The sequence below is a fragment of the Marmota monax genome, unplaced genomic scaffold, assembly GCF_021218885.2.
Source record: "Marmota monax isolate L192 unplaced genomic scaffold, Marmota_monax_Labrador192_F-V1.1 WCK01_AAM20220418_F8-fsc00024, whole genome shotgun sequence".
Taxonomy (NCBI): Eukaryota; Metazoa; Chordata; class Mammalia; order Rodentia; family Sciuridae; genus Marmota; species Marmota monax.
Window position 1 is genome coordinate 20,977,422 of NW_026695224.1, and position 240,113 is coordinate 21,217,534.

At 39.5% G+C, this 240,113-nt stretch overlaps 7 protein-coding genes, 2 long non-coding RNA genes and 1 other non-coding gene across 15 annotated transcripts; 6 read left to right on the forward strand and 4 right to left on the reverse strand.

The window, feature by feature from the left end:
* The first annotated feature begins 311 nt into the window (after positions 1-311).
* On the forward strand, positions 312-85,694 carry Sntb2 (syntrophin beta 2). Its single transcript, XM_046435295.2, has 7 exons — positions 312-946; positions 48,728-48,941; positions 59,146-59,356; positions 68,368-68,510; positions 72,241-72,437; positions 74,710-74,894; positions 77,312-85,694. The coding sequence occupies exons 1-7, from the start codon at positions 346-348 to the stop codon at positions 77,402-77,404; spliced, it is 1,644 nt and encodes a 547-aa protein (XP_046291251.1). The 5' UTR covers positions 312-345; the 3' UTR covers positions 77,405-85,694.
* Positions 12,759-12,865, forward strand: LOC124086802 (U6 spliceosomal RNA). Its single transcript, XR_006849926.1, has one exon. It is a non-coding gene; the product is annotated as a U6 spliceosomal RNA (small nuclear RNA).
* Positions 85,695-89,131: 3,437 nt separating the features above from the next.
* Vps4a (vacuolar protein sorting 4 homolog A) lies at positions 89,132-101,111 on the forward strand. 3 transcript variants are annotated; one of them, XM_046435298.2, is made up of 12 exons: positions 89,132-89,315; positions 92,766-92,877; positions 92,976-93,123; positions 94,437-94,498; positions 94,605-94,724; positions 95,308-95,464; positions 96,021-96,169; positions 96,567-96,648; positions 96,906-97,125; positions 99,535-99,675; positions 100,351-100,474; positions 100,898-101,111. In XM_046435298.2, exons 1-11 carry the CDS (start codon positions 89,295-89,297, stop codon positions 100,450-100,452), a joined length of 1,314 nt encoding a protein of 437 aa, XP_046291254.1. In that variant the 5' UTR covers positions 89,132-89,294; the 3' UTR covers positions 100,453-100,474; positions 100,898-101,111. The 3 variants fall into 3 exon arrangements, with proteins under 3 accessions (XP_046291254.1, XP_046291253.1, XP_046291255.1); XM_046435297.2 differs by having other exon boundaries at positions 100,351-101,111; XM_046435299.2 differs by having other exon boundaries at positions 94,440-94,498; positions 100,351-101,111.
* Positions 101,112-103,002: 1,891 nt separating this feature from the next.
* Positions 103,003-112,830, reverse strand: Cog8 (component of oligomeric golgi complex 8). Of its 3 annotated transcripts, XM_046435302.1 has the most exons (6): positions 112,408-112,830; positions 110,818-111,025; positions 109,048-109,875; positions 107,584-107,752; positions 106,241-106,417; positions 103,003-104,275 (listed from the first exon to the last, which is right to left on the reverse strand). In XM_046435302.1, the coding sequence occupies exons 1-6, from the start codon at positions 112,794-112,796 to the stop codon at positions 104,118-104,120; spliced, it is 1,929 nt and encodes a 642-aa protein (XP_046291258.1). In that variant the 5' UTR covers positions 112,797-112,830; the 3' UTR covers positions 103,003-104,117. The 3 variants fall into 3 exon arrangements, with proteins under 3 accessions (XP_046291258.1, XP_046291257.1, XP_046291256.1); XM_046435300.1 differs by lacking the exon at positions 103,003-104,275 and having other exon boundaries at positions 105,893-106,417; XM_046435301.2 differs by lacking the exons at positions 106,241-106,417; positions 107,584-107,752; positions 109,048-109,875; positions 110,818-111,025; positions 112,408-112,830 and adding an exon at positions 105,176-106,137.
* Positions 112,831-112,956: 126 nt separating this feature from the next.
* Nip7 (nucleolar pre-rRNA processing protein NIP7) lies at positions 112,957-119,949 on the forward strand. Its single transcript, XM_046435304.2, has 5 exons — positions 112,957-113,115; positions 113,233-113,319; positions 113,415-113,553; positions 114,548-114,688; positions 114,905-119,949. Exons 1-5 carry the CDS (start codon positions 113,060-113,062, stop codon positions 115,022-115,024), a joined length of 543 nt encoding a protein of 180 aa, XP_046291260.1. The 5' UTR covers positions 112,957-113,059; the 3' UTR covers positions 115,025-119,949.
* Tmed6 (transmembrane p24 trafficking protein 6) lies at positions 116,350-123,994 on the reverse strand. The gene is made up of 4 exons (XM_046435303.2): positions 123,726-123,994; positions 121,652-121,778; positions 120,099-120,247; positions 116,350-116,752 (listed from the first exon to the last, which is right to left on the reverse strand). The coding sequence occupies exons 1-4, from the start codon at positions 123,936-123,938 to the stop codon at positions 116,519-116,521; spliced, it is 723 nt and encodes a 240-aa protein (XP_046291259.1). The 5' UTR covers positions 123,939-123,994; the 3' UTR covers positions 116,350-116,518.
* A 2,411-nt stretch (positions 123,995-126,405) lies between these two features.
* Terf2 (telomeric repeat binding factor 2) lies at positions 126,406-153,973 on the reverse strand. 2 transcript variants are annotated; one of them, XM_046435308.2, is made up of 10 exons: positions 153,572-153,973; positions 153,390-153,485; positions 152,600-152,730; positions 140,417-140,503; positions 139,366-139,512; positions 137,243-137,349; positions 134,731-135,123; positions 129,911-129,996; positions 128,264-128,304; positions 126,406-127,540 (listed from the first exon to the last, which is right to left on the reverse strand). In XM_046435308.2, exons 1-10 carry the CDS (start codon positions 153,948-153,950, stop codon positions 127,382-127,384), a joined length of 1,626 nt encoding a protein of 541 aa, XP_046291264.1. In that variant the 5' UTR covers positions 153,951-153,973; the 3' UTR covers positions 126,406-127,381. The 2 variants fall into 2 exon arrangements, with proteins under 2 accessions (XP_046291264.1, XP_046291263.1); XM_046435307.2 differs by having other exon boundaries at positions 128,264-128,307; positions 153,572-153,971.
* Positions 153,807-192,229, forward strand: LOC124086788 (uncharacterized). Its single transcript, XR_006849913.2, has 3 exons — positions 153,807-154,157; positions 188,665-188,722; positions 192,002-192,229. It is a non-coding gene; the product is annotated as an uncharacterized LOC124086788 (long non-coding RNA).
* On the reverse strand, positions 159,456-165,668 carry LOC131423817 (uncharacterized). Its single transcript, XR_009225876.1, has 2 exons — positions 165,586-165,668; positions 159,456-160,093 (listed from the first exon to the last, which is right to left on the reverse strand). It is a non-coding gene; the product is annotated as an uncharacterized LOC131423817 (long non-coding RNA).
* A 7,221-nt stretch (positions 192,230-199,450) lies between the features above and the next one.
* Positions 199,451-234,043, forward strand: LOC124086443 (cytochrome b5 type B). The gene is made up of 5 exons (XM_046434630.2): positions 199,451-199,709; positions 217,286-217,414; positions 218,400-218,429; positions 226,422-226,450; positions 230,444-234,043. Exons 1-5 carry the CDS (start codon positions 199,548-199,550, stop codon positions 230,532-230,534), a joined length of 441 nt encoding a protein of 146 aa, XP_046290586.1. The 5' UTR covers positions 199,451-199,547; the 3' UTR covers positions 230,535-234,043.
* The last annotated feature ends 6,070 nt before the right edge of the window (positions 234,044-240,113 follow it).

The following is a 240,113-nucleotide window of genomic DNA, read 5'->3' on the forward strand; positions in this document are numbered from 1 at the left end:
ACCAGTCAATGCAAGAATAAACGTACCACCCAAGTCCTGCAAGCTTTCAGTGTGCTCCGTGCTGATTTTGCTTTTCGTGTCCAAAGAGCCCTTTTGGTAAAGGTCAGGAGTTTGGGGGTATGTGGGGAACAAACGGAGGGAGAAGGTGAGAACACCATCGCGCTGGGGATGTGAACGCGAGAGAGACCGGACAACTTCTTTACCTCCCGGAAGCTGCAGCACCGGCCTCTCCGCGTCCCTCCGGAAGGTGGGCGTGGCCCTCATGAATAGTGAATCGCCGCGGGGGAGGGGCTGGGCCCGCCCCCTCGGGCGGGAAGGGGGAAGCGCGGAGGCTGCCTGACTAGAATGAGGGTAGCTCCGGCAACTGAGGCGGCGGGAGCGGGGCCGGCCATGGCGGTGTGGACACGGGCCACTAAAGCGGGGCTGGTGGAGCTGCTCCTGAGAGAGCGCTGGGTCCGAGTGGTGGCCGAGCTTAGCGGGGAGTGTCTGAGCTTGACGGGCGACGCCGCGGCGGCCGAGTCGGAGCCCACTCTGGGGCCGGCGGCGGCCGCCTTCAACGGCCTCCCGAACGGCGGCGGCGCCGGCGACTCGCTACCTGGGAGCCCGAGCCGCGGCCTGGGGCCCCCGAGCCCCGGGCTGGGGCCCCCGAGCCCGCCTGCGCCGCCTCGGGGCCCCACGGGAGAGGCGGGCGCGTCGCCGCCAGTGCGCCGGGTGCGGGTGGTGAAGCAAGAGGCGGGCGGCCTGGGCATCAGCATCAAGGGCGGCCGCGAGAACCGGATGCCGATTCTCATCTCCAAGATCTTCCCGGGACTGGCGGCCGACCAGAGCCGGGCCCTGCAGCTGGGCGACGCCATCCTGTCGGTGAATGGCACGGACCTGCGCCAGGCCACCCACGACCAGGCCGTGCAGGCGCTGAAGCGCGCGGGCAAGGAGGTGCTGCTCGAGGGTGAGCGGGGCCGGGTGAGCGGGGCCGGGCGGGCGGGCGGGCGGCGGCGACGGCCTGGGCTCACCCGCGCGCACCTTATTTCTGCTACCCTTTGAGGGGCGAACCGGTTCCCTCCGCCCCTCACTGCAAACCCCGCCTTTCTGGGTCTCTGAGTATGGAAAAACTGATGCTCCTTGCAGGAAAAGTTGGGCAGCCCTAGCCTAAGTGTGGCTTGCTGCCCCCGAGGAACTCTACTGAGATTTAGCAAAGAGCAGCAGCTTGTGAAGCTCCCCCCTCTGTACGATAAGCTGACACTAAGAACTAGGAGGAGGCCGATCGGCTCCAGTTCTGTAGTTCTCCTTTTGCTTGCTAAGAAATGCCGGGTTGGCTCTTTTCTTCACTCCATTGTGGCTTCTCAGGCGGGCGGGTCTATTAAAAAGAAAGAAAGAAAGCGAGCCATCCACTCCGATGCCACCGGTATGCTTGGGTAAACCATCAAAGTGCTGGTTAATTTATGGGAATTTAACCCATCATTGGCTCTCAACAATAACTAAAGGAGATCATAGCACTTCATTGAAGCCAGAGAGCTGAAACAGCAAGTTTGTGTGGTTAATGAGCCTTGTTTAACAGTGGAGGCTCACGTGTTTGAAAGTTTACTGCCAACTAGAGTTTTGCCCCTTTTGCAAGAGACTGGTGCCAGCTTCCTACCGCTGACAGTCATGCTGCTTCAAGACTAGGAGACGTTTCATAAGAAACTTGAAATGGTACATCACAAGAAATGTTTGGATAGCCAAGATTATTCTTTACCTTAAAAGTATGTATATGATCTGTGTTCTGGATATTTTATTATGAATTTGTGGGATGAAGCAAAAATAAATCCCATCACCTGGGGCTGGGGATGTGGCTCTGGTACAGTCCTTGCCTAGCATGTTTGAGGCCCCTCAAAAAATAAAATTAAAAAATTAACTCTCCTCTCCTCACGGACTCATGCCTGTCATTGGTAATAGAGTAATGAAAATGAAGAGTATGGAAAAAACTGATGATTCAAATATTTCACTGGTGATTCAAATATTCCAGAAGCATTTATTGTTGGCTTTGTAAAAGATAATATAAAAGAAGATGCTGTTCCTACTTGGTCTCTAGTTGGGGAAATGATAGAAAAAGTGCAAAATAAGTTAGAGGGAGGACTTTGATTTTTGTAGTGCAAAGTATGTATAAGTGCCAAGGGAATGCAAAGTTAGGAATTAAGTTGATGGAGATGGGCTTACCCAGTGTGGACTTTTTCAAAGAGCTGAATCTTGAGCCAGTTCTCCAAGGAAGTGATGGTTAAAATGGGCAGAGATGAGTCAAGAGAAATTCCTGGCAGGGGAGGGAACTGCTGGGGGACAGGGTTGGGGAGGGAGCAGTCTTCTATAAACTGAGAAGCCAAAAGTCTAACTTGACAAAATATCCCCCCCCTCTTTTAATATAAATCTGCTTGTAAATAATTGGAAAATGTTAATTTGCAAAGAAATTATTTAATGTGCTGCAATTGTGAAATTTCAGTGTCCCAGCTTTACTATATCCTAGTCTACTTATATGTGGAGCTAGACATTGCTCAGAAAGTAGTGTTAATAAAAGGAGTAAAATAACAGATCGTGACTTAATTACAGATTGTGTAAAAAAAATTTCTACTCTAAAACATGTATCCTGAAATTGGTTTAGCTAAACACTTGTTATGAATTCTTCAAGCCAGAATACGAAATTTCATACAACTCATATAGTATTAAATGGATAGACAGTTCAACCCTTCACATCCCATGTAAAAACAAACAAAACCTGGTTTTTGTTTAGATATAATTTGAACCTGGTATTCATACCAGTGAAATTAAAACTACGTAATAAATGCTTACTAGTATTCATTAGTCTAAAATAGGCCACATGTGCTTTTAGAAAGGTTTACACATGACAGCATAATAGCATATTTATTGAATGCCTTTTTACCTACACATAGGTTCTATTTTCCTATTTTGTATAAGTCAAGCAGTTCATGTTCTTATAGGTGTGTTAAGTCAGTATGGTGGATTTATGATGTTGCATTTTTTAAGTGTAGGATTATAAAAATAAAATTGCTCTCACAAAATCACAGAAAACAGTAATTTAATGACCCAAACTTTCAATGTTGAAAGATGTTGTTCTATTCAGGTAGACTACTTTTACAGTATAGAGTTTGGTGATGTACCTTGTAGTTCCAGCTATTCACAAGCCTAAGAGAGGCCAGTCTGGCAAACATAGTGAGATCCTGTTGCAAAAAAAAAAAAAAAAAAATTAAGTGTATTCTTAGCCCTTGAAATTTTCACACTATATTGTCCTTTCATTCAATATTTGAAAACTTGAAAAAGTTGCCTTAATATAGTACAGTAGCACAGTGATGCTGTTTTTGTGGTGTGGGCAGGGAATTTCAAGCACATTCTTTCCACCCCCAAGTGAAGGAAAGCTAGTTTCTGGTTGCCTGAGGTTACTGAACCTAGCTAAAGGATTCTTTTTTGTCTCAGGAATTTTTAGGGATTGTTTGTTCATTTATTCATCCATCAAACATTTATTTGACTCTTTCCACTTATTCCTCCAAGGGGAAAGGATTAATAGTGATTTTGTTTTCTTATTTGCATCTTCTGTCCAAGGAAAGCATTCTAGCAAAGGAATGGTACAGTCAATTAGAGACAACATACTTGTCCACACATAAAGATTGATTAAAGGTAGAATACATTTTTGGTATTTCAAAAAGTTTATAATAAACTTTAAAAAAAAATACCATAATTTAATTAATTCATTTTTTTATATGGTGCTGAGGATTGAACTTAGTGCCTCACACATGCCAGGCAAGTGCTCTACCACTGAGCCACATCCTCAGCCCTATAATAAACTTTATTATTAGTTTACTGTGAGCCAGAAACACTTGAGGACACTCAATTCCTGCCCTCAGTAAGTTAGGAGTTCAGAGAGAGGTGTAAAAGTTTGGGTAAACAGTATGACTGTGGCAGTGTAAGAGAATGCAGAGTGATGAAGGATGAAAACAGAACTCTTTTTTTTTTTTTTTTTTTTGTACCAGGGATTGAACCCAGAGGTGCTTAACCACTGAACCACATTCCCAGCCCTTTGTAAAATTTTATTTAGAGACAAGGTCTTGCTGAGGTGCTTAGGGCCTTGCTAAATTGCTGAGACTGGCTTTGAACTTGAAATCCTTCTGCCTCAGCTTCCCAAGATGCTGGGATTACAGGTATGCCCTAGCACACCTGGAAAATCTGAACTTTTTTTTTTTTTTTAATAAAACAATTGCTCTTTATTTTTTATTTTTAGTTGTAGATGGACACATATCTTTGTTTTATTTATATTTTTGTTGGGGGGGGGCAATTATTGATGGGTTACAGAGAAATTCATAGACCTTTATTCATGAAGGAGAAGAGCTACATGAATCCAAGAAGGAAATTTCTAGCCTGAGTTTCTCCTCCTTGTCAATATTTGCATTTTAGGCCAGACTATTCTCTTATAGTGGCTTGTCCTTTGCAAATAGGATATTTAGCAGCAAATCAACTTTAATTATGAGCCAGAGCACTTCAACATACTTGATTCCTACCCTCAATAAGCTTTGAGTTGACAGAAGTAGAGCAAAGGGCTAAAGTACTGTTAAAGTTAGTAGTCTGGAGAGAGCCCAGCATAAAAAAGAGAGAAGTCTACATGGGTCCCTAAGGGGAATCAGAGATTGAGAATGCCCAGGAAAAGGTTGATGGAGAAGATGATGCTTAAATTGAGCCTTCCCTAAGAAGAGAGAGCTGTCTGTCACCAGTAAGACACTGAAGTACCAGATATTAAGAAGTTTTTCTGGTCGGGCACAGTGACACATGCCTGCAATTCCAGTGACTGAGGAGGCTGAGGCAGGAAGAGCACAGTTTGAGGTCAGCTTCAGCAACTTAGCAAGACCCTGTCTCAAAAAATAAAAAGCTCAGTGGTAAAGCACCCCTGGGTTCAATTCTCAGTACCAAAAAATTAAATAAACAAACAAAAAGAAGTTATGCTGCCAGTAGCCCACTAAGAGTATGGTATAAGCAAGGACTTGTGGTCAGACTTGGGTTTGTTTCTGGTTAGTGGTTTGTAATTCCTAGTCAAATTACTTCATCTTGTTACACCTTTGTTTCCTCATCTGTAAAACCAGGGTGGTAATAATACCTTCCTCTAAGAGTTGTTATTCATTTGACAATTTATGTGTTCAGCGCTTTTATTAGGCCCTGGAAATACAGCATGAACAATAATAGCAAAATGACTGAAGAAGGCAGGACTTGGTCATGAAGGTATGCTGTGAATTAACAAATACACTGTAAACCAGGAGAGCAAGTTGTTAAAACCCAAGACTTCATTTTACCAGGAAAAAAAAAATGTATATGTTAAGAATTGTTTCAGATGAATGAGTTAAGAATGAGTTTGAGTGTCTTGGATGTGACAACGTTTTCTAATTTTATGTTCCTGTTTTTCTTCTCTCTCTTGGATAGGGTAATGTTTTGTCCTTAAATTTTCGTTTAGTTTCCTTTTTATCTGATTTTTCCTCTTCCTTTACACTTAGTACTCAAAACCATAAGACTTGCTATTAAGTGTGTACTTGTAGTTGTAGCTAGTGACTATTAGCATTGATATAAAGGTATGCAGATTAGATAGCCTTTGTATTAATATTGCAGATTCTAGGCTCAATGGGGGTAACTCTATTCACCTGTCAGGTACTATATATTGAATTTGCTGATTCCTTTACACTAGATTAAGGTTTATCCAGAAAGCTTCTAGAATTTATTTATAATAAAGCCTTTTTTTGTGTCCCTGACTTATAACAAATGCCACTGACTTTTTTTTTAATATTTATTTTTTAGTTGTAAGTGGACACAATATCTTTATTTCATTTTTATGTGGTGCTGAGGATCGAACCCAGTGCCTCAGGTGTGCTAGGTGAGCGTTCTACCACTGAGCCCCAGCCCCAGCCCTGCCACTGACATTTTTAGGCTCCTAAATTAAAGCCGGTTTGGATTCCCACACGGTTGATTTCTTTATTGCATATAAGAAAAATTGAGAGTAAAATTGAATTTTTAGGGAGAGGGAGTGCTGGAGATTTAACTCAGGACCTTGCACATGTACTGTACCACTGAGCTATAGCCCCAGCCCCTATATTTTCTTTGAGATTTTGCATGTTTATTCATTAGTTATTGCTTTTTAAAAAATATTTATTTTTTAGTTGTAGATGGACACAATACCTTTATTTATTTATTTTTATGTGGAGCTGAGGATTGAACCCAGGGCGTCGCATGTGCTAGGTGAGCACTCTACTACTGAGCCACAACCCTAGCCCATATTAGTTATCTCTTAAAGAACTACTGAGGTAAAAGGATGCTTGTTTTTCTGTACTTCTTTCTTTCTTTCTTTTTTTTAATTAGCCTTACTTTGTTTCATTTGGATGATTAGGCGTGCTTATGTGAGAAGCTGCCATTGTGGCCTGATTATTTCTTAAAGAGAATCCCTTCCTTTTATGTTAAAATATGCTCTCCAAATTATCACCAAAATATGAGAAGTCAATTGATTCTAATACAGAGTGGTTACGAAAATTCGAAGAGCATTTTTAGGAATCATAACCAGGCTTTAATTTAGATCTCAACTGATTTTTCTTTTTTACTTTTTGTTGTTGTTGTTGTTCCTCAACTACTGAGCCACATCCCCAGCCCAATTTTGTATTTTAGTTAGAGACAGGATCTCACTGAGTTGCTTAGTGCCTTGCTTTGGCTGAGGCTGGCTTTGAACTCTCGATCTCAGCCTCCTGAGCTGCTGGGATTACAGGTGAGCACCGTGCCCGGCTTCTCTTGATTTTTTTTTTTTTTTTAGGGGAGGGATTGTAATGTTTCCTTTGGACAAGAAGATATATCTTGCCTATCATTTTAAAAATTGTAAAGCCTACTGCTGGGTGTGATTACACACCTGGTAATCCCAGAGACTTAGGAGGCTGAGACAAGAAGATTGCAAGCAAATTCAAAGCCAGCCTCATCAATTAGCAAGGTCCTAAGCAATTTAGTGAGACCCTGTCTCTAAATAAAATATTTAGAGATGTGGCTCAGTAGTTGAGCACCCTTGGATTTAATCCCTGGTACCTCCCAAAAAGAAAGCCTCATTTTACCAATGAGGAATGAACAGCCAGAGATGTTAATTTAATTAAGATTACCTAACAAGCTGGGCACTGGGGCACACGCCTGTACTTCCATTGATTTGGAGGTTGAGACAGGAGGATCACAAGTTTGAAGTCAACTTAGCAAGATCCGGTCTCAAAATAAAAATAAAAATGACTGGGGATGTATTTCAGTGGTAAAGTGACCATGAGTTCAGTCTCCAGTACCCCCTCCCCCCAAAAAAAATTACATAATGAACTGGTGTAGAGCTTGGTCTAATACCTACTCCATTGCTTTCTGCCCTGTACAGTGCCACCCACATCTACAACCACACAGCCAGATGTGCTGTGAGATCAATGCAAAAGAAGGTAAAGACAGTTCTTGGCCTCAGAGAACTTAGAGTGAAACTGGGGAGAGAAGACTAGCACCTAGAGAATAATTGCTAAAATGTGTAGTACTCACTCTGTGGAGGTCTCTGAAGGAAATGATCAATTGAGGAATCAAAGAGTTGAGGAAGTTTTGACCTGAGGCTTGAGGGACAGACTGCTTTTTTCTAGATGGAAGTCAGTCCAAGCAAGTTTATGGGATAGCCTGAGCAAAAGTCAAAATTAGTATGACATATGATAAGGAAATGAAGTGATGGGCTAATTGGTATGGACTTAGGGGAAGAAAGTAAGGTTGGGTACATTGAAGCTAGATTAATACAAGACTTTGAAGGCCAGCCAGAATTTGGACCTTTTTCATTTGTCAGTCAGTATTAAGTATCAACTGCAAACAAGCTATTGTGGTAGATGCTGAGAATTTCAAATTGGGAGTAATCTCTGACTTTTAAGTGGTAAGAAACCAATTATAGCAGGTTGAAGTAAGTGCATTAATACAGGTGAGAACACATTGTCTGGGAAACAGAGGTAGATGTCCAATGAGAGAGCATGTTCAAAGTAAGAAAGTGATAAGTCACTGTTCAGAGAAGTAAAGCAGAGAAGGCAGGAAAGTGGGCAGAGGCCAGATCATCGAGTGCTATGCAGTGTTAAGCAGTGGTCTCTAATACAGTTTTTTTTTTTTTAACGGATTTTTAAAATTTTATTTATTTATATGTGGTGCTGAGGATTGAACCCAGGGCCTCACACATGCCAGGCAAGTGCTCTACCACTGAGCCACAACTCCAGCCCCTCTGATACAGTTTATATACATTTTTTTGCAAGTTGACAAAAAGAAGAAACTGGACTTCATTAATATTTACTGCACTGGCTCTCTCAGCCTCATAGGTGGTACCATTACAAATTCAGTATAAAAGGTTTTGTTTCAAGGGAAGAGTGGATGTTTCACAAAACAGAAGAGCTGATAGTGATAATGTTAATAATTTGCCTGCTATTGTCGTATTGCAGTTCGTAAGGATTACTTGACCCTGCTTGAGTGGGCTTAAGTTATTATCTGCTTTTTGCTCAGTTAATCTTCACAAAATGAATGTGTGGCTTACTGATTTACACACATCTAAATATACAAACATAGATTAAAGATAATTCTCACACTGCAAACAATAACAAAATGATAGAGCTATCTTTTGCCCCCCTAATGAGAGCTCTTTAACACATTTTAAGGTAATTATATCTGTTGGGAAGTCAATCTGAAAAATGAAATTGTCAAGAAGACTATTTGAAATATAGATATATATGCATATTATGTCATTAATAATGAACTTCATTCTAAGAATATTTTGCACTTTGAGTCATACAGTACTAATGTTAAAATGGCTTAATCAGGGATATATTTGTGTACTTATTTCATCTCTCTCTTTCTTGATTTCTACATTTATATATGTTTTATAATATCTGTGCATTAATAGATATTTAATCATTGAAAATATACTCAAATTTTTACTGATGGCTTTACTGTCAAAAAGGTATAGGCCTACAGAGTGCTGCCAAAGTGCTTTAGATGAGAAAGTGTAAAAAGTGGACTGTGACTAATGGAGTATGGAGCTCAAGACATGAGATAAGGGAAAGCAGTTAGGATGCTATTGCAGTGTCATGAGAGTGAGACTGGCTGGGATACTGTGAGGATGAAAAAATATTAAAGAGAAACAAGAAGTCTAAATGTTTGTGATCTTAAGGAGAAAAAGAAGTGGAGGGTAAGTCTTGGATTTCTGGCTTGGGAAACTGGATAATTATGAGACCAGAATGAACAGGAAGGAACTAGTTTGGGGTGAAGATAAGAGGTTTGGTTTTAGGCATGTTGAATTTGTGTTACTTGTGTGATATCGTGGTGGAAAAGGCCAGTAGCTGGTTGGAAGTATAATTCTGTAATTGAGAAAAATGTCAGAGAGCTATAGCGAAGATTTATGAGATGTCAGGATACAGGTGGCAAGTGAAGCCATGAAGTGTGAAGTCATAAGAGAATAATGCAGTTGAAAAAGAGAAGTAGGGCCAGGATGCAGTCCTGTAGAATCTCCACTTGTGGGTTTTTTTTGTTTTGTTTTGTTTGTTTTTTTGTTGTTGTTTTTCTTTTTAGTTACATGTGACAGTAGAATTTACTTTGATACATTTATACAAGCATGGAATATATCTTATTCTAATTAGGATCCCAGTCTTGTGGATGTATATGATGTTATTATTATTGTTTTTATTTTAAATTTTTATTAGTTATTGATCGACCTTTATTCATTTATTTGTTTATATGTGGTGCTGAGAATAGAACCCAGTGCCTTACCCATGCTAGGCAAGCGTGCTACCACTGAGCCACAACCCCAGCCCCTGGATGTACATGATATTGAGATTCACTGTGGTGTATTCATATATGTACATAGGAAAGTTTTGTTAGATTCATTCCAGTTTCTTGTATTCCTATCCCTTCTCCCTTCCCTTTGTTCCCATTTGTCTAATCCATTGAACTTTTATTCCACACCCCTTATTGTAGGATAGCATCTACATATCAGAGAGAACATTTGACCTTTGGCAGAACCCTTACATTTAAAGCCAGATTAAAGGGAGAGGAATGTAGAAAGGTAAGGCCCAGGAGGTAGGAGGAAGTTTGGAAGAAACTGATACAGTGATGGTTTAGCAGGCAAGAGATAGTAAGTTGAGAACTAAATCCCAGCTACCTGGGAGGCTAAGGCAAGAAAATCTTGAGTTTGAGGCCAGTCTGTACAATATAGCCAGAATGTGAAGAAAAAACAAACAAAACAAAACCAGAATCTAGTTACAAAGTCCATTGGATATGATAATTAGAGAACTAAGATCCTTGGAGTCCTCATAAGTGCTGCTTCAGCAGGGTGCAAACAATGAGTAGAACATTCTTTTAAAAAACTCAGCAAATAGGGGTAGGGGGTGTACCTCAGTGGTAGAATGCTTGCTTAGCATGTGGGAAACTCTTGGTTCAATCCCCAGCACTGCTCAAAAATAAAAAAGCTCAGCAAAAAAGAAAAACAAAAGCAAAAGCCGGATCTATAGTTGGATAATGTATGGAAGGAAGGTTTACTTTTGTGGTTGTTTGTTTCGTATTCTGTTTTAAGTGGGAAAGAGTTGGGACATATTTATACAGCAAGGATAAAAAGCCAACAGAGTGGGAGAGAGGTTGAAGAGATAGAGGGGTGGAGAACTGATGCAATCTGATTTTGAGCCAGGAAATGACATGATGGGAACAGAATTTTGGGTTGGCAGCAGTGTGTGCACTGGATGCAGAGCAAAGACGAAAGACCAAAGGTAGACAAAACTACAGCTGTTGTAGTGAACAGTGATCCAAACCAGAGGTGATAACCATTGGAGAGGGAGAGTGACTCCAGTAGGAACAGAGAGGAAGTTTTTTTGTTTGTTTTTGTTTTTATTTTTCTAGTTCTTTTAGTTCATAAATGAACTGGAAAGAACAATGCCTTTAAGATGTTTCCTATCTTATTAAATTTGTCACACTAAACCATGTTGTGAAGGAATTATTCATTAAAAGGCTATTACTGGGCCTGGGGTTATAGCTCGGTGGTAGAGTACTTGCCCAGCACTTGTGAGGCACTGGGTTTGAGCCATAGCACTACATATAAATAAATAGTTATTTTGTCCATCTGTTACCTTTAACTCAATTCTATGATGATGAGTTATTTGGTCCTCATAGATAACAGCCAAACTTCTTTTTTTCTTTCTTTCTTTTTTTAAATATTTTTTAGTTATAGATGGACACAATACCTTTATCTTATTTATTTTTTGTATGTGATGCTGAGGATCAAACCCAGGGCCTCATATATGCCAGGCAAGCACTCTCCTACTGAGCCACAGTCCCAGCCCAGGAGCCAGCCTTTTTTTCTTAAACCCTATGGCAAACAGGAAGATTTAATCCTAGAACAAAATGGGTGATTCTTGCTAAAGGATGCAGAGTCCACTGGAGACCTTTTCCTGCCTAGAGAGCCTCCTTCCAGGTCCCTATGTACCCAGAGATTTGAGACTTGTGGAAACAGTTCTGTAGCGACAGAGACATTGGTGTAGAAAATTGTCACTTGCCAAGCACAATGGCACACACCTGTAATCCCAGCAGCTCAGGAGGCTGAGACAGGAGAATCTCAAGTTCAAAGCCTGCCTCAACAATTTAGCAAGGTCCTAAGCAACTTAGTGAGACCCTGTGCCAGAATTAAGAATTTTTTAAAAAGCTGGGGATGTGGCTTAGTGGTTAAGTGCCCCTGGGTTCAATACCTGGTTACCTGTCTCTGGAGGTGAAGCGGGGGAAAGAAAACTGAATCACTGTTTTAAAAGAATAAATGGCAGGATATGGTGGAAGATTGGATATAGAGAAAACTATGGGATTGCTATTCAGGACAATAAAAATATGATTACCAGTGGAAAAAAATGGAATAATTTGGAGGGTTACACTTAATCATTTAGCTTTGTTATAAAGCACTTAGGTAATGTAACTATATCTGCTGTCTGCAAAGTTTAAGAAGAAAGATTTTAGTTTATAAACACTTTACTACATTTAATCACATGAAATGAGAGCATGGCCTTCTGTTAAAGAGTCTTTTTTTCTAGATTATAAAGAAAGGAGCTTTGAGTTTCTCTGGAGAAATGATGACCTATTCAGTTGAGTTTAATTTTTTTGCCTGAAGTAATAAATATAAATGCATTGATTCCTTCATAAAATATGTTTTTTATTTTGGTATAAAAATTTATGAAATAATTTTGTATAGGAACAAACTGACAGTGATTATGGTATCAGTAGACTTGCCTTTTAGAAAAATAAGAGTTACATAATTCGAACTTGGTTTCATTTTCAGTGTCCTAAGACATTACTAGAATGCTTTGACATATAACTAGTTACAGCTATCTGAGGTGCACAGTTTTTTAAATTATTATTTTGGATTTTCTGCAACATTTTCTTCCTATCATCTTTGGACTTTATTATTTTTAAATTTATAATTTTAGAATGCTTTATGAAAAGTAATCTTTTTTTTTGGGGGGGGGGTACCAGGGATCAGGGGCACTTGACCACTGAGCCACATCCCTACCCCTATTTTGTATTTTATTAGAGACAGAGTCTCACTGAGTTGCTTAGTGCCTCCCTAAATTGCTGAACTGACTTTGAACTCTCAATCCTCCTGCCTCCGCCTCCCAAGCCACTGGGATTACAGGTGTCTGCCACTATGCCCAGCATGAAAAGTAATCTTTTTTTTTCTTTAAATGTTATTTTTAGTGCTCGCTTCGGCAGCACATATACTAAAATTGGAACGATACAGAGAAGATTAGTATGGCCTCTGTGCAAGGATGACACGCAGATTCGTAAAGCATTCCATATATTTTTTAAAAAAACATGGCATATATACACAACGGAATATTACTCAGCAATAAAAGAGAATAAAATCATGGCATTTGCAGGTAAATGGATGGAGTTAGGAAAGATAATGCTAAGTGAAGTTAGCCATTCCCAAAAAACCAAATGCCAAATGTTTTCTTTGATATAAGGAGCTAATTTGATTCATAGTGGGATAGGGAGCGGGAGCATGGGAGGAATAGACGAACTCTAGATAGGACAGAGGGGTTGGAGGGAAAGGGTGGGGGTATGGGGTAATTAATGATGTTGGAATGTGATGATCACTGTTATCCAAAGTACAGGTATGAAGACATGAATTGGTGTGAATATACTATGTATACAACCAGAGATATGAAAAATTGTGCTCATTATATGTGTAATAAGGATTGTAATGCATTCCACTGTCATATATATTATTTTTAGTTTGATGGACACAGTACCTTTATTTATTTATTTATATGTGGTGCAAGGCAAGCGCTCTGCCACTGAGCCACAATCTCAGCCCATGAAAAGTAATCCTGATGGTTCAAAGGGAAGAGAATGTTGAGTGGTATATTTTTCAGTTTATCCATCATGTATATAAAATGTTACAATTTATAAAATGGGAGCTTCAATTTTTCATTGAGTTAGATTACAAAAATGTATGGATTCGTTTATTTATAGTAAAAGGAGTTTATCAGCTTCCAAAAATTAAAGAAAAGAATATGCATGTGCTTTATTCAAGGCTCTTTGGGCTTCAAAACACAGATTCCTATTCAAAATTCATGGAGTTATTGTACTCCAAGTCTCAGGACTCCAGAAACGGCTAAGCAGCTGGGCCTCAGAAGTGTCAGAAACTAAGGGAGTGATGAGCCTCTGCACCCACCATTTACCCTCATCTTAGAGCTTATGTATCTTTTGCAGCAGTTTTGATGTTTCACTTTATGGCTTAAGTTTTAATTCTTTAAATTATGTAGAATTTATTTTATCATATGATATGCAGTAGAGATTTAGCTTTATTTATTTTTCCAAATAGATAACTGGTTGTCTCAGCATTATCTGTCAAATAATCCTTTTGCAAAATAACTCTCTAAGATTGATGGTGGCTGCCTGAAGTGCTATGTAAAGATTTGAAGCCGACTCTGGGTTTAGTTGGAATGAATGCTGTACTAAGTTATGTCTGCATTGGAGTGGGATACAATACACATGCTGCCTGTTACCCTAGGAATGACCTGTCCTTTCCTCATTAATTTGAAATATACCTTTTTTATACACTTATTTTTTTATATTCCTTAGGCTGATGCTTGATTTTCTACTGTATTCTACTTGAGTGTTTTGTAATATAGCACACTATATATTCTAGCTTTAATGCTTAATATCTGGTTATTGAAGTATATGATATCAGCCAATAAATTCTGAAAAATAATGAAACTTTTTTTTGTTGTTATAGATAGTTCTCCAGATAAATTTTAGGATAATTTAATCATTCTCAAATCCTTTGGGATTTTGGTTAAAATTATATTGAATCCATAATAAATTTGGAGAGCATGATATTGTTGTGATATCTCCTTTTCAGTCATTTCAACCAAAAGTTCTAGACCTGAGTCATCCATGTCACATCATATGGCCATCAGTTATTGAATGTTCTAATAGGTCAAGCATAGATCAGGAACTTACCTTGGATCTTGAGCCACATGAACTGAAAGTGGGTTTTCTCAAAGGGTAATGAAGCTGATGTTGCCAGAAGGAAAATGGATACTTGGCAGACATAAAGAACAGGCATCCATTACATTATTTTAAAAACATTAGAAGATGACATGAGAGATTAAATAAGAGACCATATTAGTTGAGAGATTTAGGAATCTTGTAGATAGCTGTAAAAGAAAAACAAGAATAAATTTGTTTGGGTTCAGGGTGCTATTGGAGCTTTTCAAAAACACTTGATGCCAAGTGAATAATAATTATTCTCACCACTTACAGTATTTTGAACATCACTTTTCTATGAATTCCTAGCAACTTTGCAAGTATTAATTATTATTTCATTTTTCTAGCTAGGATAATAAACATATATAGACCCCAGCTCAGGTCTTGAAATTAGAGATAAATTAGGATAGAGAAAAGTCTTTTTTTTTTTTTTTTTTTTGTACAGAAATGCTTAACCACTGAGCCACATCCCTCTTTTTTATATTTTATTAGAGACAGGATCTTACTGAGTTGCTTAGGGCCTCGCTAAGTTGATGAAGCTGACTTTGAACTCGAACTCCTCCTACCTCAGCCTCCTGAGCTTTTGGGATTATAGACATGTGCCACTCTGCCTGGCTAGGATAGAGAAAAATCTTTACCAAAAAAGACATTTATAGGTTTTATTGTTGATTTGGAAAAGGGTCTCACAATGTTGCTGCGTTGCCAGGCTGGTCTGGAATTCATGGGTTTAAAGCGATTCTCCTGTGTCACCCTCCCAAGTAGCTTGAGACTATGAGCATGTGCCACCTCACCCAGCTCATAAAGTTTTTTTTTAATTATTAATTAAGAATTATTTGGTTACAGAAGCCCTTAAGTTCATGTATTTATTTATTTATTTGTTTTGGGGATACTTAGGATTGAACCTAGAGGCACTTTACCACTGAGCTACATTTCCAGCCCTTTTTTATTTAGAGACAGGATCTTGCTAAGTTGTTTAGGGCCTTACCAAGTTGCTGAGGCTGATCTCAAGCTTGCAATCCTCCTTCTAAGCCTCTCAAGTCATTGGGATTACAGGCACATACCACTGTGCCCAGCTCCTTTAAATAAATTTAAACATAAATGGAATATATTTTCTCACATAACTTCTGAGACTAAGGCTGGATCTAGATTTAGGTACGGTGGACAGAAGTGGAATGCATTGCCTCATGTAACTCCTGAGACTGGGGATGGATCTAGATTTAGGTACAGTGGGATCAAAAGGCTCAAATTATCTTGGCCTGCAATAGTTCCTGTTGTGGAGAGTCTAATTCTTTATAGTCAGCTAAAATGGTACTGGCAATTCTAGAAATATATTGCCCTAACTTAATAGCACCTGTAAAGAAAAACTTTTTTTCTTCTAGCATCTACTTGTGTCTCAGGGAAGGACTCTGGTCAACTCTGTTTTGCTTACTCCTTGGGTCTATCTCTGTTACCTAGATGATGGAGATGTGGTTTAGGCTTGGATCACAAGCCCACTCCTGATGAGTGAATAGTGGCAGATGCACCAAACTGAAATGTAGAATGGGATCATTGCTAGCAAACTTATTTGTACTATAACAATGCAGACATTGAGCAATAGAATTTAAATAATTTTTGTATTTAAATTGTAAGTTATTTATCTATCTATTTATTTATTTGCAGTAGTGGGATTGAACCCAGAGGTATGTTTTACTTCTGTGTTATATCCTCAGCCCTTTTTATTTTTTTATTTTCAGATAGAATCTTGCTCAGGCTGGCCTTGAAGTTAGGATCCTCAACCTCCAGAATAGTTGGGATCACAGGTGTGTGCACTGCTGCACCTGGCTTAAATTGCAAATTTAAAAAAAAAATTGAAACAATGGAAATAGATAATAATGACCATTGTGATAGCTTACTTGGTTAAAGACTTTATATGCATTAAAACAACTTTTTTTTTAATCTCATTTTGAGCCAAATTCTAAATTGCCCATAATGACCTTGAATTTAGTCATGGGCCAATGCACACAATTCATTATCACAACTTTTTTGTTGTTGTTGTTTATACCATCAATTGAATTCAGGGGCAGTCGACCACTGAGGAACATCCCCAGCCCTATTTTGTATTTTATTTAGAGACAGGGTCTTACTGAATTGCTTGGCACCTTACAGTTGCTGAAGCTGGCTTTGAACTCTAGATCCTTCTGTCTCAGCCTTATGAGCTGCTAGGATTACAGGCATGCGCCACTGCATCTGGCTTCATTATCATAACTTTTAACAGATCCGTGAGTCAGGTAACATAATTCTTATTTTATTTTATTAGCTTTTGAGACAGGGTCTCACTGTGTTGCACAGGCTGGTCCCATATCCTGGGCTCAGGTGATTTTCCTGCCTTAGATTCTCAAGTAGCTGGGACTCTGGGCACATATTCCTACACTGGGCTTCATCCTCATTTTTATTTTTTTAATTTTTAGTTGTAAATAGACACAATGCCTTTATTTATTTATTTTTATGTGGTGCTGAGGATTGAACCTACTGCCTCACACATGCTAGGCAAGTGCTCTGCTACTGAGCCACAACCCCAGCCCTTCATCCTTATTTTAAATATGGAGAAATTGAAAAATTAGAAAGAAAGGGAGAGAGACATTAAATAATTTGCCTAAGGTCATAGCATTTGTAGGTGGTAGAGATAAGATTGCTCATCAGATTTCACAGTTTTTGGTATTATCCACTATAAGACTGCCTCTCTGGTGAATCAGTTTGGGTAAAAAAGCTAGCTCCTCTAAAGACTAACAGAATTTATTGTTACAATTGGCTTCATGTTCAGGAAAATTGTCCTGAATTTTTTGTTGTTGCATTTGTCTGGAGGTCATCCAATTAATATTCTCAGTCTTTGTCTCCTCTGTTTTTTCCTGTGAGACACAAAGCTGAAGGTGATTAATCAACACATACTGAATACCTATGAGCCCCTACATTTTAGCAGGCCTACCTCTGAGCTACATCTACAACCCTTTTAAATTTTTATTTATTTATTGTTTATGGTACTGGGTATTGAACTCAGGGGTACTCGACCACTGAGTCACATCCCCAGTCCTTTTTATATTTTATGTCAACACAGGGTCTCAATAAGTTGCTGAGGCTGGCTTTGAACTTTCGATCCTCCTGCCTTAGCCTCCCAAGTTGCTGGGATTACAGGTGCATGCTACCACTCCTGATTTTTTTTGTTTTGTTTTGTTTTTTGAGACAATCCCAAGTACTGGGATTATAGGTCTTTACTACCATTCCCAGACATAGTCCCTGTTTTTAAGAAGTAACAAAATGATCTTATAAATACAAATAAACAGCACATAAAGAATTCAAATTATTCTGTACATTACAAGTGATAGATAAATGCAGAGAGAATTTATAATAAAGGATCGAATGATGTTAGAAATGTATTTTGGGTCTGGTGAGAGAAGAGTGGTACATAGAATGGGTAAGAAGTGGAGAAGATCTTCATCTTCATATTCCACATGAAGGGAATGGCATGTCCAGAGGGCAATGATGGGAACATGAAAATAATATTTGAACTCCAGCAAACACATATATCAAACTGCCTATTAATTATTCTAGACATTTTTTGTTAAATTTTGCATTTTGGACATATTTCTAATGTTATTTTAATTTTGGAAAATGCCAGAGGCAAGCTGGCTCCAGTGGCCCACTTCTGTAATCCCAACTGCTTAGGAGACTGAGGCAGGAGGATCCCAAGTTCAAGACCAGCCTCAGCAATATAGCAAGGCACTAAGTAACTGAGACACTGTCTCAGATTTCCAAAAACATGGCAGGGTAGAGGGAGTAGGGATGTAGCTCAATGGTAAAGCACCCTTGGGTTCAATCCTTAGTACCAAATGAATAAGTAAATAAAGCTAGGGGGGCTGGGGATGTAGCTCAGTGGTAGAATGTTCCTGAATTCAATCCTCAGTATTGGAGGTGGGGGTGGAATTAGCATTCTCCAAACGGAATTCACCTTTACAAATAAATACATGTTCAAATGATACAAAATGGCAGAGTACTTACTTAGCATGTGTGAGGCACTTTTTCTAAAATATTTTGTCTTAGGTTTCTCTTGGTTTCTCTGAGGGGAGGGTGAATTGCACCAATCTGTTGTGTTTACTTTGGAAAGGAAGATGAATTTTAATATTTGCTTGAACAAAATATAGAGAGGTAAAGCTGTTGCTGCAAATAATAAAAATTCTAGAGATTTAATTTACTGTTGAAATAACCATTATTGTGGACTCTCCTCATCCTTTCCACTAGTGAGGATGGTAGAGTTACTAGTACTGATTGTGTAGAATTCTGCTTCTTAAATGTTTTTAACTTGCTCTTGATTATACATGTCTTTTCTAAGACATCTTCCCAGTAATTTCTCCCCATTAGTAATAGTTTGTTCAACAAGTTTGTTCATACCCTGGGAGCTACAGTCAAGGCAAGAGCTAGGAAATCAATGGCCTGTTATGGTCCAGGAGACAGCAAAAGATTCAGAAACCCATAGGTGACCAAAGTACAGCGATCAGAACAGGCCAAGATTGCCTATCTTCTTCTTTTTTTTTTTTTAATCTTCAATATCCATTTTTTAATTTTTGGCAGACACAACATCTTTGTTTGTATGTGGTGCTGAGGATCGAACCTGGGCCGCACGCATGCCAGGCGAGCGCGATACTGCCTGAGCCACATCCCCAGCCCGAGATTGCCTATCTTCTAAGGCAAATAAAAGGACTCTTGAGCAGATCAGACCCAAGGGAATCTCTGATGTCAGAAATGTAATATTCTTTAAGGCTCAATTTTTTTTTTTTAAGCCAAGTGATCATGAAAGTTATGAAAAATGTTTACATAAAATTCCTGGCATGAAATAGCTGTTCAAAAGTGTTAATTTTCCCTTCCCCCTTTCTATACTTAATACCTGGATGGAAATTTTCTTTAAGATGTCAGTCTTCCTGTCTAAAGAAACTGGTGATAGCTAGTTTAGGAATAGGTCAGTGCAGCAACATCAACTAATTCATCCCCATTGTGTATACCTGATTTTAGGTCATTTGTTTCTTAAAATTTCAGCTATTACTGAGTACCAATGATGTTTAGCATTTTCCTCCCCAACCTTTCTACTGTCCCTAAAGAACACATCAGATTTAATTGTGACCTAGGCAAACTTCATTACAGTTATTTACTGTGTGACTAAGTGCTACTATCTCTGCTGGCCCCATCTCTATTCTCTTTGCTCTACCTTTTCATTGCTCTTGACCTTCCCTACTTTTATGTAGAGGATTATGGAGAAAGCATACTCCATAACTGCATAGTCAGTTTGCATTATTTTAAACAAACACTCCTTCCTACTTCTTATGAGCTAAAAATGGAACATAGTATGATAGTTACTATTCAAACTAAATGTAGGTCATGAATTTTATGCATTATCGGAATTTCTGAAAATGGTGTTAACCTTTGGATTTTTGCCTTCTCTTTCCCGTTTAAAACTCTTTCCATAGTCTTTTCCCTTCCCTTTTTATTGCAATAAGAACCCATTATTTATTGAGAGCTTCTCCTTGATGTTATAAGTGGAAGATTGGTGAGGATTTTCCTTTGCTTTAGAGTATGAGGAAGCAGAAGAAAATATCAGCATTGCTGCTCAGCTGCGGTTGATTTTGGAGGGTCACTAGGAGCACCAGGAATCTCCCACTAGGCAGGAGATTCATTGGGTTATATGCTGTAAGTTTTTCTTCCATATTTGGAATTTTATTGCCTCTCAAAAGAAAAACATGTTGAGACAGTAGTTTGTAAGAAGGCCAACTTTGCCACAGTCCCTTTTACCCATAGCACCTCAGGCCTTTCCTAGCATGGATTTAAAATTCTTTCAGTCACAAATTCTTTGCAGGGACAGATGATTCATTAATTTTGCTCTGTGGAAAGAAAAGATCTCCAATTAATGCCCATAACCAAAATTAATTGCTGTGGATTTAAGTTTTAGGAAACCTAAAACACATTTTAAAATGTTCAGTCTCAAATTGAGGGAAGATATTTTCAAATGATCTATTCAACAAATTTGGAACAGTGGCCTCTTCAGTAATCCATTCCAATTAAATGGTCTATGACCTAGGCAAGCATTTTTCTACTCTTCAGTTTACCACATCTTTCTTGGAATATTATGTTTCTATTTAATTCAAAATGCTAGTTTGACTTTTGGGTTGAATGCAGTTGTGAAGTGGAAATGGAAATTACTCATTCCAAGAAATTCTGTGATGTTACTGATGCCTCTGTAGTATTTGATGTTTACTTCCCTAAATTGTATTTTGAAGTGACTATGTCTACAGAGTAGATACCCTTTAATAAAAAGGGGAGTTCTCATGTGCATGATCCAGTTTGCTTCCCTAGAGTTCAAAAGAAGAAATCTTAAGTATTTTATCCTGGAAGAGAGATTGTTTCTGGAATTCATATTTAAAAGATATAGACTCCAGTTTTATTTTCTTCCTTCCCTGTCCTGTCCACTGATGCTTGTATGTATGTTCTGTCATCTTTTTTGGTGGGGTGACATAATGACTTTTTCTTTTATTTGAATAATGTCTTCTTTTGTTTCTTCTCCTGGCACCTAGCATTCCTAACCTTTTTTCATATTCACAGTATGGTTCCTAGTGGCCTCCCAAAAAAGAACATTAAGGTTCAGGTAACATTAGACAGATTTGAAAGAGGAAGAGATGGGATAAGTAACTTTTCCTCAAATCAAACTAAAGTTTATAAAAATGCTTCTTTAAAATAAATTTAACCAGTGTGGATCTAGGATTGTGGCTCAGCGGTAGAGCACTCGCCTAGCTCAAGCAGAACCCAGGTTCGATCCTTAGTACCACATAAAAATAAAGGCATTGTGTTGTGTCCATCTACACCTAAAAAATAAATATATAAAAAAAGAAAAAAAATTTAACCAGTGTGTTATTTAAAATAACTCATTGTATTACCATGAATCCTTTTAATCCCACTCAAGTTCTATATACAACTATTTTTAATAAGAAGTGATGGAAAGAGCCTGTGCGATGACACAGGCCTGTAATCTCAGCAGCTGGGGAGGCTGTGGCAGAAGGATCACAAGTTCAAGGTCAGTCTCAGCATCTTAGCGAGGCCCTAAGCAACTTAGTGAGACCCAAGCTACTTATCTTTAAAAAGGGGAGGCAACAATAGTATCTCCTTCAAAGTTGGTGAGAGAACAAGTTCTAAAGCACTTCAGATAGGACCTATACACTCTAAATGATCAATAAACCTTAGCTATTATAAGCACTACCCCATCTTAAGAAGAGCTGCATTAATTCTTTTTAAATATGACAAATATTCTGTGTCTAAAGAAACTAAGATTCAATGAGAATGTCTCTAAAACCAGCATTTCAAAAATTAAAATAAAAAGGGCTGGGGATGTAGCTCAGTGGTTAACTGGCCCTGGGTTCAATCCCCTGTACCAAAAAAAGGGTTAGGATAGAGCACTTGCCTGCCATGCATTGAGACCCTGGGTTCAATTCCTACTACCACCAAATAATAATAATAATAATAATAATAATAATAATAGTGTAAGTATTCTTTGCTCTTGACTTCAGCTTTTTGTTTAGCAATCATTATTGCTAATCTCTAGTAAATATACTATTATTACCAATCATTAGCTAATCTATTATTGGTATAAGATATAGAAATTTCTGTGTGTAGGGGGTACTGAGGATTGAACTCATTGTCTTAGGCATGCTAAGCAAGTGCTCTACCTCTGATCTGCATTACCAGCCCTTTTTATTTATTTTTTTTTTAAGAGAGAAAGAGAGAGAATTTTAATATTTTATTTTTTAGTTATCGGCGGACACAACATCTTTGTATGTGGTGCTGAGGATTGAACCCGGGCCGCACGCATGCCAGGCCAGCGCGCTACTGCTTGAGCCACATCCCCAGCCCCGCCCTTTTTATTTTTATCTGAACTTTGTTTCCATTGTTTAAATAATTTTTGTCACCTACACTGATCAGTTTGGGCTCTACATTTAATGGCAACAGAATCAACTCTGGCCAGTTTGACAGTGTTTTGAGGTGAACTCTTTGTGGAATGAAAAATATTGGGAAAAAGGTCATTTCCATTAGGGCTACACAGAAATTGATCATATCACACCCTAAGCAGAGCTGAGGTCAGTTTGGAATTTTCCTTAGTGATTGAAATGTTACTGGAAATCTAAAGAAACTTGACATTGGTGGCCTTTTTTTAAAATAAAACAAAGATAGAAACTTCAATATCTGTTGGGAGAACTGCAATATTTATTGTTTATACATTTTGGATGGAGGATCATTTGGAAGGAGAGGATGAAAAGAAGTAAAGTATCAGTGAAGAAGTTAAGCGTGTGTTTACCAAAGTGAAAAGGAATAAAAAGACTGTTTTTATTGGAGGACATGTTGGTTTTAGAGACATTCTCATTGAATCTTAGTTTCTTTAGACACAAAATATTTGTCATATTTAAAGAGAATTAATGCAGTTCTTCTTAAGATGGGTAGTGCTTATAAAAGCTAAGATTTATTGATCATTTAGAGTGTGATAGGTCCTGTTTCAGGGGCTTTACATCTTATTCTCTCACCAGTTCTGAAGGAGATACTGTTGTTGCCTCCCTTTTTTAAAGTAGCTTGAGACATTGAGATCTGTCCAAGATGTGATAGGCAGTCTGGCCCTAGAGCCTACTACCTTACCTACTATGCTAGTTTAGTATTCATCCTGAATGTTGTTAAGGTAGCCAAATAACTAGGAATATGTGCAACTTCAGAAGATAAAAAGACTAAAAGTTAGCAAGATAGCATATACAGGGCACAATTTTGGAGATAGCCCCCGCCCCCCCACACACACATACACCTTGAAATTAACTCTGCTTTGGTAAGTTTGATGTTTGGACATTTTCATTTTTATTATCTAATTTTGATATTATTTCATTATGATTTTTTTGTGTGTAATGCTAGGTATTGAACTTAGACCCTTGCACATGCTAGGCAAACATTCTTCCACTGAGCTACAACCTAGCCCTATCTAATTTTTTTAAATTAAACTTTTATCACAAGATAATCAAGTACTTTTTTAAATTAAAGAGTCTCCCATTCCCTAGACTTTTTTATAATGATACAGTATCTTTTAGATCATTTTATAGGATGAGAAAATACATTATTATATTGTAATGGATGTGTATACAGTATGGAATATTTTATAATGGTCATAATTATAATACAGCATTCTGTTTTCATGCTGTTCAGTGATTTTTTTAGTAAGTTTCACAGAGCCCTTTCATCTATTCTGTTACATACTACTTTATGTGCAAACATGAATATATTTACAATTCCTTTGTAATTAAAAAAAAGCAATAAGGATAAAATTATTTAATTTTAAAGCAATGAAATAAAAAGAAGAAATCTTGTAATTAATTGGATCCAGTCTTAAGGGTAATATTCTGGGACACTTTGGAGAGAAACAACTTCTGTTTTTTTTTTTCTTTCAAGTATGTGCCCAACAGTGTGCGTGCGTGCATGCTTGTGTGTGTGTGTATGTGTGTGTATGTGTGCATGCATGCATGTGATTTGTAGTACTGGTTATTGAATCCAGGGTCTTTTTTAATATATATATATATTTTTAGTTGTAAATGGACACAATACCCTTAATTAATTAATTTTTTATGTGGTGCTGAGGATTGAACCCAGTGCCTCACACGTGCAAGCGCTCCACCACTGAGCCCAGGACTTTGAATTTTAATTCAGCCCCTGAATCCAGGACTTTGCACATGTTAGGCAAGTCCTGTACCACTGAACTACTTCCCCAGCCCTTTTTTTTTTTTTTTTTTAAGAGAGAGAATTTTTTAATATTTATTTTTTAGTTTTCGGCGGACACAACACACTTTGTTTGTATGTGGTAACTGAGGATCGAACCCGGGCCGCACGTATGCCAGGCGAGGGCGCTACTGCTTGAGCCACATCCCTAGCCTCCCAGCCCTTTTTAATTTTATTTTTGAGACAGGATTTTACTTAGTTGCCCAAACTAACCTTAACTTGGCAGTGCTTCCTCAGCCTTTAGAGTAGCTGGGATTACAGGAGTGCAATAACATGCCCAGCTTTGTATGTATTTATTTTAAGATAGTTTTATTAACTGTTTCAAATATAAATATCTGTTCTAGTCAGTTTCCCATTATTATAACAAAATATTTGAGATAAACAGTTCCTATGGAAGAAAGGTTTATGTTGGCTCATCATTTCAGATGTTTTATTCCACGTCAGTTACCCCTGTTACTTTTGGGCTTGTGGCAAGGTGGAGCCTTGTAGTGGGAAGCATGGGATAGAGCAAAGCCACTCACCTCATGGCTGCCAGAAACAAAAAGAGAGAAAGAAGAGGGGCCAGGGTCCAACATGTCTTTCAAGGGCACTTTCCCAACGACTTAACTTCCTTCTATTAAGCCTCCCCTCCTAAAGCTTCTACCACATCCCAGTAACACTACAGGTTGAAGACCAAGCCTTCGGCGCATGGGTCTTTGGAGTACATTCAAGATCCAAACTGTAGCAGGACCCTAATGCTGTGTGTGTGTGTGTGTGTGTTTTAGTTACTGGGAATTGAACCCAGGGACGTGTGCATTCGAAGCAAGCACTCTACCAACTGAGCTATATCCCCAGCCCCATAATGCTTTTTAATTATTCTTTAGTTACTCTTAAACATGAATTTGAAATAATAATAATTTTAAAAAGGTTGAATTAAAAATGACTTCCAGAGTGGCTTCTGTTCTTTGTTTGTTTTACTTAGATTTGTAGGTTAAGGTTATGACCAAATTTGGGATAACCTGTGCAGGTATTTTTGAAATGAACAAAGAGTGCTTTTACTAGATGACATGTTACTACTTGAGGGCAGGAACATGTTTGCACATTTTATCCTAGTATCCTGCTCACAGGTTGTGATGTGTTTGATGGATGAGATCTGTTTTGCCCTTTCTTAAATAGCTAAATTCTTTAAAAATATACATTTGTTCATTATCTTTTAAAGTTTGTGGGGTCTGTGTTTTAGTGGTAATCTCAAACTTTACTTTGAGGGAAATGATCCTTTATAGTTTGGGGTGTACTTCTTTTTTTTTTTTTTTTGGTAGTTGAACACAATACCTTTATTTTATTTATTTTTATGAGGTGTTGAGGATCAAACCCAGCGCTTGCACATGCTAGGCAAGCACTCCAGCACTGAGCCACAACCCCAGCCCCACTTCTTTGCTTTTATATACTTGTATTTGTATCTCTTTAAGGATAAATAGTCCCTAACAGCTAAGACCATCTTTCGTGATATCTGATAATCCTTAACTGAATATCAGCAATCTTTCAAAATTAGAGCACTACTTTTCACTTTGAACCCTGCACTCTAGCCTTTCATAGTTACTTATATTATATTTCTCTGAATGTTTAATTTTCCTCCTTGCTTCTGAGTCTTTGTCTCTACATGCTGTAAGCCAAGCCAGACATGCTCATGCTCATGTTTACCTGGAGCACTTCTACTTGTCTTTTAGTGATCAGGGTCTCCTATGTGAAACTTTTCCTGGTTGACTCCACTCTATCTTCTCTCTCCAAAATTGAGCATTCTTTTTTTTTACCTTTTTACTTTGTCTAATTTTGTATATAGTTATATAATAGTGGTTATAATAGGTGTAATTATTCATTAATATAGTAGTGGTTACATGCATGATTTTTCTTTCCATCTTTGCTATTTTAATGGCAGAGTGACATAATAAATTTTTTTAACCATCCCTTAAGACCCGTTTCCTTATCTGCAAAATGGGAAAAACAATGTATCTGTTTCATAAAGTTGTTACGAGATTAAATGAAATTATGCTCATAAAACAAAGCATTTAACTTTGTTTTGGTATGTACTGAACATTAAATGAGTAGGGGAAGTGGAGATTGCATAATGCTATCCTCTATTTTGAAAACATGGGATGTGTCAGTTTTTGTACTTTGGGGTTTTTTTGTTGTTGTTTGCAATACTGGAGATTGAACTCCAGCCCTTGTGCGTGGAGGCAAAGGCTCTGCCACTGAGTTACATCTTCAGCCCCCTTTTCTTCTTAAAGATTTTTTTGGTACTGGGAATTGAATCCAGAGGCACTTTACCACTGAGCCACATCCCTTGCACTTTTTTATTTGCAAGGACATACTTCCACGCATACATAGCTGCTCTATAGTATCATCTGAATATTATTTAACAAGAATATTTGTCATGGAATTTTAGAATTTGGTGTGTGTGTGTGTTGTATACATACCAGAGATTGAACCCAGGAGCGCTGAGCCACAGCCACAGCTGTTTTTTTCTTTTTTTTTTTTTTTTCAATTTTATTTAGAGAGTCTCGATAAGTTGCTGAGGCTGACTTTGAACTTGCAATCTTCCTGCCTCAGGCTCCTGAGTTGCTGGGAATACAGGCATGTGCCAGTGCACCTGGCTTGAATTTGTTATCATCTTTTAGGAAATATGTGTGCTTTGTAAAAAGCAAGAAATATTATAAATTTACCAATTCTAGAAAAAGATATTGGCCTTTCTTAACCTACAACTATTGTAATTTATTAGTGAACAATCTTTTACCACACTGATAATGAAAATGTAGATCTAACAAGCATTTAGGTAGATCAAATGAATAGTAATATATGGTTGTATATAATATTTGGAATAAAATATGAAAAGGGTGCCTAATTACCTTTTTTAAGTAACATGAAGTAAGATCTATGTGGCTAACAATTTTTTTTCTATGTGTTAGTAGGGGTGGGGGTGTGCGGGGGGCTTACTAGGCGTTTGACCCAGGGGTACTCTACCACTAAGCTACACCCAAGTTCTTATTTATTTTTTGAGATAGGGTCTGGCTAAGCTGCTGAGACTGGCCTTGAACTTGCAGTCCTTCTGCCTCAGCCTCCTGAATCGTTGGGATTACAGGTGTGCACTACCAAAGCTGGCTAACACGTTTTATACTTGTTTGTAAATGTGCAATTTAAAAAGTATTTTTTCATTTATCATTCCTTGTAAGAGTGTTTTGAGGAGATTTTCTTTCAAGTACCAAATTTCAAAAGTTCCTGAGTTTGCTTAAGGCCCTGCCCGGATTCAAACCCTAGCACCAAAGGAAAAAAAAAAATGTTTTATGTAGGGCTGGGGATGTGGCTCAAGCTGTAGCGTGCTCGCCTGGCATGTGTGCGGCCTGGGTTTGATCCTCAGCACCACATACAATAAAAGATGTTGTGTCCGCTGAAAACTAAAAAAAAATTTTAAAAATTTAAAAAAAGTTTTATGTATATATTTATTTCCTAGGTATAGCATGAATTTTTCACAATTAATAAAATAGTATGATGATAATAATATCTACTTAACATGTAATAAAACGTGTTCTTTTTAAAATCGATGTCCTGATACTGATAATTGGTTTGAATTAATCCCTGTACACACTTTTTAGTCCCATTTAAGCATGTATCATAGTCACTAAAAGCAGCTTTTAAAAAACAGCCTTAGCCCAGTGTGGTGGCCATGCCAGTAATCCCAGCAACTCAGGAGGCTGAGACAGGAGTATCACAAATTCAAAGCCAGCTTTAGCAATGTAGTGAGAACTTGTCTCAAAATAAAAAAGTTTAAAAGGGCTATGGATGTAGCTCCGTGATAAAGTGCCCCTGGGTTAGATCTCCAATACCAAAAAATAAGATAAAACCCACTAATTGTACACATTTATTACATTGAAAAATTCTTCTTCATTCTCTCTATCTATCTATAGGGTCACACTGTCACTAAGTTACTTAGGCCTCACTAAATTGCTGAGGCTGGCTTTGAACTTGTTATCTTCCTGCCTCAGCCTCCTGAGTCACTGGGATTGCAGGTGTGTGCTATTGCACCTGGCTCAGTTTATATTTTTTAAACATTTATCATGTCCTAGGCACTCAGTTTGGTATTGGGAAAACAAATATGGCTGAAATATCCATCATGGTATGTGTATAGTATCTGTGTACTTTATGTAAATTATCTAATTTAATTGACAAACCAGACTATCATCTAATCCCTCTGGTACAAATTAAGTAATTGAGATTTTGAAAATTAGATAATAAGGTAACTGGGCTAGTATGTAATTTAAAGAACCCAGCCCTGATATTAGAACTGGTGCTCATAATCAAAATGCTGAATTCCATATATGCTACAAGTAGAATATGGAGATAGAATCTTAGGAAGTAGAAAGAATATTCCATGTACAAGGAACACAGTGAGTTAAGGCCCAGTGACATAAGTAAAATTGCAACGACAGATCCAAGCTGCTGAAGCATGGAAGGAATGGCAAAAAAAAAAAAGAGGCTAAAAAGATTATTCAGAGTATTTTATGAGCCAGGCTATGGTGGTGTATGCCTGGGACTTTGGAAGCTGAGGCAGGATGATCACAAATTCAGAGCCAGCCTTGGCAATTTAACGAAGCTCTAAGCAACTTAATGAGACCTATCTCAAAATAAATAAAAGGGCTGGGGATGTGGCTCAGTGATAAACCAGCCATTTTCAATCCCCAGTACCAAAAAAAAAAAAAAAAAAAAAGCATTTATGCCATATTAAGAAGTTTTGAACTTTTTTTAAATTTATTTTTTAGTTGTAGATGGACACGGTATCTTTATATATTTTTATGTGGTTCTGAGGATCGAACTCAGTGCCTCACATGTGTGAGGCAAGTACTCCACCACTGAGCTATAGACCCTGAACTTTTTTTTACCCTAGGCAAAACTAAAGGTTTTTAAGTGAGAGAATACTTAATAGAACTGTGCTTTAGAGGTTTAACTTATTGTAGTGTGAAAGATGGCTTAGGAAGGATGGTCAGGCAACTGGAAAGAGGTTTTTTATCTAGTTCCATTGGGAAGTAATACATGGCAGTAAAAATGGTGAATAGAGCAGACATTTTAAAGGAAGGCTTAATGACACTTGCTGATCTATTACCTGTGTATTCACATTTGAAGAGCTGATGTAGACAGAAGAGCTAAAGGTACTGTTGGGTTTCTAACTTTGGTAGCTGCTGAAACTATTAACCACCTTGAGTGATTTAGAAATAAGAAGAAAGTATGGCAATGCCAGGTACAATGGCACACACCTGTAATCCCAGCAGCTTGGGAGGCTGAGACAGGATGATTGCAAGTTCAAAGCCAGTCTCAGCAACAGGGAGGCGCTAAGCAACTCAGAGACCCTGTCTCTAATAAAATACAAAATAGGGCTGGGGATTTGGCTTAGTGGTTGAGTGTCCCTGAGTTCAATCCCTGCTACCTCCCCCCCCCCAAAAAAAAAAAGAAGAAAGTATGGTATGGGGGAGATGATTTGGGTTTGGGGTGTTGTATAAGGTAGGAATGCAAAAGAAAACCACAAATGGCCCTTTTTATTTTGAGACAGGGTCTCAGTAAGTTGCTGAGGCTGGCCTCAAATTTACAAACAATCCTCCTGCTTCAGCCTCCTGAGTCATAGAGATTACAGGTGTACCACTGCACCCAGCCTAAATGCCATATTATGAATCGCGTAACAGTAGTTGGTTGATATTAAGAAGGGTTAAATTACTTAATGAAAATTAGGTCAGGGCCATCATGAGGGCACTGGGGAGTAGGGAGATGTTAGTTTAATGTCTGGATCACTGGAGAAGTCAACTCAGAATATTCTAATATGCCTCTGGAATTATAAGCAGTCTGCCCAAAGGCGGAACAGATAGTATTGCATGTGTGATAATTTATATTTAGTTGAGACTCTTAAGAGCATGTAATATCAATATAATAGTTATTATTACATAGATGATTATAAGTTGAGAGATTAAGAAATTAGCTTAAGGTCACATAGGAGTCAGTAATAGAGCAAGCTCAGGAGCAACTTTAGATCTCTGAGATAGTGAATATTTTCAGTTGTATTTTTAAAAATATTTTTTAGTTGTCAATGGACCTTTATTTTATTTCTTTATGTGAGGTGCTGAGAATCAAACCTAGTGCCACACACATGCTAGACAAGTGCTGTACCACTGAGCCACAACCCCAGCCCCTTAGTGGTATTTTAAAGGGTCTTCCCATGTGGTTGTACATTTCTCAGTTATTTAATAGTGTGTACCCAATAAAATCTTAGAAACCAGATTTTTTTTTTTCAATGCTGTGGATCAAACCCAGGACCTTGGTAGGTAAACATTCTACCATTGAACTACATCCCCAATCCCCAGATTTTTGTATTTCTAAGATGAAGATGCCCATAACTTATTTAAGCTTTTTGATGGCAAATATATACTCTTTTGCAAGAAAATCAAACATTTTCATGTCAGATTTTTTCGAGGATTCATGAGTCCCTGGATCCAATCCTTGGTATCACAAACAACAGCAGCAACAACAACTACAACAACAACAACAAAAAAAAAAAAAAAACACCCACAGAAGTGACATATCCTTCTTAGTGTATCTTGATGGTGGTTGACATTGATATGTTTTTGATTACTGTCAGGTTTCTCCACATAAAATACTGTTTTTCCCTTTAATTGATAAATATCTTTGGTGACATATGTTGAGACAAGGCAAAATCCTATTAGTTTTTAAACTTTTCAACCACTAATATTAAGCAATAATCAATGGATCTTGCCTGAAACACTTATTAGTATAGTGAGTTTTTGTTTGTTTCATTTGGTATGATATGGTGTGGTTTGGTAATGAGGATTGAACCCAGGGGCACTTAACCACTCAGCTACATATTACATCAGTATGGAGTTGTAGATTTTAATTTTATCCTATGAATTATAATTCCATTCTTTATTATTATTTATACTGGGGATGGAACCCAGGTATACTTTACCACTGAGCAACATCCACAGCTTTATTTATTTATAACATTATCAGTGAATAGTTACTTGATGTAAGTTGAGCAAAATATTATTCTATAGTTCAACATTCAATAGTTAATTTCTATTTATACTGGCAATTGAAGGCTCTGAGCTTCACCCTAGCCCTTCTAAACTTTTATTTTGAGGCAGGATCTCACTAAGTTGTCTAGGCTGATGGCAAGCTTGCCTTTGTCCCACCTCAACCTCCCAAATCACTGGTATTGCTGGAGTGCACCACTATGGGTGGCTCAATAGTTGGTTTCTATTATCTGTGTTCTCAGTTTTCTACAGCTGAATTCCTTAGTCATGTGTTATGTAACAGAAAGAAAGAACATGAACACATCTTTGTCTTTCTTCTCTTCCTCAACTCAGTTAATTCTGCCAATTTTGTCAGAAAATCCCTAATGAAAATAAGCAGTTACTAATAGTTCTTTTGTACAGTTTTAAAATTACAAAATGTTTAAAGATACGGAAACTTGGATGACATTCTTATTCCCTAGTGGTGACTCTGAGTGGATGTTCAGGATGGAGTGGCTGCTGACCCCTTGAACACAGCTATTGTGCTAGATTAATTTTGTGTTTCCGTCTATAGTTTATCAGTCAGGGTGCTGATCTAAAACAAACCATCCGGTTTATCCAGCTAGTCCAGGGCACATCCACTTAGCAGCAAAAATATGGTTAATAATTTCCTTGCACTTCAACTGCTGAAGTTTTTTCTTTTGGTGAAAAAAAAACATTATATTATTTTTATAAGTATTTTTCAGCTATTTCATTTTGTATAGCATTTTATTTATATCAAATTTGCCTTGTAATTTATATTTTATTAGTTGACCTATTTTGGGGAGGTATGTATTTTTTTTCCTTCCTTAGCTAAACAAACTTGGAGACAAAATCTGTATATAAAACATTTTTAAAAATATTTATTTTTTAGAAGTAGTTGGGCACAATACCTTTATTTTATTTATTTATTTTTATGTGGTGCTGAAGATCGAACCCACCCAGGGCCTCGAACATGCTAGACGAGCGCTCTACCGCTGAGCCACAATCCCAGCCCCTATAAAACATTTTTAAATATCCCACATGCCTTGTGGGATAGCTCTTTGTTGTTGAAAAGAGAGAAATAGTTCTAAAAGTAAAAACTTTTTTCCTTTTATTTATCCTAGGAATAGATAAAAGCACATACCTTAAGTTTGTTAGGTAAAGACTTTCTTTACTTACAATGCTTACAATGTTTTAATCCATTTTTTCTCATAACTTTGCATTTAAAAAAATTTTAAGTTGCATATGGATACAGTGCCTTTATTTATTTTTATATTGTGCTGAGAATCGAACCCAGTATCTCACACATACTAGGAAAGTGATCTACCACTGAGCTACAACTCTAGCCCCATAACTTTGCATTTTTATATCACTGCAGGAACAAAAATCTCATCCATCAGCTATGTGTTGAAGATGATAGTTAATTAAAAAGAATTTTCTCCAATGGCAGATTTTTTTTTTTTTTTTTTTTGCGGGGGTGGGTGAACTCAGGGCCACTGAGCCACATCCCCAGCCCTATTTTGTATTTTATTTAGAGACAGGGTCTCACCGAGTTGCCTAGTACCTTGCTTTTGCTGAGGCTGACTTTGAACTCCTGTCTGATCCTCCTGTCTCAGCCTCCCCAGCCACTGGGATTACTGGCATGCGCCACCACTCCTGGCTGCAGATTTGTTTTAATAGCAAATTAAGCTGAGTAGATTGCAACCAAGAAGATCTTACATATAGAGTGTATGGCAAGCAAGGTGCCGTGGCACATGCCTGTAATCTCAACAATGTTGGGAGATTCAGGCAGGAGGATGTATAGCAGGTTCAAGGCCAACCTTGCATATTCTATTTGTTTGAGGAACCATTCCAAAGAAAAATGCTTTTTAAAATTCATTTAAGAAATATTTGACGATGTGAGAAAAAAAAAAAAAAAGAAGATTGGGTAGAGAGAAGTGATGGGAGGGGAGGGGAAGGGGGAAAGGACAGCAGAATAAAATAGACATTAGTATTGTTGTGTGTAAAAAAGAAAAAAGAAAGAAAGAAATATTTACTTTACAAATAACCCACAACTACTTGAACGTATTACATAAGTAGATAAATAAGTGTACCAAGGAAAAATTATGCAGTGAACAGTCCAAACCCCAAATTATTTTAATCTAGCTTTTTTTTTTATATTTGTATATGTGAAAGTGTGAAAGCTAATACTTTTGTATCAAAGTAATAAATATGTAGGTTACAATTTGAGACCTAAAAAGTTTTTTTTTTTTTTGCCAGTTTACATAAATTCATTAAAAAGGCCATAATTTAGGGAGGATGTATGGGGGCATAAAGATGGTGGAATGAGATGGACATCATTACCCTAGGTACATGTATGACCGCACATATGGTGTGACGCCATATTGTGTACAACCATAAAAATGTAGAGTTGTGTTGCAATTGTGTACAATGAATCAAAATGAATTCTGCTGTCATATACCTAATTAAAAGAAATAATTTTTTTTAAAGGCTATAATTTTTGAATCCTGAAATTTTAATTTCTGGAGACAAATTTCAGAGCTAACTTGCTTTTTGTTTATTTGGACTTACTTCACTATAGCTTAGAGATTTAACTACTATTGTTGTCATCATAGTAGTTTGAAATCTTCAAAAAGAATCTTTCTTCTCCTTTTACTGACTTGGATAGGGTTTTGAAATAGACAGGGAACGATGGATAATAAACTGAATTGTAAACTCCAGGACCAACATAAACCACAATTGCTTTTTGAAATCACATCTTATAAGCACATATGTTGCTTCTGAGGACATGCTTCATTCCTTATTTTTCCTCCCTGGCACCTACCTAGAAGAAAAGAGCTAATAACTTAACAGAGGTAAATGATAAAGCAATAATTCTAAATTAAATAGGACTTGGGAAATGGTGGTACATTAGTAAATTTGATTCAAATTTACGTTAGATATGAGATTCTGGTGATTGTCCTATAACTTCACAGAGTTAAAAGATAAGGCAATAATGCTGAATTAAATAGGACTTTGGAAATGCTGGTACATCAGTAAACATGATTCATATTTATGTTAGGTATGAGATTCTGGTGATTGTCCTATAATTGCTCACTTTTCTAATACCACAAATCACTCCTCAGCTCTTCAGACAAATAAATCAATAAATCAATTAAAATAAAATAAATAAAATAACATTCATTCTTCCAGACTTTTAGTCCTTTACTCAACACAGGAGCTAACATTCTTCCATGTTTTACAAACTCTTCTAAGCATCTTTTAAAAATATGTAGCATTCTGGGCTGGGGATGTGGCTCAAGCGGTAGCGCGCTCACCTGGCATGCGTGCGGACCGGGTTCGATCCTCAGCACCACATGCAAACAGTTTTTGTATCCGCCGAAAACTAAATAAATATTAAAAAAAAAATGCTCCAGTAGCTTTTAAAAATATATATATATATATATATATATATATATATATATATATATATATATATATATATATATATATATGTAGCATTCCATTGTGTGTTTGCCACAATTTATTTAGGCATTCCCTAATTATTGGGTACTTAGTTTAAATAATTAGGCTATAATGAACAGCCTTTTCAAGGGAGAAATTACGGGTTAATGGAATATTAAAGATTCGTGATAAATATTGCCAAATTGCTTCTCAAAGGGATTTATCATTTTACACTCCCAGAAGCATGTCCAGGTCAGCACTTTTGCCAACATGAAATAATTTTGCATAAAACAATCTTTGCTGAAAATTTCTATGTATGTCCCCCAAATCTTGATCTCCTACCTTTACAAATGTAGGATGTTATTATTTTTTTCCTTCTGTATTTTCAGAAGTTTAATTATGTGAGAGAAAAGGATGAGGTCAACTGAGAGTGTTGTTGACTGTGTTCAGACTTCTGATAAGGGAAGAAACAAGTCCAGTGAATGGAGATACAGAGGGGGCTGTACATGATACATCTTGGTTCTGATGGGTGATTTATAACCTCTTTGCCAGTTTCAACTTTAAGAGGAAGAATGGGGCCATGTATGGTGGCATACTTTTGTAATCCCAGCAGCTCAGGAAGGTGAGACCAGGAGATCGAAAGTTCAAGGCCAGCCTGAGCAACTTAATGAATCATTAAAAAAAAAAGGGGGGGGGGCTGTAGATGTGGCTCCCTGGTAAAGTGACTATAAGTTAAATATACAGTACCAAAGTGGGCTGGGTGGGGGTGGGGAGGAGAAGCCAAAGAAAAAGAAAAGGAGAAGCAGAGGGGTGTCTTCACTATTCTTGTTCACTTCCTGCTGCCTGGGTTTAGAATTATCCTAAGTCTTTTTTTTTTTTTTTGGTACCAGAGATTGAACTGAGGGGCACTCGACCACTAAGCCATCCCCGCCCCCCAGTCCTATTTTGTATTTTGTGTAGAGACAAGGTCTCTGTCACTGAGTTTCTTAGCACCTTCCTTTTGCTGAGTCTGACTTTGAACTCTTGATCCTCTGCCTCAGCCTCCCTAGGCGCTGGTATTACAGGCATGTGCCACTGTGCCTATCTAAGCAATAAATTTTAAATAGTATCTCAAAACCCATATGTGTACACCCATGTGTCTTAAAAAAAAAAAGCATGTATGACATCGTGTCCAAACTTTTCTCAGTAGCCTCTGCACAGAGAAAGGTAAAGTTTTTCTGAGACTTTAATCTTCATAAATAACCTTAAGGATATCTGTGAGAGTACCATTAATGGGACCTAGAAGAAAAAGAACTAGGGCTGGGGATGTGGCTCAAGTGGTAGCGCGCTCGCCTGGCATGCGTGCGGTCCGGGTTCGATCCTCAGCACCACATACAAAACAAAGATGTATCCGCTCTCTCTCTCTCCTCTCTCACTCTCTCTTTAAAAGAAAAAGAACTAAAAGGAAAGGAAGAAAGGGGGCTGGAAGAAATAAATCAGAAAACTCTGGTACTAAAATGACAGCTTCAGGGCTGGGGATGTGGCTCAAGCGGTAGCGCGCTCGCCTGGCGTGCGTGCGGCCCGGGTTCAATCCTCAGCACCACATACAAACAAAGATGTTGTGTCCGCCGAAAACTAAAAAATAAATAAATATTAAAATTCTCTCTCTCTCTCTCTCTCTCTCTCTCTCTCTCTCTCTCTCTCTCTCTTTAAAAATAAAAAATAAAAAAATAAAATGACAGCTTCAAACTGTTGTTTCTGCAGGGCTAATAACATAGTACTAGGAATTTTCTTCTCTACTTTTAGACCTATAATGAGGAAATGTCTCGTCTGACCAATATCAGAAGCACATCAGCTGCTGTGCTAAGTTTCTTCAAATAACGTAGAATTGTGAGTTTGAACCTGCTATGTACATTTTCTTCAACTTTGTTTAGAGTTGTATGGATGCAGTCCTATTGGATATATGAAATTATTGGCTTGCCCAATTAGATCTTAGTAAGTTCCTACTACTTTTGCGTTAGGATTAGCAGATGATGTAGAATTTGAGGTGTGCTTTGGAAAATGTGTAAGATTTGGACTCATAGAAATAAGGAATAAGAGTAAGGACACACCTAGGAAAATTCAGAATATACCTTTCTACAAGTAATTCAGTGACTTGTGGTGGCCAGTACTTATCCTTGAAATTTTTTAGGGGTTTTCCTTTGCAAAGAGTTTAAGTAGTAAGAAGATAAGACAGAATTGACTGAAAAGATTAATTTACACTAAAAAGAGTTTGGACTGCATTTCCTGGGGTCGGGGGTAGGTACTGGAGATTAAACCTAGGGTTTCACACATGCTAGGCAAGTTCTATACCTCTGAGCTACACCCCTACCCCACTTTTTTTCTTTATTACATTATTTACTTATTCTAATACATACATGATGGCAGAATATGCAATTTGTTTCATATTACACATATAGAGCACAATTTTTTAAGTCACTGGTTTTACACAAAGTGTTTTTGCATCATTCATGTCTTCATACATGTACTTAGGGTAATGATGTTTAACTCATTCTACTGTCATTCCTACCCTTTTGCCCCCTCCCTTGCCCTCCTTCCCTATCTAAAGTTTCTCCATTCCTTTCATGTTCCCATCACCATTATGAATCAGCACTGTCATATCAGAGAAAACATTTGGCCTTTGTTTTTTTGGGTTGTCTTACTTCACTTAGCATTATATTCTCCAACTTCTTCCATTTACTTGCAAATGCCATGATTTTATTCTTTTAATGCTGAGTAATGTTCCATTGTCTATATATACCAAAGTTTCCCTATCCATTCATCTACTGAAGGGCATCTGGGTTGGTTGTACAGTTTAGCTATTATGAATTGTGCTACTATATACATTGATATGGCTGTGTTCCTGTAGTATGCTTTTTTCAGTCCTTTGTGATTAAATGAGGAGTGGGATAGCTTGGTCAAATGGTGGTTCCATTTCAAATTTTCCAAGGAATCTCCATACTGCTTTCTAGATTGGCTACTCTAATTTGCAGTCCCACCAGCAATGTATGAGTGTGCCTTTTTCCCCACATCCTCGCCAACACTTATTGTTGTTTGTATTCTTGATAGCTGCCATTCTGACTACCCCTACCCCTTATTTGAGACAGGGTTTTGCTAAGTTGCTGAGGCTTCCCTAGGACTTGTGATCCTCCTGCTTCAGCATCCAAAGTAGCTGACGTAACAGGTATGCACCATCATGCCTGGTTTTTAATCAATAGAAAACCACAGAGGTTCTTTGAAATAGGGAGTGGCCTGGTATGTATTTGGGTTCAGGACAATCAACCTGGCAACCTTGTATAAAGGAATGAGAACAGGTAGGCAAGGAGATCAGCTAAGAGGCCATGAAAGACAGAGACAAATATTGTATGATTCCACCTCTATCAGGTAGTTAGAATAGTCAAATTGATAAAGACACAAAGTGGAATGGAGGTTGTCAAGAACTAGGTGGAAGAGAATCTGGAGTTACTGCTTACTAGGGCAGTTTCATTTTGGGAAAATGAAAAGTATGGAGATGGGTGGTGATGCTACTGAACTGACATGTGAAAAATAATGAAAATGGTAATTTTTAGTTTGTATATATTTTACCACAGTTACCAAAGGCCTACAGAAGAAAAGCCATTATAACAACCTGGATGATCCAGAGGCACAATGACAATGGAAATTGAGGGAAGTGAGTAGGTTAGAGAATAATTTCAGGGGTGGGAAGAGATAGTCTAGCACCTGATTAGATATGTTGCTAGGGAGAGGTTAACTGTACAACCAACCCAGATGCCCTTCAGTAGATGAATAGATAGGGAAACTTTGGTATATATATACAATGGAACATTACTCAGCATTAAAAGAATAATGCTGAGGTTCTGTAAGTTTCTGAGAAGCAGTTCCCAATCTTGAGTAAGCATGAAAATCAACCACCTGGACAACCTTTAATAAAATACAGATTACCTTATATTAAGCTTACCATACCACTCATTCAGATTCTTAGTGACTAGAAAGATGTTGATGCTAATGCTGGATAACTAAAACAGTTCACACAGGATGAGGGGATTAAGGATAATGAAGATTAATTCACATTTGGCTATGTTGAAAGGATTGGAAGAGCACCCAGTTAGAAGGAATTGGGGCCAAGGAGAGATAATGGTTCCAGAAATCTAGGATTGAAAGTTGCCAGAGACAAGAGGATAAAGTGAGAAGAAACTACTAAAATCAGAACCTATACCCACATTGTGTAGAAGGGATAGAAGGAGAAAAGAAGCAATAAAAATTAAATGTCTGGGAAAGAGGAATAAAAAGCAATCTGTGGAGTTGTACATTGTCATAGATATTGAAGTGATCAAGCATAAAGATTGAAGAATCTTTGGTTTGGGTAAGAAAACACTGGTGAGTACAGACAGATTCAGAAAGAGATTAAGTAGTGAAAGAAGAAATAGAAACATCAAACTTGACCTAGTTGGTTTTTGGGTTTTTTTGTTTGTTTGTTTATTTTGTTTTGTTTTTTTCTCAAGGAATGACAAAGAGAAGGAGGAGCCATGTCAGGGTTAGTCAGGTCAAGACAGGGCTTTCCCAGTTTGGGTAAACTTGGTAATATTTTAGACTAGTATTTCTATGGATTCCTTATCTCTTGTGAGATTGTGCCTCCCTACCTGTCTCTTCTGGCATTCCTTCTCTTCTTCCGAGCCTTCTAGCAGTAGAATGCCCTCTTTATGGTCCATGCTCATGTCCTTGGTGACTTTGCTGGAGTCTTCCATTTGCCTCTCTAGGTCAACTTCTGTTCCTCTACCTACCTGTTCTCTGCCCCAGGAGGCTGCCCTGAATTGATCATTTTGACAGGCTTTCCAGGTCTTCAGTTTTTGCTGCATTGGGCCAGTGTGGAGCCCCAGCAGGATACTGGGCAGAAAAATGGAGGTTAGAATGGTGTTGGAGTAGTTATCCCTTCAACTCCTAATGTATCAAGTCACCTTAGTTTGGCTTAAGTGACTGAAGGTCCCTGCTTCTTTCAGGTGAGTCTCTACAGATCTTTCTTGTAGGTCTGGTGTAACTTCATCTCTTACTCCCTTCAGTTCTGGGTGTAGAAACAACCACTCTTGTTAATAGTCTTGTGGTACCATGCTATTTTCCCCTTGTGGTTTCCCTGTACTCTGCCCCCACCTTTATAAATTGTCTTTTTATTAAACCTTATTCTCTGCGTTTCCTGTGGGGACCTTGAGAAAGACAATGATCTGATCTAGTTTCATATCTTTAAACATCAACCATTGCTAATAGTTCTCACATATATGTCTCTAGCCCAGACCTGTTTCCTGGACTGTAGAGTCATGTTTAGTGTATGTGAGACTTGATTATCTAATGTATATCTCAAGTTCCTGATCTTTCTCCTAAATCTGTCAGTAGCAACACTATCCTTTCATTTGTTCAGGACAAAAATCTTGAAATCGTCCTTGACTCCTTTTTGACACTCAACCCCCTTATCCAACCTGTTGAGACATCTAAGTAGATCTACCTGCAATAGAATCATAGAATCTGCTTAACTCTTTTTTTTTTTTTTTATTAGTTACACATGACAGTACAATGATCTTGACAATTCATATATTTGAATCAAACGGGGTATAATTTCTCATTTTTCTGATTGTACAGGTTGCAGAATCACATTGGTCATACAGTCACCTATATACTTACAGCAATGATAATGTCTATTTTATTCTGCTGCCCTTCCTATCCCCCCTGCTTAACTCTTAGCACCTCCATTCCTGTCACCCTCCAACTCCTATCACCTCAACTCTGATAACCTCACAACTGGTCTTCACTACTTCCTTGCCTTCTTTCACTGTTTTCAACACAGTAGTCACACAGAACACCTGCCAATGGCCTCCCATTTCAGAATAAAATCCAGAGGCTGGGCATCGTGACATACGCCTGTAATCCCAGCATTTGGGAGGCTGAGACAAGAGAATCAAAAAAGTTCAAGATCAGCCTCAGTGACTTAGGAAGGCCCTAAGCAACTTAGGGAGACCTGTACCAGGAATTGAACCCAGAGGTGCTTAACCACTTAGCCACATCCCCAGCCCCTTTTAATTTTTTATTTTGAGACAGAGTCCCAGTAGCTTACATCCTCCTGAGCTACTGAGATAACAGGCATGTACTACCATCCCTAGCTTAAAAATAAAAAAATTAAAATGGCTGGGGATGTAATTCAGTGATAAAGTGGTAAAGCATTCCTGGGTTAAATCCCCAGTACCAAAAAAAAAAAAAATTAAAAAAGAATAAAATTCAGAATTCTTACAATGACTTAAAAGGCCCTACTTACATTACGTTTGTGACTTTACTTTCTACTCTGACCCTCTTACTTACCCTGCTTCAGTCATACTGGTTTTCCTTACTACTTTAACACTGCAACTCTGGCTGGAATGCTTTTTCTTCTTCTTCTTTTTTAAAAATATTTTTAGTTGTAGATGGACAATGCTTTTATTTTGTTTATTTAGTTTTATGTGGTGCTGGGGATCGAACCCAGGGCCTCACACATGCCAGGCAAGTGCTCTACCACTGAGCTACAACTCCAGCCTGGAATGCTTTTTCAAATATCCACTTCACCAACTCCTGCACCTCCTTCAAGACTTTGTTGAAAAGACTTCTTAATTAGACTTACCCTAACCATGATATTTAAAATAGCAAACTGACCCTTTTCACTCCTGATTTACCCTTCCCTTACTTACTTTCTTTTTTCCCTAATACTTAACGTCTTGTAACATTACTATATAATTTATTTATTTTTAAAATTTTTGTAATTATCTGTGTTAGCTTGGCATCACTGTGACCAAAATACCCAACAAGAACAACTTAAAGGGCTGGGGATGTGACTCAAGCAGTAGCACGCTCACTAGAGGGAAGAAGGTTTATTTTGGCTCACAGTTTCAGAGGTTTAATCTGTGGTCGGCCAAGTCTTTTGCTCTGGGCCCAAGATAAAGCATAACATAATGGCGGAAGGGTGTGGTGGAAGAGCACTATTCTATTCATGGAAGCCAGAAAGCAGAGGTAATGGAAAAAAGGGAAATAAAGGAGCCACAAGGAAGATAAACCCTTCCAGGGCATGCCCCCATTGACCCACCTCCTCTAGCCATGCCCCACTTGCCTTCAGTGAACCAGTCAGTACATTCAAACTAGGATAGATTGATTAGGTTACAGTTCTTACAATCTAATTTGACCACCAAACATTCCTACATCAACACAGGAGCTTTTGGGGAATACTTCATATCCAAACCATAACATGATTAAACAGTAAAATTACCATTTTCCCCTTAAGGTATATAGTTCTGTGAATTTTATTTTGGGGGATACTAAGGATTAAACCCAGAGACACTTTACCATTGAGCTACACCCCTATCTCTCTTCATTTTTATTTTGATATAGGGTCTTACAAAGTTGTCCAGGCTCGCTTGAACTTGTGATCCTCCTGCTTCCACATTGCTGGGACTATAGGTATGCACACTGTGCTGGCTTCAGTTCTGTGCATTCTGACACATGTATAAATTCTTATATCCCTCATCACAATCATGACACAGGTCATTTTCATCACTTGGAAAAAACTGTGATGTTATACCTTTATAATTATATCTGCCCACCAGTCCTGGAAACCACTGATCTGTTCTTCCTCACATAGTTATATCTTTTCAGTAATGGAATCATGAATTATATAACCTTTTGACACTGGCTTCTTTCATTCAGCATAATACCTTTAAGATTCATCAAAGTTGCTGATGTATCATCAATAGTTCATTACTTTTCATTGCTGATAGTATTCTGTTTTAGAGCTCTAAGTTTATTCTCTTACGCATTGGAAGAAATATAGGTTGTTTCCAGTTTTGTAACTTATGAATAGAGCTGCTAAAAACATTTCTGTACAGGCTTTTGTTTGAACATGTTTTCATTTCTCTAGAATATCATTAACTTATTAATTGCATTATTGATTGGACTTTATATTTGTTTGGGCTTTGCAGGTTTTTTCCACTGGTGTGTCCTGAGTGCCTGAAGAGCTCATGGTACACAGTGGGAGTTCAATAAATTGGAGAATGTGTTATGTAACTTTATTTATTTTTTAACATTTTTTTAGTTGTAGATGGACACAATATTTCTTTCTTTCTTTCTTTCTTTCTTTTCTTTCTTTCTTTCATATGGTGCTGAGGATCAAACACAGGGCCTCACACGTGCAAGGCAAGTGATCTCCCACTGAGCCACAACCCCAGCCCATGTTGTATAACTTTAAATTGAAGCATAGTAAAATTAGAGGCACTCGGAATCCTTTCAAGCTTCATATCACCAAGTCCTAGAATGCAGTCTGCTCAAAACCCAATTGGCTAAGAGACTTGAACTGAAAAAAACCTGCAAATTGAGAATGTAAAAGGCTTTTTACTGAAAGTAAAGTAATTCCTCCCTAATGTTTTTGGTGGCTATCTATCAGATTGCTGATTGGGGTGTGGGGAGCTTGGGATGAGATTGAGGAGAAAACTTCTTGGGAGAATACTTTAACAGTGATGTCAGCATAATTCATTCCTGTGTAGAATGCAAAGCCACATCTTCTGCCTTGAGGTAACCCAGAAACAAGCTTGCTTGCAAAAGGAGTAATGGCACCCCACATTGTTTGACCTGTGTAGTTTCACTTAAACTTAAAGTAAAGATCCCAACTGGGTTAAGAAAATAATAAGATCTGGGTGTGGTGATGCATGCCTGCAGAAGGCTGAGACAGGAGGATTGCGAATTCAAAGCCAGCCTCAGCAATGGGGAGGTGCTAAACAACTCAGTGAGACCCTGTCTCTAAATAAAAAAAAAAATGGGCTGGGGTTGTAGCTCAGTGGTTGAGTGCCCCTGAGTTCAATTGCCAGTACCAAAAAAATAAAATAAAATAAAATTATAAAAACTAAAAAAAGGGCTGGGATGTGGCTCAGAGACTAAGTGCCCCTGGGTTCAATCTCTGGTCTCTGGTACCCACCCCCCCCCCAAAAAAAAAAAGAAAGAGAGAAAGAAAGAAAAGAAAACAATAAGAGATAAAGATGAAAATGGGGCTGGGCTGGGGTTGTAGCTCAGTGGTAGAGCACTTTCCTCACACATATGAGGCACTTCGTTCAACCCTCAGCATCATATAAACATAAATAAAATAAAGGTATTCTGCTAAAAATATTAAAAGAAGAAAATAATGATTATATGAGGCTGGTTTCTATGAGGGTAGGTAATGTATACCTAAATGTGTATACTTAACCATAGCCTGGATCTACACTATGAAGGATTTTCAGGATAAACTTTAAAAAGCCACATAAACAGCATGCATTTTAAAATCAGATGCTGTCTAATATCTCAGACATGGAACTCCTTGTAACCTTATTCATTAGAACTTGAATCAGTTGGATCAGGGAGCTCATCCAGTACATTAAAATTTTTGAAGGCCAAACAAGATTTCAGTTTATGGCAGCTTCCACACTTAAAGTTTAAAAGATTTCAGAATAAGTTTTCTTCATTTCTTAATTTTTTTTTTAATAAATAATATACCCAGCTGGGTACAGTGGCACATTCCTGTAATCCCAGCCACTTAGGAGACTGAGGCAGGAACCTCACAAGTTAAAAGCAGCCACAATAACTTAGCGAGGCCCTGTCTCAAAATATAAAACAGGCTGGGAATGTGGCTCAGTGGTTAAGTGCTCCTGGGTTCAATCACTGGTATAAATAAATAATGTAAACACAAAATTTCAAATATATAGGACTATACTTTTAAAATGTAATCCTATATTTATCTTTAAACACTTCACTATTTTGATAAAAGTGCTTCTTAGCATCTTTTCAAGTATGTGTACAGTACATGTATATTTTTGTCATTCTAACTAGGAGAGGTGACACTTTCAGGATGAGAGGAAGCCTTCCTCTTCTTCTTTTTCCTCTTCCCCTGCTTCTTCTTTCCCTTTTCTTCTTCCCTCTCCTCTCTCTACTCCTTCTCATCCTCCTTCCCTCTCCTTTTTTTAAATTTTATTTTTTCTGGTACTGGGGATTGAACTCAGGGCCACTTAACCACTTAGCCACATTCCCAACTCTTTTCTGTATTTTATTTAGAGACTGGGTCTCACCGAGTTTCTTAACACCCCACTAAGTTGCTGAGGCTGGTTTTGAACCTGAGATTCTCCTGTCTCAGCCTCCTGAGCTGCTGGGATTACAAGCATGCACCACTGCACCCAGCTCTTCCTTCTTTTTTTTTTTTTTTTCCTTCCCCCAGCCCCCATGTTCTGGGGATTAAACCCAGGACTTCACACATTGAGCTACATCTCCAATCCCTAAAGGTTCTTTTCTAATCACTGTAATACTCTAGAATAGACATTTAGAATGTATTTATTTTCCCCAGTTGATAGCCCAATAGTTGATATAGTGCCTTAAATGTTCAAAAAGCATTAGAAACCTTAGGAATTTCTGCCAAGTTCTTGTGATCTAATAATCCATTGTGTGACTCAGCAGTAGAGCGCTTGCCTAGCACGTGGGAGGCCCAGGGTTTGATCCTCAGCACCACTTAAAAATAAATAAATAAGTAAACAAAATAATCTATTGAAAGCACAGGATTAAATTATGTATTGAAAAGCCCAAGTCAGCTGCTCAAGGGATATACTGGCTGCACCCCTGCTCAAGTCAGGGAAGGGAAAAGAAAGCCACCTACTAATTATTGAATATTTAGTGTGTGCCTAGAACTTTTGCTTATTAAGGGACCTCAGAACAGTCAAGTGAGGTCACATAGGTTTAAAGTAGACAAGTGTAGTTAGAATTTGAACCATGTCTAATTCCAAAGATGTCTCCATCACCACACAGTGTGGTAGAGCTGTTGACTGGTCATAAAAGACAAAGAAAAATAGGGAACAGTATTGTCAATATCATAAACTATAAAAAGCAAGATGGAAAACAATGAGCATATATTATATATTGCCACTGTGTGAAATATGTGTACATCATATAGAGATGCACAAATGTATGTCTTATTTTTACATATGCTTAGCATATCTAGCTAACACAGTGGTTGCCTTCAGAAGTGGGCTGAAGTTTTGAGTTTTGTTTTGTGAGCATGTATAGCTTGATCTTCCTTCATCCAAAGATCCAAAATCTGAAACATTCCAAAATCTGAAGCTTTTTGAGCTCAGACATGATACCACAGGAGAAAATTCCACCTTTTCATGTGACAATCAAAATGCAGGTATATTTAAACTGTTGTAAATAAAATTCCCTTTAAGCTATGTATGTAATGTATATGAAACCTAAATTAATTTTGTGTTTAGATTTGAGTCTCATCCCCAAGATATTTTATTATGTATATGGAAATATTCCAAAATCAGAAACACTTCTGTTCCCAAGCATTTCTGATAAGGGATATTTAACCTATATTACCTATTCAAAAGAGAAACAGTTTTTAAGGATAGTTATTAGGTAGGTTTTTAGAAACATCTAGTTATTTTTCATATATACTAATCTATTTAATAGTAAAGTTTCACAGGTTTATAACTTTTAATGCTACAAAATAATTAATACTAGGTATTTTGATATTGATAAGCATTGACAATGATCTATTTAGGTTTTCAGTAACTATGATGCTACTCTAATGATCTATCACATTGGAATTTGAAAGAAGTAGAATAATGATATAACATGTATTATATCAACAGAGGTAATGATGATAGATTTATTCACATTCAACTTTTTTTTCTTATGGTACTAGGGATTAAACCCAGGAATATTCTACCATAAAACCTCCAGCCTTTTTTTTTTTTTCTGTTTGTTTTTTTTTTTTTTTTAATTAACTAGGGCAGTGGTTATAGCTGAGTGGTAGAGCACTTTCCTAGCATGAGTGAGGCACTGGGTTCTATTCTCAGCACTGCATATAAATAAAAAAATTTTTAATTAATTATTTTATTTCTTTGGTACTGGAGGTGGAACCTAGGGGTACTTTACCACTGAGCTACATCCTCAATCCTTTTTATTTTGATTTTGGGGCAGGGTCTCACTAAGTTGCTGAGTCTAATGGATATTGCTAAGTCTGGCCTCAAACTTTGTAATCTTACTCTATCAGCCTTCCAAGTAGTTGGAATTTTTTTATTAGAGTTTTATAATTACACCCAGTAGTTGGGTTCAATCCTATAAACTTATACAAGCATGGAATTCGATTTCAGTTCATGACAACGTAGCTGGAATTTCAACTATTTTATTTTTTGGGGGTGGGGGCAGTACCAGGAATTGAACTCGGGGTACTCAACCACTGAGCCACATACCCAGTCCTGTTGTGTATTTTATTTAGAGACAGGGTCTCACTGAGTTGCATAGCATCTCGTTGTTACTGAGGCTGGCTTTGAACTTGCGATCCTCCTGCCTCAGCCTCCTCAACTGTTAAGGTTTTAGTGATCTTCAGTTTATCTACTTTTTAAAAACAAGAATACCGTGCCTCAAAAATGACATGTCAGGGCTGGAGTTGTGGCTCAGCGGTAGAGTGCTCGTCTAGCACATGCGAGGCCCTAGGTTCAATCCTCAGCACCACATAAAAATAAATAAATAAAATAAAGGTATTGTTTCCAACTACTTCCAAAAAATAAAAAATGTTTAAAAAAATTGACAGTCGTGACTGAAATAAAAAAAGTATTTTATGAGTCCTAAAACTGAACTTAAAAAAGAAAAAAGTTTCCTATTGGAGCACGGTGGGGCACACCATTAATCCCAGTGACTCTGGAAGTTTGCAAGTTCAAGACCATCCTCAGCAATTTAGCAAGGCCCTATGTAATTTAAGTGAGACCCTGTCTCAAAAATAAAAAATAAAAGGACCGAGGATGTTGCTCAGTGGTTAATTCCCTCTGGGTTCAGTTTCTGGTACCAAAAAAAGAAAAAAGTTTCCTATCTACTAAAAGCCATATTTTAATTTGGGGCTACTTTCATGGAAATAGTGTATTTTGAATAAGCAAGGTGATCAGTTGTGTCTGCTTTGTGTTTATCTTGAATATATTTTATTTATACTTATTTTTTTGTAATTGTACACAATACCTTTATTTTATTTATTTATTTATATGTGGTGCTGAGGATCGAACCCAGGGCCTTGCATTGCACATGCGAGGCGAGTGCTCTACTGCTAAGCCATAATCCCAGCCCCTATATTTAATTTTTGTGTCTCTTTTTTTCAGAACTGCAATGATTTGTTTGTTTTACATAATTGTTCCCCAGTAGACTGGGCATTCCTTCTAAGCAGAATCCATGCTTCCTTTCTTCTTAGATACTTCTTTGATGACTACCTAATTCCTGGCTCTTAGTAGATGATGTTGACTGAATTGAATTGAACTTGATATACTTAGATTAGTACAGAGAAGGGAGAGATATAATCTGTCTTTCAGATATTTGAAAGATTCTCATGTGGAAGAGAGATTAAATTTGTCTCATTTGGGCTGCAATAGATAGTGAACCAATGGGTGAAAGCATTGAGAAGTCTATAAATGTTAAGTCTAAAGCTACACGTTACTGTCATAGGAGGCACTGAATCTATCTCAAGGAGATTCATGGCTCTTGACCTTTGTTTTATACTTTGTTCTAGATGTTGCCTATATGTGATATATCATCAAGGTTATTCCTATGATGATATTACTAACTTGCCATATAGTATTCTTTTTAGAGAAGAGAAAAACAGTGTGAGAACAGTAGTGAGGAAGGAATTATGCATAACTTTGGTTATACTCATCAATATGTGAACATCTATACTATGTCTTGGCAGAAAAAAAGTGTAATTTGGTTCTTATTTTTCATAGGAAATAAAAATACTAAAATTCTTCTTTGATATTTGTTTATAGTAAAATTCATCCGAGAAGTAACACCATATATCAAGAAGCCGTCCTTAGTATCAGATCTGCCATGGGAGGGTGCAGCTCCCCAGTCACCAAGCTTTAGTGGCAGTGAGGACTCTGGTTCTCCGAAACACCAGAACAGCACCAAGGACAGGAAGGTCATCCCTCTCAAAATGTGCTTTGCTGCTAGAAACCTAAGCATGCCGGATCTGGAAAACAGGTGAGCTGTACCTAACAAGAACATCAACATGGTACTTTCAGCTTTGCCAACTTAAGGACTTGCTAAAATACATACATGATTCTATTAACTAAATTATACAAAGGAAAGCTTCAATATGAGAGATTCATTTTTTGAAAAGACACAAGAAACTGTTAATGGTGCTTACCCCTAGGCAATGAAATGGGAATAGAGGGTAGAAGGAAAGTTGGGACTTCTATTCATTTTATACTTTTCTGTAAGCTTATTGCTTTAAAAAACAAAACAAGGAAAAAAAAAAAAACTACAGTACTTTATAATTGAAAAAACGGGTATTTTTTTGAGCCAGGCACATGGCACATACCTATAATTCCAGCAACTGAGGAGGCTGAGGCAAGAGGATTACAAGTTTAATGCCAGCATCAGCAACTTAGTGAGGGTCTAAGCAATTAGTGAAACCGTGCTAAAAATAAAAAGGGCTGGGGACTTAGCTCAGTGGTAAAGTGTTGCTGGGTTCAATGCTTAGTCAAAAAAAGATGGGAATCTCATTGTATTGCTTAGACTGGCCTCAAACTCTTGGATTCAAGTGATATATTGCTTAGACAGGCCTCAAATTTATGGATTCAAGTGATCCTCTTGCCTTAGCTTCCCAAGATAGCTAGTACTACAGGTGTGTGTGCCACCATTCAGTTTAAAAAATAAAATAAAATAAGAAAAATTCTTATATTGTAGGTGGTGTTAAGAGTCAGAGATCTGCATTATATATTTGGCTGTCTCAGCTAGCACTCTTACCCTGGCGAGTTTACTTCTCTTGACCTCAGTTTCCTCTTTTACAAAATGAGAGAGTTGGATTGAATTTTTTTTTTCTAATGGTACTGGAAAATGAAACCAGTGATGCTTTACCACTTGAGGCACATCTCCAGCCCTTTTTACTTTTTACTTTGAAATAGGGCCTTGGTAAGTTTCTGAGACTGTCCTCAAACTTGCAATCTTCCTGCCTCAGCCTCCTGAGTTGCCTGGATTATAAGTGTGCACCACTGTGCCCAGCATATGACAATATTTTAACTTTATTTTTTATAGAAAAGAAAAACAGTAGAATTGTAAATAGTTTGGCACGAATTATGTACAACTACTAGAATGTGAATATCTATGCTATATGTCTTGGCAGAAAAAGTACGTAGACAGTGGCACCTCAGTTACAAAAGTTAAAATATTGGAATGAGGAATGTGGGCTTTGTAATTTTGACCAACCTATTTGTTTTGTCTATACCTTGATTTCCTCCTGTATAAAATCAAGATTATAGGAGGATTTAATGAAAAAAAGTTTGAAAAGTTGGCATAGTAAGACCCTTTTTAACAAATGGTTCTGGGAAAACTGGTTATCCATATGTAAAAGAATGAGACTAGATCTTATTTCTCACCATGCACAAAAGTCACCTAAAAATGGACCAAAGACCTAGGAATTAGACCAGAAAATATACAACTCATAAAAGAAAATGTAGGGTCAACACTCCAACATATAGGCACAGGCAATGATTTCTCAATAGGACCCTGAAAGCTTAGGAAATAATATCAAGAATTAATAAATGGAATGGTATCAAATTAAAAAGCTTCTGCATGCAAAGGAAATATTTAAAAATATGAAGCCAGAACCTACAGATGGGAGAAAACTTTTGCTAGCTACTCTTCTGACAGAGGATTAATATCCAAAATTACATAAAGAACTCAGAAACTTAACAGTAAAGAAAAAAAATCCAATTAATGAATGGGCAATAACTCAATTAATGAATGGTCACTTCTCAAAAGAAGAGATACAAATGGCCAACAAATATATGAAAAAATGTTCAATATCTTCAGTAACAGGAAAACAGAAATGAAAACTTCACTGAGATTTTTTTAATCTCATTCCAATTAGAATGGCATTCATCAAGAAAGAAAACAATAATAAAGCTGGAGATGATATGGAGAAAAAAACACTTGTTAGTGGAATTGTAAATTAGTATAAATACTATGGAAATCAGCATAGAAATTCCTCAAAAAACTAGGAATGGAATCACCATATGACCTAGCTATACCACTCCTTGATATTTATTCTGAAGAATTAAAGTTAGCCTATTATAGTGATAGATGCATGCCCATGTTTATAGCAGCACAATTCAAAGTAGCCAAACACCAGCCTAGGTGTCCATCAGTGGATGAATGGATAAAGAAAATGTGGTATATACATACAATGGAGTTTATTCAGTCATAAAGATGTACAAAATTGTGTAATTTGTAGGAAAATGGATAGAATTTGAGAGCATTATGTTAAGTGAAATAGCTGGGCTGGGAATATAGCTCATTTGGTAGAGTGCTTGCCTCACATGCACAAGGCCCTGGGTTCAATCCCCAGCACCACCAAAAAAAAAAAAAAAAAAAAGTGTTAAGTGAAATAGCCAAATTCAGAAATTCAAAGGTCATGTTTTCTCTCATATGTGGAAGCTAAAGAGGAAAAGGGGAAGAATGGTTGGGGGCATCTCATGAAAATCAGAGGGATATCAGAAGAGTAGAGGAAAAGGACCAGAAAGAGGGAATTATGTTGGCCAAATTATATTGTTATATTGTGTTCATGTGTGACTATGTAACAAAGAATCCCACCATTATATGTAATTATAATTTACCTATTTGAAACTGGAAAAATGAATAAGTATAAATAAGATAATGTCTATAAAATCACTTGTAGCTTTTTTGTCCTTAATTTTATCCAGCTCTGTCAAAGGAATTGTGAATTTATTTATCTTTCTTTTGTATTGATGGTCACTTGAGCTGTTTTCAGTTTGAAGATAGCTATTATAAACACATACTTTTGTGTGTGTGTGTGTGGTGGTAATTGTGATTGAACCCAGGGCCTCATGCATGCTAGGCAAGCACTCTACCACTGAGTTTCATCCCCAGCCTCCAACCCCCACCTTTTTAAAAAAATTTTGAGACAAGATGTTGCTAAATTGCTGGGGCTAGCCTCAAACTTATAATCCTCCTGCCTTAGCCTCCTGAGTAACTGGGATTACAGACATAAGCCACTACACCCAGCTATCATGAATGCATTTTTACAAGTCTTTTCGTGGGCATACATATTCATTTCATTTGAATAAATTCATAGGAGTGAAATCATGAAGTCCAAGAGTAAACATATGTTTGGTTTTATAAGAAACTGCCAGCCAGGTGGCTGAGACAGAAGGACCCAAGTTCAAAGCCAGCAGCAACAACCTAATAATAAAAAGGGCTAGGAATGTGACTCAGTGGTTAAGTGCCCCGGGGTTCTATCCCTGGTACAAAAAAAAAAAACTCTTCAAACTCCCTTCCAAGTGGTTGTGCCATTTTATGTTCCCACCAATAACATATCAAAGTTCCCATTGGTTTCTTCCTTACCAACTTGGTCTTTTTAATATCAACTATTCTGGAGGGTGTTTAGCGGGATTTGATGATTTGTTGTGGTTCATTCTTCATTGTTATGTAAAGGCTTCACTTCTAATCACAAAATTATTTTAGATTAGAGGGAAACTTTTTTTTTTTTTTAACTATTTTACTATTTTGATTTGGTTCTACTACATAGAGCTGAAGAAGTTCTGAAAGGGAAGAGGAAGTTTATTCCCTTTTCCCACTTTGAATTTTCACTACCTCACTAGATGCTTCTGATACTTTACAAGTGTTTCGTTCTGGAATCTGAAAGCTAAATAAGTAATGATGAAGTCCAGGGAGAGAACATGAGCTGGTTCCTTAGCAAACAGTACTGTAGACAGTGTGACATTTAGCAAAACCAAGATGTTCTTAAATGCTGCTTTTCAGAAATGGTTCACAATGTCTTGGTCATCTTCACACTGTCTATTTTCCATGTAAAAGGGTAAATCTTGATTTTATGACATAAAGTTATGTAACTAAATTGAACACACAAATTATGTCAAAGACTGTATTGAACAGAAGAAATAAAGTATGCTGGACTTCAAGAATCCTATGCTTCTGTGTACCTAAACATTGATTTGATTTTTCTGATCAAAATGTAATTCCATTTCTCAGGAAATCCTTGGTGTTTTGAGTAGAGGCCAAAACTTCACAGTGTGGCTGTTTGCTCCTCTCTTCTCTGGGCCCAATTACTGACAGAGTGCCTCCACATTTTTTTTTTAAATATTTTTTAGTTGTTGATGGACCTTTATTTTATTTGTATGTGGTGCTGAGAATTGAACCCAGTGCCTCACGCATGCTAGGCAAGCACGTTACCACTGAGCCACAACCCCAGCCCCCCACATTTTTATTAGAGTTTACATTTGAATTTTTCTTTTATAAACAGCAGGAGACTTTAGGCATTACTCTGTCCCCATTGTTAGTTTTAGGGGCTTCTTCAAAGGCAGACTTTTCTGGATCCTAGCATCATCAATACTATTTTGGAGTTTTCTTCTTTGTTCTGATATAATTTCCCATTTCATAATGACTTTTCAAGAAACTACAAAAGTGGTCCTACCCTGGGAAATAAGTTACTACCTATTTTCATCTTTGAACCCTGGTTCTAATATTTACTCCTATTTAAACTTCTTTTTTTAAATATATAACAAATATTTATTGATATTAATGATTATTATTGTCATACTAATGAAGTACTTATATTTAAATATTAATATCTATTTAACATTATTTTTAGATAAAATATTAATTCTTTTTAAAGTGAAACTTAACTGAAAATAACATACACTAAGCTTAAGCATAAAAGGTTGTTATAACTATAAGTCTTAAGGAATACAAAAAAGAATGAGTCAAATATTAAGAGACATTTGGTAATAATGAAAGAGACCACACAGAGTTGGGGTTGTGGTTCAGTAGTAGAGTGCTTGCCTAGCATGTGTGAGGCACTAGGTTAGATTCTCAGCACCACATATAAATAAATAAAGGTCCATCAGCAACTAATAAAAAAAAAGGGACACACATCACGAAAATTTAATAATTATAAATGAATATGCACCTACTAATAGAACTTAAAAGTATATGATTGAAAACTATGGAAGGCAAGATCAACAACTATAGTTGAAGATGATAACACACCTTCATGTATAATGGAACTAAACTTGCTTAGTTTTAGAACTAAGCTTGCTTAGTTTTAGAACAGCTTTATTTTTCATTCTTATAGTTATTAATAATGAGGACCTGATACCAGGAGTTTTCAGAATTTAGAATTTCAAAGGAGACACATTTGAGAAATTATCCCAGGAACTGTATGAGGTAGAAAAACTTTTAGAAGGTAAACACTTTGTGCATAGGGAAGGATGAACTGATTTCTTTCTTTAGTGCTAAGTAGGTCGGTAGGAGTAGTATAGGAAATTTCTTGTCAGTGGTTTTGCCACTGAACTTTTATTATGTGTTTAAAGGATATTATGCTGATTACAGCATCAAAGCAACCAGGTGGAAATAGCCCTTTTAGAAAATTTTCAGCCTGATGATTTACTGTCTGAACTAATGACATTACTGTCTTTCCCATCCAGTTTGGTGGGATAAAGGTAGACTGAATCCTTTGCTAAGATGAGGGTAGGGTAGCCTCTGGCCATAGGGTATGGGGAGTGCTGACACAGACTTTCTTTTTTTTTTTTTTTTTTTTTTAAATATTTTTTTTTAGATGTTGATGGACCTTTATTTTACTCATTTATTTGTATGCGGTGCTGAGAATCGAACTCAGTACCTCTCACATTCTAGGAAAGCGCTCTACCACTGAGCCACAACCCCCAGCCCTGAAACAGACTTTCCACCAGCCACTTTATTTATTTTGTGGTACTAGGAATTGAACCCAGGGGTACTTTATTACTGAGCTGTCTCAGCCCTTTTCATTTATTTATTTATTTTGGCACTGGGGGTTGAACCAGGGGCACTTAACCACTGAGCCATATCTCTAGCCCTTTTTTTATATTTTATTTTGAGACAGGATCTCACTGAGTTGCTTAGGGACTCGCTAAGTTGCTGAGACTGGCCTTGAATCACAATCCTCCTGCCTCAGCCTCCCAAGCCACTGGGATTACATCGTGTGCCACCACGCCTGGCACCCTTTTTATTTTGAGATAGGGTCTCATTGAGTTGCTGAGGATACCCCTGAACTTTCAATCTTTCTGCCTCAGCTTCCCAAATCACTGAAATTACAGCTGTGGGCCACTGTGTCTGGCACATCCAGCCACTTTATATTAGCTGCATGCTTTATTCCCATTTTTGGAGGTAACTGGTGCCACTAAGTTCCCAGCCTTTTAGGGATTATGTAGCATGAATTGGCTGGGACTTGTCAGACTTTTCTGAAAAGTCATTTAACTCCCTTGTCTTTTTGCCAATTTCTAAAATTTTGCTATAGTTGTTCCTTTCCTGTTCTTCCTAAGCTTGTAGTATTATGCTTTTAAAAAATCCTCTTTAAGGGGCTGAGGTTGTGGCTCAGAGGTAGGGTGCTAACCTACCAAGTGTGAGGCACTGGGTTTGATCCTCAGCACCACATAAAAATAAGATAAAGATACTGTGTCCACCTATAACTAAAAAATAAATATTAAAAAAAATCCTCTTTAAGTATGGTGAAGACTTCTTACATTCAATACAAAAAGCACAATCCATAAAGTAAAAATTGACAAGTTGAACTTAAATAAAATTTAAGACATCTTCTCTGCAAAAGACATTGTAAGAGATTGAAAAAGCGAGCCACAGATTAGGAAAAAGTCTTTGCAAAATACTTATCAGATAAATGGGCTAGAATAGAATCTAAAATAAATAAAATTTGCAATTCAAAAATAAGAAAACAACTCAATAAAAGGGGAGTAACAGGCCAGGCAATGTGGTACATGCCTGCAATCCCAGCAACTCTGGAGGCTGAAGCATGAGGATCACAAGTTCAAGGGCAGCCTCAGCAATTTAGTGAGGCCCTTTAGTAAGCAACTTATTGAGACCCTGTTTCAAAATAAGAAATTAAAAGGGATGGGGATGTAGATCTGTATAAAGCACCCCTGGGTTCAGTATTCAGTACTAAATAATAATACTAATTCTAAAATAATGCAAAAAATAAAAATAAGTAACAGATCTAGCCAGGCATTGTGGCACATGCCTATATCCCCAGCTACTCAGGAGGCTGAAGCAGGAGGATAGCAACTTCAAGGTCAACCCAGGCAATATAGTGAGATGCTTTTTTCAGAAAGAACAGAAAATGAAGCCAGTTCAAAGAGATGTCTGCATTCCCATGTTTATTGTAGCACTATTCACATTAGACAAGAAATAGATTTAACCTAGGTGTTCAATAACAGATGAATGGATAAAGAAAATGTGGTACATATACACAATGGAATATTATTCAGCCTTAAGAAAGAAGGAAACTGCACCACACCTGTAATCCCAGTGACTCTGGAGGGTGAAGCAGGAGAATCACAAGTTCAAAGCCAGCCTCAGCAATTTAGTGAGGCCCTAAGCAATTTAGCAAGATTGTGTCTCAAAAAATTTAAAAAGGGCTGAGAATGTAGCTTAGTGGTAAAGCACTCCTGAGTTTTAATCCACAGTACAAAAAAAAAAAAGAATGAAATTGATTGTAATTTGTGACACCATAGTTGGACCTGGATTTCATTATGTAAAGTAAAGTAAGCCAGGCACAGACAATGCATGATCTCATTAGTGTAATCTAAGAAAGTTTATCTCATAAAATTAGAGAGTCGAATAATGATTACCAGAAGCTGGAGAGGTAGGTAAACAGATACAAAGTTAGAGTTACATGGAGGAATAAGTTCTGGTGTTCTGTTGCACATAGAGTGACTGTAGTCAATAATGGATATGTCAAAATAGCTAGAGGAAAGGCTTTTGAAAGAAACAATAAATGGTTGAGGTGATGAATATGCTATTTACCATGATTGGCTCATTATATAAGGTATGTGTATTGAAACATCACATCGTATCCTGTAAATTGGACTTTTGTGTGTGTGTGTATGTGTGTGATACTAGAGATTAAACCCAGGGATGCTCTACCACTGAGCTACATCTACAGCTCTTATTTAATTTTTTTATTTTGAGACAGGGTTTTGCTAAGTTGTTGAGGTTTGCCTTGAATTTGTGATCCTCCTGCCTCAGCCTCCTGAGTCTGTGAGATTATAGGCATGCACCACCATGCCCAGCCAAACAATTATTACATGTTGATTAAAAATAAAATTAAAATTGATTATAAGAGACTCAGGAGGCTGAGGCAGAAAGATCCCAAATTTGAAATGAAGCTTTGCAACTTAGTGAGACCCTGTCTCAAAATAAAAAATAAAATGAACTGGGGATATAGCTCATTGGTAAAGTGCACCTGGGTTCTATTTCCAGTACAAAAACAAACAAAAAATGTGATTAAAAGGTAATCCCCTTTTGCTGTTGTTTTTAATTGGATTTCAGGAAGGAGTAGAATAGTTAGTTGTACATGCTTCATTGCCATCTTATGTAGGAAGTTTTAGAAATACTTTTCACATTTATTTATTTGTTTATTTATTAATGTGGTGCTAAGGATTGAACCCAGTGCCACACACATGCTAGGCACGTGTTCTGCCACTAGCTACAACCCCACCCCACTTTTCTTTTTAAGATTAGTATAAGTCAAGCTGGGGCTGTTGCTCAGTGGTAGAATGCTTGCCTAGCATATGTGAGGCACTAAGTTTGATCCTCAACACCCCCCCCCCATAAAAATAAATAAATAAATAAATAAAGGTATTGTGTCCATCTACAACTAAAAAAAGAAAAGATTGGTATAAGTAGGGCTGGGGTTGTGGCTCAGTGGTAGAGCACTTGCCTAGCACATGTGAGGCACTGGGTTCAATCCTCAGTACCACATAAAAACAAATAAATAAAATTAAGGTATTGTATCCACCTACAGCTAAAAAATATTTTTTAAAAAGATTAATATAAGTAGTAAAATATAAAATACCTTGCTTTTAGCTTATAGTCTAATGTTATCTAATAAACTAGCATTGTATTTTATGGATAACTACTTGTCATTAAGTAAGTTTACCCTAAAATAAGCTTAGCTACTTTAATTACTATTTGAGCAGTTTTTCATAGTAATTATTAACTCAATACAATGATTAAAACAGAGATGACACTCCCCTTTAGTGCAGTGTTCTATTATTATAGTATTATATGCTGTTTTGCTTTTATTTGTTTATTTGTTTAGTTACTTATTTGACATGGTTGCTCTAAGACCAGTGTCTAGTACAGTATCTACCATATAGTAGGGGATCAATAAATGTTTATTTAAGAGAGGATAAACCAACCAGAGTTCAAATGAGAATGAACGTTTGCCATATAAAGTATAGCAGCTTAAAATATTTGGAATTGTGAAGGGGTTAAAAATTTGGCAAAAGAGAAATTCCAGCTTCAAGGCAGAAATCATAGTGTATATGTAAATTGCTTATCTTTGACAGGTGGTGCAGAATCTGATGACAGTGTTTCAAGGCAGCAAATAAAGATCTCTCCTTGGTCACTGGTAGTTTGTAAATTTCTAGCCTACCAGGGGCAACACTCCTAATAGCTTTCCATTTTTCCATTTTGAAAGGTGTATGTGTATTTACTATTAGAACACAGAACACATTAAAACAGTTTTTTAGTTAATTTCTAAAAGTTACTTTTGACATATAGATTGTTCTCAGTTAAAGCATTAACTATGCAGAATAGCTATAGTGTTTACAATCTCTTAAATATTTTTCTGCCAAGACTCAGTAGATGATTTAATCATATGATGTTACCCAGACACCAATATATAATTACAAATTTTCATGTTCTTCTGTTAATTTCTCTTTTTCTTTTTTCACATAGTGTTAGTGGTAATTTTATCTTGTTATTTGTCAGTTGTTGCGTTTCTAGAAATACCTGGCAATACCTTATACCAGAATTATCTAAGTAATTTAAAATACCACATCTTTATTTACAAATGTACGTATGACATTCAACAAGCATGCTTGACATTTCTTAGACAAGAAGTGTTCTACTAAAGACCCTAATAGATTCCTTTGTCTTAGCTCCTTTACTATAACATACTACAGTAGATCCAATAGTCTTTCTGGTGATTATCTTCCCATGTGTAGTTTTCTCTGAAATTGTACTCTAGGAAATTAAGAGAAAGTGTCTCTCTTTGAGGAATATATAAATAAATTTGGAGTTACGCATGGTAAACTGGTAGGTTTGATGACTTCTGACTTGACTCACATTTTTCTTTTCTATTTCTACACAGATTGATAGAGCTACATTCTCCTGATAGCAGGAACACGTTGATCCTCCGCTGCAAGGATACAGCCACAGCACACTCCTGGTTCATAGCTATCCACACCAACATAATGGCTCTCCTCCCACAGGTGTTGGCTGAGCTTAATGCCATGCTTGGTGCAACCAGTACTGCAGGAGGCAGCAAGGAAGTCAAGCACATTGCCTGGCTGGCAGAACAGGTAGGCTGGAGGAGGAAGAACAGAGTTCACTGGCCCCCATTCAGAGTCAGAATCATTGTCCCATTGCATATATCTGTAATATTTATCATGCAGTTAGGTCCTGGACATCTACCTTGAAAATCTTTTGTTTGAGTCAGGTATGTTGGTGCACATTTGTGCAATTTGGGAGGCTGAGGCAAGAGGATCACAAGTTTAAGGTCAACCTCAGGAATTTAATGAGACCTTGTCCCAAAATAAAAAGGAGCCTGGGGTAGTCGAGTATGGTGGTAAATGCCTGTGATCTCAGCAACTCGGGGTAGTTAGGCAAGGGGATTCTAAGTTCAAAGTCAGGTTCAACAATTTAGCAAGATCCTATCTCAAAATGAGAATAAAAAGGGCTGGGGATGTTGCTCAGTGATAAAGCACCCCTAGGTTCAATCCTCAGTATCCAAAAAAAAGAAAAGAAAAGAAAAAAGCACTGGGTGTGAGGAAGGTCTATGCTAGGAAAATAACTGAGTGGTAGAATGCCACTGGGTTCAATCCCCAGTACCACTAAAAAAAAAAATCTTTTTTTGTCCACTCTTTTGTTTCTCCTCCCCTTTCTCCTTTCTACCATTTATCTATTTGTTGCTAATTATCACCTCTACTAGAAGAATTAACTGTAATGGTAATCCCCATCACAGTATAATTAAAAAGAGGTTCTTATTACCATCTCTGTCCTTACTGACACAGGGTAATTTTCATGATTTTAGTCTAGGGTGAGTGAACTTTTTCTCTAAAGGACCAGATAGCACACAACTATGTATTTGACTCTGCTGTCATAGCAGGAAAATAGTCATGAATAATATGAAAATAAAGGAGCAAGACTGTGTTTCTGTAAAAGTTTATTTAGAAATACAAGTGGTAGGGGAGGATTTGGCCTTGAGGTGAGTTTCTCCATCCTTTTTGTTGTGTACTAGCAGAGTTTCTAGGGGCAACAGGAATCTGACAGGGGCTTAGCTGGATGATTCCATCTTAAGAGGTCTTATAAAGTAAGGGTCAAGCCGTTAGCCAGGTGGCATTTATCTGCAGACTTGACTAAGAGTGTTAAGTTCACTTAAAAGATGATTCATTCTTTTGGCTACTGAAGCTTCAGTTTCTTCCTGGATGTTGGCAGATGTCCTTAGTTCCTTGCCATGTGAGCCTTTATGTAGAGCTATCTGAGGGACCTGGAAAACATGGCTACTGGTTTTTCACATAATGAGTTTTCTGAGAGAACAAGGCAGAAGCCATAGTGCTTTTTATGATGCAATCTCAGAAGTCACATACTGTAACTTCTGCTTTCTTCTTTTATTAGAAATTAATCACTAAGCTTGGCCTACAGTGAACTCAGGGTCTGTCTCTTAAAGGAAGAATAAGAAAGAATTTATGATCACACTTTAAAACTACCACAAAGTATATATGCATTTATAATTTTGATAAATATTACCAAGGTGTCTTCAATTGGGGTTGTAATAATTTAGTTTTCTACCGGGAATGTTTGAAAGTTGCCAGATTTTTAAGTTAATTTAATTGGGTTTATTCTAAAAAGGAAAAAAGTAGAGCCTCCAATTTATTACAACTGCTTTTTATATTTATGTGTATTTCCACAACTCACTTGGAAGATCTACTTCAGGAGTATACTTTTTCCCAAATCCTTATTGCTTCCAGGGAACTTAACCTAGTGATTTGTGTATGCTCAATAATTTTGTTTTCTTTGACTGCATACATACATACATTAAAAAAAAAACCAGCAAATAAGTCATAATTCTTTTATTAAAATATTTTAAGATATTGTCTAAGAATACAAGTTCATAATTGGGAATAATATTACGCAAAGAAGTTTCAACCATTCTAAAGATAGTACTGCTAATTCAAAGAACTGTTTCTAAAATATTCTTGATTTTTATTTTTATTTATTTATCTCCTTATTTTTATTTTATTTATATATGTATATATACATACAAGTATTGGGAATTGAACCCAATGAAGTTTAACCACTGAGCTACATTTCCAACCCTTTTATTTGCCATTTTGTAACAGGGTCTCACTATGTTGCTTAGGGCCTTGCTAAGTTGTTGAGACTGGCTTTGAACTTGGGATCCTCCTGTATCAGAGTTGCTGGAATTACAGAAGTACACCACCACACCTGGCTTGATTTACATTTTTTGAAGTACTCAAATCAAATTTTATTCTCAGAATAAGTTGTTCAAACAAGACTGAATGCCATTTCTCAGAAGTAATGAGTTCACGTATCTAATAAACATTGAACTAGGTAAATACCAATCCTGTTCTACATGGGAAAATGATCAGAAAAAAATCTGGATCATGTAATCTGTTTAATGTTGGCAAATACTTATTTTGTATTTCTTGAAAAGCTTGCATATAAATGAAATTTTTGCACTTAGAAAAGATAGACTGCTTGTCATGCATGCACAAGGCCCTGGGTTTAATCCCCAGCATCACACACACACACACACACAAAGAGTTATTTTAAACAGAGAAATTAGAAAGGATACTGGGCCTAGTGGCACACCCTGTAATCCCAGTGGCAAAGAAGGTGGAGGCAGGAGGATCCAGACTTCAAATCCAGCCCCAGTAATTTATCCAGGCCCTAAGTAATTTAGGAAGGGCCAGGCATGGTGGTGCATTCCCGTAATCCCACCAGCTTGGGAGGCTAAGACAGGAGGATCGCAAGTTCAAAGCCAGCTTCAGTGACAGTGAGGTGCTAAACAACTCAGTGAGACCCTGTCTCTAAATAGGGCTGGGGATATGGCTCAGTGGCCAAGTGCCTCTGAGTTCAATCCCTGGCCCCCTCCCCTCAATAAAATAAAATATAACAAGGGCTGAGAATGTGGCTCAGTGATTAAACATCCCTGGATTCAATCCCTAGGACCAAAAAGAAAGAAAGGATCATTTGTTTTAAATTATTTCTCCTTATCTTTTTTTACTCACATTTTCATACATTGTGTTTGCTTTAAACAGGGAATACCTATGCTATGCATATTTGATAACCAATAGAAAACCTGTTCTATATACAGGGATTTCCATCTTTTTATTGACTGATTTTTTTTTTTTTTTTTTTTTTTTTTTTTTTAGAGAGAGAGACGGAGAGGGAGAGAGAATTTTTTATTTATTGTTTTAGTTTTCGGCGGACACAACATCTTTGTTTGTATGTGGTGCTGAGGATCAAACCCGGGCCGCATGCACTCTTATTGACTGATTTTTAAAAAATTTTTTTAATATGTATTTTTTAGTTATAACTGGACACAACATCTTTATTTTATTTATTTGTTTTTAAGAGGTGCTGAGGATTGAACCCAGGGCCTCACACGTGCTAGATGAGCCCTGTACTGCTAAGCTACAACCCCAGCCCTGACTTTGATTTTTATGTGACTGATATTTTACAATTCATTGGTTATATTCTTTTAAAAAATTGTTTGTGTTTACATAGCTTCATTGACAAATAATAATTATATATTTATGGAGTATCAAATATGATGTTTCAATATATGCATATATTGTGAAATAATCAAATCAGGCTAATTAACACATTCATTACTTCAGATATTTATAAATTCTTCATGGTGTAAACACTTAAAATCCTCTCTTAGCTATTTTTAAATATATAACTACTTTATTATTAACGATAGTTACTATGCTTTTTAATAGATCACTAGAATTTAATCCTTCTAACAAACTTTGTACCCCTTTACTAACATCTTACCTCCTTGCCCCATAGCCTCCGGTAACCACCATTCTAGTCTTTACTTCTAGTGAAATCAACTTTTTAAGATTCTGCATATAAGTGAGATTATACAATATTTGTCTCTGTGCCTGGTATATTTTTAGAGATCATGTCCTCCAGGTTTATCCATGTTGTTGCAAATGACAATTTCCTTCTTAGGGCTGAATAATATTCTATTGTGTATATGTACCATATTTTCTTTATTCATTCATCATTGATAGACACATAGGTTGATTCCGTGTCTTGGCTTTTATGAATAATATCGCAATACATGTGGGAGTGCAGACTGATTTCAAATCCTTGGGGTAAATACCCAGAAATGGTACTTCTATTTTTAGTTTTTTGTTGTGGTTTTTGTTTGTTTGTTTGTTGGGACTAGGGATCGAACCTAGGGGAACTTAACATCTTCAGCCCTTTTTATTTTTTTATTTTGAGATATGCTAATTAGCTGAGGCTGTCTTTGAACTCACGGTCCTCCTGCCTCAAGCCTCCTGAGCTGCTGGGATTACAGGTGTGCTCCACCATGTCTAGCTTAGTTTTAGTTTTGAAGAACCTCCATGTTAGTTTTCATAATGGCGATACTAATTTACATTCCCATCAATAGTGTATAAGGGTTCCCTTTTCTTCACTTCCTTGCCAGTGCTTACTTTCATCCTTTTGATAATACATAATTTAACAGATGTGATATGTCATAGTGGTTTTAATTTGCATTTCCCTGTTGCTTAGAGATGTTGAGCATTTTTTCACATATATTTGTCAACCATTTATATGTCTTGGTTTGAAAAATGGCTGGTCAAGTCTTTACCTTTGTGTGTATGTATATGGTGTAGGCGTTTGAACCCAGAACCTCATACATGCGAGGCAAATGTTCTACCGCTGAACTAAACCCCTAGCTTTGCCCATTTTTTAATAAGAGTTATTTTGTTTTTAATGAGTAGTTTGAGTTTCTTGTATATTTATCTGATAAATGATTGGCAAATATTTTCTATCAATCTGTGTGTTATTTTTTTAATCTGTTGTTTAGTGTGCTGTGCAGAAGATTCTTTTTTTTTTTTTAAAGAAAGAGAGAGAGAGAGAGAGAATTTTTTTTTTAATTTTTTTTTTTTTTTTTTTTTTTAGTTTTTGGCGTACACAACATCTTTGTTTGTATATGGTGCTGAGGATCGAACCCGGGCCACACACATGCCAGGCGATCGTGCTACCGCTTGAGCCACATCCCCAGCCCCAACAGAAGATTCTTAATTTGATTCACTCCCATAGTTTTGCTTTTGTTGTCTGTTTTTGCAGTCTGATAATGTTCTTAAAAGAGAATTTTCTTTCAGTTCACCGAAGGGAAGTCATGTATTACCCATATAATTAGTTTTTTTTTTTTTTTTAAAGCACTTTGGTGGTTTGGTTTGGTTTGGTTTGGTTTGGTTTGGGTTTGGGGTACTGGGGGTTGGTACCCAGGGCTTTAATTACTGAGCCACATCCCCAACCATTTTTATCTTTTATTTTGAGACATAGTCTTGCAAAGTTGCTTAGGGCATTGCTAAGTTCCTGAGACAGGTCTTGCACTTGTGATCCTCCTGCCTCAGACTCCAGAGTCACTGGGATTATAAGTGTGTACCACTGGCCCTAGCAGCACTTTGGTACTGATAAGAAAATCCAAGTCAATCAAAGAAAAGCTTTAACAGTTCCTCCTTTGTTCATGATAAATGGCAAATTGTACAAAGATTCAAATTAGGAACATATACACTAAATCAGGATTAGTGGAATGGTTTATTTTGTTTTTGTTCTGTTTTCTACTGTAATAAAGAACAAAAGTACATTCACCTTTCACAAAGAAATATTTATAGGATTAAGGGATTTAGAGAATGAATAATAGCTATTAGTATTTTTTTATCTTTAGTGCAATCCATCTCTATTTATTAGAAAAATAAAATTTGGAAAAGATAGTTGTTCTGCCAAATGTATGTATGTTTGGGTGCTGAAACACAAACAAATCGAAACCCTAATATTAGTATCCCTTTTTGCTCTAGCCAAAACCTCACAGTAATGGAGGCTGCTTGTGCTGATACCACAACCCAAAAGACATACTATATATAATAGGCAGCATTTTTTACTCCGTTGAAAACAAACAGTATCCTTAAAAGTTAAGGCACATAGTCGAACAGAATGATTAAAATTGAGATTTCAGGGCTGGGGTTGTGGTAGAGTGCTTGCCTAGCATGTGTGAGGCACTGGGTTCGATTCTCAGCACCACACATAACTAAATAAAAGAAAGGTCCATCAACAACTAAAAAAATGTTTTTTAAAAAATTGAGATTTCATTTTTCTCCAGTGGTGAATAGAAGAGGGAAAACATATTATCTATAATTTAAGGACTTAAAAGTGCTAAGGAATAAACAGTTTTAAAAAATTATTAGTTAAGCTTGATATTAGCATTTTTCCTTTAGATCTCAAAATACCTTTATTGGGGAAAAATAAATAAATTTGATTTAGGTTTTCCAAATGCAATACTCTGGTTTAGCCTTCAAAATCTCTTGTAACTTGGGGAAAAAGTGAATTCTTTTTTTTTTTTTTTAAAGAGAGAGAATGTTAATATTTATTTTTTTTTAGTTTTCAGCAGACACAACATCTTTGATTGTATGTGGTGCTGAGGATCGAACCCGGGCCACACGCATGCCAGGCGAGCACGCTACCGCTTGAGCCACATCCCCAGCCCAAAAAAAGTGAATTATTTTTAAATCTTTTTTTTAGTTGTCAATGGGCCTTTATTTTTATTTATTTGTATGTGCAGTGCTGAGAATCGAACCCAATACCTCACACATGCTAGGCAAGAAGAACTCTATCACTGAGCTACAACCCCAGCCCAGAAAAGTGCATTTTAAAATCAGAGTGTTTCCAATAAAAAACTGTGGAAAGAGAAAAAAAAGCAGATTGTTAAGACTTTTAGAAGATAAATTTACGTTATTTTTCCCTATTAAAATATTGTTCATAGCTGTCTTGGAGACAACATTTAATAGTGAACATAACATAGAAATCCCTTTGAAGTGTTGATATCATGATCCAGTCTAAAAATGTAAGTATCTGCCAGCCATGGTAGCAAATGTCTATAATCCCAGTGGTTTGGGAGGCTGAGGCAAGAGGATCATGAGTTCAAAGCCAACCTCAGCAATTTAGCGAGGCCCTCAGCAACTCAATGAGACCGTTTCTCTATTTAGAGAAATACATACGTATACATATGTATACACATACACACACACACACACACACACACACATATATAAAGGGCTGGGGATATTGCTCAGTGATTAAGCACCCTTAGGTTCATTCCTAGTAGCAAAAAAACAAATTAAAGGGCATGGGGATGTAGCTCAGTGGTAATGTACTCCTGGGTTCAATACCGAGTACCAAAACCAAAACAAAATCATAGAATCAAACCACTCAGGCCACTTGAGGATTATAAATGTATCCTTAAGATGTTCTGCCAGGGACTGGGGCTATGGTTCAGTGGTAGCTCACTTGCCTAGCATGTGGGAGGCATTGGGTTTGATTCTCAGCACCACATAAAAATAAATAAAATAAAGGTCTATCAACAACTTAAAAAATTATTTGAAAAAAAAAAAAAGATGTCCAGGTTACCTTCAGAAGTCATTTAGAAAAAGAAATTGAAAAGTGGCTCTGAAGACAACTCTTTAAGAGACAAGTGATTCATCAACTTGAAATCTCTTTGAAACAGGCAGTGATGGTGAGCTAAAGAATCCGTGTTAAAATACAGTTTAGTTAAGCAGTTCCTGATCAAAGGTCTCATCTGAGGAGGGCCAAAAGGGTTGATGGTGACAGGGCTTTTCTCTTTTTTGCGGGGCAGGGGTCCGGAGGGCGCACCTGCTAATGAGGATTGAACCCAGGGGTGCTTTACCATTGGGCTGCATCCCCAGCCCTTTTTATTTTTTATTTTGAGACAGAGTGTTGCTGAGTTCCTTTGGGCTTCACTAAATTGCTGAGGCTGACTTGGAACTTAATGCTGCCTACCTCAGCCTCCCAAATTGCTGGGATTACAGGCATATACCACTATGCTCAGCTAACAGGGCTTTTCTTGAACATAATCTTTTGCTTTTTTTTTTTCCCCCAGTAGATCCTTGACAATATACATACACAGTTGTTTTCCTATTCCTCCAGCCCCCCCCCCACCACAGTACTGGGGATTGAACCTAGGGATGCTCTTCACTGAGCTATATTCCCAGACCTTTTTATTTTTTGTTTTGAGAGTGTCTTCCTGAGGTTGGCCTTGAATTTGTGATCCTCCTACTTCTGTCTCCCAAGTCCCTGGGATTACAAGAATGTGCCACCACACCCATATTTTTCCTACATTTTTAGACCCTTACGTAGATAACAAAGCTTTATACAGGCAAATGAAGTGGTACCACTTTGAAAAATATGCTTCTGAAAATATAATAAAGAACTCTTATATCAGTGTTTTCCAAAATACAACATAGTAGATCATGATCAGTATTTTTCGTATTGATTCCTTTTAGTTATACATGACAGTAGAATCCATTTTGATATAATTATGTAAGCATGAAACATATCTTATTCTAATTAGGATCCTATTCTTGTGGATATATACAATGGTGGGATTTATTGTGGTGTTTTCATATATGTACATTATCAGTATTTTTTAAAAAATAAAAGAAATTATTGGAGTTCATTGCACAAAATACAGTGTTATTTCAGAATATATTCCAAAATATATTGGAAAATAGAACATTTACTTATATTGTATGTGTGTATTGGATTGCAATGTAAAATTTATTTCTTACTGCATGTCTTAATCAAAAGCATTTCAAAATGTTGCTATTTAGATTATGTATACTTATTTAGAAGGAAGATTTTCTACCCTACTAGTGAAATAGGTAGCAGGAGTTTCTGTCCTGTGCTTAGATGTCATTCAAACATCAGATATACTGAAACTGTTATATTTTGAAAAAATTACTATGTCTTTAATTATAATTAATATCAATTATTATGGAATGGGGAAAACTATATCATATCACTAGATCGTCTGTAACTTGCTGCGGGGAGCTTTTTCAAATATATGTACCACCCACACTTCCCAGTGGAGAATCCTTACCAGTGGGAAGGAACCTGATAGATTGTTTTCTGTATCTCAGGTCTGTTAGGAGAGGGAAATAGAATGGAGACCCACTGTGTTAGTACATCACTGAAGAAATTTTTACAAAGACATTATTAGATCTGATTCTAGATTTCACCATTGTAACAGGCAAAGCTAGATGGTGGGAGACAACAATGGAGACCTGTCCTCATGGCTGTGACTGAGAAGGACTTGCTGCTTTATGATTGCATGCCATGGACAAGAGATGCCTGGGCATCTCCATGCCATAGCTACCCTCTTGTTGCTACAAGGTAAGACTAAAGACCAAAAATAAATAAATAAAAGAAATTCTATTCTAAATCTATTAACAAATTTTAATGTGTGTTCTGTTATCTTAGGTGCCTAAAATAGTATTTAAGAATGTGAGATAGTTGATGTAGACAAAAAAATTTATAACCTATTTATCATTTTGCATCTCCTAGCTCTGAATAAATTGTTCCTGTCACTTTTATTTTTCTTTGCATCTTTTAAATTGTTGAAGCAACTTCCTAACCACTCCCTTCAAAATTTGCTTAGTCACAGAGATAATAGGGTTTTTTCTTTATTTTATTGACTGAATAGAAAACCACTGAAATTGTAGCAGCCTTTTGACTGGGTGATCAAATCATTTAAAACCAAATGTGGTATCATGGATAAACCACAAAATTTAGCCAAAATATTTTCACTTCTCTTTTTAATATAAGAACATATAATTTTGATTCCATCAAATAAACATTGTTTTGACCTAAAGCAACAGAATGTTTTCAGCATACCATACATGGGGAGTTGGAAGAGAATAGGAATAAAGAAATTTAGATTTGGAGGGCAGAATGTCTTAAAGTATATAACTGTAAAACAAGAAAACATTCGAATTCAATTTTACTTGGGTTTAAAAAAGAATCAGATGTTAAACTGGGGATGCAACTCAGTAGTAAAGTAAATTGTTTGCTTAGCCTTGTGGTGAGGCCCTGGGTTCAATCCCCAGCACTGCCAAGAAAAGAAGTGGGGGGGGGGGGAGAATCAGGTGTTGAAATAACTACACAAAGAGCCCCACAGAAAACTAATGTTGAAAGAGCAAAATGACAGAACTATCTGGTATAATATCCATAGGGAACAAAGGATTTCCTGCTTTGAACAGATAAAGATCCATGTAAGAAAGAGTATTCTTTGCATTAAAAGACTTGTGCTTTATATAGAATCTCCTTCAACTTGCCAAATTCTTTTACATGTATTGTTCTTTTTATAAAAATATTCTCATGTAGCTTTCTAGGAGTATCCTCTGTAATTTAGAGCTGGAGCTCATAGATTGCAGAATAGATAAAGGATCTTTTGAGCCTCAGAATTAGAGGCATGCTTTTCTTAATTTCTTCAAGAAAGAAGAGACCTGCAGAAGATTGAATTTAACCATCAGTTTCTTTGCAGTTTATTTATGCAAACTAAATTATAATCTCATTGAAGCGAGGAACTATTACTTTGTCATTTTAGGACTTCCTAGGATGCTTTGTATATAAAAAGCTACCAATAAATCTAAGTTCTCCTGCTTAAATTGTAGTTATTGTTTTACAGTTACTTTGGGAACATGACAGGAATCCTATAAAAATATATGGATATATTTCAGTAGTTATAATTAGAGCAATTAAGTTCATATTTTCCAGAGATTTAGAACTTGTGACTATGACTGTGTGGAAGAGTCCTGTATTCTAATTCTGATAAAACAAAGAGGGTAACTTTAGGCTTAACATTTTTTTCCCTTTTTTTGTGGTACCTGCGGCCTTGTACACATGCTAGGAAAGTGCTCTCCACTGAACTATATCTCCAGCCTGAGTCATCCAGTAATTCCACTCTTACATTATATACCCAAGAGAAATGAAAACTTATGTCCACATAGAAAATTATACCCAATATTCATATCAGTATTATTCACAATAACCCCAAAATGGAAACACCCCAAATGTCTGTCAACTGATGATAAATGGTATCCAACAAAAACTTTGTTGGATAAACAACATGTGAAAAAAAGTGATATATATGTAACAGAATATTGTTTTGTAATTTAAAAAGTTCTGATATATGCTAAAACATGGATGAACTTTGAAATATGAAGTACCACATATTATACCATTACATTTATATGAAATATTCAGAATATGCAAATCTATGAAGACAGCATATTAGTGGTTACAAGGGTTAAGGTGGCAATATGCATAAGATTTCTTTTGGGGATGATAAAAATTTGCTAAATTAGAATGTGGTGCTGCCATGGCCTCCTGAGTCACTGGGATTATAAGTGTGCACCAACATACCAGGGAAAACTTTTTTTTTTTAATTAAAATTTGAAGAAGTTTGGGCTGGGGTTGTGGCTCAGTGGTAGAGCACTTGCCTAGCATGTGCAAGGCCCTGGGTTTGATCCTCAGCACCAAATAAATAAATAAATAAATAAAATAAAGGTATTGTGTCCAACTACAACTAGAAAATAAATATTTTTTTAAAAAAGTGAAAGCATGTTGGGAAGTCAGAATAGTGGGCCCATTTTAAAAAGTATCAAAGAGGTTAAAGACAGGTATATGATGCAGGTGGAAAACTATATTGGTTTCATAAGTGCTGTGGATTTTGTAGTATTTTCCTATAAGCTTTCTTTGACTGGAACAGAAAAAGTGCTCAAAGAAAGTGAATATTTTACAGTGTAGGGGCTGGGGTTCTGGCTCAGCGGTAGAGTGCTTGCCTAGCATGTGCGAGGAGGCACTGGGTTCAATCCTCAGCATCACATAAAAATAAATAAATAAAATAAAGGTATTGTGTCCAACTACAACTAAAAAAAAATATTTTAAAAAATATTTTACAGTGTAGAAAATTGAGTTAGTGTGTGCACATGCTAGTATGGAGCAAAGACTGCTAAAATGCCTTTGCATGAGCTCATCTGGCCTCCCCCAAAGAGGGGCCTTTTGGCAATGTATCCTAACCAACTCTGCTCAATGAGAGTTCAGCAGCTGGTTTGAATTAGATTTCCTGCCCAAAATATTTCATAATCAAATCTGTGGGGAAAAAAATTCTCCTAAACTATTTTATAATTTTGACTTGGGATATCCAATCAAACTAAATGTGTAGGATACCCTTGTCACCCACACCTGGCCCCAGAGAACACTTCTGACTCATACTGAAGTATGATCTGCTATTGTCTCAAGGAAAAGCACATGTATGATTGAGTAGTGAGCTGAACTTGATGTTTTCCTCATGGATCACCATTTTTTAATTGGGAAGACCTACTAACTGCCATACTATGGTTAGTCAGGCTTGGGTATTTGTCATACACTTATTCTAAAATGACCAAAATGAGACTGTCATGAAAAATAGTGATAATATTTGTTGCCAATGATAACATTCTAGCTTTCAAAAAAAATTAGAATTCTGGAATTACTTTGTATACTTCATATAAATAAAATGGTGTAGTATTTGTCTTTGTGACTCACTCATTTCATTTAACATAATGTCTTGAAGTTCATCCAGGTGACAGATTTCACTGAATAATATTTAAGCTGAATAATATTCCACTGTTTAGAATAGAGCATAGAATTTTTCTTTATTCATTCTTCTGTTTATACATAGTTCCTTTTGCAGGCACTTGAGCCACATCCCCAGAACTTTTTATTTTTTATTTTAAAACTGGGTCTCACTAGGTTGCTTAGGGCCTTGCCTTGCTAAATTGCTGAGGCTGGCCTTGAACATATAATCCTCCTGCTTTAGCCTCCCACTTCACTAGGATTATAGGCGTGTGCCACTGTGGTGTTTTCTTTATGAAAGACAGTATCTTGTCTTCAGATGTCAATCATTAGGGGTCATTTTAGGAGAAAATGGAAATAGTATCTACTATCTTGCTTTGAAATATACTTATTAGAAAACTGTTGCTGGCTTTTATAAATTTCTGTTTATCAATGAGCATAAATCCCTGACATTCTTTCTATAATGCACTAATTAGTTTTGATCTCTGCTCCATTTTGGTCCTAGGTTGGTTCATTCTGGCTCTGGATGTCGATCACCTTCCCTTGGATCTGACCTTACATTTGCCACCAGGACAGGCTCTCGGCAGGGCATTGAGATGCATCTCTTCAGGGTGGAGACACATCGGGATCTTTCCACTTGGACCAGGATACTGGTACAGGGTTGCCATGCTGCTGCTGAACTGATCAAGGAAATCTCTTTAGGTAGAGATGCTGACTTTTTTGTTTTTTGTCTTTTTAAATTTTTTTTTTTTTTTTACCAATATTGAACCAAGAGTTGCTCTACCACTGAACTACATCCCCAGTATTTTTTATTTTGAGACAGAGACTCACTAAATTGCAGAGACTGGCCTGGAATTTTCAATTCTCCTGCCTCAGCCTCCAAGTCAGTGGGATTACTTACATATGCCACTATACCCAGTATGATACTGACACTTAACCACTGAGCCACATCCCCAGCCCTTTTTGTATTTTTATTTAGAGACAGGGTCTCACTGAGTTGCTTAGGTCCTCACTAAATTGTGGAGGCTGACTTTGAACTCATGATCCTCCTGCCTCAGCCTCCTGGGCCTCTGGGATTTCAGAGGTACACCACTTCGCCCAGCAGGATACTGACATTTTGTTTCTAATAGTAACTAAATGGAACTGTTAGGCTTCATTTTAAAGTACAACTATTGTTATATGTGCCAAACTATATGATGTACTAAAATGTGGCAGTTAAAAATGGAGATGATTAGAAAGAAACCTGGTGTCTGTGTATCACAAGCAGTTTTTCGAGACCTGGCATATGGCTTTAAGCACATTCGTTACACCCTGTGTTCAAATGGCATTTTTATTGCCAATCATTTTAATCCACATTTGGTAGTTTAAGGACTCACTAAGTACTAGATGCATTGACTTTCTAGTTAAGAAGTTTGGAATCTAAGTTATCAATAAACACTCTTACTATGAGCATCTGGCAAACTCATGACTATAGAAAAAAAAATAAAAGATTTGTCCAGGAATAGTGGCACATACCTATAATCCCAGTTACTCAGTAGGCTAAAACAGGAGGATTGCAAGTCTGAGGCCAAACTCAGCCATTCAGCAAGGCCCTAATCAACTTAGCAAGACCTTGTTTCAAAATAAAAAATAAAAGCCAGACACAGTGATGCGTGATAAGTCAGGAAGATCACAAGTTCAAAGACAGCCTCAGCAATTTAGCAAGGCTCTAAGCAACTTACTGAGACCACATCTCAACATTTAAAATAAAAAATAAATAAAGGGCTGAGGATGTGGCTCAGAGGTTCAGTGCCCTGAGTTTAATACTCAGTGCAAAAATAAAATTAAATAAAAAGAAATAGGGCTAGGGATTTCACTCATTGATAAAGCACCTCTGGGTTCAATCACCAATACCAAAATAATTAAACAAAAAAGACTCCATGGTAGAGTTCCCCTGTGTTCAATCTCTAGTACTGGCAATAATAATAATAAAGAACTTGGAATAGAAATTTCTCTTCAAAAGGTTGAAAGTATGTGCTCAACACTTACTCAAATTAAGCATTTAAAGAAAATAAAATTGTTGTCCCTTTCCATTGTAAAAGTGCCCTCTTGTGGCCATTCATTATCAGTCTCTATGAATTTGGGGTACTGTTTCATATAAACTACTGTAACTGTATGCATACATATAAATGTCCCAGATTGCTTTTCATTTAACAAGAACTAGAGTCAATATGACTGGGGCTTGAACAGGTCTTTTCTGACTCTAAGACCAGTACTTTAAGCCCATGCATTTCCCTCTCATGATGATGTGTTCTTATGACTATATTAGATACCTAATGGACATACAGGGTCAGTCTTTCTCACTTCTTTAGATCAGCAAATATTTACTGAGTATAGAAGTAAAAATAAATAAGAACTGGGCACAGAGGCACACACCTATAATCCCAGCAACTGGGAAGCCTGAGTCAGGAGGATCCCAAGTTCAAGGCTAACTTTGGCAACTTAGAAAGAATTTGTGATTCTCCTGCCTCAGACCCCCAAGTCACTGGGATTACAGACATGCACCATAACGTCCACCTCTTACTTCCTCAGGACCACACATACCTACATAGTTTGCAAAAGCTTGCCATCTTTCATGAAAAGATTCTTAACCAGGTGCAGTGCTGTAATCTCAGAGACTCTAGAGACTGAGGCAGTGGGATCACAAGTTTACAAGTTTGAAGTCAGCATGGGCAACTTAGTAAGACCCTGTCTGAAAATTTTAAAAATGTCTAGGGATATATAGCCCAGTGGTAAAGCACCTCTGAGTTTAATCCTTAGTACCAAGAAGGGAAGGGAGGAGGAAGGAAGGAAAGAAAAGATTCTTTCTCCCTTTTGAAAATCCTTTTCCACTTGACAACTAAAGAAGAGACTGTGTATACACACACACACACACACACACATATATATATATATATATATTTTTTTTTTTTTTCCTTTTTCTGGTCTTTGACAGGCTGCACATTAAATGGCCAAGAGGTAAGATTCACTGTCCACTATGAAAATGGGTTCACTATATCAAGGGAAAATGGAGGCTCCAGCAGCATATTATACCGCTACCCATTTGAACGTCTGAAAATGTCTGCTGATGATGGCATCAGAAATCTCTATTTGGATTTTGGTGGTCCTGAGGGAGAACTGGTAAGAGTGTTGATGAAAAATATGTATATACTAATAGGTCTTCTCCTTCTTTCTCAATGCTTCTTGTATATAAAATTATGGCCTGACATTCCATTTGGAGCAGGAAATTATTCTTCAGTTTTCAAGATAGCATTGGGTTTGGGTTTTTTGTTTGTTTCTTTGTTTTTGGTACTAGAGATTTAACCCAGAGTGCTTTACCCCCAGCTCTTTTATTTTTTTATTTTATTGTATTTTTTTATTTTTTATTTTTTTGGTACCAGGGTTTGAACCCAGGGGCACTTAACCACTAAACCACATCCCCAGCCCTTTTTTTTATTTTTTATTTTGAGACAGGATCTTGCTAAGTTGCTGAGGCTGGTCTTAACTTGAGATCTTCCTGACTCAGACTCCTAAGTTGCTGGGATTACAAAGCTGGGTTTGGCTCTTTGTAGTTTTCTTTTCCTGTTAGAAAATCATTCTCTTTTTAAAAAGTTTTGTTTAAATGTGAAAAAGAAAAGAAACATCCGTTTTAAGAAAGAGGTCTTTGTCATGATACGTAATTCTATCCATTACTGTAATTGTCAGTTTGTTGGTATAAAAGCTAAGTAATACCTTTATTATTTGTGTGTGTGTGGTGCTGGGTCAAACCCAGAACTTCATGCATGCTAGGTAAACATGAAGGTAAGTGCTCTACCACTGAGCTACATTCCTAGCCTAAGAATTGAGTAATAAAGTGGCTCAGTTGCTACAGAAGCCTGCTAATCAGGAAAAAAAGAAACTTCTCAGCCAGATGTGGTAGCGTGGCGCACACCTGTAATATCAGCCAGTCGCTAGGGAGGCTGAGGCAGGAGGATCGCGAGTTCAAAGCCAGCCTCAGCAAAAGCAAGGTGCCAAACAACTCAGCGAGACCCTCTCTCTAAATAGAATACAAAATAGGGTTGGGGATGTGGCTTTGTGGCCAAGTGCCCCTGAGTTCAATCCCTTGTACCCTGTCCCCCACTCCCCTTAAAAAAAGAAGAAAGAAACTTCTTCACACAACTATCATCTTTCTGGATCTCTCTGTGCTTTAAAGGACAGGAAATCATGATTTCTCTTAAAGGGACTACTAGAAAGATATGTCAGGTATACTTCAGAAATCATAAATTTTGATAAAGTAGTAAAGTAATGCCTTTTTTGTCAAGAGCTAGTAGTGTAAGTCTTCTTATACACGAAATTTTATGTCCCCTGACACAGTCACGGTAGGTGGTGAGTTTGGAAACATTGAATCTGGAAATTTTAGAACTTAGAGAGATCTTAAAGATAATGTGTTTCTACTTCCAAATGAAAAACCATGGCTGGAAATCTTAAATGATGAACCCAAGACTATAACTCAGTGGAAGAGCATATGCTTACCACACACATGGCTATGGGTTTAATTCCCAGCATTTTTTTAGGTGGGGGGGGTTATTGGGGATTGAACCCAGAGGCGCTTTACTATTGAGCCATATCCCCAGCCCTTTTTTTTTTGAGAGAGAGAGAGAGAGAATTTTTTAATATTTATTTTTTAGTTATTGGAGGACACAACATCTTTGGTTTTTTTGGTATGTGGTGCTGAGGATCGAACCTGGGCCGCACGCATGCCAGGCGAGCGCGCTACTGCTTGAGCCACATCCCCAGCCCTCCCCAGCCCTTTTTATTTTTTATTTTGAGACAAGGTCTCACTAAGTTGCTAAGACTAGTCTTCAACCTGTGATCCTCCTATCCCAGCCTCCAGAGTCACTGGGATTATAGCCATGCTCCACTGTGCCCAGTCCCATTACTTTAAAAAAAAAAAAGTGGACATGTGGTTCAGGCCTATAATCCTAGCTACTCAATAAGCTGAAGAAGAAGAATTGCAAATTCAAGGCCAGCCTGGGAAATTTTAGCAATATCCTGCTTCAAAATAAAAAAGTTCCCAAGAGTTTCCATTAAAGTGGCACATTCTTTAAGTTTCTTTTATTTTGTGTTTGTGTGTGTGTGTTGTGTGTGCACACATGCTTGAACGTGCCAGATATCACTGAGCAATATCCTAGACCTTTTAAGTTCTTTTTAAAAACTAGAACATGACACGGAGGTTGTGCACACCTGTAATCCTAGCAACTCAGGAGGCTGAGGCAGAGGAGGATCACAAGTTTAAGGCTAGCCTTGACAATTTAGCAAGAACCTATTCTCAAAAATATTTTTAAAAGTCTAGGGATATAATTGGGTGGCAAAGCATCCCTGGGTTAATCTCCAGTGCCAGGGTCAGTGAATGGGTGGGGAGTAGAATGACAAGAATATCACATCTAAATTTGTTTATTCTTTTTCTATGAAAAAAGAATATATATATATATTCTTTTTTAATAGAAATAATGATATATATGATATATGATAATTAATGTCCTTTATGATATATGATAATTAATGTCCTTTCTCCATAGACGGTGGACCTGCACTCTTGTCCAAAGCCGATTGTTTTTGTGTTGCACACTTTCTTGTCGGCCAAAGTCACTCGCATGGGACTGCTTGTATGAGCAGCCAAAAGTCAGAAAAGAACCCTGTCACAAGAAATATTTCCACCTAAAAAAAAAAAAAAAAGAAGAAGAAGAAGAAAAAAAAAAGCACAAAAAGAAAGCTCTTTGCTCTCTCCTCCAGCACAGTGCCTTCCCAAGGACCTGCAAATCACTGCGGAACCATAACTGGGTTTAAAGAAGAGCCTACTTTGGTCAGAAATTCAAGGACTCTAATAAGCTCCAAAATGAAGCTATTGACATCTCATTTTATAATTTGGTTTAAAAGTAATCAGGTTTATTTTTCCTGTTAAAAATGGGTGGCTCTTTTCTTTTTTGGACATAATCAAACAACCAAGAGCTGCAGGGTGTGTGTGTGTGTGTGTGTGTGTGTGTGTGTTGTGTGTGCGTGTGTTTTTTCTTCCTGTAAAATTTGTTTTAGGCTTAACCTTGGTGTCTCACTTAGGATGGTTATCCCTTCCCAGGTGCTAGAGTACAGTTATTGCTTCCTAGTCATTCCAGATGGTGGATGCTTTATTGTAGTGTATTATCAAAGCCTACTCTTTCAACCTTAAGAAGTCTCTGAGTTGTATCACCAAAGGGTTCTTTCATCTGTGCTGGCTCTTGCTACATCCCATCTGCCCATCACTACTCACCTTATCACCAGCTTTGCCACTCATAAGTGCTACCTTTAGGACTCAGAACTTGCAAATTTGAGTAGCCTTGCCTTGTACTCCTTTTCTGGTGGTGACCAAGTTGAAAAGCAAGTTGGGATACCACTTATTTGGAAGAAAAGTTTTTGCTTGTTTTATTTTTTTCTGATTTTATATTTGGTAGGAGCCAGGGGATGTTATAAGATTTATTTTAAAAGAAAAATCCTCATTTTAAGCTAAGCCATCTTTTATCACTTACCACATGTGCCTTTGGTTAGGGTTAGTGGAACTTTATGAGTCACTATTTAAATAATTGGATATCACTGCCACTCTGGATGTATTATTTTTCCTAGTTTAATGACGTAGTCTTTGAGGTGGACTTTCTTAATGGCATCTTTTCTGGTGAAAGATTTGTTTGAGGAAAATAAATCCAGAAGAACTAGCTTGTTTAAAGAGTAAGCTTTGTTGGTGAAGCCAGTTCTTTAGCACAGCATCATGTCAAGTTGCTTTGGATTGTGTGAGACCATACAGGATTCTGGCCCTCTTTTGTGGCAGCAGAGTGCTATAACACATCCTGTGTAGAGGGCAGGGTGATGAGACAATGGCACAGTTACTTTCATTTTATTGAGTGTTGTCAGGTGTCATCATTAGGACAGAGTAGCTGTAGGACCACTGATTTTTATGGGTCTGAGGAATCATATTCAGCTTACTTTCCCTAATTTTGAAGGGAGTATATATCTCTGAAAACATTTTTAAGTAGTATAATATCTATATAAAATGTCAAGATTAGAACAGTCCCTGAATCTGGAAGAAGAGGAAACTTTGACTTAGATATGCTCTGTGGTCTCTGAACAATGGTCCAGGAATAGTTCTCATTTTCTAGATTTATCCAGAGTGCCACATAGGAATGTGAGCACTATAGAGGGTGAAGGAGGGTGGTACTCCAAATGGGTGGGAAGAAAAAGGAAAGAAAACACAACTTTTCATGCAAAACTTGAGCTGTTTTGTTTGAATGCATACTGACCAATAAGTGGGCCACATGAGAGCAGACATTCTAGCAGATGCTGTAACCCCACTGTCCTCCCTCTGCCCATATAAATAGTTCCTTCTTACCCTATGCTGTGAGATTAACAGTATTTAGAGCTTATGGAGAGATATTTATCCTACCCCCAGCTTCAAGTAGGTGTTGAAGCTCCAAAAATGATTGATCTGATCCACTTAAAACTGGAAATGAAAATATTGACAAGAATATCTTTCAGGAGTGCCCCCCAACACATACCCTGGTACCAGGGATTGCATCTAGGAACATTCTACCACTGAGCTACATCCCCAGCCCTTTTTATTTTGATTTAGGATCTTGCTAAGTTGCTCAGGCTGGACTCGAATTTGTGATCCTCTTGCCTCAGCCTCTGGAATAACAGGGGTTATAGGCATGTGCCACTGTAGTCAGCCCAAAAGCTTTTTGTTTTGAAAATTCAGAAACCTGTGATGGTTCCATCTGAGATATATATGTAATTGACAGGGGGAAAATGTTTTGAAGGTCCATCTCTGATTTCTGGAAGCAAAAGTTCAACAAATAATAAGCTCAGGTAAGAGCTTGGATATTCATGTTATGGTGAGAAGTTGAATGACACATTCACAGATGTCAATAGCAAAACCATCTGGTTGAAGTTTTTGTGTTGATGTGAAAGTCTAAGCCACAGAGATCCGCAGGAAATTTTTGAGCCACCCTGCTCATTACTAATATCAACAAGATCTGTAAAATAGGTGTGGTTAAACATTATAACAAAGCTTTTGGGCAGGAGAGAAAGAGAGGGCATTGTGCATTTCAGCTCGTTTTGCTCAAGTTTAAACTGCCACACAGGACCAGGCGTAGTAGCACACATCTGTAATCCCAGTGACTTGGGAGGCTAAGGCAAGAGGATCTTGAGTTGAAGTCCAGCCTCAGCAACTTGATGAGATCCTTCTCAAAATTAAAATAATAATAATAATAATAATAATAATAATATCAATGACTGGGGATGTAGCTCGGTGATAAAACACCGCTGGGTTCAATCTCTAGTAATGGAAGGGGGGGAAATTTTATATATATATAAATATATATAGACACACACAAAAACCTGTCATAGCATTGAGGCTCACAGAGTTTTTAATAATAATTTCAGTTTTATATAAAATGAAAATATATTTTGTCCACTAACAAGCCCCAAGAGCAAGAGCCCTTAGCTGCTTGTTTTACATTTTGACAGCTTTCTTGTCATAGTCAATAGAGGTTGTTTCCATTAAGTGTGTTGTGGGAATTTCAAATCATAAATGAAGTGCTTTTTATGATGAAACACCTTGATATATATGAATTTTGTATTTAGATGCCAAAATATGGCAAGTTATTTTCAAATATCTAAAAATGGGCATTTTTATATTCCACCTCTTTATAGAACCATTAAAAATTTCATCTTTTTCATTGTGAATTCAGAAAATTATTGAGGATGTTGAGGGCTCTCGTGTAGAATAGAAAGGAAACTGCAGAGTGATGTGGCCCCCAAGACTTGGGACTTAGGCATCTTCTCCACATTCCACACAGATGACTATACACAGCCAGTTTGTGTATAAAACATCTTCCTCCTCTTTCCCTGAAACTTCTTTCTTTCCATAAAAAGAAAGGGAACAAAATCAATAAAATAAAGTCTCCATTTTTCTCTTTAAAAACATTAAGTCCTTTCCTGAAGTGATTAAACAGACCTTACCTGGAAATTAGTATCTAATATTTTATATGAAGTGATGCAAAATGTGAATTTATAAAGTATTTTTTAGATAGTTGTGACTGTAAACTCACCTAGTAGAGTTTCAAATTAAATATTGGGACATGGGTAGGCAATCAAAAATATTATTTAAATTTCATTCACCTGTATGTTTAGTAATTTTTAGACTAGGAAAAGTCTGATAGCGTGTGTGTTTATCACCTGCAATTCTCATAAACTGTGTTACTGAAAATTATTTATGGCAAGAGAGACTGAATTATTTCTTACTTTTTTGTAAGTTAAAAAAAAACAAAAAAACTATTCAACAGATGGCTAACATTGTTACTGATTGCTTTCCTAACTTATCCTCCTAAGAGGAATGGTAACAAAGCTTTTCTTCATCTGATCAAATGTATTTAGCTGATAAACCAAAATTTATTCTTTAAATGAAAAATTTAGGCTGTGTGGAATCTGGACAAGATTATGTTTCTACCAGAAACAAGTTTCACTGTAAATGATTTTTGATGGACAAATGTGTGAGAAAAGTTTTTGATGGATTTTTTTTTTTAATTTTGTGAGAAACTGAAGGTCTTCTTGTTTAATTTATATGCATATGGATATATTTTCAAAACCATGGAAGAATCTGTCCATGTTTTTTAATGCAAATTACCCACAAAGCTGCTATGCAAATTGTACTAAAAGCCCTACCTACTTAAATAGTTAAACCTTTTTGAAACTTTCAGGGAAGACCTTAGACTCAAGCACTTTTTTGTATCTTATCTTGGACACATACTTTAAACTATGTTCTTTTTTTCACTGGTTGTAAGCTATTGATTGTACATAATATTTAAACTATCCAAATATCCAGCATACATTTCCATGTGGCTGCCATCTGCTATAGATGCCATGGATGAAATGGCTGGTTAGATAACCAAAGTTATTTTTTTTTTTCCATACCTAATGAAGAAGTAAAATGCCAGATCTCTCTGTTCTCAAAGCAAATTGCTTGGCTCAGATCTTAATATCTGTGTAATAAAAAGAGACATTTAAATTTGGGATTCTGCATAAAAGTCAAGTTCAGTTTGACCAAAGTCACATTCATTATTTTTATGTATCTCTATCAGGTATAATATTACTAGTGTCAGGTGGTATTATATTGTATATTGAAATCCCAGTTAAATTTTGGTTGTTATTGTGTCTTTTCTCCCTGCCTCTGCTGCACTAAAAAGGAGAGAAATCTGTCATCTACCACCATTCTCTTTGTGCCCTTTATTTTAATTGTTTCAATCTAGAATAATTTTGTCTTTTCACATATTGTCTTTAAAAGCTGATAGCAATAGTCTGCCCTCCCTCCTGTTCCTTTATCATTTATTGTGTTGGGTACATACACATTTATAAATTTGTGATGACAGTTCTAAAGTCATTATGCTTTATATCAGGATTCTGTGTTTTAGGTTAGTATAGTTATTCCTATGTTTTTTTTGTTTTGTTTTGTTTTTAATTTTTTTAGTTTTCGGCGGACACAACATCTTTATTTGTATGTGGTGCCGAGGATCGAACCCGGGCTGCACACATGCCAGGCGAGCGTGCTACCGCTTGAGCCACATCCCCAGCCCTATTCCTATGTTTTAATTATGTTGAGTGGAATTTATTTTACTGCTTTAGGTGACTAACCCTTTTTTAAAAAAAAGAACAGAAACATCTGGTAGATCAGTGATATAAATTTGTTCTATTAAACGATAGAATTTCAAGTTAAGAATAAGGTACAATAAATAGACACATAGAGCACATCTGTTTTCTTGTCTCTTTGACACTGGCTAAATTGCCAATTAGAAAAATGTTTGTTAGGTATTATCTTGCAAGATTTTTTTTGTGTGTGGGGATTGGACTCAAGGGCATTATGAACACTGTACTACATCCCAGTCCCTTTTTTTGTTTGTTGGCTTTGAAACAGGGTCTTGCTAAGTTGCTGAGGCTGCCCTTGTACTTGTGATCCTTTTGCCTCAGCCTTCTTAGTTGCTGGGATTACAGGCATGCACAACCATGCCCAGCTAGATATTAACTGACAAGAATTTTTCAACAAGGTTGTTGTTGTTGTTTTGGTGCTGGGGGTTGAACTCAGTGACTTGAGCATGTTAAGCATAAGCTCTGCCACTGAACTTTACCTTTAGCCCTTCTTTTACTTCAATATATAAACTTGAGCATATCTCTTGCCACCTATATTCTTCTTTCCCACTTCAGGTGACTAAACCAGAGCATATTCTAGTTTTAGATGTGAATTCATATCCAAATATAATGCATAAGTATACCTTTTGCAAATTATCGCATGCTATCCAATGACCATTTGACTATATTCAACAGAAGTCTACCATATGAACTTTAATCCTTGAATTGCAATCTAATTGAATTGAAATTGAATAGATTGGTTATTGAGACCCTGTCTCAAAATAAAATTTTAAAAAGGGCTGGAGATGTAGCTCAGTAGTAAAGCACCCATAAGTTCCATGTCCAGTACCAAAAAAATAAATAAAATAGATTGGTTGAAACTAAAAAATGTAACATAGAAATGATACTTACATATTTTAAGACTAGGAATTTTAAGACTAGGTTAGAATTCCAAATTCTGAGTCCTCCAAGTTCCTTTCTCAGTTTTGCAGTAGTCTCGTCTCCATAGCCATTGATACAACACTGGTTTTGAGGCTCTTTTTATTTTTTAAGTTTGAGACAGGGTTTCAAAGAGTTGTTTAGGGCCTCGATAATTTTTTGAAGCTGGCCTCAAACTTGTGATCCTCCTGCTTCAGTTTCCCAAGTTGCTGGGATTATAGGCATGCACTTTCACACCCAGCTTGAGTCCCTCTTTATCCCAGTCATTCTATACACACACATACACACACACACACACACCCTTGGAATGATTATTCTGTCACTTCTTTCAGAGTGATAGAAGACTCTTACATATACACAAAAGGTTCTTTGGGAACTTGGAGAGTTTGAAACTGTGAATAATAATGACATATTCATATATTCTTTCACCTGACAAGTATTTATTAATGTACAGTTCTGTACCAACCATTTTGAAGAGTCCAAAAGAAACTTCCTCCCTTCAAATAGTATATAATCCATTATTTCTCAGTCACCTCATTACCATCGCTTTATCAATCAGTAGCTAAGTGATTAACCACTTCATATTTTTACCACAATAGATCCACTGCTCTGCTTATCTGGAAGACATTTGAAGGGATGTTCTGGCTTTGACCCATACCAACACAAAAGGATCCTAGCATATTAAAGTAGATTGGTCTTCATGCTTAATTTTATAAAATTAGACTTTAGTTTGGGAGAGAGAATAGTGTACAGTATCCCTAATAAAAATAAGCCCTATTGCTGAAAGCGGATCAATGGGAAAGGTTTAACTGTAAACTGCACAACTAATTGTGTATTTCTTCAACTTTTATTTTTAAATTTTGCTGACCCATTTATTTCCACATTTAAATCATTTCAGCATCTCATTTGCTAAAAAGTTCCACACATATGATATATGGAGTGTTTCTCCATTATTAATCCATTGAATTAAAGAAATTTAAAGCTTAACAGAAGGAAATAAAAGAAGTTGATTGATTTTCCATAATTTTCATAGAGTAACAGTACCTTTCTATCCATAAGCTCAGCTTTTAAGGCAATATATCCTTACTTGTGCCCAGAAAGTACCTGAGCTATCTGTGAGAGAATGTCATAGGGCCTCTTTCCCTTTGGTTCTGAAGTGTCCTGGAGTTGTACACAAAAATTAGGTCATGCCTTCTGAGTCTCAGTCTTGTCTTTAAACCTGCGCTTTGAAAATCAGGTGCTTATGACTGTTTTATTGAAACTAGCCCATAAGTATTGTGTAAATGTCTGTTCCTCTTAGGTTGGAAGAACTTCTGTCTCAGTCCTGTTAGAGTGGGTGTCAGTTATCTTTTCACCTTTGTGAATTCATAGAATTTGAAGAAGAGGAAATTAAATTTGCATAATCACCAGGCTCCATGATCTCACCTATAGCAATCTGTCCTGATCATAAGAACTAGTTTCAGAATTTTTTTCAATACAGGATGTCAGTGTTACGTTTACAGTTTGTTGGATGAGTTCATCATTAGAAGACCTTTATGCCCAAAGAATGTTTCCTTTTTGGTACCAGATCTGAGGTCTTTTAGAAGATAATGTGGGAGCCATGTGTGGTGATGCATGCCTGTAATCCCAGAAACTCTGGAGGCTGAGCTAGGAGGACTTCAAGTTCAAGGCCAGCCTCAGCAACTTAGCAAGTCCCTGAGTAAATTAGTGGCACCCTTTCTCAAAATAAAAAATAAAAAAAGACTGGGGATGTAGCTCAGTAGTGCCCTGGGTTCAATCCCCAGTTAAAATAATAATAATAATAATAATGTGGGAAAGCACTACCTATTAAGGCTTATTTTGGTTAATCTCTGCAAATTCTGATAATATCCACTTGTATGTATTCTTTCCCACACTACTTTCATTTTTGATAAACGCAAAGACTTAGAAAGCTAGAATAATACTTAAACAGATAATTAGAAGTATGTGATTTTGTTTTTTTCTTCTTTTTAGAATACCATACTTAAGACTTCTACTTTATAAGTCTTGTTTAAAATCTAACTCTTGAATCTTCTGTCTACCAAATTTTAAAAAAATGGCATAAAACAGGGCAGTATTTGTGTTCTTAATTAAAAAAAAAAAAGAGCTTTATGTATACTCTATATAGATGCATAGACAACACTTGCCCTTGAGTTGCACATCAACACATAGCATTGTATATTACAATGAAAATTTGTAACTTAAGGGTATTATATATATATATATATATATATATATAAAAATACATATATACCTTTATAATCTTTATACTGTAAATAAAAAATTACTTTTAGACTTGTATTTTACTTGTATTTTTTTTTTCATTTTTAAAAATCAGTTTAAAACTCAGGAAAATTTCAAAACCAGTACAACTTTTCAATCCCCTTCACCCAAATTTCCCAGTTAACATTTTTCATACTTGTTCCATTCCTATCTTATCTTTTCCTTACATGATACTTTCTTTTTTCTACATTTTATTTTTATGCAGTGCTGAGGGTCAAACCCAGGTCCTCACTTGTGCAAAGCAAATGCTTTCCCACTGAACTACAAGCCCAGCCCATATGACACTCTTACCATTCTTAAATTGTGTAGTGTGTATTTCCAAAATTCAAGGAGCCCTCCCTGCTACTATCCAGCCCTCCTAATCAAGAAATCAACATTGATACTACACTACCACCAACTCCATAGACCCCGTTCAGATAATGCCAATCACAGGAACAATTCCTCTCCCTTTACTTTCAGTCCAGGATTCTATCCAGTACCACATGCTGCTTTTTGGTTGTCATGTCTCATCAGTATCTTCAGTCTGGAACGGTTCCTCAGTTTTTTTTCTGAATTCTCAAGTGCCTGAGCATCTGAAAGAACATAGATCTTTTATTCTGCAGACTGACCCTCCACCTGGCTCATCTAATATTACCTATCAGATCAGATCCTGCGTATTTGGAGGAGCCATGAAAGTGAGACCATGTTCTCCCCAGAGTCTCATCTACTGCTCATTTTGATGTGCACATTGTCCTAGGTTTGACCAGTGGGGAGCCCTTTGAAAACTTTTGTCCTTTTGATATGTCCCTGTTATTTTTTTTTAACTTTTGGCACAACAAAGATTCGTTTTGTATTTTCCACTTGGCCATTCTTCAGTGGGGCCCTGAGGCTTTCCTAATGTATGGTGATAAAAAGAAACCAAGATCTGGGTGTTTGGTATGCTTGTTACTACAGAGTAAGGAAAATGTGCAAGGTTGTGTATACAAATATACCTATATCTATTTCTAGATCATATTTAGAACCCATGGGTTCACACTGACATTTCTGATTTTTCTCAGTGTAACTAATAACCCAACCACCAAGGCCACTGCTTTCCACTCCCTTTTTACTCCCTTCTCCCCACCCACTTCCTCATCCATCACCTTCATCTTGCTTACATACCACTGTCTGCCTTCTCAGCTGCATTAGGTACTGTTGTCCCCTCTCTTTATCAATACTTTCTCCAGTTTTTTTTAATCTGTTTTTTTATTATTAGTTGTTCAAAACATTACAAAGCTCTTGACATATCATATTTCATACATTTGATTCAAGCAGATTATGAACTCCCATTTTTACCCCGTATACATATTGCAGATTCATATCTGTTCCACATCCACTTTTTTACATACTTTCTTTTTTTACATACTTTATCCACTGTTGAGAGCCACTGGCATTTTGCCAGAAGTAATGGTTGAGAGGTGAGGCATTAAGATGATGCTGGATTGAAGCAGGCTGTGTATTCAATTGTATATAGACCCCTGCTGTCCCCCTCAGGCGCCCGCTACTTTGGAGTTCTCCCCGGGATTCCTGGGGAGTTCGGGTTGGTTGGTGAAGTTCCGGTCGAGGGAGTTTGGGGTGTGTGTGATGTGCCTGGAAGGGCCGCGTGGGTGGCGTTAGCGCGAGTTCGGAAATAAAGTTTGTTCCTGCTTGAGTGGCTCCTGATTTGTGCCCACCCGGACTGCGGCACTCCACCCCTTGAGACATTCCTCCCTGACTTTCAAGACACTCCTCTGGCTGTCCTAGCTCCAGCTCTTTCTGAGCTGCTTTTGCAGGCTTGTGGTCTCAAGTCTTGGTCAACAAACCTTAAAGCTCTCTGTTCTAGGCTTTCCTCATTATACTCCTTAGAAGCTCCCACAGCTTCCATTCCCACCTATGCTCAGATAACTCCAGATGTGAGGTCTCACCCCTCATCCAGGGATCTTTCAAAGGCACCTCAAACTCACGATCTTCCTCACTTCCTGACACCCAAATCTATATTGTCCATTATTCCCCAACTCAGTAGCATCAGCAGTCCAGGTGCTGAAGCCAGAAGTCATCTTTTCCTCTCCTGCCCCTCCTCATATCCCATATCCAACTCACTTCCAAAACCTGTCATTCTGTTTGCTTCTCTCTATAGCCCTCCACATGCCCCTCCCTCCTTCTCTTCTGTACTACAACAATTTCACACTGCAATAGCCATCCCATTCCTGCAATCTGTTTTCTATAACAGGGCTAAAATGGAAAAAAAGGGTTGGGCATGGTGGCACTCACCTGTAATCCCAGTGACTCAGGAGGCTGAGGTAAGAGGATCCTGAGTTCAAAGCCAGCCTCAGCAATTTAGTGAGGGCCTAAGCAACTCAGCAAGATCCCGTCTCTAAACAAAATATTATAAAAGAGCTGGGGATGTGATTAAGTGGTAAAGGCCCCCTGGGTATCAAAAATAAATAAATAAATAAATAAATAAATGATAAAATGGGGAAAAAAACCCAAAAGCACAAAAACAAAGATACAATCCAAAATCTTTACCACAGCCAATGTCCTTGCCCTGGTTCACCTCCCCAAGAACTGTTCATGGTACACCTTGACTCTCCCCTCTAGCTATCAGTATCTTCCAGTTTCTCATGGAGCCTTTGCACAGGCTGTTTTACCAGCCTAGAATGTATTTTCCTTTATCCCTCAAACTTCCACTTAAGTTGGACCCTTCCCTGAGCCCTATTTTGAGTAAAATACCTGTTAGAGTTCACATAATACATGTGCCTTTACACATCAGCCTCAACACGCTTATTACCTTCTGATAAACTACCTTTCTCAGACTGCAGACTCCCCTAGAACTGTTGTGATCATTGCTGTAGCCCTAGATACTAGCAAAGAACTCAGCACACAGTAGTTCCCTACTAAATAATAAACAAACGTAAGCGAACGATCTGCGGTGCTGAATGGAGTTCACCTAGGTAAAGCCCCAGAATCGGAGATTAAAGAAAATCATCTTCCGATGGAGAAAAGTAGGATTAGTACTTTAAAAGACAATAGAACCACTTTAGACAATCACTGGGATGATAACAGTTATCAGAAACCGAGCCTCCAAAAGGTGTGTGGCTGTCTGTACATAGCTAGGTCATACATTTCCCCTAAGTCAGACAGGGTAGGTATTAATTACCATGCCCTATTAAACATAGGAAACATCAGTTCTGGTAAATTACTTTTACTGTGAGAATAAAAGTGTCCTACTGGTGCTATTTTTGGAAAGGGGTCGCGGATTTCCGGGTTCTACCCCGGCCCCGCCCCTCATCCAGGTCCCGCCAGGCCCACCCCCTTACTCTCTTGCCCCGCCCCGGCTCTCGTCACGCCCCTGCCTGAGCCCTGCAGCCGGTCCAACGCGGGAGCTGTGCCTGCAGTGCCGGCCGTGGCCGCTTGGAGGCAGCCGCGCGGCTCTGGCCCGACCGCTCTGGGCCGCAAGGCTCGCTAGCCCTCCGACTAGGCTCCGGCTGAGAGCGACCGCCCTCCTTGCGCCCAGCGCCGACCCGCCCGGCTCCCCGCGCCGAACCCAGCACCTCGGCTCCCCGGGGTCGGACCGAGGTCGCAAGCAGCGCCGCGGGGTGTGGGGCGGACCCAGGAGATGAAATGACAACGTCAACCCTCCAGGTACCTCGGCGCGGCCCGGCCGGCTGCGGAGGCCGAAGGCGGTGCGGCGGGGCCTGCGGGCCTTGGAGCCGGCAGGCGGGCGACCACCTCCGAGCCCCGGCCTCGCTGTCCAGCCTGACCACCGCGGCCAGTCTCCGCCGTTTCTCTTTTCACGCGCTGGGAGCAGAGGGAGGTCTCCACATCCCAGTCCCCGGCCCTTGCCCTGCTGGCGGAGCCGGGAAGCCACTACTTGCAGCCGGCGCCCCAAACCGCCGCTGTACAACTGCTCTTGGGCCCCGGAGCGCCTCCTTGGCAAGCTCGGCCCGTCCCTTCTGGTCGTTCAGGGAGCGATGCTCACTCCCTTCTGCCCTAGGCCCTGACAGCTCCTCGGCCCTCTGCGAACAAGCCACGTTCCTTTCCATGTTGCGACCCCCTCTTCTCACCCAGAGACCCTTCATTCGTTTTCTGGATCTTACAAGGTGGTGCTGGGTCGCGCCTCTTGGATGAATAATGGGCCCATCCTCCTGGTGCTGTCAGAAAACACAAACACATGCTCAGGCCTTAGACCAAGTGTGAATCCGGCTCTGCCACGCACTAGCATGTGACCTTGGGCTATGCTTTTGATCTTGGAATCTCTGATTTGCACATCTGTAAAATGGGGCAGTGTAGCATCGGGTTGTTGTGAGATGCCTCTAGGTTTAATAATTCAAGTAAAGCATTTTTACTGTACGTTTGGTACATTGTAAGTGCTCAGTAAGCAATGGCAGAAAAACACTTGGGAGAATCAGACAAGACTTAATGGAAATAGGGGCATTTGGCCAGAGCATCAAAGGATAAGTAGCATTCAGATAGTTGGTGGTGGAGGAGGGATGGTTACCCTAGGTGGAGAGATGGGCATGGAATAAATTGGGGTACTGGGCTAGGAATTAGATGGAGTCCAAAGCCAGAACCCACCATTGACCAGCAGAAACTCAAGAGGTTGCTACAGGGATCTATATAACTCATCTCAAATGCAATACGGTTTACTCATCTAAAGATATCACCCAACATTTCTAGTAAAATCACAGTTGTGCAACCATCACCCCTCACTTTTTAGAACATTTTCATCACTCCAGAAAGAATCCCCATGCCTTCTGCCTCTCTCAAGCAACTATTAATCCACTCTCTTTCTCTATAGATTTGCCAACTCTGGGCATTTTATCTAAATGGAATCATACAACATGTGGCTGTCTTCTTTGGCTTAACATAATGCCATAGGCTTTTACATTTTTTAAATTGCTGGAAAAAAAATAATTTGATGACATATGAAAATAATTTGAAATTCAAATTTCAGAGCCTATAAATAAAGTTTTATTGGAACACATCCCAGTTCATTCGTTTACATATTATCATGGCTGCTTTTATGCCACAAAGGCAGAGTTGAGTAGTTGAGTAGAGATTGTATGGCTGGCAAATTCTAAATATTTGCTCTTTGATTCTTTACAGAAAAAGTTTTCCTGCTCTTCTGTTAGCACACCTTTGTCACTTTTCTCCTTCATTCTCATTCTTTGCCATACCTGTTACTAGAGATGTGGCAGGACTGGCAGCTTTGTCACCTTACCCTCCTGTTATGCAAAGCTGTTTTTCATTAAAACTACATCCTGAATGTGAAAAACAGTATTGGTTGCCTGAGAAATCTAATGCACTTCAGTGCATTAATAAGAATGTCTACAAGGACATCTGGGATGAGTGCTCTCCCACCCCATGGAGCAGAGCATATCTTGAGCTTTTTCAGAGCCCCCACTTCAAAAGGACAGACCCAAGCAAGGAGTAGTACAGAGTGAAAAAAAATACTAGGAACTGAGGTGTTTGTTCTGGAGAAGCCACCAGGACAGGAATATTGTTTCCATGCCTTATCTAAAGGAGAATAGACAGGTAGAATTTGTGTGTTGGCTGATTGTGCATAAAGGCTCAGGACTCCTAGGCATCCTCTGTAAGTAGGCAGAGGAAGGAGCAAAGCCAACATTCTTCACTTTTCATGTCTTTTCAGTCTAGTAAGGACCCTCTACATCCTCCTACTGGCCCATCTCATCTTGCTTCTCTCAGCCAAAAAGAAAAGTCAGTTTTCTTAAACTATCTGAAGTTGACACCTGGAAAGGGATGTCTGGCCTGTTTTACCTGTCAGTCTTGTAGAGCTCTCTTTGTGCCTTTCTTTCAGAGACTTCTTACTGAAGTAGTTTTCTGACTACAACCCTGCCAGAGTTGGTCAAGGATTATTGTTTGCTGTGGCTGGAACTAGGTCTGCAGTGGAATCTGCCTGCCTAATTACTAGAGCTGTACCAGATAAAGATTTCTGGTCAGGCTTGTGGGTTGGGGAAGCTGTGGTTTCTAAAACTGGATGTGTAGGTGCTTCCAGTTTCCAGTTCAGCCAATCCAGGGATGTGCAAGACTTAGATGACTCCCAAAGACATTGCTCACAGAGATCTTAGAAGTTCCAAAGGAGAGTTTCCCTCAACTAGCAGCACATGTCATCTCTGGGGTAAGCAAGCATTTTCCTTCCTGAAGCTACTGGTATTATAATGTAGCCATGTGGCCAAGCATCCCCTCCCCAGTGTCATCCTCAAACAGTTCAAGAAAACTGTCTTCTCTTTTCAGCTGAGGGAAGCAAGCTGAGGTGGGCCAGTAGAAGGATGTAGAGGTGTCCATAAGCCTTTCTCTTGGTTTAGTGAAAGACTTTGCTCCCTGGCTGGATCTTTTGAACCCCAAGGCCCAGTGCAGTGTCTGACCTCCTTGTTGAGCAACACAGCAACCAATTGCTTCTAGTGTTTCCCCTCACTTAGTCTGTTTTTAGTTTGTTGGGTTTTTTTTTTGGGGGGGGGTGGGTACTGGGGATTGAACTAGGGGCACTCGACCACTGAGCCACCTTCCCAGCCCTATTTTGTATTTTATTTAGAGACAGGGTCTCACTGAGTTGCTTAGTGCCTCTCCATTGCTGAGGCTGAGGCTGGCTTTGAACTCGCGATTCTCCTGCCTCAGCCTCCCAAGCTGCTGGGATTACAGGTGTGCACTACCATGCCCTGGCTTAGTCTGGTTTTCTTTCTTGAAACCCAAGCCCCAGCTATTAGGTCAGCTTTTCACTTGCTGCGCTCCAGAGAACTGGACAAGATATTATTTTGAATTACCATGAACTCCCTGTGAAGAGGGACATTGTTTTGTTGTTGTTGTTTTGGCAGTACCAGAGATCACACCCAGGAGCTCCCGCATGCTAGGCAAGCAAGCACTCCACCACTGTTACATCTCCAGCCAAGACCCGATTTGTCTTTTCTTCCTTTAAGGACTAAGTTGATGTGAGAAAAACAGGGCAATATAATGGACTGCAATCAATAAATCCACAGATCTGGCACTATCTCTCCTCATATCTCATTCTGCTGCTTGTGACCCCAGGGGCTTTCTGGATCTCCTGGGAAACAGCTATTTGCCTTGTTTTTCCAGAAAGCCATTGATCTGGTGACAAAAGCCACAGAAGAGGATAAAGCCAAGAACTACGAGGAGGCACTCAGGCTCTACCAGCATGCTGTGGAGTACTTCCTCCACGCTATCAAGTGTGAGTCACATCAGGGCGCGCTCTAGCGTCAGAGCTCCTTGAGTGCAGGTTAGGCACACAAAGCTCATGGGGGCCATTCTCTGCTTCCCCTTTTGCAGATGAGGCACACAGTGACAAGGCCAAGGAGAGCATTCGAGCCAAGTGCGTGCAGTACCTAGACCGGGCAGAGAAGCTGAAGGATTATTTACGAAACAAAGAGAAACACGGCAAGAAGCCAGTCAAAGAGAATCAAAGTGAGGGCAAGGGGTGAGTGTGCTGGAGCGCACTGCTGGCCCTGGTGGAACGGAGCCCCCATGTGCATGTGCCTTCTTCATGTGTCACTGTTATTCTTGGTGCTAATGCTGCCTTGGACTGCATTGGCATCCTTCTCATGGGGATTTCCACTCATAATAATAATGCCAACAGCTGCTTTCATTAAGACTTTGCAGAATACTATCTGTTATGTTATTGGATCTGTATAGAAAAGTCATACAGAGATAAGGGGCATGGCATGGGGTGATGAGCCTTGGCCTTTGCAGCTCAACTCTCAGGATAGAACCCTGGCTTTTCCACTGTCTTGCCATGTGATCTTAACTTCTATGCCTCTAGTCTCATTTCATAAGGGGAAAATGATAGAACTCTGCTTCTAGTATTGCCATAGGAGCAGAGGAGATGATATGGGTAAAGCCTTAGATGGGAGTTTGGTGCATAGTAAGCTGCTATTATCACAGAGAACCATTATCTTCATCTGACAGGTCAAGCAGCAAAAAATGGAGAGGCTGAAATTAGCTAAGGTCACTGAGCTAGAACATGATTAGAATCTGGACCCCCCCATCCAAGGCCTCTGTTTCTCCTCTCACAGCGAGTGGTCTCTCTGTGGCCTCTCATCTCATGTCTGGGGTTCACCTACCATGGTAATGCCAGTTAGCTGAGCACAAATGCAGTGGTGTCTGGAGTCAGGCAAGGGCCCTTGGGGCTACAGAGTCATGGGGTAGGAAATAGGTGACTGTGTCAGCTACCTCATCAGAAGTGAGATGCTCTCCTGGGCAGAGAGTCCATGCCTGTGGTCTGGTTCCCCAGAACCAGAAGCATACCAAAGAAGAACCAGGAGGCTAAGGGTCTCCAAAAAGGATAGAAGAGTTGTAAATGACAGATAAATGATAGGATAGGAGCTGGCTCTTGGGATGAAAGCATATTCATCTTTTGATTTAAACTTTACCTCCTTTCTGTCCTTGGAACTGTTTTGGTTTCACTGCCATGACCAAGGTCCAAGTCCATAGGAAAGGGACCTGAAAGCTACATTGGCTTGACTGACTGCTCTTTAAATTTAACCAAAGCACATTTCCCTTACCAACCCTCAGGAGAGGCCAGATATCTCTATCCTTATTCCCTTAATGAAGAAATGAGGCTGGGTTATTGGAGTGTTTCTTGTAGGACAGCCTGTGGCCCTGGTGTTTCAAGGTCCCTTACTGGTGTTGAGGAAGAGGCATTCCTTACCCACAGCACTGTGGCCTCACTCTGAGGGTCTCCCTGCTCCCAGGGTAAAGAGCCAGCTTGTGATCTTCTGTTTCCTTTCCTAGCAGTGATAGTGACAGTGAAGGGGATAATCCAGAGAAAAAGAAATTGCAAGAACAACTGATGGGTAAGAGGCCTGAAGCCTTGTGGCAATGGGAGGGAATGTGGTGTGGGTCTGCTGTTGGCTTGGCTCATGCTCATAGGCTAGACTCTGGTTCTGCTTCCCTGTGCAGGTGCTGTTGTGATGGAGAAGCCCAACATACGATGGAATGACGTGGCTGGGCTAGAGGGGGCCAAGGAGGCTCTCAAAGAAGCTGTCATTTTGCCAATTAAATTCCCACACTTGTTCACAGGTAAAGAGTTGAGCCACCTGAAGCTTGGGTGTAAAAATATCAGGCTTCTGAGGGAGCCAGCGTGGGGCTTCCCCTCTGAAATGTCCTGGAACAGATGGTATCTGCTTCCTTAGCCCAAGAGGACCAGGCCTGGACTTGCCATGTGCTCTATAAGGAGAAGCCCCAAGGCCTGCTCACCAGTTATCTACTGTGGCATCAAAAACAACCATGTGACTAAAACTTTAGTTGACTCATTTTACTAGGTAGTCAGAGTCAGGAACCAGTGCCAGCCAGTGTCATTTGGCAAGAACAATGAGGATCATTAACAAGAGCTAGAGCATTGGGGGGTGTAGCTCAGTGATAGAGCATAAGCATGGGCGAGGCCCTGGTTCAATCCCTAGCCTCACAAAAAACAAAAACAGAAAACAAGGGCTAGGCTTCCAGTAGGTGCTTAATTCCTTAGACACCTTTGTTCCTGGAATCATTTGTTTTCTAGGACCTTCTTACTGACTGTGTCTAAAGGCCCTCTGTTCTTTTTGTTTGTTTGTCTGTTCTGTTCCCATTCCCCAATCAGGAGGCTTACTTCAGTTATTCTCTATTGCAGGCAAGCGTACCCCTTGGCGAGGGATACTGCTTTTTGGACCCCCTGGCACAGGGAAATCCTATCTGGCCAAGGCTGTGGCAACAGAGGCCAACAACTCTACCTTCTTCTCTGTGTCCTCCTCAGATTTGATGTCTAAGTGGTTGGGGGAGAGTGAGAAGTAAGTCAGCCATCGGGCTGCACTCTCCTGGCAGCCCTGGCAGCTGTGCTGGTCCAGCTTCTCTGCCCCTTGGAGTCACCTCCCGGAGGAGCTGCTGTTTAATATTCAGGGAGAATAGCCAGGAGAGTGAAATCTTGCCCACTTATTGGTTGGGACACCATCCTGTAGGTAACTAGAAGAGAACTTGGAAGCAATGAAGGACTCAAGAAGCAAAGGGAATGGAACTAACCATGATGAGTATAGCTGACCATCCCCTGTCAGAGGATTTAGCTTATTCCCCACACTGATTCCTATTTTGCAGATGATGAAACTGAGGCTTAGGGCAAGAGAAATGACTTGTCCTAAATTCAGAGCTAATGCTTGGGCCCCAGGGTCTGAAGCTGGTGTTGAGGCATGTTCTTCTTTGGTGCACTACTGCCAAAGAATTTGTCACCACCATTCTCCCTGACATCAATTTTCAGTATCCTCACAGGAAAGGCAGGAGAAGTGGCAACTGGAACCCTGGGTGGGCATGTCCGGGAGCATGCAGATCCTAACCCCTTTTTTACCCTTACAGGCTAGTCAAGAATCTCTTTGAGCTAGCCAGGCAACACAAGCCCTCCATCATCTTCATCGATGAGGTGGATTCTCTCTGTGGGTCCCGGAATGAAAATGAGAGCGAGGCTGCCCGAAGGATCAAAACAGAGTTCTTGGTCCAAATGCAGGGTGCGTACCAGTCTGGTTGCCCCTGGGTCATCACTCCACCTAAAATCAGTTCAGGACTCCAGATTTAGCTGTAGCTGGGTGATTGTCCTTGGAGTGGAGGAAAAGTGCTCCTTGGCATCCTATCCTCAGTCCTCAAATGAGTTTTCATCATAGAGAAGCTGTTGAGACCTATGCCACCCCGCTACTCTGCCCTTCCTGTGGCAGATGGTGCTTTAGGTCTCTTAATCGCAGCAAAGCCAGATCAGAGTGCTTTAGTTTCAACTGGGACCCTGCCAGTGGTGGCACAGGGATGGCTTCAGGTGATGATTCACAAAGCCCCTGAGATCTGTCCCAATGGTTCTGACTGACCCTTGCAGGTGTCTTCATAGTCCACATCTCTGTCTCCCTTTCTCCACAGGTGTGGGGAATAACAATGATGGGACTCTGGTTCTTGGTGCCACAAACATCCCCTGGGTGTTGGATTCAGCTATTAGAAGGAGGTGAGTCTCCCACAGGACAGGCTTGGGGCTAACATCTTCCTCAGGCCAATGGTAGCCTATAAGCGTGCCCTTATCTTATTCTCCGGTGTCCTCCCTGGTCTGATTGGAGCAGAGCCCTTATGAAGCCAGCTTCTTGTGGGCTATGGTGCCAGCATTGCTGGCCTAAAAGTGCATCTCTTTTGCTGTCCATGCTGTGCCTTCTTCTAACTCCATTCTGTGATCAGCTTTCATTTCTTGCTCTGTACTTGGCTCTTTAGGTTTGAAAAGCGCATTTATATCCCACTGCCAGAAGAAGCTGCCCGTGCCCAGATGTTCCGATTGCATCTTGGGAGCACTCCACACAACCTCACAGATGCCAACATCCATGAGCTGGCCCGGAAGACAGAAGGCTACTCAGGTGCAGACATCAGCATCATTGTGAGGGACTCCCTTATGCAGCCCGTCAGGAAAGTGCAGTCAGCAACACACTTCAAGAAGGTGAGTGGTGGCTGGGTAACTCAGGAAGCCAAGGCAGGGGGATTGCAAGTTTGAGGCCAGAACTGGCAACTTAGTGAGACCCTGTCTCAAAGAATAAAAAGGATTGGGAATGTAGCTCAGAGGTAGAGCATCCCTGGGTTCAATCCCCAGTACCACACACACACACACACAAAATCAGAAGGTGAGTGGCCAGCAATGGCTTAGGCAGTATCTCCAAGGGGTATCTGTTTTTTTCCCTGCTCCCTGGCTGCTCAGAGGACACACTTTCAATTTCTTGGAGAACTAAGGGAAAGAGTTGGGTGTGCCCACTAGTTCCAGGAGTCAGGACTACACCTGCCCTCCCATCTCTGAAGCCCTTGCCTAAGCATGTCTGTCTCTTGATTGTGAGGAGCCAAAAGATGGGCCACTGTTTCCACAGCTCTGCAGCCTCCCCAAGATGCACTGTGTTGTGTGAGAGTAGATGCCAAGTAAATGCTTGACAGTTACTAATTATAAAGAGGACCCATGCTCTCCTTCAACAGATCTTTGTTGAGTGTCTGCTGTGGGTCCTGTGTGCCTGACGGTCCTAGGTGCTGAGAAGTCATTAGTGATCATAACAGATGAAACTCCCTTCTCTCTAGTAGCCTTCATTCATGTGGGGGTAGACCTTAATAAACAAGATAAAAGTCAGTTCCTTAACAGGTAATGAGGAAGAGCTAAGCAGGGTAAGGTAGACCAGGAGTACCAGAGGTTTAGGATGCAGGCAGGTTGCACTATTAAAGGCCAGGCAACAGGTGGGTGACATTTGAATCAAGAATTGAAGGTGAGGGAAAGAGCCTTAGGATATTTGAGGGGATGTTTTGCTAGGGCATATACTTAAGTGGGAAAAAAACATTTTTTATGTATTTTTTTTAAATTTATATATGACAGCAGAATGCATTACAATTCTTATTACGTATATAGAGCACAATTTTTCATATTTCTGGTTGTATACATAGTATATTCACACCAATTCATACACGTACTTTGGATAGTAATGATCATCACATTGCACCATCGTTAATTACCCCATGCCCCCTCCCTTCTCCTCCAACCCCTCTGCCCTATCTAGAGTTCGTCTATTCCTCCCATGCTCCTGCTCCCTATCTTACTATGAATCAGCCTCCTTATATCAAAGAAAACATTTGGCATTGGGTTTTTTGGGATTGGCTATCTTCACTTAGCATTATGGAAAAAAAAAATTTTATTGCTACTGCATTTTTGATGAAATTTAGTGGCACTAATAAGGAAGGTGAGACGTTTGGGGCTATTATTTGAGAATCTGGAGGTCAGTGGCTGGCAGAGCATGCTGTCATCAGGACTCTGAAATCAGACTGAGCCACTTTGACCACTCAGTACAGGAGCTTTTTTGTTTGTTTACAGTGCTGATGATTGAACCCAGAGACGCTTTCCACTGAGCTACATTCTCAGCCATTTTGTGTGTGTATATGTGTGTGTGTGTGTGTGTGTGTATGTGCGCCAAAGATTGAACCCAAGGGTACTTAACCACTGAGCCACATCCCCAGCCCTTTTTTATATTTTTATTTAGAGAGAGGGTCTCACTGAGTTGCTAAGGGCCTCGCTAAGTTGCTGAGGCTGAGTTTGAACTTGCAATCCTCCTGCCTCAGCCTCCCAAGCCACTGTGATTACAGGCATGTGCCATCATAACCAGCTAGCCCTTTTTTGGAGGGTGTGGGGGGGTACTGGGGATTGAATGCAGGGGCACTTAACCACTGAGCTACATCTCCAGCCCTATTTTATATTTTATTTAGAGACAGGGTCTCACTGATTTGCTTAGTACCTCACTTTTTCTGAGGCTGGCTTTGAACTCGTGATCCTCCTGTCTCAGCCTCCTGAGTCACTGGGATTACAAGCTTTTGCCACCATGTTCGGCCCAGTTAGCCCTTTATATTCTTTGATTTTGAGATAGGGTTTCACTAAGTTGCTCAGGCTGACCTAGAACTTGAGATCTTCCTGCCTCAGCCTCCTGAGTAGCTGGAATTACAGGCATGTGGCCACTCTACCCTGCTAGCCTAGGAGTTTTTGTTTGGTTTGGTACCAGAGATTGAACCCAGAGGTGCTTAACCATTTAGCCACATCCCCAGCACTTTTTATTTTGAGACAGGGTGTCACTAAGATGCTTACTAAATTGCTGAGACTGGCTTTGAACTCAATCCTCTTGCCTCAGACTCCCAAGTTGTGGGATTACAGGCATACCCCATCATGACCAGCCAGCCCAGGAATTCTGAAGGAGAATTCTTGTGATCGTGATGACCTAGAAAACCATCCATTCCCTTTCTTTAGGACATCTTTAGAAATCTGAGGTGTTCTACTATCCCTTAACAGTGAAGAACAGCTATACCAGCCTGTCAAACTCCTGCTTGGTTTCAGGTCTGTGGTCCTTCCCGCACCAACCCTAGCATTGTGATTGATGACCTCCTGACCCCATGCTCTCCAGGGGACCCAGGGGCCATAGAGATGACTTGGATGGATGTTCCTAGTGACAAACTCTTAGAGCCTGTGGTTTGCATGGTAAGTAAACAGCTGGGAGAGGGGACTCTATAGAGCCCAGAAAATTAGGGGTCTGGGTCCAAGAAGAAAAATGAACTTCTTTCCTTCCATAGCCTGAGCTATCATGGCTCCTCTGAAACGGTGACCTTTGTAGCTCTGGGTTGCTGAGGATCTTGCTGTGACTCAAGGGGAACAGAGGCTATATATCCTACTAAAGTATATAAAGTATATATAAAGTTTATATACTTTAGTAGAAAGAGTAAAGTTTAGATAATGTAACTGTCATTCCAGAGGTTTGGCTTAATTGGTCCAGAAGAAACCAGAAAAAGTATGTCAGCAAGGTTTCATTTAATGCAGTGGCAGAGGCAGAGGCAGCCTCTCACCCAGGTAGTGTGGCCCTATCCATCTCCTAGTCTTGCCAGTCACAGTGCTCATTCTATCCTGGTGTGATGGGCAAAAAATTAAAAAATGGGAGTTATGATAGGATGGAGCCTTGATTCATTCAGATCAGACCTCTGGAAATGATATGTGCTGCCTCACTATGCTGCCTGTCACAGGCTGATTCTAGTTTAGCAACTGTAGGGAGTTCTGCACTGGGCAATGACCTTGCTACCCTAGATGGCATAGCTGTGCAAGGAGGGAGGCCTAGCATCTGGAGCCTGGCTGCTTCTCAGCAGTATGCTCTTGTCTTTACAGTCGGACATGCTCCGGTCTTTGGCCACCACCCGGCCCACAGTGAATGCAGATGACCTCCTGAAAGTGAAGAAATTCTCAGAGGACTTTGGACAGGAGAGTTAAAAGCTTCTTCACTTGGGTGAAGGTGAAGGTGGGAGGTTGATTGGGGCACATCTACGGTACTCCCTACACTGGTGGCCAGACAGGGCTCCAGGGCTCGTCCTAAAGTCACCACAGTGTCTCCTCTGCTGTCTGGCCGCCAGCCAGGGAGCAGGAAGAAAAGGGCCTCCACAGCAGATGACGCTCCGCTACAGTCTGGCACACAGTGGATACTGGTTCTTCCTAGTTCTCTCTTCTGGATGCTGACCAGTTCCTTTTCCTGCCCCTCCATGTCTTTTTTATTTTTGTTTCCCTAAATTAATGCTGCTTTGATTTATCTTGTTTATAAAGATAAAATCCCCTGGAAGTGTCAAGGAGTGGGAGTAGCCAGGCCCCAGTTACTTTTATGGCCAAGTTTGGCTGAGAACAGACTGATGAAGAGTAAGAAAAGCCATTCCCACCCTCCTAGGTTTGCATCCAGAGCCCTGTGTCTTCCTTGCAAGAGGAGGAGATGGTTTCTGTGAGCACAAAGCTGTTTTGATCAGGAGAGAAGGCAGGTGCATCTTCACTGCTGCCTCCCCACCCCCCCAGGCCCACCCTCCCGAGTGTAAGAACACTGAACCCAGCCACTGCCCTGGGTCCCTGTCCTGGAGATGGTCTAATAAATCCTTTTCCCTTCTTGAGCCACTGGAGTGGTCTCATCTTTGACTTGTCTGGGGCTACCTGAAGGCCACTTTTGCTTCCAATAACATGCTCTCATTTTCTTTGCTTCTTCCTCTCCTCTCCTCAGCAGAGTAGGAAGCAAGCAGGAATGCTGGCCACCTTCTACAGTTCTCAGGTCTGCTCTCCAGTAAGGTGGCTCAGAAGATTGGCTGGGGGTATTTAAGGGACCTGGTCAGCTCTTCTTACTGTCCAGTGTCCAGATCACAGACTGCAAAGTGGGAGGCCTGTGTGTCAGACATAACCTGCAGCTGTTTGGTTTGGTCTGCTGCCAACATTTAAAAATCAAAAATTGACATAAAAATGTAGATTTTTCTGGGTGGTGACACACACCTGTAATACCAGTGACTTGAACTCCTGAGGCCAGAGGATCCCAAGTTCAAGGCCAGTTTTAGCAATGTAGTGAGGTCCTGACTCAAAAATAAAAGGGCTGTGGATGTAGCTCAGTGGTAAAGCACCCATGTGTTCAATCACTAGTACCAAAAAAAAAAAAAAAAAAGGCAGATTTCTGGCTCTGGAGGTAAAACTAGGCCTACATCCCTGGGCAGGGGCTGCCCTGTTTAAAAGGCGTTCCCTTTCCCCACTCATTTATGTTGCCCACCAGGCAGCCAGTGGACTTGGTGACCCCTGAAGTAGACACCAAGGTTCCAAAGCTGGCAGTCCCAGAAATGCTGTGTGATATGGAGCAGACACAGCACTTTCAGCTTCACCCTGACAACCACATGGAAAAGGCCTGTCAGGAAACAGACTGTGAAGGGATGGTCTAGCCATTCTTCCCTCTAAAACTGGTATTATTCATCTATATTTTATTTTATTGGGACTGAATGCAGGCCCTCAAGCATACTAAGCACATTCTCTACCAGTGAGCTATATCCCCAGCCTTAATTCTCTTCTTAAAACCTGTGTGGGAGCAGGCATGATGGCACATGCCTATAATCCCAACAACTTGGGAGGCTGAGGCAGGAGGATCACAAGTTGGGGACCAGCCTCAGCAACTTAGTGAGGCCCTGTCTCAAAATAAAAAAATAAAACAGGCTGGGGATGTGGCACCCCTGGGTTCAATCCCTGATACCCAAAAAGAAAAAAAAAAAAGTTCAAGATTCTAACTGGTACATGTGTGTGGTTTTTGTGGCCAATACCTATCTTGGTGAGAGAAGTTTTCTTTATTGGAAATGCAAGGATTTGTTGATACTGACCATCACAAAGGTATCACCAAAGGGCTGTGACCCTCAGACTACAAGGAAGCATTGTCGTCTAACCGTGGGGCAGTGCTTGGTGGTGATTCTTCTCCAGTTTCACTGCATCTTCAGCCTGTCAGCCTGCTCCAAAGTTAGAGAAAACTATAAGCAAGAGTGGGTTTTTCCTGGGCTTGTCTAAATAATTTACTGGACTCCCTACCACTAAGCTACATGCCCAGCCCTTTTTAGTTTTTGAGATTGTCTCACTAAGTTGTCCAGGCTGGCCTCCAACTTGTGATTTTCTTACCTCCGCCTCCTAACTAGCTAAAATTACAGGCATGTACCTCCGTGCATGTTATTGTGTTTTTGCAGTACTGGGGATTAAACCCAGGACCTCCCACATGCTAGACAAGTGCTCTGACCTGCCATTGACTACACCCCCAGTCCTCATTTGTGTACACTGATTTTGAGGATTTTGTTTTACAAGAACATCTGCTTCAGAGGCTAAGGGTGTAGTTCAGTGGTAGAGCCTGTGCACAGCCTCCAGCAATACAAATAAAAACAAACAAAAAAACTTGAATACCTCAAACCTCAACATAAAAATGAGGTTAGACAATTTACCTAATACTTTTGGAATTCCTTCACCTCTTGACAAAACTCAACAGTTTCGTAAAAATTAAACACTGGTAGTATGATGCTAATTTATTTTTTTCAAAATAAGCATGGTAAACAGCTAAGTACCAATTCTGCTTTCCATTACTAATTATGACAGGAAGGGGCTCGCTCCTTATCAGTTGTCATTCCCACCTCCAGCCCTGTTCCATGGCCTCCACCCAACCAATGAGCCAAGTACCCGCTGTTCAACAGATCTTAGCAGCAAACTTTTCCCTAACTTTGTTAAAGGTGGCAGGTAAAAGACCTGAGCTGGGTACAGTGGTGCACGCCTATAATCCCACTTACTTCAGAGGTTGAGGCAAGAAGACTGGGAGTTTGAGCCCAGCTTGAGCAAGGCAACAAGATGCCATCTTAAAAAAAGAGAGAAAGAAAGGTGGAGACCTAAACTATCTGAACCTGTTAAAATGTGTGGATACGTATTTACATTAATAATGTCATTAAACACTTTCTTGAATTGGGACCACTCTGTCCTGTGTTTTACTTTTATAAGCAACTGGTATCCAAGGCAAACAAGGACTCTCCAAGTCAGACACATACAAGCCCTTTGTAAAAAGAACTCAGAGAAACTCAGAAAAATGCTTTATCTGCATTTTTTTAAACTTTTTGTTTTATAGGTGTAGATGGACAGAATGCCTTTATTAGTTTATTTTTATGCGGTGCTGAGGGTTGAACCCAGTGCCTCACGAATACTAGGCAAGTGCTCTGCCACTGAGTTACAGCCTCAGCCCCCTTACCTGCATTTTAAAACACAGCTTTCTAATATTTGGGAACTGTGTTACTATGAAATCTTGGCTTTGGAAGTAGGTTATACAGGTCTTATGATATAACTGTTGAGAATGGTTATGTACTTGCCCCTCTTCTCTCCATACAAAAATGTCAGGAAACATCCATTTCAGGGGGGTTATTTTTCTCAAATTGTAGCAATATTTTGTCCAAACCTGACTGGAATAAACATTTCTAAGATTCTCCTCTAACTCAGTTCAATATGCTCTGGAAGTCCACTGTTTTCTTTCATATCAGGACCAATACCAAGTTGAAGGCAAATAAGATATTCCCAGCTCAAATTCAGGTATTTGCATTTAGTCTTTCCAGATCCTCAGCCCCAGCAGGAAAGCTTCAGTCGTTCACCTCCATCCAGTGGATGTTTGTAAATGTCCTGCTGTCCATTTTGTCAATGAACAGGCAGCCTTGCAAGTGGTCCATCTCATGCTGGATGATGCGGGCTGTCCACCCTCCTGCCTGCCACTCCACCTGTTCTCCTCTTGGATCCATTCCTGTAAAGAAAGTTACATGCTGATCCAGGTGAGGTGAGGACATGCTTAACTGCATCATTCTCAACCTCCTTGTGCTGTTCCCTGCCCCCTGCCCTGTTTGCTCCTATTTACAAGAGGCAACATAAGTAAGCAAATATAGACAGCAACCCCTACCCATCCTAGAGAAGATGCCTCAATTCTGCCCATTCCCAAGTATACCTAGTTCCCCCTCTAATAATAAGGTTGTGGGGCTCAATATGAGGCGGACAATGAGACATTCTTTCGCTAAGATGCCCTCCTTTCTTCTCACTTGTCAAGTGTTGCTTCCTATCAAAAGGTATGTTAGCCTGGTACAGTAGAAAAAAAGAGACACCTTCTGACCCTCTTGGCCGAAGAGATTTGCTCAAGAATAACAGTCATCCCAACCCCTTCAGAGAACCATTCTACAAAACATCTATGGTATGACAGAGGCGGATGGTTTACTGCCCTGGGCTTGGCAACGCTGGGTTCCACTTCTCCAAACCCATTTTGACAGATACAGTGGGGCAGGAGAGAGAGAGAGGGAACGAATGTGGGGTGTGGGCAAGGAGGGAGAGAGAGAAGCAGGGGAGGAGACAGGAAAAGAGAATTAAATCCAGGCTGGACGAGCAACTAACTGCGGAATTAGGGCACCTCCCAACCCGTGTCCCGAGGGAGCCCTGACCTGACAGGAGCCTCCTTCCCCACCAGTCCGTCACTCCCGAGTCCCTTGTGCTCCCGGGTCCTGCTTTGCTCCCAAGGGAGGCTCTGCAGACGAACTATAAACAAGTCTGCACACTCCCTGGAGCTTCGCAGAGACCGTTCCGTGGACTCCGGTGCCGCCGCCTCCACTGTCAGGGCGAGAGCGCAGTTACCCAGCCGCCCCGGCCCGGCCGCCCGCACCTGAGATCTGCACAGCCTGGAAGCGGGGAACGCAGGCCAGGAAGCCGGAGACGCTCTCGCAGCCCTCGGGAAAGGTGACAACACTGCTATCCAGCACCCGCAGACGAGGGTTCACGAGCACGCGCAGCGGAAAAGGCTCCATCTGGCGGAGCGCGCGCAGGCGCGGCGCGCAGGCGCGGAAGAGCGCCTCGGGGAACTCCAGGGCCAGCACCTGCAGCGGCACCCCCAGCTGCGGCGCGCTCAGGCCTACGCATCGCCGGCGCCGCATCACCTGCACCAGCCGCTCCACCAGCCGCTGCAGCTCCGGGGTCTCCAGTTGCGCCGGCTCCACCCGGGCCGCTACCGCCCGCAGCACCGGGTCCCCGATCTGGCAAACGTGCAAGTACGGCGGCTGCGGCGCTCCTAACAACAGACGTCTCACGTAGTGCCAGTAGGAGCGCTGGCGCGCCGGGCCCTCCAGGCCGTCCACGGCCGCTGTGGAGCTGCAGGCCCGGGTGCCACCCGCTCCAGCCCCGCACAGCCGGCCGGTCCCTGGGCAGCCACGCGCCCGCAGCGTTCCTAACAGCGGGAGCGTGTTCAACAGCCGACCCATGGCGCGCACCAGCAGGAACCCGCTCCCCCGGCCGTTTCCCCCGCCCCGCTGCCGCCAGGGACGCCGGGAAGTGTAGTTGCCGCGTACCTTGGGAGAGACCATCAGCGAGAGGACCAGCAGCCAGGTCGTGACTATCGTCCAGCTTTATTGTTAAATTCCACCCACGTACAGGAGTGACTGGGAAGTACCCTCTTTGTCCCCGTGAACAACCTCGCAGCCCGTCCCTGGCGACGCAGCCCTGACCGACAGCGACTCTATGCCCCGAGTTGCTGGAACTTCTGATCCCACGCACCACAAGCTGCTCCCCATCCTGGGCGACTTCATCCTGGGCGACTTGAACACCGGCTAAGACCCCGTATTAGGCGCCTCGGCCAGCTACGCACCCCCCTCCCTCAGCTTCCCCTGCGGCGACTCCACTGTCTCCATCTCCTCTGGCCCACCAGCGTGGCACGCTGCAGCAGCAGACCCCAGAATCGGCTCCTCAGCAGGAGGCTGCGGTGCAGAATCTGTGAGCTTGGATGCTAGCTCCTTGTCATCTAGAGAGAAGACCACCTCTCTCTTAGGCAGGATAAAGGCGAGAGGCTCCTGGATAAGGATGATGTCCACATGCCCAAGGTTTCCATACTTGGAAAGCTGAGTGGGTGGAATGCCTGCCCCAGATGGTAGGGAAAGGGAAATGGAAAAAAACGTTATTAATAAAATCAAATACAGAAGTCACAGGGAAAAAAAATACTAAAGAGTAAGAAACACACACCAATTACTTTTTTTTTTTTTTTTCCTTTTTGGTACCAGAGATTGAACCCAGAGCTGCTTTACCACTGAACTACATTGCAGCCCTTTTGTATTCAGAGACAAGTTCTTCTAAGTTGCTGGGGCTGGCTTTGGACTTGATCCTCCTGCCTCAATCTCCTGAATCTCTGGAATTAGAGGGATGGGACATTAAGCCTGGCTCAAAATTACATATTTCAATACAGCAAAGACCATCTTTGTGATGTGGGACAAGAAACTATACTGTAAAGCAAGACCACAATGGTAATTTGGAATAGCATAGGGAACAGTGGATGGAGCCAGAGCAAAAAGATTACTTAGCACAGATTCCTGGGACAGACCCAGGAATTAGGGCAAAGATGGAGGGCAGCCACTCTTAGCCTGTGTGATCACTAACTTACTACCCTTTGGGGAGTTGTGCCTCCCTCACCCCCAGCTCCACCAGGATGAGGATGAAAGCAAGTGAGGAGAAAGCAAACTGGGGAAAAAAATATTTTTAAAATCCCTCCTCTCTGGGGCTGGCCACATAATGCTTGCCTAGGATGCTTGAGACCCTGGGTTCAGTCTCCAGAACGACCCTCAAAAAAATCATAAATAATAATAAAAACCCTTCTCTAATGCTGGGTGTCGTGTTTACACCTATAATTCCTCAGCAACTTGGTGAAATCCTATTTCAAGAATGGGCTGGGGCATAGCTTGGTGGTAGAATACGCCTGGGTTCAATCCCCAGTACCACAGAAACAAAGCAAAAAACCCTTCTCTGGGGCTGGGGATGTAGCTCAATGGTAGAGGACTTGCGGGCAAACAGAAGGACTCAGGTTTGATCTCTAACACTACAAAAATAAACTGGGACAGAAATAAACAGAATACAAGTTGCCTGGGGCTAAGGATATGATTGAGGAGGAACTAAAAGTCAGCACAAATTATCTTTTTTGAGGTGTTGGAGATGTTATAAAATTGTATGGCGTGACTATTGTACATATTTGTATATTTACTAAAAAACAAATTACATACCTGTAAAAGTTTTTTAAAAAATCCTTTCTCTTACCTAAAGTCTGTGCTAGCTGAGCTGGTGGGAAAAGGACTTGAAGACAACGATTTAAATAAGGAACAAGGTCTTCCAGGAAGACAGTGCAAAATTGAACGAAGAGCTCTTGTTCTCCACTGCTGAAGGCAGCCTCTTCTGCGCGATGGAAGGCCAGGATTATTTTAGTTACCTAAAAGACAAGAATACCATCAATCACTGGCACAGTGCATGAAATGGAGCACAAATGTGCAGCCTTCAGGTTTTCTTTCTTTTTCTTCTTTTTTGTGGTGCTGAGGATTGAACCCAGCGCCTTGTGCATTCGAGGCAAGCACTCTACCAACTGAGCTGTATCCCCAGCTCAACCTTCAGGTTTTCATTGCAAACAATACTATCTTGTTTAAACTCAGAACTGTGGCCAATCTTTGCAATTGTCATCTTCCTAATGTATTTCTTACCCAACTTGTTTCATTACTGGTGTAGTTTCCAGTTCTAGTGGAAGAGTCATGAAATTATACAGAGAATACATGGTTTTTGATATCCTTGGTGGCTGGACCAGGTCTGTGATGGATCCAAGAAAATGAAGCAGTTGACTTTGAATTAATCAAAAGGGAGATTATCCTGGATGAGTATGACTTAATCAAATGAACTTTTTTTTTAAAATTTGTTCTTTTCAGTTATACACGAGAGATGAACCTTTTAAAACAATATACCTAAAAGAAGAGACTAAAGTAGGAGAGATGCTCTCCTGCTGGCCTTAAAAAAACAGCCATAGTCAGGAGTGGTAGCACATTCCTGTAATCCCAGCAGTTTAGAAAGCTGAAGCAGGAGGATCATGAATTCAAAGCCAGCCTCAGCAACTTGGTGAGCCCCTGAGCAATATTTTATTTAGACCCTGCCTCTAAATAAAATATAAAAAAGGGCTGGGGATGTGGCTCAGTGGCTAAGTGCCCCTGGGTTCAATCCATGGTACCAAAAAAAAAAAAAAAAAAAAAGGAAGAAACACCTACACTATGAGCTGTCTGTCTGTGGAGGGGACAGCCCTCCACATAGTTGAGGATCTCAGTCGAAAAACTTTTGTTAACTGTCAGGAATGAAAACTGCCAACCTGAATGAGCCTGAAAGGAAGTCCTGAGCTACCACAGCCTAGACAGCTTAACTACAACTTGGTGAGACCCTGAACAGGACCCAGGGATACTACGACTGGCAATAATAGACATACTATTATAAGCTGCTAAATTTGTGGAAATTTGTTATATAGCAGTAGAAAACTAATATATTGCTGAATCATGATCTCAGGTGAACCACTTCATGAATGGTGATGGTTCCAGTTCCCACAAAACAGAAGCTTCTCAACTAGAAAAACTTTCAAAACTACACAACCTCTCCAAGGACACCACTTTCATATGAAACTGGTTTATCACAAAAGTCAGGCCATCTGTTACCAAAGGCAGCCCAGGATAGGAGAAAACCAATGAATGTGCTCACCTTAACAAGGGCATCCTCCAAGGTACCAGTGACATCCTGTGCCAGGGCCACAGGGCAGCAGAGACGCAGGTCATTGAAGGCAACCAGAATATTGTTGAGGAAGCACGCAAGGGGAGGGAAGTCTAAAAGTACCATTGGTGGCTGCAGTGTCCCTGGTTGAGTGGCTGGCACAGCAGCAGGAATGTTACTGCTGCCCAGGATGGCTGGAGCTGAGATGAGGGTATAGGAATTCATCTCATCCTGGAATTTTTCCACTGCTTCCTGAATTGCTTTCTGGAAAGTATTGATGGCCACCCGCTGGAAAACAGGAGCCAACTGACCCCGGAAATCAGCCCCCACCCGGCTGAATGACAGCCCAAAGTACATACACTGGCCCAGCAGAGAGTCCAGGCGGCCTCCTATCCCCCGGTAAAGGTCAGTCTCCAGCACCTGCAGGAACTGTGAAACTTTCTGCAGCACCCATCCATGAAAGATGGCACCCTCATTCACAGCGTGCTCCCCCATGGCAGTTGGCAACAGTGGGTCCTCGTCTGAGAAAATGGCACGGTACTGTGTGATGATATCAAAGAGGTGGACTCGGCAGGCTTCAATAGTTTTTGTGATATGGAAATAGGGATCATCATTAGGGATTGTAGTCAGGATGGAACGGAGCCAAGCATCTCGGGCCTGAAGAAACTTTACTCTTAACTCAGCTTCAGTGAAGATGTCCATGCGCCGTAGGTAGCCAATGACTCGGAGGCAGGCAGGGAGCTGGATGTTGGTCCTCAGTTGCTGAATTAGTTGGCTCAGCATCAGCTGCATGGACTGGCGCACTTCGTTCACAATGCCCTGACAAAACAAGGAATGAGTAACAACATACAGAGACACTCTCTGGAACCCACTCCACTAACCCTGAACATTTCAGACAAACTTCCCATGGTTTTCCTGATATACAAAATGTATTTCTAAAGCTGATACTGGCAGGACAGATTTACAAAAATAGATCTGGTTGCATAACTCCCTTGCTTGCATTTTTTTTTTTTTTTTTTAGATACTGGGGTTGAACCTAGGGGTGCTTTACCCCACTGAGCTGCATTGCTAGTTCTTTTATTTTTTGAGATAGGTTCTCACTAAGTTGCTGAGGCTAGCCTTGAACTTGTGATCTTCCTGTCTCAGCCCCCAGAGTGGCTGGCTGGTCCTTCGTTTATTTTCTTTGGACATTTACCACTATCTGAAATAATCATATTATTTGTCAATTATCAGACCTCCACTAGAATGTAAGCTTCATGAGAGCCATGGCCTTGACTACTTTGATCAACCACAGTCCTGGCACCTAGATCAGTGCTTGGCACCTGATTCAAACATGTATCTTTGAAGGAATCAATTAATGAATGTTTTCTGCTCAAGCTTGCCTGCCTGACAGAAACTGATGTGAAACATGCAAAGGTTTTTATCTAACAGTTCAGTCACAACCACATTAATGATCATAAGATCAGTTTAGCCACTTGTGATGGCCCTCTCCTATAATCCCAATCACTTAGGAGGCAAAGGCAGGAGGACTGCCAAGTTCAAGGCCATCCTCAACAACTTACCAAGACCCTCAGCAACTGAATGAGACCCTGTCTCAAAATAAAAAATAAAAAGGGCTGGGAATGTAGGGACATAGTTCAGTGGTGAAGTACTCCTGGGTTCAATCCCCAGTCCTAAAAGAATAAAAAAAGAAGGTCTGAGGGCAATCCCCAGTACTAGGGAGGAAAAATTCAGCTTGAATACTCTGGGCAAGCAGGCTACCTTGATGACAGGAATGGAGGAGTATTTCCTTTCCAATCGCCGTACATAGGCTGCAAGCTCCAGGGCCTCTTCATAGTAGCTGTTCCGGACACAGGTATCCATAAGCTGAGGGATCTCCAGAATTTCCAGGATTTCTGTGTGCCGGTTTAGAGTCAGGGTGTTCATCCGTCGGTTGGAGCTGATCTCCTCAGCTTCCTTCACAAAGTTCCTACAAACAGGATGATGTTAGTCCCTTAATACTCTGCCCCCAAACCTTAGCTGATTACCAAGCACTGACTGTAAACTGGGCACTGGGTTAGATGGCTTACCTGATTTAATCCTTACAACCAAACCTATAAAGTAAATAAATGTACTTGAGGGAATTTTTAATCTCAGGGGAAGCAACTTGTCCAAGATCACACAACTGATAGTTATGAATCAGCTGCCATGGACTGGCAGACAGAGGATTAGACTGTTCCAGATCCCATAAACGGGAACTAAGTAGCTATAGCAAGGGACTTAGGCTCTCCGGAAGTGTTTCTTCATTGGTAATTTTTTTTTTTTTAACCCAGGGTTGCTTAGCCACTAAATCACATTCCTATTTCTTTTCTTGCTAAGTCCTCAGGGCCTCAATAAGTTGCTAAAGTTGGTCTTCAATTTGCAATCCTCCTGCCTCAGCCTCCCAAGTAACTGGGAATAATAGGCATGTACCACTGTGCTTCACCATTAATACAATCTACCTCAAAATGATGCCAGAATTAAGTGAGATGATGCATGTGAAGCACTTAACACAGACCTGATGCAATGTAAATGTGGCAGAGTAAAAGAGACAAATATTCCTTTAAAACTATTATTTTCATAATAAAGCACTAACTAGCCTACAAGACACAATCTTGCCCCAAATTCCCTCAGGTTTCACTCTCCTATGCTACTGTTCAACTTTAATTCCCACTACATTCTACTTTGTTATTTCTCTGTAATAACTGCAGAGACTTGCTTTATGAAGTCCCTTCTCTATTTGGGGGCGTGGAGGATACAAAAGCTATTGTCAAATATCCAAAGGATCAAAAGTAAAATTAAACTTGAATCATAAAAGGCTGGACTACAACTTAGAAAAACTGGACTGTGACCCAAGGAAGTACAAAATAGCTCAAAAACGAAATTTTGATTGTCTTTGATGCCCCCAAATGGGAGGATTTTCTAGTCAGCCTCCTATCCCTGGAAGTTTTGACTCAGATGGCGTCCTATCTGAGCTGTTGTCATACTTACATAAGTGTGCACATATATTAAGTTGGCATTTATTGTATTCTATGTCAGACCCAATGATAAATGCTTTGCATGGATTCTTTTCGTTTAGTACGTAAGTCCTACAAGGACTGCATTGCAATCACGACTTGAAAACTTAGTTGCTGTGTTAATGAACAAGTCCCTAACCACTTCCTTATTCGTAAAATAGTAATCTACCTCGAAGTCTATCGTGAGGTTTAAATGGATTAATAATGTGTTCAGAGGAGAGCCTGGCACATAGTATGAGCAACGTGTTAGTTATCTCTGTCATCCTAAATGTCAGCTATCATAATTAGAGACTCCTTTAGGGCCGGGCGGCTGCACCTGCAGTTCTGCTGGAAGCTGGGCAAGCGATCGAGCAGGCGGCCAAGCGACTCCTCCACGTCGCCGAAGAGGCGGTGGATACGCTCAGTGCACTCCGCGCCACGGATAAAGGTCTTGTAGTTGGCGAAGGCCAAGTCGCGCGTCTGTTGCAGCAGCTGTGCCCGCTCCTCGGCCAGGCGCTCGGGCTCGCGCCGCAGCCTCTCCAACCCTGAACCGCTCAGTTCCCGGAGGTAGCGGCCCACATCGGGCCGCTCCCGCCACTGAGCCTCGGGGAAGCGGTCCCGGAAGAGCGATGCCAGGAGTCCTTCATCCTCCACCTCTCCCAGAGCTGCTGCCGCTGCCGTGGCCGAGGCCGTGGATGAAGATGGGAGAGTCACTGCAGCCGCCATCTTCTCCTCAGCTACGTCACTTCCCCTCCAAACCGGTGAGGGCGCTGAGCGCCTAGGGCCGGAAGCAACAGGGTCACATTTCCTGTCTCTATGGTTTCTTCGCTGGAGGATTTTCTTTCCTCGGCGGTCCTCCACGTTAGGGGGCACTAGTGCAGGACGGGGCTAGAGAGGCAGGCTTTGGGGTTGCCAGGGAGCCGCCGGAACCCGACTTCCGTTCCTGGCAGCGGAGGCACGAGGATCCGGTGTTTCAACCCAGCGGGAAAATGCGGCCTTTAACTGAGGAGGAGACCCGTGTAATGTTTGAGAAGATAGCCAAATAGTAGGAGCACGTGGGGCGGACGAGGGAGTGTGTGCGCGGTGGACCCTGGGTGGAGTGGGGACGCGGTACGGGGTGAATCCGTTCGGGCGCGGCCTCCAGTCCTCTTTTTACCCTCAGCATCGGGGAGAATCTTCAGCTGCTGGTCGACAGGCCCGATGGCACCTACTGTTTCAGGCTGCACAACGACCGGGTGTACTACGTGAGGTGAGGCGTTGCTGGGCGGGCAGTGTGGATACAGTGGAGGCTTGCGTCCCCTGAGCCCCCCTAACTCGAAACCTTCCTCCTGCTTATCCCATTAGTGAGAAGATTTTGAAACTGGCCGCCAGTATCTCCGGGGACAAGCTAGTGTCGCTGGGGACCTGCTTTGGAAAATTCACTAAGACCCACAAGTTCCGTTTGCACATTACAGCTCTGGATTACCTTGCACCCTATGCCAAGGTTTGTGGGATGCTTTCCATTTCGTCACTGGGAAGGAGATCAGAGATAAGGGGCACTTTAGAATGGTGACACGCTATAATCCCAGCAACTCGGGAAGCTGAGCCAGTAGGATCCCTGTTTCGAGGCAGCCTCTGCAATTTAGTGAGATCCTGTCTCAAAACAAAAGAAAAAAAAAAAAAAAAAAGCAAGAGCTCAAAGCACTCCGGGGGGTTCAGTCCCCGGTACCAAAAAAAAAAAAAAGAAAAGAAAAGAAAGAACGCAAATCATTGGACAGCTGTTTTCCTGTGGAGTACCTGAGAGTACCTGGCCCAATGCCAGCACAAGGAGACTTTTTAAAGTCTTGCTGCGTGGCCATGCAGCTGCATAGTATAGTAATCTCCAGCAAAGTAGAAAAGCCTGTGCAGATCCAGTTGAAGATCAGAAACCAGATAAATGGCTGTGATGAGGAGGGTACTGGGATTCAGAAAAAGAACTGTTAAACTGTCCATGGGAAAAATTGCTTGTAGAGTTAAGAAAACTTTTTGGCAGTTCTGTTCAGTGGATGAACAATTTGAGGGGAAAAAATGCAACTACCCCTTCCCCAAAATTCTTTTTTTTTTTTTTTTAATATTTATTTTTTAGGTGTAGATGGACACAACACAACGCCTTTATTTTTATGTGGTGCTGAGGATCGAACCCGGTCCCGCTCGTGCTAGGCCAGCATTCTACCGCTGAGCCACAATCCCAGCCCCCAGAATTGTTTTTAGAAATAATCACAGGGGCTGGAGTAGTGGCTCAGTGGTAGAGCGCTTGCCTAGCACGTAGGAAGCCCTGGGTTCCATCCTCAGCACCACATAAAAATAAAAGATATTGTGTCCAACTACAACTAAAAAGCAAAATATTTTAAAAAAAGAAAAAGAAATAATCACAAAACAGCAGCTGACTTATTCACAGGGATATAACTATTACTGGTTTTTTTTTTTTTTTTCTCTTGCATTTTAATTCTATCTTACAGTATAAAGTATGGATAAAGCCTGGAGCAGAGCAGTCCTTCCTCTATGGAAACCATGTGTTGAAATCTGGTCTGGGTCGAATTACTGAAAACACTTGTCAGTACCAGGGAGTGGTGGTATACTCCATGGCAGACATCCCTTTGGTAAGTAAAGATGGTAGCTATTACAAAAACCAAGTGTCTTTTTATTCAAGAAGGATGTATTTTCAATTTGTGCTCCTGAGAAACTAATTTCTAAGCACCTTTTGAATTCCTCTAGGACAAGAATTGTGTTTTTTTCTCATTTTTATTATTTTCAGCCCTCAACATGGGCTTATTGAATGACTTGAGTGAATTAGTGTCTCTTCTTTTGAATCCCAGGGTTTTGGGGTAGCAGCAAAGTCTACACAAGACTGCAGAAAAGTAGACCCCATGGCGATTGTGGTATTTCATCAAGCAGACATTGGGGAATATGTACGGCATGAAGAGACATTGACTTAAAATGAAGTCATCGCAAGAACTTAACATCTGTGTGGAAGGGCCTAGCTTTGTTTCCTGTGTCTATGCAGACGCCGCCATCATGTTGAATTTTGTCAGCACTGTGACCTCTACAGGGACTTCTTAGTTTAATATTCTCATTATCACTGACAGGTGCAGGCTGATTCTTACTATACAGAAGTGACTCAAAAGTGGGGTTTTAGATCATTTGTATTTGTAACTAAATAGAATACTTTTATATTTGAATCAGGGGGCTTCTTGTTCTGAGTAATAGCTTCTAAATTATTGGAACTGAGGACAAGAATATAGTATTATTGTTATCTGTGATAACGCTGTTTTCCGGACTCATGGTAAGAACACAATGGATTTTCTTTGTTATTTATTAATTCACAAAAGATATTGCTATATAATAGTTGACCATGTCTGAGGTTTTAGGTATGAATTTGGCTAAAATAATAAGTGCAATTTAGTCAGCTGCTTTTCTATACAGTAAGTGCTATATGGTATGGAAGAAAAACTTGGATTCAAATCCTACTTCTGCCACTTGTCAGCTATACAGCTATGAATAAGTTGTTGAGCTTCCGTAAGCTTCATTTCCTTCTGTTAAAAAAAAAAAACCTACTTTAGCCATCAGTCTAAGAATGTTTTTTAGGATTAGGAATCATGATTATAAAGCATAAGGCACAGTGCATGGCAAATAATGGGGGTTGGAGAAAATGGTAGAGGAGTTATTTTTATATTATATATTTCTTTTAATAAGTAAGCATGTGGTCTTATGAGTATAATTTGATTATATTTTTACTTTTTTTCTTTTTTATCTTCTTTTTCTTGGATGGGATGATCCCAGTTTATAATTTTGTTCATTTCTTTGATTTTATGAAACATTTGTCTTATCAGCCTGACTAGACTGGACAAAAAAGCACTAATTACAAACCCTGAAATAATTTAGCTCCTTCATCCTCATACTTCCCCAAAATCTCTTGTAGAATTAAAATATTTTATAAAGGAGAACATTTCAGAGCCAGAAGTTTTAAAAACCACGTATACTGTAAAACAAAACAATTTCTTAAATGAATATAAAACTTTTAATTCCAAAGGAAACATCTCTAAAAATAAAATACTTTAAACTACAAAAAGCACTCTACCAACTCCTGTTAATATCTGCAAGCAAATTTGCTTTTGTCCCGTTGTTTTCTATTCTTCTCCCTTCCAGGGTTTTCTGTTAACCTCTAAGTAGAATCACTGAAGGCTAATGGACTGTTTTATGATGAAAAGTTTTTTAGTCTTGGCATTTAATTCATATTTTAGAAATAGTTAAACTCTGAACATTTGCACTTTTATTATTTTATTGCCATTTTGCTTTTGTTGATAAGGGTAATAGATTAAAATATTAAATTGATTTTTTTCCCCCCAATAATTTTATAAAGGTGATTTGACTAAAGTTTTGAAAAAGCTGCTGCCCCAGTAAAAAAAAAAAGCCAGGATGCTGTAGTCAGCTTAGCATTTTGGCTTCTTTGTGTCAGTAGTTGTTGGAACACTGAAGAGACGCTTCAAGAAATAGAGCTGCAAAATCCCAGAAAGAACAATAACAAGGCTCTGAACTGCTGACCACCAGTTCACATAGGTGTAGTTTGACTGGACAAGGAAAAAGTCAGCCATTTTCCTCATTCGTGCCAAGGTGTAGAATCGCCACATGTGGAAGACATTGTTGTGCACCTTTCGTGTACTCTCCTATAGGAGGAAAAAATAAAGAAAGGGATCCATTCCCCACCTATCCTCATGAGTGCTCAGCAGCACTAACCTATCTTAAAGTCAAGTAATTTCCTTATGATTTTAAAATATAGTATTTATTTGGCTATGCTGGGGCTCAAACCAGCACATTCTAGGCAAACGCTACTGCTAAGCTAAAACTCCAGCTCTATAAAACTATTATGGTTGATAAATGCTAATTTTGAAACTGGGTGTGGTGGCACATTCTTGTAATCCCAGTCACTTGGGAGGTTGGGACTAGAGAATCAATGATCACAAGTTTAAATTAAAGGCAACCAAGTGAGACCCTGACTCAAAAAGGGAGGGCGGTGCAGGGTAAGATTATGACTCCAGTAGAGTGGCCCTAGGTTCAATTCCTAGTACCAAAAAGAAAGTTTTGCTGTATATGAAAAGTGGACTATACAACAGTGTGGTAGAGTGCCTTTATTTTTTTATTATTATTATTATTTTTTAATATTGTGGGAACTGGGGGTGTGGGTTGGTGGTATAGTGCTTGCCTGGCATGCGCAAGGACCTAGGTTCAATCCCCAACACACATACACACACAAACAAATATTGTGCAGTGCTGGGGTTAAAACCCAGGGCCTTATATGTAGTAGACAAATGCTCTGCCACTGAGCTACACCCCAACCAAAAAAATTTTTTTTTGTTTTGTTTTTTCAATGATGAAACGGCTTCAGTGCTTTAAGTAGAAAGCTCTTTCCAGAAGATCTCTAGATTTAAGCATGTATTAAGCCTTTCATTACACTTTTGGTAATTTCTTCTGCCTGCAGACTCTGAGGGACAGACAGTAAATATTTTGGGTTTTACTGACCATCTCATCTCTTACAACTACAAATTCTGCCACTGCAGCACAAAAGCAGTCCATAGATACTTGTATTTGTCAAATAAGCATGACTTCAAATAAAACATCCATTTACAATAGTGTTCAGTCCCCAGTACCACAAAAATAAATAAAAATAAAACTTTCACTTACAAAACTAAGCTTTTGTGCACCAAGGAGACTATCAGGAAAGAAAAACTGGGCACTGTGGCACATGCCTATAATCCTGACTACTTGAAAGGCTGAGGTGGGAGGATCACAAGTTTGTGGCCAGCCTGAGCAGCTTAGCTTAGTGAGCCCTGTCTCAAAATTTAAGAAAGGGCTGGGTTGCAACTCAGTGGTAGGTCACAAGACTAGTGTGCACAAGACCCTGGATTCAGTCTCCAGAACAACAAGGAAAACAAAGAATGAAAATGAAAATCCCACAGAATGGGAGAAAATATCTGCAAATCATGTATCTGATATGGACTCCTGTCCAGGTTATGTAAGTAAAACAACTCTACAATACAAACACAACAAGCTGGGCATAGTGGCACATGCCTATTATTCCAGTGACTTAGGAAGCTTGACAAAGGAGGATCTCAAGTTTGAGGCCAGCCTTGCCAATTTAGCAAGATCTTATTTCAAAATAAAAGGGACGTGGAGGTGTGACTTAGTGATAGAATGCACCTAGGTTCAATCCCCAGTACCACAAAAAATAAAAAGAATTACTGGCAGGAGTGGAGGTGCTGGAATTGTGAATACTTGGCAAGTTTTCTACAACTGAATCAAACCCCCCAACTCAAAAATCCAATTTTAACATGGGCAAAGGAAGCTGAGCATGGTAGTGCACACCTGTAATTCCAGCAGCTCAGGAGGCTTAGGCAGGAGGATCAAGTTCAAACCCAGCCTCAGCAATTTAGCAAGGTCCCAAACAACTCGATGAGATCCTGTTTCTAATAAAATATAATAAAGGGAATCCCTGGTACCAAAAATAAATAAATAAGAGCAAAGTATTTTTAAAGAAGATATGTAGCCAAGTATGTGTAATCCCAGCAACTCAGGAAGCTGAAAAAAGTGGATCACAAATTCAAAGTCAGCCTAGGCAATTTAATGAAACCCTGTCAAAGTCAGGCCCAGTAGTGCACTCTTGCACTCCCAGCGATTTGGGAGACTGAGGCAGTAGGGTCACAATTTTAAGGCCTGCCTTGGTAACTTAGTCCCTAAGCAACTTGGCAAGAACCTCTCAAAACATAAGAAGGCTGGGGATATACCTCAGTGGTAAAGCATTTCTGGATTCAATCCCTAATACCAAACATACACATGGTCAATAAACGCTTGAAAATATATGTAACATTAATTATTAGAGAAGGTAACTCAAACCACAAGATACCACTTCATACCTACAGTATGACTATAAAATAAGTGTCAGGATGTGTCAAAATCACTTTCATACACAGCTAGTGGGAACATTTCGGTTACAATCTAACCCAACAGTTCTACTTTTAGGTAGACAAGGTAGAAACAATGCTTGGAGGCACATATTCATGGCAACGTTGTGGTAGCCAAAGGGTGGAAACAACTCAACTGCTAAGTGGATAATGAAATGTATGTTCACACAAGAGAATATTATTCAGCCATAAAAAGGAATAAAGTGCTAATATGTGCCACATGGATAAACCTTGAAAACATGATGAGTGGAAGAAACCAATCACAAAGGGTCCCATGTATGATTCCATGTATGTGAAATTTACAGGATAGGGTAAATCTATAGAAACAATGGAATAGTGGTTGCCAGAGCTGAGGAGATTATGGGGGAATGGAGAGTGACTAACGGGTACAATTTCTTTGGGGGGTGATGAAATTATTCTGGATTAGATGCTAGAGATGGTTGTACAATCTTGTGAATATACTAAAATCTAGTGAAATGTATATGGATTATCTCTCAGTTTGTGTGTGTATATACATACATACAGGTAGTAGGCCCTATTTGGTTTGTGAGTCTTAGTTTGGAAGCCCGTGGAATAAATTAGACTGGGGTTGTGGCTCAGTGGTGGAGCACTTGCCTCGCATGTGTGAGAAACTGGGTTCAATCCTCAGCACCACATAAAAATAAATAAATAAAATAAGGGTATTGTGTCCATCTACAACTAAAAAAATATATTTTTAAAAAGAGTCCAGGGGCTGGGGATGTGGCTCAAGCGGTAGCGCGCTCGCCTGGCATGCGTTCGGCCCAGGGTTCGATCCTCAGCACCACATACAAACAAAGATGTTGTGTCTGCCGAGAACTAAAAAAGAAATATTTAAAAAAATTCATTCTCTCTCTCTCTCTCTCTCTCTCTCTCTCTCTCTCTCTCTCTCTTAAAAAAAAATAAAATAATCTAAGTCTTAAAAATCTGTTAAAAGGATTCAGATCCTCTTGCCTGTTTGGTTTCCACTCTTTAATCCTTCCTCCAAATTTAAAATCAGTTCCCATGGATGTCTCTCTCTCACAGAAAACATTACCTGAATTGCATCCAGGGTATCATTCAGTTGTTTTCTTTGAATCTGTTTGTGGTCCATCTCTGGCCCTTCATAGAAGACTCCAAAGTTGACGTACACTTGCACAGAACCAAAGTGATTTTGCTGATTTTTTAGACAGAGCTGATAATAACCTGTAGGAATTCCTAGATTGTTACCAAGTCTTTGGTCTCCCACCCTATCTTAAGGTTTTCCTGGAGATACCTGTTCCCCTTTTTAAATTGCTACTGCATCACATTCATTTTACTTAGGAAGTACCCAATCCCATTTTTTTACATGGAGGACACTGCTCTAGTCTTACTAAATATTACAAATAATTATATTTTACTGAATATCAGTAACTTCAGTTCTATACTGGATTGTATCAGTAACTTCAGTTCTATACTGGATAGATAACAATGTTTTCCCTTTCTCCTAACCTGTAATTCCCATCTTTTTAAGATAACCCTGCTTGACTGTTGAAATTAAAGATTATGGTGTTTGCCTGTTTCTTGTATTCCATTAAAGCTGGGACACCACCTTGAACTTCAAACTAGGGAAAAAAAAAGTTGATGCTTTGTGAATGAAAAACACTACTCTATTGGAGTGTTGCCTGCCCCGTGGTCTGTTCAATGACTGATGGGGTTTCTATTAGAGTTCTTTTGAACTGGGTCACCTCTGTGTGCATCGTGGGTCAGGGTAAAATTATAAAAGCATGGCAATTTTGAAAGGCAAAATGTTTGGGAGGCACTATTGGCATGTAGGGGGCAAAGATGCTAAACATCCTTCAGTACAGAATGAGTATCCTACACATGTGGTACACATTGATGCCTCTGTTGGGAAAATCTGTCTTTGTTTTTTAGTACACTTGATTAGTTACTAAGATTGCCTGGTGTTGTCCAAAGTGGAATAAGCTTGATCTGGCTGTAGGAACTTTCTGGCTGGAGAAGTGCTTTGCTGTGGAGTGTGGATATCTCACATGACCATGCATTTTCTTTTTTTCTGAATCTGCTTTTAAATGACTGAAATATTCTGATGACTGGAAAGAAATGTGTCCCCATGATAAATTTGTTAAATGGAAATCTGTATTGTAATTTGTTTCTTACTTTCTAATAATTTGATCATTTAGAGAAATGAGAAAATTGAGCTTCCACTGAGTACAGTGGCAGGCACCTGTAATCCAGCTACTTAGGAGATTGAGGCAGGAGGATCTAAGTTACAAGCCAGCCTGGGCAATTTATGGCTGAGAGTGTTGTTCAGTGGTAGAGTACTTGCCTAGCATGAAAGGCCCTGGATTCAATCCCTAGTACAGGGGTTGGGGGTAGATATTGAGCTTCATACCCAGTGGTTATAATGTTCACCTTGAGACCCTGCTCCCAAATTGCCATTGGAATGCCAGTGGACAGTCTTAGATGTCAGAGGTCTCCAAGAAACTGGTTTTGGTGGTGATGGCTAAATTTTCTTCCTACCATTTTACCATCTCTATGTACTTCCTCATTATTTCCTCACTTTCATAGAAACCTCTGATTACTATAATAGCTGTGGGGATGAAAACAGACCTGTTTCTTGGACAAAAAAATTAATCTGGCCCCGAACATCCTGGGAGGTGCCTATGAGGAAATCCTGTGGAGTATGTGCAGTGGCAGCAACATGCCGGTCATGTGACATCCCGAGTATTCGCTGAACCTGCCAAGACATTAAGGAGCGAAGAAAGACCCTGCTACATCACCAAGAAGCCAGCTAGGTGGTAAAATTGACATCCCATAATTATCATCACAGTGGTTCTCAGTCTGGCATGGTACTGGCCACCCAGTCCCCCTTCTGGTGAATTTGGAATTGAGCTTTTTGGTTGTCATAGTAATGGTGTTGTGAGGAGCCACTTCTGAACAATCTACAATGTCAGACATGTTTCCAGCCACACAGCTGGGATGGAGCAGTTGATATGTACAATTCTGCCTGAAGAGTTCTTGGCTGAACTTGCTTGATTGTTGAGCTCCCTGGTGGTATCCCAGATTTGGGCATTTGCTGCTTGGCAGCCCATGCCTACAGTGGGCACTCCATGGACACCTGTCCCCAAACTGGATCTTGATAAGTCCAAGCTATAGTAGCTATTGTTCTGATATAAATTCAAAGATAAGAAAAAGCTCTGAAAAGTTAACTTAATTTTTAGTTACAGTGGGGTAAGAGCAACATTATCTATTACTATATTAAAAAGTTAACAGCTTTCTAAGATAAAGAACAAAGGAAAGGAACAGACTCTGCAGGCACAGTGTTGCACACCTGAGATCCGAGCTACTCAGGTGAGGCAGGAGAATCCAAAGATTGGCCCAACCTGGGCAACTGAGCAAGACCCTGTCTCAAAATAACAAAAGTTAGGGGCTTGGCTTAGTGGTAGGGGGCCTCTGAGTTCAATCTCCAGTATGGGATAAAAAAATAAGATCCTCCAAGTTGTTCCTGCTTGTAATCTCAGTGATTATGGAGGCCAAGGCAGGAGGATTGCAAGTTCAAGGTCACCTCAGCAATTTCACGGCCCCTGAGCAACTTAGAAGAACCTGTCTCAGAATTAAAAAAAAAAAAAAATATATATATATATATATATATATATATATATATATATATATATTTTTTTTTTTTTTAAAGGGCTGAGATATGACTCAGTGGTTAAGCACCCCAGGGTTCAATCCCCACCATCATCCAGTAAGTAAGTAAATAAATAAATAAAGGAAGGAAGGAAGAAAAGAAAGGCTGGGGATATAACTCAGTGGTAGATCACCACTGGGTTCAATCCCAGAGGAAGGAAGAAATGTGGGAGGGAGGTGGGAAGGAAAGAAGAAAAGAACAGCCTCTAACTTTAATACTGACTGTTCATTATCCTTGAACAATGTGGTGTAAGATCACAATATGGGCAAAAGTACTTGTAAAGAAGGAACTTGAACACATTTACCTTGCTAAAAGAAATAGATTGAGCCAGCGATTCTCCAATCTGCCAGAATTTCCTCTAAAGGCTTCTAGTATAGCAGATGTGGCTCCCCCAACCCCATTCAGTAGAGCAGCTTTCTTTTAAACTTCTGGGTCAGTCTGCAAGTTTCATGTGTTTTCATCCAGCTTTGTACTATATTCACGTTTTATTGATTTTTACATGCTGGGGACTCTGTATCTACTTTTTAAAAAAATATTTTTTATTGTAGATGGACACAATACCTTTATTTTATTTATTTTTATGTGGTGCTGAGGATCGAACCCGCGGCCTCCCACGTGCTAGGCGAGTGCTCTACCACTGAGCCACAACCCTAGCCCTCCTATATCAATTTTTAAAAATATATTTAAAAATGTATCCTTACTCCTCTCATCCCCAAATCCAAATCAATGCAATGGTTGCCTCTCCAGGAATTTGTCACATGGCTTTGAGCACACTTCTGCAGCCCCAGTTTGAGAAGCCAAGCCATATGTTTGAGCTACCATTGGCAATTATTCTCCAGCTCTCACCAAGAGTTTCCCTCTAACTGCAGGTCTATTTCATCAACAGGTGGGGATCACAGCATAATAGACAGCTAGAATTTGGTTTGATCTAAACCTGACTCATTTTACAAAAGGAAAAAATAGTTCTCAGTGTGGCCAGAGAAACCCAAGTACCTCATAACTGAAATAGAAGTATCCAGTCTGGTGGGCAAATTGCCAAAAGCATTCTGTGCTTCCTGGAGGGATCATAATGGCAAAGTCATGTCGATCAGCTCTGTGGAAGAGCGATTGGTCCCCAGAGCCTCTTAAGGGTTCTGTCTTCTGGCTCCTAGCAGATATCACTAGATTCAGAATCAGTAGCCAAGCCCCAAGGAGTAAAGGGGACATGCTGCTTTCTGTAGACTCCTGCAGGTGAACTGCTTGAAGCCCTGTGGATCCAAGTAGTTCTGATAACCACTGGGCTAATCATTAACCTAGGTTACATTTCAGCCAATTTTAGGGCTAAAATAAATATGCTGTGATAGAACTACCATAGAACTCCCATGTTTGGCTCATGGAAGAGTTTTTTCTTTTGCCTCAAAAATTAAGTGGTTTAACAGACCTACTCCATGGTGATAGAATCTACTACTTCATCGGATTTTTACCCATTCCTTAGGCTATCATGTTTCAGTTCTTGCTTCTTGGGGATGAAATATTGGATAAAATTCATTTACAACCATCTAAATATACTGAAAAGGGTTGGCTGGAGTTTTTTTTTTTGTTTTTGTTTTTGTTTTTAATTCATGACATGTTACCAGGTGATACCTCTTGCTCCTATAAAATATCTGGAGCAATGCGTTTCAATAGTTTTCTACCTAGAACTACAGTTTAGAGCAAAGCATAACATGTGTGAGCAAAAGTTTAAATGGATGAATAGAGTGACAAAGGCAGCAGCCAGTCCCCTCTACTTGATAGTCCTCTTCCTTAACTTCAACTTGACACATTCATCTAAAGCTATCCAAACCCCATTTAATGATGACACTGTTCAAATCCTCTGACTTTGTTTCATCTCTTATTCATAACCTTTTCAGCACTGGACAGGAGATTTAAAAAAAAAAAAAAAGCCATCCAAAATCCACTTCAAGACTATTGTCCAGGGGCTGGGGACATAGCTCAGTTGGTAGGGTGCTTGCCTCGCATGCACAAGGCCCTGGGTTCAATCCTCAGCACCACAAAAAAAAAAAAAAAAAAAAAAAAAAAAAGACTATTGTCCAAATGCTCAATCTTTCTTTTATTGATGACTTCAAATATCCACTGACTTCATGGCAGGCACTGAGCTAAGAAATTTACCTGCATCTTACTTGAGGTACTGTGATCTATCCTCTTAGAGATGAGGACATGACATTCAGATTTGAGTGGCTGGCTCAGTCAACAAATAGAGCTGGCAGGGCTGGGACTTTGATGGGGGCTCATGCTCTTAACCTCCAAGACAGTGTTTTTCAGACTGTCAGTTTCTATGTTCTAATGTCTAAACTTTTTTTTTTCAGTCTTAAAAAAACAAAAACTGCATTAACACCTTCTAACGAAGAACTGTGTCAGAAGTCATCACGACTAATGACTCCAAGCTTTACAACTAATAAGCAGAGAAAAGACCTCATAAGTGTGGTTCAGTTCCAGCCACAATCAGATGGCATCCCAGCACTAGGGAGGCATAGTGGTTCTGCAGTGGACTTGCTGAAGTCAAGGCAGGAGAGCCTGGGGCCACGTCAGTAACAGTGGCATAGGTACCCAAGCCCTGCTGCCACCATAGTACTTACACCACTCATGTCGGGAGCAGCAACTGGCTTCAGCTAAATAATCATCAGTTCGTGAAGTTTTATACTTCTAAAGAAGCCATAAGCAGAGTCCTACGTTGGTACACATTTCAATAACAACATAATAAAAATAACACTAAAGTTATATGAAAAAAAAGGTTAACGGAACTATACATTTCTTATAGTATTTGGTTTTGTTTTTTGTGACACTGGGATTAAACCCGGCAGTGCTCTGCCACTGAGCCACATCACTTGCCCTGTGTAAGACAGGATCTAAGTTGCCCAGGCTCATCTTTAACTTGTGATCCTCCTGCCTCAGCCTCCTGAGGAGTGGAATCACAGGTATGTACCACAGTGCCTGGCTTCATTTTCCAAGTTTGACACACACTGATTAAGATACTTTGCTTCCCTGAATGCATCACCATTAAATGATGGGGGGGTGGAGTCGGGGGAGGAAAGCTTTCTGGACTCTAATCCAATTTGGAGAGAGACTACAACTCACTATAACCAGAAGGCAGCTAGGCCAAGAGGAGCTTAAATTTTCACCTTTTCCCTGCCTTCATTTGGGTTTAGCTGGTAGTAAAACAGATCAAACCCCAGAACACACAGTGAAAGATAATAATAAAGCTATGCAAAGTTTCTAACTTGTAACTAAATGATAAATTTAAAAATTTTAGCATATCTTGAAGCTTTGCCTTTCACTCAAAAGAAAGTAAGGGGGAATTCTTCTGTCCCCCGAAAAGCATGTTACATAAGAAAATGGACAAATTAAGAGGAAACTTCCACATTGTCTGACATGGCTTCCAAGGATTAGAACATCCAGTACAGTTAGACAACAGCTTTTTTTTTTCATGGTACTAGGGATTAAACTCAGTGGTTGGCCTTGAACTTGTAATCCTCCTGCCTCAGTCTTCCAAGTAGCTGGGTTTACAGACATGCACCACTGTGCCTGGCTAACTTCAGTTTCTTGATCAATGTATGTAGTTCTGCAAAGTTTGTTCACAATTTCACTACCTCCATCTGTGAAAACATGCTGTGCTGCAATTAAACAACTACTTAAATTTGAGAGAAGCAAGACTTTAATGAAGAATGCTACAAGTATGGACAATAATTAGTTCTCATATTTTAAAAAAAGATTACAGAAAACTCTTTCTGAAAGTTTTTGCTAAAAAGACAATCTTTAAGGATGTCAGAGAGAGACAGCAAACACGACACAGTACAAAAGGAGAAGGGAACGTTGAATTCCAGTGCAAGACACTAACACAGCACAATTAGGGAATAGGCAGAAGCAACCGGTTCACAAAGAATGGAATTAGGTATTTATATTCAATCAGGATTTTTTTTAAGCTTTTGAAGTCCAGCATAAGGAAGGAAACTGAAAAGGGAGGTGGGACTTAGAGGGCTAAGCTTATCTACAATCACCATTTTACCAAGAAAACACACTGGTTCAACCACATGAGAAGTGGCGGATAAACCTGCCAATGTAGCACATATTAAAAGCAAATGCCAAGGCAGTCAGATCTATGGTTGATTTCACAGGTGGCTAAACAGTTTTTAAAATGATTCCACAAGGACTGATCTCTCATCAACCTGGGCTCAAAATCAATGGAGTTCCTTTGCATTTGCATCAGAAGGCCAAAACAACAAGTTCACTCCAGATGATGCTCCTGTTGCTGGATTTAACAGGTCATGAAATCATAAGTGACTCCAACAGACTCCACCATTTCCTAGAAGAAGATTCTACAGATTACTGGGGATTTAAATTTAAGCAAACCACTAAAGAAGGGAAACACTAATGGTATTGTGGCACTGTGCAAGCTGTGCCTGTCACCTCTGCCAAGGACACAAGGTAGGCTTGGCTTTGCTTCTTAGTTCTTAGCTCCATGATCTTCAAAAGTAATGAAATGGACCTGGAACCTCCCCCATATTGAAGAAGGTTGCCCACAATTCTCATCCCAGCCCAGCTTCTGAAAGAAACAGCAGGGATTATTATTAGGAACCATGCTCCTGTGAATCCTGGGAAAATGAAAGCCTGCTTCAGTTCATGCCAAGTTTTTTCATGGTCCGCCAGCGATCCTTAATCATCACAGCTGTTCGGTTAACAAACGGATAATTTTTAGAAATGGCAGCCCAGTTTCCTTCCCCGTATTTATGTACTCCAGCCTTGACCCATTCACTTTCTTCCACAGTCCACTTCTGCAAAAGAAAACCAAGAGTTATCAAAGCCTGTCTCTATTCACATGTTCTCCAAAATAGTAATGAGGTAAATTCAAGAATCACAGGAGAGAGCTGGGGGTGTAGATCAATGGCAGATGCTTGCCTAGCATGTAGGATCTTGGTTGATCCAGAGAGAATAATCTGAACCTAAAAGGAGGGTTTTTTTTTGTTGTTGTTGTTTTTTCTCTCCCTTTTGGTACCAGTGATTGAATTCAGGGGCACTTAATCATTGAGCCACTTCCCCAGCCCTTATTTTGAGACAGAGTCTCCCTGAGTTGTTTAGGGTCTTGCTAAGTTGCTAAGATGGCTTTAAACTTGTGATCCTCCTGCCTCAGCTTCCCCAGCCACTGGGATCACAGGTGTGTACCACTGGGCCCAGTTATGTTCTTAAAACATGGTAAAGATAGTAAATGAACGCTACAGATTGGACATTTGGTAAATTTCCTGCCATCTCGTTCTCGACTAATAATCATTTCTGTTTTCCAAACTTCAAAAATGTATGTGATCCAGAAAGTATGTCAGACTCTCCAAATTATTTTTCTAGAGAGTACCTATTGTCCATTGGCAATCCTTCTTTGAATTATCTCAAAAAAAAAAAAAAAAAACTTTTACCAGAGGCATGGGTAGTTGAGTCCTATAAGAAGGGGAATTATTTTACCTCTTTTCTAATCACGAAATTTGTATCAGAGAATTTTAAATTACCTGCTTTTTTGTTATACTGGTTGCATTATCTTCCTCTGGTACTGCTGGAAAACATTAAAAGTAGACTCATGTTAGAGTTCACCTTTCTCTGCACAAACCACAAGAAGAAAACAAGTGTCCCCATAGGGAACACTTGATTCAAATTTCACAAACATTGAGAAAGAAAGGACACCACTAAATGATAATTTATTCTTATCCTTTGCAAACATTAGTAATTTCAGCCCATGAGAATCTGTTACAAATCAAGTGCTTTACAGTCTTCCAATAAATGTTGGTTAATGATGGAGTTCAGCCTTTTTAAATTAAGACTATCATTGTTTAAAATTATTGAGGGAAAATCATACATAATACCTTAATGTATCATATATACATATATAATTTTCTAGTTTATAACCCTTTGCTAACCGCTGCTTTGAAATAACAGTTTTACTATTTTATGCCCAAATTTTCAAGTCCTTGATCCTCCCATGAAAAAGAGGTCAGACATCAAAAAAAAATGCACCAAGATGATTTTTTTTTTAAAGGTCAGAGAACGATAGGAGGGTATAAAAGTATAAACCACAGGACATTTCAGGCAATGGGAGTCCAAAGAAAAGCTTCAAGAAGAGACAATTCTGTATGAACGTGAAACTTGCCAGAGTGGGTGCTTTAGCAGATGTCACTATCCTAAATAACAGAGGTAAACAAAAGGATACTTACAGGACAGACTATTTATAAGGGAAAAAAAACCTTCATAATTATAAAGTATACAACAGTGGAAGCAGATTTCTAAAACTGACAAATTTGCATTGGGAATGGGTATTTTCTAGAACTTTTATATTCTGTTGTTTTTAGACATTTAATGTCATTCTTACTGTTTTTCTGTTACTTCCTCCATTCTCCATGTGGGTGTTTTTTGAGTTGTTGTTTTTTGTTTTTTTTTTTGGTATGTGTGAGTGTGTTTTGGCGGGGGTACCAGAGATTGTACTCAGGAGCACTTGACCACTGAGCCACATCCCCAGCCCTATTTGTATTTTATTTAGAGACAACATCTCACTGAGTTGTTGGCTTTGAATTCACAATCCTCCTACCTCCTACCTCAGCCTCCCAATTATAGGCTTGTGTCACTGTGCGCCGCCTCCATGTGGTCTTGATCTTACCAATTACATTTCCATCAATCAAGGTACTTACAAGGACAAAATCTTTGGGACTGGCAAATGATTATTGTTGCTATGTTAAGAAAGTCTTTAGAAAACCCTAAATGAAGATTTAGCACTCATGTATCTCCATCAGAATCTAAAATATGTGGTGGGAGAGATTCGAATGCAAATGCTATTAATTTGGGTATTAATTAGGGAAAAGTAAAGCCTATTACCATATATTACACACACACACACACACACAATCACAGATAAGAGTTTTTTTTTTTATTTTACTTAAAAAAGAATGCAGCAATGACCTTTATACTGTCTTTATTAAATACCCTAGGGTTCATTAAAATGGTCTCCATTGTTTAATAGGAAAGGATATAAAACTAACTCTTCATGAAATCAAATGAGGTCAGGAACTTACTAACTTTTTCTAGTTTGGAGACAGCAACTTCTGGAACATGAATGATGAGAATCATAGCAAATATTAAGGAGGGACCACAGGGAATTTGTAGCTTACCCTGAACTTGAAACAGTTCATCTTCTTCCACCCAAGTCTCTTTTTCTTCAACTCCATTGGAGCTGTTCCACTTGCGTTTGGATACTCTGAGGGGAGATCAATGAGGACAAGGTATGAAATATTCATCCCAATCACCCCACATTCTCATCTTGGCTCACTCGTGGCACTCATTTAGGGTTCACCTATATACAACTCCCGAATGCACTGTCCCTTCCCCTGGACTGGCCAGGCATCTCAACATAAACATCCCTCATGCTGCAAGAGCATCCCTCTAACTCAGCACCAAGTATTTCAGCATCCCCTCAATTTCTGTTCTCTTCCTTGGTGTTTTGTTTTGGTTGGTTTTTTTTTTTTTTTTTTTAAATATTTTTTAGTTGTTGATGGACCTTTATTTTTATTTATTTGTATGTGGTGCGAGAATCGAACCCAGTGCGTCATGCATGCTAGGCAAGCGCGTTACCACTGAGCTACAACCCCAGCCCCAAGGTTGGTTGGTTTTGATTGTCTTCAAGGTCCCTATTCTTCAAAGTAGAAGCTGCAAACTCTTTCCTCTCCTTCATGGATATGCTCTTTTCTTAACTTCAAACTGACTTCCTGTCCCTCTCCTTTCCTCTAATTCAAGCCCAAGGTGCCTCATGCCAGCATTAAACTAGCCTCTTCCCCTTATAAAATTGTCTTAAAATTACTACATCCCTCTCCAGTACATGATGGCTTTTCTGTCTAACCAGCAACGCCTAAATGCCTATATAGTCTGCTGGCCCTAGACAGTTTCCTATCAAAGGTCCCCCAATACCTGCCCTACAGCAGAGCCAGGCTGCTCTGCTGCTTCTCCTACCAGCTCTGCACCTGCCTGCCTCTCCATAGTCTGTTCTCTCTGCCTAGGAGTCCTTTGCCTGCCCAGTAAACTCAGCCATCTTTCAATGACACCTCTTCCTCTATCTACTGACCCTAACTCAGACCAAAAGGCCCCATTTCTCTGCCCCACAGAAGTGTTTCCACTTTATAAAAAATTATTTCATAATGTGCTTCTAACCACAAGCTACTTGAAAGTCAGCCTTAATTTATCTACCACAAACACTTGCACAATAACACACCCCCTAACATGGGCTAGAGATACACTAGTTAAGTCAATATTGGGATTATCCAAGCCAAAAAGGAATTATATCCTCAAAATTTAGAGTGATAAGCAAACAATCCTTCCTATAAACACAAAATTAGTACTGTGTGTAACCACAAAAGACCACAGCTAAAAAAAACCCAAACCCAAATTACCAAATGAAAATTGCAGTTTTTCTCTTCTAATCAACTTTAACTGTGCTTATCTGATTAGTAATATAATTGCTCTGGGAACAAAATACAGCACAAAGCTGACCTCAGAATTATAATATGTTCTTAATGTGTTCTACAAAACAAACATGGGGAGTGTCTGAATTGTTTTGAAGAGAATGTATGTAGATAAAAATGACCTACAGATGTTAACACAGATAGTAGAGACAATTTGTCTCCTCTCTGGGAAAAAAAAACCTGATTTTTAATGTTTATTAAAAATCTGTTTTGTATCCAGCACAGTGGTACATTATAATCCCAACAACTGAGGAGGCTGAGGCAGGAAGATTGCAAATTTGATTGCAGCCTCAGCAACTTAGGGACACTCTGTCTCAAAAAAAAAAAAAAAAAAATATATATATATATATAAAAGGGCTGGGAATGTGACTCAGTACCAAAAATTTTATATATATATATATATATATATTTTTTTTTTTTTTTTTTTTTTTGCAGGTGAGTAGCAAATGAAAGTAATTTGGCTAATAAATGCAGGCTTGAAACACCCTGAGTTCCATAAGTTAAGAAATTACTTAACCAAGTGACTGATAAAATGGTAGATTTTATCCCCCATAATATTATTTGAGAATTACTTGCTTCAGATAAAGTGAAGTTTCATGAGGTTTTTCCGTCTCAGAACATTACTGTATTATTTTCTACTTATCAGTTAAAGTCGGAAGGTTACATTTTAAGCTTTCCTGTCACAGTGCTGGCATAAAACTGATTCCCTCCTGGCCCATCATTTCCCCAGTTGTCCCCTCTTCCTGCAGTCACTTTAACAATCTCCCCTTCCTCTGGACTCTCAGCATTACCACCCACATGAATGTTTCAGGACTCATTGTAGAGGCTTCAAGACTCTTGCAGAAGATGACATCATGCTGCCTCTGCTTACTTCTCTTGCTGTGGGAGCCGAGATTAGGGTTCTACTGTTAATGGCTGTGTGGTCCTGAGCAACTGGGGCCACTTTATGCTCCTCATTGCTAAGTTTTGTACTTGGGTTCTAGGCTGAGAATGCTATGTTATAAAACAAAAAAAACAAACTAAGGGAGAAGGTATGGCCCATGATACCTGCCTCATTTATTTGGCTAATACCTAATCAGCACTGGCTACCTGAAGTGCTGTGGAAGATATAAAAAGCTAGGAGTCATGACCTTGCACTCTAGGTGATCTCCCAGTCCTGCCTCTTCACCCTGATGCTTCCTCAGCATTCCCTGCTCCTTGGCAGTTGTCTCCAGCCTCTCTCCCTACTCTGTGCCTGTTCAAAAGCCCTCAGTGGTGTCCCTTCAGGCCTGCAAATTAGTTACGTTAAAGTCTATCTGGGACATGGTTATAGAAGTATATATATTACAGAGCATTCTCTTGCCTTTTCTAATTCAGCAGTCAGAAGCCTGGGGATTTTTTTGTTTTGCAGTTCTGGGAACTAAACCCAGGAGTACTCTACCACTGAGCTACATCACCAGCCCTTTTGATTTTTTGAGACAGGGTCCACTAAGTTGCTTAGGCTGACTTGAACTTGTAATCTTCCTGCCTCAGCATTCCAAGTAGGTGGAAATACAGGTGTGTACCACCACATTCAGCAGAATAAGTACTTTAAAAATATTTTAAAAGTCTTTGCAACTTGAAGCTCAGTATGAGAAACTGCCTTACAGACCAAGATCTGGCCCATCTGCCCATCCAACTTTCTTCCTCCCTTCTCTCCCAATCACTGCACTATCTTATCAGTTACTACACAGACCACTCTGAAGCATGCCAGGCTTTCTGGGCCTGGAAGGCTTTCCTAGAACCCTCTCCTTTTCAGTGTGCTTGATGACCTCCTACTCGAGTCTTCCAGGCCAGCTCAATGCTCCTCTGCAAGATTTGCTCCACAAGACTTTGCTGAGCAAGCTCATCAATCCTTCCCCAGATCTCCCAGGGCACCTCACACATTCTTTAGAGCAAAGATCACTGGATCCCTTTTTTATAAAGGGCCAGCTGATATTTTCAGCTTTGCCATCTCCATTGTGACTACCTAACTCAGGGTCAGAGTCAACTCATGGACAATCCATGACTGATGGGTATGGCTATGTTCCATTAGAACTTTATTTGCAAAGACCAGTGGCAGGTGACTCCAACTGTGCTAACCCCTGCTTTAGAGTACCCACCATACTTCATTCACATGCTCTTGACATATGAAATAAATGGGTATGTCTGAAACCTTCACAAATCTTCCCATTTACAAACACTGCAATCCTGCACTTCCTCCAGTTTCTTCATCTGTTCCTGGGGGCAATACCTACACTGTATAGGACTTCTGTAAGGAATAAATGAGAACAATGTATGTAGAGCTCTCCTCAGCTATGCCCATTTGCTAGCCACTGACTCACATCCAAATCCAAATAATTTGTGCCTGAGGAGAAATCACTTATTAGATGCTTAGCCCTTTGGGGAAGCTCACAATAAAGCCAGAGCATGGGTCCTCAAACAAGATAGAACAGGGGTGAAGATCGCAATGTGGATCAGCAAAGTGGATCTCTTATAGCAGGAGCGATCAGGGAAGAGTTCATAGAGGAGGCAATTTTGAGAGGCAACTTGGTATATGTGACATACAGGCTTTTGTGTCAAGATCAATCTGGCTTAAAAAACCCAAATCCTAGTTTTCCCACTTTCAGCTCTGATTTCAGGTGAGATCCCAACTTTTCTAAGCTTTTTTCATCTATGCAGTGGGACTAATATAGCATCTCAGAGTAAGGATTGTAGATTCAGTAAGATAATACATTAAAGTACTTGGCCCCAGAAAGCCCTTAATCCACAGTAGCTTCCCTTCCCTTTGAAGATGGATGAGATTGTAACAAGCAATGATGGAAAAATGATATTCCACTGTGGGGAATGATAGGAAACAAAAGTATAGTAGTAGAAATAGACAATGTTCCAGAGACAGCAAGCAGACTAGTTTACCTGGAGAGTGGATCCACAAAGGGCAGCAAAACTCAAAAGCCATATTGGGTTGGGAGTCATGATGGGGAGCAATATTAAAATGTTATAACCACTGCCCCACAGTACCTAGCAGGATGTGGAAGATTAATAAGTATTTACTGAATATGCCAAGTTTAAAATGTTCATAAAAGTTGCAAAACTGTAAGTATTCGTTAAGTCTCTTTTAAGAATAACATGGCCCAATCCAAACAAATTTCTTTAACAAACAAGACTAATATTTAGTAGTCAAGGCACTTAGATGTTTGCTAAAAACAAAAGCAGTGATGGGGAGGAGGCTCAGAAACCCTCCATCTATCCTCCCTCATGCCCTAGTACAATGCTGGGCTGCCTACATATGGGCCTTCAGAACTGGCAGGAACTGCTACATCGTCACGCCCTTTTCCCAAGTCACATTCTAGCAGTCTGAGCAAGCCTTGGTGGTGAATAACTTCACCACTGAAAGTTACTTCATTCATGGAAGTAATACCAGGCCCAACCAGGACCGCCAACCAGCCCCAAAACTCCTACAAAGAAGGTCTTCATACTTGGGATTCTTGTCCCCAGGGCGGGGCTGGTTGAGAGCGGTGGGCTTAGGTGGAGATGCTGGAATGATCTCCTGGGAGGAGCTGAAGCCTGTGCTGGGCTCAGTACTCTGGCTGTCCTCTTCCAAAACCAATCTGCTTATAGTCATGCGCTTGTTCTTAGGCTGCAGTTCTGAGCCACCTTCACCCTCAACAGGAGTTGAGCTTTCATTTTCATCTTTTTTGGGTCTCTTGTTTTTGAGGGTTGGTGATGATGGGGATGCTTGATTAGGAAGTACCAGATCTTTCTGGTCCAGTTTTGAGAAGGCTGCCTCTGAATCCTGTGCACCTGACAGAGCCTTGAAAGCTGCCTTCAGAGTCATAATTCCAAAGGTGGTTGGAGTATTCCGTAGCTGTCTGTGAATAAAGTAAATAAACAAAGATCAATTTCACCATTTTTGGTGCTCAAACAGGCACAACTTTTTTTTGAGTGTAAGGCTTCAAATCAGACAGAGGACTGCTTAAGTTAAGGACTCAACAGTTAAAAAATGGGGTAGTGGCTGGCTTCACACACACTTTATTTATAAACTGAGCTTTCTCTCCTGTAAGAGCTCCGAATACTGCCTATGTACCACAAGTCCAGGAGGGCAATCCACTGTAATCGAACAATCTCACCTTGAAATCTCAATTCTTCTTCCAGCTGTTCCAGTCCAACCCTCGTATGAGAGATAACTGATTGGTCTCTACACACATTTAAGAACCAGATCTTGAGAACTGTTAGAGAACATGTACTATGCTATCTTGGAACAGTGAGAGACTTGCCTTTTATAAAAAATTCATCTATCATTTAGAATACCTTGTGTGATTAAAGCAAAAACTGTCAGGAAAGGGGCAAACTGGCAGCCTACAGGTAAGAAGGGGTTTTTTCCACCTTAAAATGGAGTGTCAGCCAGAGGCAGTTGTAGTGGTGCATGCCTATAATCCCAGCAACTTGGGAGGCTAAGAAGTTAGAACTGGGGCTGAGGTTGTAGTTCAGTGGTAGAGCGCTTGCCTACCACACATGAGGCCCTGGGTTTGATCCCCAGCACCACATAAAAATAAATAAAATAAAGGCATTGTGTCCAACTACAACTAAAAAATAAATATTAAAAAAAGAAGTTAGAGGGGCTGGGATTGTGGCTCAGCGGTAGAGTGCTTGCCTAGCACCAGTGGGACCCAGGTTCGATCCTCAGCACCACATAAAAATAAAGGCATTGTGTTGAGTCCATCTACACCTAAGAAATAAATATTTAAAAAAAAAAAAAAAAAAGAAGTTAGAATTGCCGGGGCTGGGGATACAGCTCAGTTGGTAGAGTGCTTGCCTTGCATGCACAAGGCCCTGGGTTCAATCCTCACCACCACCACAAAAAAAAAAGAAGAAGAAGAAGAAGTTAGAATTGCCAAGTTTAAGCCGGCCTCCTCAATTTGGTGAGACCTCATTTCACAATAAAATATATGGGCTGGGGATGTAGCTTAGTGGTTGAGCACTCCTGGGTTCAATCCCCAGTATGAAATAAAAAATAAAATGAACTATCAACATTCAACAATTGGGAAATCTCAAAAGAAAAAATGGACCTCTTACACAAATTTTGAACCACTGAAGTGTGGGCATGCTTGGACATTTCTATGGGGCACCAATCACCAGATGGTAAAAAACACATCCTTTCTCCTTCCCAGTCCCATGCCCTGGACTGTATTATGTCTGGATCCACTTTGCTATGTCCTTATTAGGCTGCTATGGTGTGGATATGACTTTATGTCTCCCAGGATTCATGTGGAAATTAACCCATTTTGACAATATAAGAGGGTAAAAACTTAATCAGACTATGAGGTTTAGAGGTAGAGCCTTTCAGAAGTGAGTAGAATTAGACAAGGCCATCAGGATACAGTCCCTGTGTCTGAATACTGATGGTTTTCTAAGAGGAGGGAAAGAGACTAGAGGACATACACACAAATTCAAGCTCCTTGTTTCTTGCTTTGTGATGACCTACACTACTTTAGTACTTTAGAGTAAAAAGGCCATCATGATGGGGGTCCTCAAACTTCCAAAACCCTGAGCCAAATAAATGTCCCCCCCAACCTTTATATAAAAAGTTATCCAGCCTCTGGTATTTTGTTACAGCAACACAAAATGGACTAATACATAGGCTGGAAGAGAGATATCTAATGTGCCCCCCATTCAATTTGAGATTTTGACTCACACATCTGAATACTGCTTTTTTAATACATTAAGGAAATAAGTATTCACAGGATATGGGCATGGCAAAGAGAGAGAGAAAAGTGGAGACAGAACTTTGAGGAAGAGCCAATCAGGAACATCTGTCATGAATCCCAGACATCCCTTCTTTGATATTCATATTTTTCTCCACAGTGTATGCTCTATCTTCCAGAGTACCATGTACAAGTAATCCAATGACATGTTAGTAGGTCAAATAACCAAGAGGAACTGATCCTATTCAATGTTTTCCCCAAGACCACAAAAAGGCAGTCCGCTCACCTTGCAGGCTCTCTGAGTGGCTTTTCCACAGGCTCTGGTGCTGGCTGTTTATCTTCCTTCATTGTACCCGAGGCAGCAGACTCAGATTTCAAAGCCTTTTTGGCCATCTGAAAAAGGAAGGATGTCATCAGGAAAAGGAAGCCACAGAATTCCATTAGTCTCCTTTCACCAAGAACATCCTCAATATGCAAACTTACAAATCCAATCCAGACATAAACTGAAGGAAGACATAAAACAGAGTGGACCAATGAGAATCATGTCAAACTGCTTTCTTTTTTCCTTCATCAAAAAAGTTACATTTCCACAAATGGCTCATAGTTATCTACCCTAAAGGAAAATTCAAGTCAAGTTGTGCTGTCCCTCTTGACACTGAAAGAAGTCTTTAATCTTTCAGACACCAAATAATTTTACTCTACATTTCTTCTCCTATCCTTCCAATCTCAGCCCTAATCTATTTGACTCCCAAGTAAGTATACCTTTAGGATCATATAAAAAAGCCAAACATCTTTTTTCAAATGCCATATAATAATGTTTATATGGCTGGTTTTTAATACGTGTATAAAATTTATTGTATTTCCACATATATATTTTGCCTTGTTGACAAATTTGAAAAGCCTTATTCTGCCAAGCACAGTGGAACACCCGGTAATCCCAGCAGCTCAAAGAGTCTGAGGCCGGAAAATTGCAAATTTAACACCAGCCTCCACAACTCAGCAAGGCCCTAATCAGCTTAGACCCTGTCTCAAAATGAATAAGAAGGGCTGTGGATATGGTTCAGTAGTTAAGCGCCCCTGGGTTCCATCCCTAGTACCAAAAAAAAAAAAACCCTCCTTATACTACACATGAAGCCACAAGCACACCATTCTTGCTCTAACTCTCACTGTTCGTCTGTCTCCCTCAAATTAAGCCTTATACATGTCCAGTAAGTTCAATATCATTCAGATTCAGATATAGATATCTGTAATGTGTGGTATCTTAAGAGCTGAGATTTCTAGCCTCACACACAGTGATAGGATTTTTTTCCAGTTACTTGGAATGCAAAGGATTAGAACACAACTAGGCCAGGGTCTAGTATCCTGACACTTACTCACTGAATATCCCAAACTAACTGCTTTACAAATAATTTGATAATTGCCAAAAGATTGCTAGCATTGATCACTGACACTATCTTAACATGGGCCTGACAGACCTACTGTTACAGGATTGGGTATTTTCAAAATTCTGAAAATCCTGGGGTTTTGTTTTTTAAAAGCTTCTCATCCTGTGTTCCTTCATTATGGTCCATCATAGGACAGCCTGGATTCCAGTTCTTCCCAGTGCTGTCTGAGCCTCACTGCTTCAATTTTTTATGCTTATCTTTTTGATCCAATTAAAAGATCACCTTCATTTGGCCCCTTTTGACCATATCAAATTTCCAATCACACCTTTCTCCATGCCTTCTTCCTGTTAAGAAATCCATCAAGCCACATGGACCAAATCACACTTTTCCCCCAGAATTTTGCTCAAATTTCATCTCCTGTGGGAACCACAATAGAATGTAAGTAAATGTTCTACTTTAACCACAACAGAATAACTGGATGTAAAGGAGGTAAAAATGGGAGGTGAGGGAGACCAGTTATGTTCCATTTGCCTGTCAGTATCTCTGCTATACATATTTTTTTCAAATATGTTTTTAGTTGTTCATAGACCTTTGTTTTATTTATTTATATGCAGTGCTGAGAATCAAATCCAGTGCCTCACACATGCCAGGCAAGTGTGCTACACCTGAGCCCCAGCCACAGCCCCCTCTGCTGTATATTTTTAAGGCAATTATTTAACGGAGATAATACACGTAATTCAAAGTCTTTTTCACACATTTTCATTTCTTTTTCTTTTTTGGGTGGCACTGGAAATTGAATCCAGGGGCAACCTATCACTGAGCTGTATCTCCAGCCTTTTTATTTTTAATTTTGAGGTGGAGTCTCACTAAGTCAGGCCTCAAATTTTGAATCCTCCTGCCTCAGCCTCCTGAGTTGCTAGAATTACAGGTGTGTGACACTGCACACAGCTCACTTTTAATTTTCTAATTCCCTGTACATCCTCAAGGGCATATCACTAGGAAGAAAGGAGAGGTCAAGGCACACCGTGAGGAGGTAGGGCTCTGTGTCGTCCAGGTGGCTCTCCAGAAAGCGCAGCATCTTCTGCTGGAAGGTCTCATAAGAGAAGTTCTGGATAACAGGATGGGCCAAGTTCTTTTCTCGAATAATGTTCAGGAGATCATTTCTGAGCTTCTACACAAAGGACAGTGTTATGGAACATGAGAAAGGAAAAGAACATCAGTAAAAATTCAATGATGAGTTGCATCATTGTCAATGAAAATCACTTGTATGCATATAGTAAGAGAAGTCCAGCACAAAGGACTAGTCAATAAATCATGGCTCAGCCACAATGAATTACTATGCAGATATAAAACAAAGAATAAAAGAGCTCCTATGTGCTACCACAGAACTCCAAGATTTATTAAGTGAAAAAAAGCAAATTAAAAAGTGTTCAATATCAGCACATAAAATATGTTGTCACATGTGGATGGGAACAGGCAAAATGGGTACATGTGTACGACTGTACACACAAATGTGCTTGCAGATGCAAATCTGTGAAAGGATAAAACTGAGGGGAACAGACGGGAAAGGGTCAGAAATGAGGGAATTTCACTAAACATTTTGTTATGACTTTTGAATTTTATATTATGTATACATTACCTTTTCAAAAAATAAAATTTAAATCTCTAAAGGAAAAAAAAGTAAGAGCAGAGGACCAAAAGAGTTTTTGACACCAGAAGACAGGTGTTAAGTTCTCTGCAACACAGAATCTCCTCAAATCTACAGGATTAGCACTTAGGTAAACAAAGTTAGAACATTACAAAGCTCATCAGCCTAATAAATGTTCTGTCACAAACCAGCTAGAAATGAGACAAGTAAATGGCTTATGTAAATTTGTCTAATGAAAATTAAATTTTGAAAAGCCAATCTCAGATACTGAATTGAATCTGAGTGGTTTGGATATAAAAGACAACATGCTATAGACACTTCATATTTAAAGGTGATAATATACCTGACAAAGAGCCCTTTCCCTATTGTTCCATAAAAAGCAATAAGATGGATATAAATCATGGGAGGAAAAATATATGAAATTTACCTGAGTTGTTGGGTCCTTGGACATATGTTTTTTCAAAATTTTTGAAGCCTTTTCAAATTCTTTGTTTTTGATACAAATAATGACAGCCTACAAAAGGAGGAAAAACTTTTTTTTTTTACTTTTGTAATGAAAGATGTTATCAGAATATCAAATATCAAAATAAACTGTACTAAAAGTAAAGCTGAGCCTTACCTACCCAAGAACTTTTTCACATCATATCAAATTCCTATACTTAAAAACCAAGAGTAATTGTTTAAGGGTTATGAACTACTGTAAGCTGTCTCTTTCAGCTTATAAGATAGTAGCTTTTCAACATTACAATGGATTGTTTTTTAAATTGCTGATAGAGCAGCATGGGATCCCCTGGATTACAGACCATTTAACCAATGTGAACAGGGCCTCCTAAGGAAAGACAAAACAGACAAGAGTCATTCTAGATTCCTCCAATCCACAAAACAATTGCTTCTGTTACTTTTGGTTGCAAGAGCTTAGAAGTAATGGGTGGATGGGGAGGGAGCATCTACCATGTAGGGGAGTGGAGGGGGACAAGTGGCTTGCTGACCATAGGGTTTGCTGAGACAGGGTTCACAAGTTGGAGGATCATATTCAGTTACATCCTGGAAAGGCCTGAGGCCAGTTCTGTAGGAGAATAAAAAAACAAGGCTTTTACACCATAACTATTATCAAGCAGCTTTAGTTAAAGTGTTCAGGGAATTATTGAAACCAAGAAACCCAGCTCATCCACAAGTGGTAAATAAAAAGGACAAAGTTCCAGGTAGAACGAGAAGTTTTCTTCAGCCACAGAGAAAAAGAAGAGCCTTCATAAAGAAAGCCCAAAAGAATATATGTAGAGGGAAAATAACAATGATTGAAAATAAAAAAATTTTTTTTAGTTGTAGATGGACACGATACCTTTAATTTATATATATATATTTTAATGTGGTGCTGAGGATTAAACCCAGTGCCTCACGCGTACAACCACTGAGTTACAACCCCAGCCCCTAAAAATGAAATTTTAATTTATGTGAACACAAAAAAATTAAAAAAAAAAAAACAGAAAATGAAGGGCATTTGGAGTTATTTAACAGGATAAAATAGTCACTTTAAACCCTTAAAGAGAGCATATAGAAACAGATATTTTGAAAAGATCACATTAAAAAAAGAAGCAAAATTTTTCTACAGATTTTTTCATCATGTGTGTATGTGGTACCAGGGATTGAATCTGGGGGCATGCTACCAATGAGGTACATTCTCAGCCCTGTTTATTTTGAGACAGAGTCTTGCTAAATTGCCCAGACTGGCCTCAAACTTGCTATCCTCCTGCTTCAGCCTCCCCAATTGCTGGGATTACAGGTATGCACCACCACACCAGGGTTCCACAAATATTTTCAATCTTTATGAAGAAGAATGTACAGAAAGATACAGAATAAGAGGAGGAGGACTAACAAGGGAATTCATTAAGTACCAATCTCTGGTGATTTCATCCTCAACACGCTAAACATAGCCATCCAAGAATCTGGTGTCAAATGCTCTTAAATAAGCAGGCACAATCATAAATTCGTGCTACCTAGAAAAGCTACAAAATAAATTTCTTCTTTTAATCAGATAACCATGTCCACTTACACATAATTTTCAGCAGAAAACCTATACTAAGATTATCCTTACTTTCTTGAAGTACAAGCTTTTATGTTTTATAAATCCTAAAAGTCCTATTACGTTTGTTAATTTAACTTGCACATAGCAAAATCAACAATCAACCTGTTTTATACCGAGAGTTCTGGGTTTTTTTTTTTTGGTACCAGGGATTGAACCTAGGGGTTTTTAACTGCAGGTAACTAAATCATTCAGGGTCACCCCAGATGAATTTGGGTTCGCACAAAATAATTACACAGACAGAAAATATCTTTCTCTTAGGGTCCGATGATGGCTCTCGACTTTAGGAGTCCATTGGAAAGAGAAAAAGTCACCTGAATTTTTTATTTTTATATAGGGGGCACACAAGGGGAGGTTGGATGGAACTTTCTATCCAAAAAAAGTAAGGGGCAGTATTACAAAGGAATAAGAAGGCAGCCCACTCCATTGGGTAATGCCCACTCCTAAAGCTTTGCCCCTCTGCTAAGATGGGAATCCACCTGCTTCCGTGACAGGCATGTGCCACCACACTCTGCACAGTTCTGAATATTAACATAACACACTCTCATAACCACCACTGAGATCCATAGAAAGCCTCCTACACAGCTCCTCTGTAGTCACATCCTGTCCTCTTCTCTAACTGCTGATCTTTTTGCTGTTTTGATGCCATATAAGTGGAATCAGATGGTAGTACCACTATCAGGTTAAACTGGCTCCTCCCACTCTAATGCCTTTGAGGTCCATCTATGTGGTTGTACTATCCAGGTTCACTTTTTTCTTGTTGGTAAGTATTCCATATGGACACACTGTCACTTATCCATCCACTGAAAGACCTTTGGGTTGTTTACAATCTTTGGTCTTCACGCATAGAGATGCTAATATTCATGTATAGGTTTTGATGTAAGCATAACTTTTATATTCTGAGGTAAATATCCATGGGTGGGATTGCTGGGTCATTATGGAAAGTATATAAGAAATGACTAAACTATTATGGTATAGAGTAGCTAAACCATTCTGCAGTTCTATCATCAATATATGGGAGTTCCAATTGTTCCATATACTCACAGCACTTCTTTCAGATTGACAAAAACAATATGTATCTATCATGTGCAACACGTTTTGAAATATAGCATTTTTATTGTTATTTTTAAAGTTTAGGAATACTAATTGGTATTGTGGTTTCAATCTGTATTTCCTTAATGACTAAATGAGGTCGAACATCTTTTCATGTGCCTTTTTCACATCTATATTCTTTTTGTTAAGGCTTTTGAACATTAAAAATGTAGTATTATATAGGCTTATTTTCTATTAAAAACAATTCCAGCAGCTCGGGAGGCTGAGGCAGGAGGATCATGAGTTCAAAGCCAGCCTCATCAAAAAAGTGAGGCACTAAGCAATTCAGTGAGATCCTGTCTCTAAGTAAAATACAAAATAGGCCTGGGGATGTGGCTCATTGGTTGAGTGCCTGAGTTCAATCCCTGGTACTCCCTCCAAATTTAAAAAAAAAAAAAAAGTTTTTTGCATATTGTCACTTATCAAATATGATTTACCGATATTTTCTTGAAATCTGTATCTTGTCTTTTCCTTAACAGCGTTTACCCCAAAGCAAAAGCTTTAAATATTGATGAAGTCCAAGTATCCATTTTTCCTCTTGTAGATTATGTTTTTGTTGTCATATCTAAGAACTTTTTGCCTAACCATGACATGGAAAATTTTCTTCTATAAGTTTTAAAGTTTTACATTTGGCTTATGATCTGTTTTTTGGTTAATTTTAGTATAACATGTGCTTAAGTTCACAGTTCATTTTTGCATATCAACTTTCCACTGTTTCAACACCACTTGTTGAAAAAAACTATCCTTTTTCCATCGAAGTGCCTTCACATCCTTGTCAAAAAATAAGTCATATTTGTGTGGGTCTGTTTCTGAACTCTCCCTTCTGGTCCACTTATTTAGAGACATAAATAAAACACAGACATAGCATCTCTATGCTCATGAGTACTGTAACTTTCTTTTCTTTGCCCTGACTGGTTTATAGTTATTCTTAAAATTAAGTACTATGAATCCTCCAATTTTTTTCTTTTATAAAATTCTTTTGGTTACTTCAGTTCCTTTGACTTTTCACATACTTCTGGGAATCAGCTAGTCTATATAAAAAGTCCTGCTAAAATTATGATATGAATATTTACAAATCAAATGGAGAAAACTGAATAACAAGTCTTCCATTAGTCATTTAAATAAGTCTTCACTTTATTCATCATTTTTTTTGTATTTTCCACATCCAAAATACTTTGTTTTGCTAGGCTTATATCAAAGTTTTTACTTTTTTCCTTTTTGGCAGCTGTTATAAATGGCATTATTTCAGTATTTCTATTTTAAATTGTTCACTGCTAGTATATAAAAATATTACCAATTTTGTTAACTTGTAACACTGACAAACTAATTATAGTTAGGTATATTCCATGGCGCTTTCTACTTGGTCAAGTCAGTTGCAGAAGGGACAATTTTATTCCTTTTTTCCAGTCTGTATGCCTTCTTTTTTTTTGTTGCTTTATTTTATCACACAGGCCTTCCAGTATGATGTTGAATACAAGTGATGAGAATGGACATCCTTGCCTTCTTTCAGATCTTTTTTTTTTTTTTAATATGTTTTAGTTGTAGATGGACATAATACCTTTATTTATTTATCTTTATGTGGTGCTGAGGATCGACCCCAGGCCCTCACACATGCTAGGTGAGCGCTCCACCACTGAGCCACAACCCAAGCCCCTTCTTTCAGATCTTAGCATTCTGTTTTTCACCATTAAGTACATTAGTTGTGGAATTTTTTTTGTAGATATGTTTTTTTTTTTTTTGAGACTGGCTTTGAGCTCGAGATCCTCCACCTCAGCCCCCTGAGCTGCTGGGATTATAGGCGTGCACCACAGCACCCAGCTGCTGAAATGTCTTTATCGTGAATTAATATTCTGGGAGCTGGGGTTGTGGCTCAGTGGTAGAGCGCTCAACTCACACATTCGAGACCCTGGGTTCGATCCTCAGCCCACATACAAAAATAAACAAGTGAAATAAAGGTATTGTGTCAACTAAAAAATAAATATTTTTTTAAAAAATAGAGTATTCTCTCAAATGCTTTTTTTTTCACAAACTGATAGGATCATATGAAATTTTTTTTCTTTAGACAATATGGTGGATTATACTGATTGGTTTTCAAATTCTGAACCAGACTTGCATTCATTTTAGTTTCCCCACTTTGTCACACACTAACAACATCTGTATCCAGGGCCAAGCTGCAGGTTAGAGACAGTAAAAGTGATGGAATCTATTCCAAGTTCTAGGAAATCAAAATTCCTCTAGTAAGAGAAAATATTGTCCTCCCTCAGCTTTAAGTGCCTGCCCTGCTGCCAATGTCACTACTAGACACTGTAGATGCCAGGATAGCATTACCTGGGGGCCAGACTGGAGAAGAGAAAACAGAAAAAAACAAAAATGGCTGGGTGTGGTGGTGCATGACTATAATCCCAGCTGAATAGGAGATTGAAGCAGGAGGATTAAAGTTCAAGGCCTGCCTGGAAAATTTAGCAAGATCCTATCTCAAAATAAAATAGAGATAAGGATGTAGCTCAGAGATACAGTACTTGCCTAGCACATATGAGGCTGTAGTTCAATCCACTGTATCACAAACAAAAAGGAAAAAAAGTGGATTTCTTCCACCATCATTGACCCTTAGAAGTGTCACTCCTTCTACTCAAACTAGAAAGAGAGGTCATCTCTTGGAGTTCTTTCTATTCACATCTGGAGTGCATTTCTAGGGTTCAGACTGCATGAGTCCATCCCAAGTGATACACAGGGGCAGAATGTTAAACTACACAACACTGATTTGGTGAAACTTCAAATTTGGTCTTTTTCCCCCCAGCTATCCACTACCATTTACATTTCAGAATCCTCACAGATGCTCCATGTATTCTTTTCAAAATCTATAGTAGCATTATGAGGGAGAAATAGAAGAGAGTGAATGTGTTTCCTCTACCTTCCCCAGAACTGAAACACAGGTCTTCCTATATTTAATTTGTAAAACAAGAGAGGAAATGCGAATGCTTTCAAAAGTGAAATTAAGCTGGGTATAGTGGTGACACCTGAAATCCCAGCTATTTGGGAGGCTGAGGCAGAAGGATCACAAGTTTGAGGTAGCTTGGGCAACTTAGCAAGACCCTGTCTCAAAATAAAAAATAAAAAGCCCTATCAGTGGTCTCTGACAAACTGAAACAAAAAGGATATTACAAGCAATTTTCAAAATAAGTGAGAAAGAAATGTTGGGGAAAAAATGCCAAAAAGCATATAATAGGACTAAACTCATAGGACTAAAGAAACAATATAAAGCACATACTAAAAAAAAAAATGAGGTGGATCTGGGAAGTAATAATGTTTAAAAGGCCTTGATAATGCTTTTGTTTCAAAAAATAGTTCTAATAAGCCAAGTGTAAGCTGGGCACTGTGGTGCACATGTGTAATCCCAGAGGCTCAGAAGCCTGAGCCAGGAGGACCATGAGTTCAAAGCTAGCTTCAGCAACTTAGCGAGGCCCTGACCAACTCAGAGAGACCATATCTCTAAATAAAATATAAAGAAGGGCTGGGATGTGGCTCAGTGGTTAAGCACCTATGGGTTGTATACCTGGTACCAAAAAAAGAAGCCAAGTGTGGTGGCACATGCATATAATCCCAGCAATTCAGGAGGCTAAGGCTGGAGGATCATAAATTCGAGGATAGCCACAGCAACTTCAAACAAACAAACAAATAGAATAAATAAGAAAGTAGTCTGATGTGTTTGATGTACCAGCACTACAAACGGAATAAGGCCCTGAAAGAATCAAGATCCTGCTACCAAAGGTGCAAGGGAAAAATGTTAGACAACAAAAAAGCAACAAATAAGAGAAACAAATAAATTTATGAAGCAATAAATAAATGAAAAATCTTTCCTAAGAAAATATGCCATAAATGTTGTACTCCCTGGTTCTCAAAAAAATCTGAGCAATCTCTCTTTATTATGAAGAGAAAAATCAATGTAGTCTCAATATAATTCACAGCTTTCAGAAGCACATCTCAAACTTTCTGGTCTCACGATTCCCTTCTACTATTCTTAAATGTTTATGAGGATCCCAAAGAGCTTTTGGGGATTATATCTGTTGATATTCACCATATGAAAAATGTAAAACAGAAAATTTTAAAATATTTATTAATTCATTAAAAAAAATTATAGGTTAACATAAATAAATAACATATTTGTGAAGAATTAATGAACTTTTTTAGAAGTTTTACGAAAAGGATGGTATTATTTAAATTTTTGCAAGTCTTTAATATCTGATTTAATGGAAGATGGCTGGATTCTCATAACTGCAGCTATATTCAATCTGTTGTTAATTTGATTTAGTAGATTAAATAACCTGTCTTTATACAGAAATAAACTTGGAAAGAGCATTCTAATTGCTTTTATCTATAACACTGAAATCCATCAGTTTATCCAGTACTTTAAATGGATCTCTCATCCATGAATGGTTTGTAACACCAAGCACCATTGCTTGGAAAACAGTAGTTCACTGAGTTATGTAGATCTTCCAAATGTTGACACATTCATTAAAAACATTTTTAAAATCACAGTCACAGTTATTAATATCAATAATCTTCAGAAAAGCCTAAGTATTTGGAAGGTATCAATCATGTTAATACAAGCTTTCTAATTTTCATTTGGAACTTGCATTTTCTCACTGGGAACAAACACTGTCAACTATTTTTTGAGTGACAGGTTGACTTTCTCATTCTAAAGAAAATGACTGCCAAATTCCCACGTCTGAATAACCCTAGTTTGTTAGGTGTTCCCTCACGTAACAATGGTGTTCTGGAAAAAGAGCACCTAGTTCTACATGCAACTCAAAACACTCACACAAGTGCTTTTCCTGAAGACAATCATCATGTTTTGGTAGCAACAGAAAAATTGCAAATAGACTCCCTGTTTTGCCACACAAAATACCAAAAAGATGTTTACTCATGGGTCTAGATTTAATAAAATTGTAGAATTTTTACTGCTAGAGCAAAAACATTCTTACTGAAACTGGTGATTTGGTACTGGGGATTGAACCTAAGGGCACTTTACCACTGAGCTCGGATCCCAACCCTTTTTTAAAATTTCAAGACTGGGTGTGGAGGTACACGCCTATAATCCCAACTAAGTAATGGTAAGGCTCTTAGCACCTCAGTGAGACCCTGTCTCTAAATAAAATACAAAATAGGGCTGGGGATGTGAATCAGTGGTCGAGTGCCCCTGAGTTCAATCCTTAGTAACAACAACAAAAAAAAAAACCACCGTGTCAAATATCATCTTTATCCCCTATTGCAATTAAATGATTTTTTAAAAAAATTTCAAGACAGGGTCTTGTTAAATTGCTGAGGCTAGCCTTAAATCTGCAATCCTTCTGCCTTAGCCTCCCAAACTCCACTGTGCCCAGTGAAACTGGTAGTTTTTTAAAAACTTCATTTGGCAGTAAAGAATACAACACTTACTAATATAATTTACCATTGCCTTGAGCATGCTAAGGAACCAGTAATTTTACCTTTCACGTTTTGGCACTATCATTACAACTGTCAAAGCTTGAAAGTCAAATAGCATCTTGGTTTTGTTATGAAAACAAGTTTGACCTCATGGGCCCTCTGGAAAGGCCTCAGAGACTTCAGAGATCCCAGACATGAACTGAGAAGTTAACTTACTTGATAAACTTTTAAAAAATTACTGTGACACTTTACAAAGCTTAAATGCATCAAAAAAAAAAAAAAAAAAAAAAAACCTCACTGATATTTAGCTTATCCTAAAGATGAGCATTAACAGATTCTAGACTAAATGAGAAACTTCTAAAAAAGTAAACTGAAAAGACAAATGATACAGTATCATTAAGTAATTAGGGGATCAAGGCAATTGTGGTTTCAGCTTCTAAAATAGTCCCTAGTGATCACCACCTCCTGCATAGTCCCATTAACACCCTGTACCAGAGTTGGTTTGGTCTGTGTGAATCCTGCAAATAACCATGTGTATAAGCATGGAAGCAGATCCCCGAGCCCCAACTCTTTTTTTTTTTTTTAACCTGTAAATAGACACAATACCTTTATTTTATTATTTATTTATTTATTTTTATGTGGTACTGAGGATGGAATCCAGTACGTCACACATTCTAGGAAAGCGCTTTACCACTGACCTACAACCCAACCCCCTACCCCAGCTGAGTCTTGAAATGACTGCAACTCTCACCATCACATTAGGCAGCAGCTGACTGTTTTAAGTGAGTTTAAATTTTGCTGATAGACTGTCCTAATGAAGCTCCAAAACAGTAGACTTATGAACTTAAATAATAAAATTTTATAACTACACACACACACACACACACACACACACACACACGCCCTCCTCTAGAAGAGGGGTCAGATGGCAAATCTGTAATCCTTGTATTCTACAGAAATTACATGAGTTACTCTGAACTGGTACCATTTCTTCCCATTCAAAAAAACAGCTTACCTGTTTTGAAAGGAGGGATGGATTTCTCCTTTCTTGCTAATTGTTGAGGGAGCCATTGAGATGATGATGATTAAGATTAGCTGTGTATTCAATTGTATATAGACCCCTGCTGTCCTCCTCGCTTGCCCGCTAAGATACTTTGGAGTTCTCGCGGGATTCCTGGGGAGTTGGCGTTGGTTGGGGAAGTTCCGGGTGTGTGGTATTGCTGGAAGGGCCGCATGGGTGGTGTTCGCAGACTTCGGAAATAAAGTTTGTTCCTGCTTGAGTGGCTCCTGATTTGTGCCCAGCCAGACTGTGGCAGCTAATGACTTTTCTGGCATCTTCCCACAATACAAACCTGACTAAACCATACAAAAACCCCCATTCTTGGAATTACTCCTCCTTGGAAGTGAGTATTATATAAGCATTCTTCTCAAGATGAAAAGTAGTTCCTACCTAAGGTCCTTAACTGAATAAAATATCTGCACCCCATGTATACTGGTTGTTTTTTTAAAACAGGGTATCAGTATCTTCCTTGCAAAGGAAAGTTTTCTTCCTTTACCCACATCAACCTCTGGAATCCCATCCCTATTATTTTTTTTTTTGGGGGGGTGGGGTGGGTACCAGGGATTGAACTCAGGGCCACTTGACCACTGAGCCACATCCCCAGCTAGGACAAAGCATAGTTTTCATCTTAAGCTCTTTATTTATAGACAGGGTCTCACTGAGTTGCTTAGTGCTTCACTTTTGCTGAGGCTGACCTTGAAGCAATCCTCCTGCCTCAGCCTCCCAAGCCACTGGGCGCCTCGGATTACCACTGCACCCGAAGGATCCTATCCTTTTATGTATGGAGTGCTTTTTTCTTCCAGTTTCCATACTTTTCTCAACCAAGGCAATACTTCAATCCCCATCTCTGCATTTTCTTGTCTCCAATTTTGGTTAATGGAGAAGAAAAATCTTTCTGACTGGTTCCCTCAGCCATTTCTATGTTTTTCAATACGAATAAGTTCTATTACTTGTAGTTACCTGAAGCATAACACACAGATAGTTCCAACTTTCCAGATACTCCATTTCTTGATTTCAAGAAAATTGCCCTTGCCAGCCTTCTAGCATTCATTCTTCTATCATTCCTGTTTTTCTAGCTGGCTTATTACCCCAGAAGCTCTAACTCCTTATCTGTTCAAAGAGAATTTTCTCCATACCTCTCTTTTTTTCAGACAATTGCAAGAAAGAGCTCACAGTCAGTCCCTCATTTCAAAGACCCAGCCATTCCCCTTGGTTATTTATTTTTGTGGTACTGGAGACTGTTTTAACAGTCTCAGGGTACCAGTATCTTCCTTGCAAAGGAAGGTTTTTCTCCCTCTACTCCATATCCACCTTGGGGATACCATCCTCTTTTTTTTTTTTTTTTTTCTTTTTTTCAAGGGGAGTGGTACCAGGGCTACTTGACCACTAAGCCACATCCCTTTAAAATTTTGCAGTACCGAGGGCCAGTTAGATAAGCACTCTACTACTGAGTTATAACCCTAGTCATCTTTTTTTTTTTTCATTTTATTTTGAGACAGGGTGTTGCTAAATTATCCAGGCTGACCTTCAACTTGTGATCCTCCTGCCTTAGCCTCCTCAGTCACTGGGATTACAGGCATGCACCAAGGTCCTGGCCTCCCCTTGGTTTATTATAAACAAGAATGACCAAATTCTAGATCAGATATACTTGTGACCCTTTCACAGCTTCCTGAATGGTACAATAACCTCCAAAATGTCAGTCTTCAATGCCAACCCACTTCCTAGGTATTGTGGTTTGCCGTAGTCTGGCTGGGCACAAATAACTGAGCCACCACGAGGCACTTGTAGGTTCAAACAGGAACTACTTTATTGCCCCCGAACTCCACTGGCATTCCACGTGCACTCCCCGGGAACTCTCTCTGCCCTCAACGGGGCTCCGGAAGAACTCCAGGCACCATCCCACTCGGCTGTGGCTCTCAACAGTGGTTCCCCTTGCCAGGGCCACAGTGAAGACCACCAAATCACAAAAGCAGGATAAATTTCAAATCTGGGTGGGAAAGGGTACATCTAAAGAGATAACTGAGGGCTGGGGATGTGGCTCAAGCGGTAGCGCGCTCGCCTGGCATGCGTGTGGCCCGGGTTCGATCCTCAGCACCACATACAAACAAAGATGTTGTGTCCGCCGAGAACTAAAAAATAAATATTAAAAATTCTCTCTCTCTCTCTCTCTCCCTCCCTCTCTCACTCTATCTTTAAAAAAAATAATAATAATAAAGAGATAACTGATAGACCCAACCTGATCTTTTCTTAAAATTGGGCATCTCCCCACAAAACCATGAAAAGATAATTTCAGCTTTACTATAAATTACTGCAAATTCTGAACCTGCTTGGAATGCCTGTCCGTGCCTTGAACTCACCCATGCCTGGCTCTCTGACCAGATAGCAGCCCTCTCTGAAACTTAGTGACACCTCATAAATATTGGCCTTCCTTGGCCAGATAACGACCCTCTCTGAGGCTCTAATGGTCCTCATAGATTCTGATGTTGGGGCCAGCAAAAACTGTAAACTACCATTAGTGTGATGCTTGTCAGAGTTCTGCTATCTGTAACCCCCCTTTGTGTAACTTTCTGGGCTATAAAGCTGGGCTTCAGGAAAGCTGGGGTGCTGTCTTGTTCCCGCCGTTTGGGGAGGGAGAGGCAGCCCGGCCGGTCGAAATAATAAGCTTGCTTTAATTTGATTTTAATTGGAGTCAGTGGTCTTTTCTTGCATCCTGGTCTAACAATAACATCTATGTTCATCCTCTATCCCACCCAGAAAAGATTAAGAGTTGTGTCCTCAAAGACCCCTGATTTTTGTCTTTAAAAAAAAAAAAGAAAGAGGGCTGGGGATGTGGCTCAAGTGGTAGCTCGCATGCGCGTGTGGCCCGGGTTCGATCCTCAGTACCACACACAAAGATGTTGTGTCCGCCAAAACCAAAAAAATAAACATTAAAAAAAGAAGAGTTAGAGCCTTACAGCCTCCTTGACCAGTTTTCTACTGGATTCGATCATTGCTTCTGTCAGTGTAAATTCCGTTTTAATCATTTCCAGCACATTGATAGCTGATTCCAATGGTGTGAGCTCAGCTTCCATATCAAAGGAACAGTCTAGGACAAAGCAGAGTTTTCACTTTAAGCTCTGTTCTAAGAGTGGAAATTATGTCCAAAAAATATACACATTTATGGCAAAGGATCATGCAAATATATGAAGACTTTCGTTTTTGTTGCTGACATACTTGCCACAGGCTTTTGTATAAGGGCAAATTCAAATCAATGAGTTTAAAGTGACATCATTTAATATTTCTCAAGATGGCTAAATTATTTTTTTAACATATTCATTTGCCTCTCAAATTCAGGATAACACATCCTCCTCAGATGTAAGTGGCCAGAAACTGAACACAGTTTGCTAAACAGCTACCAATTTCAATTCAGGAAAAAAAAATGTGCTCATACTTTGAAAAATTCTCTAACATGGGGAAAATATGTCCGTATTAATATAACTCACTTTCGACAATAAATAAAGTTGTATTAACAATTAACAGGTGGGAGAAAACACACACACACACACACACACACACAAAAGCAACCAAAAGAACCTTAATTGGAGAAACCTAGAGCCAGAGAATACACCCATTGTAGAATGAAAAAGATCACCGTGATGGAAACAGCAGTGCACCTTAACCCGGAATCCTTCAGTTTCCGAATATAAGTTTGAAAACAAAACCCTACGTAAGCAAGCCCAGAGAAGAACACAAATATAGCCATACCTAAATTTTCCCCTTCTTCAATGCGTGACAGACACTGCATAACCCGAAGCAACCGGGACACCGTATGCTCCTTCCCCAAGGGCCTGACAAGCAAAGCTGAGAAAGAAGACATCGTTGGCTTGACGACCCCTACCCGCTACCCAGCGCTCACAGACCCCTCCTTCCCCCGGCCAGGCCCTCACCCTGCATGATGTCCCGGATCTGCCTGAAGTCCCCGTACCGGCTACCCCGAAAGGCCCGCAGCGCCTCGTGGAAGTAGAACTTGAGCACCCAGCGATTCACCGCCTCCTCCAGCCGTGCCTCCCCCGCGCCCCGCTCCGCCGCGCCCCCCAGCCCCGGCTCGTGGCGCCCTCGCCGACCCCGCCCGCTACTGCGAGACGCCCGTCGGCCCGCAGCCCGCCCGCTGCCGTCGTTGCTCCCGCCTCCTCCCGCCATCCCGTCCGATCGCCGTGCGCCCTCCCCGCCTTCCCGGCTGGGCCGCTTCCTCGGCTGTGACGCCGATGGGTCACGCACTACGCCCGAGCCGGAAGCGGGACCGGCAGTCCCGGCTCCAGCGGCCATGATACGGACGGTGTTTCAAGCCGCCCGAGGGCTTCTGGGAGGGAAAGGACCGGGGGCCCCAGCCCCCCTTCCGGCCCCCGTAGTTCTCGAAGTACCCGCCGCAATGCCTGCTGGGGCTTGAAGTCCGCACCACCGAGACCTGGGAGCTCCTCTCCAAACTTAAGAATTCGATGCTGGAGACGTGGGACTCAGTAAAGATACTGAAAAGTAAGTACATGCAGACTAATCACTTTGAAAAGTGTGCAAATGAACATAACAGATGAAAGTTTAATAAACAAATTTACATTTTAGCAAATAATTTATAAAGCCTATGTAAGCCCAAGCAAGGTCAAGAAATAGAACCTCAAAAACCATTAGACATATAATTTTCAAAATTCACAAAATAGCACATTTTGTGGCGGACCAAACATTAAAAATAAGCAAGTTCAGCTGGGCGCTATGGCTCATCCCAGCGGTTGGGGAGGTTGAGGCGGGAGGATAGGGAGTTAAAAGCCAGCCTCAGCAATTTAGTGAGGCCCTCAGCAACTTAAGACCCTGCCTCTAAATGAAATATAAAAAGAGCTGAGGATGTGTCTCAGTGGTTGAGTGCCTCTAGGTTCAATCCCCAATACCAAAAAATAAAAAAACAAAAATAAAATAAGCAAGTTCAAAACAAGCCTCAGCTATTTAGCAAGGCCCTAAGCAACTTAGCAAGACCCTGTCTCAGAAAATAAAAGGGCTGGGGATGTGACTCTGTGGTAAAGCGCCCCTGGGTTCAATCTAGTACATACATACATACATGCGTACATAAATACATGCATGAATACATACATAAATAAATAAAATAAGCAAAAGAATCACCCACAATCCCACATGAAACGAAAGTTGACATTTAGGCTTCTAGACTTCCAATGTCTTCTGCCATTCCAGGTAGTTAAGATTGAATCAGAGGTCCTCTACCACTAGTCCTTCTGTTTTTTGTTTGGAGAAAGGATGCTGCTAAATTGTAGAGGCTGGCCTCCAACTTGCAATTCTGCTTCAGCCTCCTGAGTCACCGGGATTACAAGCATGTGCCATTGAGCCTGGTACTAATGCCTATTTATGTGTGTGTGTGTGTGTGTGTGTGTGTTTGAAAAATGGGATGGTACTACACATATTCTTTCATGCCTTCATTTTTATTAAACATTCAATGAACATCTTTCCATGTCATTTTTCTACAGTATCTTTGACAGCTACATAGCACCCCAGTGTATGGATGAAGGAAAGTTGTTTTGTTTAGGCTACTTAAAAGTTTTGTAGAACATTTAGCCAGGAGTGGTGGCACACCTGTAATCCCAGCAGCTGGGGAGGCTGAGATTGCAAGTTCAAAGCCTGCCTCAGCAATTTAGCATGGCCCTAAACAACTTTGTGAGACCCTGTCTCAAAATAAAAAGTTTTTTAAAGAGCTGGGGTTGTGGTTCAGCGGTAGAGTGCTCTCCTCACACGTGCAAGACCCTGGTTCGATCCTCAGCACCACATAAAAATAAATGAATAAAATAAACGTATTGTGTCTAACTACAACTAAAAATGAATTTAAAAAAAAAAACTTTTTTAAAAGTGCTGGGGATGTGGCTCAGTGATTAAGCACTTCTCTTTCAATCCCCAGTACAAAAAAAGAATGAATGAATGAATTGAATTAATGAAAATACCTGGGCACAGTGACCCACACCTATAATTCCAACGACTTGGAAAGCTGAGACAGGAGGTTGAGGTACAAACATGGCAAATTCGAGACCAGCCTCAGCAACTTAGTGACCCTGTCTCAAAATTAAAAATTTAAAGCGGTAGGGATGTGGGTTCAGTGGTAGAGCTACCCTGGGTTCAATCTCCAGTACCAAAATAAATAAATAATGAAAACAAATCTCATAGAGAATGCATTGGCTAGACAATGTACCTTAACCTAATAGCAAGTTCCAATTTTTTGTGTTTGCTGGGGATCAACCCAGCACCCCACCCCATACTCACCCCACACATGCTAAACATAGTGTACTGCCATTAAGCTACATCCCCAGATGCATTCCAAAATTATTCGTCTAGGGCTGGGGATGTGGCTCAAGCGGTAGCGCGCTCGCCTGGCATGCGTGCGGCCTGGGTTCGATTCTCAGCACCACATACAAACAAAGATGTTGTATCCACCCAAAACTAAAATAAATAAATAAAAATTCTCTCTCTCTCTCTCTAAAAAAATATTCATCTAGTTGCTCAATTTAGAATGGAAGAAGGCCTCTATAGAAAGTAAAGTCTAGGGCTGGGGTTGTGGCTCAGTGGTAGAGCTCTTGCCTTGCACGTATAAGACTTTGGGTTCCATCTTCAGCACCACATAAAAATAAATAAAGGTATTTTTAAAAAGAAGAAGAAGAAGAAGAATAGGGGAAAAAAACAAAAGTAAAGTCTACTTAAAATCCAAAGGGTACCTTTATCAAAGCAGCTTCTCAAAAGAAATGGCATTCATCACAACAGACATCCTCTGTGATGCAAAACCTCTCAAGGATAGAGAGTGGTGGCAGTGTTAGGGAGACAACTTTGGAGAGCAGCTCCAAGTCTAACAGTAGGTGGCTCTGTTGTAGGATGAGTTCTTGGTCCTTAAATGGTAACTGACAGATTATGGCCTGCCACGGTGTAAATTCTCTAAGTGTCTGTCAAAATCTTGAGTTGCATGTGTGCTATGGTTTGGATCTGAAATGTTCCCCAAAAGCCCACGTGTTGAAGGGACAGTTCCAGCCCAATACTATTGGAAGTGGTGAGATCTTTAAGAGGTAGGGCCTCGTGGGTCACTGGGGATATGGACTTGCATGGAGTGTGGAACCTCTCCCTTTTCTCTTCTTTTCAATCTTTCCTGTTACATCTGTGAGGTAAACAACTCCAGTATGACCACATGCTTCTGCCATGATGTGTTGTCTTTCCACAGGCCCGAAAGCAATGACACCAATTGATCATGAATACAAACCTCCAAAGCTGTGAGCCAAAATCATTTTTTTCTCTTTATAAGTTGATTATCTCAGATATCTGTTTCAGTAAAAGAAATCTGACTAACAAAATAAAGCCCATAACAATGAAATTGAGGCTGGTAATTCACATATGGGGTCTGATGAGATATAGGGTCATATTCTGAAGGGGATAGGGAGTTCACTCCAGTTTCTTACCTATGGGATCTGTTAGGGATGCACATCTGGAGCGTACAGGAGAATACACTCCGCTTTTAAATCACAGAACAACCTATTATTCATATCTGAACAGTTGAAGTGTTTGGAGTCATTTTGAAGCTGCATAGTTTAGTCCAGTCATGGTGGCACATGCCTGTGATCCTACTGATTTGGGAGGCTAAGGCAGGAGGATAGCAAGTTCCAGGCCAGTCACAGCAATTTAGCAAGTCCCTCAGAGACTTATCGAGACCCTGTCTTAACATAAAAAGTAAAAAGGGCTGTGGATTTGGTTCAGTGGTAAAGCCTGGAAGCGCATGGCCCACAAATGACAGAGGCAGGAGACAGGAAGCAGACCTCCTGTCAGCAAGCTTTCCTTTATTCTGTAAGCAAAGTCAATTATGAGGCACGGGAGGGCTCATTTTCTAGGTATAGGAAATGGCCCTCGGGTTGCACAAGGAGTCTGGGTTTTATAGTTTACGATGAGGGCAAAGTAATCGTTGGAGACTGCAGATGTGTGGTTTGGACAGTCAGGGACCTAGCTGAGAAGGTTCAAATTTTAACTCAAGAGGGCAGTTGTAAAAAGTTTGAAAATGAGTGTCACTGGGAAAGCTCATAACTCCTTGTTCACTGCTTATCTTCCTTCCTCCAGGACCCATTGTTACCCAGAGCTTCACTATTTGCTTTTCTCCTTCCAGGACTCATCTGCAATGAGAAAGGGTAAAAGTTATTTGCCTCCTTCTTCAGGACCCATTGGGGTTGGGAAGGGGCAAATGTTTGCTTTTGGTCGAGATGCTGGGGATGAACCTGGGAAGGGATGAAAGTTTGCTCTTTCTCTGAGGGTCCATTATTACTGGGAAGGGGTGTATTGGGAGAGGTTTAATGTTTGCCTAATTTCCCCTCCCTCCTCCCAGTCACACCACCCCCATCCCCTGCCTTTTTCCCAGGGAGATGTCTTTTAGGAATATTATTTTCCAACAACCTTCAAAGCCCCTCTGCATTCAATCCCTAGTCCAAAGAAGAAGAAGGAGAAGGAGAAACATAATACATACATAATAAATTGACATGGAACACAGACCAGAACAAGTCACTCTCTCCCCATTTGAAAAAGGAGAACATTCCTTGACATGATTTTTTTTTGGGGGGGGGCGGGGGGCGGGTACCAGGGATTGAACGCCGGGGCACTAAACCACAGGGCCACATCCCCAGCCCTTTAACATGACTTTTGAAGAATGAGGAAATCATCTGTTTGCCAGCCTCCTTTTGTGTTCATGTGCTGTGTGTGGTTGTGTGTGTGCACACATGCATGCTTGCCTATGACTTCTCTGATTTCCTTTCGCCTTCTATTTAATCAGCCTGGAGCTTTGTCTTCTTTGTTCTGGCCTAAGTTATTCTTCTCCTTCAAACTGCATTTATAAGACATTTCACATTTTCATACTTTCTAGATTAGGTTAAATCCACCATGCTGCTCCCTTCATAGCACCCCATCTTTTATCTTTCTTGAATATCTTCAGTTATCTCCTTGGGGGGCAGGGACCCTGTACAGTGAACAACACCTAGTCCAGGATCTAACACATTTTTTTCTTTCTTTCTTTTTTTTTTTTTTTTTTTTTTTTGGTACCAAGGATTAAACCCAGGGGCACTTAACTACTGAGCCACATCTCCAGCCCTTTTTAGAGACAGGGTCTCACTGAGTTGTTTATGGTCTCACTTTTGCTGAAGCTGGCTTTGAACTCACCATCCTCCTGCCTCAGCCTCCCCACTGCTGGGATTGTGCATGCAGGAAAAGCACTCTACCGATTGAGGTACATCTCCAGCCCCTCAAGCATCAAATTTAGCTGGATGAAAGAAGATTTTTGTGGAAGGCAAAAATCTACACTTTTTTTTTTTTACTGGGGATATAAAGTGGGGGGCATTACCACTGAGCTACATCTCCTGCCCTCTTTATTTTTTATTTTGAGCAGGGTCTCACTAAGTTTCTGAGGGTCTTAGCTAAGTGGCTGAGGCTAGCTTTGAACTTGCAATCCTTCCAGGATATCTAGTTGGGGTCTAGGTCCTTGGTGTCCTATAACATAGAATTGAGCAAGACACACACAAGTAACAGGCAGAGTACAGATTTGTTGAAGGTGAAGGTAGAAGTAGCACTCAGTCAGGTAGAGCAGAGTGGATTCAGCAAAAGAGTCTCAAACCCTGATGTCTGGAAATAGTGTCTTATGTGCTGAGCTCTGGGCAGTTTTTTTCCTATATGAAGACCCCCCCCCATTTGCCGTCATTGGAAATAGTGTCTTATGTTTTATATGTATGTTATAATTTTAAGACTGGAAGATACCACACCACATGACACAGATCACCAAAGAGGTTTCCGCTTTATTACAAAAGGCTGTGTGTTTATATAGGTCTAAGGAGAGGTCACAGGGCTGAGGTAGATAACAGGTCACCCGTTTATTGGCAAGCTCTTCCATATGTCAGTTCCGGAGCCCAAGAAGTTAATTCTAATTGGGGCTAAGGCTTCCCACCAGCAGGGTTTGAACATTGGCGCTGGCGGGAACGTTTTGCGCCAGTGAAAGAAACAAAGAGGAGAAAGAGGGTCGTTAGACGCCATGCTGGGGTTTTTCTCTGGGGTGCTGCTGCCGTTATATGTTTTCCCAACATTCCTCCCTTTTTGTTTTCTTAGGAATTGGGGCATTATTGGTCAGATCTGGCTGCTTCCAGCTGTGCAGGGGCGGCATAGGGCCTAGAAGGGGAAGTGGAGGAATGTTCGGGGGGCCAGGTCTGGGGATATCATGGCAACCAGAAATAAAACCCAGTGGCTATAGACAGCTACTTTCGTAGGGGTGAAGTCTATGAAAGTTCCCTGAAACCACAAGTCGTCGATGGCGTCGAACCAGTCCTGGATGGAGGAAATAGTTGGTATCAGCCACTGGTCCTGTAACAGAGACTCTAGGAAGTATTGGAAGCGTTGCCTTGACATGGCGTCACCAGCACCTGAAGAAAATCAGAGCAAACAAAAGAAGGATGAAGATAAAAATTAAAGCAAATGTCAGTTTTTGGCAGAAGTTCCATGTCAGGGGACTGACAGAGAAGAGGCCAAGGGCCATGAGGAGGCTTAAAAGGACAAAAAGGGCCAAGAATCCAGGATGGCAGATTAAGAGGTTCTCCGGGCTCGTTGTCTCCCACTGTCCGATGTCCGTTGCATTCCATCGTGCCTGGTAGTGAGCTTCAGCAATGAGTGAACTGTTCTCTTGAAGATGTTGGGGGCTCATCGGTCATCAAAGGCTGGTAGTACCTAAGCAGAGGCTGGTTGAAAGTTTGGTTAGAGATCTTCCGTAATTGGCCCTGTAGGAAGCGAAGCAGACAGGGCAGGAACAGACACATCAGGAAAAGAAGACATATGGGCCCTAAAAGAGGCAACAGCCACGATTGGAAGTGGGCTAAAAAGAAGGTGGCAAATGGATTTTGGTTTGGTAGATTTTTCAAAGAGGTAGCCAAGTCGGTGAGCTTGACTACATGAGTTTCCACAAGGCCTGATTCATTGATGTAGTAACAGCATTCTTCCTCAAGAAAAGACAGGTTCCACCTTTTTCGGCTGTGAGTAAGTCTACAGCTCGTCAATTTTGAAGAGTAACTTGAGCCAAGGATGTGACCTGCCTTTGTAAGGATGCTAGAGATTCTGCCGTAGAAGTGAGCGCTTGTTCAAGTTTAGAACTTAAGTCCTGTACAGCCCATAAGGAGTGTCCTAGAGCTCCACCAGAAATTCCAGCTCCCGCTGCAGATACAGTCAGTGAGAGACCCACCAGTATTGGAAGGGAAGCAGCCTGCTTATTCCTCGCTGGGGGAGACAAGAGGGCCTGCGCTTCAGCTGGGGTATAGAGAGTCAATTGTGGGACAAGCGTCACCAGTATACATGGGGTAGAGGTGTTGGTGAATAAGATAGTGATGAGAGAACCATTACACCAGAAGAATGAGACACGTGGTACATAGAGGGTGAAGTTAAAGGTGATGTTAGAGTGGCAAAACTTTGACTGGGAGACACCCAAGCCCAGGAGGCGGCGCTGGGGAATCACAGTATGGTTAGACTCCTCGGGCTCCCATAATGGAGTGTCGGGTGAAAGGGTTTGGAGAGAACGGCGGGCAGATGGAGTGGAGAAATTTGAGAGGTCAGAAGCCTAGAAGTTCAAGGGAACTGCTGCAAGCAAAGGTCGAGTCAGAGGAGTCAGAGAGGCTCATAAGTAGCAATCAGTTGGTGTGATGGCGGGGAGGGTTAGATTTAAGAAGGTTACAGTTTCAGTAAGTAGTCGTAGCCATGAATACTGTGGTGGACTCCTGACATTAGGCTCATATGGATCCTGTATGGAGTCTAACAACTGCTGTTTGGAATGCTTTAAGAGGAGGACGATGATGTCCCCTGGAAAATGGTGATGACTGTGAAAATACCACTTAGAAGAGTGGGAGTCATGGTGGAGTATGGGCAGTTATACGAGACAGGCGAAGCTTTAGAGGATAGTTAGGTTGTGGAGAGCAGGAGTAAAGGGGAGGTCTAGGAGGTGACTCTTGAGGCTCCTCTGGGGTAATCTTGTCATCAGCAGGTGGGGTGGCCTCCTGGTGATATGGCTTCAACAGGATTCCTCAGTTTGATCTGCTATGAAGCATAGCATTGCTGAACATAAGTGTGATGAGGTGGCCCAGTTGAATCCAGTAACATTAAGGGCCCGATTACAGCCAGTGAAAGGCCAATCGCCTTGGCCCATAGACTGAGAGCGGATGGTGCCATCCTGTTGCAATGTTGCTTGGACGTAGAAGCGCCATCTGTGGGTTGGGATAGAAGCTTGAGAGAGATTAATGATTAGTAATAGGAGAGGGTTGGCGAGAAACTTTGAGTTTGGTGGGCCCCAGCATGGTGGAAATATGACTGCATGGGGTCCTGTCTGGCAAGGTTTCAACGACTGAGAATGTAGCTCTCGAAGTAAAACTGCATCACCCGGTTGAAGAGGGTCCGATTTAATTCCCGATTGTGCTGGAACAGAAGTAACAGATGGTGCAGGAAGACACCAGTGTGCATGTTCTCTTAGGAGTTTGTATAGAAGCATGAGATAGGGCAGGTGGGACACAAGGGGAGGAGGAGTGACAGGAAAGTTTTAGTTGATTAAGAAAGGCATCCATAGAACAGCTCAAAGGGGCTAAGGCCTGAGGGGGCTCTAGGGGTTGCCCGAATTTTGGTGAGGGCCAATGGCAAAAGATTGGGCCAGGACAGTCTGAGTTCAAGCAAGTTTAGTGAGATGATCCTTGAGAATGCCATTAGGCCTCTCAACTTTACCCAAGGATTGGGGTCAGTGGGGGATGTGGAGCCTCCAAGTGCTGTTAAGGCCTTTGGAAACTAGTTAAACAATCCGAGAAGTGAAGGCTGGACCGTTGTCTGACTGGATGGAGGGAGGAAGTTCAAACCTAGGAATGATCTGCTCAATGAGGATTGAGGCGACAGTGTCAGCAGTTTTCCTGGAGGTAGGGAAGGCTTCTATCCAACAGTAAGAGAGTGCTATCCCCAAATTACAAACAGTTAAATCCTGTGTCAAGGCCTGACCAAAGTCGTAGGGACTGTCCCTGAAGCCTTGGGGTAGGCCTGTCCATGTCAGCTGTTGAAACCTAAAGAATGTAAGGTCTTCCCATGTGAAGGCAAAGAGGTAATAAGAGTCAGGATGCAGAGGCACTGTAAAGACATTAGCTTTAAGATCCAGGACAGTAAAGTGAATGGTCAAAGGGGTATATGAGAAAGAAAAGCATGAGGGCTGGAAACCGAGTGGCTGGGAATAACTGCCTCATTAATTAGGCGGAGTTCCTGGACTAAGTGATAGGCTCCTGAGGGTTTGCATACCAGAAATATAGGAGTATTACAGGGGGAGTCTGTGGAGAGCCATTCTCACGCGTGACTGGGTGACTCCCGGTTTGGGCCTGAGGCTTCTGGCTGTGTCGGAATTTTCCCGGCCCTTTCCTGATGAGAGAACCCGTCCGTGTGGGGATGTGACTGACCACTGACCCCGGGGGCCCAATCACTGACCCTGACCTTGGAGTGCGGCCCCCCCTCAACCTTCATTGGATGGAATTATCCCCTGAATTTCTTGTTCCCCAATAAAAGGCTACTCCCTGGCGTGCTCTCTCTCTCTCTCTCTCCTGCTAGCCCTGAGTAATCCTTACTGCCCTACGGGTGGTTCGAGGTTGGAGCCAGAGAGGGGAGCCGTCTCGGACCTGGTCATAGAAAAAGGTAACTGAGTCTGTGTGTTTTATTTCGATCTCTGCTAGCTAACTTTTATGCCAAGAACCTCATTAATGAAACCAATGCGCAGGCCGCATGGTGGAGGAGTCAGTAAGGATTGGGAGTCCCTGGGCCAGCAACCGTGTATAATGGGCTTAAATCCCTCCCTATGTGTTTTGGAGATAGGAAATTGGGAACACAAGGAAGTTTAGTTTGGTGTTTCAGCTGGGTATGGACTGGCTTGTGGTGGGAGGCAATAACCAGCATGGAGATGTCTCAGACCTAGGGATCAGGGGGCAATGGCACAGAAGGTACTGTCAGGTCATTAGAGAGGGTAAGAGTTAAAGGCCAAAGGAGATGGGTGGTAGTATTCTTGGGGTGTAATTGGAGGGTGGCTCCTAATAATTGGAGAACATCTCTGCCTAGGAGAGGAACTGACAGGATGGAATGACCAGAATAGTGAGTGAATTGGTGTCCCTCCAGGACACAGGCCAGCTTTACCGTCCTGTTTGGGGAGAAGGGTTTGTTATCAATCCTCATAACTGAGACCTGGGAAGGAAACAGAGGCCTAGAATGGGCAGACAAGACAGAATAGGTAGCCCCTGTGTCCACAAGGAAGGTTATGGACTTACCCGCTGCCTGGAGCATTACCCTGGGCTCGGAGAGGGCTGAGGGGGTCTTTGAATCTGTGCTTCTTCAGTCTTCTGCAAACCTCAAAAGTTCAGGAGAGGGGACTGCCTGACTGGTCATACCCCCTGCGTAGAGGTGCCAAGGAAGGGCCAGCCAGGGGCAGTCAATCTTCCAATGTCCTGTCTGCTTACAGGTGGGGCATGGCCTGGAAGGAGGCTGTGGGTTTGGGCATTGGCAAGCCCAGTGACCTTCGCATCCATATTTGAGGCAACCCTCTGGTGGAGAGGAATGCTGGTTCCCCTCTGAAACTTTTGCTGGAGATGTAGGCCTCAGGGCTGCTGTCAAGACCTGAGTTTGGGGTGTTACCCTCTTTTCTGCAATGGAGCCTGCTTTAAAAGCCATTTTCACCAGATCTCAGATAGGGGTCTGATAGTCCTCCTCAGCTCATTTGAGCTTTTTCTAATATCATGAGCCGATTGCAACCCTGTAGCCCTGATGGGAGACTCAAGATCTAGCTTAATGTATTTGGTTAGGGCCTCTGTAAGGCAGTTGAGAAATAAGGATGGATTTTCATCAGGGTTCTGGGTAATGTCCTTCAGTTTATCAAAGTTAACTACCTTATTAGAAACTGCTTGCATTCAGTCCCAGTTAGGTTCAGTTATGGGATGTGCACTCGGACTATCCCTTCAGCACCAGCTACTTCCCTGAGAGAACAAAGGAACTGTGAGTTATCTGATAAGAGGGATCAGTGAGGCACTGACAGGTGGGGGGGGGGGGAAGGACTTATCAGTAGAAGAAGTGAGCAGAGTGGGGGGAGGGGGAGAGGCTCGGAGGGATCCGGAGATCCCACCCATTGCAGCCAGGTGGGACCCATCCTGCCTGCCTATTGGAACCTGGCGGCAAAGGGAGACGCGAGTCAGGGGCTCGCGAAAGCTGCTGTGGCACAATGAAGGCGAAGGACAGCGGCTCGCCCGCCGGCTGAGGTGGGATCCCGAGGCCTCTCCAAGCCGCCGAGGGCACACTACCGGCCCGTTTCACCCGCCGCACTGGGAACATGGAGCAGGCAGGCTAGAAGCAGGCAGACAGAGCCATGGGCGGGGGGCACCAGCAGTGGCCAGGAAGAAAAGGGAGGGGAGGGGGATGTCTCCGAGGAAGAGGAGGGGAAGTGCACAGGCAGGGCCACGGGGGCGGCTGCAACAGGGAGGGGGGGGGGAGTGAGGGGAAGGTTGGGAACAGAGAGCAGAAAGCAGGACGGGGAGGCCTGGGAACTCTTTCTACCCTTTCAGGCGCCGGCAATAGTTAAAAGGTCCCGGAGGAAATTTGGATCTAACGAGCCTTCTGGAGGCCAATGATTGTCATTATCTAGCGGATATGTGGGCCAATCTTGGGTACAGAATCTGATAAGAATTTTGGGCTTGAGGTCCGGGGAGAGAGAGAGAGAGTAGCCAAATTCTTAAGGAGACACTTGAGTGGTGAGGCTTCCGGTATAGGCGAGGAGGCATCCGTGGTTAAAGAGTGGAGGAAGGGACAGAAAAGGGAGAAAAAGAATTAACCCAGGCTGTAGAAGCTTCCTGGAAGCATAGAGCAGATGGAGGATCACCTGGGCGTCCCCGAAGTGACCAGTCCACTGCGAGTAGGCACAGAGGGCTCAGCTCGGTCTTCACCGACAAAGTGCAGTCTGTGTGACCCTGTAAGGTCCAGGCCACGAGCCACCTGACGTCAGGAAAATTTTTCCACCGGAACAAGAGAATCAAGGAAGGAAAAACAGAGCCCCAGCAGAACGCAGCTCCAGGCCAGAAGTTCAGCTCCGGGCTGAACACAGCTCTGGCGCGGGAGGAAGAGACCAGGGAGCCTCTCTCGTGTAAACCCAGAAGCCTCACGCCCCAAAGGGAAGCGGGTCACCAGAGGGTCCACTGCGACCAGTGAAGGTCTTAGTGGAGTGCATTCCCTCCTCCCTACTGGGCGTCAGGAGAGTGCCGGACAATCAGCTGCTAACCTGAAGGGAGTTGGCCAGCTGGGGAGGAGGGAACCTTACCTAGACCCGATCAGTGGTGAGTGCAGGGAGCCCGTGCCCAAAAAGACAGACAAGGGCGAAATGTGTCCTTGGTGACGGCGGTGGCAGAGACAGGGCTTGGTTTGTCGAGCACACCGTCTCCTGGGTTTTGTCACCACTGTAAGACTGGAAGACGCCACACCACATGACACAGATCACCAAAGAAGTTTCCGCTTTATTACAAAAGGCTGTGTGTTTATATAGGTCTAAGGAGAGGTCGCAGGGCTGAGGTAGATAACAGGTCGCCCGTTTATTGGCAAGCTCTCTATATGTCAGTTCCGGAGCCCAAGAAGTTAATTCTAATTGGGGCTAAGGCTTCCCACCAGCAGGGTTTGAACATTGGCGCCCGTGGGAATGTTTCATGCCAGTGAAAGAAACAAAGAGGAGAAAGAGGGTCGTTAGACGCCATGCTGGGGTTTTTCTCTGGGGTGCTGCTGCCGTTATATGTTTTCCCAACAATAATTCACAATAAAGAAACCACCTAGGGCTAGGGTTGTGGCTCAGCAATTGAGCGCTCACCTAGAATGTTCGAGACCTGGGTTGGATCCTCAACACCACATAAAAATGAATAAGATAAATAAAGGTATTGTGTCCAACTACAACTAAAAAATAAATATTAAAATAAACAAAGAAACCACCTAAAAATGTGTGTCTCCCCCTTGCACGTTTTAAAGTTGACATCTGAAGTTTTCATTTTACCATTTTGTTTTTTCTTTAAACTTGAACAAGAGTGTTCAAAGCAGACTTGTTCCAATTGTCCCAATCTGGCAACAACCCAAATGTCTAGCAACTAGAGAATGGATTAAAAAAAATTGTGGATTTTCATACTCAGCTATAAAAAGGAACAAAGTGGATGAATCTCCAAAACACTGTTTTTTTTACATTTTAGTTTTCGGCAGACACAACATCTTTGTTTGTATGTGGTGCTGAGGATTGAACCCGGGCCGCACCCATGCCAGGGGAGCATGCTACCTCTTGAGCCACATCCTCAGCCCCTCCAAAACATTGTTATACAAAAAGAACCAGATGCAGAGTAGCTTGTGTATGGTTTTGTTTATCTGAATCCTTGTCCTTGTATTTTGTTAATATCAAACAGCTCTGGATTTAAAATATGATTTAGGGCTGGGAATGTAGCTCAGTAGTAGAGCATGTGCTTAGCATGCTTGAGGTCCTGGGTTCAGAAACCAAGAACCAAGCAATTAAAAAAAAAAATTCAGGTCTGATTCAGACATGTACTTTTTATATCCTGGGCAAGTCACCTAACCTCCTGAAGCCTCAATTTATTCAACTGTAAAACTGACACAATAATAAATAAGAATAGATAGTCAATTGTGAGGCAATCCCAGTAATCAGATGCAATTAATATCTCCTTCCTACATAAAGATCACACTATGAGAATAAGGCTAGAAACACTAATAGGCCCCATCAGGTCCTCTTTCAAATGTAAAGACCATAAGGCTTACTGGTGGGTGCCAACATTCCAGTCAAATTCTTTTGTGAGGAGTGGGAATAGAAGGCAGGGCTAAACCCTGATGAAAGTGACAAAAAGGATTCAAATTCAAAGGCTAAGATAACAGTAGCTGGGAGTGGTGGCTCATGCCTATAATCCCAGCCATGGAGAGTCTGGGACAGGAGGATGGTGAGTTCAAACCAGCCTTGGCAAAAGCGAGGCCCTAAGCCACTCAGTGAGACTCTGTGTCTAAATAAAATACAAAATAGGGCTGGGGATGGGGCTCAGTGGTCGAGTGCCCCTGAATTCAATCCCTGGTACCAAAACAAACAACAAAAAACTCCTTTTGTGCTCTGCAATTCTTTCCTTCTTTATAAGTTAGATAGCCATATGCATGTGTAACTCTTATTAGAGATACCTAATTTTTCTAAATTATTTAATGGGGTAGGCAGGTTTTTAAAAAAGAATGCGAAGGCCACTCTACTAAACAAATTGTGGGTCTAGTCATTTTTACTTCTCAGCATTGTTGGGGGGATCAAATGGGATCTCACAGTAAAAGCAGCTCTAAGTTCTGACATAGGAAGCCTCAGGGAGCATCAGGAGTATATCTTTTTTCCTTTTGTGGTTATATTTTAAGTGCTATGGAGTACATGGAAACAACACCCACTTGGAGCAGGAACTGCCAGGGAAAGAGCCCAGAGGACGTGACATTTGGGTGGGTCGTGAGTGACGATGAAATCTGTCATCTCTTTTTATGGCTGCAATCTGTCTGCTGTCTCTGGCATGTTTCCCACCTGGATTTCATCTGCATTGTGTTTTATCTGATTTAGAAGGGCCCAGAGGGAAAACTCTAGGCCTTACCCCGACATGAGCATGCAGGGACCCCTTGTATCAGGTACCAAGTAGTGGTTGGTGATGGCTCCATATTTGCTAGACAGATGTATGTCACCAAGGGCAGGGTTGAGCCTTTTAAGAATTTCTGCCACTGTAGTGCTACAGGATTCCTGAGTTTCACCCACACATGGCTCTCTTCCCAAGCCCTAGCCAGCGGCCAACACGTATACCAACAAACTCACCCACTTGCCCAGCACCACCACCCCTGAAAGTGGCGAAATGCACACCGCACCCCTCAGGACAATCTTGTCTCTGGGAGACAGACATAGGGTCTTGCATTTAGTAGACACTTGATAAGCATTGATAAGCATCTGGTGAATAATAAATGAATAACTACATTGGGATTAGGATATAGGAGTGAAAAAACAGCCTCTGCCTCAGAGCAAAGCTTGTCCAAGGAAGGGACATGACATTTGTCCTTGAAAAGACCCACAGAGCACTCCTAGGCACATTCCCACCCTGATAAGTTGTTTATCTACAAGTAACAGGAGAGATCTGCTGTGCCAGGTGTCCCTGACTCAGTCAGGCTAGGTGGGGACCCATAGCAACCCCCTAGCAGCCACCAATCAGCATGAGACAGGAAAATACCTGGGATGCCAGATGACCCTCCCAGTAGTTTATGGTGGTTGATAACGTGTTGAGAAACCATGTAGTTCAGCATGAACACCCCTCTTGGCTTAAACCAATCAGTTCAAATGAATCCCCCTCTTGTAGTAACCGATCACCCCTACCCAACTTGTTCCCACCAGTGAATGTGCTAATCATGTTTTAGAGTTGTTATTTGATTTTCCCGCGGTGTGTGATGATTTGCTAAGAGATGCTATGATGTATGTGAAGTCCCTGCCTTCTCCAAAGAATGTATAAAACTGCTGCAAACCCTGGGCTCGGGGCCTCTCAGTGTCACCAGTTGCTGTGTGCGCGGAGGACCGAGCTAGCTCGCAATAAACACCTCTTTGCTGCTTATATCGATCTTGGTCTCTAGTGGTCTTTTGGGGGTCCCGAATTCAAGCATATCAGGAGCTGCTGTTTAGAAAGAAATGAGTAGATTATGTGCCTGTTCCCAATCCTGAATGTGGATCAGAATCACTGGTGGAGCTGTTCAATATTCAGATTCTAGACTCCTACTCCTTGTCCACCTGCTGAACCCTAATGAAGAGGGAGATACACAGAAAGGAACTACATATTTTATTTTATTTGGGGGGATGCTGGAGATTGAACACAATAGGGCATTCTACCCCTAAGCTATACCCCCAGCCCTTTTATTTTGAGACCGGGTCTCAAACTTGGGATCTCCTTGCCTCAGACTCCCCAGTAGCTGGGATATCAGGTGGGTTCCACTGCACCCAGCAGATTCTGGTTTTGATGGCCCATCAGTTATGGGAATGATAGAACTGCTAAATATCTGGATTCATTTTTCATTTAAAGTGCCAATTTGGGCTATGGTTGTGGCTCAGTGGTAGAGCACTTGCCTAGCATGTGTGAGGCACTGGGTTCGATCCTTAGCACCAAATAAAAATAAATAAATAAGTAGTTAAAGAAAACAAGAACAAAGTGCCAATTTGGCAATATCTATCAAAATTCAATATTTTTGAACCTATACTTTCTACTGACCTTATCCTATACCAAAAACATTAGGTGTAAGGATATTTAGGGAAGCATTTTTTTGTTCATTTGTTTGCTTGTTTCTTTGGTACCAGGGATTGAACTCAGGGATGCTTAACCACTGAACCACATCCCTAACCCTTTTATTTTTTTCTTTTGAGACTGGGTCTTGTTAAGTTGCGCAGGGCCTTACTAAATTGCTGAGGCTGGCTTTGAACTTGCAATCCTCTTACTCAGCTTCCTGAGCTGCTAGGATTACAGGTGTGCACCACCTCACCCAGCTATGGAAGCATTTTTTTTTTTTTTGGTGGGAGTGGTTATGGGGATTGAACTCTGGGGCACTCAACCATTGAATCACACCACCATCCCTTTTTTGTATTTTATTTAGAGACGGAGTCTCACTGAGTTGCTTAGTGCCTTGCATTTGCTGAGCCTGGCTTTCAACTCCTGACCCTCCTGTCTCAGCCTCCTGAGCCACAGGAATTACATCACGTGCCCAGCAAGGGAAGCATTTTTGAGCAGAAATGTTTGAAACTAGGAAAATGTGTCATTCATTAGACACATTCTATTGAGCATTATTCCAATTACCGGATAATAAAATTCCTACTTTTATAGGGATTTACTTTTTTTTTAAGTTGTACACACTATACCTTTATTTTGTTTGTTTGTTTATTTGTTTATTTTTTAATGTGGTGCTGGGGATCAAACCCAGTGCCTCACACATGCTAGACAAGTACTCCACCTCTGAACCCCAGTCCCAGCCCCTAGAGATTTACTTTTATTTATTTATTTATTTTTCAGTTCTCGGCAAACACAACATCTTTGTTTGTATGTGGTGCTGAGGATCGAACCCAGGCCGCACGCATGCCAGGCGAGCGCGCTACCACTTGAGCCACATCCCCAGCCCTAGAGATTTACTTTTAATTCCATCAAAGGAAGATGGAATGAATAATTTATAATAACACTGGCAATGAATATTATGCCTTCATCAAAATGAATAAAGTTTGTCAATAGATACTGCTTTGAAAAAATATTCAGTTTTTTTTAACTTTGGAAGCTTTTGTATGAGTTAAATTGAATTACAAAAGCAAGAAGTTATAAAACTATGTGCAATATTGTCTTATTTGTATACAAAAGTTAACACACAAAAAAAGTTTACACACACACCTATATATATACTTATACATTAATAGAAAAATTGTGAACGTTGAAAAATTTTTAGTGACAACTAGCACTGGAAAATAGAATTGATGGGAGAGAGATTTTGCTTTTCTCTTTACACCCTTTCATGCTGTTTAAAATTTTAACCTAAAGAATAATTGCTGTTCTAATTTTTAAACTATTAACAAATATCCCATATAACCTTGAGATCCTGTGAGGTTTTAAATTTCCAGCAGGGGGCAGCACTGACTCTCAAATATCTCTGAAGTCAATGCTAAACTGAGGATTAGGGTCCACAGGTTTCCAATTCAAGGTTGAAAATACTGTCGTCCTTGGATCATTGGATCACAAGGAACAAAAAGCAATAACTACAGAAATTTTTGAATACTGTAGGAATTGTAACAAAACATTTTCTGTATGATTCTTTTACTAACATTCTGAGTCTAAACTGCCTTTTCCTCTATGCAGAATGGTGTGTATGTGTGTGTGTGTGGGGGGGGGGCGGTGTTTGTTTTAGTTAACTGGGTATTGAATCCAGGGCCACTTTACCACTGAGCTACATCACAGCCCTTTTTATTTTCTATTTGGGGACAAGGTCTGGCTAAGTTGCCCATGCTGGCCTGAATTTGGCAATCCCCCCTGCCTCAGCCTCCATGTTTGCTGGAATTACAGGCTTTGCCACTACACCTAGCTTGAAGCTTGGTTTTGTAATATGATAAATTCAGAAGGTTTAATAAAGTAGTCTTAAAAGTTCTCTTTCCATCTCTGAAATACTAAGGCTTTACAAATCAAAATCAGCATCAGGAAGAAACAAGCCCCAGTGCCCTCTGAAATTAATTGGTTTTATCAAAGAATCTGCTTTACAACCCTTAGCAGATCAGAATGAATTATTACCAGTTTATCTTTAGTGTAGATCAAAGAATACTTTTGGGGGGATGGGGGGTGGGGGTATGCGTTGGTATTTATTCAACTCACTGATGGAGAAAAAGTACTCTCCCACTCTATAAATGTTTAGCATGTATATAAAGGTCATAGGTCTGGTGTTCAGAAATTACATACAGGCTTACGAAAGAATCTTCCCCAGGCTAGCCAAATTAAACAGCAGGCAGTTGTAGAGAAATAAACACAAGTTAACTTTTAACCACAAGTATCTGTTCTTACTGCTCAACAGGAGGGGCTGGAGAGGGTGAGAGGGCTCTGGCTACTCTAGCAAGAAGCTGGGCTCTTTGAAAATCTCACCCTCAATCCACCTTTAGAAAACATACAGTATATATTGTAAACATCTGAATCATAAACTTTTACAGTTTTTCCTCATGCTCTCATAGCAGCGCTCTTTCCACAGATACCCTTTAAATTCTTAAAACTATTAACATTTGTCCAAGGTTGTATTGCCAATAAGTGGCTGAGGCAGGATTCAAAACCATACCTGGCTCCAAGACCCTTGCACATGACCCTGATACTACATGAAAAGAGCAGATTCATTTCATCCACTTGTTTTCCTCAAGCTGTGAGTATCTATTGTGAGAAGTAGTTGATTGTATATATATAAAATAAATGGTTATTGTGTCACAATCCTGCCTCTAGCTCACATATATTGAGCACTTGCTAAACTATGTCAGGTGTGCTGGGGGTGAAAGTGTCAAAAGATGAATTAGACTGGATCATGCATGTGCTTAAGACACAGTTTTTGAGGTTGAGGCAGGAGGATTGCAAGTTTTAGACCAGCCTGAGCAAATCAGCGAAGCTATAAGCAAATGAGCGGAAACTTTATCTCAAAATAATAAAATAGAAATAAAAAAGGATTTGGGTTGTGGCTCAGTGGTTAAGTGCCCCTGCGTTCAATACCTACCAAAAAAAAAAAAAAAAAACCCACATTTTTGAAGGAATGAGGAGCCAACAAATAAACAAATATAACATGATAGCATGTGAAAAATAATAAAGAAACATAGGTAAGGGTGAATAGACAGGGCAGCATTACTGGAAGGTTAAATCCCTGGTCTGTGGAGTCCCCATTTCTTAGCTATAGGACCTCCAGTCCTCAGTTTCCTCGTCTGTAAAATGGGAATACTAATAATCTCTACTAAAGGTAATTACTATCCAGATGCAGTGGTGCCCGCCTGTAATTCCAAGAACTCAGGAAGCTGAGGCAACCAGAACTCAACTTTGAAGCCAGAGGGATGTAACTCAGTGGTAAAGTACCCCTGGGTTCAATCTCCAGTACCCAAAACAGAGCAAAACAAGACAAAACAAACCCAAATTTTAGTTAATAATATTGTTTTACAAAGCTTAGACAAAGTAAGAATCATTCATACAACCACATTTCTGGAATATGACCACCCCTATTATTACTTCAAATTATTCTGAAGTCTCCCATCACCAAAAGACACACTTCCTTAAGATTTATTTCTCCTCAGATAGAGTTGTTTTTTGTTTGGTTTGGTAGTGCGGATTAAACTCAGGAATGCTTCACCACTGAGGCACATCCACAGTCCATTTTTAATTTTTTATTTTGAAACAGGGCCTTACTAAGTTGCCGAGGGCCTAAGTTGCTGAAGCTGGCTTTGAATTTGCAATCCTCCTGCCTCAGCCTTCAGAGCCCCTGGGATTACAGGTGTGCAGCACCATACCCGGCTTATCTTTTGATTCTACTGTAATGTCTCCAGAAAAGAATGATGCTACAAGGGAGTCCAATTCCCACATTCCAGAATCTTGGATTAGGTCCCAGGGAAGGAGAACTGAGACCAGGAATGGAGGTCAGGATGGGAAATCAAGACAGGTATGAGAATCACATGGATAATTTGTTCGAAAATGTCCAGGGCCTTCTGTCTGAGATAGTCACACTGCTCCAAATTGAATTTCATTATGTACTGCACTGACATTTTCAAAAAAATAATCACAATAAGGGCTTTCACATGATCTCCTTCTGAAACCAATTCCCTTCCCCACCAGTTTGTTTATTGTTTTTTCCCAAACACTGACTCACCTCTTACATCTTTAGTCAAGGGCATTGCTTTGCAATGCTACAGTGGCTGCCCATTTCAGCTTCTGAGTCTTGGCAGGAGGGTGTGTGAATTCTTTCATCTGAAACCCTTTGCCCTCTCACAGCCATACATGAACTAATACTGTGCCTCTCTTCCTTAGCCTACTGAAAACGCCTCTCCCAGAAGCCTTCCCTGATGAGTTTTTTACTTTTGCCTTGTGTTGTGTATCACAGATGCAATAAGGTTGTGGGAATGCAACCAGGGGTGTCCAGAGGTCTTGGGTATTAAGTTCTGGCTCTTCCCACTAGGGGCAGCATGGCTTTATGGAATAGGCAGGGACTCTGGAATTTCTTTGGCAGGAATACTTGCAAGTTCTCAAATTCATTCTGGCTGTCCTTTGTCACCTTGGAACTGATGCTTATTTTTATGGGCTGTTGTCTTCCACCCCAACTCCTCTAGGCAGCTGTCCCTTGTCTTTACTTCTTTCTTTAAAGGCACCCTCTTTTAATCCTCTAAAGCCCTACTAACACTACCCCATGCACCCCAACTTTTACTGTTGTGTCCTCATCTGTTCGTTGGGGATAATTATAGTCTCTTCCTCACTGGATTCTTGTAAGAATGAAATGAGATCAGGCATGTTCACAGGACTCAGCACCTGGCAAGTTATGGCAATTGCTTTGGACTGACTTGCTCAAAACCCTTTCTAACCCCATTTCTGTCTTGCTTCCTGAACTATAGAAGCTGGAAAACTAAATACTAGACTTCTCAAACACTCTTGGAGCTACTGTTCTGTATGTGATTTAGTTCCACTTGTGTGAGACATTAGAACTATGAGTTATATGGCGAGAGAGGCAGAATGTGAAGCATCCATTTTACTGGTGCTAATCAGGCAGAGATCATGTGATTCTGGAGCCAACAGCTATGATGGAAGCTTAGAAATTTTGAAGCTTTCAACTTATGATGGGTTATTTAGGATGTAAATCCATGGTAAGTTGAGGAGCATCTGTAATTGATAATCTAGACTTAATTAAAATTAAAGATTTAGGTGGCACATGCCTGTCATCCCAGCAGCTCAGGAAGCTGCAGCAAGAGGATTGCAAGTTCAAAGCCAGCCTCAGTAATTTATTTATTTTTTATTTTTTTTATTTTTTTAAAGAGGACATCCTTGTCTTGTTCCAGTTTTTAGAGGGAATGTTTTCAATTTTTCTCCATTTATTTTTTTTAATATTTATTTTTTAATATGGACACAACACAATGCCTTTATTTTTATGTGATGCTGAGGATTGAACCTGGGACCCAGCCCACGCTAGGCAAGCACTCTACCACTGAGTCATGATCCCCAGCCCAGCCTCAGTAATTTAGTAAGACATTGTCATCATGACCTTAGGCCTGAGCCTAAACAACTCCATTTTAAAACTCCAGTTTGAAACCTGCAGTCTCACCAGGTAGGCCTAATGGAGCCCTCCAGTAGGCCCTCAGGCGTAAACAAGTCACTTCTCCCCACCCTGCTAAACTCAGAGTGAAGTCTCTGAAAGGTGCCAGATAAGAGAGAAAGGCAAAAAGATCAGGGTGGAGACCAGACCAGATGTTTTAACCCCAGGGTAAATGAGAGACCTGGTGGCAGCTGATAGGGATTGAAAGGGAGGTCAAAAGCCCCAAAATTTGGGCTGGGGATGTGGCTCAAGCGGTAGCGTGCTTGCCTGGCATGCGTGCGGCCCGGGTTCGATCCTCAGCACCACATACAAACAAAGATGTTGTGTCTGCCGAAAACTAAAAAATTCTCTCTCTCTCCCCCTCCCTCTCTCTCTTTAAAAAAAAAAAAAAAAAAAATTTGATATAAATATTGGAGCAAATGAACATTCAGCCAGCCGACACTGATACACGCAGCCTGAGAGCCTGATGAGGGCCTGGACTGACATCCCAACTCTTCTCGTCTGCCTAAACATCTGCGTTGTTCTCACTGCTCTCAAACTCTTATAGCTACATCTTGACCCTGGTGAGAGCCACAACTTCTCCCTCTGACCTCTCCTTGACCAGCTGTCAGCTCCACCCCAGGAGAAGCCTGCCTTGGTTCCTGATCTGAGTGTGCATCTGCTGGACTTAAAGACTAAGGCTTCAGCAATTCACACTGCTAAAAAAATAAAAAAAAAAAAAAGACTAAGGCTTGAGGGGCTGGGGATGTGGCTCAAGCAGTAGCGCGCTCGCCTGGCATGCGTGTGGCCCGGGTTCGATCCTCAGCACCACATACAAAGATGTTGTGTCCGCCAAATAAATAAATAATTAATTTAAAAAAAAAAAAAAAGACTAAGGCTTGAGACTTTTGATCTGACACTTGAAGTTAGCATGCAGAGGGACTGTCTGTTATAAGCCTGTCATGATTAAGTGTTTGCAGTACTTAGAATTAATCTAGAATTGCTTGCTGTGAATGAATTAATCTAGAATTGTTTGTTGTGAATTGATTATGTCAATTGCAGTGCAGAACATCAAGGATGTCATTTCCTTGATTAAGAACCTATGGAGTGGGCTGGGGGTTTGGCTCAATGGTAGAGCGTTTTCCTAGCATGTATGAGGCCCTGGGTTCAATCCTCAGCACCACATAAAGATAAGTAAAGGTATTGTGTCCACCTATAACTAAAAAAACAAACAAACAAAAACCTATAGAGTGAAATTGCATTAAGTGATTTGAGTGAATAAAATATTAAAAAGGGCAGAAGCACATGGACATTCTTTCTCTCTCCCCTCACTGCAGATGTCACATCTTTTGTCCATTGTGATAGGCCTTAAGAAACTTAGTGAGACCCTGTCTCAAAACAAAAAATAAAAAAGGTTGAGGAGGGCTAGGGATGTAGCTCAGTGGTAAAGCGCTTGCCTACCATGTATGAGGCACTGGGTTCGATCCTCAGCACAGCATAAAAATAAATAAAATAAAAGTCCATCAACAACTGAAAAAAAAAAAAGTTGGGGATATAGCTCAGTGACTAATCACCCCTGGATTCAATCCCTGATGCCAAAATAATAATAATAATAGTAATAATAATAAGGGCTGGGGATGTGGCTCAGTGAAAGTGCACTTGCCCAGCGTGTGTGAGGCAGTGGGTTCGATTCTCAGCACCAAATAAAAATAAATGAAGTAAAAGTCTGTCAACAACTAAAAAATAAATAAGTAATAATAATAATTATAATTGATAAAAAAAAGTGAAATTAAAGACTTAGGCTCTGTGAAGGACACTGTGAAGAGAACAAGAAGATAAGCCATAAACTGGGAAGAAGTATATGCAAAACACATATCTGATAAAGAACTTTTATTCAAAATATACAAGTAAATTTTGGGGGGGTACTGACGATTGAACCCAGGGATGCTTCACCAGTGAGCCACATCCCCAGCCCCACAAATAACTTTTAACACTCAACAGTAAGAAACTTACAATCTGGTTTTTATTTTTTTTAAAAAAAAGGGCAAAAAACCTGAACAGACACCTTAACAAAGAAGATATGCAGATGGCAAATAAATATATAGAGAAAATGTTCTACATTATGTTATTAGGGAAATGCAAATTAAAACAACAGTATCGCCATACACTTGTTAGAATGGCCCAAATCCTGAATACTGATAACATGAAATGCTGGTGAAGATGTGGAGCAACTAGAACTCGATTCTTTGCTGATAGGAATACAAAATGGTATAGTCACTTTGCTACAGTTTGACTGTTTATTTATTAAAACTAAGCATACTTGAGAGAGGCATGATGGTACATGCCTCTCATCCTATTGATTCAGGAGACTAAGGCAGGAGGACTGCAAGTTCAAGGCCAGCCTGGGCAATTTAGGGAGGCACAGTCTCAAAATAATAATTTAAGAAAAGACCTGGGATGTGGCTCCTGGGTTCAATCACCAGTACCTAAACATTCTTTTACTATATAATTTAATGATCACTCACCATGATATTTATCCAAAGGAGTTGAAAACTGATTTTCACACAAAAGTCAGCATATGAACATTTATAGCAAGCAGGTTTGTTCAGAATTGTGAAAACTTTGAAACAACCAAGATGTCCTTTAGAAGGTAAGTAAATACATAAACTGTGGCACTTCAGATAATAGAATATTATTCAGCTCTAAACAGAAATGAACTATCAAACCATGAAAACAACTGGGTGTGGTGGCCACATCCCTGTAATCCTAGCTACTCTGGAGGCTGAGGCAGGAGGATCTCAAGTTCAAGGCTAGCCTCAGCAGATTAGTGAGACTGTCTCAAAATAAAAAAAAAGAAACTGGGAAAAAAAATGGAGAAACTTTAAATGCATATTACTAAGTGAAAGAAGCCAATCTGAAAAGACTACATACTGAATAATTTTATGGTACATGTGGTACCTTAATATTCCTCTCCACTGCAGTGCTCTAACTACTAACACCACCATCCCATGTTCTCCAGCATCTACTATGGTATCTTCCTCTGTCAGGTGGGAATAATTAGAGTCTCTTCCTCTCTGAATTCTTTTAAGAATGAAAGGAGTTCAGGATGGCTTCTTTTTGTTTGTTTGGTTGGTTTTTGGTACTGGGAATTAACCCAGGGGTGCTTTATCATTGAGCTACATCTCTAACCCTTTTTATTTTTTATTTTGAGATAGGATCTAACTAAGTTGCTTAGGGCCTTGCTAAGATGCTGAGGCTGGTCTTGAATTTGCCATCCTCCTGTCTCAGCCTCCCAGAGTTGCTGGGATTACAAGTGTATGCCACCCTGCCCAGTTTGATTTTTTTTTTTATGTATATATGTATGTGTGTACATATGTATGCATTTTTGAAGTGTAGGTGATTGAACTCAGGGCTTTGTGCATGCTGGACATGTACTTTACCACTAATCTATACTCTCAACCTCATAATTGGTTTTTACAAACCAGTATGATCAAACTGCAGCATAATACTATGTGGTAATCTCCTTGAGGTTGGTCATAACTCAACAGAAACAAAGAACTCAACTTCTGGGGATGATTAGATGATTTGCCAGGAATCATCTAATACTCAAGCCTTGTCCATGGACCAGTGTGTTCAAGGAGCCTGGCATGAACAGGTAACTGGCTGGGTTAGTAGATGGAGAGAGTAGTAAGGAGATGTCTCCATTTATAGCTCCTGACTCAGACAGCCCAAGGGGGAGGGGGTGAATTCTTTTGCAAGCTGAACATTCCAGAAACAGCTAAAAAACCAAGTTGAATAACAATGCAGGCTCACACCACAGGGAAGGAGCACAAAGAATGCAGATTTTAGAGTTGGAAAGACCTGAGTTTAAATTCCTGCCTGGGTGTCCTTGATTAAGGTATTTAATATTTCTGAGCCTCAAATCCTTCATCTGTAAAATGCTAATACGAGTCTTTACTGGGAGTAGGTTGTGTGGGATATGATATAAGGTTTGTAAGGCATTTAGCATATCTGGCGTATAATAGGTGCCCTATGACTTTTTTGTCATTCCTATCAATAATTAACTAGGCTAAAGCCTGGCCAGGTGGTGCATGCCTGTAATCCCAGCATGTTGGGAGGCTGAGGCAGGAGGATCATGGGTTCAAAGCCAGCCTCAGCAACATCCAGGTACTAAGCAACTCAGTGAGACCCTGTCTCTAAATAAAATACAAAATAGGTCAGGGGATGTGGCTCAGTGGCCCAGTTCCCCCCCCCCCAAATTAACTAGGCTACTAAAATGCGCATGCGCTCTCTCTCTCTCTCTCTCTCTCTCTCTCTCATATATATATATATATATTTCTTTTTTTTTTTTAGTTTTTTTGGTACCAAGGATTGAACCCAGGATGCTTAACCACTAAGCCACATCTCTAGCCCTGTTAAATATTTTATTTAGAGACAGAATCTAGCTGAGTTGCTTAGGGCCTCACTTTTACTGAAGCTGGCTTTGAACTCCTACCTCAGCCTCCTGAGCTGCTGGGATTACAAGTATGCACCACTGTGCCTGGCTGTTACCGCTGTTGACCGGTGACGAGTCCTTGCTTCCCCAGTGTTGAAGAATAACACCAAAGAAGCAGGCCGAGGCAAGGTCAGAGTAGAAATTAGAAGTTTATTAAAGGACAGCAGAAAAGACTTCTCCCGGAGGAAGAAGGGGACCCAAGAGGTGGAATCCGTGGAAGGGATGTTGTCTCCCCTTTTTATAGTTCTTTCAGTAATGGAATGTAGGTGGGAAGGACCGAGGGGTGGGACACAGGTGGGCCAAAGAAGTAATCTGGTCAGGAAGGACTTCTGAGTCAGCACCTTTTTGCTGGGGGCTGTTCATTAACATTTCTTTGAGGTGGACTTTGGCCTAGGGCCTTTTCGGGACTTCCATGAGTTGTCCTGTGTTTTCCCTGAGTCATTCTCCGCATGGTCTCCTCCATTTTAGATTTCACTCGATATTAGACCCGGATTTATCTAACTACACTGACTACCTAACTTTAAATCTGGCTTCATGGCCTGCCTTTATTTTTGATGATGAATACAACGAAAATTTATATGACATTTGATAAATTTTAAAGAATAAATAGAAATACAATCATTTATCAGATCCAAGGGGTATTGGTTTCAGGAACCCCCTTGATACCAAAATATAAGAAAATAATAAGATTTTTAAGGAGAGTAATTTATTGTGGATTAAGATGAATAATTATGGAGTGCTAGGTATATAGTACACTTGGTAGAGTGCTTGCCTCACATGCACAAGGCCCTGGGTTCAATCCCTAGCACCACCAAAAAAAAAAAAAGAAAGAAAGAAAAAGATGAATAGTTATATAAAATTGTTACTCAAAGCCAACCCCCCCCCGCCACCATTTTGGTGACCATAGGCCACAAGGACACAGTTACCATGAAACCATCATCCAACAACTCTGGGACTCAGACATTGACAAAGAGAGCACATTTCAGTCAGGTTTCTCTTTTATATACCACTTTCATATCACATGAATAAATCCAAATAATCAGTCATAAAGATTTTACAGACCTTCCTTCCTGTATGACCAAACAAATGAACAATGCAAGGGAAGCTGGGAAAAAAGAGAAGGTGTCCAAGTTCCGTTTCATGTGATCTTTTTATTATGGCCCTTATCACCACTCTTCCCCCACACAGATGTTCCCCATAAATGAGCTTGGCTCTGTGAGATTCATACCAGAATGGGATGGTCCAAAGTGGTTTGAAGAGAGGAACTCCCGCTTCCTGAAATGATTCTCTCCTGATATGAATGCAAATTTAGGAAGGAGCTGTCTAAGCCTTTTATAAAAACATATGTGCCCAAGACTGATTTGATTTCCTTCTGTCCTTTTGGTGCCTCTTTTACTTACTAGAGTGATGCTGTGGCTTTGGTTCATGACTTCAGTGAGTGACAGCTGGAAGTCAGCCCTTTCCTCCTGTCCTGATTCAAAAACAGTGGGGCGTTTCCCATAATTCGAGGCCCAGGTGCTTGGAAATACTGCCAACTACTTCTTCCAGCTTAAAAAAAAAAACAAACTGTAATTGTATTCACTAATTCTGGATTTGGTCATGCATTCACATATCTCAAAAAATTCAGAAGATGTAAAAAGCGTAAAGTGAAATTTGTGTTATCTGTGGCCCGGCTTCCCTGTTTCCTTCTCCAGTTCTACCAGTTTCTACAATATTTCTCTAAAATAGAAATGTTATACATACTTAAAAAAACAAATTTATGTTTTCTTCTCTTTTATTCTTCTGTTTTACATTAATGATAGTACACTATACAAATGTATTTTTCATTTAAAAATTTTAAGAAATTTAGGGATGTGGCTCAGTGCTAGAGCACTTGCCTAGCTTGTACAAGACCCTGGGTTCAATCCCCAGCACCACAAACACACAAACAACAACAACCACAAAATACCAATGATAAAAATTTTTTTAAAATTTAACAGATACATAAAAACATAGAAATTATTCTATTTATGGGGTACTATATAAGGTTTTGATTCATTTATACATTATGTAGTGTAGTGTTATTTTAAATTTTTTTTCTCTCTCACCCCTGCCACTAGAATGCAGGCCACATAAGGAAAGAGATTTTATTTTGTACAATGTATCCTCAGCACATAGAATGGTGCCTGGAACATAGCAATTGCTCAATAAGTATATGTTGAGTAATTAGATGAAAATATTCAATTCTGCATCTTGCTTTTTTCACTCTGATCATCTCATTTCAAAACATAAGGAACTTTCTAACAGTGGGGCATTCTTCATGACTGTGAAATGTTCCATTGGATTCATTATGATTTATCTAATCAGATCCTTATGATAGATATAATTTGTTTCTAATCCTTGGCTCTCACAAATAATGCATTCACATCCTTGCCCAAACATCATGTCACACATATGTGAATATATCTATTTGCAAGATAAACTTCTCAATGCAGAATAATGAGTCAATCAGTAAAGTGCATGTGGTCAACTTCTTTTAATCAAAAGCACCTTGCCATGTCTAAATAGCATTTTTGATCAAGGTTTGTGGCAGCTGACTATAGCCCTCTCTGGGGAAATCTGTCATTAATGAAATTGTTCTGGTTTGGCCTGAATTTACTACTTTACTTATTCTTGCTTTTTTTTTTTTTTTTTTGTACTGAAGATTGAATCCAGAGGCATATCCCCAGCCCTTTCTATTTTTTATTTTGAAACAGTTCCTCACTAGTTGCTTAGGGCCTTGCCTAATTGCTGAGGCTGGCTTTGAATTTGCAGTACTCCTGCTTCAGCCTCCTGGGATTACAGGCCTGGGCCACCATGCCTGGCTCCTGCTAAACTTAACAGAAAAGTTCTACATAGGGTGAAACTGGTGGAACAACAGAGATGAATCTCAAAATCATGATGAAGGAAGAAAGAAGCTAGACACAATAGAAAGCACTCTGCACTGTGTGATGCTATTTATATGTTGTCAAGTCAAGAACAGACAAGATGCATCTAGGTGATAGAAATCAGAACACTGGTTGCCTGGGGCTGGACACCATTGACCCTAAAAGGGTACTGGGGGACTTTCTGAGGAGCTGGGAAAGTTCAGTGTGGATTTGGGTGGTGATTACATGACTACACTTGACAAAACCCATTGATCTGAACTCTAAAATGTTGACATTTTATGTAAATATACCTCATTTAAAAACCATAAAAAACTGAGTTGTATGGTCCTAATTAAGTTGTGTTGCTGCCTGTAAATGGCAGTCATAATGGCAGTTATATGACCTTTTTTCAGTTCCCCCCAGCACACTGTGCTTTTTCTTACCTAACAGCTTTTCATGTGCTGTTTCCACTGCTTGGAACATTCTTTCCTCCCTTTTACCAGCACACAATTGTACCCATTCTCACACATAAACACACACACAACTCACACATAAACTATCTTTTTTTTTTTTTAGTACTTGGGATTGAACTCAGGAGCACTCCACCACTGAGCCACATCCCCAGCCCTATTTTGTATTTTATTTAGAGACAGGGTCTCACTGAGTTGCTTAGTGCCTTGACTTGCTGAGGCTGGCTTTGAACTTGAAATCCTCCACCTCAGCCCCCTGAGTGGCTGGGATTACAGGCATGTGCCACCAAGTCCCCAGCTATAAATAATCTTTTTATAATCCCCCACCCCCACCCCAAGGTACTGGGGTTGAACCCACAGGCACTGTACCACTGAAGTATATCCTCAGCACTTTTTATTTTTTATTTTGAAACAGGGTTTTGCTAAATTGTCAATTGTGATCCTCCTGCCTCAACCTCCTGAGTAGCTGGGATTACAGGCATGCACCACTATACCCTGAATCTTTTTATAGTTCACCTTGTGTCAAAATACATAATACTAGAGAAACAGCTGGAATGATACACATACTATTATAACCTGTGTGAATGACTTTGCAAAACTCAGGCATCAGAAACTACACATTTCTCAATTCTGGATACTTGAATGTAACTCTGTCTACCTTCTAGGTGGAGGTGGGAGATATAATCCCAATAATTTTTTTGTCATACTTGGCCTCCTGAGATTTGAGAAGTATCTGGAGTTTAGAAAATTCAGGAAAATTGGAGAAGGGCCTTGGTTCATCCAGTGGCAACTGAGATGTTCGTGATTCTGTGTAGATGACTTAAAGGTAGAAGGCCCAGTTTTAGTGTCAAAGGCCAACCATTAGAACCTCTTGGATTGTCCTGAGACCTAGGAAATACTTAATGCTCAGTGCTTCTGATGCCTCCAGTCACCCCCACCCTGCTGTCTGCTGGGGTTCTGTATGGGACTGAAGTGGGGGGCCTCTGTCACTCTGCCACTTGCCTTCCCTTCTCTCTCCCAGTTGGATTTGAACTTTAAAAAACCCTTCTATGGAAAACAGGCAGCAGCTGGGGCAGGGGGTGAGAGGGATTTGGGGAGCCCTGGTAAGTTCCAAGGTTGAATTCAACAATAAATAACCAGTAAGAAAAGCAGAGAAGAGGACTGGAAGGGAAAGGTGAAAGAAGTAGCTTTTTTTCCCCAAGCTTCTAAGAGAGTTTTGCAAACAATTGAAGTAATTAAAAGTTCTCAGAAGTAGCCGCTATTGCCCTTTTCACCGAGGGAATGTGGGCCAAGCATGATATATTAAGAGAGGGAGCTGCTCTATTGAAGTTAAAAATAATCTTCTGTCACATGGCTAATTTGTTGGAATGCAGCAATAAAGGGCTGTGGGCAGAGGGAGAGCTGGAAGCAGCTGGGGAGTTTGTAGGCAGAGTGTATGCCCTGGGGACTGTGTACACAAGGAGAGAAAAACAGTGTCACAGCTGACTTAGAGCACCTTATCAGAAAACCCACAAAAAGGCAGGAAGAAGTGAAAGCAGGTTCAAGTTCAGAGCCGTGACCTTTGGGTTTATCACACAGTGAAGGGACGGGTCAGAACTTGTCACCTGTGCTCACGGGATGCTGATTCACTCAGCAAGGAAGGAGGCTTTCCAATTCCTCTGCCTTTGAATCCATTTCAAAAAAGTACATAACCCCAAGGAGATTTTTTATCCTGAATCCATGGGAAAACCAATGTATAGGGTCTTGGGTGGAGGGGAGGAACCCTCAAGAATACAAATCCTAGTTGGGGCACTGGAGATCTTTAAACTTTTGGAATTAAGTTAGAGTTGAAAGGGAGTGGGGAAAGTGATTTTGTATAATCCCTGCATTTTCCACTTGAGGCAACAGGCTGAGGGGATGACTTGCTCAAGGTTACTCAATTAGCACGTGACAGAGATAGAGTCAAACCTGTCTTAAATTAGAGAGAAAGGACAAGGTGGTTAGGAAGACATGGTTCAGATGGCCCTGGTGTCAAATCCTGACTCCAGCAACTGGAAGATCCTTTGGCAAGTTCCTAACCCATCTCAGTTTTACCATCTGTAATATGGTTGTAAGCATAGTACCCATCACCTAGAATTGCTATAATGCATGTAAAATGCTTAGTACAACATCTAGCTCAAAGGAAATGCTTAATAAAAGGTTAGGCTGGGTGGGGGTGGCACATGCTTGCAATCCCAGAGGCTCAGAAGGCTGAGGCAGGAGGGCCACAAATTTAAAGCCAGCTTCAGCAATTTAGCAAGGTCCTAAGCGACTTAGCATGGACATTGTCTCAAAATAAAAAAGATCTAGGGATGTGGCTCAGCAGTTAAGCACCCCAAGTTCAATAAGGATACCAAAAGAAAAAAAAGGCATTATTATCACACAGATTCTCCTACATATTTTGCATCAAACTTCTTTTTTTAAAATTAAAAAAAAAATTTTTAGTTGTAGATGGACGCAATACCTTTATTTCATTTATTTATTTATTTTTTATGTGGTGCAGAGGATCGAACCCAGGGCCTGGCATGTGCTAGGCGAGCGCTCTACCACTGAGCCACAATCCCAGCCCCTTGCATCAAATTTCTAGTTTTTTTTAATAGTATCTTTATCTTATTTAATATTTTTATGTGGTGCTGAAGATCGAACCCAGGGCCTCACAAATGCAAGATAAGTGCTCTACCACTGAGCTACAACTCCAGCCCATCTAGCACTTTTTTTTTAAGTGTATGGTGTTTCTCCAAGTGACATGTATCACTTTTTTTTTTAAGTTGTAGATGGACACGATGCGTTTATTTTGTTTACTTATTTATATGTGGGTGCTGAGGATTGAATCAGTGCCTCACAGGCAAGTGCTCTGCCACTGAGCCACCCGCCCCCCCACCAGCCCCTTCCTAGTGCTTTTATTTGGGTTAACTTGCCCAAACATCATCCTCTTTGGTTTGGGTGGGATTCTCTTTCTCCTCTTCCCATTGCAACTCTCATCTACCACATCTAAAGAAAAAGAGGATAGTCGAACTTAATCTCTCCATCCTCAGGTAAATAAACTCTTTCTCTAGCATTTCCTGCATTCGAATGCATCCTGTGATTTGTCTTTTCTTAAGCCGTACATCCTCCAAGCTATATTTTCATTATGGTTTCCAAATTGTAGACAAGCTGAAAGAGGGCGGATGTGAAGAGTCAAGTATTGCTGCTACAAATGCAGCAACTAAATCTGTTAGAATATTCTAGAATACTTGACCAGTTTTTCAACTTATAATGGGCACCACTGAGAGAAGGGACTCATAAGATCCAGGGGAGGTTTGTGGCAGTCTGAGCACTCCTTGGAGAGGGAGGCCAAGTTCTGTGTGTGAGTATGCGCTGTAGAGAACAGAACCCCACCTCACACTAACTTGAGCTGGGAGTTTAAAAGAAGAAAAGGCGAATTTAGTGGCTCTTGTAACCAAGACACCAGATTTCGTTTGTGACTAGATGCAAGTGTTCAATAATGTCCTTAAGGCACCTTTCTGCTTTGTTAGGCTCCATTCTTCAGACTGAATCTTTCCACTTGGCAGATACAGCTCCAGCCTTCTTTCTTTTCCACTTTAGTATTCTTAAAGCAGTAGTCTTCCCTAACTGCCCCCACCTTGCTTAACTCCCTTGTTGATTTCCTTAAATCATGCCTGATTCCTGAAACAAAAGGGCCAAATAAAGGAGCTTCTGTGATTGGGTAGATCGGATCACGCGGCCCATCCTGTCACCAAAGGGAGGCAGAACATACTGATTTTGTAGGATTAGGTAGTAGGCAGCCCTACTGCCTTCACACAGAATGGAGTAAGAACAATTTCTCAGAAGCTGGGGCTCCTAAAAGGGAAAGGCCAACCGGCAATTATTTCCATAACACAGTGCCTAGGTGCATTTTTCTGAGATAGTGGTTTATTTTTATTTTTTCAAGATGTTTTCAGTTGTTGATGGACCTTTATTTATTTATTTATGTGTGGTGCTGAGGATAGAACTCAGTGCCTCACACATGCCAGGCAAGTGCTCTACCACTGAGCCACAACCTCAGCCCTTGAGATAGTGACTGTTTATAACTTGCTTCACAGTCTTATAATGTTCTATGATCCAAGAAACAGTACGGACTTTTGGAGAGGAAAATGCTTCCTCCTACTCCAGATAGCTCCTTCACTGTGGAGGGTCATGAACCAATGTAACCCAGGCTGCTCTTCACCCTTTTATCCTGCACATAGGAGAAGGAGGGTATTAAGAAAAATTGGGCATGAACCACTCGGTGTCTTCCTCTTTCTGGGCTTCTAGGATCAAAATGCTGGGAGGGGGCTTAATGGTAGAGTGCTAGCCTGGCATGCGTGAGGTCCTGGGTCATCCCCAACTTTGGTGGGGTGGAGGTGAGGAATGCTGGGAAGGAGCATGCTCTATCATTGCCTGGGGCAGGTGAAAAATTTTGGTGAAATAAGCAGGGAGCTGGGGATGTGGCTCAGTGGTTAAGATCCCCTTGGTTCAATCCCTGGTACCAAAACTCCCCAATAAACAGGAAGCTTGTTTAGCACACACACTCAGCCAACTCATGGGTTAGCTTAACCACTGAGTCACATACCCAGCCCTTTATATATTTTATTTTGAGAAGGGTCTTCCTAAACTGCTTAGAGCCCCTCGAAGTTGCTGAGGCTGGCTTTAGAACTCATGATCCTCCTGCCTCAGTCTCCCAAGCCTCTGGAATTATGGGCGTGCATCACTAATGCCCAGCTCCAACCTATAGCCTTTATTGGAAGATAATTCATCTTCTGGCTTTCTTTTCTCCCTCAATTAGTTTAGAGCTGGGAAGGGAGAAGGCTTGCTATTAATTGAATCCCTATAGTCAACAAGAAGTTGGGCACATTGGTGCATCCTTCTAAACCCAGCAATTCCGGAGGCTGAGGCAGGAGGATTACAAATTCAAGGGCAGCTTCAGCAATTTTAAAGATGGACACAATATCTTTATTTTATTTATCTTTACGTGGTGCTGAGGATCGAACCCAGTGCCTCACGTGTATGAGGCAAGCGCTCTACTGCTGAGCTATAACCCCAGCCCCAGCTTCAGCAATTTTTGTGAGACCCTAAGCAAATTTGTGAACCCTGTCTCAAAATAAAAAATTAAAAGGACTGGGGACGTAGCTCAATGGTAAAGCACCCCTAGGTTCCATTCCCAGTACCAAAAAAGAAAAAATCCTCAAGAACCACCAACCCACAGATTCACCCTCTTATTCTCCCCCTTTCTTATTAAGGTCACAAGAGCAAGGAGCAATTCCTAGGGAACTCACAGGAACAGTGGAGTGCTCAGAGGTAAGTTGCAATAAAGGCACGGAAGCTAGATTTACTTATATCAGCAGGAGAGACAAACTGTTTTATTTCATATGGTAGGGGGCAGGCAGGAACAACACAGAGTGATTCAACAGTGGCCTGGGATACAGCTCAGTGGTAGAGCTGCTTGCCTCGCAGAGGCGACACTAAATTTCATTCCCAGGACCAGGAGGTAGGAAAACAAAAAACGAAACACACACACACACAAAAATTAGACTTCAGCAGAGCCATGTAGAGGGTGTGGCATCCCTGGTATTTTTCCATAGCCTCATGTGACCAGGATCATAGTCACATTTGTCCCCCACCTCTCTCCTCCCACTTTTATCCTCTGTGCCCACCTCTTGGAAAATAAATTGTTTCACTTCCACAGAGATGTGCAGGAGATTGGGACACACAAACCAATTTAAATTAAAATACATTTTATTATTATTTTAAATTACAAGAGGAATGTATGATCTTTGAAAAAACTAAAAAGATATAGAAAAACATAAAGGTAAAAGGTAAAATTAACTACGACTCTCAACTCTGAACTATCTTTTAGCATTTTGATTTATTACTGTCTAAACTTTTTCTTTCTTTCTTCCTTTCTTCCCTTCCTCCCTTCCTTCCCTTCTTTCCCTCCCTCCCTCCCTTCCTTCCTTCCTTTCTTTCTTTCGTGATTGAACCCAGGGACATTTTACCACAGACCTACATCCCCAGCCCTTTAAAAACTTTTAGACAACCTGGGCCATGGCGGTGCACATCTGTAATCCCAGCAGCTCAGGAGGCTAAGGCAGGAACATCACGAGTTCAAAGCCAGCCTCAGCAATAGTGAGGCTCTAGGCAACTCAGTGAGACCCTGTCTCTAAATAAAATACAAAATAGGGCTGGGGATGTGGCTCAGTGGTCGTGTACTCTGAGTTCGATCCACAAAAAATTTTTAGACAAGGCCTCACTAATTTGTCCATGTTGACCTCAAACTTATGATCCTTCTGCCTCCGCCTCCTGAGTTGCTGAGATTCCAGGAATGTGCCACCATACCTGGGCTCATTATTCCTGTAAAAATTTTATACAAGTAATTCAAATAATATAGAAGTGCATAGTGTAGAAGATAAAAATAGTAAATATTCTGTTGTTTCTCTTAATATTGTGATGTATATATACTATTAAATGCTTTTTTGATTTTACCACTTCCCTTTCTCCTGGCCTCAGTTGAAAGTAATGATGCTTGTTAAACAAGGTCTGGTATGATAGCACCCATTTTACAGATGAAGAACTGAGGCTGTCAGACTTGCCCATAGACATACCTGCCTCCTGCTTATGTGGCCAGGGTCTTTGGGGACAAGAACAATTTCCTTACTTGATAGGCAGCTTCGGTACGAAAAGCTGGGAAGAGACAAGATTTCCACTAGTCAGGGCCATTGACCTTCCTTCTCTACCAGAAATACCCTCACATCTATTCTTTCTTATGTTAGCCCATTCAGTTCCAAGAATTTGATTCTGGGAACATGTGGATGCAAATGACCAAAGAGTCAAGGGAAAGTTCTTTATCAGCAGAAGAACTATTTTATTCAATGTGTTTCCTTACATGAGTTGGGACAATAAGGGGAAAGAATGAGAAGAAATAAAAGGCCAGTTATTTAGACCACTTTCAATGAATCACCCTCCAATGTCATTACCCATCTCTAGTCTGAAAAACCCTGAGTTTTTTCATGCCAAGAAAAACAGAGGGCAGGAAGAAACAAATTATGACCTTGTTTGTGTTTTGCGTCTTAACTATTTGATTTATAGGACTTGATTCAGTGATTATGGATGAAAGAAAATATTTCAGTGTCCCAAACCTAACCTGAACTTAACCGGGGGTAGGTCTCACGTCCACAGCTCAGAGTTAGCACAAAATTAAAATGCTCTGGAAATAAAGCAGTAGGGATGCCTGTAGGCATTTTCAACCCAGTAGCAAGGTCAAATTCTTTTCCCACACTCCAATATCAAAAAACTCTCTTTAGAAATTTCATCCTTTCCCCTCATTCCAGAAGTTGGGCATTTATTTACTCAATAGATGGTTATTAAGTACCTACTGTGTGCCAAGCACAATATCACACACTGAGGATACAATAGTGAACACAGAGATCAGTTGACACATATGTCAGAAAATATCATGTAGCCATGAATTCTATGGAGTGAAAGAAAATAGAATGATGCGTTAGAGAGGTGGCCACTAGGACTCAGTGGTGGAGCTCTTGCCTAGCATGTATGAGGCACTGGGTTCAATTCTCAGTACCGCATATAAATAAATAAAGGTTCATCAACAACTAATAAAATATTAAAATTTTTTTTTTTTTAAAAGAGAGAGGTGGCCACTAGGACGAGGTACTAGCCAAAGCCTCATTTAGGTGCTGGCATTTAAATCTAGATTAGAATAAGACCAATACATGAAGTTAGGGTTGGGGAGACCATCCAGGCAGAGGGAATATCCTCTAAGACAGTCAGGTGCATGCGTATAGAAATTAACTCATCTCAATTCAAGAAAATTCTTGGCCATTAAGATTATTTTTCAGAACTTTATCTGAGTAGAAGATTGGTCAAATCCTTTCTGACTTTAAACCATAGAAACAGATATTTACCCTCAAACATAAGAAGATACATACAAATTATAACTATAATGAGAAGTCACTCCAGATATAGTGGTGTATGACTGTAATCCTAGCCATTCAGGAGGCTGAGGAAGGAGGAGCCAAAGATTGCGACCAGCCTCAGAAATTTAGGGAGGCCCTAAGCAGCTTATCGTGACCTGATCTCAAAATAAAAACACAAAAAGAACTAGGGATATAGCTCCAGTGGTAAAGTACTCCTGGGTTTAATTCCTAGTACCAAAAACCAACCAACCAACAAACAAAAAACCCTGCAATGTGATACAAATGTGATTGGCATACTTTGAAAGCTTTAATAATACCTATATGTTGGGTTGGGTAAACTGGCACTCAAATGCATTGCCAGTGAGAAATAAATTTATGCAATTGCTAACATTACAAATGCATATGCCTTTGACCTAGAAGTCCCATTCTTCTTGTGTGTGTGTGATTATGTAAGATCAAGTTCATTAATTACAGTAATCTCTGAAATTGCAAAACACTGGAAGCAATCCAAATCTCTATCAGCATAAAACTAGTTAAACTGTGTCACATTCATATCAAACTGTAAAATTGTGGAAAACTATGCAACTGTCAAAAAAGAACAAGGAGGTTCTCTCTGCATTAATGTCTAAACTTTTTTATTTTTCAGTGCAGGGGATCAAACCCAGGATCTTGGGCATGTGAGACAAGCACTGATATCTGAACATTCCTAAGATATGTCCTTAAGTTAAAAAAAGCAAGATGCAGAACTGTAAGTTGTTTGTTATCTTTTATATTAAATAGAAATATTAACTTGCATTTGCAAAAACAAACTCAGGAAAGATATATACACAATTAATAAAATTGATTATCTGGGTGGGTGAGTGAAAGGGATGGAAACTGGGTAGAAAAGTTGGGTAAGATATTTTCCTTTTAAGTTTCATTGTTTTCTTTTTTACTTTAGAATCAAGTGAGAATATTATGGATTCAAAAATTTTTAAATTTGATTCCTCTCCTACTACCACTTAAGTGACTTATTACTTAATTCATAACCACCTCACTTCTTCAGCTACACCACAAGAAGTTCCTACTTGAATCAATGTAGATCATGGTAATAAAGAGTACATTAGTTCAGATAAATGTTTTCTTTTTTTTTTGGTACTGGGGATTAATCCCAGGGGTGCTCTATCAATGAGCCACATCCCCAGTCTCCTTCAGCTGGGTTGCTGAGGCTGGCCTGGAACTTTTTTTTTTTCCCAATTCCCAGTACCCTGCGCCCCTCCCCCCCCGCCCCCAAAAAAGATATTTAAATAAAGCTGGTTTTTATTTTTGTGGGGGTTCCTGGGGGTTGAATTTAGAGGCACTTAACTACTGAGCCACATCCTCAGCCTTATTTTGTATTTTATTTAGAGACAGGGTCTAAGTTGCTTAGTACCTCCCTGTTGCTGAGGCTGGCTTTGAACTCATGATCCTCCTGCCTCAGCCTCCTGAGCCTAGCTGCTGGGCACCACTGCACCTGGCTAAAGCTGATTTTAAAATATACTAAGAACTGTGTATGAGATTATCTTTAACGAAAAGAATCTTTTCCACTATAAAGAGTTTTATGAGGGCTGGGGATATGGCTCAAGTGGTAACACACTCGCCTGGCATGCGTGGGGCGCTGGGTTTGATCCTCAGCACCACATACAAATAAAATAAAGATGTTGTGTCCACCAAAAACTAAAAAATAAATATTTAAAAAAAGAGTTTTATTATTTCAAAGTTTTTTTTTTTTTTTTTTTGCATCCGTTTTCTCATTGGCACCACACCTCAGAGGTATTGCAAGTTTTTGTTTTCTGTTTGTTTTTTTGTTGTGTTGGGGATTGAACCCAGAGCCTTGGGCACCCATGGCCTAAACACTCTACCTTTGAGTGACACCCCAGCCCTCTTTTTATGCTTTTTAGTCACTCCCTTCTTCTCTTCATGACCTTTCCCTAACTACTAATTCAAACTTCTTTTTTGGGGGGCAGGTACCAGGGATTGAACTCAGGGGCACTCTTAAATTACCACCAGCAGCATATGAGTGTTCCAATTTTTCTGAATATCTTTCAACACTTGTTATTGTCTTTTTGATTATAACCATCCTTGTGGGGCTGGGATTGTGGGGCCTTGTGTTCGATCCTGTGAGCACCACATATAAGTAAAATAAACATTAAAAAAAAATAACCATCCTTGTGAGTGTGAAGTGAAAAAAAATATTTTGTGTGGTACTGGTTATTGACCCTAGGGCCTCGTGTGTGCTATGCAAGTACTCTATCACCGAGCCACACCCTTTTTGCTTTCTTTTTGTCTTTATTTTGGGGGGTTACTGGGGATTGAACTCAGGGGTACTCCACCACTGAGCCACAACCTCAGCCCTATTTTGTATCATGATCCTCCTGCCTCAGTACATTTTGTATTTTATTTTATTTAGAGAGAGGGTCTCACTGAGTTGCTTGGCATCTTGCTTTTTGCTGAGGCTTGCTTTGAACTCTTAATCCTCCTGCCTCAGCCTCCCCAGCCACTGGGATGACAGGAGTGGGAGCCTAGCCTTTTGTTTTAAGACAGGGTCTGGCTAGCTAAATTGCCCAGGTTGGCCTTGAACTTGTAATCATCCAGCTTTAGCCTTCCAAGTCTCTAGGATTATAGTTGTGTGCCACCATGCAAAGAGAAATTGTTATGTGAATAAAGCAATATAAACAAAGTATGTATAATAAGCTATGCATAATAAGTTTTGTATAAAAAGGGAGGAGATATGGGTGATAAATAAGAAACTAGTAGTTACATTTTGGAAACTGGAGAGAGCTGTTTACACACATATTTATAAACACATACATTTACTTTTCAAAACATGGATGTATTTACTATCTGTTAAAAATAAGCTAAGGCAGATCTGATGGTGCACAATCCTACCTACTCAGGAGGCAGAGGCAGGAGGATCCAGAATTCAAGGCCAGTCTGGGCAACTGAGCCAGATCCTGTCTCAAAATAAAATTTAAAAAGGGCTGGGATTGTAGCTCAGTCGTAGAGCTCTACCTGGCATTTGCAATATTCTGGGTTTGATCCCCAATGCCACATGTATCATCATCGTCATCATCATCAAAATAATAATAATTATTATTATTATTCAACAAACACTGCAAAGAGGAAGAATCAATGTTCTAAAGCCAGGCAGCCAATGCAGGAATGAAACCATCTTTGTCAATGGCTGTCCTCATAGTAGTTTCTTTCATTTCTAAAAATTGGGCTGGGCTGGGGGCAGGAGGCTATTGGGCCCCGTTGGCATAGGACTCAACAGGAGGGTCTTGGGGGAAACTCGAGAAGAGTCCATTTCCTATGGTGTTTCACCCCAAAAGAGGCTGGAGAGGTCTGGTTGACTGTGGTTGGGTACCAATTAGCATGCTGGCAACCAAACCCTCCCTGAGGCTATATCCTGGAGATTTAGTTTCCTAGTTTTATACCAACTTTCTGATACCTCCAGGATACTGGCTGATTCAGTCTGACCCTGGCAAGGGAAAGAGAATAATGCACAGCTTGATGCTGGTCTTTTTTTTTTTTTTTTAAGAAAGGAAGAGACTAGGTTGCCAGGGGATAATACCTTGAGAAGGGCAAGAACAAATTTGAGAGTCATGTCATTGTATTTCATTACTGGTACAAGAAAGGAGAATGCCTCTTCCCCCAACATAAAAGAGTATGAGAACACTCAGTAGGTGTGCTTGATGTCTGCAAAAAAATGGACAGAATCCTTGCTTCTTGCTCTGTTCACAAGGAGCATGCACAGGGTTCATCTCAACAGTTCCCTGTTCTAATTCCACTATTTACACAAAAGCAGTATAATCATCTACAAGGTAAATAAGGATTCCCCTGGAGCAGTGTCTCTCACACACATGAATTATAGAGTACACACTTGGACAGCTTCAGGAGAGAACTATCTAATATGTAAAATAAGCAATGTAAAGTGGGGTATGGTGGCATAGGCCAGCAATCCCAGCTACTTGGAACACTGAGGCAGGAGGATCCCAAGTTTGAGGCCAGCTTTGGCAATTCACCAACACCATCAGCCACTTAGCGAGACCCTGTCTCAAACTAAATAATTAAAAAGGCTGGAGATGTAGTTTAGTGGTAAAGTGCCCCTGGGTTCAATCCCCAGGACCAGGGTGGAAGTGGGGGTGAATGAAGCAGCAATGTTAAATATGTTTAAAATTGTTTAAATGTAAATGCCATCTTCCTCGGAATTTTCCTTAAGAACAAGGTCTCATTTTCAGCATCTAGAAATTACACCCCAAAGTAGTTAGCATTTACTGAGCACTCTGTGGAAAGCACTGAGCTAAGAGTTCTGTTTAAGTGACCCAGTGCTTAGCTGAAGCTACTCAGTACATATTTTTCAAAAAGTTTGGAAAAAATACCATCAAGCCGGGCATGGTGGCACATGCCTGTAATCCCAGTGGCTTGGGAGACTGAGGCAGGAGGATCTGGAGTTCAAAGCCAACCTCAGCAAAAGTGAGGAGTTAAGCAACTCAGTGAGACCCTATCTCTAAATCAAATACAAAAAATAGGGCTGGGGCTGGGGATGTGGCTAAGAGGTCAAGTGCCCCAGGGGTCAATCCCTGGTATACCAAAAAAAAAAAAAAAAAAAAAAAACCCAAAACTATTGAAGAAATTTTTTCTTTGATAGTTTTCTCTTCCATGCAAGAAGAACAAACTATAAATATTCTTTGTGAATATAGTGCAATGATCCTTTGAAAATATTAGCAAATTGAATCCTACAATTTATAAAAAAGACTAATGTCATAACCAAGTGAGGTTTACCTCAGGAATGCAAAGATGATTAAAGTTTTTGAAAACCAATCCTTGTAAGCTACTGTCTTAACACAGTAAAGAAAAAAAAAAATCACATCAGTCCAATTGATGGACAAAATATGTCTGACAGGATTCAACACCTTTTCCTGATAAAAACAAAACAAAAATAAAACAAACTCAGGAAACCAGGAGGATAGGGGAACTTCCTCAAGTCAGGATATCTACTGACAAATCATAATTCATTCTGAAAGACTGAATACTTTCCTCCCCAAGATCAGGAACAAAACAGGGATGCTCATCTTGCCATTTCTTTTTTCTTTTTATATTAACATTTAAAATTTTTTTCAGAAGAATGCATTTCGTTTCATCGTACACAGAGCAAAACTTTTCATTTCTCTGGTTGTTCTTGATCTCCTTGCCATTTCTATTCTATATTGTACTGGAGTCCTAAACAGTGCAATAAGGTGAGGAAAACAGAGGCATTCAGATTGGAAAGGGGAAAGTAAAGTGTCTCTGTTCGCATAGCATGATTGTTATATAGATAATCTTAAGAAATCTACAAAACAACTACTAGAACTGTAAGTGAACTTAGCAAGGTCATAAACTAAGTCATAAACTATTAAGTCAGTGTACAAAATCAATTATGCTTCTCTTTAGTGGTGGCAAATATTTGAAAAATGAAATCATTTCACTTGTAGTATAAAAAACAAAATATTTAGAAATAAAAAGATATGGAAAAACTTTGTTGAAAATGACAATTTTTTTAAAAAACTGGAATAAATGGAGTACTATCATATTTATGGGTTCCCAGTTCCTGGGGAAACACCAACCACTGCTCTTGCCAGTTAGAAATCTCTTCCCACTATAAATGCATCCCTTCATTTGCTTTTGCTGTATTCAAATATATTTCTTCAACTTCTCCCTTTACCCAAGAGATTCTCTCAATCTATTCTTTCATTGTCTGTCAATATTGTTTTCTTTCTGTGCTGAGGATTAACCCAGGGGTGCTCTACCACTGAGCTACATCCCAGTCCTTTAAAAAATTATTTATTTTTACCATTTAAATTTTTTTGTGTGTGTGCTTCTGAGGATTGAACTCACATCTTTATGCAGGTTAGTCAAGTGCTCTACAACTGAGCTACATTCCCAGCCTTATTTTTTATTTTTTGAGACAGGGTCTCACTAAGTGCCCAGGCTGGCTTCAAACCTGAGATCCTCTGCCTCAACCTCCTGAGTCACTGGGATTACAGGCACATGCCACTGTGCATGGCCATCTGTCTTTAAAAACGCAACAGGGTCAGGCCAGGCATGGTGGTACATGCCTTTGATCCCAGCAAGGCTGAGGCAAGAGGATCACAAATCTAAAGTCAGCCTCAGCAACTAAGCAAGGCCATAAGCAAATTAGCGAGACCCTGTTTCAAAATAAATGGAAAACTAGGGCTGGGGGTATAGCTCAGTTGGTAGAGTGCTTGCCTCGCATGCAATAAGGCCCTGGGTTCAATCCCCAGCAACACACACACACACAAATAAATAAATAAATGGAAAACTAAAGTTAAACCTTTGTTCTTGGAAAAATAAAAATAAAAAATAATAAAAATTAAGCAGGGCTGGGGACCTGGCTCAGTAGTTAAGTGCTCTGGGTTCAATTCCCAGGACCAAAACAAACACAGACACAAACACACACACAAAACTGAACTCACTTTCCACAGATAAACTGCATAAGAATTACCTGAAATTCTTATTAAAAATGTTAATTTCTGGGCTGGGGATATAGCTCAGTTTGTAGAATGTGCCTGGCATGCACAAGGCACTGGGTTTAATCCCCAGCACTGGAAAAAAAAAATACTGTTGATTTCTGGTTTTATACTTAGACCTTTTGGGACCAGAGTTTCTGGAAATGGGGCAGGGAATCTGCATTTTTAACATAGCCTTCTCACAAGCCTCATGCACTGGGGTTTAGTGTGAATTCATCATTTAACAAACATGTTTTGAGAGCTGTCCCATTGCGTTTGGTGTAAGTCTCTATTCTAGGAATTATATACACGTATGTGTAATGTTTTTGTTTCTTTTGGAGAGCTTGTTTCTTATATTACCTTTCTATTGCCAGAGCCTATCACAGGACTTGTGATGCAGTAAATCTTCCTGAAATGATGTTGATATTTGAATCTAGAGTTTGTAGAAGATCCTAAGAACCATATGGGATTGCTCACATAGTTTCAGTCTAATAAGGGATGTAATATATTGGAAAGTTAAAATTTACAGATAGCCTGTTTCCTAAAATAGTATATGCTTAGATACTAAAAGGGGATGGACTCAATGGAGCTCAGAACAGCAAGAGTGTTTTGTGAAAAAGGACAGGTAAGTAGGCATTGGGAGGAAGAGGATATCTTAACTGGGTGGTTATGGGATGGGATATCCAATGGATATGGGAACAAAACCAGTAGGTTTAGGAGTCAGTGGCTGATGCCCTAGTTATAAAGGGAATGGTAGAAAATATTTATAAAGGAAGTCGTGAATGTATTGTGGAGAGTCCTAATTTACATTAGGCTGTGAGTGATCCGAAGAAAATGACATTTTAGGATGATCAAGCTGTTACAATAGCAGTTAAAAATAAGTAGCTTACGACACTACATATAACCAAACTTGGAATTCCAAAATGAGAGAACCTCAGGGACAGTTGAGGTGAACTGTATTTTAGATCAGGTAGAAACTAAAATTCGTAGACAGGTGCTGATCACCAAAGAATTCGCTTAGCTGTCAGATACTTACTAGTGGTAGGAACTTAGGAGGCTCCATACTCTGCCCCCAATCGCTGTCCTAAGGCCTCAGGCCAGTCGCCCTACCCTTCTAATGACGGCTGTCATTTATGTAGCAATAAATGTGCTGAGCGCTTTACGGACGCCCTCTCATTTAATTTGCCAAACTCCTCTGTAAGGTAGAGGTTATCCTGCTCATTTACTGGCGAGGAGACTGTGCCGAGGTTCGCCACATCAACAGCCTGGACGCAGCAAAGATGTAAACCCAGAGCTGAAGAAGGGCTGAGCAAGAAGTGGGGAAGACGAGCTTCGTGTGACTCAGAGGGATCCCGGGGAAAGCCAAGGGAAGCGGGGCTCAGGAAACACGGCTATCCTTCAGGACTCCGCAGAACCGCGGGCCGAGTGAAAGAGCCTCTCCCGAGCTTACACCTATCAACAGGCCTCCGTTAGGTGCCGTTCCAAAGTCACGACGCGTCTGATTGGTAAGAGCGGAAGGGCTGGACGACTCTGATTGGCTGGTGGGATCTCGAACCAGGCCTTCACCCGGTTACGGAAGCTGACGAGGGCCCAGCGCGGGCTCTACCGCAAGGAAGTTAGCTGCAGAAACCCAGATTGCCGCGGAAAGGAGGTGTCTCGGGTTCAATGGCGACTGAAGAAGCTAGCGGCAGCGATGGGAAAGGGCAGGACGGCGAGAGCTCCGTTACCTATTATCGGTTGGAGGAGGTGACAAAACGCAACTCCTCGAAGGAACTATGGCTGGTGATCCACGGGCGAGTTTACGATATCACCCGCTTCCTCAATGAGGTGGGGCCCGGGAGGTGGGAGGCCCCTGGGAGCTGCTGGGGTGAGGGGTGAAAAGGCTACGCGTAATGTGCGTAGGAAGGAAATGAGGCCTGGCTGAGGGCGATAAGGTGTGTGAAAAGGGCCGCGACACTAATACGGAAGCGGGGGAAAGGGGAGGGGGGGGTCTTAGATCTGCATGCGTTTCCACCAGCTCCAAATTCTCACGCCTTACATAATGTCACGTGATACTTATGTATTGACCCTTGCTGTGTACTGTATTAAACTCTAAGCCATCGTTATGTCCATTTTACACAGAGGGAAACTGAGGCTCAGAGATGCTGGGGACTCCCAAGGTCACATCCTTAATGGCCTAGATCCATTTGAACCCAGGTCTGAAATGCTCCGTACCTGTGCTCTTTCCAGTATGCGTTTTGAAGTAATACCGTTTAGGGAGAAGTATTTACTTCTTGAGAAGAAGCTGAGTTTTTTTTTAATTCATAGATTAAGCTGCTGGGACGGACACACACACACACACACACACACACAAACCTTGAGTTGACCTTGAGGCAAGAAGGTGGTGAGAACCTTTTTTTTTGGCCATTGCCTTAGACTTTGTCCCTTAAATCTTCCAACTGTTGTATTGGATCTTATTATACAATCTCTCTTTGAGATCATTGTTTAATGGTTTGTGGCTTTTTTATTTAAAGAAACAGGTCAGACTTTTTCATTTACTTTAACTTTACTGAGATTTAAATTACATATAATAAGTGTGTCCATTTAAAATGTACAGTTTGATGAGTTTTGACACATGTATTTGTTCACGTAATTACAATTTCAGTTAAGAATTAGAGCATTTTCATTACCAGAAAAAAGTTCTCTTGCTCCTTTACAGTTATTCTCCTCAACCCCAGCTAACCACTGTTACGCAGCCAGCAAAGATTAGTTTGTAGCCAGTGAGGGAGGAGAACACCTGTAATCCCAGTTACTTGAGAGGCTGAGACAGGAGGATCACAAGTTTGAGGCCAGCCTGGGCAATTTAGCCAAAGGCTGTCTTAACATAAGGGTTGGGGATATAACTCAATGGTAAAGCACCCCGGGCTTCAAACTCCAGCTGCCAGAAAAAAGAAAAAGAAGATTAGTTTGAGGCTGGCTTTGATGTGAGAGTGTGTAATTTTATATGTATTTGTATAATTTTATTTTGAGTAATAGATTTATAATGCATTTATATCTTGTGATTAATTTCTTGTATTACAATCTTATTCTTAGAAAAAAGTTCAGTTCTGTTCTCTTTCTGAGGCAAATATACTAGTAGAATTTTTTTTTTTTCTATTAATTTAGGGGCTACAGGAGAAATTGTTAATTTTTAATTAATAATTTTGTAAGAGGATGTTATTTGTTTTTGTTTTTTAATATCTTTATTTTATTTATTTATTTATTTATTTATTTATTTTATGTGGTGCTGAGGTTCAAACCCAGTGCCTCATGCATGCAAGGCAAGCACTCAACGACTGAGCTGCAACCCCCGCCCAAGAGGATGTTATTTGAATAAGTCTACCTAGTGCATAAGCTAAACTCAAGAATTTAGTAACTTCTTGCATTTGTATTGTATACAGTTGTATTTCCCCCAGTACCAGGGATTGAACCCAGGGCCTTGTGCATGCTAGGAAAGCATTCTGCCACTAAATTACATCTCCAGTCCTTGTTTTTTTTTTTTTTTTTTTTTTAATATTCTCAGAACAGCTAGTTGAGAGTGACTTAGATAGGAGTGATCTTTATTTTAACAGGGGTACCAGAAACAGATTCAGGAATTATGGTTGTATAATTGATCCATGACAATCCAGCTTAAATAGATCCCTTGATTTCTCTTTTCTATGTAGTATTCAAATTTTAGCATTAGGTATGTCTTCCAGCATTTGCCTAATAAGTTTTATGTTAAAACAGTTCATAATGGGGGCCTGGGGTCATGGCTCAGCGGTAGAGCACTTGCCTCGCATGTGCAAGGCCCTGGGTTTGATCCTCAGCATCACATAAAAATAAATAAAAGTTATTGTGTACAACTACAAAAAAGTAAATATTTAAAAAAAAATAAACAGTTCATAATGGGTAGGTAGTCATGTTTTTCATTTGTGGTTTCGTTTTCCCAGAATTTCTCCTTGATTGATTTAGAATAGACAGTGAATTTGGAAGGAACACTTAGTGCTTGTAGATAACATTAATCTCAAGTAGTGGTTTCAAACTTGTTACAGTACTTTGCTGATGTAGCTAGCTAGAATGTATGGTATGCAAGGCTTCTGTTGATGCTGGGTTACAGGTCTTTGCTGGCAGTTGGCTATTCTTACTCGTTCTGTAGTCTTTCCCTGTTTTGTTCCTGTCAAGCTCATTCATTCATTCATTCATTCACTTAATCAAATATTTTTTAAATGTTTTTTTAGTTGTTAATGGACCTTTTGTATTTACTTATTTATATTTAATGTGGTACTGAGTATTGAACCCAGTGCGCCTCACATGCTAGGTAAATTCTGCACCACTGAGCCACAACCCAAGCCCCACTTAAACAAATATTAAGCCTTTATTTTGTGCCAGATACCATTCTAGATACTGAGGTTACAGTAGTAAATAAACATGCCCTTATAGAGATTAGTCTGTAGGATGCAGACATTAGGAGGAAGGGTTAATAACCAGAATATATACTATGTTAGATAGTGGTAAGTGCTAAGAGGAAAAATATTTAGGGAAGAAGACTATTGAATGTGTGTGTGTGTGTATGTGGTGAGGAGAGATGGCTTTATGGAGATGACTACAGTAAAGGCCAAGGAAAGGTAAGGGAGTTATCTACAGGAAGAGCATTCTTGGTAGAGGAAGCAAATCCAAAGGCCTTGAAGTGGTAGTGTGTCTGGTGTGTTTGAGGAATCAGGGAGGCCATAGTGGTTGGTTAGTAGCACATGAGGTCAAAATGATTAGGGAATGGTGGATCATGTACAGCTTTGCAGGTTTTAGGAAGACTGGCTTTTCTTTTGAAAGCAGAAATCATTGGAGCAGAAGCATGACATGATGTGATTTAATGGTTTAATAGGCTCATTCTAACATCACTGCTGAGAAAACAATGAAGGAAAGCAAGGGCAGAATTGAGGAGCACAGTTAGGAAGCTGTTGTAATTAAGGCAAGGAATGGTAGCTTGGACTAGAACTGTGGTCGTGGGGGTAGTGAGAAGTATCAGATTTTGGATGTGTTGGGATGGTAAAGCCAACAGGATTTAATGATGAACTGGATTTGAGAAAAGAAAAAGGAGTCAAGGATGACTTCAAGGTTTTTGGTCTGCTGATCTAGAAGAATAGGGTTGCTATTAAATGAGAAGGGAAAGACCTAACATTGGTTTTCATTCTTTTTACAATTCGAAGTCACTTCCATGCTTCCTTAGACAGAGGTTTATGATCCTAATATCCTACATCTATAGATTGCCATTTTTTAAAGTGAATAGCTGTGATTAGATTATGATACTACTAGAGTTTGTGATAATTTAGAATTGGTAATATAGTTAAATTATCTTTCTCATAGCCAGGCACAGGAGGCTGAAACAGGAGCATCTTGAGTGCAAAGCTAGCCTCAGCAAAAGTGAAGAATTAAGCAATTCAGCAAGTCCCTGTCTCTAAATAAAATACACTCAGTGGTTGAGTGGCCCCTGGGTTCAATCCCCGGTACCAAAAAAATTAAGAGAAAGATACTCATATTTGTGTACATGAATTTAAGTCATGTTAGGTTTAATTATAGATGTACAAAAAGGGTAATATCAAATTTTTTACCAAGCTTGGGTCAGGTTTTGGGAATTAGGATTACTGTGGGAAAATATGAAGCTTATTTTTATTTTATTTTTTTTTTTTTTTGGTACCAGGGATTGAACCCAGGGGCATTCAACCACTGAGCCACATCCCAGCCCTATTATGTATTTTATTTTGAGATGGGCTCTGGCTGAGTTGCTTTATTTTATTGAAATCATGAATAAAGATAATATACATCATTGTCTTTCCACTATTTAGTAGTTTAGGGGAAAAAAATCACATAAATATGGAATTGGATCCTGAGTGTAATGAAAAATCCCTGAAGTATTTTTAAATGAGGGGTGACATTGAAACATTATTTATTTATTTATTTTTAGTATTTATTTTTTATTTGTAGTTGGACACACTACCTTTATTTTATTTATTTAATTTTATGTGGTGCTAAGGATAAAACCCAAGGCCTTGTACATGCTAGGTGAGCCCTCTGCCACTGAGCCTCAACCTCAGTCCCTGAAACATTATTTTTTGAGTAGATTATTTTTGCTGAAGAGTTGAGAATTAAAGGGAAAAGTATTACAGAGGAAAGAAAGTAAAATTCTTTCAATCTCAAGAATTTATTTGAATCGTATGTCCTCCTTGCATATACCTATATGTAAAAATATGTATAGATACATACATAAAGATCATGTATTCTCTTTTGTGGCATTGGAGATTGAACCCAGGGGCACTTTACCACTGAGCTATATCCCAGCTCTTTTTACTTTTTTTTTTTTTTTTTTTTAGAGAGAGAGAGAGAATTATATTTATTTTTTAGTTTTCGGCGGACACAACATCTTTGTTTGTATGTGGTGCTGAGGATTGAACCCGGGCTGCACGCATGCTAGGCGAGCGCGCTACCACTTGAGCCACATCCCCAGCCCTCTTTTTACTTTTTTAAGACAGGATTTCACTATGTTGCTTAGGCTGGCCTCAAACTCTTAGGCTCAAATGATCCTCTTGCCGCAGCCTTTTAAGTATCTGAGACCAGCAGTTAGTCTCTTTTCACATGAAAGGTATACACACTGATTTGTGCTTTGATTTTTTTCACGTAATTATGTTTCAGGGAATTTTTCATATCAGTACCTGGAATTTTCCTTCATTACAGCTAGATAGAATTTATTGTATGGATTATAATTTATTTAGACAGTTTCCTATTGCTAAACATTGTGGTTTATCATTATTTTGCAATCTGCGGTCTCCTCTCAAATCAATTTTACTGAAATCTAATGTACTGACAATAAAAATGTACAGATTTTGAATATAAAGTTAATTTGTTTTCACAAATGTCACCTATGTAAGCACCATAAGGATATAGAATATTTCTAACACTTTTCTTCTCATACAATCACTGATTTGATTTCTAACATGTGGAATAGGATATATATTTCTAACGTCTTTCATCTGCTTTTTTTTCCCCCATGTTTCGGTAATTTGGTCCTTTTTATTGCTTTTTATTTCATTGTACTAATATACCAAAATTTGCTGGGCCTGGTGGCGCATGCCTTTAATCCCAGCTGCTTGGGAGGTTGAGGCAGGAGAATCATGAGTTCAAAGCCAGCCTCAGCAAAGGTGAGGTGCAAAGCAATTCAGTGAGACCCTGTCTCTAAATAAAATAGAAAATAGGGCTGGGAATGTGGCTCAATGGTCAAGTGCCCCTGACTTCAATCCCCAGTACACAAACAAACAAATTAAAAAATCACTAATATATCAAAATTTGTTGATCCATTCACCTGTGGATTAACATTTGGATAGTTTCCAGTTTGATATGAAGTTTCGTGTACAAATCTTTGTGTGGACATGTTTCCATGAATACGTAGTAATAAAACTAACAGGAGTGAGATTAAGTCTGTTTAACTTTTTAAGTTTTTTTAACTTTTTTGAGTTTTTCCTCAAAGAGTTTACATCACTTACACTTCCACCAGCAGTGCATGAATTTCCTAGTTTCTCCACATCTTTTTTTAAAATATATTTTTTTAAAATATTAAATTAGTTGTAGATGGACACGATATCTTTATTTATTTATTTTTATGTTGTGCTGAGGATCGAACCCAGGGCTTCACATGTGCAAGGCAAGTGCTCTACCACTGAGCTACAACCCCAGCCCTCCATTGATATATATAAAATTATGGTTTTAACTTTCATTTCCCTGATGACTAATGATGTTCAGAATCTTTTCATGGGCTATTTATATATGTCTTTTTGTGAGGTGTGTGTTCAGTCTTGCCCGTTCTTTTTATTAGGGTTCATCGTTGCCTTATTATTGATCTGAAAGTGTTTTTTTTCCCCCCTAAGAGCTGGATGCTAACTTTGTGGCCCAAATCCTGGTACAGTTTCTTCCTTTTCTTCTTCTTCTTTTTTTAATATATCTTTTTTAGTTGTCAATGGATCTTTATTTTACTTACATTTGGTGCTGAGAATTGAACCCAGGGCCTCATACATCCTAGGCAAGCACTCGATAAACTCTGAGTACTCTCTTTAGTTTTATTAACAATACAGTTGGTCCAGCTTTGAAAGGCTGAAGCAGAAGGATTGCAAGTTCAAGGCTAGTGTGGGTAACTTAGCAAGACCCTGTCTCAAAATAAAAAATTTAAAAGGGCCAGGGATGTAGCTCATTGGTAGAATACTTACCTAGCGTGCACAAGACTCAAGTTCCCTAGCACTGAAGAAAGAAAAAGAATATAGTTGTTTACTAGGTACGGTAGCAAGTGCCTTTACTCCCAGCTACTCAGGAGGCTAAGGCATGAATTACGGAGTTTGAGAACAGCCTGAGCAACCTAGTGAGGCTATCTCAAAAAACAAAAGAAAAGAAGAATATAGTTGTAGATGAGGTAGTAGTGAGTCTTCATTTAAATATCTCAATTTTCAAGTATGAGAAGCAGTGTATTCTGATTTTAAAACACTGACATCAGCATTTTCTAATTCATCAGCATTAGTATTGTTGCATGTATCTACATATTTTATGATTAGAAGTTGAGCTTTTCACTTTGAACTGGCATCATTGACCTTCCTGAGAACAAGGTGAATAAGTCTTTTTTTTTTTTTTTTTTTGGTATTATATCACAATCTTGAAAGTGTATTAAGAACTTTAAATGGTGGAGGTCACCTATAGGGCAAATATTGAGTAATATGAAAATTCCTGGGTGTGTGTTTCAAACCTTCCCTTTGGCTTGCTGTTGAACTGAATATGTTATTACACAATCTGTCCCTCCCAATGGAGCATTATTGTTTTCTTCACATAAGCCAGTAATGGGAAGGTTTTCCCCTATTCTGAAGTTGGCATTCTTTGTTGAATCAACATCTAAAAGGAGTGGGGACTGAATTATAAAGGATTTATTTATGCAGTGCTGGGAATCAAATCCAGGGCCTTGTGCATGCAAGGCAAGCACTCTACCATTTTAGCTATATCTCCAGTCCCATCCCTTGATCTCTTTGACGCGTTTGCCACTGTTTCATAATGGTTTGCCATGGGCTTATTTTTTTGTTTGTTTGTTTTAAGCAATACTTTTTTTTTTTTAGATAACTCTTATACCATGAAATTCATTCTTTTTGGGGGGTACTGGGGACTGAACTCAGGGGCACTCAGCCACTGAGCCACATCCCCAGCCCTATTTTGTATTTTATTTAGAGACAGGGTCTCACTGAGTTGCTTAGCGCCTCACTTTTGCTGAGACTGTCTTTGAACTCTTGATCCTCTTGCCTTAGCCTCCGAACCATTGGGACCGCCACCGTGCCAGCTAGTACTTCCTTCTTTTACTGCCAAAAAAACCCCCAAAACAACTCTGTTGTATGGGTATCTATCTTTTATGTATCCAGGAGTCAGTAAACATTTGGGTTCTTTTCACTTTGGGCTTTAGGCTTTAATGAATAATGCTGTTAGGGACGTTCATATACAATGTGTGTGTGTGTGTGTGTGTGTGTGTGTGTGTGTGTGTGTTTGGTACAAGGGATTGAACCAAGGGGTGCTTAACCACTGAACCACATCCCTAGCCCTTTTAACTTTTTATTTTGAGACAGGGTGTTACTAAGTTGCTTAGGGCCATACTAATTTTTTGAGGCTGGCTTTGCACTTAGAATCCTCTTACCTCAGCCTCCTGATCTGCTGGAATTACAGGTGTGCTCCATTGTGCCCAGGTGGATATATTTTTAGTTCTCTTGAATATAGATCTAGGAGTAGAAATTCTGGGTCACATGGTAATTCTATGTTTAATTGTTTGAGGAACTGGCAAACTTTTTCATAGCAACCACACCATTTTGCATTCCTACCAGCAATATTAGGGTTCCATTTTTTTTGTATTCTTGCCAACACCTTATTGTCTAATTAGACTACTGTAGTGGGTGTAAAGTAAAATCTCATTATAGTTTTGATTTATATTTGCCTAAATTATAATGAGTTTGAGCATATTCTCATGTGCTTTGTATACCTTCTTTAGAAAATTGTCAGTTCATATTATATACCCATTAAAAAATTGGGTTATTTTGTTTATGTTAAATTTTAAGATTTAAAGATTTAAGATTTTTTTTTTTTTCAATGTTGCTGGGGATTGAACCCTGCCAGGGCCTTGGGCATGCGAGGCAAGCACTCTAAAGACTGGGCTATATCCTTTTTATTTTTTATTTTAAGACGGAATCTCGTTAAGTTGCTTGAGGCCTCACTAAATTGCTGAAGCTGATCTTGAACTTGCAATTCTCCTATCTCAGCCTCCTAAATCTCTGGGATTACAGGTATGCACTACTGTGCCTGGCAAATTTTAAGAGTTCTTTATTCTAGATACAAGTGCAACTGTTTTCTCTCTTTCTGTGAATTATCTTTTCACTTTCTTAAGGGTATTCTTTGAAGTACAAAAGTGTTAAATTTTGATGAAGTCCAGTTTATCTGTTTTTTCTTTTGTTTGTGCATTTGGTGTCTTGAAGAAAACATTGCCTAACCCAATGTCATGACAGTTTACTCCTATTTATTCTTGTAAGCAAGACTACATTTATTGACACTTACAGAACAGAACTTGTTGGACCAAACCTGTTGATAAACAGGTCTCCAAAATCAAACCTTGGAATATATACTCTTATCTCTGTTGGGGCCTGTTCTTGGAATCAGTTTAATGAGTGGAACTCCTTGTGCATTATCCTAGTTTCTTTCTTATCTGACCAGTTGTTGGTACATTTTTTTTTTTTTAAAGAGAGAAAGAGAGAGAGAATTTCAGTATTTTATTTTTTAGTTATTCGCGGACACAACATCTTTGTTTGTATGTGGTGCTGAGGATCGAACCCGGGCCGCACGCATGCCAGGTGAGCGCGCTACTACTTGAGCCACATCCCCAGCCCCAGTACATTTTAAATTTTGATAAACTGCATTAAATTTATTGCAGCATATTTCTATGTATTAATGGTTTACAAGTATGTTTTTTTTTTTTACAAGTGTGTTTTTGTTTTATTTTTACAAGTATGTTTTTTTAAGACCTGCAGGCTGTTAGCCTCTATAACTTAGTTCCTGCTATTATTCAAAACTGAGCCTGACAGAAATTAAACTCTTCTTCCTCCAAAACCTACTGCTATGTGTCTGCTGTGGTATTACTTAATTTAACATTTAGTCTTATTTCTTTTATGTATGTCAGTTGTTTTCTAGTTGACTTTTAAAGATTGCTCAGCACTTTAATCACATCTAGTTGATTGTGTGCACTGGGCTTCCATCCAAAATTTTGCTTGAAGAAAGTGTTCTGTAGCTAAAAAAAAAATTTGAAAAACTAAAAAAAAAAAACCAAACTTCTGCCTTGTGTCCAGTCAGTAAACAAACCCAGGTGTTTCCTCTTTTCAAAGGTCAATTGTATGGTTTGTAAGAAATATTTTAAAAAACTAACAGAAAAATGCACAAGACCTACAAGCACATTCAGTGAATTTTCACTAAGTCAACATATTTTTGAAACCACTATTCAAGTTGAGAAAAAGCAATGATAGTGCACTGGAAATGCTTCTTCCCAACAGGTGGTCCTCTGCTTTCCCCAAAGTAAATGCTATTTTGACTTCTAACTTCAAATGCCTTTTTTGCATAATACACTCCTATATGTAATAGATTCCTTTTCTGTATATATGTCTGTGAATGTGTAGTTATTATTTTGAATTGTGTTACCAATACCTATTACTTTACCATTCAAAATAAGAATTAGAACCTTAGCAATAACCTGAATCTAATCAAATGTCTTTTACCCATTATTTTCTCCTACCTTCCCCCACACTCGCCCCATGAAAACAGTCACTCCTAATTCCATGTTCATTATTTCTTTCCTTTATCTAGTTTTATGGTGTATTTATATGTTCCTTTTTTTTTTTTTTTTTAACCTAGGAGCACTTAACCACTGAACCATAACCCCAGCTTCATTTAAAACAAAAAAAAATATATATATATATATATCTTTTTTATTTGCAGACAGGGTCTCACTGAGTTGCTTAGAGCCTTGCTAAGTTGCTGAGGCTGGCTTTGAACTCATGATCCTCATGCCTGAGTGTCTTGAGCCGCTGGGATTATAGGCATGTGTCACTGCTCCCAGCTTGTGTATATTCTTAAAAATATGTATTTATAAATATCCACATATTTCTATTTTTATTTATATTTTACTTAAAAATGACATTCTGATTTAAAAATATGTAGCATAAAGTCTACATCTTAAACAATTGTACATGTATGGTTCAATAAAGTACATAGCTATGCAGTGAATCTCAAAACTTTTGCATCTTGCAAAATTTAGTCTATACCATTAATAAGTCTCTCTTTCCCCTCGCCCCCAGTACTTGGCAATCACCATTCTATTTCCTGTTTCTATGATTTTTGATAACTTTATTATTTATTTATTTATTTGGTATCAGGAATTGAACCCGGGGAACTTAACTACTAAGCCACACCCCCAGCCCTTTTTTACATTTTATTTAGAGACATGGTCTCAATGAGTTGTGTAGGGCCTCATTAAATTGCTAAGGCTGTCTTTGAACTTTCGATTCTCCTGCTTCAGCCTCCTAAGCTACTGGGATCACCACCATGCCCGGCATTTGACAACTTTAGATTCTATATAAGTGGAATTATCCTATTTGTTATTTTGTGATTGCATTATTTCACTTAGCATAATGTCCTTGAGATTCATCTTTTGTTATAGCATGTGACAGGATTTCCTTTTTTTAAAAAAAATATAATTAAAAAAATTGTTTTAAGTTGAACATGGACACAGTACCTTTGTTTTACTTGTTTATTTATTTTATGTGGTACTGAGGATTGAACCCAGTGCCTCACATGTGCAAGGCAAGCACTCTACCACTGAGCCACATCCTTAGCCACAAAGATTTCATTTTTTAAAGATACATAGTATTTGATAGTATATACACCAAATTTATTTATTTATTTTGTTTTTGGACATTTGAATTGCTTCCACCTTTTGGCTCTTGGGATTATTGCTGTGATTGAGACCCTACGTTTAACTCTTTTGGGATATATATGCTGAATTAGCATTGCTGCATCATATGGTAATTCTATTTTGTGTGTGTTCATGTGTTTACATGCACGTGTGTGGTACTAGGGATTGAATCCAGGACCTTGAGTACGCTAGGCAAACTATTATACTGTGTATAATATTTTGGAACTTATTTTTTTTAAACTAGTATCATGCTGTGTATAATATTTAGAACTCTGGGGGTGGCCTGCGAATCGCGCGACTCACTAAACATTTCCAAATATCTCTTTCTCTTCAAAAAAAAAAAAAAAAGAACTCTGCCACTGAGCTACATTCCTACCCCTTTTTATTTTCTATTTTTTTTTTTTTAAATTTTTTTTTTTTAGAGAATTTTAATATTTTTTTTAGTTTTCAGCGGACACAACATCTTTGTTTGTATGTGGTGCTGAGGATCGAACCCGGGCCGCAGGCATGGCAGGCGAGTGCGCTACCGCTTGAGCTACATCCCCAGCCCTTTTTACTTTTTTTTAAGAACAGATTCTCACTAAGTTGCTCAGGTTGGCCTTGAACTTGACATCCTGCCTTAGCCTCTTGAATAGCTGGGATTATAGGTCTCAGCCACTATGCCTGGCTTGGTAATTCTACTTGGAATTTTTTGAGGAACCACCATATCATTTTTTTAAAATACTTTTAACAATATTTTTTTAGATGTTGATGGATCTTTATTTGTTCATTTATTTGTATGTGGTGCTGAGAACCAAACCTGGTGACTCGCACATGCTAGGCAAGCGCTCTACCCCTGAGCCACAACCCCAGCCCATATCATTTTCTATACTTGTTATACCATTTTGCAGTCCTGAGCAAACAGTTCTAGTTTCTCCATATTCTCTTCCTTTTCTTTCTTTCTTTTTTTTTTTTTTAGAGAATTTTAATATTTATTTTTTTAGTTTTTGGCGGACACTACATCTTTGTTTGTATGTGGTGCTCAGGATCGAACCCGGGCCGCACGCATGCCAGACGAGCGCGCTACCACTTGAGCCACATCCCCAGCCCCTCTTTCTTTTTCTAATAGTAGCTTGTTTACTGTTTTTATATCTTTAGAGAAATGATTATTCAGGTTCTTTGCCCATTTTTAAAATTAGGTTATTCTAATTTGTATTGGGTTTTGATAGTTCTTTATATAAATCTTATCAGATGTATGATTTACAATATTATCTTCCATTCCACAGGGTGTTTTTTTTTTTGTTTTTTTTTTACTTTGCTGATTGTGTACTTTTATGCATAAAAGTTTTAAAGTTTCATGTAGTCCCATTTGTTTTTTCTTCTGTTAGTTGTGCTTTTGTTTTATAGTTTTGGGTCTAACGTTTAGATCTTTAGTCCACTTTGAGTTAATTTCGTGTATCATAGAAGTTAGGGATTCATTTTCTTTCTTTTACATGTAAATGTACAATTTCCACATAACTATGTATTAAAGATACTGTCCTTTTTCTTTTCTTTTTTTAGAGAGAATTTTTTTTAGTATTTTTCAGTTTTCAGTGGACACAACATCTTTATTTTTATGAGGTGCTGAGGATCGAACCCAGCGCCCCATGCATGCCAGGCGAGTGTGTTACCGCTTGAGCCACATCCCCAGCCTAATACTGTCCTTTTTCTATTGCATGGTCTTAGCACAGTTGTTACAGATTATTGATCATACACTCAAGAGTAGTTGTGTTTTGTTTGTTTGTTTTTTTTTTTAGTAGTATCGTACTGTGAATAATATTTTGGAACTTATTTTGTTTAATTCTGTATTCCTGAGATTAACCATAAGATGTCATTCAATGGAAGGAAGTACCAGAATACACCTAATGTGAATAGTTCTATTCTTTGCTGCAGCATAGTCTTAAAACAGAGGGTCAGTGGAAATAAAGCTTTGTCACAAAAGCCTAAGAATGTTATATTTATACATGTATCAATAAGAATCACAGGCAGGACATTTGTTATATCTCTTTTCATTGTGTCCTTAGGCATCACGCCATCATAAGAGAGGATAGCATTGTTTTCCTTTTAAGTTTTTGTAAAAGCCATCCTCTGGGTGGTTGAAATAATATTTTCAAGGCAAGAAACACTGGGAATATAGCTTCTGTTTTCCATTGTAGATTCTGCTTCAGATTAGCACCTGATATCAGATGCTTGCTCCTAGGTGAGCTTCTTGTCATTTTGCCACAAGATAGACACATAAGAGCAGGTCATGCCTGGGCAGAAGGTGATGATAATTGTGAGCAGGACTATCCAGAGGCTAATGCTGGAGTAGAACAGCTGCTCCACCAGTCATCTTCTCTTAGAGCTGGCCTAGTCAGGGTTGCAGTGATTCTTCTATCTGGGGTACATCTTCAGTTCACCTCAAGGTATTCTCATTCTCCTCAGCCGGGGCATCATCTTGACTTTGAATTTGCCCTGATCTCTGGTGTAGTTTCAGGCCTAGTACACTGCCTCCAGCTGAGTTGCCAGTGGCACACTGCAGCCTTGTTGTCATTTGATTTTAGATAATAATATCTGAAGATGATTATGTTCTAAAATAGAAATCAACAGTTCTGGCACTTTTTGCTTTTCTAAACCATCAATATTGAGGTCACATTTTAGAGTAAGAATTACTAAACTGTGTTTGTTTGTTTGTGGACCACTCTGACTCCAACCTCTTGACTCGGTGAAAAAATGTGGATTATAAAACAGCATGTAGTATATGGATTCACTTTTGTAAAAATACAAAACCGTTTCTTTATCACTACCTAATATGTAAAATAGTAAGGACTCAATAAAAACTGTATAAAAAGAATGCACAAGAGGGGCTGGAGTTGTGGCTCAGTGGTAAAGTACTTGCCTCGCACGCACAAGGCCCTGGGTTCAATCCTCAGCACCACATAAAAATTAATAAGAAAAGATATTGTGTTCTTCTACAACTAAAAAATATTTTAAAAAAGAAACATGAATCCTACCAAAAAAAAAAAAAAGAATGCACAAGAAAAACAATGAAAAAGTTTTTGTTTTATGTGCCAAATTATCTACTTTTAAAAAATGTTGCTCTTTATTTATTTATTTGTAAGTGATGATTAGTAGAAATGTAGATACTTTATAGAAGGAGCTGTGTAGGAAGTCATAAATTCTGTTATTCCCTGAAATAGCTCAAGCCACTTAGAAGTTTTGTTATTCTTTTCCTATGAAAGGCAACATAATTATTGGTTTGTGTCATGAGGGAATAGTATCTTGCACAGTTCAGACACACACAGAGCAATTGGGATGTAATTCCAAAACTAATGGCTTAGTTTCATTTTACGATGAAACAGAGTTGATAGGTTTCAGATATAATAACAAGTGAATGGTGGCTATCTTACTCTTGCTTTCTTTCAAATAGCATGCTTAAATACCCTTGGGTGGAGATATTTTAAGGGACCAAAATAGAGGTTGTTCTTGTCCTTAGTAAGCTTGTGAATTAAGGTTTGGGAGGTTACTTTCAGAGTTCTGCCCCCCAACCCCTATACTGGAGATTTTACCCAAGAGTGCTTCGCACTGAGCTATATCCCCAGACCTTTGTTTGTTGTTTGTTTTGGGGACAGTGTCTTGCTGAATTGCCTGGGCTAGTCTCAACCTTGTGATCCTCTTGCCTCAGCCTCCTGCATAGCTGGGATTAGGTCCATGAGCCAGTTTACCCAGCACTTTTAGAGTTCATATACTTATGTTAAATTAATCGTTACATTGTTGTTGTTTAACTAGTTATTATTTAAAAAGTAACTAATTAAAAAGAATTACTTCAACCAGGCACAGTGGCTCCTGTAATCCCAGCTGTTTAGGAGGCTGAGGCAGAGGATCACAGGTTTGAGACCAACATCAGAAATTAGTGAGACTCTAAGCCATTTTGTGAGACCCTGTCTCAAGATAAAACTAAAAAGGGCTGGGGTTATACCTCAGTGGTAAAGCAGCCTTGGGTTCAATTCCTGGGAATGCCCCACCACCACCAAAGAGAATCACTTCATATTTCAGAAATTTAATTTTGGATTTGTTTTATTGAGTAATGTAAATTTTGAATTGGCCAATTAGAAGTCAATGTATTGAGTATTTAAGTTAGACTCTACTAAATATAATTTTAAAAACAAGTAAATTTTTTATGAGTAGATAATATTTTACTTGGTAAAACAATTTCAAGGTATATATAGTGAAAAAATCTTCCTTCCACTTGTCTCCTAGCCACCAGGTTCTCTTCAATGTTTCCAGGGATATTGTGTACAATTATAAGCATCTATGTATCTACTCTATATAGTCATAAGTAATAGTGTAATATCCTGTTGTACCTTGCTTTCCTCAAGTACAGAATATTTTATTTCTGTATCTAAGTAAGTAATCAGACTAATTGTTGAATTAGTAGCCACATATGGTGGTAACATGCCTTTTATACCAGTGACTTGGGAGGCTGAGGCAGGAGTATCACAAGTTCCAGGCCCATCTTAGCAACTTAAGAAGACCCTGTCTCAAAAAATAGGTAGGTAGGTAGATAGATAGGACTAGGGGTATAACTCAGGGTTAATGTACCCCTGGGTTCAATTCCCAGTACCAGAAAACACACATACACACACACACACACACACATAAACACTTGTTGAAATAGGCACTCTTAAAAAATTTCCATGTTACAAATAAGGCTACTAAGACATTTAAAAAATAATTTTTATATATTTTTAGTTATACATGATGGTAGAGTGTGTTTTTTTTTTTTTTTTTTTTAAGTTATGGGTGGCTATAATACCTTTACTTATTTATTTATGGGGGAGAGTACTAGGGATTAAACTCAGGGGCACTCAACCACTGATCACATCCCCAGCCCTATTTTGTATTTTATTTAGAGACAGGGTCTCACTGAGTTGCTTAGTACCTTGCTTTTTACTGAGGCTGGCTTTGAACTTGAGATCCTCCTGCCTCAGACTCCTAAGCCACTGGGATTACAAGCATGTGCCATGCCCAGTTTATTTATTTATTTTTATGTGGTGCTAAGGATTGAACCTCACACAGGCTAGGCAAGCGCTCTACCACTGAACTACAATTCCAGCCCAGTAGCATGTGTTTTGACGTATTATACATACATGGAGTATAACTTCTTGTTGTACATGATGTGGAGTTACAGTGGTTTTGTATTCATATATGAATATAGAAAAGTAATGTCTGGTTGATTCTACTGTCTTTCTTATTCCCACCCCACCCCAGATATCTCAAATTTCTGAATAACTTGTCTGTGTTCACATAGCTTATATTTATAGAATTTACTTCATCTGTGCTATTTACTTTTTTTTAATTAATATTTTTTAGTTGTCCATGGACCTTTATTTATTTATATGTGATGATGAGACTCAAACCCAGTGCTTCATACATGCTAGGCAAGTGCTCTACCACTGAGCCAAAATCCCAGCCCCCTCTTTACTTTTTACTTAGAAAACATTGTAAATTTAAAATTGAAGACTGCAATAAAGAATTTTGTATACCCTAGAGTCCCTCCCCATTTGGTTTTCTGCAGTAGTCTCAATACTATTGGCAAAAGGAACCAGTCTGTCCAGTCATATGGTGCATGCCTATAATCTCAGCTACTCAGAGCCTGAGGCAGGAGGATAACAAATTTGATGCCAGCATGGGCAACTTATTGAGACTCTGTCTCAAAATAAAAAATAAAAAGGGCTATTGTATAACTCAGTGGTAGAGTGAGTTATATAATCAATAATCATTTCTTCAGTCTTTTCTTGACTTTCATGACTTCAGTGTTTTGTTTTGTTTAATATCTTTTTTTTTTTTTTAGGTTTTTTTTTTTTAGAGAGAGAGAATTTTTTATATTTATTTTTTAGTTATCGGCGGACACAACATCTTTGTTTGTATGTGGTGCTGAGGATCGAACCCGGGCCGCACGCATGCCAGGCGAGCGTGCTACCGCTTGAGCCACATCCCCAGCCATGTTTAATATCTTTATCTATTTATTTCTGTGTGTTGCTGAGGATCGAACCCAGTGCCTCACACATGTGAGGCAGGTGCTATACCACTGAGCTACAGCCCCAGCCCGACCTCAGTGTTTTTGAAAATCACAGGCCACGCTGTAGGTTATTGGTCAGTTTGCACTTGTCTTATCTTTCCTAACAATAATACCCATATTATGCAGTTTGGGCCAGAATTTGATAGAAATTATGCTGCTTTCTTCTCATTGCATCTTTATAGGCACACAATGTCAATTTGTTCCATTACTCCCATTTAAGGGAGAGAAGGGGAAGGAGGACAGGAAAGAAACTTAAATGGGTTTTCTTTTCAGACACTCCTCTGTTCAGTAAATATCTTTTTCTTGTAGCATCCTGGTGGAGAAGAGGTTTTGCTAGAACAAGCTGGTACAGATTCAACTGAAAGCTTTGAAGATGTAGGCCATTCCTCTGATGCCAGAGAAATGCTAAAGCAGTACTACATCGGTGACGTCCATCCGGTAAGAACTATTAGAGGGCTAGAAGCACTTGTGCAGAGAAAGTGACGCAACAGCCATAGAACTGCATGAAAGAAAGAATTATTAAAATTATTAAAATAGAAATTCATTTAACCATTCATTAGGCTGACTTTTCTCCATTATCATCCTGCCTTAGAGTGCAGCTAATAGTAACATCTGCACTTAAAATAGGTGTGGTTGTTTTTACAAGTCCCTAGCTAAAAAGGTAACTAACTACAGACTTTTTTATTGAACCCAGAAAAGCTTAACAACCAAGCAATATCCCTGCCCTTTTTTATATTTTATTTAGAGACAGGGTCTCAGTGAATTGCTTAGGACCTCATTAGGTTGCTCAGGCTGGCTTTAAACTTACCTCCTGCCTCAGCCTTCCAAGCCACTGGGATTACAGACATACACCACTAGGTTTGTCATCTATGGACTTTTAAGCCTTCCAGACATAACTATTCTAACAGGAGACCCTGATATGCTAAGGGTGGGGTGCCATTCCTTTTTTTCAGACCTGTAGGTCTCCTAGAGAATTCTCTGCCCGACAAATGTAGTCTCATGTTTCAATGTAGAAACAAGCACATAGGGCTGGGGTTGTGGCTCAGTGGTAGAGCGCTTGCCTAGCACATGCGAGGCCCTGGGTTCTATCCTCAGCACCACATAAAAATAAATAAAGTAAAGATATTGGGCCCAGCTAAAAAAAATAAATATTAAAAAAAAAAAAGATAAAAGAAACAAGCACATAGTAAGAGTTCATTTGGATATTTCTTTTCTTTTCTTTCTTTTTTTTTTTTTTTTGGTACCAGGAATTGAACGCAGGGGGGCTTAATCATTGAGCTACATCCCCCCAGCCTTTTTAGACAGGTTCATGCCAAGTTGCTTAGGGCCTTGCTAATTTGCTGAGCCTGGCTTTGAACTTGAGGTTCTTCTGCCTCAGTACATTTGGATATTTCTTAAAACATTGTTTTCCTCTTTTTAACAGAGTGACCTTAAACCTGAAGGTGGTAACAAGGTAAGATGTCATCCGATTTGTCTTTTGTATTTCAAGTGTTTGTAGTTCTATTTATTCAAATAGAATTGTTTTGTTTTGGTTTTTTTACGTGTTTGTTTTTCCCAAGCAAAAATTCTATTTTTCAGGAATTTGGATTCAGTAACTCTCAGGAAAAATGAATAGCTGGGTCTTACATAGTAGGAAACAGTTTGCTAATGCTTCTGTATGCTTTCTTCTTTTTTTTTTTAAATTGCAACTCCAAAGTATGCCATGTATGGTTTTGAAAGAAATTAGTTTATGGATTCAGTTATAGAAAAGTACTTTACCCATGCCTCATTTAGAACAGGTGTAAATACTTGCTTCTGTCTGAAAAAGAATTTTCTTTTTCAAGTTATTTTATGTTTTTATCTTTCAAGTTATTGAAATCGAGACCTCTCTGTTCCTATTTCCCAAGTTTTTATTTTATTTTTTTATTTATTTTTTTTTTAAAGAGAGAGAATTTTGATATTTATTTTTTAGTTTTTGACGGACACAACATCTTTGTTTGTATGTGGTGCTGAGGATCGAACCCAGGCCGCACGCATGCCAGGCGAGCGCGCTACCACTTGAGCCACATCCTCAGCCCTTATTTTTGTTTTAATATTTATTTTTTAGTTGTAGTTGGACACAATACCTTTATTTTATTTATTTTTATGTGGTGCTGAGGATCGAACCCAGGACCTCACACGTACTAGGTAAGTTGGTCTACCGCTGAGCCACAACCCCAGCCCCCCCAGTTTTTATTTTAAAACATTTTATTTTGTAGCCTCAAATAGACTCACCCCCTTTCCAGTTATTTACTGATTTTAGCAAAAACAAGATTAAATACTTGCATATTTGAAAACCTTAATGTGCTCTGCATGACATTCTAGGAAGAAAATATGAAAGCATTTTCTGCTTCCCACAAGCTGAGTACTTCCAACTCCCGTATTCTCTTATATTTCCCTTGACTCCTGTCCTTTAGGTAATTGTTAGTCCACCCTGTGATTTAAAGGGACAGCATTGTAGATGCTACTTAGAACATTATGGGCACCACACAACCTCCCCTTGTCCTCTTTCTAGCTTCTTATACCATTCCTCATCGAACCATAATTACCGAATGAGATTGACACAGCAATTAACTATGTCCTAGACATAAGAATTTTTTCAGTTGAAGAGATTGCTTACTTGGCAGTTGCCATCTGTTGCCTTGCAATCCAGAACATTTATATAAATTAACTCCTCTGTCTTGCTATACTATAGTACTCTGAACTATTGAGTTGTTTATGAAAGGGGAATTCATAATATTGGGAATTCAACTCAGAGTCTCTCACATACCATATCCTCAGCTCTATTTTTTTTTGGCAATACTGGGGATTGCATCCAGGAATGCTCTACTCATGAGTTATATCCCCAATCTTTTTTATTTTTTAATTTTGAGATAGGGTGTCACTAAATTTCCCAGGTTGGTTTTGAACTTGCAATCTTTCTACCTCAGCCTCTGGAGTAGCTGGGATTACAGACATGTGCCACTGAACCTAGCTCTTCAAACACATTTTAAGCACTGGTGGTGTGTGTGTTGTCCCCTCCTCACACATGCACTACCATTCTTGAATCTTCACATGTGGTATTAAGGTAAAATTTGAACTAAGAGTGAGCTTAATTATTATATTGAATGTATCCAGAAAATTTAGAGGTCAGTATTTGATCCAAGGAATACTCCCATTTTTATAAGAGATACACCTCTATCTAAGAGCCATAACCCATTTCTGCACAAGCAATGAGGCACCCTTTATATTAAGGTAGCAGGAAAATATTTTTGCAATTACTATGTCTAGAAGTCTGTAAATTGCTTCTTGTTGCTGTTTTTCTTTCTTTGGTAGTATAGTTAGGACCATTCTCAGAATGGAGAGCAGTGTTCCACATATTCTGTTTCTTGTAGTACCTAAATTGGATTCCCATGGAATGAACATGAAAATACACATAAAACATGTATTTCTTGAGTTTCCACTACTGCTGGTTCAAGAGCTTTGGACATGGGGTTTGGTAATTTGCATTTTAAGTAACCCAGATGATAAGTAAGCAAGCACCAAACATTTTGCTAAATGATAAGCCTATCATTTCTTATGAAAACCTAAGAAATTTTTTGGGCTGGGGATGTGGCTCAAGCGGTAGCGCGCTCGCCTGGCGTGCGTGCGGCCCGGGTTCGATCCTCAGCACCACATACAAACAAAGATGTTGTGTCCGCCGAAAAACTAAAAAATAAATATTAAAATTCTCAAAAAAAAAAAAAAAGAAAGAAAACCTAAGAAATTTTAATTCTCTTCGTGGAAAGCGTTGTCTGCTTTCTGCGGGTCAAAGAACTAATTAGAGATTTGTTAGCTGAATTATAACTGTTTTAAGTACAGGAAAAGAAACCATTTCAGCTCACTTAAATTCTGTAATAAAAGAAGTCTCCAAATGTACATTAGCTCCTTCCTGGGTTAAAGAATGACTAACGGCCCGGTTGGCAAGCCTATTTTCCCCATGTGACTTGTACCCAAGGGACATGTCTCTCCTAAGTAGAGTCAGGCTATTGTGTGTTTCCAGCCACAGTGCCTCATTTTTGATCAGGCAAAGGAAGCCTTTTGGAAATTTTTCAAGGCCACCTACATAGACTTTCAAAGAGTCTTCCAACCTGATTTCAGTTCCAGGAAGAAATTCCTGATCCTTCAGATTTCTTTCTTACAGAGGTTTAAATAGAAACGTTGGTGTCTAGGATGTACGTATCTCTCTTCTTCATTTTTCTATCTCTGGTTTAAACATTCACGAAGAAATGGAAATGAAGTTGATATTATTAATTACTTTCCTTTTTCTTCATTCAGGGGTGAACCTCTGTGAGGAAGTGATTTTTCTTTAAGCCTACTAAGAGGAATCTTCAGCCTTATAGGCTTCTGTTTCTGTATGTCCTCTTTGTAACACACTCTTTCCTTAGGAAAAAGAAAATACCCAAAATGTTGCTATTGCAGAGGATAAATCAGGAATCATTTCCTTGTTTTTTTTTTTAAGAAACTACCTTTCTTTTTTTTTTTTTTTAAAGGAACAGAATTAAGGCAGATTGGGTTTTTTGTTGTTGTTGTTGTTGTTTTGTTTTTTAAGAGAGAGAGAGAGAATTTTTATTTTTTAGTTTTCGGCGGACACAACATCTTTGTATGTGGTGCTGAGGATCGAACCCGGGCCGCACGCATGCCAGGCGAGCGCGCTACCACTTGAGCCACATCCCCAGCCCCCAAGAAACTACCTTTCTTTTGCTTTTACTACAACACAGTCAATGGCCACCATTGTTTTATTGTTAGATAATAATTCCTGAGTTGAAAGCCCTGAAATATAAAATTTTAAAAGCTTAGAAACTCATAGATCTTGAAACAAGTCTTTCTTCCTTACGTCAAAGATAACTTACAAGAGTTAAGAACTGTTTTGTCTTTGAATATCTTCCTTGCTGGATTAACTCCCATGCTGAGAAGTGTCAATCTTCTCCTTGCATTTGACTTAACGTTTTTTTCTGGACTACTTTTCATTATGGAAGCTCACCTTCAAAACAAATTTAGGGGGTTTTTGGCTCAGTGGTACAGCAGTCGCCTAGCAAGAGTGAGGCCGTGGGTTCTATCCACATAAAATCTCCACATAAAAATAAATAAATGAAAATAAAGGTATTGTGTCCACCTACAACTAAAAAAATATTTAAAAGAAAAAATTAGTGCCAGGCATGGTGGTACATGACTGTAATACCAGTGGCTCAGGAGGCTGAGGCAGGAGGATCACGAGCTCAGAGCCAGCCTCAGCAACTCAGTGAGGCCCTAAGCAATTCAGCGAGTCCCTGTCTCTAAATAAAATATAAAAAGAGCTGGAGATGTGGCTCAGTCATTAAGAGCTTCTGAGTTCAATTCCCAGTAATAAAATAATTAATTAATTAAAGATAGTAAGTATCAATCTATAATTATGTTTAAAGGCAAATATAGTTTTTCTCTCCTCATGCTGATTTTTCTTGCAAATACAGTTTTCTGTCATATAATGTACAATACATATATAACATTTTACCTCCTCTTTTATGAAAGAAATATTTAAAATATACGTCATTTATAATTATGAATGTAGTTAGTTGATTACTATATTAGTTCATTTTCTGTTATAATAACAAGATACCTGAGATTGGATACTTTATAAAAAGAAGAGATTTATTTAGCTTATAAGTCTGGATGTTCAATGTGATGGCATCAGAATCAGCTTAATTGTGGTGAAGTCCTCTTGGTAGAAGTGTAAGGGGAGGGGAGGGGATAGTAAAAGAAAGAGATGGAGAGAGTGAGATCATATGGCAAGGCAGAAAGTGAGAGAGGTAGATCAGGACCCTCATGAGAACTCCATTGATCTCTTCCAAGGGTATGCCCCCAATGACCTATGGATCTTCCATTAGGACCTCTACATTATAATTATAATTGGCTCATTCTTTCCTGAGTTTATGTCCTGATGAGAAGGTACACCACATTCCTTAAGTGTGTGTGTGTGTGCTTCTCTCTAATGTTTTCTCATACGCAGAATTTCCTCTGCTGACACCATGGGATTACTAGATGTGACATTTCTTTGTCATTTTCTTAACTATGTCAGATTGGATCAGTACTTGAGGTGCAAGACCTCTTAGAAGAGTGTTTGGGAAAACAATCCTTTATAGAGCTGGTGGGAGAGGGAGAACTCAACACATGATAATGCTCCTTCAATCTCCTGGACATGAGAGAATGGTATTTCCTTTCTTTGCTCTTGTAGCCATACATGGTGGCACTTGCCTGTAATCTCAGCTACTTGGGAGAGTGAGGCAGGAGATTAGGAAGTTCCAGAACAGCTTCAGCAACTTAGCGAGACCCTGTTTCAAAATGAAAAACCAAAGGGCTGGGGATGTTGCTCAGTGATAGAGTGCCTAACATGCACAAAGCCCTCGGTTCAATCCCCATTACTGCAAAAAAGTTCACATAGATTTTGTTACAATACCTTTGGCTCAGAAAATTGTGTCCAAGGGGTGGGGATATAGCTCAGTTGGTAGAGTGCTTACCTCACACCAATCCCTAGCACCACAAAAAAAGAAAATTGTGTGAAAATAATTAAATATGATGTTAGGATTGAAATTCTTCTAATATGAGCCTTTTATTTTCCAATGAGAAAAATGTTTTAGCATTGACCTGAAAGATACTTAGCCATAATTTCAGTTATGAGCAGCTCTATGCAGTTACTCAGGTATTATGAAATATTTCCTTTTAACCTACAAAGCCCATCTTTGGTATTTATTTGTATATTAATTTACTTATTTAATTATTTTATGTGGTGATTAAAACCTAATGAATCTTGGGGCTGGGGTTGTGGCTCAGTGGTAGAGCATTTGCCTAGTACATGTGAGGCACCGGGTTTGATCTCCAGCACCATGTAAAAAAACTAAATAAACAAAAGTATTGTGTCCATCTACAACTGAAAATATTAAGGGGAAAAAAAAACCCAATGAACCTTGAACTTTAGGACCCAGTTTCATCTATTTATTTATTTATTTTTAAAATTTTTAGTTGCCAGTTGACCTTTATTTATTTATTTATATGTGGTGTTGAGAATTGAACCAGTGTCTCACACATGCCAGGCAAGCACTCCACCAACTAAGCCACAATCCCAGCTCTCCAGTTTTAAACTGTTAATTTCTATTAATTTTGAGCTAAAATCATAGAAGACTTAAGCAATCTTGTTGTTTGCAAATGCATTCCAAATCTTTGGAAACTAAAGAAACATGTATATTAATTACCTGGTTGAGCTTATGCTAGAACTTTGGGTTTGATCTGCTCTCTTGTAATAATGTCATAATACTGCATTTCTTTCTTTAACAGTTGATTAAAAGTGGGACCACTGTAGTTTGGAATTTACTTGGCTGTCAATGTTCTAAAAGAAATAGTTGCTTGTTTCTCTTCTCTTTTCTCCAAAGTGTTGGGCAGCTTGGCCTTTTTTGCCTTCAGAGATGAATTAATGTTAAAACGGGAGCACATTGGGGTATTTAATTCAATAAACACCATATATGTTTTTAGTTATTTTAGTTATTTACCATATGTGTTATGGTCTTGGTTCTCTTTTTTTCTTCTTGCTTATTGTGTTATTTAAGGTTCATACTAGTTAGCACACATACGGGGCTTTTGGTTGTAAAAGAGGCTAAAAGTGTTGACATACAGAGAATCCATTTATATGAACTATATATGACTTTATGTAATTATAGATTCTACATTTACGTTGTACTACTACAGCCTCCCAAACTATAAGATAGTAATATTTTCAAAGATTGACCTGTAATGTGTTTTTTTCATATCTTTTATGGGTGCATTATAATTATACATAATGGTGAGATTTGTGTTACATGTTTTAATTAGCCCAGTCCATGTTATACTAACAGAAATGTCCCAGATAATAAAAATCATCAAGTTCTCAAAGAAGTTTGGTATGTATATATTAGTATGGTTTTTCTAAAGCCTTTTATTGGAAGTTTTATTTGCCTATAGGCTAATTTCTTTCAGATTTGGGGCATATGTTTATTTGCATAACATTATTTTGTATACAAGAAATTAATACTCACTTCATGGACTGCTTTAAAGTATATCTTGTCCAGTATGTATGATTCCTGGAAATTCTTGGAGATTATTGAAAATCGTGATTAAGCAGATTTAATATACTGTATACATGCCCTGCATACTTCTACATATTTTCTTAATTCTTTTTTTTTTAAGAGAGAGAAAATTTTTTAATATTTATTTTTTAGTGTTCAGTGGACATAACATCTTTTGTTGTTGTTGTTGTTGTTGTTGGACACAACATCTTTATTTTTTTATTTTTGTGGTGCTGAGGATCAAACCCAGCGCCCTGCTCATGCCAGGCGATCGCGCTTCCGCTTGAGCCACATCCCCAGCCCCACTTCTACATATTTTCAAAGATGTTACTTTGAGCAATAGCAACCTACGCTAATAGGTTTTTGTCCTCTGGCAATAGGTTAGCAGGACTTTATACTAATATAGCTAATTAATGGAATTATTTATTTCACATGATATTTAAATGGAGTAAAAATAATTTTAATAACAATTTTATTGATGATTCACATACCATATAATTCATCTATTTAAAATGTACGAGTCAATGGTTCTGAGTATATTCACAGAAGTGTGCAACCATAATCACAATTTTAGAACAAACTCATTATGTAAACCCTCTGCTCATTAGCAGTCATTTTCCAGTCTGCCCCCTTATTCTTCCTTTCCCACCCTAGCTGTAGGCAATCACTAATCTATTTTTTGCTTCTATTGATTGTTCTGTTCTGGATATTTTTATGTAAGCAGGCTTAAATATGTGGTCATATATGTCTGGCTTCTTAGCTTGACAATTCATCCATATCACGTATATTAGTTTAATTGCTAAAGTTTGTTTTAAAGATTATTTTGGTATTTTTCTTCCTTTGAACTGCTGTCTCTTTTACTGTGAAATAAACCCTAAGGTCTTTAGTCATATTATTATGATTTCAAAGAGTAAACCAGTTCGTTTCTGTAAACCACAAGCAATCATCTGCCTGATCTTAGAGCACTTCACAGTTTATATGTTCTTACCATGTTTTTAGAGAATGTGATCTTAGCTACAGCCAGTGGCAAGCCCAGCTGAACCAGGCCTGTCATTGTAACTAAAAAAATTATTATGTTTCAATATAAGTGTGTATCATTAGCAATTTTTTTTTACTTCTAAAAATGTTTCATTAGTGATTATTCACTGGAGAGTATCAATATGTTATTAGAAATAAAATTTATGGTCCTTCTATTGCTTAAGGTTTCATAACATCAAAATGCATGAAAGATAAAGTTGTTATTAGCTACAGAATTTATATAAATATTCAAAAGAAGACTCAACATGTTGTATTAATCTTTTTTCTTTTTGTTATTTTTGAATATGTGTCTTCTTAAGGATCCTTCGAAAAATGATACATGCAAAAGGTTGGTATCCCATTAAAAGACTTCCTTATATATAATGTCTGACAAGAGATTATTTCATGAATATTCATGTATAACACACTTAAGAGTGCAGTTTGTCTGGGAGTAGTGGTGTACACCTGAGGATCTTAGCAACTTAGCAAGATCCTGTCTGAAAAAAAAAAATAAAACAAAAGGCTTGGGGCATAGCTCAGTGGTAAAGCACCTCTGGGTTCTGTCCTCAGTACCAAAACAAAATAAGACTAGTCTGGGCAAACACAAAATAAGAGTACAGTATGACAGCTAGTTCATTTTTGGTCAAAAGTCATTACAAATTTAGTAGTTCTTTGACAGCAATAAAATTAATTTTTACAGTTTCAAGCATTTTCAATAATCTAAAAGATTCACACCTTGAGTAATTTTTAAATCTTATGATGACATAAAGATGGAGTCATAGTTATTAAGAGGCCAGTATGCAAGGGCAAGTACCTATGAAGTCAGGTCCTGAATGTGTGCAGTTCATCCTAGCTTGTGACTTCCACTTCACACTTAAGTTTCAGTCAACCCTCACAGGTGCTATAATTATATTTTAAACAGGAAAAGATTTATTAGAGTCATATTTAGGAATTTGGGTTTTCTCAGAAGTTTGCTTACAGTATATACCTTGCAGTATTTTTAGTAAAAGGGTATTATTAGCTCTGAAATGTGTAAATTACCATCCCATAAATGTCTCTACTTGAGATGACTGTGGAATCCTTGGCTTGTAAAGAATCATAGAGATGATATAATACCGTCTGCTCTGTCTTTTGGAGATCTCAAAGGATTTTAGGCAGAAAATGTCTTTTTTCTTCTATAAAATACCAATTCTTTTATTTGAAGTAAAAGGCATCATATAAAAATACATATTATTGGTAAATTCAGTTTCCTCAAAACTAAAGACTTTGATTCAGCCAAGTGCTACATAAAGATTTTGAAAATAGCTGGGCATGATGGCACAGCCTGTAATCCCAGCTATTGAGAAGCTGAAGCTGTAGAATCCAAGTTTGAGGCCAGCCTAGGCAACTTAGTTAGACCCTATCTCAAAATTTAAAAGAGGGTGATTAGGGCTGGGGATGTATATAGCTCAGTGGTAGAGCTTGGGTTCATTGACCAGTACCACAAAAATTTGAAAATATAGGGATATAAACTTGTAGTTGATTTATGCTATACATAAAACTCATTAAGAATTATTAATAGAATACATAAAGACTTCTTGCAAATGAAGTTTTTAAAAATTAATAGAATATGAGAAAAAGATTTATGATTTTACAGAAGAAGAAACACAAATATAAGCATATGGAAAAAATTTAATGTCATTTATCACCAAAGACATACAAATTAAAATCATAGGTATAGCTGGACATGGTGGTGCATGCCTTAATCCCAGTGACCCCAGAGGCTTAGGCAGGAGGATCACAAGTTTAAGACAGCCTCAGCAAGACCCCTAGCAACATAGTGAAACCCTGTCTCAAAAAGTAAAAAGGTTTGGTGATATAACTCAGTGATAAAGTGCCCCCGAGTTTAATCCTTAGTACCAAAAAAGAAAAAGAATTATAGGTAGCCAGGCATGGTGTTATAGGATAATCTCAGCGGATTGGGAGGTTGAGGCAGGAGGCTCAAAGCCAGCCTCAGCAACTTAGCGAGGCCTTAAGCAACTCAGTGAGACCCTGTCTCTAAATAAAATACAAGGGGCTAGGGCTGTAGCTCAGTGGTAAAGTGCTTGCCTCGTATGTGTAAGGCACTGGGTTCGATCCCCAGCACCACATAAAAATAAAGATACTGTGTGTTCATCTACAACAAAATAAATATTTAAAAAAAAAATAAATAAATAAAATACAAAATGGACTGAGGGTGTGGCTCAGTGGTTAAGTGCCCCTGGATTCAATCCCCGGTACCAAAAAATAAAATCACAGATATATTTCACACCTACTAGCTTGTTAAAAATATAAAATTCTGAAAATTAGTAGACTTGGTTAGAAGTGAATCACTAAGTCTTTTAAGCACTCTTATGGCAATGTAAACGTGTACAATCACTTTGGAAAACAATTTGACATTATCTAGTAAGTATGAATAACTTTTAACCCAGCAATTCCATTTCTAAGTATATATTCAATAAAAATATGTACACAAGCTGGATATGGTGGCACTTACTGATAGTTCCAGCTATTTGGGAGGCTGAGGCAGGGGTGGGTCACTTGTGACCAGAAGTTCAAGACTAGCCTGGGCAACATAGCAAGACTATATCTTAAAAAGAAAGAAAGAAAAAAAAAAAAAGAAACATGTGACAAGTATACCAGGAAACACATAAAAAAATGATCATAGCAGCATTATTCAAGGTATTCAAACACTGGAAACAATTCACATAATCATGCTTTAATAAAATGAATGAATAAATTTATATGTATCTATACAGTAGAATACTACAAAGAAAAAAATAAGTGTATCATAACTACATTCAGTAATTACATGCAATAACCTGGATGAATATCTAAAGAAGAAAATTCTATCTTATGGCATGAAGTTATTGTTGAATCTAGATCTCCTTTAGTGCAGTATAAATGCATTTCCCTTGCTTCTCTTCTCAGTAGCTATTAAGTAATGGGAAGATTTTATTAGAATTGGTAGTCAACCATTCTGTCTTTTGTACTGAAGAGTTTTACTTCAGAGTTTACTCAAGGTTCCTACCTTTGGACATAGTCTTTCATGGTTGCTCTTCAAAAAGTCTGAATTCATTTCTCTTACGGGGACATTAACAGCCACATTGCTATTACACATGCCATCTTGATTGTTTTTTTAAAAGGCCAACATTCTAAACATGTTCAAGAGTAGCTTTTTGCTATTCTTCAGTGTACAAAGTGCTAGGCATGCTTAGACAAAGAGAATCATTTTGCCATGAACCTTACTGGTTTTATTGACTTGGAAACCTTTTAATACCAAGTCTGGATATGTCATAAGTTGAGGGGGCAGCCAGGTCATTTGGATCATGGAAGAATTACATCTTAAAATTAGAAATGCTGGTAAATTCTATTAAAAGAATTAAAGAGAATTATTACTGTTCCAAAACTCCTCTAAGAGAAGTCTTCTGTAGTACTTCTTAATCCAAGGGTCATTTGTTTACCTCTTTAGAACTATCAATGATGTTCTGTATGCATGTATGTCCTTTAGTTTTATAGTGTTAATTTAAGGAATTTTTTTTTTTTTGAGGTACTAGAATTTGAACCCAGAGGTAGTCTACACTGAGCTGCATCTCCAGCTGTTTTTATTTTTTATTTTGAGACAGGGTCTGACTAAATTGACCAGTGTAGACTCAAACTTGTAATACTCCTGCGTCAGCTTCCTACACCACTAAGATTATAGGTATGTGCCATCACACTTGGCCATGAGGATTAAGTTTTTAAAATACATAAGAATACTGTTTACAATTAGATAGTGTCACCTCTAGATTTATAATGGGATAGATATATAAATACCTATATATTTATGAAATGTATCTTATTCTTTTTTCCTAAATATTTATAAATATTAATTTAGGCTGGAGGTGTAGGTCAATGGTAGAGCACTTGCCTAGCATACATGAGGCCCTCAGTTCTATCCCCAACATCACCACCAAAAAAATTTACTGACTATATGGAAAACAAAAGCACAAAGAAAAATTTACACTATCCATAGTCCTATAACCCAGAAATAATCACTCTGTCTTTATAGAAATATCTAGAAATATATGCATATATATGTATTTTTTTAATATCATACTTTAGTTCTGTTTTTAGCCTCTTTAAAAAAAACTTGCTTTTTTAGTATTATCACTTCAAATATTTTAGAGTTTTTCTAGCTACTGTGTGATAAAAGCAGTTATATTTCTCAAAGTAAATCAAAGGCTCTTGCCTACATAAATATTAAAATGTGAAAGCTGAAAGATAGTGAATGATTGGTATAAAATATTCAAAACTTCATTGCTTTTTTTTTTCCTATTTCTAGTTGCTGGGCATATTGGATTTTCCCTGTCATAGGCGCTATTCTCGTAGGTTTCCTGTATCGTTACTACATGGCGGAAAGTAAATCCTCCTGAGGAGACCGTGTTGAAGTGTGGGAAACACATCCACTTGGGAGTAAAAATTGGAGACTTGCTGTGAGGGCTATATTGGTGCCCTCTCGCTTGAATCCTGCCGGTTGTATTCTTCCCCCTTGGAGCCAAGACAGTTGACCAGACATCCACCTCCAGTCTGGGACCAGTGTCCTTCATCTCTGAGAGCCTTACTCCCAAACTACCTGCTCACTGTCCTGTGTCTTTGCCATGTTTCTTCTCTTCATTTATTTCCACAGTATCCTTACATTTCAAACATTTGTGTTAATGATTGTAATTCATATGTCATAGTGACATTATTCTTTGGAAAAAATGCTTGCTTTCCAGTAATTTGAATGCACATTATACATTCTTACCAAGGCAGCACTCTGATTTTGAAGGTTTTTCTTTTCCCATATTTCTTTCAAGTAAATATTTTTTAAAATTCTGATTTAATTCTATTATCACAAGGAGTTTATTCATGAAGTTAGGTACACATCTATTAAAACACACTGCCAAATGATCTTGTTCCTTTTTATATTAAAAGCAGAAAGAACTATGTGGTTATCTCCCTTCCAGGCTAATATAAGCTGATAGCTCCTCCCACTCCCAGCCCCTTTTCATTCCAAGGGATACTGAACAAAGATGTGCCTCCCTTTGATTTCTTGTGGGTGAGAAAAGCCAAAGGAAGGGAGGGATGAATTGAGGTAACAGAACCCTGGCAAATTCACAGTAATCTTTTGAAAACACTACTTTAAGATAGGAGTTTAGAAATGGCACCAAATCTTCTCTTTGATTTGGCACTAATTTCTAACCATCTTTCTCTTTTTCTACCTTTATTTTATTGGTAAAATATAAGTGTATAATTATGTCTGTAGAGCCTACCAGGGATTCTTGCTGCTGTTTTGTTTATTGATTAGCAATTTTTGGTTCCCAGTTTTACACAAGTAAGAGATTTCAGTTTGATCTTTTGTTCGTCCAAGTAAAGTAACTTCCATATAAAATGTCATTTGAAAGTGGGAGATCATGACAAAAGGCAGTTTTCCATTTCATCTGTATTTTACCTCCATGGCTCCAACTTGTGGTTTTGTGCTTTCCATTAAGATTAAAGAACTGGCAGTTTTTTCCCCTTCTTTGGATGTGTGTTTCATTGAAAAGTAGGTTATTATTTAGAATTATTTACTATTTCTTATTGGGCCAGGTATTCCTCTGGCATTTTTTACTCCTCTTTCCCCCTACTGCCCTCACCACAAGGAAGCACCTAAATAGATAGTATACTGGCTGTTTTGTGTCAGTAGCTATGGTGATTTTTCTCTCTATTCTTTGAGGATTATTAGTCTGCTTCTGGGCCATTGTCATTTCCAGCAAGGAGCAGCTGGTTCAAGAAGGACTATAGATGCTGCTCAGTATCTTCTCCCTCCCTTCCAGTTTGCCTGGTACTTGAGGAGACAGGAAACTGACCAGTAAACCAAGTCTGCTCATACAAACTATTTAAGAAAAAGTTCAACCCAGATTTTATATCCTGTGACTTAGCAGTTGAATGAATTCAGAATTCATCAATATAATATTAATCTTTTTCTTGCATACTTGGATATGATATTTTGGAGTTATTTCTGGCTGACTTTTTTATATATCTGATATGGGTATAATCAAACTTATCTTTAGAAAATATTTGTATTATAAGATGCTACTTTAAGAAAATGTATTAAATATTTGTCTATTATGTAACAAGTAGTATGATTTGATGCACCTCCATTTAAAGACAAGAAAGGGTTGTCTTAAATAAGGATTGGTATGTAATTGCTATAATAATTAAGTTGCATGATTACTTGGAGTGGATTGGGGTAGAGGTAAAGAACAAAGGAGTATTGAGGACCTGGAAATGGAATGCTCAAAGCTAATGCTAAGCTAGAAGATAACTTGGATCAATTGTAAAGTATTTTGGCAGTATCTAAAATTGAGTGAAAATCACCTGGCTTACAAGAAATGCTAGAAGAACTATAGTCTTATGTAAAATAGGTGTTTTTGATATTTCTAGGGGAAACACCAGACAATGTTTTTCTATTTCATATTGATTTTTTTCCCCCATTTATATGTGGACTTACTTTTTTACTAAGAGCCAGAGGGAAAAGATTTTCAGACTTTGTCTCTATTGTCCTTGAAATCCATGTAGAACCCAGGGCTTCTTTTGAAGTACTGCTAATACTATGTCACTTTGTATTATAAAAAACAATTTTAAAGTCCATTTACTGTATAATTTTGCTGTCTTCATAAGCAACCAGGTGAAAAGTAGCTCTTGAGTGAGTTTGCAAAAGTTTTTCTAAAGTATAAATTATACAGCACAATAGCCAAAGTCACCCAAAAGGACTTTGGTTTAAGAACTAGATTTGAATTTTCTACACAATCTTGGTGTTAGTAGCTCATGGAATCCCCTTTGAGAGCAAATGGAGCTAGTCCCTGTTGGCTGACAGTATCCCCCTGGGCCTGGGGTGTTCCTCTGTTAGTGTTTTTTCCTGAGGAGGGCCAGCTGCTGCTGCACACTGTACTGTATACATAATGGCTGGTGAATGCAAGGAGGAAATGATACAAATTTTGTGCTACAAAAATATAGGATGTTAGGGCCCATTCTCCAAAATTTCTCAGCCCCTGACTCTTGGGAGTTGGTTTTCACTTCCAGATGACTTCTGTATTCATAAAGGTAAGAAGGCAATGGGGGACAAAGTGTATATTGTATTTAAATCTGCTCGTGTGACAGCTTAAGCATAAGTAGAAATCCATTGGAACCTATCATTTGAGCCTGTAGGGTTATTTAAGCAGTTTTCATAAATCTTATATTGTGAAATAAGAACACTGTTGGGTTTATATTCATTTAGTTCTGATGGGGTATAATGGAAAAATGATTTATAGGCCAGTTGTATCATTCCTTATAGAATCTCATACTTAAAATATCAAGTGAAATCTACATGGTTAAATTTCATTTGAAGAGATTGAAATGCAGAGCATTAATGTTCTTTACCTTCCACCCCAAGAGAAATGGATTTAGACATGTCTTGTCTCAACAAGAAATCGATTTTTTTTTAAACCATCTTGTTTGTTGACAGCTATCACAAAAATATTGGCTTAGTCTCATTTGGCTGCTGTGCTCGAAAAAGTCCTGTTTAGAATTTGTGGGGTGCTCAAGGACAGAGATTTCACCAAAGCAGAGGGAGATTTATCAAATTACCTACCCTGTATCCAACATCTTACTTACAAGTTTGAGTAGCTGCTCCTTGCCCACGCCTGTCACCTATGTTTGCTGTTTGGGCAAAACATTATTTTAGTTATTTAACTTTCTTTTTACTTCACTCTGGACTGTGAATGAGTAACATTAACATTCCTTTTGTGTATTCAATAATGGAATTTGTTTACCTATTTTATTTCAGCATATTTTGAACAAAGATCTCTGTCTCTGCTGGAATGTGCACACAGTGAATGGTTGTTAGAATTACACACAATAAAGATACTGTTTTCCTTTTCTTGCCCTGTCTACAGTTATTTTTAAAATTTTTATTCCTCCCTTTTTTTTTTTTTTTTTTAAGTAGAAGTATTGGTTCTGTAGTCCTCAGGTGCTCTGGATGAAAGTAATTTAGAAGCAGGAAATTCACCTGTATCTGTTAATCCTGTGTTTAGTGAAACTTGGTGGGAGTTCTCTGGTTCTTCAGTATTGCTGCTGCTTCTCTTTGCTGGAAGTGAGCTGCTCATATGGTAATCTGAAGACACAAAAATCAAGGCTTTTGCCATGTAATGAATGTGAACCGGTAGACCGTTTGGGCTTCTATTTCTACTGAAATCATCTGCTAAAGAGAAGCCAATATAAGGTAATAATGTTTTATTATCTGCAATGCCAGGCTTCAAATGATTGTATTTTTTTTGTTTTTTTTTTTTAGTAAACTGATGGAGAAAATTAAACATGGAAATTGAAGTTCTGGTGACTATGTTAATAAAATAAGGGAAATAAACCATTTTTATAATTGCCTTTAAAACATACTGATAGCCTTATAACATTACTAACATTATATCAGATTACTGATAAAAGATTGTTCATTAGGGCTTGGTTATTTCACTACCACAGGAATTGAGGATTAGTAACAGGAAAGGATAGCCCCATTATAACCAGCATTTGAATCTAATGTTTAATCTTTGATACTAATAAGAATTCATTATCACAGCACTCTTCCTGATGCTGAATATTTGGTAAGGGCTCAACAGATCCCGATTGACTGATGAAAACTTGAGGTAGAAGATTATGATTCCAATTATGAAAATTTGAGGTAAGGAATGTCTATATAATTTATTTCAATCTGATAATTAATAGCATGAATTAACAATTAGCTAAATAATGTCTATACTTTATATTCAAAGCTCACTCAATCACATATATACCAGCATTTTAAAATTTAATTCTCGGGCTGGGGTTGTGGCTCAGGGACTATTTTTCTCGCCTAGCACGTGCAAGTCCCTGGGTTTGATCCTCAGCACCACATAAAAATAAATAAGTAAAATAAAGGTATTGTGTCCAACTACAATTGAAAAATAAATATTTTTTTAAAAAAAACTTAATTATCTTGTGAAGTACTAAGGAGAGACAGGTTGCTTTTCAGCTGAAATACTAGAATGCAGTTGTAATACTGTCATTTATGTGACACCTACCGTGTGCCATACAGTGTCTTTGTTAATATGTAAACATTTCTGACTCTTACTTTTACCATATCCTTGCAAAATAGAGGTATCCAAATTTTATTGGTGCCTCAGGGAGATACTTCACTTGCCCGAGGCCACAGAACAGTTAGTAGGACCAAGGTACTGATAATAATAGAGATAACTGGTTTTGAAATGAATCCCAGCCCCTTGGAAAACACCCACCACCACCCTCACCACCCCTGCCTTGAAAATGTTGTGGTAAGGGTCTTTCTTTTCCAAGAGTACCTAAGCTCTTGGAAGGCAGAAAGTCCATTTAAAGGCAGCATCTTTGGAAAATAGAAACATTCCTCATCCACAGATTACTTCCTGCCTTAGAGTAAGATACAGAAACTATTTAAGCTAACAGAAGTAAGAGATATGACTCGTTATGAATGAACAGTGAATGAGTACCTAGTGGCACACAAGGGTAGCATATACAACTGGCCCTAGTGAGGGACTAGGACTGGCAACCAGAAGACCAGCATAACTTTCCAGTCCAAACTCATAATGGGAATTGATTACTATAAGAGTGTAGTTGGCCAAATAGTATCGGTGTCTTCTTTGGGTCCCAATTCGTTCCTCAGGCTTGAGTTGGAGCGGATTGTAGGGAAATCAGTTACCCAAAACAGAAGCTATCATCACCTACTTGGTGTGTATGTATATATTTAAGTACCTTCATTAACTGACTTCAGAGAGGAGGGGCTTGTATGCCCCTCTGGATGCCCAAGTTATGTTGACCAAGAAGGAAGGCTAAGTGGATTCAGTTTAGTTTATTGTGTAATCTCCTTGGAACATTTAAAAATAATATTCAGCCCTGCCACAGATCAACCAAAATATTGTTTCAGTCTGAGGTTCAGTGGTAGAGTGTTTGCCTCACATATGTGAGGCAATGGATTCGAGTCTCAGCATTGCATATAAATAAATAATTAAAATAAAGGTCCACCGACAACTAAAAAAATTTTTTAAAAAAGCATTGTTTCAGGGGAATGTGAGGTTTGACAGTCACTGCCCTGAAAAAAGACTAACCTAGAATTCTGTGTGCAAACTACAGGTCAAGGTTTAGGGTAGAATTAAGTCACCTTGAACATGTGAGGTATCAAGAAATTTCCTCCTGTATCCTTTCTTAGCTTCTGAGGGATATACCCACAAAAAATGAAGAAGTTAAATATTTAGAAGTTTTTATAGGGTATAAGCTGAGAAAGAAGAAGATACATTATGTTGGAAATGGGAGAAGTGAAATGAATTCCCACTGTGAGTGGTCAAGTAGAAGCCCAAGAGAACGGAACATGAACAGCCAAGGTGAATATAAGAAGAGAGCTTTCCAGGAGAGACAGCCCAAGGTGCTTGGGGCGGGGGGCAACTGATAGATTGTCATGTGTGTTTTTTGCCCCATGAATGATACATTATAGAAAGATGTGAAAAAAGTAATTTGTATACTCCAATAAAACATATACAAGAAAGGAAATGGGATAATAGGACTGTACTTAACAATAACCCTAATGTAAATACTTAATGAAAATTATTTGACTATCTTAGGAGGATGAACAAAGGAGAAGCCTGCATAGCATAACAATCTCAGCAAGCTCAATAAAACGTCTAAAATGGAAAATTCAAGAAATAGAACAAACATGTCCTTTAGATGCATGGCAATAAATACCAGGAGAAAAGGCTAAAAGAGCTGAGAAAAGTATTTTTCTATGAATCAGGCATTGGGAAGAGAAGGACAGGGCAAGGGACTATTTTTCTTAGAAGCTCTTGAGCCTTACTAGGTCAGTAAGTGCACTCCTCCTTCCTTGAGTTCTCTTCCAATATTGAAATTGATAGGAAGAGATCAAAATGCTGTCTTTGTTATGGAGCAGGTGAGCCTTCCTACATCTCAAAATAAAAAAAAGGGCTGAGAATGTTGCTCAGTGGTTAAGTCCCTCTGGGCTCAACTCCTGATACTAAAAAAAAAAAAAAAAAAAAAAAGTTCATATTTAAATAATATTCGCTAGATGCTTTATGGGTATTACCTCATTCTGTCCTTGTAACAATTCTATAAAACACAAGTACCTTTATCATCCCCAATTTACAGAAAGGGAAACTGAGTCATAAAAAGTTATGAAACTTGTCCAGTGTTACAATGTGAATAAGTAATGAGTCAGAATCTGCACCCAGGCTGTCTGGCTTTAGCAATCTTCCATTAGCCACTTAAAATGCTGCCTCATTTGTGTTAAAGGCTTTTATATGCATTATGATACATTTAATGCCCAGCCAAGCCAAAGAGGCAGATGCTATTATATCCCCATTTTAGAGAATATGTCCAAATCTGTGACTCTGCTATCTGCTTCTCATTAAGAAAAATATTCTTCGACAATAGAATTATTTTGGATAAGTATTACTGGTGAATTTTTATGAATTGAAATGAGTAAGAATTTATATTCAAGATATGCTTTTCCCTAGGTAAGACTAGAATTGGATATAAGTAAGTTTGTTGGTTTGATAGTTGAATTAAAAAAAAAATTCTTACAAACACAGAAAATTGAAAAAGGAAAAAAAGGTCAGCAGTTGTCCCAGCACCCAAAGCAGTGGGAATTGCTTTAACACTTTTATCTATTTTATTCTAGGGCTTTTTCTATGCATTACTGTTTTCATGGTGTAAATACAATTTTGTATTATGTTCTTTTCACTTAATATCACATCAGCATATTTTCTTCTTATATTTGTGTGTGTTACTGGGGCTGAACACAGGGTATCACAAATGCTAGGCAAGCACTCTTAACACTGAGCTATAACCCCAGCCCCCTGCCCTTTTTTTTTTTTTTTTTGGTACTGTGGTTCAAACCTAGGGGCTCTTTACCACTAAGCTACAACCCCAGCTCTTTTTCATTTATGTTTTTATTTATGTATGTATATATTTTGTGGTGCTAGGGATTGAACCCAGGGCCTTGTGGATACCAGGCAAGCACTCTACCAACTAAGCTATATCCCTTGCCCTTATTTTTTATTTTAAGACAGGATCTTGCTAGGTTGGTTAGGGCTGGCTAAATAGGTTGGTTAGGGCTAGCTTTGAACTTGCAATGTTCCTGCCTCAGCCTCTTGAGTCACTGGGATTACAGGTGTGTGCTACCACAAGGGACTTTCTAGGCTATTCTTTATTCACAAACTGCCTACTTTTTAATATCCATGATGTGATTCAGTGTGCTATTTGCCAGAAAAATGTTAACAAAAGAAAAACATGACAGTACATTTCTAAAAAAATTTGCATTTCTGATTTTAAAATGTAATTTTATAGGAAGGGCAGCAGAATAGAATAGACATTATGATTGATGTATGTACATTCCATGTATGTATTATATGTCAAAATACATTCTGCTATCATGTATGACTAAAAAAAATAAAAATAAATCGTATGGTAAAAAAATAAATAAATAAAATGTAATTTTAATCAGTACGAGATACATATATAGTTCAAAAAGTTAAATAGTGCTACAGGTCTTCTGCTAGGGGAGATTAGTTCTTTCCCACTTTTTAAACTTCTAAGTGGAAGCTTTGCTGGGCTCTTGCCCTTGGAGAAATGAGTTCTAGATAAAGGAACTAGCTGTGCTCAGCTGATGCCTGTGTCTCCTTATTGTTCCTCTATACTAGAAGTTGAGTGGGGAATGGGCCTGACCACAGGAGGTCAGTTTTCCAGCCCTGTAAGTGACTAGTGGTAAATCTTCCCTGTTCATTGGTGGAATGTAAGAAAGCTCTCTCTAGCTAATATACTCTCATTTGGCCACTTCTGCGGTCTTCTATGCCCACCTTGTTCTTTCCCCTATTAGTTCCCTTGATAGTTCTTTTCCATGAGCCAATATCCAACACCCACTCCCACCCTTTCCCTGCTATCAGATGAATTCTGGTTTCAGTTTATTGGCCTGTGTTCTTTGAGCACTTTATTGGGCCTGAGCTTGGTTGGCAGTAGAGCTACATTGATATTTATTACTAATGTCTGCCACAGGCATGAAGAGAATGGCAAGAGATGGGCAACATATATGCCAGGTCAACTTAGCTAAATTGTATTCCAGCCCAAGTCTCACTGTCTCCATGTCAACTTCTGACCCTGTCATACCATATTCATTGTTTGGCACCTGAATAGTTTGTGTGCTGGTTTTCACAACTAGACTGGAGTTTCTTTGACAGCAGCTATTGGGCAGAGATTCTGTGTCACCTCACTGTGCCCAGTACAGTTCCTTACACATGTTCAGAATCTATTGGGTTTCAGCAACATAACTGAAAAAACGTGCCCTCTGCTGGTATGGTTGAAAAGAGCACATCTGTTGAATTTCTGTAACCTTGATCTGACCTTTATAGAACAAATTAATAGAGGCTTCTTATTGTTTTTTTTTTTTTTTTTAACCAGAATTGAACCCAGGGGAGCTTAACCACTGAGTCACAACGCCAGCCCTTTTTGTATTTTATTTAGAGAAAAAGTCTTGCTGAGTTGTTGAGGCTGGCCTCAGCTTCTGGAGCCCCTGAGATTATAGGCATGCACCACCACCCAGCTCCTATTGGGTCTTTTTTTTTTTTTTTTTTTTTTTTTGCAGGGGGAGAGAATACTGGGAATTGAACTCAGGGGCACTTGACTTCTAAGCCACATCCCCAGCCCTATTTTGTATTTTATTTAGAGACAAGGACTCACTGAGTTGCTTAGCACCTCACTTGTGATAAGGCTGTCTTTGAACTTGTGATAGTCCTGCCTCAGCCTCCCAAATCGCTGGGATTACAGGCGTGTACCACTGTGCCCAGCTTCCTGTTGGATCTTTACATCACAAAATATTTCATTTTCAAGAAGGCCTAAGCTAGTGGACTTGGTGGGCCAGGCCTGTGATCCCATTATCTCTGGCC

Coding starts and splice junctions, on each gene's coding strand:
- Sntb2 (XM_046435295.2), top strand. CDS start 346: ATGAGGGTAGCTCCGGCAACTGAGGCGGCGGGAGCGGGGCCGGCCATG. Junction 48,942..59,145: donor ATGCCGGATCTGGAAAACAG/GTGAGCTGTACC, acceptor ATTTCTACACAG/ATTGATAGAGCTACATTCTC. Junction 59,357..68,367: donor TTGCCTGGCTGGCAGAACAG/GTAGGCTGGAGG, acceptor CCATTGTAACAG/GCAAAGCTAGATGGTGGGAG.
- Vps4a (XM_046435297.2), top strand. CDS start 89,295: ATGACAACGTCAACCCTCCAG. Junction 94,499..94,604: donor ATTGCAAGAACAACTGATGG/GTAAGAGGCCTG, acceptor TTCCCTGTGCAG/GTGCTGTTGTGATGGAGAAG. Junction 95,465..96,020: donor TGGTTGGGGGAGAGTGAGAA/GTAAGTCAGCCA, acceptor TTACCCTTACAG/GCTAGTCAAGAATCTCTTTG.
- Cog8 (XM_046435302.1), bottom strand. CDS start 112,796: ATGGCGGCTGCAGTGACTCTCCCATCTTCATCCACGGCCTCGGCCACG. Junction 109,876..110,817: donor CCTCCATTCCTGTCATCAAG/GTAGCCTGCTTG, acceptor TTGTTTTGTCAG/GGCATTGTGAACGAAGTGCG. Junction 107,753..109,047: donor TGGAGGATGCCCTTGTTAAG/GTGAGCACATTC, acceptor CTTGTCTTTTAG/GTAACTAAAATAATCCTGGC.
- Nip7 (XM_046435304.2), top strand. CDS start 113,060: ATGCGGCCTTTAACTGAGGAGGAGACCCGTGTAATGTTTGAGAAGATA. Junction 113,320..113,414: donor GACCGGGTGTACTACGTGAG/GTGAGGCGTTGC, acceptor TTATCCCATTAG/TGAGAAGATTTTGAAACTGG. Junction 113,554..114,547: donor ACCTTGCACCCTATGCCAAG/GTTTGTGGGATG, acceptor TCTATCTTACAG/TATAAAGTATGGATAAAGCC.
- Tmed6 (XM_046435303.2), bottom strand. CDS start 123,938: ATGTCCCCTTTACTCCTTGGGGCTTGGCTACTGATTCTGAATCTAGTG. Junction 120,248..121,651: donor TTTTTTTGTCCAAGAAACAG/GTCTGTTTTCAT, acceptor GAATTCCTACAG/GTTATTATCAGCTCTGTCTA. Junction 116,753..120,098: donor ATACCCTGGATGCAATTCAG/GTAATGTTTTCT, acceptor TTCCTCCTATAG/GAGAGTACACGAAAGGTGCA.
- Terf2 (XM_046435307.2), bottom strand. CDS start 153,950: ATGGCCGCTGGAGCCGGGACTGCCGGTCCCGCTTCCGGCTCGGGCGTA. Junction 135,124..137,242: donor CCACTCAGAGAGCCTGCAAG/GTGAGCGGACTG, acceptor CTTTATTCACAG/ACAGCTACGGAATACTCCAA. Junction 129,997..134,730: donor CCTGGGGACAAGAATCCCAA/GTATGAAGACCT, acceptor ATCTCCCCTCAG/AGTATCCAAACGCAAGTGGA.
- LOC124086443 (XM_046434630.2), top strand. CDS start 199,548: ATGGCGACTGAAGAAGCTAGCGGCAGCGATGGGAAAGGGCAGGACGGC. Junction 218,430..226,421: donor AACCTGAAGGTGGTAACAAG/GTAAGATGTCAT, acceptor TGTCTTCTTAAG/GATCCTTCGAAAAATGATAC. Junction 226,451..230,443: donor AAAAATGATACATGCAAAAG/GTTGGTATCCCA, acceptor TCCTATTTCTAG/TTGCTGGGCATATTGGATTT.